General features: G+C 37.7%; 9 protein-coding genes and 2 long non-coding RNA genes across 18 annotated transcripts; 5 read left to right on the top strand and 6 right to left on the bottom strand.

Moving 5' to 3' along the window:
* Window positions 1-15,813: 15,813 nt before the first annotated feature.
* Window positions 15,814-28,773, top strand: ywhaqa (tyrosine 3-monooxygenase/tryptophan 5-monooxygenase activation protein, theta polypeptide a). The gene is made up of 6 exons (XM_077219848.1): window positions 15,814-15,923; window positions 16,605-17,040; window positions 24,479-24,602; window positions 26,470-26,633; window positions 27,444-27,539; window positions 27,704-28,773. Exons 2-6 carry the CDS (start codon window positions 16,747-16,749, stop codon window positions 27,758-27,760), a joined length of 735 nt encoding a protein of 244 aa, XP_077075963.1. The 5' UTR covers window positions 15,814-15,923; window positions 16,605-16,746; the 3' UTR covers window positions 27,761-28,773.
* A 633-nt stretch (window positions 28,774-29,406) lies between these two features.
* On the top strand, window positions 29,407-40,451 carry adam17b (ADAM metallopeptidase domain 17b). 3 transcript variants are annotated; one of them, XM_077219844.1, is made up of 20 exons: window positions 29,407-29,781; window positions 29,871-30,043; window positions 31,094-31,226; window positions 31,317-31,450; window positions 31,561-31,649; window positions 31,735-31,924; window positions 32,186-32,313; window positions 33,174-33,260; window positions 33,348-33,458; window positions 34,521-34,665; window positions 34,763-34,854; window positions 34,928-35,080; window positions 35,176-35,375; window positions 35,564-35,667; window positions 36,475-36,609; window positions 36,719-36,849; window positions 37,010-37,088; window positions 37,171-37,259; window positions 37,760-37,816; window positions 37,908-40,451. In XM_077219844.1, the coding sequence occupies exons 2-20, from the start codon at window positions 29,956-29,958 to the stop codon at window positions 38,295-38,297; spliced, it is 2,535 nt and encodes an 844-aa protein (XP_077075959.1). In that variant the 5' UTR covers window positions 29,407-29,781; window positions 29,871-29,955; the 3' UTR covers window positions 38,298-40,451. The 3 variants fall into 3 exon arrangements, with proteins under 3 accessions (XP_077075959.1, XP_077075960.1, XP_077075961.1); XM_077219845.1 differs by having other exon boundaries at window positions 29,457-29,692; window positions 29,833-30,043; XM_077219846.1 differs by lacking the exon at window positions 29,407-29,781 and having other exon boundaries at window positions 29,806-30,043; window positions 34,763-34,858; window positions 34,932-35,080.
* Window position 40,452: 1 nt separating this feature from the next.
* On the bottom strand, window positions 40,453-47,201 carry cpsf3 (cleavage and polyadenylation specific factor 3). Its single transcript, XM_077219847.1, has 18 exons — window positions 46,974-47,201; window positions 46,696-46,759; window positions 46,523-46,620; window positions 46,318-46,446; window positions 46,037-46,214; window positions 45,868-45,957; window positions 44,365-44,515; window positions 44,107-44,282; window positions 43,834-43,992; window positions 43,615-43,761; window positions 43,391-43,543; window positions 42,543-42,651; window positions 42,350-42,448; window positions 42,155-42,249; window positions 41,971-42,058; window positions 41,200-41,266; window positions 41,022-41,118; window positions 40,453-40,930 (listed from the first exon to the last, which is right to left on the bottom strand). Exons 1-18 carry the CDS (start codon window positions 47,042-47,044, stop codon window positions 40,829-40,831), a joined length of 2,073 nt encoding a protein of 690 aa, XP_077075962.1. The 5' UTR covers window positions 47,045-47,201; the 3' UTR covers window positions 40,453-40,828.
* A 422-nt stretch (window positions 47,202-47,623) lies between these two features.
* asap2b (ArfGAP with SH3 domain, ankyrin repeat and PH domain 2b) lies at window positions 47,624-69,131 on the top strand. 2 transcript variants are annotated; one of them, XM_077220894.1, is made up of 28 exons: window positions 47,624-48,073; window positions 53,599-53,671; window positions 55,597-55,742; window positions 55,905-55,979; window positions 56,839-56,888; window positions 57,261-57,390; window positions 57,736-57,821; window positions 58,094-58,169; window positions 58,268-58,354; window positions 59,578-59,681; window positions 59,790-59,859; window positions 60,431-60,518; window positions 60,635-60,683; window positions 60,830-60,996; window positions 61,937-62,070; window positions 62,151-62,245; window positions 62,460-62,649; window positions 62,874-62,959; window positions 63,067-63,182; window positions 63,377-63,444; window positions 63,599-63,706; window positions 65,790-66,027; window positions 66,142-66,234; window positions 66,990-67,290; window positions 67,397-67,476; window positions 67,577-67,647; window positions 68,491-68,610; window positions 68,702-69,131. In XM_077220894.1, the coding sequence occupies exons 1-28, from the start codon at window positions 47,948-47,950 to the stop codon at window positions 68,774-68,776; spliced, it is 3,102 nt and encodes a 1,033-aa protein (XP_077077009.1). In that variant the 5' UTR covers window positions 47,624-47,947; the 3' UTR covers window positions 68,777-69,131. The 2 variants fall into 2 exon arrangements, with proteins under 2 accessions (XP_077077009.1, XP_077077010.1); XM_077220895.1 differs by having other exon boundaries at window positions 47,639-48,073; window positions 68,494-68,610.
* A 1,218-nt stretch (window positions 69,132-70,349) lies between these two features.
* e2f6 (E2F transcription factor 6) lies at window positions 70,350-79,875 on the bottom strand. Of its 2 annotated transcripts, none has more exons than XM_077220896.1 (9): window positions 79,390-79,875; window positions 76,794-77,123; window positions 75,360-75,517; window positions 75,185-75,264; window positions 74,868-75,069; window positions 74,592-74,747; window positions 74,376-74,490; window positions 72,010-72,184; window positions 70,350-71,127 (listed from the first exon to the last, which is right to left on the bottom strand). In XM_077220896.1, the coding sequence occupies exons 1-9, from the start codon at window positions 79,816-79,818 to the stop codon at window positions 70,781-70,783; spliced, it is 1,992 nt and encodes a 663-aa protein (XP_077077011.1). In that variant the 5' UTR covers window positions 79,819-79,875; the 3' UTR covers window positions 70,350-70,780. The 2 variants fall into 2 exon arrangements, with proteins under 2 accessions (XP_077077011.1, XP_077077012.1); XM_077220897.1 differs by having other exon boundaries at window positions 70,350-70,651; window positions 76,794-77,139; window positions 79,390-79,745.
* Window positions 79,876-80,655: 780 nt separating this feature from the next.
* mboat2b (membrane bound O-acyltransferase domain containing 2b) lies at window positions 80,656-111,263 on the top strand. Its single transcript, XM_077220885.1, has 13 exons — window positions 80,656-80,928; window positions 96,109-96,254; window positions 97,689-97,766; window positions 101,925-102,020; window positions 102,108-102,163; window positions 104,093-104,147; window positions 104,385-104,568; window positions 105,223-105,415; window positions 107,726-107,829; window positions 107,920-107,984; window positions 108,747-108,879; window positions 109,762-109,913; window positions 110,013-111,263. The coding sequence occupies exons 1-13, from the start codon at window positions 80,845-80,847 to the stop codon at window positions 110,167-110,169; spliced, it is 1,503 nt and encodes a 500-aa protein (XP_077077000.1). The 5' UTR covers window positions 80,656-80,844; the 3' UTR covers window positions 110,170-111,263.
* A 1,077-nt stretch (window positions 111,264-112,340) lies between these two features.
* Window positions 112,341-136,505, top strand: kidins220b (kinase D-interacting substrate 220b). Of its 4 annotated transcripts, none has more exons than XM_077220874.1 (30): window positions 112,342-112,541; window positions 114,494-114,647; window positions 114,742-114,840; window positions 116,978-117,076; window positions 117,183-117,281; window positions 117,418-117,519; window positions 117,816-117,914; window positions 118,195-118,392; window positions 118,495-118,593; window positions 120,235-120,333; window positions 120,415-120,513; window positions 120,605-120,782; window positions 121,417-121,581; window positions 121,780-121,959; window positions 122,122-122,287; window positions 123,273-123,424; window positions 123,535-123,824; window positions 123,952-124,092; window positions 124,923-125,160; window positions 125,973-126,061; window positions 126,387-126,531; window positions 127,413-127,575; window positions 128,580-128,758; window positions 130,118-130,338; window positions 131,202-131,324; window positions 132,438-132,470; window positions 133,488-133,625; window positions 133,710-133,808; window positions 134,422-134,652; window positions 134,740-136,505. In XM_077220874.1, exons 2-30 carry the CDS (start codon window positions 114,516-114,518, stop codon window positions 135,871-135,873), a joined length of 5,190 nt encoding a protein of 1,729 aa, XP_077076989.1. In that variant the 5' UTR covers window positions 112,342-112,541; window positions 114,494-114,515; the 3' UTR covers window positions 135,874-136,505. The 4 variants fall into 4 exon arrangements, with proteins under 4 accessions (XP_077076992.1, XP_077076989.1, XP_077076991.1 ...); XM_077220875.1 differs by having other exon boundaries at window positions 112,354-112,541; window positions 132,441-132,470; XM_077220876.1 differs by lacking the exon at window positions 132,438-132,470 and having other exon boundaries at window positions 112,344-112,541.
* A 466-nt stretch (window positions 136,506-136,971) lies between these two features.
* Window positions 136,972-139,201, bottom strand: id2b (inhibitor of DNA binding 2b). The gene is made up of 3 exons (XM_077220893.1): window positions 138,772-139,201; window positions 138,462-138,510; window positions 136,972-137,492 (listed from the first exon to the last, which is right to left on the bottom strand). The coding sequence occupies exons 1-2, from the start codon at window positions 139,105-139,107 to the stop codon at window positions 138,466-138,468; spliced, it is 381 nt and encodes a 126-aa protein (XP_077077008.1). The 5' UTR covers window positions 139,108-139,201; the 3' UTR covers window positions 136,972-137,492; window positions 138,462-138,465.
* An 8,403-nt stretch (window positions 139,202-147,604) lies between these two features.
* Window positions 147,605-154,393, bottom strand: LOC143729698 (uncharacterized). Its single transcript, XR_013200049.1, has 3 exons — window positions 154,164-154,393; window positions 150,346-150,396; window positions 147,605-147,792 (listed from the first exon to the last, which is right to left on the bottom strand). It is a non-coding gene; the product is annotated as an uncharacterized LOC143729698 (long non-coding RNA).
* Window positions 154,394-163,859: 9,466 nt separating this feature from the next.
* Window positions 163,860-164,432, bottom strand: LOC143728717 (uncharacterized). The gene is made up of 2 exons (XR_013199877.1): window positions 164,310-164,432; window positions 163,860-164,036 (listed from the first exon to the last, which is right to left on the bottom strand). It is a non-coding gene; the product is annotated as an uncharacterized LOC143728717 (long non-coding RNA).
* Window positions 164,433-167,980: 3,548 nt separating this feature from the next.
* rnf144ab (ring finger protein 144ab) lies at window positions 167,981-190,863 on the bottom strand. The gene is made up of 8 exons (XM_077220890.1): window positions 190,550-190,863; window positions 173,665-173,818; window positions 173,076-173,180; window positions 172,881-172,941; window positions 172,192-172,402; window positions 171,199-171,346; window positions 170,813-170,902; window positions 167,981-169,399 (listed from the first exon to the last, which is right to left on the bottom strand). The coding sequence occupies exons 2-8, from the start codon at window positions 173,797-173,799 to the stop codon at window positions 169,268-169,270; spliced, it is 882 nt and encodes a 293-aa protein (XP_077077005.1). The 5' UTR covers window positions 173,800-173,818; window positions 190,550-190,863; the 3' UTR covers window positions 167,981-169,267.
* Window positions 190,864-256,887: the final 66,024 nt, after the last annotated feature.

Below are 256,887 nucleotides of genomic sequence, written 5' to 3'. Positions count from 1 at the left end.
TTTATAGCTGTTTACCCACTGGCCTGTAAATATTTCAGGCTGCATATTTCTTTGAACAATATCCACACTTTACAGCGCACTACGGTAGTTTAAACAAGTACGGTATAAACTTTCACTACATCTATGGGTGAGGCTACACATAGACATCATACACACCAGATTTTAGTTCCTCCCATCACTCTGGAACAAATTACCTCATTGCCATCATTAGTCAATGCGGTAGCCTGTCAACAGACCCGCTGTTTACTCAGCACCCTATCACCATGGTGATAAAAGCTGCCTTTATTTCCCTTCTTTCAAAAATACTTTGGACAGGCATATGTTTAGAAGACAGCAGAAGTCAGACTGTCCCATACGCTTGCTTACACAATCTGCTGTAAGACTAACACATCTCTAGAATGCTAAAGCTCAACATACTTCCTAGAATCTCTGGATCAATGAGCTGCTCAGATTCTTGTTTTCCATGTGTCTATTTATTCCTTCCAGAATTCCATTGCAAACAAAAGACTAAAGACTTTCCTACTTCCCCACAACAGCAATATGGTCCTCAGAGCACGACCAGTAATTGACTGACATTACTCTACCAGCCCCATTAGAATATACTGTGGTCAGCAGAAAGGAATGAGGCATTTCCCAGTATCCTGGGATGACCTTTGAAATACAGCTGGCTCCTTCGGCATCTGCTGCAACTTTCTACAATTGCGGGTGTTATTAATCAATAAGTTTGCTATTAATTTACGATAGCCTTAAGAGCCACATAATCCCAGTAGCCTAAGAAACAAATGTTTGAAAAATATATCAGGAATGGAATAACAAAGTGACTCTACAAAGATAGGCTATTATTTTTGAGGAATAATAAGTAATATACAAAACACATGACAAAATGCAACGAATTTGCATATGCACAGCTAGTAATTAACACGATCGCATGTATAGGCCTATTTAAACTGTTTTATATGTGCTGTAATTGGTTTTGAAAATTGGCTCTCAAACATGCTCTCAGAAGAGAGCAGGGAAAGAGAAGTGTACAGAAAGCACATGGATATGGTTTGCGTGTGTTTTATGAAAATAACAAGCTCTCTCTCTCTCTTTTTTAGAATAATAATGATTTATGTGCATTAAAACAGCAACAACGGTAGAGTGCAACATTTGGGTTCAAGAAGTAAAAACTCCAGTCATTTTCTTCAAAAGAAAATTGATTTTAAGCCTTTCAAGACAGACCTATTGTGAGGTTGTTACAGGGCTGTATTTGTTTCTGTTGAAGCTGTCAGCCCATATTTCATTTCATTGTTTTATAATAATCGTAGACTACATTACCCATGATGCTGTAAACATTTTTTACCAATCAGAGAGTGAAACCTGGTCGAAACAAGCAACATGCTCCAAAATAGCACTTTAGCCCACTCCCATGAAGCACTGCAAATGTCATAATAGAGTCGAACTCCCTACGCTCTTAAAATATTGAAATGCTTATATGTATATGCATATTTTGCTATAAACTTAAAAATATAGTTTTTAATAGCCTAGTTTTATATTTCTCCATTTTTCCGTAATTACATTAAATACCCAGGCTACCCCTGTGAGGTCTAATATTGTGATTGGTGCATACCCATCGGCAGATCTGGTCTCACGGCTCCTCCAACTGCTAAAGGGTCGTTCAGAATACAATACCAAGCATGGGATAACGTGGGGCTGTCTCCATAGCAACTACCGATGGACTCTACGACAATGAGAGATAGACTGTGTGAGAGAGAAAAAGAGGCAAAGAGAAGAATAATTCTATGGTAACTAACTCCTTGCAACCAACTAAAAATAGGTTCATCGTATGTCATGTCTTCTACATTCCAATACACCTTTTACAGTAATTGCATAGCCTTTTATAAAACACCTCACTTGTACATACCAAATTTCTTTTGAAGATAGTATGCTAAAGAACAAAAGCTTTGTGTGGGTGGGTAGTTCATAGTAAAAGCCTCTTCTGTTTTGGAGTGGCATACATGTAGATTTAAAACTAAGAACTAGCCTAATCAAGTACATGTTTTTTTCTGTTCAGGTCAACTACTTTCATGACAAAGAAAATCTAAAGAAAATCTCCATGAGCAAGTTTGCATTATTCAACATGTTTATCTAGTTAACTTCTTTTGAAGATTAAAAAAAAATCCCATTGTTTTTGCCTATCCATGTCACTTCATGTCTTTTTCCTGGTGTCCACTAGAGGACATAACATATTGATAAAATATCTTTTTTTATATAAAATATTTGTTTTTTTATGCTGTAAACAATGTACTTGTAATGTCCGATGGTGGATGAATGAAGATGACGGTACGCGCAGATACAAAATAACAAGAATTTATTCCAATAAGTAAATTTCCAGATAAGCAGAACAGAACAGTGTGCTAGTGCACAAACAATAACCAGCCATGAAAAGGAGTGAGAGGGGAACTTAAATACACAGATAATGACAAGGACAACAGGTGACTGTGATGATGAGGGTGATGAGGCGCAGGTGCAGGTGATGATGACAGGGGATTCTGGAAAGTGTAGTGAAGACACAGACGAAGGCGGCGGTGAATGTGACAGTACTGACATGGGGAAAAGAAATTAAAAAAGTTATTTTCTGGGTCTGGAGTTAAGTGAATGGGCCTCTGTATACTGTAGACAGTTTCAGTGATTATAATGGGTTCTATTTGCTGCTTTTGACACCACTAGGCTGGGCCTATGGTACGATTATGTAAAACTATTCATCGATGTTTTGCTCTCGAGGAATAATATGCATTTGCCTGTGTGACATCAGAAGTCCCCCAATATCCAAATGAGCTGTTTTTCGAAATTGATTAAAATGCTTTGTTTATATAATGAGGAGAACATCTTAAGCTCTGAAATTTGCAGGATGTTTTAATGGTATAAGACCTCTACATGCCAGTCACATTATAGGACTTAGCAGTCCGGTACATTTCCTCCTTTCTTCCAGCACTGCTGAATCCTAAAAAACAAATTCACAAGTATTACAACTCTGTAGTTTTCAACATTGATAATAATAAGAAATGTTTATTTAGCACCAAATCATCATATAGGATATTCAAATGATTTCTGAATGATCATGTTACACTGAAGACAATACATTATATAGGAATTAGTGCCGGGCAACGACTAAAATATTTGAATCGCGATTAATCGCACGATTTTCTTGCGATTAATCGCGCTTAATCGCATTGTTATGACCAAAATTGACTAATGATTTCTAAAGTAGTGTATTGCGCACTTTTGATTTAAATGTACTGCTATATACACAAAAGTGCAATAACTTTAAACAAATAAGGTGCTTTTATACCAGCAGTATTCCCTTTTTCACAGTAATCTCAAATCTCAACTTAAACATTAATGTAATCAAATCAAATATTTAAACAAAGCTATTTGCCACTAACAGGGCATTACCTTTTATCTAGTTTGCTAAAACGAGTCCAGTTTTCTTGTTTTTTTTCTGAACAGGTATCAACAAGTATCTTTTATCAGGGAGCAGCAGAAACAATCTATGTAGTAGTCAGAGGTCATGATCACTACTACAGATATAAGTCGACCAACGTTACTTATAGTAGCTTAGGTTTGGTCATGCCATGGTTTCCCACGTAAGATTACATTACACAGAGTAAAAAAACAATTTATACTTTATACTCACGCCGTAGCTGTGTAGTGCGCGTACACTTCGGCGTACCCTGACGTGCACCTCTCCAAAAATGTAACGTCAATTCTACGCGTACCGCAAGCGCAGTGATTGCTAGAACCGCTCCCCGGGTTTCACATGCTCCCTCTCTCTGCATGTGTAATTGCGCGTCAACGCGGACAACGACGCAGAGATATAAATGAAAACCAACGCGTAGTCTATAGTGTACTGTATAGTCTTCGCCGTAAGTCCGACGCAGAATTATAAATCAGCCAAGAGTGAGGTGAAGTGGTCGAGCACAAGGTGCAGCGACAAGCGGGTGCGCTGCGCTCCTGTGAAACTGTTGCGGTCATGCTCGTCTCACGCACGCGCCCGCGCCCGCTCGTTGCCGAAGTTGAATTGTCTATAACTTTTCATAAAAGGCGCGCAGCACAAATCATTAGAAGAGAGACTGATCGTCGGCTCACTGTTAGTGAGTTTCCAGAATCTAAACAGTTATTATCTATAGGTGTTATAGTAGGCCTACTAGAGCGCCTGTCGTTCACTCGCGGTGCGCAACCCTTTAATATGTAAGCATGAGAGAAGCATCTGGTGATTCTGCAGTGAGAAGGTGATTTAACTGTAGATTAAAGTGCCAAGCTTTTGGTTACCACAGTGCTTTACTCTTCTTTATTCACAAAGGGCTGTAATTATTGCCATGGCTTTTGACCCATTTACTTGAATAGCACTTTCACACATCAAAGAGATTATCAAGTCAGACATTAACCTGCACTTCAGTTTGATAACCTCTAGAAAATACAAAGAGTATATACTGCAAAGTAGCTTATCTGTTTTCATAGAGATATGTCAACATTATTTGTTTAATATTTCTGCTGCATATAGGTATTGACATCCATTAGCTAGAGTAAAGCACCATTATTTTATGATTACTCTGCTGGTAGTCATTTACTCACAGATTAATTGCATCAGTGGGTGAGGGTCAGAACAAAGGATCACTCAATCGTATTCGTCATCATTGTTAATGTAAAGCTTTGTGGCTTTTAGTCACTAGAATTCTCAGGCTTGTCAGAATGTTACGACACCTGCCCACACATATGAATAATGCAGCCTTTATTCCTTATTCACACCCATCTCACCCATCTCTTGTTATACAGGATGATTGTGTTTATATGTGTCAAAGTGTTTGTGATTAGAGGTGGTGGTGGGACAGAGAGCGGTTTTGAAATGGCATTCCAACATAAAGTGACATCATGCAATTTTCCTGTTGTTATTTACAGGTAATCAATTATACAAGGAACAGGTGTGTCTAATAGGAAACCATGGTAACAAACAAAGTATGAACTCAGGAAAAGACTATGGGCAAGTTTACAACGATGAACTAAAAACTGAAAATTTTTTTGCATGCAGATGACAACATTGTCAAACCGATCCCCGTTCACACGGATCCACGAAAACTATTAAAAACGCTGTCGGCTATTATGCTGCCAGGCCAGTAGCTGGCGAGGTCCCTTTGTAAAGAAAAACTATGCACCTATAGACTGAACACATAGTACACGTGTATAAATTCTCCATTTTAACACATTCAAGTTTTTGTAGTTTACAACGAGACAATAACGGTTTTCAAAAACTTAAACTGTGAAGCTCGTTTTCAAAAGTTTGCATTTTGAGGCCCCCAAAACATATTTAGTTGAAAACAGTGTCATGTAAACGGCCCCTAAGAACGTGAAAACTAGACATTGAAACTAAACAGAATATGATAATGAAACTTAACAAGACATGATCGTGACAGACAGTGCCAAAAATGTTCAAAAATATTCATCCGTTTGGCGTCTAAACAGAAGTCATTTTTGTAGTTTGGTATCAATAAATGGCCTTTTTAGAAGTTGTGAGATCTGAAACTGACAGTAAGTAGAAGAAAATGAAGAAAGCCAGAGTATTAAAGGGATATTCCACCCAAAAATGAAAATTATGTCATCCTTTACTCACCCTCATGCCATCCCAGATGTATATGACTTTCTTTCTTCGGATGAAGAAAAACAAAGAGTTTTTGAAAAATACATCATATAATGCGAGTGGATAGTAACCCAAAAGTTGATGCTTCGAAAACCATGCAAAACGAACACAATGATAACCCCAGTGGATTAATCAAAGTCTTAATGAAAGTCTTAATCAAAGCGAAATGATGTTTTATAGTTTGAAAAATTATGGTTTATAGTTTAAAAAGTGATGGTTTATAGTTTAAAGAGTTTGAAATATTAGTATAAAGCTTTAGTATTAAATATTAGTTTAAACAATAGTTTATAGTTTCAAAAATTTTAATATTATCAGGCAAATTTTCTTGAACACGCCTGTCATTTTGTTTCAGAAGACAATATTGATTTGACCGCTGGGCTCGTATGGATAACCATTGTGTTCGCTTTGTGTTGTTTTTGAAGTGTCAACTTACACACTTTTATTATATGAGTCACTTGCAGAGATGGATTATTTTTCTAAAAATCTTTCTGTGATTTACTTAATCATCTAAAGAAAGAAAGACATAATCATCTGGAATGGCATGAGGATGAGTAAATAATAAATAATAATTATCCTTTTTTGGCTTGAGTAGTATCCCTTTAACTCACCCTCATCGTTTTGACTCCGCCCCTTTATGGAAAGATGGAGTTATGCTGGGCTCTATTGAAGGGATACTTCAAAACAGTGGTGGAGAATTCTCTGAGGAGAATCTGTACACTGTGCATGCGCGGCCATCTCTCACACTTCATTATTCAACACATACAAACACACACACACACACACACACACACACACGCACGCACACACGCACGCACGCACACACGCACACACACACACATACTGAGAGGACAGAAAAGCTCTTTGGGCTTTTGAGAGGATGTATTTTTAGAGTGATGAAATCTCATGACCAGACTAAAGCTGCATGTCTCCCTAGATGCTTTGCTCTAGGCACTGTCCTTCCACCAACTCTAACTCACTCCCTGAAGGTTAAGCATTCTTTAAGTGTCCTGTTTTGTTTTATAACTCATCTTCTGTGTTCATATAATGGGAGTTTGTATTTACAGTAATTAATTTAAAGTGTCCAGGTGCCATTGTTTCATCTGTTATGCAGATGAGTGCTTTTTTATATATTGTACAAATCTGTGTGAACTACAATGCTGCAGCAGTATTTCAAAAAACATTCTTTAATATATGCTTTATTCGGACATTCACTATGAGGTAACGTGTGCAGAAGTGACAACGCAGTATGGGTGGGATCCTGAGCTTTCTCAAAAATTAGATAAAACGGGTAATTGATATTTTAATCTTCAGGCTCTTCTGAAGGACCCAACAGGGAGTCCTCAAAGCCATTACACATTTGAACAGAGGCATGATAAGGGAAAGCACAAGGGGATCCAGTCTATGATTCGATTTGTAAACAAATTACTCGAATCGGTTCTTATTACTTAAATTACTCTCAAATATTCATGTAAGATTGAGGTGTGTGTGTGTGTGTGTGTGTGTGTGTGTGTGTGTGTGTGTGTGTGTGTGTGTGTGTGTGTGTGTGTGTGTGTGTGTGTGTGTGTGTGTGTGTGTGTGTGTGTGTGTGTGTGTGTGTGTGCGCGTGTGTAAAATATGTATCATGTATGGCAAGAGATGGCCATAGAATCACCAAGAGTGGGATATGACTGAAATAGTAATAAAGAGATAGCTATGAGTTCCAGGTGTGTGTGGTTAGGTGCCAAGGAGGATGATGAAAATGCTGTCTGTGACAGTAATTGGGTTATTTTAGGCATCTTTTGTATTTAGCATGTAATCATGATGGCTGCATTGGAACTCCAGTACTTTTCTTTTTTACCAGCAAAAAACTGCATACAAACCACACCCGCGACTAAACTCAGTAAAAACAATGCATTTATTTGCACACTTATACTATGGGGGTGATTTGCAGTATTTAACTGGCTGAATTATGGGCCTATAATGAAATTTCTATGACACAAATAGAATAAAGAACGCAACAACAACAGAAGGTATGCGATACAAATGGATTAGTAGAGTTGGTGTTGACAGAACTAGTGACCCCTAAGTCAGTCAACTCAGTGAGAGTAAAACGATCTGATGGCTTTGGAAAGTTAAAGTACTTAAGTTTTTATTTCATATCTAAGAAGGTTATTCCCCAATCAAGCTGCTGTATGTGTGCATTTGATGACCACCAGATGAAAACCTGATTGAATTATGGCCAATATGATATAAAGTCCCACTTCTATGCCACTTAAAAAAATTGAGGAAACGTGCACTGTCTGTTTGAGCATTCTCAATAAATATTTCATCACCCTGAGAGCTGATGCTTGCATTGAATGTGATTGGTCTACGGACTCCATATGCGGGCTTTCCCTTTCACTCTCTCTTGGACTGAGAGGCCGATGGAACTCTGCCAAACTAGAGCACCATGTGCTATCAGGGTCTGGATAGAGAAGATTTATGCACTGAATGGAATTGCTGCAAATTCATGCTTGTATGCCCAAGAACAAACCAAAGGAATGTTTGACTGTGTGTGAGTCAGTGATGTAAAAAGAAGGAAAAAGAAAAAAAAATTCCTTTGCGTATTTGTGTGCATCTGACAGAAACCACAGTAAAGTATAAGCCTTGCCTTTGGCTCAAATGACCAGATGCAGGATGTGATAAAGCATTTGTCTGCAAATATTATATTTTATGCTTGTGATCACAGATTGTACTTATATAACACAGTGTAGGCAACAAAAGCATTAGAAGCACCATGGGCAGTCAGTTTCTCTTTAAACAAGAGAATGCCCATATACGCACCAGAAATGTGGTTTTAACACTGATCCATATTTTGTATTGTTGTAGAAGCTCCCTTATGATTTGAGATTTACAGCTAATTCAAAAGATTGTGCAGACATTTAAAAACCCCTCATTGCTTTTGTGCCGGCAAAAACATGGATTATATATATATATATATATATATATATATATATATATATATATATATAAACGACTTCATATTATGATTGGCTTCAACTTGCCAACATTCTGTAACATTGTTACTTTTCTGACATGTCACATTTTTCTGAAGATTTACAGAACCTCATCCATGCAGATGTAAGAAGAACATTCACAGCAGACATATTTAGCATCAGTGCTAAATACTTTAACAGCTTCTGTAAAGTGATAAATCAAATCTGACGGCCAGGCAGGAGCATACTGACAGAGCCAGAAATGAGGGCGTTTTCATCTGCCTCCTGCTTTTGGAAGGCCCCAGAAATATAACGGGGTTATGCTGTATTCTCCAATAACATCAGAAACTGTTAAATCAAGGTTAGAGTCATACCATTGCTCTTTAATTTTCAGCTTGCTCATATGAAGTCAAGCTGAAGCTATGAGTGTGAGAAGTAAGAGATTAAATTAATTGAGATGTGCCAGTGAAAATTAACCTAGATTGCCAAACTTTTCAACAATGTGCCCATACAAGCTTAGCCTGCTCCCAGAATGAGACATTGGCAACAGCCCTAAGACACAGCCCAGCAAGCAATAGCCGTCATTTCACCATCTAGGTTAAGTATAGACCCGATATAGTCTGGCTATGAGTAACCCATAGCCATAATAACCTTGAAATTGGTTACGTGTTGTTTTTGCCAAAATATCCGGCGCAATGTATTTTCCATCATGTAAGCAAAGTAAACAGTGATTACACGGTGTTTGGCTTCATTTCTTCACTCATTTCATTTCTTTGTTATCTAATTGGTGACTTTTCTTGGGCTATGGTTTAGATGTCTATTCAATTTTCACTTACAGCGCAAATTTTGCTTTGTTTTAGCTGGACGTCTGGGCTGTGTTTGGACGGCTATTAGACGTCTTTTAAACGCAAAATTGCTTGTTGGGATTCTTTTTACAGCATATATGATGGCGACGTCTGACCAAGGCAGAGCTGGAATGCCGTGGGAGCCCGGTGCAGCAGTAATCGCGATGGTCCCTTGTGGAGCCGAGAGAGGGAGGAGCAAAGGCTGAGTAGTCGAGGTAGAGTGATCGGATCAGCGGCTGGAGGCGGAGGCAGGGGACCCACTCGCCCAGGGGTAGCTGGCTTACAGATGCCCTGAGGTAGATCCACGTCACTGTGAGGCGGAGGAGGAACAGAGGCTCACAGCAGAGATGGTGTTGTAGCCGTTTAAGTCAATTTATTTGGTTTCATATCTTAGTTACAGTTTTATGTTATTAATTGTTTGTTTTAATTTAATCTGTTAATTAAGAAAGAAAATATCGAAAATGGGATACGTCTTAAAGGGCATGGAAATGGATTGAATACAATATGTCGACGAGATATGGAGTGGGTCGGAGATGATTTTTTGGAAGTTTTTTCGTTTCGTATAATTTGTACCTTCATTTCAGTCAATCTTTTGTATATCTATTATCTGGATTTAACCCATAAGAACCCGGACCAATTTCCCCTTACAGTAAAATTATGGGGCATATAAAACAGACTAAATGGACCACTTAAAACATGTTTCTGTTGTTGTTTTTTAAATACAACCACTACTTGTCAAAGATCTGTAATGTTACATATATGTCACATTGGGCGTTTATGATAATTTTTTTTATGTTACATATATGTCACATTGGGCTTTTATTTCTCATTTGAAATTTTTTTTTTTTCAGTTTTCTTGCTAAATAAATTTTTTTTTTATTTTCTTTTCCACAACATTTTCAAAACTATAACTTTTCTGGGAAGATAAATAAAAAATAAAAACTTTTTCAGAAGTAATAGTTTTTGCATTTTATTTGCTTTGCCACATATTTCAAAACCACATAACTGTGACCATAACTGTGACCTTTTCAGATATACGGTTTAATCAGAAATATTTTTTTAGATTATTGTTTCACAACTCGAAAATATGCAAACTGAATAAAAATGAATAACTACCTCACACTGGAGGTCAACATGTTGAACATGCATGTAGTGCAATAACATTGCAAAATTCAACCTTTTCAGGTATACGGTTTAACCAGAAATACATTTTTCTTATTATTTTTTCACAACTCGAAAATGTGCAAACTGAATAAAAAGAAATATGGTGTTTTATACCATATGATGCATACCTGTTTTAGTTACAGGTATGCAAAATATTTTCAAAATACATTTCATTAAAGGTCAAACCCTAAACCAACTTTTTTTAGTTAATGATCTGTAAAACTGGGGCTTTATTATTGCTGTTCATTGAATTTTTTGGACATTTGAGTATAAAGTGTTTTAATTCTACAATATATGGTGTAAAAACATCTGAGTGCTGCCCTCTTTAGGTTGAACGGTGGCTACTGCAGTTGAATTTTCCTATTGGAAGTTGTGGTGCCCTGTGAGGTAAGCAGGCACAAGCTAACCACACCCCTGCCTAAAGAGAGATGTGTTTCAGGTGCACACCCTTGTTTTATTTCAATTTGTACAAGACATATTTTAAAATCAGGTCAAGTGTAATCTCGGATATGATATTAAAACATTAGAATTGTTGTATGGGTTGAAACATACCTTTAATAACAAAAACAAGTGTTTTTAAAAATTGCTGACAGTGCAACATGTGCACACCAGACAGGCCATGTGTTACCATGGCAACAAAAATGCACACATTGTCACATGACTGAACCTGAGTGTTCCTTAAATGTCCCTTAGGGACTTCCTGGGTTGAAAGTGAGGTATAATGCTTTAAAAAAACCTTTTCAGATGATCACCAGTGTTTGTGACACCCATATCACATCTTATGGGTTAAATAAATAAGACGAAAACAAACAACGCTTGGTGGAATGAAGTGCGTAACAAAACACAAGCCGACTAGCATGCTTCCACAGACTGGGTAAGGACTGGCTGAGGTGTGGAGAGAAGACGGGAGAGGGATGTTGGGCAGGATCCATAGATCTGATTATGAAGAGTCTGATTCGGGTGGAATCAGGGGGGGCAGGGAATAATCCTCTCCAAAATCGTCTAACTCACTCACAGTGAGAGGAGTGTGGGCGGGGCTCAACTCCATTCCCTCAATCTCCACTAAAACTCCCACGGCGATGGACAATGTGGCTGGCTCACACACCTGGTCAGACATGTACTCAGTCACTCCTTTTGGCGCTAGCTCACCGTCTGCGGTAGGCTCGGGTGTCTTGTCCATCTCACATGGTGGTGTCTGGCTAGACTCTGGGTTGGGATTGGGGCTGGTGTCCTCAGGGCTGACGATAAGATCTAGTCCATTATGCACCAGTACCCACTCCACATAGCGAAGTCCTCACAGGGACCGTTCCCTGACGGGCGTGCCTTTGCTCACTCAGGCTGGCATCATAGAAGACGTTGAGCGAGCCGTCGTCATGTAAGGCACGCCAGATCTAGAAAGTCCTGGGTGTAATCCCCCAGTGAATGGTCCATCTGCTCCAGGCATAACAGTCTTACTGCGAGCAGATCCATGGTGAAGGGGGGAATGAAACACAATACTCAAAATCACACACAAAGGTCTGATATTCTGTAACGTCTAAGTCCAAGGAAGAAAGGTGAGGCAGATTCAGTACCAAATAACAACAGGGTTTATTAAATGAGCGCTGACAACATGAAACAGCATGATAACGTGACAATACCGGAAAATAAGGGAGAGGAGTTGATAAATACACAATGGTGATGAGCATAATGACAAACAGCTGTGATGATAGATTAGTGTCCATGGAAACTGAATACAACTTGACAGTAATAATTTGTTTCTTTGGTTATGAATCACATAGTATCTACATAACCATAAAACAAAGGTGGCTCTTGTAAATTTAAACATAAAATCAAATCACAACACAATTTGTGATGCAGCCACAGAGTGTTGTCCATGCGAACATCAATATAATCAAAGGCTGAAACCAGATAAACAATAGAGGAAAGCATAAAGTAAATTTCAACTGCTGCCTTGATAAAGAGGAAAAAAAGAGGAATGACAAGATAATAGTCCCCAGAGATGTGACTCTATCAAAGCCCATGCTTCAGCTTTGTTGGATCACAGGTTCACAGAGGACAGTCATGCACAGGCACATTCAAGACATCAGCAGTCTTGAAACATCCCACTAAATCTTATTCCACATGCTTCTTCAGGTTTCTGTTGAACGATTTTTTTTAACGAGTCTTGTTTTTCTGGAACATCTCTGTTTTTGGATGCTGTAACACTGCTGCAAGGAGGGGTTGAGGGAAATTTTAAATAGAAACTATTGTATGTGGCCATGATAACAGGTCTAAGTATCCTTTGTTTCCAGGCAGGTTTTCAGGAGACGAGACAACGCCCTGGGACATTTTTCCTTCTTATTCACTGAAAAAGAAACCATTACGTAATAATGCTTGCCTGTGCAGACAGTGTGAGCCGACAGCCTGACTGATCCACTTCGTGAACGCGCATGACAGCAGACGGGCTAGGAGGTGGTGGAGGAAAAATTGGAGAGGGTGTGAGCAATGCAATATGCATTTCACTAAAAGGCTTAATCTTGCTGTGTACACAATATATTTATCTCAAAATGATGTGTTCTTCATCATGCACTGCCCAATTTTCTTGATCCAAAAGATTGGTTCATTGACAAAAGGTGGATTTTTAAATAACTTGATCTAACATTTAATATATATTTTTAAATGCTGTAGGTTTATGTTGCTAATGAGAATACCTATACATTTTTAGATATATAATTAAGACCAAAAAAATAATATCATTCCATATCATGTATTCATTTAGCTGCAGATGCTTTTATCCAAAGTAACTTACAAATGAGGAATATAGGCGATTCATCTGAAGGACGCAAAAACACGAGAAGTGATGGTAATATAAAGTTTCAAACATTGTCCAGAATAGTACAAGCTAGAACAGGGAGGGATATAAGAAATAATAAAAACAAAGAAAAAGAAGAAGAATTCTTATTATAAAATCAGAAATACACATTTAAGTGTTCATGGAAGAGAGAATGTTTGATTTTGTTGAAGGTGATAAAAATGGTGCAACAAAGTTTTTCAGCTGCCAAATAAAAAAGTGAGGAAAAAACTGAATTAAAATCTATCTTGAAGCACTCAAATTTACCAAGTTAGTGATATTTAACCAATACAAGCAAATTGATGATTCATAAAGTACTTGAAAGTTATTCAAAAAACATCTTTCTATATCAAAAACATTTTTATATGGTGAAAAGATTATGCTATATCACTTTTGCTATATATATATATATATATATATATATATATATATATACACAGTATATGCTCTTCTGACTGCCTTTATATTCACATGATTTTGAATAAAAACAACATTGTTTTACCATCCTGTTACACAAACTATGTTGCTCAATCAGTATTATTAGTAGTATTATTATTAATATTATTAATAAAATGATTCATCATATATGATATGTTAGGATCAGAAAATAATAACCATAAAACCATAGCTTCTTGAAAGGGTGGCCTACTTCATTAGAGACATCTCACTTATCTTAGGCTTTTCTAATCAGGGAACACTTTCCCTCTCCCTCTTTCTCTTTCCGCTCTTTATGAATGTTTTACAGCCCTGAGGCCAGAGAGGGTGCAGCAGTTCAGAAACTTCACATTAATGTCCAACACTCATCATATGCCGACTCTCACACATTCTCCACAATTCTCAGGCTCCATGTAAGTGTTAGATAAGCCAAGTATACTGTATGAGTGCTTTAAAGGAGGCTCAGTGTATTACTGTACTCTATCACTGTAATATCCCCATCATTTTAAGCCTCATAGAAGAATATTAAGTGAAGTAAGTTGAAATATAAAGTGGAAGATTTAGAAAGATAGCACTATAAAGTGGTAGAAGATTTAAAACAGAAGGTAATGCAGGCCTATTAGCATCTCTGTCAACGTGTGTTCCTGCTATTCAGTACATTATGACCAGGCTGGAATATCCAGTGAAAGTTAAGTATTACACATTGCATCATGCAGTTGAGGAATGCCATGTCATGAATCAGAAAGGCCCCGTTCAGTTTTTAAAACACCATACACCCTTCCAGTCCATGGGGCATAACAATCGGATGGGATTACAGGGCAAGAGATCATTCCTGGAAACCGATCTGCAGGTTTTCCTGTTTTAGAGCAGCCACGTGACTTATCGTGTAGTCATACCGGAGCCAAGTGTGACCTGGAGCAAAAGGTCCTTTATATTCAATTCAGTCCCCATTTTATTCCCTTTGCTGGACCAGTTTTGGGTACTTCAATTTAAAATTCAAGTTTGAGTGCTTCTTTTCTTTAGAAGCATTTAATGTTTTAGACAGGGGAAAAAAAGTGATCAGAACTCAAAATCTTAAATCAGACATAATGAATATGGTTCATTGGCATGAACACAAAGTAGTAATTTACAACCACTTTGCAGCCATTTTCTGGTTGATTCAGCTATTGTAGGCTACATATTAAGTACAGCAAAATGTATGTCTGTTCTCTGTAAACTGGCACAACATTACTGAAAACATTTATATTGCCTGGATCTTCTATTAAAGTAATGGACAGTTGGGCTCTCTGCGTGGCATTTAAAAATTATGCACATCCTAAACTACCACCTCTTATTATATGGAAGATTATTAGATGCATATGGGTCCATGAATATTCAAATTTTACTTCAATCATATAATATATCCCAAATTTCTGATCATGATCCATAAACATGTACATTATATAGGCAGCCTAAATGTGGTGTAGCCTACATCTTTTTTGACATAGATCTTCCATGTAGCCTAGTGTTCATGACAGTTACCTGAGCAGATTATTCAAATAGTTAAATTGCGGCCAATTTAGAAGTGCCAATAAGAGTACTATGCAAACACTATTGCAAACAGCACTACATGCTGAATGTTAGACAAAAATACAACGTAAAAGTGTATATAACATATTGACAATGTTGTGTGCAACATTTGCACATTAGTAATTTTTCAAATGAAATGAATTATCCTACAACCACGCCCGCTGAGTGCACAAGAATCGGGGGGTCGAATGCATCGTGATGATGACGTCCTCTCACGTAAACTCCATGGTCTCAGGGTGAACCTCCTCTATTCCCGCCTTTATTTCAATACATTATCGGCCATTGGACAATTTAGCTTGACCTACGATAAAATGCATGATATATCTAAGATCTGATTGGACTTGCGTCCTAAAAGCCACGCCCCCTTTCAGTTTGGTTGAGGAGAAGCCGAATCTTTTCTCCCAAAGCGGATATAGCTTTCGCGGAGTAGCTGATTGGTACCGTTCTTCAAGGTGGGAAACATTTCTTATCTTTTTTTTGCCTGGTCGTACATTATTCCAGGTATATAATGAATTTGATCATGTTTGACCTTAGCGTGTGCTGCCAGGCGTTATTTTATAAAACTCAAAAGCCCTGTCAGCCAAGAGTGCAGTCGTTAGCTGTCACAAGCTAACCAAATCAATTACACGCGCTATCAGGTGAACTGGGCTTTATTAAAAGCCAATGCAAATATTTGATATGTATCGACATGACTTATCTTGAACGATGTTTAAAACATATTAACGAACAGCGGGCAGGTTTGCTGGAAGTGACATGAAATCGTGGCGCTCGTCGTGGTCCATTAGTAAGTTAGTAACGTTAGGTTAGTTAGCCATCGGCTGGTTAATGGACAGTGTTAGATTCGACAAGCGTGAGTAAGCCGAGCAGGCGAAATTGGTTTAATATTAAACCTCTATATGCTATTTATTTTGTGAATTAAATAAAGCGGTTAACAGGACAGTTTTCCTCTAATCCACTTCATGTGATTTAAATTGACATGTTAAACAAAATATGTATTGTGTATAGCATAACACTTCTTTTTTGTCAGGCTGAAAGCGGTGAAATATTTTAAAATACGTTATTTATAAATCTAAACAATTGCTATGTCCGTTCTGAACATGTGATTGATTAAAACTATCGTATTTTATCCTCAGGTGCTCCTGGATCACGTCACCCTTACTGCTTCGGCCAGCCAGCTTCTCCTTTCCCCCATTACACACTGTTTTTCTCTCCCTCCCCACTTTGCCGGACTCGTCATTTCCCGGAGTTTAAACGGCCGCATCGTGCAATTAAATCATGGATAAGACGGAGCTGATTCAGAAAGCCAAGTTGGCGGAGCAGGCGGAGCGCTATGATGACATGGCGGCGTGCATGAAGCAGGTGACGGAGCAGGGAGCCGAACTCACCAACGAGGAGAGGAACCTGCTCTCCGTCGCCTACAAGAACGTCGTCGGGGCCCGGAGGTCGGCCTGGAGGGTTATCTCCAGTATTGAACAGAAAACCGAGGGCAACGACAAGAAGCTTCAGATGGTGAAGGAGTACAGGGAGAAGGTGGAGGGCGAATTACGCGACATTTGCAACGAGGTGTTGGTAAGGCTTTACTTTTTAATGCTTATATACTATACTGAATGTACTCCATATTGGCCATGTCCTAACTAATGAATCTCTATGATAGATAAATATCGGCTATAATCTATACTCGCTATACTGTAGTGACAATACCTGAACTATACTAGCCTACTCAATACTGACTCTGTATTGACTAGATATCTATACTGGCTCAATACGTCTTTAATACTGCCTCTATATTTGCTAATTTGTCTATATATAAAATGCTGAATACACTCAATGCTGACTAAATACTAACTATACTAAATTTTGACACTATATTACACTTAAAGTCACTATGAAATAAAAATTGATGTTTCTTCTTTTTTTTTTATGGAGTATTGCTGTATTTATTATAAATTATTTATCTGCGCAAATCATTTTCTAATAAGTTAAATAAATATAACTTCCCCACCTTCCAATGACATCTCTTCTCTGATGATGTTTTTCGATGTGAGGGTGGGACAACCTGTCACTTGCATCATAAGAGCGCATCAATAGCAAATGACAATGATCCAATCAATTTATGATGAGCAAAATCAAGTCCTGCCCTACATTTTTTCATATTTGAGCTGTGTCATTAGGAAATCACAATAAGGATGACAAGACTATTGCATCCGTTTCATGCCGACTCTTAAAGTTGGTTTAAAGCAAGTTTAAAAGTTAGTTTTAAGCAGTTTGCTGGAAGAAAGAGGTTATCGTCCCAACCTCGTGCCAGCAAACACGTCATCAAAGAAGAGAAGAGATGTCATTGCAAGATCACATAAATTGCATGGATACATCATGTATAATAAATGCGGCAATATTCCATAAAATATAAGAACAGTAAATTAAGATTTCATTGTATTATTTTATATGCTATATGTTGTTTTTTTTTGTTTTGTTTTTATATTTAAAATAATTGTTGTTGTTTTTTTGGCTGACTTATATGCATCAGTATTACATATGGGCCATCATTATATATGGATATGCATATGGAGCCTTTAAGGTTGCATATAAGCCTTTAAGCGATGATATGGAGCTGGTTTTGAGCACCAGCAGGGATCTGTCACTGTTAGCAGTGTCATCGCTGGCAGTACATGACAGACAAACATTGAACCCAGTGGTTATGTACCCCCAAACCTCATTGAATTAAGAAGAATCGAATTCATCTTGAAAGGAATGCTTTGTTGAGCCATGGCACATTTAGAGGGGAAAACAGATGCATACAGTGTTCCAGTGTATAGCTTGGCATCTCATCACAGTGCTCTTGTTGTAAGAGGCTCACATGGAACTATTAGAGAATTGATTCCTCGGAACAGTGGTGCAGAGAGCAAGAACCAAGCTTTCAGCCTCTTAAAATCGATATGTATTGCAGGCAGAAGTACAGCATCTTTCTTCCTCTTCTCCCACAGGGTTTGACAGGGAGGTTCTGTGTCATCACTATTGGATTCCCACTGTCACTCCCCTGGTAGCCCAGTCATCTAATCAAACTTGTTGAAATTCTGCTGCAGCACAGACGAGGCTATTCATGTCATGTGATGACAGATCATTTAAAGCGAGAGTCAACTTAAAAAAATTTCATTTTCGTTTTCATTTGTGCACCCTCATGTTGTTCTGAACCTTTTCTGACTTTTTTCTTAGTTTTTATCCATGCACTGAAAGTCAATGGGATCCATTGTTGTTTCATACCAAAATGGCTACTTTTGTTTTCCACAGAATAAAGTCAGTCATGTATATGTAGAATGACATAAGTGAGAAAATAATGAAAAATAATCTATTTTATGGTGACCAAACTCTTTAAAATGCTTTGTCATTTTTGAGAGATGGAATATATCTGGTCTTTTGCATTTCCTTACTTTTGAGACATGAGTATGGATTTCTTGTGAAAAGCTAAAGATTCCAATGCAATAGTTAATGGGTTTTTGTGGTTAGAAACAAATGACCTCAGATGCTAAAAGTAGCCGTTAAGACCGTTTCCGTGGCGATGCGCTGCCTTGCAGTTGACTGTTGTAGTGTGCTCTGTTTTTTAATAGCACGGTTCATTTCAGGATTGTGTCTTGCTAATCCGTCTGCGTGAAGGGGCATCCATAACATGAGGGCGCCCATCCTGTAATGGGGAGCGATTGTGTGTATGCATAGTACTGTAGGCTACATGCCGCACAATCTGGCAGGAAATGGACGTGCACATCATGTCAGCCACTGTTTTCTCTGCACCTCTTTATGCTGAAGAGAACGGGAGGAAGGGCATTAAAAGAGTTGGTTTCCTGTCAAACAAAGAAAGGAGAGTGCGTGAAGACAGGAAGGTCAGGGGCCGCTGACACACAGGGAGGTAAAGGGCATGACTCATTGAAATCTCTCATTGTCTAAAGCAGGGATGTCCAAACTCGGTCCTGGAGGGCCACTGTCCTGCAGAGTTTAGTTCCAACTTGCTTCAACACACCTGCTTGTAAGTTTTTAGCATGCCTAATGACCTTCAGCAGCTAGTCAAGACCTTGATTAGCTGTTTCAGGTGTGTTTAATTGGGGTTGGAGCTAAACTCTGCAGGACAGTGGCCCTCCAGGACCGAATCTGGACACCCCTGGTCTAAAGGGTTGCTATTATGGGGTCAAGGTTTGGCTGTTTAGCATGGCCTAGTTTGCCCCTGCTGGTAGATTCTGTAACTACACCACGTGACTGCAAATGGGTCCATTGTCCATTTGTCCATTGTTTGCAATTCAAAAGTAGCTAGTATGTATAAAAAGTATATTCTCTCTCTCTCTCTCTCTCTCTCTCTCTCTCTCTCTCTCTCTCTCTCTCTATATATATATATATATATATAATAAATAATATAGAGGGTATGCATTGACATCAATTTCCCACCGGAACACGCCACCTCAACCGGATTAAAGGGCACAACATTCTGCAAAATGATTTGAGTTAATAGGAGAAACTGCAAAATCAAGAGTAAAACAAACAATTATCTTCTTAAATTAAAGGCAATTGGACTCAACAGTGTTCTTTACAACTTACCAAAGAACCAGTGGTCCATGGATTTCAATGACGGGGAAATACATAAAGCAAACCCTGTTAACGCTTTATCTGCTAGACAATACTATAAATACAATTTAGGTAGATCTAAATCTGGATGAACACTTGTATTGTTGATATATTGTCATATCGCCCAGCGCTAAATCTTGTTAAAGCACTGAGGCATTATAGACATAACATTATGACTTTCTGTAAAGCTGCTTGGAAACTGTATTGCAAAGCGATAATTAAATTTGACTTGACAGATGGACACGAGTGACGAGGACTCAAATAGATATTCTGGTTCAATATATTTTGTTGAAACTTTTAAAGGATATCTGGATAACTCAACTGTTACCATCAGGCAGATGATAGTGTTTTGCTTTGTAAGGAAAACTGGGTTTGTCTTAATTATCTAACCATCCACCTTTGTAGAGCACAAGGCTCATCGTAATGGATGTTTTTAATAAATCACGAAGCTCTTATTCACACTAAACACCAATGCTGCCACTCGGTATGTAAAACTTCAGGGTGTGAAAGCAGTGATTTCCACCTACTGTGACGTCATGTGCATACCAAAACTAAGTTACTAAAACGTAAACTAAAATTCAAATAAAAACTGAAAATATAAAAATTAACTACTATAATAGTATACAAATAATGATAAAATAATCTCTCTCAAACAACTTTTAAGTCAAAACAAAGGGACCAATTTCTATTTCAATATGTTTTAATGTGAATGGTGTGGCATAAAGGCTAAAACGCTGAACGCTGCTTGTTCAAGCAATACAAATAACAAGCCATGACCTTTCACCATTTTGCCCTTGAAGAAGGCACTTAACCTCAGGTTCCTCCAGGGGAAATGACTACCTGTTTGTTTCCTGTTTTGCTGTTATGCAACATAGTGTATCGTCTGTCTTACTGTCATGCTAGTTTCATCAGCAGATTTCCACAGATTGCTCATAAAGATGCATCAGATCTCTTCATTTAAAATGTCTCTGATTGTCGCTACACTTTGAAGGGGAATCTGTTCTTTTTCATTTTTCAGCTGGACTGAAGTGTACATGGCTGCTTAAATTCACTGCTCTAATTAAATCCTGTTCCAGTTCCTTTTCTTAAGGTGGTACCAGCTGGATTACTGGATGGTAAACAGGAAAGTGATCCCTGGCTTCATAGACATTAGATATGTGCTGATCGTCTGTTAGACTGATGAATGTGTACAGTGGGGTAAAATGTCACTCTTGCTTAACTGTGATTTTTATTTTGTTTGCAGTTAAGAGTTGCCAGTAAACACTGATGTTTAAACAACTTTAACTTGCATTAGTAGATTGAAAATTAAAGTGCATTCATTTCTTGTTTTATCCTTCCTAATGTTACATATTTTTGAGGGGTTCCTGTAGGACTCCCATTGATATCTGATTGCTGGAATGAACTGATGGCATATCTGAATGTGGTAGTTTGCATAAATAAGACTTTTTTCTTTTTTTTCTTTTTCTTTTGTCTTTTTTTTTTTAAAAGAAATGTATACTTTTATTCAACAAGGACACATTAAATTGATCAAAAGTGCCAGTAAAAACATTTATGATGTTCCAAAAGATTTATTTCAAATAAATGCTGTTCTTTTGAACTTTCCATTCTTCAAAGAATCCTGAAAAAAAATGTATCAGTTTATACAAATCTTTTAAGCATCACAACTGTTTTCAACATTGATTATTATAAGCAGTGTTGTGCTAGTTACTAAGATATAGTAACTAGTTACAGTTACTATTTACTTCCTTCAAAAAGTAACTCAATTACTTTGTTGATTACTTACACCAAAAAGTAATGCATTACTGTTAAAAGTAACTTTTTAGTTACTTTAAAAAAAACATTCTTTAATGTTCCCATTAATGTTCTTTTATGCGTTATGGTCTACACAAACACAAAACTGACTTAAACGTAAAGTAATTTTTAAACACTTTTATTTAAGTCAGATCAGCACAAACTGAATATATCTAGGATTTCTGAGGTGACTCGCTATGCTGACTCGCGATCTTCGCAGTAGACGCGCCAGAGAGAAATGCACATTTCATACGGATTACATTAGCAGAGAGCAGTCTGTAGTCTTGTTTTCTTTCGTTTTGAATTGTTCTGTTTAAAAGTAGACATGTCTGTGAGGCAAGTAGGTTACCTTATACGCCGAGTTTCGGTTAATTTATGAGACGAGCTCCAGTTCACGCGCTGGCGCCTCCGTTTCGTGATTATCTATCGTCTGCTATATTTATTTCTTATTTATTAAATCCAGGCAATTGGTTGATGAAACATTGATTAAAATCACAGTGTAATTCACAGAATTACTAAACAATATTTTAGGCTTATAAATTCAGCCCGTATAAATGTGCATTTTCTAAGCTTAGAAAATAGACAAAATTCATTTGATTCTAATCATAATGTAACATTATTGTGAAATGTATTTCTTTATAGGCTATTTGCTATTAGTATAGTAAATCCTTATGTTTTTATCCAACTAGGCTATGTGTGGGCCTTATGTAAAATACGGGACAAATCGCTTTCCTTATTGATTTGATACGGGACGCATCATTTTACTTGTAAATACGGGACAATTCCGTATTTTAAGGGACGGGTGGCAAGCAACCCTACCACCAATCCTACAATGCGTCGCTGCTGCAAACAGGTTAGGCTGTAGGCTACACTTCAGCCAAAATTAATTAATTTAAAAAAGTAACGGACAACACACCATATGGTAACGGTAACGGAGTTAATTTATTTGAAAAGTAATGCGTTACAGTATGAGTTACGGTCAAAAGTAACTGCGTTACAGTAATGCGTTACTAGTAATGCGTTACTGCCCAACACTGATTATAAGGAATGTGTTTTGAGCAGTAATCAGCATATTAGGATAATTTCTGAAGGATTCATGTCACACTGAAGACTAGAATTATGACTGCTGAAAATTCAGCTTTGCCATCGCAGGTATTAATTGTATATTAATCGAAAATCTTAAGCTTTTTATCTCATTCAGGTTTTAGTAGCTGTTTCTAAATGTGTTTATGGTTTACGCAAGATTGCATGTATGTGGTTTCACTTTGGGTAACACCCAAAGTTACCTTTATTCCATCGACATTGAGTTACTCTTCTGGGCTCATATTTAGACGCTTTATACTTGCTAGGGATGCTCTAATTATTTTTTCATTATAATTGGTCGATACGAACCCGATCATTCAAGCTTTATACAAGTCGGCTATTATTTAAGATATCTTCTCTTAACTTTTGGACCATTCTTTTGACCATTTCTTTTAACAGATTTCTAACATGCAGTCAAACTTGACACTCAACAAAGCCAGCCAGTTTGGATATTTCATGTGTTCTAGCTTAAGCACACCTGGTGCAACTAATGAAGCCCTTGATTAGTTGGATCAGGTGTGCTTAAGACCACCTGTTTTGCAGATTTGTGCTGTTTGAGGGATTCTATTCAGGGGTTGAATAATTGAGACTGCAGAAGTCATAAAAAGTGGCATTTTCAGTTGAATTTGGGGAAACCACTTGAAACATTTGAGTTGAGCGGGTTCAATTACTTTTGTTAGATTTGTTCATTGCAAACAGCTGAAAGTTTATGTTTTGCCAATAAACCTATTTGCAATGGGGGTATAATAATTTCGAAATAATAGTATCGGAAAAAGTCCAGAAAAAATGACAATTTCTTCACTATGAACATTGTAATGTTTATTCTTTTTTTACTGCCTCTGACAGTGGATTTTATGTTCTGACATATCCGTGTCTGTGTGGTCATGAGGGGGGTGTGTGTTGTGTGCTGTTAAATCAGGCATTAGGAAGCACGTGATGTGGCTGCTGCTCTGACTGTGCAATCATAGGGTCATGTGGGGCCAGAGTGCCATGACTGCCTCTTTAGACTAAATGCACTGTCAGTCTTTTACTTTTTTATTTCTCCATTTGTACTTTTTTTTTTCTTGGCTTTTTTCTCTTTTCAGTTTCTTTTTTTTCTTTTTAACATTGGGACATATATACAGTTGGCTCAACAGATCTAAAATGACAGGCTGAGCAGGGAGGGCTGGGCTGTCACACAGGAAGTCTGCACCATTCTGTGGTATTCAGTTTTGTATGCGTTTGCATGGTTTGTCTAAGAGCTCCACTAAATCACCAACGCCTAGAATGTGGTAAACTGGGGAAGATGCAGAATGTCCATGTACTTGCCTCTAATTGGAGTGAAATAAGAATATGGGTTATAAAAAACAACAGACTTTGTGCATACTTCTGCAATGGATATTTCACATTTACAATCCCATAAAACTGCAGCTATTTTCACCTTCATTAGTTAATTGCATCAATTGTAACCGTTTTGTTTAAAGTAGATAAAACAAGTTTTGTCTGTCTTTCCTTACACATGGTCTCTCTCCCCCCCCCCCACCCTCAGGGACTGCTGAGCAAATATTTGATCGAGAACTCAACAAATCCTGAGAGTAAAGTCTTCTATTTAAAGATGAAGGGTGACTACTTCAGATATCTTGCAGAGGTTGCCTCTGGAGATGACAGGAAGGGTAAGTGTCTTAATGCTTTTCTGTTATAAGGGAAGGGACTATATGCCTGTTGTTTTCAGGCAATAATGCATTTAGGACCTGGCAGAACTCTTTAAAATAAAGATCACAATTATCTCACGATTCTGAAAAGACAACTAAACAAAATAACATGTCATGTATTCGATTTTCAGAGAAAATGTTAATTGCTGCAGTCTATTTAAAAATATTTAATTAATTTGATTTTTTTTTTTAAATGCTTTGCATATGTTTCCAAGCATCTATTTCACCATCTTGATCTTTAATCAGTTTTTTTGTTGTTGCTAAATGTATGTTCTCTTGTTTAAAATGAATGCCTGGTTTTGTATGTTATGTTCAATGACTCGCTCATAAATACCTCACTTGTTTCATTGTTTCATTACTGAATGAATCAGCATTTTTTGAATGAATCTCTTGGATGAATGATTCAATGACAAATACATTTTTAACAGTCACTTGTCATCACCTACTGGTGTAATGATGCAATTGATACAATCTTTATTTGAATCGTTACTTTCAAAAGGTGATTTTTCTATATTTTGATTGTTACTGTAAACATTTTTTATGTCCAAACTGTAAAGTTGAGACTTTAAAAAGGTTTAAAGTCTTAAAATCGCCCTTACACAAATTAAGGCCTTAAAGGGGTCATCGGATGCCCATTTTCCACAAGTTGGTATGATTTTTTTTTTCATGAGTTGGTATGAACTTCATGTGAAGTTTGTAACATACTTTTGTGGTATAAAATTCATACTGGTTAAAATTCCTCAATGTGTGTTTGTCAAAACACCCTTTTTACCTCCTCAAACAGCCCTGTTCACAGCGACCCGTTTCAGTACACGTCTCTTTAAATGATAATGAGCAACTGCTAACCCCACCCCCTCTCTTCCGTGGGGGGTGTCGACTCACGTAAAGTGTTGCCTTGGTGGACCGCATTCAAATGGCTGAGGACGGAAATATGTCCGAATACGAAACAGTCCGTCAGTGGTCGTGCGCGGAGCATGAGCAAAATGACATCATATTGCTTAGAAAATCCAAACGGCTTGATTGAGAGTGTTTAGGCTTTTTGAGGACAAAGGAGTGAATGCATTTTTTCCATCATATGGTGGTTGTCAACACACTGCAAAGACACATTTATATGCAAACTCCATATAAAAGGGATTTTTGCATCCGATGACCCCTTTAAAAAGATCTTTAACTAGGGACGCATGATAGGATATTTTTGGACCGGTACTGATTTTAACAAACAATTATTGGCTGATACTGATATTGGTCCCTTGCTCTCTTATTTGAAGTTTTGCTATTTGAAGTTTCAATAATAGTGTTTTGATCAGTGTGTAGTGTTTTAAATTTCAAAGTTCAAAAACATGCATTTACACTGAACAGAAATTATAAACGACACTTTTGTTTTTGCCCCTATTTTTCATGAGCTGAACTCAAAGATGTTCTGTGTCTGAAAATATTCTCATTACGGGGTCTCTGCAAACTTCCAGGGGTGCCCAATAAGTACAAAATCTTACTAAAATGCTAAAAAATACTAAAAATAAAGATGTACGCCATTGAACTGACATCATATTTTTGAGTTTATACATCTCATAATGGGTAGTAGGACCTTTGAATATTGTCTTGGACAAAGGGAAAAAGGAGTCATAATGGTTAAGAACTACTAAACTAAAGTCAAACAATGAAAGGATTTAAAGGGCCACATTCCTAGAGCTTGGTTTTTGAGATCTATCCTGTCCAGAACCATGGACTCATTGCCACTAGTTAGTTTTTGTTTTTTTTGTTATAACTATTAACTAGTTATATTTGTTAACTATTTTTCACATATATATATATATTTTTGTCCCTACAGACACGATAACCAACTCTCAAGGCGCCTACCAGGATGCATTTGACATCAGTAAGAAGGAGATGCAGCCCACACACCCCATCCGTCTGGGACTGGCTCTCAACTTCTCTGTCTTCTTCTATGAGATCCTCAACTCTCCTGAGCAGGCCTGCGCTCTGGCAAAACAAGTAGGATGACAGCACCACTGTTGCTCTTTACTAAATTGATTTATAAGGAACAGTTTACCTAAAAATGTTTTTGATGAAATTTGAGAGGTTTCTTTCGCTCCATTAAATGTCCAGTTATTTGAAATTCGAAACGTTATAAAGCTCCATAAAATGAATCCAATTGAGTGGATTAATCCAAGTCTTGTGAAAAGATACAAACACTTAATTTGATGAGCAGATTTAATTTAGGCTTTTATTTACATCTAAACCATGATCGACATGCATCGATAGGGCTCATTGCATTTGGTAAATACAGAAGGTAAAATATGCGAGCATGATGTGTGAGAAACAATGGTGTGTTTTAGTGTGATAATATGTAAATAATAGCCTAAATTAAATCTGTTCATCATATTAAGCGATCATATCTCTTCAAGCAACAGAAAAATCTCAGGCTTCATTAAAAATATTTTTGTGTTTCAAAGAGTTTTTGTTTGTGGATGAACTTTCCCTTTAATGGTCATCCCCCCCCCACCCCCAACATATCAGCTTCTAGCTTGACCAATAATGAGTTTGGTGTTGGACTACCTGTAATATGGATGCAAAATTATTTTTTTACGTTCTTTTTTTTTGGGTGGTGGTAGTTATTTACCTACAATTAAACCTTTAACTCAGTGAAGGGGAAATTCCTATTCCTATCTGAATTTACCCACTTGTCCTCCTAGGTTTTTACACTTTCCTCAAGCTTTGAATTTCGTCAGGCACGTGGTTCACATACCAGGGGCTTGACTGTTCGTTCACATAGCTCAACTTATTGTGTCCTTGTGCTTGCAGGCATTTGATGAAGCCATTGCAGAGCTGGATACACTGAACGAAGACTCGTACAAAGACAGCACACTTATCATGCAGCTGCTTCGAGACAACCTCACAGTGAGTTACAAAGTCATATTGACCTACAAAATAGTCTTCTCTGAGACTATGGAATGTAAATTTTCTAAGTTATATTACAATCATTTATATTTATTGTGCAAAATACAGATATTCAGTATTCAATCACACATTTATCTTCTTTCTTTTTTTTCTTCTTAAATCAGTTATGGACCTCTGATAACGCTGCAGATGAGGGTGAAGGAGGAGACGGAGAGAACTAAACGCCCACATCTTCTCTCCACAGATTAAAGTGAAAGAATCCTGGATAAAGACAACTTTTTACACTTCTTCATTCCTTATTGTTTCACTTATGATTATTCTAGCCACGTTAAAGCCCATGATCGTTACCAATGAGCCGTGAGTGTGGGAATTCCAATCAGTCTGTTTTTTTTTTCTCTCTCCATTTTCCACCACCTGGCTTGTGGTTGTACTGAAAGTAAATATTAAGTTAAAGTAACATCTCCATTCCTCAGTTTTGTGTTTTTGTCCTTTGGCCTTCTTTATGTGCAGTGTCTGCTGTAGAAAAGTATTAGCCTCACATAAAACAATTGTCTTTAATTGTGACAGCGACTAGTGTGTATATTCTGGTAAACTGAAATATTGGAAGTGTCGGTCACAAAATGCAGAGCGTTTTGCCTCAAGCATGGCTAGTTCCTGTCCTGCTATATCACCTTCCATTTGTACGTCTCTCTAGGGAAATCAACATACACTCGAATGAGATAAATGTGTTGTTGACTGTCATAGTGTTGGCTTAAAATGGGCCTGTGCTTTAGTATTGATAGCAAGAAGGCTGTTTTCTGATGTACCAAGTCGGCTACCATTGCTCAGCCAAGTATGCACTTTTCATTGGCCATTTGAATCATGTCTTCATCTTGAAGGTCATGAAACACTCCTGCCTGGTTTTGGTTTTCACTTTTAATGTGTGACCTTGCGATGGCTTGTGATGATAAAAAAAAAAAAAAAAAAAATATCATGCATGCCCATTTTTCAATATACACTGGAATGGGAACCAATACTGCATACATGTTCCACAGTTTGGTTAAGTACTTTTCATTGCAGGTTTATGCACATGTTGAGAGGATGTTCGATTTGTCAAGTGATGTCAATAGTTATTTGGACCACCGTTGTGTTTTTGCTAATCATTGACTGTAGTCCCCCAAAGCCTTGTGAAAATGTACAAGCCCTACATAACAGCTATGTAACCTTAATTAAAATTACCATTTTATAAACCATACAGTTTTGTCTTGAAATTTGTTTTATCTCCGTATTTCCTGGTGACTGATGTATTGCATTTTGACTGGTTTTCAGTAATATTTTGTAGACTTCTTTAATAGTGACAAAATAAATACAATTTCTTTGACTCATTGCTTTAGATGCATACCCTGTTGAAAGAGGAAGTTTGTGTCCCTTATTTTTTAGCCAGTAGTATATTACATTACTTAACTTAGACTACATGTCTAACTGATAATCAAAATAATTTCATTCTAAAATGCAAATGATTGGTTAAAATGTCCAGGATGTCATCAGTGTTTTTTGTTCATTTTTCCAGAAGAGGAAACGAAACATGATGGTTAACTATAAATATTATTGCACAATTCTGCTGTTTTCTACTTCACACGTTCAATTATGGTTTAACAGTTCTTTGAAAATAATTACTTGTACAAATTAATTGGATGCTTTGAGTTTTTGATAATGGCTCCCTAAATAATATATTTTCAGCTGCTTGTAGCCTATACTGTCCTCCAAATGAGCCTAGACGCTCGGCGAATTTCATTGGGTTTGAGGTAAGAATTTAAAAATAGAGTCTGGACGAGACTGAGGCTGTTCTCAAAACCTATGAGCTTTCTATCTAGACCTACGTTCACCCGCATTCGACGCCCATGAAAGGCGGTCTAGATAGGCAGCTCGCTAGTTTTTGAGCACAGCCCGAGAGTTTATCCACTTACGTAACTCATACCGCGGATACATTCTCTAAAACCCGTTTAAAATACTCTGCGTAGCCTACTGTCACGCGTGAATTTAAAATCAAGCGCCCTTCAAATCAGTGTTTTGATAACACCTTCAACACGCGCTGTAGCTAGTGTAGATACAGTTAATAGTGATTTCCTGGAGCGGTGAATCTGATCCATCCATCCCACATTATATACTTCCGGGTATTTCACTACTATCAGATTTTGGCATGATTTGGTTTTGAGTGAATTTTCTTAATAACATCAAGCGACATGGACGAGAGCGTCTTGAAGTGAGCGTGTTTTTGTTCTTCTTTGATACTTTGTGGCTTTGTTTTATCCAGCCAGATGTGAGCGTGTACATTTGTTTGGCCATGTCCAGATGTTGATCTCAGGGAGATTGGTAATCCATGGGATTAAATGCTGCTGCTGTGTGAAGTACTGTATACTGCATTAACGTGCTCGCCATGAAACGCATCGTTTTCTTTCTGGCGTCTTTATTTCTGACGGAGTGTTCAAGGAGACCCATTAGGGATGTCCTAAACGACGAGTACGGTGAGTTAATGAGAATACGATTAGGAATACTTTGAAAACATCGTGAATACTTTTAAATCGAAAGAGTGTGCCATTTCCATTACGTCATCATAACCTAGTGTGCTTTTTTAAATACCTTAATGTATTTTCAGATTTCAGATCTACTTTTTGTCATTGAATTGAATGACTTTCACCAAAATTTATGTGAAGAAGCTTAATTGCAAAGAAGATTTACTATGGCACCAGACTTTCACCAAAATTCCATCCTTTTTTTAGTTATGTAGTAGTGGTTGTAAAAACTAAGTAATAAACAAAAATATAAACAAAAAGTCAATATCGAATGTATCTTATTCTGCAGATAAAATGTGACCATTTAATTAGTCTTTTTTTCTTTCTTTGTTTACGAAAATCGATGCAAAAGAAGCCAAAGCATCATTGTTTCCCTGTTACGAAACAAGACATGGACTGGAGCTCTGAAGTAGTGGAAGGGATTGACAGTTTCTTAAGATTTCTTAGAGAATTGCGAGATGTACTCAGAGGCATAAAGTTTACATTTTTAGATAATATTGAGAAATAAAGTCTGAATTATGTCATAAGATCACAATTCACACTTTCTCAGAATTGTGATCTTATGATACAATTCAGAATTTCTCACAATTCTCTCAGAAATGCAAGTTTACTGACTCAATTCTGACTTTTTTTCCTCTGAATTCTGAATTTACATCTCTAAACTTGTAATTCTGAGATAAAAACTCAAAATTGTGGTATATAAACCCGAAATTGCGAGAAATAAAGATGTAATTCTAAAATGCAAAAAATAAATGTAATTCTGAGAAAATCACAGATTGTCAGATAAAAGTTGCAATTACTTTTTGAATTTTTTCCATAGTTAAGAGAAACCCATTTTTAGCGATTACGGAGTAAGAGAAAACACAGATACCCCAAGTCCTTCAAACTGCTCCTTTAAACCTGTAATTTCACTTTAAAATGAATTGGTCCTATTATTCACTAAAATGAATTGGCCCTATTATTCACTAATATGTATAAAGTTGTTCACCGTGACTCTTTCAGACCAGCTCAGCTCCTTGCTGTCAGACTTTGATGTTCTTCAGTTGTCCAGTCTTCAACAGCATTCGGTTCGCAAAAGAGATGTCCAGTCACAAACACACGCAGAGAGACTTCTTAGTTTCACTGCGTTAGAGAGGTGAATACTCATCACCCATGTACCATGACACACTGTCACCGCCAAGATTAGACCTCAGTCATTAAATAAGCTCTCCTAAATATTTCCCAGGCATTTCAAATTGTACCTGGCAACCAACACAGAGCTCTTCACTCATGACTTTAAGGCTGTGGTAGTAGGAGAAGATGGCCCTGAAAAGACATACGAGGTCCAGAGAGAAAACTTCTTCATCGGTCATGTCATTGGTAACTGCAACTCTATGTATTTTAACGTCTAAAATACTTTGAACGTCTTAAAAATTAGGTTCTAGCAAATTTAATTTGCGGTTCACATTGTTTTTTCCTTTAATTTCTAGGAGAGGAGAATTCCCGTGTACAAGCGCATATCGGTGTCAATGACTTCACTGCTCATATTCTTACTGATGAAGCCGAATACAATATTGAGGTATTGTAACACCACAAATCTAATGATTATGCCACTCAGCAAAGAGAATACATTAATTGTTAACCCATTCATCTGGTTTCTGCAGCCCCTGTGGAGGTTTATCGAAGATTCACATGATGATCGGCTGCTTGTATATCGCTCTGAAGACATCAGGAACGTGAGCCGGTTGGCGGCTTCAAAAGTGTGCGGCTACATCAGCACAGATGTCATCGAGATGCTGCCAGAGAGTGTCCAGGCTGCCAGAGCACTAGAAGAAGAGGAAGAGGAGGAGTATGGTAAGTCTTTGAGTTAATGTGTATATGTTTAACATGTCAAAACAGGTCATTAAATCCTGAAAAAACTCATTCTATGGCTCTCTGTCACAACACATATGGTTTAAATTAGACTTTTCCTGCTCATCTGAGACAGATCTAGACAGTGTAATGTGAGTTGCCACTTTATGTAGTTACTTTGTCACCCATGTGTTATGTTTCTCGCCTTCTCATCCCTTTGTCTATTTTTGCCATCTATTTCACTCCATTGCATCTGTTCCACAGGGCACCTGAGAGAAAGAAGACAGACCCCGGACCACAGTAAAAACACCTGCCCTCTGCTGCTTGTGGCCGACTATCGTTTTTTCAGACACATGGGCCGTGAGGAGGAGAGCACCACCCTCAACTACCTGGTAAATAAAAAGTCGCCCTTTTCATGAAACACACAAACACATTTCTGCATACATTGAGCATAAAATCATTCTGATGCAAATCGTCACATTAGTTTCAATTGGACAGTGCTTATTAGACCATTTTGACTCCAATTTCTAATTTCTAATATAATATTTTTGTGCTTGACATATACTTCCAGTCGAAAGTTTGGGGTTTATAAGATTTTTTTTTATTAATACTTTTATTTAGCAAGGATGCATTAAATTGATCAAAAGTGACAGTAAAGACATTTATAATGCTACAAAAGATTTTATTTCAAATAAATGCTTTTCTTTTTAAACTTTCTAGAATCCTAAAAAAAAAAAACAGTTTCCACAAAAAATATTAAGCAGCACAACTGTTTTCAACATTGATAATAATAAGAAATGTTTTCTGATCACCAAATCAACATAATAGAATGATTACTGAAGGATCATGTGACACTGAATACTGTAGTAATGGCTGCTGAAGATTTAGCTTTGCTATCACAGGAATAAATTACATTTGAATATATATTCAAATAGAAAACAGTTATTTTAAATTGTAATCATTTTTCACGATATTTCTGTTTTTACTATAGTTTTTAGATTATATTTACTATAATAATACTATGATTTTTGATCAAATAAAATGCAGACTTGCTGAGACTTCTTTTAAAAGCATTAAAAAAAATTTACTGACCCCAAACTTTTGAACATTATCATAATGAAATTTTTTAAATAAGTTGCCCTCTTGGATGTTTGCTGAGGCCCTTTTTTTAGGCAACAATTTAATCTGAGTAGAAGGTTGTATAAAGTTGTTGGCAGCAGATGTGTTACAAATTTGCCTCGGATGTGTTTAGATTGAGCTGATTGATCGTGTGGATGACATTTACCGTAATACGTCTTGGGATGAGGAGTATAAAGGTTATGGAGTTCAGATTCAGCAGGTAAGCATGGCTCTTTGAGCAGAACAAGGTGAAGAACTCCAATGAAATGCTATTTTGGAGCCGGCAACATGTATTTGTTTCTTTCAGATCATAATTAACAAGACACCCACAAAAGTATCGCTGGGAGGTGCCCACTTCAACATGGAAGGGACTCCTGTGAAGAACAAAGAAGTCTGGGACGTCAAGAAGCTCCTGGAGGTGAGCGGGCTGGAACTGTGGGTGTCTCGCAAATGACTGAATTAATGAGAGCGTCCTTTCTGTATTCTGAGCTGTGCTGATTTGAAGCGATGAGAGACGCTTCTATTTGAGAGTGAAGAATATTGAGGACTTGTGTATTGTTTCATTATCCATCTCTGTTTGGTAGAGAACCAGCAAAGAGAAAGCAGATGCTATCGAAACATTATTAGTGCAGTTCAATTTGTAGTTCTAAAACTACGGAGCATCTTCCAGCCATTTTGGGTGATTTTTGATTTGAGTAAAATAAAGTCTGTGGGTGTGGGTACAATTATTGAAAGAGACTTTTAGGTTTTGTTCTACAACACAAATTACCCATATTATTTGAAAAGGTACTCTACCGTTCAAAAATTTGGGGTTGGTAAAATCTCTTAATGGTAAAATGGTTGGTAAAAAAGTATTTTATGCTCAGCAAGGCTGCTTTTATGTGATCAAAAATACGTTATAAAACTGTAACACTGTGAAATATTATTACAATTTAAACTAACGGTTTTAATATATAATTTATTTTAACATTTAATTAATTCCTTTGATGGCTCAGCTGAATTGTCAGCCTCATTACTGCAGTATTCAGTGTCACATGATCCTTCTGAAATCATTCTAATATGCTAATATGATGCTTAAGAAACATTTCTTATATTATCAAAGTTGAAAACACTTGTGCTGCTTAATATTTTTGTGGAAACTGTGATACATTTTAGGATGAACAGAACAGAATTTATTTGAAACAGAAAAACATTATTAATGTCTTTACTGTCATGTTTGATCATTTTAATGCATCATTGCTGAATAAAAGTAAGTTGTTGCTACATAATTTACAGTGATATTCTGTTTTCGTCAAGCATGTAAACTTACATCCTTGTAGTTTTAGTCCTTATGTCAATATGTCAATATGTTGCTTGTAAATAGAAAAGCAAGCCAAAAACAAACAAAATGCTTTCGAAATCCACAAGTGAACTTGGGGTCACGAATAAACAGCTGGGCTATAATTGTAGTAAAAATTGTCATTTTGTCTTTCTCCTGCAGCAATTTAGCCTTGACATTGCAGATAATGCATCCCAAGTGTGCTTGGCTCATCTGTTCACATATCAGGATTTTGATGAAGGCACGCTCGGCTTGGCTTACGTGGCTCCCTCCAAACCAGGCTTTCCTGGAGGTCTTTGCTCTGAGAGTGAGTGTAAATTCCACATTTTGGATAAATCAATTTGGTCTTACATATTCCCTGTGCTTAGACATTTTGTTTATTGTTGTTATCTGTCTATCTTAAGAGTGCCCTCCTTCAGGAAATGACAATCGTGCTATATACCTCAACACTGGACTAACCAGCACCCAAAATTATGGAAAAACCATTCTTACTAAGGCAAGTTAAGTCCAAACAAATGTTCTTCTCGCTTTTATTTTAGTAAGCTAATTTTCTGACTATATACCAACAGGAAGCGGATTTGGTTACCACTCATGAGCTTGGCCACAACTTTGGTGCTGTTCATGATACAGATTCTGTGTTGGGCTGCACGCCCAGAGAGGACGAGGGGGGCAAATACGTAATGTACCCCATTGCGGTGAGCGGGGACCACTCTAACAATAAAGTACGTCCTTCGTCGATGTGAATTCAGCTTGGTGTCATTGTTCACAACGTCACGTGATCAGTTTGTAAGTGTTTTGTTTTGCTGCTCCCCTATAGTTGTTTTCAAACTGCAGCAAGAGCTCCATAGTAAAGAGTCTGAAGGCCAAGGCCTCCATCTGCTTCAGAGAGAGGAACAGCAATGTGTGTGGAAACTCACGGGTAGAGGAAGGCGAGGAGTGTGATCCTGGACTGCTCCACCTCAACAGCGACCGCTGTTGCACGTCAGACTGCAAACTTCGGCCCAATGTGAAGTGCAGGTACAGCTCCTCCATGTGGCCTGATGCAGAGATGGTAAATTAAAGGGATCGTTCACCCAAAAATGTGATCATTCACTCACCTTCTTATTTTTTAAATCTTCCTCAAAAGGTGAATTATTAGTTCAATCTCCTGGGTACATGTCAGTTTCTGTCTTTAACTTTTCTGTCTTTTTTTTTCTTGACTCTAGTGACAGGAACAGTGCGTGCTGCAAAGACTGCATGTTTGAGAGGAAGGGCAAGGTGTGTCAGGAGCCAATGAATGCCACTTGCAAGGGAAAGTCTTTCTGTACAGGTGAGGCATCAACTAACAAGCTTTAAGTTAACACAACTGAATGTACTACTTTGATTCTATATACCTGATCAACATGTTAATGAATTCAGGTTGAGAACAGTTTTAGTATTTTTTATAGTATTTATTCATATTTTGAATAAGCTTGTATTTTTATATTTTCAGTCTTCATTTTCATTTAAGTTTTAGTACTTTTGTTATGTGCATTTGTCATTTTTATTAGTTGTTTAATATTTCTATATAGCTTTTATTTATTTTAGTTTAAGCAAAATAAGTTTTATTTTATTTTATTATTATTATGTTTATTTCAATTACTAACATTTGATCAATATTAGTTTTTGTTTTTAATTTGGCATTAGTTTACAATAACAACGCTGCTTGTGCAATTATGTGTTTTATTATTTAAAAAAAAGTACTTTAATTTTTTTTATAGATTTTTATGGTAAAATATTTTGCATTGTGACATCAATGCCCTAATGCAAAAAAACTCCAACTTTACTTAAATTCAAAGAACTTATGCTGTATTATATAAATTATGAAATATTTTTATATTATGGTTGTCATTTGAGATTGCATGATGATATAATGAGAATCACTACTGAGGTAAATAGAAATTACTATAGATTTTGGAAGTAAAATATCCATATGGATTATAGTAATAAGAAATTGGGAGGAAATTTTACTTAAATGTCATGGGTAACAATGCTGAACTGCTAAAAATCTGTTTTTATGCAAAATTCCTTGCGGATGAGATTCAACTGCATAGCCCTTTGTCCTCACTGAAACTCTATTCTTCTGTGCTTCTTACAGGACTCAGCAGTGCATGCCCTCCTCCAGAGAACATCCCTAATAAGACCATCTGTGTGGACAATGGGCGGTGTCTGAACGGAGACTGCATCCCATTCTGTGAAGCTGTGAAGAGCCTGCAGTCGTGTGCTTGCAATGGTAAACTGAGCTTCTGATAAAGCTATTACTGTTGGTATATTGCAGCAGTTTTTAAAGTCTGTTTTGAGGAGACGTGCCCTTTTTTAATCTTCCTGTATGTCATTTTCAGAGACGAACAACTCTTGTAAGGTGTGCTGCAAGGATAAGAGCGCTGTGTGCACTCCTTATATTGATGACAAGGGTAACCCCATCTTTCTGCGGAAAGGCAAACCCTGCACTGTGGGCTTTTGTGATGGAGAGGTGAGTGGCAGTGTTCACAACATACACTTTTTTACATTTCTACTCATGTAAGACATTTATAGAAGGTGTTGATTAATCGCAGCTCAATTGCAGTAGTTCACAAGACAATTGTAAATGGTTTAGGTTCAGTTATTCAAAAATATGTTCTTATTCCTTCCAGGGTAAATGCATGAAACAGGTCCAGGATGTTATTGAGAGATTGTGGGATTTCATTGAGAAGTTGGATATTAATACTTTTGGTAAGTTATCTGTGAACACAGTGATGTCATCTTACTTGAAATACAATGGAGGATAGGATAGGATCTGCGTATGTGTTCTCAGGGAAGTTCCTGGCAGACAACATTGTTGGTTCAGTGGTGGTCTTCTCACTTCTTTTCTGGATCCCGCTCAGCATTCTGGTCCATTGTGTGGTGAGTCATCTCCACTTACAGTTAGTTGTAGCTCTGAGGAAATGTCTGCTACTATAATGGACTGACCTCGAGTTGTATTATGGTCTAAAGGACTGTTTACAGTGAGAGCAAAACAAAAAGTGAAATGAATATGAAGTTGTTCATATATATATATATATATATATATATATATTAAACAATTATTCACACCAAGAGCACAGCAAAATGTTAAATTTATCATGGACTAAATGTCTTTTTACACCAAGAGCAAAATAAAAAGTTAAATTAATCACAGACAAAATGTCTATTTACACCAAGAGCAAAACGAAAAAATTCAATCACAGGCCAAAGGTTTATTCACACTAAGATCGAAACTAAACAACATTCTTAGAAGAGTCATTCAGGTTCTTAGAAGACAATCCATTTGATGATGCAAAATACAAGTATCAATAATGACAAAGGCTCCATCCAAGAAAAGAAAAAAGTGATTTTCACAAGATTTCTGTCTTTTTTGTCTTTAGGATAAAAAACTTGACCAGCAATATGAATTTAACACAAAGTCACTCTTCTACCCCAGTGTAAGTACAAATCAGAACACAGAAAAAGTTATTTTTCCTTTGATAACAGGAAGCATAACAAATCCCTGACTGTGTTTATGTGCTGTCCCAGAATGCAGAGCTGCTGAGCAGTCTAGAATCAGCCTCAGTGCGGATCTTCAAACCGTCATCATCCTCAGGCTCCTCTGCGGTGCCACGCTTTCAGGCATCTGAACCCTTGCAGACCAGCACACCACCTGTCTACATCTCCCAGGTGGCTCCAGCCTTAACCCCAACCCCAACACCGTGTCCTCACCCCACCATGGAGCACCAACGCATGGCCACCATCCAAGAAGATCCCAGCTATGATTCCCACCTGGATGAACAAGCCCTGGGAGAGGACTTCCTTACCTCTGGCACAGTGTCACGCTCCTTTGATGATCTGACGGAGAACCGAGAGAATGCCATGTCCTTCAGGGTAAAGAGACATGCACAAAATAACAGCAAGGAGACTGAATGTTAAGAGTGTGATTGTATAGAAATTGTAAGGGAATATGATCGGAAATGCTCAAAGCTGAGCAGAACAAACATTACATATGCGCTGAAATGCAATGTGCTTGCCGTTCAAGTATTGAAAAAAACAAAACCAGAATGCAGTATGTTTTAGAGGCATAGTTCACAGAAAATTCACCCTCATGTCGTTCCAAACCTGTATGACTGGCTGACTTCTGTGGAGCTCAGAAGGAGAAAATCTTGATGATGTGTTTGTCTCTTTACCGAGTAATTACAAGAGCACACAAAAGCACAAATAAAGTACCTTAAAAGGGATTCATATGCCTTGTGCCCAATATTCCAGGTCTTTTGAAACCTTACGATAATATTGTGAGGAACAGACAAATATTTTCTTCTCCTTAAACCAAGTCCCTGCACTAAATTTTTACTCTGATGTATGGTACAATACGGAATAAAATATCTGTTGCTACTTCTATTACATCTCAACTTTAGTTGCTGCAACCGGATAGGTTTCATTGTCGAGTTGAACTTCAGACCGATTCCTGAACGACTGATTTTGTGCACCAGAAGAACCAATTCATTCAAAATCCGATTCAGAAGAATAATTTGTTCACTAACTGGACATTGCTACTTCTTTCATGAAAACAATTCTTATCAAATGTGCCAGAGTAAAGAAAAAGATTATCAGTGGAAAATGACTTAAATTTGACTTAATGACAAATCTGTTCCTCCACAAAGCTACTGTATAGCTTTAAAACACTTGCAATTAAGCACACATGTTGTGTCCACCACTTTCATGCTTTTAAGGTGCAGATTCAGAAGAGAGAAAGTCATACATGTTCGGAAAGACATGAGTGTGAGTAAACGAGGACAGAATGTTCATTTTTGGGTGAACTATCCCTTTAAGAGCACTGGTCTTTTATAAAGCAAAAATTGGCACAAATCATTCTGTGTCTAGGCATTACATGGGAATTCAATGTTGTTAATCTGGTTAGGATTGTGCAATATGCATTCATATTTACATACTCACACTGGATCTCAACAGAGTAATCTACAGTTGACCCAATACCAAGATGTTTACAGGTCTGTTTTTGTCTAAGGGATTGAGATGATGCTAACAGATCTTGATAACCATTAACTGTTATATTTTAGTTGATATTTTATTTGAATGTGTTCTGACACACCAGAAAATTGTTTTGTAAACCATAGAACACAATCTTGTGTTCTTGCTTTTTATTGTTTGCAAAACAAAAGCATTTTTTTTTTTTTTTGCGCTTTCATTTGAACTGTTCTTAAATGTAACAACATGTTACAGTAATTTAAACAGTTGTACCAGCAGACTTTATTCCCTGGTTTCCCAGATATGGCTTAAGCCTAGTCCCAGACTAAAAGGCATGTTTAAGCTGGTTTAACTTAAAGCAACTTGCACTGACATATCTTTAAATATATGTGTTGTTTAGTATATGAGAACACTTTTGGCTCTTTATGAAATACCAAAGTCACAAGTTAAATGAAAAGACAGGCAATCAGTTTTATCTCCACGTTATTATACTTTTCTGCGACACAATGTTCATGACTGTAACTATGCAAGAATATGTATCTTGCAGCTGCTTCCATAAGAGTGTACTGATGTTGAACACTGCTCTGAGATCAGTATCCAAAGTGCCTTGTATTTGTTTTTTTATTCGTCTTGTGAAAAAGTATTTTACTCCCATGTGTTTTGCAATGTAATCTACAGGAAAACTCAAAAAGGGAGTGTGACGATGTCATTTATTGGTGGCTAAACAGTCATCTTTTTCTGTATTTTACTCATAACTGTAATCGTCTTTTGGGAATGTATTTTTGTGTTGATCTTATAGAATATCAAGCATACTAGTGTCATTTATAAATAGGAGATCTTTTTCAAAGATCTGTGAAATCTCTTTTTTTCATGTTAAGAAATTTGCCCACAATAATCTGCATGGCTCCCCACAACGTTGTGATGGGTCAAGAGAGAAAGTATTGAATGTTAAGACAGTGTTTTGTATCCGTGTTAGATTTGTATAACTTCTTGGTGTTTTCAAATCAAATGCCATATTTGATTTGACTTGGTGTTTTGCAAGCTTTCAATTCTTAAATAAAACATCTCCCTTACTGTGAGGTGTGCATTGAAATTCAAGCTCAACTTCACTCAAAGACTTCTTTTATTAAATCAATACACTGATCACAAACAAATAATAGCTTTAATTGAACATAAGATGTCAAAAAACAAAACAAAAAAAAGACGACAAAAACAATTTTAACAATTTCGATCACTATAATGTATATTTAACTAGCGGAACTAAAGACCATTGACTCTTGAATGCACATATGTATCAACATCTATCTTTAACTGGTATCCATTCGATTTTAATGGCAATTCAATCCTTTGAAGTGCTGTGGCCAGTCCAACATCTGGTGTCTTCAGTCTGGTTTAAGTAGTTCAAGTTAGATGGACTGTAATAAAAAAAGTTCTTGAGGGAAATTAAGAGCCTGATAGTAGGCAGATGGGAATTAGCGATCTCACATGACAGGGTTCATGGCTTCATACAGCCTCTGCACAGCAAGCTCCACCATTTCTCTGAGAGAATCATCTTCAGGATCAGCTTCCTCGTACTCCACGGTCTGAACACAGATATAACAAAAACATAAGAATCCCAATACTTCAGTTTCCAGAAAACTTAGGTGTGTACACTTCACAGAGTCTGATACTTACTCGGGTTTCCAGGTTGATGTAGGCAGTCTTCTCATCTACACTTACAGCGAGACAGTTCTTGTCTTTAAAGTCGACACACTCCTCTCCAAACATGTCTCTGCAGATCGTGGCAGAAAAAGAATTTAGTTCATCATAAATATCACTGATGGTTAGCTGAGTGCTGTGAAGATGAACTTACTGGAACATTTTCAGTAATCTGTTCTGGTAAACATCCACATCCATCTTCTTTTCTTGGGGCTGAACAACTAAGATGAAGAAAAAAAGAGGAAAACAAAGATATTAGAGTAAATAAGACCAGTTTATTAAAATTTGCAAGCAAAAAGTTAAAAAGAGATGGAAGCAAAGGAAGAAAAAACAGAAAAACAGAAAGGAAGGAAGAAAGAAGAAGCAAGCAATAACCTGCAATAAATAGGAAGCAAGGAAAGAAAGAAAGAAGTAAAAAAGAAAGGAATAAAGATAATGTGGGAAATTAAGGAAGGAAAAAGGAAGCAATAAAAAATGAGAAAGGTAACAATCAAAGAAACAAACGAAGAGAAAGTAAGCAAGCAAAAAAGAAAGTAAGGTAAAAACAATAATAATGAAAAAGGAATAATAGACAGAAGGAAGGAATAAAGATAAAAAGGTGGGAATTAAAGGAATAACAGTATAGAAAAAGAAAAGGAAGGAATCAAGCAGAGGAAAGAAAGAAAAAGGAATTTCAAAGAAACAAGAATTAAGGAAAGAGTGAAGGAAGGAAAAGAAAGGAAGCAGGCAAGAGGAAGGAAGAAAGTGAAAGGAAAGAAAAAGAACAGAAGAAAGGTAAAGATAGTAATAAGAGAAAGGGCGTATAGGCAGAAGGAAGGAATAAAGATAAAAGTGGGAAATACAGGAAGATAAAAATAATAAGGAAGAGAAGAATGCAAGAAAGAAAGAACTATTTCTCTCTAGAATTTCTCTTTGAGATGTTCACCTTTCTGAGCTTTAGGGTTTGACTGCACCTCCAGCACCACTGTGGTGACGGCATCAGCGTACATGTCATTCAGAGGGTTGGCAAACCACTGGCGGAAGAACACCACAGACACACAATTAACGATACCAGTCACTTCTGTTGCCATAGTTACACTGATGCATCAATGACTGCTGTGCTGCCCTACCTCCAACACGACCAAGTTTTGATCATGAACAACTGTGATACTGTTAAACACTCTTAGTGTGCTCTTCTCAGACGTTTCAATCTCCTCCACATCACCTGTAACACACACGTACACAATGAGCACCACATTTAAACACAAGACACACACACACACACACACACACACACACACACACACACACAGAGGTATACTCACCTGTCAGGTGGCGTAGCTGATTCAAAAGCAGGGGAAAGGGGCCAGTGAAGGGAATGGCTTGAGTCTGTTTCACAGTGCTCATGGCCAGCTCAGTGTAATCTGCATCATTAAGAACAAAGAAAAAGCGTGAGAAGCGGACACACACAAACACACACACATGAAACGCCAGGACCGATCACAAACACCAACTCACTGGAGAGGTCAGAGGGGGAGAGGATGTGATAACTGAAGTTCTTTTTCACCAGGATGCCAGAGACCCTCTGACCTTGTGCACACTTCTTATCCGCAAGAGAGCCCATCACCTTCAAATACCACAGACAAAAACATTCAGGAACAAAATTACAAGAGGACAGTTCAAACCGTTGATGAGCCGTCTTAGAGATGAAAGATTCATAATAAGACTTAACAGTGCAGTGTATTTGTAATATGATTATTTTTTTTAACTTTTTTGAATGTTGTTTATTACAACAGCATACCATTTTTAACAAGTACTATTGTACAAAAAAGAATGAAAGACAGAAAAAGAACAAAAGAAAAAACTAAAGACAGACAGAAAGAAAAAGACAAAGAACAAAAGAAAGAGAAAGACAAAGAAAAAGAACAACAGACAAACAGAAAGAAGGAAAGAAACAGAACAAAGACAGAAAGTCAAAGAACAAAAGACAGAAAGAAAGAAAAAGAACAAAGACAGAAAGAATGAGAACAAAGACAGAAAGAAAGTCAAAGAACAAAAGACAGAAAAAAAGAAAGACAAATAACAATAACAAAAAGAAAGAAAGAAAGAAAGAAAGAAAAGAAAGAAAGAAAAGTTCAGTTATTTGTTCTGGGTTCAACTTTTTTTTTAAAGTTGCTCACAAAGACATGTTTGTGAATATTATCATTATTAATCATTTGAATGATTTATTGACCATTGGTGAGAAAGACAGCCATTAACCCATGTAAAGCAGTGTCTCTCTGACACACCAGCAGTAACGGTCTCTAACTGTGGCTTTGAGAGCGCAGAAGAGGAAGAACACGGACCAATGAGAGCTGCAGTCTCACCTTAGCCAGTTTCTCTCCTCTGAAGTTCAGCGTGACGGCCTCAGTGTTACGAGGGTTGTGCACCTCGATGTGGACCTCATCGTTGTCCTCGTACTCTCGAATCAGAGCGGCTTTCAATCGAGCCATCTCATTCTGTTCTCCATGAACCAGGATCTGAAAATCCACAGTGATAACATGACACCTGATCTACAACCTGACGACCATCTCAGGACACAACCACTCACCACATGAGGAGGTTTCAGAGCTCGGATGAACTCGCTGGTCTGCTGGTAATCCGTATGAGCGGAGAAGGAGATGTAGTCCACGGACATCTTCAGAGGAAGCTTCTGTCCTGACATGGTGGCGATCTCCTCCGGCTCAGACATGATATGCTGCACAGAAAACAGTGTGAGGAGAGTTCGATCATGCCCAGTGAAACCTGACGCCGAAGATCGGAGATTCACCTTGGCGAGAGTTCCTTCCACACAATAACCAGCGATGATGACACCGTTTCTCTTGTCGGTGCACCAACTCTCAAAAAGCTCTCTGGAGAGACCGCTCTGCATCATACCTGGAGATGCCATCACCACACTAGGTCCGATGTCATCGAAGTGGTCCATGCTCTGGAGGAAAGCAAATTATGAAACTTGTATATAATAAAAATGATCAAAAGCAACTAACAATATGACTAATACCACTGTTCTACTTCAATTCTGGACGGTTTTGAAAATGCTTACCTTGAGATTGCTGATGTGCTTGAAGACAAAAGGGTTGTTAACGTTGATGGCCTTGCGGATCTTGTCGTTCATGGCGTTCACGTAGGTTTGGTACACAGCCATGCACTTCTTAGCCAGGGAGGAGGCATAGTAGATAGGAATGTCATGGAGTTCAGGGTGATTCTGCCAGTATTCATCTGAAATAGAGGACACGCAGAACGTCAGTGAGGCATTGTTGATGATGCGGCTGAGTGTCTACTCTGAACTGCTGAGGTTTACCTAGAATGAGCAGCAGCTCCTGGGCCCGACCCAAAGCAAACACAGGGATGAGACAGCGGCCCTCGCGGTTCACTATGTCATGGACCGTGTTACAGAAACGAGCCTCTCTCTCCTCTCTCTTCTCATGGATGTGTGTGCCATATGTAGACTCCTACAAGCACAAGAAAGATGGGAAGGGGAAATTGATGTGTTAGATTATACACATCAATTGTTTGAAGATTATATACACGTGCTTTTTATGGGTTGCAAACTTAAGTGTTTAGTTTTCTGTGCATTAAATGCATTGAATATTGTTGTGCAATTTTTTGCTGATTTTAATATGTCCAAAAAGTCAGTAATATTTTACACTGTACGCCTTTTTTTCTTCAAAAAATGTAATTATGAATTTATATTACATTAGTGTTAATAGCGTAAATCTTGTATAATTTTCAACTATTATTGCACAAATAATAAAAAACATTAAATTATTGATTATTTTATAATGTAAAATATATATTATTATTTTTTGTAAAGTGTGTATATATATATATATATATATATATATATATATATATATATACAGTGTATATTTTTTTTTTGTGCAGTCAAATCGATTTACCGCATTTAACATAAAAGTTTGTGTTTACATAATATGCGTGTATATATATAATTTAATTTATTTTTATAATAATAAAAAGAAAAAATATAATAAATAAAAAGAAAATGGATTTTTTTTAAAGGAATAAAAAAATCATATTTTGGAAATTGAAACACCAATTTTCTTTGTGAATGAATAATGTATCGTAAATAAATAAATGTTTTTCCATAAAATACAGGGGGCATAAGTCCGTGCACCCTATGTTAAATCCCCAAAGAAGAGGCAGGCAGATTTTTATTTTTAAAGGCCAATTCACAAAGAAAATTGGTGTCTTGAAAGGTTGGATTTTTCCTCATTTTTTTTAATGAAGGTATTAAGATCAATTTCCAAAAGATGATTTTTTATTCCTCTTTTTAGTCAACTTTAGCGTGGTTGTATTCACTTATGCTAACTGTATATACACACACATATGTGTGTATAAATATGTGTATGTGTATATATATATATATATATATATATATATATATATATGATACATTTAGTAATATATACACACACATATCATGTAAACAAACTTTTACGTTAGATGCAATTAATCGCATAGCACTAATATATATATATATATATATATATATATATATATATATATATATAACTTTCAATTTATATATATTTACTTTTGGTACATATAAAAAAGTGTTACATAAAATGTATAATATATATATATATATATATATATATATATATATATATATATATATATATATATAATAATTATAAAAAAAATTGGGTTTTAATATATGTTTGACATTTTATAAAAATATGTTACATAAAACTTTTATCTTAATGGTGGGAACAGACAAAAATCCACATTGTTGAGCCCTGGAGAAAGAAATCATATTTCAAGCATAAACTATAGTACGTACTGTGATGAGAATGTCTGGTTTTACGCTGGGAATCTCAGCCGCCATGAGATGTCTGTCTTCTTGACGTGAGAAATCTCCTGTGTACAGTAGCTGAAGAGAATGACCGTGATCATTATCAGAAACTGTCTGAAGGTAAGAGAGCGGGTTTGAATGAATAAACTACACCTACCTTCACTCCTGCAATCTCAATCATGAACATGGCTGCTCCCAAAACATGACCAGCATGGTAGCACCAAAACTTGATTCCCGCCACCTCTTTCACTTCATGGAAGTTGATGGTCTCAATCTTGTCCATGCTTTCTTCTAAATCGGTCTCGGTGTAAAGCATGTCATCCGCTGAGATGTTGCTACAGACACAAGGAAACAAGAGGATATGTTAGAGACCTGGATCTTTATAAAACTTTCAAAGAGCAAAGTTTTTATAAAACCTTTTCAAGAGATTTAGTGTACCTGACTTTCACATAGTCTGAAAGCAACCAGCGGTAAATGGCTTTGGTGGCATGAGTCATGAAAGTCCTCCCTTTGAAACTTGTCTTTTGTAGAAACCATGGCAAGGCTCCACAATGATCCAAGTGAAAACTGGCAGAGAAAAAGAGGTCAGCAGAATTTTGAATGTCACTGACCCGATGTCTTTCGTTCAAACAATGGGACTCACTGGCTGATGAGGAGCAGGTCAATCTCAGCTGGGTCTATCAAATCAATGTAAGGCAATGCATCCATGCCCTCCAATCCGGGGTGGATGCCACAGTCCAGCTGCAAAGACATGGCATGTCAGAAAACATCCGTCAAATCCATCAAAAGTAGGATAAACAGCAAAACTGAGCTTACCATGATTTTACGGCCCTTGAACTCTAGGATGATACAAGACCTGCCCACCTCTTGACCAGCTCCTCTGTTTAAACATCACAGTAAAAAAAGATTAATAGTTACAGTAGACCTAGTCAGGAAAAGGATTAACACAGATGAAAATCAATCTCACTTTGGTCCTGTTAGGTATGATGTTTATAATTTTTTTTTTTTTTATCAAACTGTAAGCCAAACAATCAACAAAACATTTGGCGCTGAATAGAACTTCAATTAGAACAGTCTGAATGAAGTGAACTCACAGTGGTCTTATAAGAAGCTGGTCGCTCTCTTCTGCTGGCACTGGTACATCCGCTTTACGTTTTGTAGCCATGCTTGTGACGTTTTTTTATACTTAACTAAAATTACTTATTCCATAATCATCGATACTTCTATGATTAATAAAAGACAACGATCATACGCAGCAGCACTGAGAACCTGTGGACATGAGACAAGTATTTCCGGTGTAGTCACGAGTCAAAATAAAAGTCTTAAGGGACAATGAAGAAATATAATAAAGGTTATGTAAATCAGATATTTAAATAATTTATCAAATTATACTGAAAAGCATTTTCAATTTTGGATAGCAAAAAAATAATAATAAAGGATAACGAATTCAACAAAAGTATTATTTTCGAAGTAACACACACACACACACACACACACACACACACACACACACACACACACACACACACACACACACACACACACACACACACACACACACACACAAACAAACAAACACACACTGGAAAAAATGTGTAAGTCAAAAACGTATCTTTTTTCTAACATTATTTCAACTTTTCGGCTTGGCTGCTTCAGATCTTCATCGTTAGGTTACGTCCCTCAACTGCAATTGGACAGCAACTTCGGGAGGTTCTTTCTCATTGGCGGATTGGAAATGATTGACGGGCGATGTGGTTCCGCCTACAAATAATGTAACTAAACTTCTACTGTACAGGTAGGATGGGTGAAATCCAGAAGTGTTGATCTGGTCAGCTGCGCGTGTGATGGAGCTGTTCAACTCTCCTGTTCATAGACGAATTTACTTCTCATTGCCTCTTTTTTCATCATTTTGGACTTAAAGCGGAACTTTTTAAATTGAATACTTTAAGAAATGACTGATACGGACTGAGTTTGATTCGGTTTTTGTGCGTTATTTTCGTAAAGTGCAACTTTAAACAAATTTTATGTTTCTTGTTTTGGATGTAGTGTTGATTTAAAGGGAATAATCATGCCTGATCAACTGACAGTTCCTGATTTTATGGACATTACTAATGAGGACTATAAAGCGCCAACAACATCAGTGTTCTTCTCACGCATGGGCCACTGTAGGAATACAGTTGCCACTTTGGAAGAGGTAAGACACCTTTACAGTTGTCAATTATACGGATGTAACTGTTACCGTATAACAATTTGACACACTAACGCGAAGTTCACAATACACAATTCTAAACTGCATATAGAAAGTCTGTTGTCTAACCCCAGATTATTGGTTTCCTTTAGTAGCTATGTACTATAAAATAGCCTATTTTACGAAAGGAGCCTGGAAAATGACTTCCTTCTTGTAGCACTAAAGCTCAACGTATCCCCTGTTGGAAGTGAACCTCGCCCATGTTCAACTTTCTCATGTAGCTTCTTATCGCAGTGTTATGAAATAAACGTACTACTAGTCTGTTATGTTGACAAAACTCTTAACTTATTTAAGTTTTAGTCTTAAAGTCAGTAATACAGTGTTCACATAATTGTCCAGATATCACATACATTTACCACAACAGTGGTTTGTTAGTAATGAATGCATATATGGCAGATTGTATGCACCCATTTAAAAAAGCCTGTGCCTGTGTGAGGTAACAGAGCTGTCATTAACAAATAGGCTAGGCCTACAGATATTACAGAAATCAGACAAATATAAAAAAATTGTATAAGACTAAAATGATAAACATTTAACACTATTTACAAGATCCCACTAATAAAAATAAAGAAAGTGTCATTAGCATTGGTATGGACACATATCCAAAACAGTTCCTTGGAGTTCCATATACTAAAAAGTAGCATGATTGTGCCATACTGGTTCTGCCATAAACTGTAAAAAAATAAAATAAATGAAGTTGAGAAAACTCATCAACTTAAGAATTTTGAGTATACTCAACTTATCGGGAAAATTAGCCAACTGCATCAACTAAACATTTAAAGGTGGTCTGGGCTTTCATTAACCATAATACGTTTTATAAACACACAGTTTTTTGCTAGTTGATCCAATTTCACTACGCTTACATATTACAGTGATGTATAACCTTTTATTCTTTGTCTAACTTGTGTATTGGTTTTTTGAGCTAACTGAAGAAGTTATGGGGAGTTACTTATTCACCAAAACAAGTTGTTCATACTCCATGAAATGGAAGGAATTTCACTGAAGTGAACATAAATCACTCAAACAGTGATTAACACAATATAATCAAAAACACTAAATAGAGCAAAAACATATATTAATTCTGAATAACAAATATTTATGTTATCATAAGTCCCTATCCATTATTCAAGTGATCAGTGATCAAACAGCAGCTTTTTAATTGGACCCTCACCACCAAACTTGACATTGTATGTTATTGCTGTGTAATATTTTAAGTTGCTTGAGCTAAATTGGCTAATATGGACTTAAATTTTGATGTAATGCTAACATTTTATAGTTCAATCTTTTAAATTGATTTGGAAGTCGATTTTTTGTTGTTGTAGTGTGCAAGGGTTGACCTCCATGATACCATTTATTAGTATTAGGCCTAGTGCGCTTGATGTGTACTGTAAATCATATTTACATTATGTCAGACTCAGATAACCTATGTGTTTTTATGTGGCAACACCAGTAACTGGTTTACATACATTTTAATAGTTAGATCAGGTAGAATTAGAATTAAAAAAAACTTTGTGTATTAACTTTGTACTTATTTCTAGGAATGGAAACAAATATGTATGTTTTCTGTACTTACTAAAACAGTTCTTGTAAAGTTTTGCATTATAGTTTGAAAATTCTTCAATGGAAATATAAAAGAGCTTAGTTTGTGAGAATCGTTCTGAACTCTGTCAGCTTGTTTTAATGGTTGAAAAGATCAGGCTGAACTTTGCTGATGTCTAAGATTAATCAAAAGAAGCTCCACAGCTCTTCTTCTTTTATTGAGATACTGCATTCTGACTCCAAACTTGAACTTAGGATATTGACCTCTGATGAAGGGGGGAAGCGTCAGTCATTACTGATGACAAAGAATCAGCATGTTGATTTTGTCTCATCTCAAATAAATCTCTTTTAAAGGAGATTCTTCATTTCAATGTGATTTTTTAAAAGCAGGCATGAGTAAAATTTACCCCGAGCTCTTAGAGGAACTGGCGTCTTCATGTGACTGGGATACATAGAGGGAGACTCTCTTTATGAGTTGCCCTTCGACACTACCCCATTTTTATTTAGCCTCAATGGAGGAAGTAACTGAAGTAAACACATGTTCATGGTTTATGTATAAACTCTGGACCTGGATCTTGTGCAAATTTCTTTATGCATAAGTTTGCTTATCTATACAAAGCAGCCACCACATATATGTTTCGACATACATGTCACATGCTAGGGTTATTTATTCAAACCCTTCAAATATTTGGATATGCTTTTTCTGTAGTATGAGGTGTAGTACACCCACAGATGCCATAAAAATGGCGGTTAGTCTACTTTTTCTGGTTGTTTCCGGTTTTTCCATCTCTGTGCGTGGTGTCCTGCTGAGACTTGCCTTTGATGAAAACCCCAGTGCAGCTTATATCTCCCATCTCTTTCTCGCCTTTTCTGTTCTCTCTTTCTTTCCCTTCATCTTTACTCATTCCTTAAGGCTAAGGCGGGATGGCTGCCCCACTTCTTGTTCCAGCTTGTCCCATCTAGTCTCTTTCTCGCACATACATGTCTACTCACCGTTTTTGTGTATGCAGTCCTGCTGGTCACTCTCTGTCTTTTGTAAACCAGTGAGCTCAGATTGTACTGTTCTGGAACTCAAGGCCAATTTCTGGAAAGCGTCGCACCTGAACAGACATCAGAGCCTAGGGGTGTATAGTAGTTGGCTACTGTTGTTCTTATTGTATTCTATTGTAATTTGTATACTTCATTGTTATACTTGAATATTCGTAGGAGTATTTTGTACTTTATTTAGTATTATTGAAACTCAGTTGTTTAGTTACATTCCCAAGGAATTTTTTTATTGTTATTTCACGTATCTTTTAAAGTACCAAATGCATTTTTTGCAGGTCATCTTGACAGTCTTTCCTATTTCTGTCCATTTTACTGAGCTTACCCAAGCGGATCAAAATAAAGGGTCCCACTTTATATTAAGTGGCTTTAAGTACTATGTACTTACATCGGAAAATAAGTACAATGTACTTATTGTGTTCATGTTGTATTGTAAAACACTTTTGCTGCTATTGAGGTGTGATACGGGTAAGTTTAGGGGCTGGTGTGGTGGTATGGGTAAGTTTAAGGGTGGGTTAAGGTGTAAGGGAAGGGTCAACTGTGTAATTACAAATGTAATAGCTTGTTTTCACATGACGTCAAGTCACTGCGTTGCCATGGCGATACATACAGATGGAGGGCAGGAAGTGATTTTCTATATTTAGGAATCACTATAACAAACTCAAAATGCCTATGTTTTGCGTCGTTTATGGTTGCTCAAATCGATCAAACCACCAGGAGTTTTTATTGTGTGCCAAAATTTGTTGTTCATAAGGGGGGAAAATACAAGAAATTGACAGAAAAACATCGGAAAAATTGCCTTGCAAACCTACGTCTGCGGTCGGGAGGAGCCGAATGGGAAAATGCCCGTGTGTGTCAGTGATCACTTCGTCAAAGCTGAGTTAATACAGCTTATGTGTCTGTTTGTGCAACGTACCAGTTTTTGAACTTTGTAAAGTCAAAGTATGTCTGTGAGACGAGGTAGTTGCTGATATCTACTGCCTCAATGGCAGGCAAATCTTTCAATTCAGTTGAAAATCGGTCCTCTTCATAACGTATGGATCACGTCCAACATATGATTAGATTTTTTGTTTATATATTTCTCTTGTAATAGCGTCTAAAGGAGTACAGTACGGACTTTCCTCCATCTCGTCCATTGCGTTCTTCACTTCCTGCCCTCCATCTTAATTTTGCGCGTCAACTCAGTCATGTGACTGCAAAAAACCTATTACATAAACTAATTACAGCTGTAATGCTGTTTTTTTAAAATATAAGTACAATGTAAAAACATGTATGTACACAATAAGTCCATTGTATCAAATTATTAATTTCAATGTAAGTACATAGTACTTAAAGCCACTTAATATAAAGAGGGACCAAATAAGGTCCATGTTGAACTTGTATAGCCAATGATAATTTCTTATAAAAAGAATAACTACAATCATTCTTCCTTCTTGTGAAAAGACATCTCCACATTAATGAAACTTTGGTTAAACTGTTTACTTTACAGTTTGTGTATGAATGTTGATTTCTTCAGTCCATTTCTAAAACTAAGAAATTTTACTTTAAAATACTTAAGTCAAGTTAAATATGGAAACACTTTTTATTTTGATTGGAGTATGTTATAAGATCGATACGTTTTAATTGAGTAAAATATTTATAGACAGTATCCATATTTTCTGTGTATTTTAGATAAAATGTACCCATTTAGAAAAATTACTAACTTATTAAATAAATACATTTACACTACTGCTAAAAAGTTTGGGGATGGGTTGATGTTTTATGTTTTATGTTCACCAAGACTGTACTTATTTGATAAAAAATACAGTAATATTGTGAAATATTATTACTATTTAAAATCACTGTTTTCTATTTTAATATATTTTAAAATTAGATTTATTCCTGTGATGGCATAGCTAAATTTTCATCAGAATACCGTCGTCAGTGTCACATTATCCTCCAGAAAATAAATCATTCTAAAATGCTGATTTGCTGTTCAAGAAAGATTTCTTATTATTATCAATGTTGAAAACAGTTGTGCTTCTTAATATATTTTTGTGGAAACCATGATACATATTTTTTTTCAGGATTCTTTGATGAATAAATAGTTCAAAAGAACAAAATTTATTTAGAGATAGACATCTTTTGACACATTAAAATTTTATGCAGTGTCACTTTTGATCAATTTAATGTGTTAAAGAAAGTATTCATTTCTATAAAAAAATCTATAAAAAATATCTTCTTACTGATCCCAAATTTTTTAATGTCATTATATGTCATTGTTGATTAAATGCTCTTTATGCTCAATGTCAGACTGTGAAAGTGTGTAATGAGTGTTGTGAGCTTTGGCAGGCACAAGGCTTATCCCTCGTCAGAAGGTTTTGTCTTGGTGTCGTACCAGACATGATTCCTACATAAACACAGATTTTAGGCCACAAAATAGTATAAAATGTATAAATGTACTTCACTCGGCTCTTTTTGTGCAAAATTCCCAGCATGTGATTCGGCATGAGTGATGGATGTCTAAATTACAGGCTATCTGAGTACGTCTGGATGTAAAAGCATTGTGTCATGTGTGTGTGAGAGGGAAGTATAAACCACACTGTACAAAACTGGTTTACAAGTTATTTGTTATTATAGTTTGACCTATTTAATGCAGAACAAGGTATTGGTTGTGCTTATTAGGCAATAAAATATGCACCATTTTAAAGCGTTGTAAAACATTTTAGGGCCTTTAAGTAAAGATGCATGCAGCTCCTTATTGATGCAGCTTATTCCTTATTGTGGAAATAAACCAATTTGTCTCATACATTTTTTTTTATTCACATAATTATCATTCTGTGTGTATTCAAAACCTGTCCATTCATCATAAGCAAATCCCTTTTAGCATGTTTCATGTTGTTTTGCAGGCGTTGGATCTGGACCGCAGTGTACTCCACAAAATCAAGAAGTCAGTCAAGGCCATAAACAACTCTGGTCTGAGTGAGTATTACAAACAAAGCCACTTCAAGGCAATCCTGCAAGGTTAGCAAAAAAAAAAAAAAGCGTAATGCCTGCTAAACGCTGTGGTATGCAGGGAAGGAGACCAGAGGTCGTGTTTTTAATTTATGAGAGGCTTCACTATGCTTATCATTGAACGAGTCGACAGCCCATTGGCTAATCTTGTGTTTGCTCTTAAACATTTGTTTTGGATTGATCTAGTTTTAGAGTTTACACCGAAAAAAAGCTGTTTTATAAGAGAAGCCATGGACAATTGCGCGACAGGTGATTCAGTTTGCGGCACTTCTGATTCATTTCTATGGTGAAAAGACGATCTCTGAGTACAAAAATGACCATTTGCCGCTGAGCTTTAAACAATAACCAATAACGTTGCACTAATAAGCTAACCAGTTTAGTTTTTGAACGTATAGACAAGTGTGCAATTGTAATTTATCTAAACAATATCATATGATAACAATAGCCAGGACAATGCTTTTTGTTTCATTTACAGTGTGATTCAGGTCATTGTTACTCTAGTAGTGAGCAGGTTTTGTGCTCTAGCTCACACATTCCTCTCATTCTTACCAGGGACACCGATACCTGTTTCTAGCAGGAACCTGCTTATTTCCCCTCTCTACAAGCGCACGTTACTTCTCTTGTGGTGAACAATTAATCCGCACAAGTTAATCCACAGAAAAAAATTGTTTGTCATTATAATCAAAATTTGAAAATTTGCTTGCCCTCTTAAATCTTCACTGATTCTTCTCTGATGATGTCAGTTTGACAGTTTGGGCAGAACATTGTCACCCATTTCCGTCCAACCATCAGAAAACTAAACTAAAATGATTAAAAATGGCTTTTTGTTCATTTAAATAAAGCTGAAATAAAATAAAATATTAGATCACTTCACCTGGCTCTTTTTGTGCAAAATCCTCGAAATGTGATTAAGCATGAGTGATCGGTGGCTAAAGTTCTATGTATACTATATATATATATATATATATATATATATATAAACTAATAAAAATGACAAAAGATAAAACAATTACTAAAACCTGAACTAAAATTAAGATGAAAAGTAAAAAAAGCCAATTCAAATGTAATACACATATATAAATAATACACGGATATCAAAATTAGGGCCCTGTGATGTGGTGTAAAATGGGTCAAATTCTGAAAAGAGTTGAAACGCATGTATTTCAGCACCTGCTTATTCTCTATCCACCTGCAGTACAGTTAAAAACAATGTCATACTTTTTAATACAAACTCTCCTTTTTTCTTATAGCACATAGATTGTGCAATTCATGTTCAGTTCAGACTTTTTGGAAACATTTCAGCTTTACCAAATTTGTATAATGTTATATTATTAATCAGATGCTAAACAAGGCAAGGAAGTGCAAGTTTATTTATACAGCCCATTTTATACACAGTGACATTTCAAAGGGCTTTACATAGACATGATAAAGAGAAAGAAATAAAAGACACACTCATTTATAAAATCATTTAAGAATGAATATTAAATCAGCAATAATTCCTTCTTAGTGAAATGCCTCTAGTGAAGGAGGAGACTTTGTTAGCACACTGTTTCTTCTTTAGATTAAACCAGATCTTAAACAGCCTGTTGGCCTTTTGCTGTACAGCACCTGGGAGTGGTTACTACGCTATTTTTTTTACAGCACTTTGGTCATAAACTAGGAAGTATGTTCTTTTGCAAGCGGTAGGAATTGAAAATGCCCACGTGACAAGAGTTTGCTCATGCCTGCATGAAACACTGTGATAAGGTCAAGCAAAGTGTGTTAAAAACAAATGAGCTTCATAAGGTAACATTTGGAAAATGTATGAAGTATCCTTGATCATCAAACAAACATTTGTATATGATAAATAAATGTGGAAGTTAAATGAACAGACTGTCTATGTGTGTCTTCAGCTCACGTAGAGAATGAGGAGCAGTACATCCAGGCACTGGAGAGGTTTACAGATACCTCTGTGTACAAAGACGATCCTAAGATGTCCGAATACTTCCTCCAATTTGCTAGTTTCACCAAAGAGCTCACTGGTCTCTTGAAGAACTTGGTGAGCTAGTCTCCGACATCCATCTGTAGATCATTTCATGAGACACTATGGGTTTACATGCAGAGTGTTTTCACACACTTGGTGTTTTAACACTTGTTATTGTATACAGACTATACACTTCATTTTGAATTTCCTCATATCATCTCATTTTGTTGCCCACAGCTGCAGAACATGAATAACATCATCACTTTCCCACTAGACAGCCTGCTGAAGGGAGACCTCAAAGGAGTAAAAGGGGTATGTAATGATGTGGAAATATATATATATATATATTTAAATGTCTTGACTGTCTCTTTTGATCAATGTTGGTTTGATCACATCATTAGACATAAGTGTGAACAATTTTGAGTCGTTGTGTGTAAACAATGGAAACTGTTTTAGTTGTGTTTAACTTTTGCCTGCCTGTTTAGTGTTTTGCAACACAAGTGCACCACTGTGTGAAATGTGTTTTAGTGAGTGAGAATGCATTTAGAGTTTTGCAAAAAGATTGCATGAGATTTGCAAACAGTGTTAGTCTATTGAGAATTTGGTTCAAAGAATGGGGTTTAGTGTTTAGCAATTAAGAAAACCAATATTGTTGAGGACTTTGTCCACATCACAGGCAATGTTGTCTCTTGCCAGGCAAAAGGAAAAAACCCTAGTGTGCCAGATCCAGTTTTAACAACACTCGTCCTCATCCTCCTCTTCCTCCTCTTCCTCATCCTCATCCTCCTCTCCCTCTCAGATTGGTTCCATATTGTCTACCTGTGTTTAGCGCTTCGCAACACAAGTGGATAAAGAGTGCATGAGACTTGCAAACAGTGTCTAACTGCCTGAACTTGTTTAAAGTTTTGCAGAAATTGTTCAAATTCAACAAATTGGTTTAGGCTATTGAGAATTGAATTCAGGGAATGGGGTTTAGTCTTAGCAATTGTGAAAAAGTGTAATGAACCAAACTTTCATGTATGTATATATATATATATATATATATATATATATACATAAACATCTTTCATATAAATACATTGATCATGGTGGTTTGTTTAAGTGTGTATTGAATTATTTGACCTTTAAGACTTGATCATCATGTTAACTGTGTTCTCGTTTGTTTTTGCAGGATTTGAAAAAGCCTTTTGATAAAGCATGGAAGGATTACGAAACTAAACTGTAAGCACTTATTAACCTCTTATTATCTCAGAAAAAATATAAACAAGTAATAATTACAAATCAGTGAAATTTAAACTTGAGCCTTAGACACTGTGGGGCGTTATGTTCTTTTATATATTCCAGTACCTTACAGCATGATGCATGAATAGAATCACATTCCTGCAGAGTTTTAATGATTGTAGATCAGATTTATTTATTTCAGATGTTTGAGGGTAATTCATGAGCTTGTAGAATAGCTGAAGAGCTTATTGCAATTTGGGGCCATACCTTAAGTAAACATCAGCACCAGCATTTGTGGTTCGTTTGTGCATTATGAGGCATTGATGAAAGACTAATGTTTTTTTCATGCCAATGCACTAAACTTGTTCACAGGAGCAAGATTGAGAAAGAAAAACGGGAACATGCCAAACAGCACGGTCTGATCAGAACAGAGATCAGCGGAGGGGAGATTGCGGAAGAGATGGAGAAAGAGAGACGCCTCTTTCAGCTTCAGATGTGTGAAGTAAGGAATGTGGTTCATATACAGCCAACATCAGCAGGGACTTTCCTTTATTTTTTTGAATTGGGCAGCAGTGGTGGTCCTGGGGTTGGACAATGACAATGAAACTGAAACACTAGCCAATAAAGTGGCCAATCTTAAGTGATTTTACCTTCCATCAGTAAGAGCAGAGTGTGAAGATTAGCACAGCAATAGTACAGCTGTACAAAAAATATTGCAATCCATACAAGTTGTAACTAAACTTGAAAGCCAATTTCATCATATATTTTCATTATAGCGTATGGTCTGATAGAAAGCAATTGAAAAGATTGTTTTGTGCTGAAATGTTTGATGTGCTTTGTTTTGCAGTATCTCATTAAAGTGAATGAAATTAAAGTCAAGAAGGGGGTTGACCTGCTCCAAAACCTCATCAAATACTTTCATGCTCAGTGCAAGTATGTTTTTTAATAATTATTATTTAATATTATTGCCTGGATTCACAGACAAGGCTTAAGCCTAGTCCAGGACTAAAACTGAAAGCAACTGTTTTGTCTCAAGATGCACACCAGTAATGTTTTTTTCAGGCTTGTTTATAAAAGCTACTTAAATGGCTACTTATATTGAATTTAAGGCCTAATCTGTCTGTGAAACGAGGCCTATATCCCAGTAGCAATATGTTTTATTTCTAAATGAGTATATTGACATAATATATCATTTTTCTCCACAGTTTCTTTCAGGATGGGATAAAAGTTGTGGACAATCTAAAACCTTTCATGGAAAAACTTGCCACGGACTTGACCGCAGTGCGTTTTTTTGATCTGCTCTTTTGAAGGTGTATTTTTTTGTTCAAGACAAAAAAGTTGATTTAATGTTTTTGTTATTATTTGTGTGTGAATCGCAGAACAAGCAGACACAAGATGCAGAAAGGAAACAGCTGATGCAACTGAAAGATATTCTCAAATCTGCCCTGCAGTCAGAGTGTAAAGAGGTGAGCCATTTCCAAGAGCAGTGCTCAGACTATCGATACGACGATACATCGTCATGAACTCCTGACGATGCGCGTATCTGTATCGATACTGTCGTGCTTTTGAATGTAGCTAATTCAGGGCTCGAATTTCAGCACGGGATTGCGAGTATTACGCATTATTCTAATCATGCCCGCAGGTCTCCCACTTATAATACGGGAAATTCCCTCAAACATTGATTGAGTGTCCAGCTGTGCCGCGTCTTCTGTCTCTCAAAATGGGCTGCTAAAGGCAAGCGTCAAACGCGCTGAAGGCGGTGATACTACACTCGCTTTTAGGAGTTGGGACATGACGGAATATTCACTTGCATATTCGGGCGAGCATTGCATTGTTACTTAAGTTTACCATTCGCTCGTCTTTTTAATTCTTACCACGCTAAACATTCAAGCGATTTTAAACTATTCAGTACTCGCACGCTCTCTGGGAGATGGTTTTCTCTGCATGCTTACATAGAGTAAAGCCGCCTCACAAACAGCCCGTGAGTAACAAAAGTTCTTTTTCACGGATTATATCGCTTTTACAGCCAAAAACAAGCAAAATGATGTCAAAAATGTCGGTCTTGGTGAGTATCCAACACAGTCGGTTGTCTTAAATAAGCATAAAATGCATGTAAAAACAGGATCCGTGCACTAGCTCTTAAAGTGACAGCAGCCATATGTGTCTACAACAAAAGATAGCTTTAATTATAAGGAATCTGGATTTATAGTCGATGTATTTAATTTAGTCAGGAGGACTAAAATACTACCCAATGTTATTTTGCATTTAATTACTTCATTAAGTTCTTAATACTAGTGCTAGACCTATTCAAAAACTTTTCTCTAGGCTATCTTTATTCTATTGTATTTATTTGTTTAAAATGATTTCAACATAATGTAAAGAAATTACTGTGTTTGGTGTACATTCCAACACTTATTCAAAACTAAATAGTTTTTCAGTTATCACAACTGTTATTCAACACTGTTTATTCAATAAAGATATTACTGTTACTAAACTCTGCTCAAAAGAAATTTTAATTCCAAATTGATCCATATCTTGATGCGTATCTTATCGTGGCTTTAGTATAATGATGCGTATCGTATTGTGACATTGTTGTGATACACAGCCCTCATGATTGTAAACTATGATTGATAGGAAGATTGCTTAATTTTTGTGGTAACTCTTGTTTTGTTTGTTTGTATGGTGAAAGGACATTCAGGCAAAGCAGAATGCTGGCTATAGTCTTCACCAACTGCAGGGCAATAAAGCTCACGGCACAGAGCGCTCCGGGATGCTTCTCAAACGCAGCGAGGGGTGAGTTCGTCTGGTGCTTTAAAGATATTACCAAGCATTGAGAACTTTTTTTAGGCCATTGAATGTTCTGTAAAGTTTGTGTGATGAAGGCTTTTCTCGATATTACAGACTGAGGAAGGTTTGGCAGAAAAGGAAGTGCTCTGTGAAAAATGGACTATTGACTATTTCTCATGGAACGGTAGGGGAACGAAACAGGCACTCTGTTTCTCCTTTCAGAATTATGTTTTAGTTTTACAAGCTTCCCGTCACCATTTAACAGCAGTTTGAATGAAGGAAAAACATACGAGTTGAAAGAACTTAATCTCAAATACCATTTAATGGCATAATTTGAGAAAATAATGCAGATCAGAATATCCAAGTTGGATATATCATGTTTACTCATTTATTGCTATAGAATACATCTTTTTACATCCTAGAGGAATGATTCCTTTATCTTCATGGGTGATTTTAAGATATTTAAGTAGCAATTAATATTTTTCTGCCCTAAGGATCTGCCAATGACTATATAATGTAATATAGATTGTTCATGTATTAAAAGCTATTTTTATACGGATAATAAATTTAAATATTTTAATAAATATAATTAGATATATCTATAATACGAATATATTATAATTTTTAATAGAATTAGTCAAGAATACAAAAATATTTGTATCAAATAGATTTATTAAATATATTATATAATATCAGTTAATTCATATTTGTCATTTTAGAGGGTAATAAATGTTCTATCTCTCGTTTTCTTGCAGGCCAACACACCGCCAGCAAACCTGAACCTCTTAACCTGCCAAGTGAAGCGTAACCCAGATGAGAAAAAAAGCTTTGATCTTATATCCCGTAATATACTAGCACAGTCACAGCACAATACAGTCATAAATACAGAGCCAGTCTGTCATAGCTCATATGGTTGGTTGATCATCTTTATTTGCTTACTATTCTCTTCTATCTTCTAGATGACAGAACGTATCACTTCCAGACAGAGGACGAGGCAGAGTGTCAAATGTGAGTGTGTGTGCTCCTATGATGATTTAACATGATAGACATTTTACACAATATATATATCACATGATCTATATTGTGAATATCATGTGGAATGTAATTATTATGTCCATCACCTTTATCTTTTCATCTGTATCTCTCTATTTCAGATGGGTGTCTGTGCTCCAGAATAGTAAAGAGGAGGCCCTGAACAACGCCTTTAAGGATGATCAGAACGAGTGTGAGAACAACATTGTACAGGAGCTGACTAAAGCTATTGTGGGAGAGGTGAAGAAGATGAGTGGCAATGATGTGTGCTGTGACTGTGGAGCTTCCGGTAAGCAATATAGAAGTGATGTAACTTAGTGGCTAAAGTAATAGTTCACCCAAAATTGAAAATGATCCCATAATTTACTCACCCTCAAGGCAAAAGTTATTTTAAAAAAGATCAGCTCTTCCAAGCTTTATAATGGGAATGAATAGAGCCTACATTTTTAAAGCTTCAAAAAGCACATCCAACCATCATAGAAGTAATCCATACGGCTCCAGCTGGTTAATAAAGGCCCTCTGAAGCGCAGCAATGTGTTTTTGTAAGAAAGAAAAAAGTTTATATAGTTTATAAACTATAATCCCTGGCTTCCGGTAACGGCCGTATGTGAGTCTAGTACCTACGGAAGAGTGACCTCTGACCTCTCTCACTTTTTTAAAGAATTTTTAGAATTGAAATGTATACGTTACCGTTCCAAAGTTTGGGGTCTGAAAAAAAAATGTTTCACTGTTTCCACAAAATTATTAAGCAGCACAATTATCTTCAACATTGCAGGCTTAGTAAGCATAAGCAACTTTTTTCAGAAACTTTTGAACGGTAGTGTATATAACTATTAGATATCACTTATTTTTTCAGTAGTATTTATCATGCACAAAACAAAACAATGAGACCTTTTATTAGGGTGGCAGAATTAACAGAAAGATTTAAAAAACATAAGATTTGAATGATGGCTGAATCAAATGAGTTACTGAATTGTTTTTGTTGTTTTCCGCTTGATTTGCACAGACTCAAATAGATATTTTAGCAGGCCGTGATTATTGCCTCAGCTCGTACTGCTATTTAAAAGAAATGTAAATCTACACCCTGTGCTTCCTGTTTTGCATCTGGCCTTTCAACTTCTCTTTGTACATTGCATGAAACTTAGTCATCCCAGTAGAACTTGTTTTATTGTTATCTAGATCAGAATTTTGATGATACGTCTGTGGCTTTTCACTTGTTGTCGCTGCAGATCCAACATGGCTCTCCACGAACCTGGGTGTGTTGATTTGCATAGAATGCTCTGGAATCCATAGGGAAATGGGAGTCCACTACTCCAGAATACAGTCTCTGACACTGGATGTCTTGGGCACGTCTGAACTCCTGGTAAATTCTTGCTACAACTTGGTACTTGTTTGGCAGTAATTGCAAACATATAGGTTGTGACGGTATTAAATGTGTTGCAGCTTGCTAACAGCATAGGCAATGCTGGATTTAACGAAATCATGGAGGCAAACCTGTCGGCCGAGGAGATTCCCAAACCCAACCCTTCTAGTGACATGTGAGCAACAGATCAGTTTCATTGACAGTTATTTTTTTGTGATTTTTTTTTATTTTTTTTCATTCATTATGCATGTTTAAAATATATATATTTTTTTTTACATATTCAAAAAATTCTGTTTATTTTAAGCTGTAAATTAAAAAATCACTAGATTTTAGTTTAGTCTACACATCATAAATTACTTTACTTTTTCTCTCTCTCAATCGTCCTTCAGGCATGTGCGAAAAGACTTCATTACAGCCAAATACACAGAGAAGCGTTTTGCTCAGCGGAAGTATGCAGATAACACAGCCCGACTGCACGCACTGTGTGACGCGGTAAAGTCCCGGGACATCTTCTCTTTGATCCAGGTATACGCTGAAGGATTGGACCTGATGGAGACCATTCATCAGACTAACCAACATGTGAGTCGTATAGTCATTGTGCTTTGTCTTTTTATTGAGTTCTCCTGACGAGCTGCACACAAAAACAGCATCTAACACCACATGTGGAGTCCAATTCACGAACAAATGATTATAAACCGGTTCTTTTTAGCTAAATAAATACAGACAGTGTTTTGTGTCAGTATAATTTTTCAATAAATGTATGCATGCATGTATGTATATAAAATTCTGCCTTTCACTTACAGGAACCAGGTGAGACAGCGCTACATCTAGCAGTACGAATGGTGGACCGGAACTCACTCCATATTGTGGACTTCCTTGTACAAAACAGGTGCTCTGCTGATGCTCTGTACTGCAGCTAAAAGTATTCATGGTTTTTACATATTATGAAGACATTTTACATGTCCAATATGTGTGTGCATGTGTTTGTGAATGCAGTGGGAATTTAGATAAGCAGACTGCCAAAGGAAGCACTGCACTGCACTACTGCTGCTTGACTGACAATAGTGAATGTATGAAGCTGCTACTGCGGGGAAAAGCATCTGGCACCATTAGTAAGAGTTCATGTAATATGCTGCTTTAACCTCTGGAATTCAAACTACACAAAATGCATTTCAAAAAATCTAAATCATTTATAATGAAAAAATAATAAAAAAGTGGTTAAAATATTTTTCTTGTCTGAAAATGGAAAAAAAATATGTCAGAAAAGAAAAACTTGGGGGAAAAAATAAATGTGTTTTTCTTGTAGCTAATGATGCAGGAGAGACTCCTCTGGATCTGGCACAGCGTCTCAGACACTCAAAATGCGAGGAGCTGGTGTGTATATTTGTTATCTTGCGTGCAGTTTGCAATGCCAACAGAAATTCATTTTGCTCTGTTCTTTTCTTGAGAGCAAGTTCCTGGCCTTGCCTGAGATTGTGTTCAAGCAAATTCCTCTCCAACGTGTTCTTCTGCGTTGTGTGATTTACAGCTGACTCAGGCGCAGACAGGGAAGTTCAATGTCCATGTGCATGTGGAGTATGACTGGCGTCTGCATAATGATGACCTAGACGAGAGCGAGGATGAGATGGAAGACAAGGTTAACATGCTTTTCAATTGTGTACTCAAAAGATCACATTCAATTCAGTTATACTATCCTTAAAGGGATAATTCACCCAAAAAGTTCCGGCATCATTTACTCACCCTCAAGTTGTTTCAAACCTGAATGAATTTCTTTCTTCTGCTGAACACAAAGAAAGATATTTTGAAGAATATGGGTAACCAAACAGTTAATGGACCCCATTGACTTCCACAGTATGGAAAAAATACTATGGAAGTCAATGGGGTCCATCAACTGTTTGGTTGACGACATTCTTCAAAATATCATCTTTTGTGTTTAGCAGAAGAAAGAAGTTCATACAGGTTTGGAACAACTTGATGAGTAAATGATGACAGAACTTTCATTTTTGGGTGAACTATCCCTTTAAAAATAGTATATTCAGCAAGGATGGATTAAAGGTGCAGTGTGTGACTTTTAGCGACATCTAGCGGTTCGGTTGCGAGTTTACACTAAGGGCTCAGCCCACCGCTCACCCCTCCCTTTCGAAGAAGCTACCGTGGCGAAAACGGGACAAACATCATCATCTGAGACGGCAGAGAATAGCCAGAGTAAACCAAGCTTCTGTACCACAGTCCATTATAAACCACATCATGGATAAAGTTTACAAAGCCATAGTCAGGTGAGGATCAAAGGTCTTAATAAGTAATATAATAATAGCAATTAGTTGATTTTCTCACGAACGTAACCAGCACATTTCTCCCCTCATAGAAAACCCATAATACAGCGAGGGAGAAGAACCACATGAAACTATATTTTTTTCTTACAGGGTAGTAAAAGTTTAGCTGGCTAATATGAGCTGTTACTGTGGCTGAGCTGGTTAAAGCGTTAAGCCTTGTTTATACTTGACGCGTCCCATGAGCCTAAAGCTGCCTGCGGCAAAAATAACGTGATTGTAACAGCGCGCGCGCCTCCGCATCCCCTAGACACCATTTACTACACACAATAGGCTTTTTTTTTTCTCTGATTTTGGAAACTCGATCGACTTAAAATGCTTCAAAGATCGACGGGTTGGTGATTCCTGTAACTGTTTTACGGTCAATGACAAGAGTACTAATCAGCTGTCTCACGAACGTAACCAGCACATTTATCCCCACATAGCAAGGCCATAACACAGCGAGGGAGAAGAATTAAGTTACATGAAACAATCCAACTACATATTTTACACCACTGACAAGGGAAAAGTCACTACTCACGGTGTTTATCGCTAGCTTCTAGCTTTCTGCGGCTTCTCTTTCAAGGTAGAGACGAAACGCGCTCTGTAACGCTGTTTGTTCGCTGTCGGCTACGGTAGAAACATGACGTCACAATATGTCGACCTTCATAGAAGGGGATTCCCGCGCCTATGTAGATAAATGCCTCATTCTAAGGTAATAAAAACATTACGGTTTATTAAGTAAGTTCTTTATACACCACTGAACACATAGTTATGGATGTCATATTGCATTTCTTTTAATAGATACTCACATTTTTTACACATTGCACCTTTAAATTGATCAGAAGTGACAGTAAAGACATTTATAATGTTACCAAAAATTAATATTTCAAATAAATGCTGTTCTTTTGAACTTTATATTGATCAAAGTATCATGGAAAATTTTTAAAAAGTGGGGGGATCAAGGTTTCCACAAAAATATTAAGCAGCACAATGTTTTTTAACGTTGATATTTATAAGAAATGTTTCTTGAGAACCAAATCAGCATATTAAAATGATTTCTGAAGGATCATGTGACAGAACATATGCGATAGAAGTATTTTACACATTCATATATATACAGAGTCCAAAATAACTGACTCATTCATGGTTCACTTCATAGTGAATGTCTTAAAGATCTCTATATAAAGATCAAAATGTATTTGGACAAAGGGAATATTGAGCACTTTGTGTGACATTTGACACGTTGATTCCGAATTGCAAAATTAAAAAATCTTAAAATTGATCTGAACATACAAAGTGAGACATAGACAATTCATAGTTGAATCATAATTCAATCCACAGATGTTCTTTAGATGTGAATATTGGTACAGTCTGGCTCATCCTTATGTCATTGATTTTGGGTTTCAGCCCATTCCCAACAGGCGTGAGGAGCGTCCAGTAAGCTGTATTTTTCCAGGCAGTGGCCCCATGATGCCCAACATGAGCGCTCTGGCACGGGACGTGGCTAACGTGGTTAATAGCAAGCAGAGGGCTTTTATTCCTAGTATGATCTGCAACGAGACTTACGGCACCATGCTTGATATTAGCCCACCGCCATTGGGTTTACCTGGTATTCCTCTTCTACCCCCTCGTACCTTAGGAAGAGGTGAGTAGAATTCAGGCAAAGTGAGTTGAGGATTTTTTGCTAGTAAATTCGGGTTTAATTCTTGTAGATTAAGTAAACATAAATTGCATATATTATGTGTGTTTGTGATGTCAGGGTGGAGTCCTCCCATGGAGACGGTCGGGAGGCAGAGATCATGTTCAGACCCTTCAAACCCTCAGAATCCAGAAAGGAACAACTCCGTATATGGTGAGCCTGATACAGTGTATATATATATATATATATATTACAAAACTTTTATCCTATCATATACATTTATCTGATCAAAAATACAATAAAATAGTAACATTTTGAGATGTTAATATTTTTCACATGATCCTTCAGAAATCATTCCAATAGGCTTTTATTTGAAGTATAAATGTTTTGTAAATGTCTTTACTGTCAGTCTGATCAATTTAATTTGTTCTTGCTGAATAAAAGTATTATTTTCTTTAAGAAAATCTTAATGGCTCCAAATGTTGTTGTTTTTTGGTAACACTTTCAAAAATGTTTAACATTATTTAACTACTTTAAGATAAACTAAAAATTAACAATAATTCTACTGCATTTATTAACAATAGTTAATGTTAATCTCAACATTACTACATTTTTAAAAACAAAAGTTGTATCTGTGAACATTAGTTAATGCACTGTGAACTAACATTAATATTTGTATTAACTAACATTAACAAAGGGTAATAAATTGCTGTAAAAATATGTTAATTGTTAATATGCATAAACTAACGTTAACTAATAAGACCTTACTGTAAAGTGTTCGTTTTTTTTTATTTTTTTTTTATACATGGTAGCTAGTTTTTTGCTCCATAATGCTCTACCAGATCTACCAGCTGGTCAACCAATTAAAACACTAGAAACCAGCTACAATGATCCAAAACCAAACAGTTTTTTATTCTTGCAGGCAGAAGCATAAGTCATTATCATAACAGGTCTTGTCTCTCCTGTAGTTCTCCCCCCGGCTCCGCCACCTCCTCCTGCTGCCAAGAGACCACCGCCTCCAGATCCAAAGGCAACTCTTCTCCAAGGGTCTCTGGTTCCACCTTCACCCTCCGCACCCCCAGTTATACCCCCCGTCCCCCCAGTTATACCCTCCGCACCCCCAGTTATACCCCCCGTCCCAGTTAGACCAGCTTCCATAGTGCCACCTGCTCCAGTGTTGCCCACTTCATTTTCAAATAAACCCCCGCCTCCACCTATACCCACACAGCCAAAAGCCCCTGTCCCCAAACCAGTGAAATCCCCTGTTCGGTAAGTAACATTGATCCGATGCTGTGTTTCTTTAAAGAGATTTCAGCTGTTGGTTTTGTAGCATTGTCTACATTATGTCAGCTGCCCTGTTCTGTGTATTTCTCAGGGATCCTGTTGGTCCATTTAGTAAAGATGTAAATGTAAATAAAGCTCCACCCAGTGTCCCCCGACCAAGTAACAAAACAGGTTAATATAATAATATTTATATATATATATGATAAATATACCACTAGAGCCAAAAAAATTATGTTAGATGGAAATAAGTCTAAATTGTGATTTCCAACAGAACGGTCTCCTCCAAACTCCGGGCCGTCATCTGCCTCCGCACCAGCTCCCAAACCCAGAACGGCCCCACCTGTAAGTGACCGTTTAAGACAGACATTGAAATTTAATCCCCCCCCCCCCCCCCCCCACCCACCACAAAAGTGCACTACCTTTCACAAGTCATGCACTCACCAAGGCTGCATTAATGTGATTAAAAAACAAACCAAAAAACAACAACAGTGAATGAAAACAGTAAAGACTAAACTAATACAAATAATATTGTTAAAAATATTACCATTTATTTATATTTTTCTATTTTGGCATATTTAAGAATGTAATGTATTCCTGTGATGGCAAAAAGGTTTTCAGAATCATTACTCCTGTCTTCAGTGTATGCTGATTTGGTGCTCAAGAAACATTTCTCATTATTAAATTGAAAACAGTTGAAAAAGGATTCTTTGATGAATAGGAAGTTTAAAAGAACAGCATTGATTAGAAATAGAAAGCTTTGGTAACATTATAAATCTTTACTGTCACCTCTGATCAATTTACACATTCAATTGATCAGAAGTGACAGTGAAGAGATGTATAATTTCTTGCTGAACAAAAGTATTAATTTCTTTGAAAAAATATTACACAAATTCCTGAACTACAGTTTATATTTATTTTAAGTTTTAAATTATTATTTTTAATTATTATAAAAAAAATTCATTTAAAAGTCTTTAAAGAGTTTCCCCAAAAATATCTTTACATTTAAGACACAATTAAATGTGGAATTTCATTGGATTACAAAATATCAAACCAAGTGGCATCTGCAAACATGAAAAGTGTTTGTGCTATCTTTCTTTAATATAAATGTTACTTGATATTTTGTTATATAAATTTTAACTGTGATGTAAGTGTCAAACTAAAACATTTGCTTTCTATTTGTTTCAGAAGCCGAGACCTAAGAGGGTAAAGGCCATATATAACTGCCGGGCTGATAACGTAGATGAACTGACCTTCTCAGAAGGAGAGGTGATAATAGTAGATGGAGAGGAGGACAAGGAGTGGTGGGTGAGTATAAAGTCATACTTACACAGTACATGCACAGATCAGCTGACTGAATCATGTGTGATCTTGATTGGCTCTTCCTGGTTTCCTGCAGGTGGGCCACATTGATGGGGAGCCGACCAGGAAGGGCGTTTTCCCTGTCTCGTTTGTTCACTTCATCACTGAATGATGTCATACACTGCTCTCTTACTAAGATCACATGCTCAGACTTTTTATAACAGAAACCTAAGACCACTGATTATTTAACAATGGATTTGCCAATTGGCCATCTTTCTGGCTGAATGTAGCCAGAATGCATTCTGGCTATGCATATTACAGGAACCGTTTCTTTTTATAAAGTATATGTTTGGATCCTTAATCTCATCTTTATTGTGCTTTTTGTCTATATCAAATATCAGTTGCAGAGCAACTCTTATTTTGCATAATTAAGTGACATGTTAAACCATGTTGCTTGTATACAAGTTATGTTCCCCAAGTTCTGTTACCAAACAAGCCATTAAACCTTTTCCTCTGTACATTTAAAAGACTGTTTTTATTTTCAGCACTTGAGATATATTTTTTACAAAAATAACTGACAAAAATGGCAAGTAGTGGCTTTGAAACAGCTCACTGTTATGTTATACAATTTAATAGTTACACTGCTGTGGAAACGGTTTTCTATTTTCATCCATTTTACAACACTGGATTTTCGGTATCAGTACTGCAGTTTTCGGTGTCACACGATCCTTCAGAAATTATTTTTATATGCTAATTAAATGTACTCCCTAAGAAATTCTTATATCAATTTTGTAAACAATTTATTTACTTTAACCATTTTGTGGAAATTGATACTTTTTTTCAGGATTCTTTAATGAACAAAGTTCAAAAGAACAGCGTAAAAAAAAAATTGAGAATCTTTTGCAGCATTATAAATGTCTTTAGGTCACTTTTGATCAATTAAAAGGTGCAATTGGTGATTCTCTACAGAACATTTTTTGTTATGGTGGCTGAAATCTCTTCATATCCAGATAGCTATTACTATGTTAAGCGGTCTAAATGTATTTTAATAAATATATATCATATGTGGAAAGCATAGGACCATAAGATGTTCATTTAATCTGCCAGTCAGTGTGTGTTTGCACACCACTAAGCAGCTTGTTCATGCAGACATCATACGTCATCAGCGTATTTCACAAACGCTGTGCAGACAGAGCGAGAACGGCAGGCAAACAACCTTTCTTTCCTTCTGAACCGACAAGTGGCAATATCTACATGTCAGGTTTGACAGTACAGTTCGGTGACTTTGCCCTATGCAGATAATTCAGTGAGATTCGATTATGTTGCGCTATGTCCTGAAATTGCCTATGAATAAAGCTGAAAGAATGCACTGTATTTCCTTTGTCAACAGGTCAACTTCTGAACTGGAGTCATTTCACACTCACATACTTATGTATGCAAGCAAGCATGTTTTCTCATTGGTGAATGACACATGATGTAATCCAATAACGTTGTCACTGGTATGGTCTGTGCGTGTTCATGTGTTTTGGAGGAGGCGTGGCTTTGGCCATCGATTTGCAGGGAAGGTGGAATTCTATGCTTTCAATGCTAGCAGGCTAAAGTTAGCATTTCCCAGATCACCTATTGCACATTTAATGTGTCCTTTAAAAAAAGTGTTTCTTTACAAAAAGATTCTTGCCCTCAAACTTATGAACCATAGTGTACATTTACAAACCACTCTTTCTCTATAAACAAGGGATCCAAGGTCCATTAAAGAATTTTTTATTTACAGCATTATCAAATGGTCCAAGAAACAATTTACCATTTTCAAAAAACAACCTTCAAGTTTCCTCATAATTATAGAAAAAAATACTTTGAAAATGTTCAAAATACATTTATTTACAAACCAAAAGTCTTCACAACAGATGTCTCAAACCCCAGGAGATTGAATATATGCACAGTGGTCTCTCCAAAAAGGCCAACAAAGTCTATTATAATGGGGTAGAAGCAAAGGCTCTTCTTTGTGGTCCTTATGAACTCTGTACAGCTGCTATAGTACTTGAAACATCTGTAAAAAAATAAATAAAAAATGTTTTCAGGCAAATAGTCTACAGCCTGATTCAATGCAATAGCAGCTGCTGCAGGTTCAGGAACTGAACAATAATCATGTTCCAAGAGGTCCACAGGTGCAGGATCTTCAAACCATTCTCTTTTGCAGTGGTTCTGAAACGGAGAAGTCGTTCCACTGGAATAAGGTGGGTACAGCATCTTTCTTCAGCCTACGGCGCCCTTTAGGAGTCGATGGCTCTTTCACATCATCGCTCCTGAAATGGCGACTGCAGACTCTTGTATGAGAAGTGAGGCAAAGACCCTCACGCCGAATGTTGTGTATCCACTTTTTCCGTCTTTCTTCATCCGCAGGGAAAGTGTGAAAGCTCAGCACAGAGTTGAACTTTGAGGAAGCCGAACACAATGGGACACAACAATGTTCGGCCACCCAACTGTCTTCCCGCCGTTGATATTTAAACTTTCTGGATGCCTTTACTACAATGAGATATTTTATATATATATATATATATATATATATATATATATATATATATATATATATATATATACACATACACACTGAATCTAATTATATATATATATATATATATTTATATATATATATATATATATATATATAATTAGATTCAGTGTGTATATATATATATATATATATATTACTTAGTTTTATACATTGTCTACTGCATAATCATCTACACACATTGAGCTTAAATTATTTACTGCTGCAAATATCGTTTAATAAATTGATGTTTCTGGACTGAACTTACACAATCTAAAAAAGTTTGATACAGACAATTTTATTCTTTAACATCTACACTAGCGCTCAAAAGTTAAGGGTCGTACATTTTTATTTTATGTTTTACAAAGATGCCTCTTATGCTCACCAATTCTGCATTTATTTGATAAAGAATACAGTAAAACCAGTAGTATTGTGAAATGTCACAATTTGGAAAACTTTTCTATTATATATATATATATATATATATTTCATTCCTTTATTTGCTAAGCTTAATTTTTAGTCTTCAGTGTTACAGGATCCTTCAGAAATCATTCTAATATGGTGATTTGGTGCTCGAGAAACATTTCTTATTAATCTCATGTCTTATTTATGTAAAATGTTATACTTTTGAAAACCATGACATTTTTTCCCAGCATTAATTTGACACAGAAATCTTTTGTAACATTATAAATGTTTTTACTGTCACATTTTATCAAATTACTGTATCCTAAAAAAAGTATTATTTCTTTAAAAAAAAAATTTACTGACCCAAATCTTTTGAACCGTAGTGTAAGTGATCGGAGTAATCAAAAGGCATCTGAGATTCTGGGTGTAGAAAACAAGGCCATACAGCTAACCTGATATAAGTGGTTGTGTGTGTATCCGGCTCTCCTCTAGCGTTAGAAAGTAGGCTGGTTTGACAAGCTGCGATTCTGTGTCAGCTGGATCCACAGCATCACTCGGGCCTTCAGTCTCACAGGTCAGTATATGGATGGGGCCCCGGGAGGCCTTCAAGTGGATCTGGATAGATTCCTAGAGCAAGACATAAACAGAAGTTAATATAATACATATTCCCTCCAGTCATCATTATTCAAATAAGGGGTGGGCAATATGACCAAAATCTTATTTCACGATACAAGTGATTTTATTTGACAATAATATACTGATCAAAATTATAAAACGCAAAACTTGTTTTTGCCCCCAATTTTCATGAGCTGAACTCAAAGATCTAAGGCTTTTTCTATGTACACAAAAGGCCTATTTATCTCAAACAGTGTTCACAAATTTGTCTAAATCTGTGTTAGTGAGCACTTTTCCATATCAAGATGCAGATTAGACAGCATGATTATTGCACAGGTGTGCCTTAAGGCTGGCCGCAATAAAAGGCCACTCTAAAATGTGCAGTTTACGGTGGGGGGTGCCTGAAAACCAGTCAGTATCTGGAGTGACCACCATTTGCCTCATGCAGTGCAACACATCTCCATCGCATAGAGTTGATCAGGTTGTTGATTGTGGCCAGTGGAATGTTGGTCCACTCCTCTTCAATGGCTGTGCTGTTACTGGATATTGGGCAGGACCTGGAACACGCTGTCGTATACACCGATCCAGAGCATCCCAAACATGCTCAATGGGTGACATGTCCGGTGAGTATGCTGGCCATGCAAGAACTGGGATGCTTTCAGCTTCCAGGAATTGGGTACAGATCCTTGCAACATGGGGTTGTGGATTATCATGCTGCAACATGAGGTGATGGTCGTGGATGAATGGCACAACACTGGGCCTCAGGATCTCGTCACAGTATCTCTGTGCATTCAAAATGGCATCAATAAAATGCACTTGTGTTCGTGGTCCATAACATACGTCTGCCCATACCATAACCCCACCGCCAACATGGACCACTTGATCCACAACGTTGACATCAGCAAACCGCTCACCATGACGCCATACACGCTGTCTGCCATCTGCCCTGTACAGTGAAAACCGGGATTCATCCATGAAGAGAACACCTCTCCAAAGTGCCAGACACCATCGAATGTTAGCATTTGGCCCACTCAAGTTTGTTACGACGACGAACTGCAGTCAGGTCGAAACCCCGATGTGGACGACGAGTATGCAGATGATTTTCCCTGACACGATTTCTGACAGTTTGTGCAGAAATTCTTTTGTTATGCAAACCGATTGTTGCAGCAGCTGTCCGGGTGGCTGGTCTCAAGACGAACTTGGAGGTGAAGATGCTGGATGTGGAGGTCCTGGGCTGGTGTGGTTACACGTGGACTGCGGTTGTGAGGCCGGTTGGATGTACTGCCAAATTCTCTGAAACGCCTTTGGAGAAGGCTTATGGTAGAGAAATGAACATTCAATACACGGGCAACAGCTCCAGGGACATTCCTTCAGTCAGCATGCCAATTGCACGCTCCCTCAAAACTTGCAACATCTGTGGCATTGTGCTGTGTGATAAAACTGCACATTTTAGAGTGGCATTTTATTGTGGACAGCCTAAGGCACACCAGTGCAATAATCATGCTGTCTAATCAGCATCTTGATATGCCACACCAGTGAGGTGGATGGATTATCTCGGCAAAGGAGAAGTGCTCACTAACATAGATTTAGATAGATTTGTGAACAATATTTGAGAGAAATGGGCCTTTTGTGTACATAGAAAAAGTCTTCGATCTTTGAGTTCAGCTCATGAAAAATGGGGGCAAAAACAAAAGTGTTGCGTTTATAATTTTGTTCAGTATATATGTATATATATATATATATATATATATACACATACACCACAATATAGTTATTTTTTGTGTTATTAAATAAAAGAACAAAGATTCAAATAACAATCAACAGAACAAATACAACAAAAAAACGTGTTTTAAGCTTTTCATGTACAATAGGACTATTTAACTGTAGCATTAAAGTAAGAAATACTACAGAATTTGAATAATCAAATGTGGAAATAAAACGGTCTTTACTGTATGAATTAATTAGACATTGACTTATTTATGATACTTAAGTTATTAAGTCAGTGAGTGAGTGATTGGTTGTTTTCTCTTTCTTGTATTGTCTGATTAAAATGAATGCTGCTGTAACTTGCTTGGATGATAATTTTTTTTATATATATATATATATATATATATATATATATATATATATATATATATATATATATATATACACACTTTTTTTTAATTAAGATTCCTAAAAGGCTCGGGGCCTTCCAGCTTACTTCAGTGGGAGTGGGCACCTCTAGCTTGGTCTCTTCAGGGGCCCTGATGGCTATTATAGTCTGGTCCTTGAAAACGCCAATCTTACAGATGTCCTCGTATGTCACATAAGCTGAGGTACAACTGCAGTTAAGACCAAAACAACTGAAAGAAGTACTATAAGGATTGTTAGACATACAGTATAATATCACAGACTGTTAGAAAATATGAGAGGATATTCAGTATTGTCTTTGAGGTCGGTCAGAGCAAAGAGCTGTTGGGCACAGTCTTTGATGAGCCAGTCAAGGGCCTCCTCAGTTGACTTCAGATTAAGTAGGTCAGCTTTTGTCTTGGGGCTCCACTGGTTCCCAATGCTGCTGACTGCTCCTGGACCCCTTGGACATAGAGACAGATGCGTGAATCGTTTACTGATGTAGTAAGACAATCTTGTTTATCTAATCCCACAATGTGGAAATAAATGTGGAATTGTGAAAAAATGTCCGGTCTAAACTTACATCCACTGGATCTTGTTTTTGGATGTCTTTTTGATTAAATGGATACCAGTTAGCACATTGGTGATGTCATACACCCGCCTCTTTCGTGTTCCCAGTTTTCGCGTAACCTCATTGAGATCAAGGACTCCATTCGGAGCTGTGTGAAGTAGCTGCATGAAACGTTTGGTCAGTTGTCCAAGAGCGACGTCAGAGCGATTCTGGACTGGAATGAAAAAAATGGGACTATTCAGGGAAGCTTTTTTTTACTTTAGTCCAAGTATATTTAAAATCTGTGCAGCATCAGAAAGTGAATGAATTAAAAACATATCAGAACATACCTTGTCCAGTGGATACACTGTTTGCTTGATTGATGTTAAATGTTGGGATTGCGAAATAAATGTTGGGATTGCTATTTAAACTAAAAAAAAAAAAAGAACACAAGATATAATGAATGGGCAAAATAACAAATACTGATCCAGTTCTTTTTGTAGTAGTTATTTAATTTAGTCTTACCTTTCAGTGAGACACTGTCCTTGGGTTTTATCCTTATCCTTTTGTCCTTGGGCATCATGTGCACCACTGTGGTCTTCATCATCATCATCATCTTCCTCATCATCATCCTCAAACTCTTCATCATAAGAATCATCATCATCATCAGCAGTAACTCCGCTCTTTTAAGACAAAATTAAGATTTAATAACATTGGATTCTAAACAGTGTTACTCAATTTAAGTAATCCCAAAATTGTAAAACCATCAAGCCAAGGCACTCGAGAATTTAAGGAAAGGTATAAAAAGCTTTTATTCAATCATGGAGTAGGCATTTAAAAACAGGCAACTAGTCAAAATATAAAAAGCCTTTATTCCTTAATTTTAAGCGTTTATTTTCCCTTGAATTCTTGAGTGCCTTGGCTTAATATGTTTTTATGAGTTGAACTATCCATACACCTTAAGAACACTGGGATATGGATTCAACATCCTGTGCAGCACTTTTTTTTGCATTCCTTGTTTTAAAATGGTTCCAGCTAAGTGAGCACATGCATTTTACTCAATAACTCTGTTAAACAAGCTGCATGAAATCTTATTTCTTTTTCTTTACTTATGTTTAATGATTTTTTTATTTCATAAATTTTATTATTGGTTACAGATGTATGTGGAAAAAGTGAAACGCTATGAATACATTCTGGATGCACTGAATGTATATATATATATATATATATATATATATATATATATATATATATAACACACACACACACACACACACACACACACACACACACACCAGGGAGCTTATTATGGAGTTCAGATTAATAAGATTAATATGTATAATAAAGATTAATAACACCCAACTAAAAGATTTAAACGAAGTAATATATCTTAAAAATAAAATAATTCAGTTTGGGATAAAAAAGGAAAAATCCAAGAGTAAATGCAGATTTAAAAAAAAATTTGTTTTTACTTGGTTTCACTTAAATGTAACAACACTTTGTAATGTGAATAAATTTGTTATTTGTTCAGAATGGGGCTAGTGGTTCATAAATATGATGATCACTTACATATTTACGTGAATTGTGATCATGATTTATATGAGACAGAGAATCTTGCTAATACATTTAATATTCTACCCTTTTATTATATTGCCAAGTGGAAGTTCTATCTGTATTATGACATCCTTTATGGAGCTTTTGACCAATACATCATCTTTCAATTAAAGAAGCTGTATGTATTTTTGGCTAGTGTAAATAGTCAACTCTTGACCCATCAATCTCAAAAGTAATACATGATCATAAATGTTACCATTAAAATTAAATTAGTTAAATACTCAAAAGACTTAAACTAAATAATTTCCATCCTGAGGTCAAGCTACATGTAAGAAAGAAAAAAATACTGAATGACTTTTATAAATAAATAGCTGGTTGTCAGAAGATGCACAGCACCCTTCTCACCTCCCCAACCGGGTCCAGGTGCTCGTCCTGCTCATCACACGAGCTCCACCCGCAGACCGGTCCATCTAATAGCGGCATAATAGGGATCGCGTCCGGGCTGATGCCGTTCGACGTGATGTGATGGCTCAGGAAATGATCCTCGCATATCTGATGCTGATCGGTGATTTCGCGCTCAGTCTCCCGTAAAGCGGCCAGCCACACTTTCACTCGGGCCTTGTCTTTGGGGAACCTGAAAAATCTCTTGCGCGGCCGGCTCGATTGCACTCCCGGTCTGAGATCACTGTGGTTTATGCATCCTTGGACTGCACACTTCACCATCGTCGTAACACGCTGTCAGATTATATCGCTACATTAAATCAGAAAAACGTGCAATGTGCACTGTTTACACACATCACAACAGGAAAAGCACACGCTGTTCCATGTGATCACGTCTGACCAATCAAATTATTTGATTTCTACTTCAGGTTCTCCCTCTATTGGCTAATCGCACCTAGTGACCTCTGGTGGAATTGAGAAGTAATATAGCACATTTTTAATGTCTGCTTTGTTCAAGTTTACAGAGATTTACGGGTGTTTGATATAGGTGTGTGCTAGTTTTTCATATGCCATGAGAATTCAGCATTCAATAATAAACATGTATGCGTGTGCTGATTGATTCGTGGAAGAACTGAATCGGTTCTGTAGGTTCTCATGTCACAGACTCATTTTCATTTGAACCGTTTACATTCTTACCATATAGCACAGATGTTGTGAATAACACACAATGGATATCGTATTTTTATATGACACTTTTATCAACGCATGTACGAAGCAGAGCGTTTTATAAAATGCCTTTTTATAATTTAAAAACATTAAAAATCCTGTTTAGCCTGGGTTAGGGTTAGTGCGGCATGTTGGCCTTATAAGATTAACATGGGCATCAGCTATAAAAAGGTGATACAAAAACACTCAAAATGTTTTTGTTTTTATTAAAAAAAGCCCAAAATCCGTTCACTCGTGGGCCGCCATAGTTATTTACGTGTCAATGCATTCTGGGTAGTGTATAAAGGTTGTAACCGGTTGTAGCAGTTTCGTTTATTGTTTTTTCAAGCACAGGTGTGGTGAAGTGTTGGGTCCCACCAAAGCCGTCTAATATCTCATATTAGACATTCTCTTGTCCCACCTTAGGACCCAAGCAATCCGATTGGTTCAAAGCACGTTTTGTGTAATCCCTTTAGTGCCTGGTTACAAATCAGACAAAATCACTTTATTATAGAAGTCGTTTGAACTACAAGTTAAAATGTATTTCAACTTATATGTTTCATATACAAGTATATAACCGAAGCTATAGATTGTGAATTTAAACATTTTTCCGATCTAACTGTTTTTTTAGTTAGCTTAGTAGCATAGCATGCAGCTATTCGATGAGCGTGCTAATGTTAGCTGAGCTTATAACGTTATGCCTTACCATATTCACAGCAATTCTTAATGCAATAATAATTGTCATTATTTTTATCGCAATAATCAGCGCAATATGTTGTACAAATTTTGTTATTAAAAGAATCATGGAATAATGTTAATTTGAGTTTATTACTATTTTTCTTATTAACAGTTTATCCATTTAAATAAATGACAGATGAGAACAGATTTAGATCAGGAATACTACTGGCATACTAATGGGGTCCTACGTTGGGACTCATCTGTGGGACTCATCTCTTCACCTGAGCTAGCGAAGTTTTAAGACAGGTAGCGAGATGAACACGTCTGCCGTTCAGCCTTTTCAGTTGGAACCCAAGCTTAAATCAGGAGAATAACGCGGAAGACGATAGGCCCACTCAAGAGTTACATGAAAATTATCAGAGAGTTGAGGAAGCGAGAGTAGGGCAAAACAGATGGTGTCTGTGCGGCAACTGCTTGCCAATGCTAAGCGAGAACGTTTGCTGTAAAGAGCTCCACTTTTTGTCAGCAGCTGTCCAGGGTAGGCCAAGTATAGAGCAGACGATCGTACTATCGGTATAAATAATTTAATAAATATTTACTAAGTTATCTACCGCCCTCGTTTGCTTTATTTTCTTCAAGCAGTCACTATGTTGAACGCACAGAAATACCCTCTCACCTCCGTACACTGAACAAAGTCAACACTGTTCTGCTCATCTAACGTTACCTCATGTACATTTTCAATCTTACAATTACAATACTGTTATTAATAATTACCACTGCATTGAATTGCCTTGAATCACATTTTAAAAATCTTAAAGCTCAGACTATACTGATTTGCGCTATTTCTGCTTTTTCTTTCATCTCCAATTGTTATTGTATATTTTTTGTACATTTCTAAATTCTATAGTATTGTTATACTCCATACTTAAGTTTTTTTTATTATATTTCTTACTATCCTTTATGTTTTTATTCTTTATATGTTAAATGAGTGCTGTACTTTGAGAACAAAGATTATCATAGTCAAATGGCCAATAAAGCTAAGAATAATATATAGTAAAACGCAATAACAAGATGCTTTGGTTATATTTATGTCTGCGTTGCTGCATCAGAACATTGGAGAACACCGTAGGCCTACAGTTATGGATTCATTAACAGCATCTGGTGGATTGTCGGTTACCTCCAAGATCGGCGTAGTGTCCGATGATTCGTCCTCCGCGACTGCAACTGCAAGAGCGGGTTGTTTACATCCTAGCAGGAGAGTGTCCAGAGTCTCTTGCCTTAGACGTTTGTTAGCTTGGCTTTCACTCGCTATGCGCGGACGTTTATGCTCCTTGTGGGGGAAAATTGATGGCACGGCATTTGGTTTTAGTCTTCGCTTGTAACCAGCTGCACCTGTGAGCTCTTTTAGCCGACTAAATGCCTCAAATGCATCACGGCTGAAGTGACGGGAACACAGCCGTGGGTCTTTAGGGAGTTGTACTCGTCCACAAGCAACTTCCCACTCTTTTCTTATTTTCTTCTCCTTTGGAAAGCAGTGGAGGCTTACATCACTCCCCCTGTTGCCTTTGGACTGGAAATTACAACCAAACGCTGCACAATGTGGCATTATATTCACTTTTAGGATGTAGCTACAGTTAAACTTAGCGCCATTAGCTCACCTCTTTCTGTTCTGTACACAACCAATACACGTCAATGACCCAGAATTCATTGCGCGCAAAAAATGGCTGCGATAGTTCAAATTCTATGAACACTGTGAGGATTTTTTAAATAACGAAAATATTATGTATTTCTAACTACGTATTTTGTAAGAAAGAGCAATTGTAGCATATTTAGACCAATGTGTCTTAATAGGCGGGGTTCCTTTAAGAGGTAGCCTACATATTGGTTGCATTAAATAAAAATTATTAAAGAAAACAAACAGAAAAGTTAATCAGAAGGAACTGATCGAAAGTACAAAAAAGCGAGAAGGTTTTGAAAACATCCAGTATAGAATTTTTTTATGTAAATTATAATTTTTCTTATCTATCCCCACATGTTCATGTTCCTTGTTCTTATTATGCTTTTTTTTGTACTGAATTATAATTATGCATTCCTTTTTTGTACTGAATTATAATTAAATTTAAAAAAAGAAAAAAACGTTTCGCGGAAATGAGTCGATCGGACTTCACGGAGCCCCTAAAGTGACATGGTGAAGGAAAAAAATATGAGATGGAAGAAAAATTATTTGTCAATGCTGTTGGGTTCTCTCGCAAATGTTTTGCGTTCAAGTGCAAAAACTTTTGAGATCTGCCGAGAAACTTTTCGAGCTCAAAACCTCCAACCACTAAAGTGAAAACGACAAACGTCTGCTAAAAAAGAAATAAAAAAGAAAACGTCTGCTTTTCAGCCAATCAGTTCGGCCGAACGTCACGTTACGTAAATAATATTCATGAGCTAAGCCTTCGCAGTAGTAGGATTTGTAAATCCGTTTGGTGGACTGTGGGGTGTTGTACTGCCGTTTTTTACCAGCAGTGGACAGCAGCAAGCAGCAACAGTCTCTCCAGAGGTGGATGTGGATGTGTTGGATTGAAACAGGGCGAGCTGGGCAGCCACTGTCATAGAGAACCGCACAGAACTAATACAATAGCGAAACATGGCTACTGAGACGATATCAGCCTGCACAGGATCCAGCTTACTACAGCCAATAAGCGAGATAACCAACCTTCCGTTAGATCAGGTACATTTCTGTTATTTCTATTTTATGAAATGAATACTGGAGGCACAAAACCCTCAATACAGCAGCTTTCATTGGCATCCAGGTCCTTCTACAAATCCTTTACAGGCTGTGCACGAAAACATTTGGTAAGGACAATGAAAACGTTGCATTTTTAATATTTCCAATCGAAATTCATGACGTCTGACTGAGCAATCGCATATTTCCGTCGGATTGAGTTGATGGTGTGCTCATGAAATGTGTCATTTGCGGTGATGAAATGGATGATGAACTACTAGAGGATTTGAAAATGTGGAATTTAATTCATATACAACCTAGATGAATGTAGGCATACATAAGATACAGGGGAGAAAACCCTCTAGTCTGTGTCGGCACTTTTAAGGAAACGTTATGATGTTGCTACCTAAGGCAGTCTTTTTAAAGATGTTTCTTTGTGGTTATCATCTCTGTTTGCACAGGGCCACATATTCACAATTTTGGGCTTGGCCCTTTTTTATATATCCACGCAAACATATACACTCAAAAATGGCTAAACACTAAGCTTTTAATTGTTTTAACAACACATTATTGGTCAGGAAATTAGCAAACTTTAAGCGAATGCACTACTTAAAAAGCCATTGCGGTTTCAGAAAAGCAGTTTTTGGGATAATATGGGAAGTCGTGTGTGTGGGGTGATGCTCTAGAGCGATGTCTTTAAAAATCTGGTAAGAAATATAATAATAATTGCATCTCTACCACAGTGAAGCATGGAGGAAGAGGTGTTATTGTGTGGGGAGGCTTTTTAGCTGCTGGTATTGCTAAGCTACTTCACTGTGAAAAGTCATTTAATGCATTAAAGTACTGGATAAAATTGCAGTATGGCTTGCTTCCCACAAGAAACATTTTTATCTAAAGAGGAATGATCAAGACGTTATTTTTCAACAAGACAGTGCTCCTGCTCGAATTGCAAAGACAAACAAATAGTGGCTTGAGAACAAGTCCATGAGGATCATGTTTTGGGCTGGTCAAAGTCCAGATTTGAACCCTATAGTGAATATCTGGTCTCACATTAAACTCAATTTTTCAACTACTCAGGAACATTTTGAAACCATTGGCATTGAGTGGAACAACAACACTGACCCTTCTTCCTGTAAAAAGCTGTCTGCAAGTTGAGGAAGGCTATTTCATGCTAAGTTTCTTTGTGCAGTTCTTGCTAATTTCTTGACCAGTAATATGTGATTAAAATGGTTAAGACTCTTAAAAGACCACTAAGTAGTTTGCCCTTTTTTTGGCTTGGCCCTTCTTCTTTTTTTGCCCAGGTGTGTTTGTGTGTGTGTGTGTGTGTGTGTGTGTGTTCATATATATATGAAATGCTGCTCATAGTGCTACCTATCTAGATGACCAAAAATCCTGTCTAATTATGCAGTTCACTAGCTTTTGAAACCGCTATGGTTTCATGCGCATGTGCCACAGAGAATTGCAGCTTGGGTAAAAGTTGTTTTGAATCTGTGTTTTCTATAAGACATGACAAACAAACTAGAAAAACTAGGCCTAGTGAGTTCACAAGGCATGGTTATTCTCCCAGGAGCATTTTAAGTGTTAGACATTCTATGCATTGATAAATATATCAAATAATTTCAGGTGAATTAAAGTTATCTTGTAACTTTGAATTTGTTATCATGAAAGACAGGAAAATCTATTAGGCCTATGTAACGAGCATTTACACCTTAAATGGTCTACCTTTATTCCTTTGAAAATTAGCCTGTGCCAGTAGATGCCAAAAAAAAGTACAATAAAAAAATACACGACCTAAGGTCAAGGACAAATGCTTGTTATGGAGGGTATGTCATATTATGAAGATAGATGTTGATGGTGCTAATTATCTTTTTCACTAAAATGTATGACAACGGTAACAGACAGATGTTGAATGGGGCTTTTTGTTTAAAAGCATTTCAAGCTGTGAGTAAATCATTTTTACTACCCATTTTTTTTTATTGAAAGAGAGACACAGGCCATAGTTTTATGTAATATATAACTTTGTAAAAAACTGTCCTTTACATTTTGAAAGTTGTGATTGTGTGGATTGTTCAGACACAGATATTGTGAAACCATGAAACCAAACCCCAGAATGGGCAAAAGTAGTGATTTATCACATTATACAGTTTGATTTCTGTATGTAGGCTGCTATATTGATTTAGTACAGACAATTGGACCTTAGTAAAGACATTTGAAGAGATGGCATTGTCTGTGCTCTTATTTTTATAGAAAACAAAAGGCATAGCTACACTACCGTTCAAAAGTTTGTAGTTGGGTGAAATTTTTAAAATGTATTTAAATGTTTCTTATGCTCCAAAGCTGCATTTATTTGATCAATGCTGGAAAACAGCCATATTGTGATGTATTATTACAATTTAAAGTAACTTAATTTATATATTTAATATATTTAAATTTATTCCTGTGATGGCAAAGCTGAATTTTCAGCAGCCATTAATCCAGTCTTCAGTGTCACATAATCCTTCAGAAATCATTCTATGCTGATTTGGTGATCAATAAACATTTCTTATTATTATCAGTATTGAAAAAAGTTGTCACCCTGACCCCAATCTTTTTGAACGGTAGTGTAGACGCTTTAGAAGTAGGTTTGGTTGAATTGTTAACTCCTCTAAGGTGTCTTGTTGATGGAGAATAACTCCAAAGTGAGAACAGACTGTAATGTGAGCAGAAATCGGCTAGCGTTGCACTACCACTGCCAGACACTGGACTCCTGTTACACTTGGGCCTAAAAGAGAGAAAGTCTCTAATGCCTTTTGTCTCTTGTGTAGTGTGTGGTTGGTTTGAATCAGACAGTTTCCCTCTAACGTTCGGATGAAGAACATGCCGTTTCACAGCCGTGGATCGTTGGGTCAAAAGGTCAAAGCCTAAATAAATAAATAAAAATTCTTTGACTTTAGAATTCACCATGCCTTTATTATTATTATTATTATTATTATTATTATTATTATTGACTCGTCCAGGAGTATGTTTTACCAATTCCAGATGGGAAACCTGTTTTTTTATGTAATAATAGTAAGTGTATTCTGGGGTTGCACAATATATCAGTGGTCATATCTGTATATACAGTAGGTCGATAAATGTGACTTGTTTATATTGTTAGTGGTATCAGTCTGAAAGTTATTTTAACAGAATGATCATAGGATAGGACCCACATTATTTAATTCATCCCACTTTTTGTTAAACATAAAAATGAAATTTGAAGCATGTAGACTTTTTTTGGTCCGTTTCTTTATTTTTTGTTACATTTGTGAAAGTTAAATGCTATATTTATCAAATAAACTGTTATTAAAGACAGTTGGCCTACATTTGTTAAAATCTGTTTTAAACTTTTGCAGTTTTCCACTAAATAAACACAAAAATCTGGACCTTTAAGATGATCATTTGCTTTTTTGTTTTGTAATAAGTCTCACAAAATGTAGATTGATTTCTAATATCAGCTTATATATTGGATATCAGATTCAAAATATTATATCAGCCAAAATATGTTTTTTTTTTACCAAAATAGTTTATAATTTTATATATTTGCCAATATTGATTATCAAAATGTTTGGTATCGTCCAAATTTTCCATCTTGGTGCATTCCTGATGTATTCAATAATCAATTAAATTGTATCATTTAAAAATATTGATTTAATTTTAATGTGATTTATTTTAACCACAATTGTATGCCATTTAATTATTATTTGACATGGCATTAAAAAAATGATTGGTATCAGAGAAAATTTGCATATTGGTGCACCCCTGGTGTATTCAATGATCAAGGATCACAATGCATGTTAACATTTTATGCTCTGCGTAACCATTTGACTGTGAGAGGTTTCGGTTTCTTGAGCTGAATGAATGGGTGAAGTCGAAGGCGGTGTTCTTATCAAACAATGCCACAATACCTGAGTTTTGCTTAACAAAGACCCCTATGCCTCATTAATGCAAATGACACCTGTGTGTGTGTGTGTGTGTGTGTGTGTGTGTCTGTGTGTGTTATTGTGTGTGTTATTGTGTGGGGCTCTAAATTCATTAGTCAGCTGTTGTGCACTACCTGATCTGTGGTGCCTTTGCTTGTTTGATTGAGTTCAGGGCTTACGGTAATAAATCATATGAAGGGCTGATCTCAGAGCATTTGCTCAACATGTGGATCTATATAGCAACTAACAACTTAAAGGGATAGTTTACCAAAAAAAAAAAATTGCTGATAATTTACTCACCTTCAGGTTAATTTTTTTTTCATTAGTTTTTTGGGTTAACTATCCCTTTAAATAAAACTGGTAGTCTTGAGTTGGATCTGATTTTTAACTTCTGAAGGTCTGATTGAACTCTGACTAAGACTCTTTCTGACCAATATCCCAATGGGACAAAAAAGACAATCTTTTGGTCTCCCACAGGAGGAGGAAGCCTCTGTGCTCTTTGCTAATTACTCAAGGAGAGAACATTATTCCCATGGGTGTCCTGATGGAAACAATGCAGAGTCCAATAATTGATTTAAATCAGTGAGCTGATTTGAGGCAGATTTGATTGGTTATTTACATGTTTTTGAGGAAACAATAATTTAGGCCTACACTCTCAAATAATTAAACTCATCCTGGATATTTAGGCTGTTCAGTGAGTCATGTGTTTCTTTGGATCCTAAATTGGCATGGTGCTCATTTGATTTGGAAAACGCTTGATCATTTGTCTTCATTGTCTAATGTGGAGCAGTGGGCTCTCTGTAGGCTGAGTCTCTCACAAGAAGATGCAGATTAATTTAGCAGGTCTCCCGGGCATAAGAATCCTAGTCTGAAAGTGCTTTTTAGAGACTGCGGTTTACCCTGGTACTCAGCATTTTCACTCATGTGCTGGAGGAAAACAAATCCTTCCTCACGTTGCCACATTGCTATTTTCTGGATTATATAACAAATGAGGGCCATCCAAGAATTATGTGTGCAACCAAAGGTTGGCCTGAGAAATGCAAGAGACACTAAAAAACACTTCAAATACCCTTTAAAAAGTCATAAACATTTAATCCAAATAATAACATAGAGACTGATTATACCAAAGGTCGTTTTTGTGCAAAGCTACATATTTATATCATTATTTAATAACGCTCGCTCATTTAAAGTTAATTTTAATAATATTTATTATTGATTTGCTGGATGACTAGTCAACCATTGTGACCCATCCATAATTGCTTCATATTTTAGTCCTTTAATGGTTAAGCATTTTGCTATAAATTGCATTTTTATCTCAAAGCGAGAAGTATTGTAACATGTTGTTTCATGAATTTTATTTCTCTGAAAGTTTTTACGGCCAATCCTCTCATGGAGAGCTCTGTAAATTGCTTCTAAATGTAATAATAAGATCATCTGATACATAACTGATGTTGAGTGCAAGCAAGCATAAGTGATATCCATTTCACGCCAATTCCAGTCCATTTCTAAGATGAATTAACCAACTTTTGCCTTTGTATACTAACCTCATTCGACCCTCATATCCCTGATGCGCTGTTTTGGAAGCTCTTGGAATGGTCCATCTCCCCCAGATTTCACCGTAGCTTCAAGGACTTTTTATTATGTAATGGTAATCCTTACCTGCTCAGTTGACAGGAGCATGAGTGCACCATGTGCATTAGTAGCGCTAATAAATAATTAAGTATCTAATGCACTGTTTGGAGAGAGCACTTATTGCTCAAGAGCGATTTAATCATCGGATAACTTCTCGCCATGTAATTCCAATGCCATAGCCAAGGTCAGGTGTTTGATTAGGGAGATTAATGGGTTAAGTTTTGTAGAGCTCACCATGCCACAGATGGTTCTTGCTTAGATGTTGTTATGATGGACTTTCGTGAATATGGAGCTGGTTTGAGAGGAGATTTCAAAAGTGAATAGGTTCTTTCTCTATATCCATTATTCTGCCCAAAGTGTCCATGTAGAATAAAACAAATACAATTAGGGTTCAGTTGCATCTTACTGCAGAGATATGAAAAATAGTACTTTGCTTGGATCTCCATAGAAGAGCTTGTAGTGGAAAGCAAATCAACCATCCAAATCATGTGGCTTTTGACAGCTGAAAAGACTGATGACTGAAGCGGGCAGCTTTCATTCTGTACCTCAGTGTCCCTTTTTATTTTTAGGAGGACTGTGTCCTAGCAACAGGCTTCTCAAGAATTGCCACAAAAACTTGACGCACTTAAAGCTGAAGTGTGTCATTTCTGCACCTCTAGTGACACTAAATGGAACTGCAAAATAGTGATTGTTTTTAAACCGATTTCAGGCATCTGTGGATGAGAGTCCAATGCAAGGATTGCTGGAACAAAATTGTCCTCCTGCAGCACTTCACACACAATAATTGGGATCAGAATTTTAGAATGACACTATAGCTGCGTCCCAATTCAGAGGCTGCATCCTTCAAAGGCTTATTGCGTCACAGCGGCCAGACAAAGGCTGTCTCAATTCGAAGGCTCCTTCAAATGCGTCCTTATGCGTGTGCAATGAAGGATACGACAGATGGATCCTTCACGGCCTTGCATACCCCAGTGTTCATTGCGCTCCAGTGACGCCAGGATTTTTTTTGAGAGAAATTGAACGCATTGTTGGGTTTCAGCTTACTGAAATATCTAATGATACAAGTTAAAAGTTTAATATATCTTTTAAAAACAAACGTACAAACGTTACTGTCACTAAACGGCAGTTGTCATAATTGCTAGGTGACAAGAACAATCCTCTGTAGGCTAGACCGTCCCATTTAACAATTATCGGTCCGGCCTTCGAATGATGCAGCCTCTGAATTGGGACACACCTTATATTCAACAACTACATCTTATTCCGTGCATAATTACGTAATTACGCCATTTCTACGTCATTGCACATGCAATGTCTTATAGAACTGATTAGAAAAGGTTTAAACCTTCCCTTACAATCCAAATTAAATTACAATTGAATTTGGCCACTTCGTTTCCGTTTGACGTGGTTAGCTACATGTGACTTTTTATTCCGGCTGTGCTACTAGAATGATTATAAACGGATTATTAGGGTCCACGTAAATGTAGCTATAGTGTTACAAGCCCACAGTCAGACACCCACTATCCTGTTTTTCTAAACTCTAATTTTACAAGTCAGAGTAGGGAGGGAGGAATATTTACTTAGGCCTGGCCTTGCAATCCTGCACTTCTTTTTTTACAAAACTATTGTATAACTTTCAACGTATAACTTGTATGCACAGTAATTTTATACAACATTTGCTGTTTTGTTTTTGCTGACAGATATTGTTTCTTTATTTTTGTAGTGTAGTTTGTGTTGTGAGTCACCATGAAATTAATATTGAGCCTATTTACTTAATCACTACATCTCTCTGGACATATTTCATTCTTCGTTGCATTTTTTTTTCCAAAGTTGACTGTCACAAATAACAAAAAAACTGAACTTGGAAAAGACTTAATGGCTGATGTCAACAAGTGCTTTTGACATCCCTTATTCTTTTATTCTTTCTCTGTATTCAGTCCATTTGATTTGTTCTGACAATGGACTCTTTTCACACAGTGTGATAATGCATTTACACAGTTATCAACATTGTAAATCTAAAGTTGTTTTATATTTTCATTTTTTAAAAATTAATAACACTATACTACTTTGTTATATTACCTTGTACATTACAGAAAACTAGTTAACTCTGCTGTGTTTTTTTTTTTTTAAAAACAGCGGCTGATGGATTGACATGTTTCTGTCTTCTGACCAATGTAATCAATCACGATATATCCCCCCCCCCCCCCTTTCATAGAAACGCTATTTTGGATTTTTTTTCTCTTGCGATTTAAACAAATGGCATTGCAAACATTTTGTTGTAGTTTCAGTTCACCACTATAGAAGTTTACCCAACAGTTAAACAGCTTCCACTTCCGAGAACAATGGAATTGTGAAAAGGCTCCATTGGTGCATTTAGCATCTCAGCAGACATTCACCTGATGAAGTGAGAAGGCCTTTTTTTCACTTTCTCCGCATCAGCTGAACTTGATGAATCTTCAGGATATTTCCAGCCAAGCCCAAGAACAGTTGCCTTACCTCTGAGTCTCGCATGCAGAAAGAAATCTGATTTATCTGCTGCTTATCAGAATCTGTTGGTTTGGCAAATTCTCTGATGTAGCCAGCTTCAGCATCAGCTCTGGGGTGATGGGTTCGTCTGCACTGACACAGGAGACAAGGCACCAGGTAACCTGGACATGAAGGAGACTAGGAATGTAATGAGACCCATCAAGGATCATTAATTAAAGAAGATAGTGAAAGACAGAAAGAAAGAGATGTCCAGCTTGCCTCATAATAGCAACACGTCAACATGGAGCACATCTGTACAGACTCAGAGCTGCTGAGTTATTGATGGAGGTGAGCAGGTTTAAGGCTGTTATTTGAGTTCCTCATGTCACTTGTATATTGGATATATCCTCTTCTGCCGTATCTCATCATAATTTCAAGCCAACTATTATAAAGAGGTCAGATGAGAATGAGTATTGACTAGTGATGCACAATATGTAGGTTATGGAGCAATGAATTTTTTTAAATCTATATTTGCATCTCGTTTTTTTCCCCTTTGGATTAGTTATCCAAACGTCATACCTTATATTATAGTGCTACACTGTAAAATCGAATTAGTTGGACTTAAAAAACGCATGCAAACCGATTGCCTTAAAAAACAGGTAAAGTGAAATAAGAATAGTATGTGGTACTGACAAATGCTTAGTTAGTATAGGTCACTTACACAAGAGTTCTAGTAACTAAAAAAGAAATGTAGAGAGTACTTGATAATTTATTTTAAATAAAATATAATTGTTACAATTGTTGTATTTTGCAGGCTGAATGTTGAAGTCTGTGTCACTCAAGCATGATCAATTGCAAGATTGTCACAAATATCAAGGGATTATATAAACCCAATTAAAAGTTTCACAAGGTGTTTAGGACATAAGTGTTAGCAACAAGATTATAAAATATCATTAATTGACATGAAATATAGTTATATATCATTCATTCATACATGCATAAAAATACATATATAATTGTATTTAACTTTTATATGTATTGTATTTAACATGTATAAGTCTTCCTTTGAAACTGAATTACTGATTTCTTGTTGCATCGCAGCATCATGGGAAGAGAATTACATTAGTAAAAATTAAGTTCCAAGAGCCCAACCAAAGGGAACAATAATCGCCACAATGGTGACTAAAACATTTTAGGAAAATCAACATCAATTTATGAAGTCAGCTTATGTGATGTTCTCTCAAAATTTTCAGTTGTATTGACAATTCAACATTCAAGTTGACTTTGGGAAATGAGTGAATGCAAACACTGCAGAAGTGGAGGAAATGAGTGAAAAGTCAATTAAGATTTTCCCCTCAAACTAATAAATTAATCTTAACTTGGGTTCTCCTTATGAGAAATCACAATGGAGTTTCCAGTAATTCCCTTATGTTCTAGCACAGACAATTACTCCTTAGTGTTTATGATTGAATTAAATCTCCCCAATTTAAGAGTTTAAAGTCCCCTTGTGGTGAAAATCAAGTTTTTTGTTGTTTATATGTCTATTTGGTGTTTGTAATATGATTTAAGACAAACCATGTGCAAATTCATACGTCAACACCAGGGGCGTAGCACAAGATCCTGGGCCCTATGCATAGGCAGTCCTGATGGGCCCCCATGTTCCTCAAACTGAGGGCCATGTGTTTCACAATGTTACGATCTGCTTCTACTAAATCTGACATAAATATAATGTTGACATGATGATATGTAGCTACCGATGAGCTACCAAGCTACCTATGACACAATTAGCCTATTATTGCTAATTTCAGATATAGCCTATACATTTAAAATTAGACATGTTTCAAATTAAGCTATTATAATGCTGTGTTGTACACAAACAGCATTGTTAGTGTACAGTTTATTTATTTAGCCTTTACCTCAGATTACATGTATAACCAAATTATCATCTGAAAGTGTATGTTCTGCTCTTTCAATGGGTTGTCTCACTTTCTTTTTAGCACTAACGATCAGAGATATTCAAGCAGTTTAGCACTATAGATTTCGTGTTCTAGTTTGTGCTCACCTTTCTTTGAAAAGTCAGTTACCAATTGTTTCCCCTCATTTTGTTTTCTTTCCTTCTCCTGTGTTTCCTTTCTTTTTTAGTGGCCTGATTTGGCTTTCTTTGAGAGACATTTCTACAGCAGAAGTTTGCGCTACACCAGATGCTCGACTATAACTAACATAAACAAAATGCGTGCAGAATGGACTAAACCATTTGGCGCATTAGCAAAGGGTGGGACCATGACGCTTAGATAGTCTTTACTTTTTTGTATACAAAATGTATACACTAACTTTACATTTCATCTGACATTCATTATGAAATTTAATTAGGAAATGAAAATATCCAGGTAAAATAAATTATATTCCAGACTTTAAGGGCCCTCTCTCCCCTTGGGGCCCTGGTAATCAGTACTGGTTTTACCCCGAGTCCGATGCCCCTGGTCAACACCATTGTTGAGTATTTTCTCCTTAAACTGCAGTGAACCAAAGACAGTCTTAAAATCGCGGGTTGAAATCGCTTTCTGACGTCACATACTACCTTGTAACCAATCATGTCAGCGTGTGATCAATAACGAGTGGATCTCTGAGCTGGTGTGAGTGAGTAGAGGCGGGGCTAATTTGCATATTCATAGAACAGTGTATACTAAATGAGGCAAGGGTGTAGAGTTACATTCAAGCTATTTTATGGCACGAGTAATTTTTTTTCCAAGGAAAAAACATTTAAATATGTATTGTAATTTTGATGATCAAAGATAAGTTTTAAAGGGCACCTATTATGCCCCTTTTTACAAGATGTAATATTGGTCTCGGGTGTCCCCAGAATGTATTTGTGAAGTTTCAGCACAAAATACCCCACAGTTAATTTATTATAACCATTTGAAAATGTCATTTTTGGGGCCTGTTTTAAAAAGAGCTTTTTTGGTGTGTACCACCTTAAATGTAAATGAGCTGCATATCCCCGCCCTGCCTTTGGATGAGGGCGTAACTGGCATATCTATGGCAATAAACAGTCGGTAGAAGCAGAATGGCTGAAAGTGAGAGACCCGCTGTTTTGTATGGCATTCAGCCACCCATGTTTTAACCGTAATCAGACCCAGATGATGAAGAGACTCCGGCAGAAAAAACACAAATGAGAATGGACCAGGACGTCTCGGAATGGTTATTTGATACATTTATGTACTTATAGAGTTGTAATCGCGTCCCCTTTGCAATTATGGATGTGCAACACACACAGACACACACAAACTGTGATAACGTTGGTGCAATTTTTTGAAACTACAAACACAAATAAAGTGATAACGTTTGCTACGTACAAAGGAAATTACATTTATGTGATGTTTCTGTCTGCACGCCAATATCCCTCGTTCTACAGCTTCGTGTCAATGTGCTGGCCTTTGTATAAACAGCAATTTTGATGTCTTGTCTTTACAGAAAACATGCTCAGTTTTTAATACAATATCTTTAAAAAATATATTTATAAATGTGTGGTTACACACTATACAAACAAGGTTTAAATTATATACACAGACATCCTAAGACGACAAAAACTTTTGACGCATTTGTTGTTGAATTGGCTGACATCGACTGAAATGACTATTTGCTCAAAAATCATAAAATACACTTACTTCCACTGGAGGTGACGTTGGATCGCGAACAGTTGGCAACAATCCACACTTGAGGATTAACTTTGAAGCAAGACCTTCTTTGAATTGACCCTCGTTCACAAAACAGTCAGTCAGAAAATGATTTGCGCAAACATTAACGTATTTTGGAAGTTTAAGTGGCGCCTTTCCTTCGTAAATAAAATCCATCCACTGCGTTTTCAGTGGCTCTGATGTCGGAAGTAAGTGAAAACTACTATGTACATTATTACATCCCACAACAGAACACTTATGTTTCTTAGGAGACATTTTCGACAAGGCAACACAAATCGTCAGAACACCGGCTGTCGTTGAAACAATGGAGGATGGTGTACAGATCACCGAGGGCGGGGTCTATGCCAAAACCACAGTGTCAATCAAACCACGTCGTTGGGGCTTGCGCAATTCTACGTCACATTGCACCGAATCTTAGAACAGTTCGTTCTGAGACAGTGCTTATGATTTATTGAGATTGTAAAAAAAACACTGGGTGCATTTTTATCATTCTAGGGTGGTTTTGCTCACATACTGCCAACACACATTTATGTTCAAACACCATGTAAAAGTGAATTTTGCATAATAGGTGCCCTTTAAGGGATGAAATTAAGGGATTACAGGGGGACTTTAAAAGTTTGACTAAATGTGCTTTTATCTGGCAAAGTGATAAAGCAATAATTACACAGAAATGTGCTTATTAGAAGGTTTTGTCATGCTAAACCATGTCAAAAATTCAATATTCATCTGCTTTAGATGGGTGCTTAAAAGGCCTGTCGAGTTCAGTAACTTGGTTTGTTTTTCCATATTTTTTCCGCTGCTTTCATTTACAACTGGCTGTTAAAGGAGAGCTTGCGAATGAGCCTTTTTTATGCTCTTCTGTAAAAATGTTTGCTCGAGCCCTTCTCGTCTCTCCTTGGCTGCCCTTAACATCAAGAGAGAGCATGCGTTATAATCTGTATTGATATATTGAGTTAGTGTCATTTTTCATGGCACCTTTTCTCTAAGTCTGAATCTAAGCAGGATGTGCCCTCAGTTGACTTGGTGCTGAGAACCTAAACACTGGTAAAATAGTAAATCCCTAATGGGAGCATATCACAATCTGCTGCTGTAAAGTGAAATGTTAAGCTTTCTTTTGGAATTACATTAACTATTTTAGGAATTATTAGTATGATTTGTGTTGTCACAGTGTAGCTAAAATGCTTTTGTGTGACTCATGGTGTCGAAGGTGCTGATGTCAAATATTTAGCCTACAGTTTATTCATCTATTTTTATATTTTTTTCAAATGTGCACTACAATTCAGAAGCTTGGAATTGGTAAGATGTTTAATGTTTTTGAAAGTCACTTATATGCTCCCAAGGCTGAATTTCTTTGATAAAAATACAGGTAAAATAATATTGTGAAATATTATTACAATTTAAAATTATTATTTTCTATTTTAATAAATGTGAAAATGTAATATATTCTTGTAATGTCAAAGCTGAATTTTCAGCATCAATAGTCCGGTCTTCAGTGTCACATTATTATTCAGAATTCATTCTAAAATGCTGATTTGCTGCTCAAGAAACATTTTATTATTATCAATGTAGGTTGTGCTGCTTGATATTTTGGTGGGATTTTCAGTAATATTTAGTGTAACATTACGGAGATGATATTGTAAGGCCATTTCAGTTTTTATGGCACATTTGTTAAAATTTTTAACCATTTAGCTGTGTGATTTACTGCAGGTTTTGTGTGTGCTTCATGTTTGTTGCAAGTGTGACAGATGGACAGATGGAACTGAGTGAGAGAGCAACAGGAAGTCTGCAAAGAAAGCAACAGAAGCTGGCAAACGAGTCTCTGTCAAAACTGATTGATGATCCCTCATCTGTCATGGATTATGTATGTTGTGTCTAAAACATTATGTGATCTATCCATAATTATGTGTAACCGCATGCAAGGATTGTGTGGTTCATAATGGACTGTTTTTTGCTGTCAGTGTAAATGCCCCTAAAAAAATGTCATGACTTGAAAGTAGTAAAACTAATTCAAAGGCATATTCTTTGAAATCGAAATTATCTGAGCTTGGATATTACAACATTTAAAGATTACTTGGAGCTTGAGAATTTTTTGTTTTGTTTACATTTTTACAATTACAGCTCTGCTAGTGCTGTGTACAAGTTACAGAATGCTGCCAATAATCTCCCATAATCCCCTTGGTTTGGTCTGCAGACCACATGTTTCAAAAACAAGTTTTGTCCTTCCTTGTTCTGGTGGATTTATTAAGTGCTGCTCTACAGGTGTTGAATACAGATGTCGATGATTAGGACAGAGACATAGTTTGTTTTGTAGCATCCTTACATGGTGTGTGAATTCTTGAACTAGACAGGCTATCAAGACTAATATATGTTCAGCTATTCTGCAGACTCGTGATGAATTTTATTTGCATAAATCGTAGGAATAAATGTTATTTGCAGACGTTTGGTTGAAGATAGTGTATATGTCTGTCTTCAAATGACTTACAGCTGAAATTTCACAGCTGTGTCCAGTCAAGAAACAACTCCCAGACTCATGTTGTTGATGTCTTTGTCTTTTACATGAAGCATGTCAGTGTGAAGCCCAAGGCATTATCTTTTAAGTTGGTCATAAGGCTTGCAGGGTCCTGAAATACTGCATGAACCTCACTGAGAGTCCTGCCAATCTTCTGATGTTCTTCTGGAACACTGTGAAGTCATTGTTCTCTGACCCTGTTTGTCGTTTTTTGTTGTGATTTAGCAATGATATTTTGTCATGTTTATTATTTCTTCTAAATTCCATTGTCTGTCTACACATTACACAATACTCTTCACACCTGTTTCCAGCATCACATGTTGTAGTCTTTCTATACACACTGTATTCACAGCCTATCAGAAAATATTTGATGTTGAATGTACAGCAATGTGGAGCGGTATTTGGACCAATGGGGGTTCACTGTGGGCGGGGCTACCCAGCATGACAAAATGGATATGGAAACCAAATGACAAAAATATGTCTTGACTCTTGTCACTTTGATGTGCTAGGAATGGGAATGTAGTGTACTATAAGACTAGTTGTACTATTAATATGTTCTGTTATGTCCTAAAAAAAATTAACAATCCATCACTTAAAATGTAAAACCAGTATGGTATTTATGTGAATTGTGAAATTGTTGTATTTTGTTTTATTCAAAAAGTTGTATTACAAATAATGGGTTTAAATTAGCTAATTTCAACATGTTTTTTTGTCAAGAAGTTGAATTAACCATATGCATTAATAAAATAAATTAGTAATATATATTTTTTTATATTTGAATAAAAAATAGCCTATCCATTAAATAAATAAAAAGAATTATATATTTTTTAATAAATAGCTGACGTACAATCCAATCTGAAAATTTCTAAATTAAATACATTTGATTTAAAATATCAGCCTTTTAACCATGAGTTCAGTTGATAAGTTACTTTTCTCTTTTTTTTTCCAGGTGAACTTCGTAGTATGTCAGCTCTGTGCCCTGCTCACGGCCGTGTGGTTCAGGCTCTATCTGCACCCCAGCAAGACAAGTCCTTTTGTGCGGCATGTGGTGGCCACACTGCTGGGCATCTACTTTGCCCTCTTCTGCTTTGGCTGGTGAGTATTTCCATACTGACACATCCCTCTGTATGTCCACAAGGAAATTGAAACCAGCTTTTGCTTGTACTCCCTGCTGCTGGACTGCAGGATATGTGCTGGTGTGACGTTCCAGAAAGATACAACAAACGCCAATCAATAGGAAATGTAGCGGTCTGTGAAACTACAGACATTTGATACAGAATAAACAAACAGCTTGAAGGCAATAAAGGGAGATGAAGCTGACGTCTAGTACAATCAAGTATCAAATTATGTGGAATTTTTAAGTTGTAATTACACCTGTGTGACTCAAGAACAACAGTGCAGACCGGACATTTTTAAAAGCTGCAAAATGAATCACATTACACCATTTGATTAATTTTAAAGATGAATTTGAAGAGTGGAAAACAGAAATACAAGTGAAAGATTGTTTCAATTGTTTCATTATTCAAAAACTTGTTTTTTTATTTTTTATTGGTATGTCCCATTTTTGTATTGTAGTAGTATAATCATTTAAATTTGCAATTAGGACTAAAAAGGTTTAATTTATTCATTTGTTTTTTAGAAACATTATCTTTTAGAAAAAACAATATGCCTGTAGTATTTCAGGACCCTTGAAGAATTGTGACATACTTACATTTTTGTGTCCGATCATACAATTTCCTACAGTTAAATTTAATGACATTTGTTATTAATAATAATAATAATAATATATCCAGCTCAAATTTTTAAAGAACATTTTTAATTTCCAGTATATTTTGCTAAAAACCTTTAGAGAAACAGCTAGTGTTTTAAGAAATTCCTGCCGATACTAACATAATTTTAGATGCATTAGTGTCTGTGTTGTGAGATCACTATCAGCCATGCTCGAGCTTGTATTGATGAGTCGTTGGCGACTCAGATCTGGAACTCATTAACATCTCATTTAATAAGACAAACAGATCAATAGTCCACACTGAAAGACAGAGAGACATCTGCTTGCTAATTAGTGGCGTCTTTTCAAACCCTTATTAAAGTGTCTCTGTTTGTGTTTGTGTGCGTTTAAGTGGGGTTGACTTGCAGATAAGCTTCCTGTAAAAGTTCTCTTTGGTGAATCTGGGTAATGGGCATACAAATTTGGCTCAGTTCTTCTTCAGTGAAGACAAAATCTTCAAAACTTTGCCAAGATTGTTTCAATACCATGTCAATTCAGCAAAAGAAAAATAATAAAATATATATTAATACACACAGTGTATACACACACATTTCACTAAAAAAACAAGATATTTCATACTTATCCAGGTAATTTGCATTTACATAAAGAGTAAAAAACACAGGCCTTACCTGTATCAAAAATTTCATTGGCTCTTTTAACGGCAACATATAACTCTATTCCTACTGCTGCCATATTTAGCATTACATAATGAAGCAAAAATGTACTGCATTTAGAAACAGCATTTTCTCTCTTTTCTACAGGTATGCGCTTCATTTCCTTCTCCAGAGCGGCATTACTTACGGCATAATGATTCTGACCGGAGTTGAGCACATGCACAAGTGAGTCCATATTTTTACATCTTTAGAATCATTGACTTGATCTGAATCAACATCAAAGGGAACATTAAATTAATGTTATTTACTTTATTAAAGACCCAATGAAATGGCTGTGCAAGTGCAGCATTTCCTGTATTTACATATTGCAAATACTGCCTCAAAGCTAATAAACTGACTAAAAGTTCACCAAGGCTGCATTTATATTAAATGTATCTATTTTAATATATTATAAAATGTAATGTGAAATCATAGCAGCCATTACTTAAGTCTCCATTTTCACATCTTCAGAAATCATTCTAACATGTGACCCATGCTGGATAAGAGCTTCAGGCAAAATAAGTGAAAAATGTCAATTTTGGTCAAATTTGAGTTTTCCTCAAAAAATTGTTCATTAAGCCCTCGTCAAGCGATCCCAAAGCTCCAAATGGCAATTGAACATCTATAAGTATCTTTATTTGTATGTTTTCTGAGAAGAGTACCTTGAAAAATGGCATTTTTCTCTGCTTGCTTCTCGACGACTGTGCTTCACCTCAGCACAAGTTTGGTATTATTTTAAAGCGCAGCATTCTGACTTTGTGACTATTCATAGCGATTTCTCGATGGCATGAACCAATGAAATGTGATTTTCAAACAAAATCTTTCTCACGCTGACCGACGCATCTGAAGCGTGCGCACAAAGATGCCACGACAGCGCATGATCCCGATATACACACATACACAGAATTACAGTATTTCAAAATATCTGTCTTGGTGAGTATTCACGCAAACATTATCTTTTAATTCACACCGCACAGACAAACACCGACAAACACGTTTGTTGGTTTGGGGTCTGTTGGCGTTGGTCAGGGTTTGTTTTCACCTGAATGACCATACAATTCTAAATCCAACTGCCAACTCGTTTCTTGGTGTTTGTTGGCATTTGTCTGTGGTTACTTATTGGGGAAAAACATCTGATGTGTAACATTTATATTGGATTTGTGCGCTACAATAGGTCTTAATATATAGCCTGTCTATATATTACTGTTCAGTAATATTAATCAAACATTTGTGGTATTATGGGGGAAAAAGTTGAAATTATATATATTCAAATTCCCTATAGATATTTGGTTTTTACTTGGTGTGTGCCAAATTTGGTGGTATTACCAGGGATTTTAAGGTATGGTTGCTTGATGATTTTGTTTTGGAACCTTCAGAAAACTTTACAAACAAAAGAAACAAAATTGACTGTGTCCCCTATCGACTTCAAACAGGTGTTGCTCAGTCATTTTTTGTCTGATTCTAACAAATCACAATTTTGAAGAATTTGTAATAGAGAATGTGACAATTACTCTCATTTCTAATAAACTCCTTTTTGAAAATTTGCTCATTGCGATTCGTTTTGCCAGCATGGGTAACATGCTGATTTGGTGGTCAAAAAACAAAACAAAAAAACATTTCTTATCATTAATGTCGTGCTGCTTAATATTTTTGTGAAACATTCTTTTCAGGATCTTGGGTTAATAGTAAGTTCAAAAGAAAGCATTTATTTGAAAGATACATCTTTTGTAACATTATAAATAACCTTTGCTGAATAAAATTATTAATTTCTTTAAAATATGTATATTATTGACCCCAAAATTTTGAACGGTAGTGTAAACTTTTTGCGGCTCTGCCTCTGAAATTATTTTTCTTTTTTGTTGACATCAGCAAGAGTTCATTATTCAACCCAATCGATTCAATCAAATTCCTGTTGATTAAAATGAAGTACAGTCCATTTTTATTTTGTTATTGCATGTCCTTTTTCATTAGGAAATATGTCACAATACAGAAGTACAACTGGTTGTGAACACTATTACATTAAAAAACTTCAATTTCAATAGAACCTATTGAGCAGACGTGCGTGAATCCTTCATGGCCCCCTTTTCATTCAAAAGGTGAACTAAGGTCCATGCAGATGGAAATCGTGCCCTTTCTTCTGATGAAAGAGTTGAAAACTGACCCAAAGATAATTATAATGAGAAAGACATCATTCCCTTCACTGGCTGACCATCAGTCACTGTCCTCCTCATGGGTGTAATAAAATCTTCCATTATTTCTCTGCTGCTGTCTCCTGCCAGCTGCCAGAACCTTCTTACTAGGTGGTAAATATAAAACTGCCTCAATGTCAGACTTTTGCTAAATGGCCCTTTAGGGACATTTTGTTTCAAATGAGGTGATATTACTGTCTTCGGAACATTCAGGGGCAGTTGTTAAGGTAGACAATTCTTCCTCCTTTTTCTGTCTTCTATTGGTGAGTTGTGTAGGAAGGCGATTGACGTGAATGGTTGTGTCGTTTTGGGAAACATACAGCGGTTGAGACCATTCTATTTTTGTCCGCCTTTAGCTGGGCAAACAGTTTTGCAGACCTGCAAAACACACTTGCATTGTTGAATGGAAAGCACACGGACAAAACGCACACCGAGTCTATCTTTGTACTCGCACCTGCAGTGTCTGGGGACCTGAGCTGAATGTGTCATCACTAAAGCTCGAGTGTGTGTGTGTGTGTATAAGAAATAATGAGAATGACTGTGAGCTTCTGTTGTGCTAGTCCCTTGAAGCTATAGCTGATTTTTTTACTTTGTCTGTGAGATAAAACATCTTACATTTTAAAACCGTGAGATTATTGGACTAATAACCCCCTGTTGTCATCTAACTGTGAACACATCAGAAGCAAAATAGTTTGGGACTTTCATTTTTTTTGTGATTTACTTAAAAAAAAAAAAAGAAGAAGCTGTGACTGATGTCTTACACAGCTCTCAATCAGTATGTTTACATGTACATTAGAAAACCACTTATTGTGAGATATCAACATTCACGTTTGCATTTTGTCCACACTACTTTTTCCCTGACTTAGTAATGACTCAGGAAACAAAGCAGAATATCCTACTTCCTACTAAATGCATCAAACAAAACTAACCTGGCAAACCGAATGATCAGAAAAAATAGAGATTTGTTAAGGTTTGTTTTGTCGTACTGTCCATTTATCAAGCTTACGCAGTTACTTACATAAGTATCATACATACGGTGCAAAAATTATTATTTTATAATAGGAGAAGAAACGATATTCAAAGGTCCTATGACTCCTATAACTTTTCCAGTTGTTTGTGATTTGCTGGATTTCTCGCAAAACAAACAAAAAAGTTGAATATACTAGAGAAATTTATATTCATTATAAAAATGCTCATGCAGTTTTATTTTAATTTTAATAATTTACGTGACTATTACAGGTCTAGAAATCACACTTCTAAAATTAGGATTCCTATATCCAGATTTTTCAATACAATTCTGGCTCTTCAAAGAATTAAAAAAAAAAAAGTATCATATTGAGGCCTTTTGGAAGTTTGCTGAGACCTCAGTGTAGGCCCTGGCCCCCATTCTGCCATAACATGATACAAGAGATGTAAAACTAGCACAGCTTTGTAGAAAATGTATTGCGTGAGTCAGTGATAGGTAATGCAGTTTGCAAAATTGTGTGAACAATTGGCCAATCAGAATCCAGTTTGCCAGAGAGCCATGTAAAAATACCAAACAAACTGAGCAAACGCATGCAGTATATCTGACAGTGATAATGAAACGCCTCTATGGCACTAACAGTTTCACCTGCGCGCGCGTGTGTGTGTGTGTGTGTGTGTGTGTGTGTGTGTGTGTGTGTGTGTGTGTGTGTGTGTGTGAGACTATGTATGTGCTTTTCTCATCTTCTACCTCCATTTTAATTTCCACATCCTTTTTCACCATTTGTACAATAATAGGGAGCAATAATGTCATTAATTTGGGTAGAGAATAATGGTCTATCTACACACACACACACACACACACACACACACACACACACACACACACACCCTTCGTCTTCTGTTTAGACTGCAGATCAAAAGCCCTCAACCCAGGTTGAGAGTTCATTTCTGGAAACATCACTGAGCTCTTTGCTAGTTTTTCTTCTTTTTTCAAAATAATGTTTGTACTTGTTTCTGGCTTTTAATGGATCGCAAAAAATCTCAGTATGACATCCTTCAGGCCTTCATGATATCAAAGCTCTTATAAAACTACAATTTATTTGTATTTCCTAAAGAAAAATGGTTATAAGTACATTAATGCATCTGAAGTGGCTTGGATGTGAAACATGCTCTTTGGTTCACATTGCAGATACTGTTTGGTGGTCGCCCTGGGTTATCTTAGCTTCTGCCAAATCACCCGGGTTTACGTCTTTGATTACGGCATGTACTCTGCCGATTTCACAGGGTAAGAATATGCCTTTCTATGTGAGGTTTCTAAGCTTCATTGTCATTGTTGTGTACCCATTTTTTATTCTTTCTCTCTCCCTGACAGGCCTATGATGGTCATCACACAGAAGATAACCAGTGTGGCTTTTGAGATCCATGATGGTGAGTGTGTGTTTGGTTAAATCCAAATCCAAATGCTTCTGGATGCTATTCCAGGCGGCTGCTTTGTGATTGTCAAATGTGCTGCCAAAGGGCCAGAGAAACTAATTAAAGAAATGGAAGGCAGTGGGATGAAATGAAAGCAAATGAAAACAAGCCTCCCTCCTTCTCTTCATCCCTCTATTGTTCCACAGGGTGACATATTACCCTTATGATGAGTGCTCACCATCTTCCACTGGCTCTTGACACTATTACCGTTACCACTAATTCATTTCTCAGTCCTCTGCTGAGTTCATCTGCTGGCCTGCAAACCTTTGTCATGGAGTAGCTTTTGAACAGAGCAGATTCCCTTTAGATTTGCTTTTGTCCTCTCTGCTGTAACCTCACTGGATTTCTAGTGCAAGTGTAGGACTGGCTGATACTATGGCTAATATCGTGTCACATTTTGTCTTTACTATTTATGCTGCACAGTTAAAATTCTGAACTCTAAGTTTATTTTATTTTTATATAGTTACTGTTTTAGTTTTTAGTTTTACTTTTTTATGATGTACCATCTAAAACTGAATTGAAATTAATTTGTGAAGTCATTCAAATATAATATGTAATTTAAGTATAATATAATTAAAGTCAAATATAGTTTAGTTTAAATCTTTCCCCGTTATGTTTGTTTTTTTTGTCAATTAACAGAAAGGTTTTTTCTTTTGAGTTTTTTTTAACAATAATAACTCCACTGTAGTTGAATTAGGTTGATGTGGTGTCACAGATGTGCCAGCTATGCGTTTTTAAAGTCATGCTTTTAGAGTCTGCTTTTAGCTTGTTACATAATATGAAGGTTAATATTTTAGTTAATGTCTGTTAATGTGATGAAGTACCTTTCATTTGGAAAGTGTTTAATTCACTGGGTAATCCAGAAATTGGTATTACCACGTTGGTTATTTTTTTTTTTATTGATTTCCAGAACAAATACCTATATCGTGATATATTCTGTTATTCTTAGCGTGATATAAAATTACTCACTGGGTGATATAAATTGTATGTAAGCTGTCCATCAGGACTCTTATAAAGTGGTTTCACTCACCTGTTGCCCTGAATAACCTGTCATTGATATTCCCTATGGTCCGTAGGACACTAATAGGACAAAGTCCCCAATAGAATGCCTTGCTAAACTCCATCACTACCTCTGGTACATGTTAGGGCCTATTGTAAGTGAAGCTCTTTCTCTGACCTGGTGCTGCTCGCTGGGTCGCACATAAACCTTAATGAAAACTTTTTAAGTGGCTCGTCTTGTAATGTGCATAAGCCTTGCAATACAACAAGAAGAAATAATTCAAGCCACTTACGATGGGCCGCCTTGCCTTGTCTTATCGTGTCGGGTGTGCAGTAAGACAAACAACTGAGGCAGAGGAGACTCATGAGTCGACCACATGAACTCTGAGCCAAGTCAATTTACAGCACATTTCTTCCCTCTCTAATTCCCTCTGTAAATCAGAGAGAGGCCAGGGATTGTTAGATGAAACCACTTCTCACAAGCTCAAAAGCTAAGCAGGTACAATACTTCCTCTGTGCTCAGATTCAAACGTCAAGATTTCAAGCTATATTTAGTTTAAAGATATATTTCTGCAACAAATTTAAATTCTGTCATCATTTACTCACCCTTGTGACATTTCAAACCCACATGACTTTGTTTCTTCTGTGGAAACCGGAAAAAGGAGGCATTTTCAAATAATGTTCTGGTTCATCTTTTCCATGCAGTTACAATGAATGAAAGTTTTCTGAATCACAGATCACAGTTCCTCAAGCAGAAATAAAGTAATCTACCATCTGGAACTTTTATTATGGATTGACGGTGTTGGTGTGAATATATATATATATATACACGCACACATATATATTTATATATGTAATTTTTTGATATTTTTTTTATGTTAACAGGAATGGCGAGGAAGGAAGATCAGCTCAACCAGGGTCAAAAACGATTGGCTATAAGGTATGTCGTTTTTTTTATTTTTTTTATTTTTTTTTTTATAAAAGAAGCTTTAAATGTAACTGTTTACTGTACAATACAAAGACAAAATTAAACAAAGGACTGAGTGTATATGGTTGTGGTCTAGAAAAATAGTTGCTTTGCCCTTTATATTTATACCTGTAAGCTCAGGTCTACTAGATATAATGTAATGCAGTTCTAAAATCATCCTCTTTTCTTCCGTGTTTGTGTTTCATCCAGACGGATGCCCAGTTTATTGGAGTACTTCAGTTATAACTGTAATTTCATGGGCATATTGGCTGGTCCCACCTGCTCCTATAACGATTACATTGCCTTCATTGAGGGCACCCCGTATCGGCACAGAGAGCTTGAGACCAAGGGAAAAGTCAATGGGAAGAGCAGACTGAACGACCCATCACCAAATGTTCGTTTTACTTAGTCGTTTGTATTTTTCTTTTCAATAACTTCAGTTTGTACACAAATAGCATAAAGGCTGAAAAAATCTTCAAAAGTGTGGGGTTGTTAAGATTTTTTTTCTCTTAGTCTCTTATGCTCACCAAGGATGCATTTATTTGATTGAAAATACAGTACAAACTGTTTAAAATTACTATTTAAATCACTGTTTCCTATTTGAATATATTTTAAAATGTAATTTATTCCTGTGATGGCAAGATGGATTTTCAGTATCATTACTCCGGTCTTCAGTGTCACATGATCCTTCAGAAATTATTTGAATATGCTGACTTTCTGCTCAAGGAACATTTATTATTGTCAGTGTTATAAACAGTTGTGCTGCTTAATATTTTTGTGGATTTTTTTTTTCCAGGAGTCTTTGAACAGAAAGTTCAAAAGAACAGTATTTATTTGAAATAGAAAACGTGTGTAATAATGTAAAAGTCCTAAATCGGATTTTTGATCAATTGCATCCTTGTTGAATAAAAGTATTCATTTCTTAAAAAAACATACTCACCCCAAACTTTTGAATGGTATTTTTTGTTATATAAAACTATTCTTAAAATGTGTATGATTGGCTTATTTCAAATTCATATCAGTTTGTGCCATTTCTGTTGCTTAACAGTCAGAGGTCATCCGGAAACTGGCCACCTGCTTCATCTCGCTGCTGGTTTTCCTCTCCGTCTGCAAAGTCTGTCCTGTGGAGCGTAACGTTGATGATGATTTTATTGCCACAACACCCTTCTATGCTCAGGTGGTCTACCTGTATTTGTCCATGCTGACCACCCGGCCTAAATACTACTTTGTTTGGACTCTGGGTGCGTGGATTTCCTGCCTCTCCTTCTCTTCCCATCTGTCTAGCTTTCCCTCTCCTTTTCTTGTTTTGATCCATTTTAAAAGATAATAATTTGTCGAAGCCAATCTTCTATATATACACACACACACACACACACACACACACACACACACACACACACACACACACACACACACACACACACACACACACACACACACACACACACACACACACACACACATATATATATAACTGCCTTTTTGCAGACTGATCATATCTTATTCCCCCTACATGCAGTGCTTAGCTTAAGTGAACACACCCATACTAAAGTTAACTAAAAAGAGGCATTAAAAATCATCTTTTGGAATTTATTTCAGTTAGCCTAATAGCTGGTTTGATTTGCATTGAGATGATCTTATGGAAAGTGCCCCACGTCAATCTCTAGGTATGGTGAAGGGAATGTGATGATGTGGGGCTTTTTTAATTCCAAAGGCCAAGGGAGCTTTATCATGATGCATAGTATCTTGGATCAATGAAACAACTGGCCTTTAAAAATAAAAATCTTCCTGCCTCTATGGAAATTTAAAATAGGGGTTTCCTGACGTATGCCCCCTTTTGCCTTCAGATCTGCCTGAGTTCTTTGTGGCATAGATTCAACAAGGTGGCAGAAACATTCCTCAGAGATTTGGGTCCATATTGACATGATAGCATCATGCAGTTGCTGCAGATTTCTTGGCAGCACATCCATGATGCAAATCTCCCGTTCCACCACGTCCCAAAATTGCCCTATATGATTGAGATCTGGTGACTCTGGAGGCCATTTGAGTATAGTTGACTCATCGTCATGTTCAAGAAACCAGTTTGAGATTATTTGAGCTTTGTTACATGGCGTTATTCTCGCTGGAAGTACCTATCAGAAGATTGGTTCACTGTTGTTATAAAAGGGATGGGCATGGTAAGCAACAATACTCAGGTAGGCTGTGGCGTTTAAACAATGCTCAATTGGTACTAAGGGACCAAAAGTGTGATAGTGTGAGTGTGAAAAGAAATTCCCCCCACACCATTACACCACCAGCAGCCTGAATTGTTCATGGCAGAATGGAGCCATGCTTCTATGTTTTTTACACTAAATTCTGACCCTACCATCTGAATGTTGCAGCATAAATCAAGACTCATTGTTCTTCCAATCTTCTATTGTCCAAATTTGGTGAGCCTGTGCGAATTGTAGCCTCATTTTACTGTTCGTAGTTGATCGGAGTGACACCTGGTGTCTTCTGCTGCTGTAGCCCATCTGCTTCAAGGTTCACATGCATTCAGAGATGCTCTTCTGCATACCTTATTTGTAATGAGTGGTTATTTGAGTTACTGTATAATAGATAATGCTCCTTGTCACACTCCAAATTTTTTTTGAGGAACATGACAAAGACTTCAAGGTATAGCCTTGACCTCCAAATTCCCAGATCTCAGTGCAATTGAGCATCTATGGGATGTGCTGGACCACCTCGCAACTTGCAGGACTTAAAGGGTCTGCTGCTAATGTCTTGGTGCCAGTAACCACAGGACACATTCAGAGGTTGAGTCAATGCCTCAACGCAACAGAGCAGTTTTGACAGCACATGGGGGTCCTACACTATATTAGGCAGGGGGTTTTAATGTGGCTGATCAGTGCATGTATGTATTGGAATCCATTTGGCATATTAATGTCAAGCACATGACCCCTCATTTTGAATGGGCATGAAGCTTCTGTCTATTAGTCTGTTTTCCTGTTTCCAAGTTGTCCTTTCTATCTTCCTAATGTGTTATAAATATATCTGTTTAACCATACTTGAAAGAATAATTTAATCAAGCACGAGCAATATGTCTTTCACGTTCCATCATTATCATTTATGCTGTACCTCGGGCATGATTAATTACACATTAGGATGCTTCATCCATCATCTGTGGTGAGGACTGGTTGTGTGACCCATTTGAATTGGGATCAACATCTTACACAACACAGACTTGGTCCTAATGGCTTGTGTTTTAATGCCCCCTTCAGACAAAAGATGGAACTGAAATACATATTCCTGTGCAACAATTCATCTCATGTAGTAAATTCTGAAATAGTAACAACAAGATTTTACCATTATTTATAGTACTTGCATTACACACTTCTTCGAAATATGAAACCCTACATCAAACATATCCAGAATTCATAAATGCCTAATTTGACAATTACATTCTTGCTCAAATATAACACTATATAAATGGATACACTATTTTTGGTGTCATAACTTTTATTATGGTTGATATGAGAGTATCTTGACACTCATGGTGTATTTCCAAATAGCTGATGCCATCAACAACGCAGCAGGATTTGGCTTTAATGGCTACGACAGTGATGGTTTGCCTCGGTGGGATCTCATTTCCAACCTCAGGATTATGAATATAGAGGTCGGTTGAGCTGATGTTGTGTTTTTTTTCCCCTGACCCTGAATGAATCAGAAGTGTCATAATCAATCAAGTCAACTCTATATTTTTCAGCTTGCCACAAGCTTTAAGGTATTCCTGGATAACTGGAACATCCAAACAGCACATTGGCTTAAGAGGTAAGAACAGGAAGAGCACATTGTGCTATTGTACAGTAATGTTAAAATGTTTTGGGGCTGATAAAGATTTTTTATGTTTTTAAAAGAAATCTTTTATGCTCACCAAGGCTGTATTTATTTGGTCAAACCCACTTTTAACCCGTAATATTGTGAAATGTTATTACAATTTAATACAACTGTATTCTGATTTTATATATTTTAAAATGTAATATGTTCCTGTGATGGCAAAGCTGAGTTTTCAGCATCATTACTCCAGTCTTCAATGTCACATGATCCTTCAGAAATCATTCTAACATGCTGATTTGCTGCTGAAGAAATAATATGCTGCTTAGTATTTTTGTGGAAACCGTGACATTTTTTTCAGTATTCTTTTGTAACATTAATTTTTTTTAACATAAAAGCATAACATCTGAATAAAAGTATTCATTTTTTTTTGTATCTTACCGGCCTCAGACCCTTGAACGATATTGTTTTTACCTGTCACACATCTACCTTCATAACTACACAAATGCTGTGCTTGTTTAAAATAATGTGTGACCAAGATTGTATGAGGAATATCACCACAGATCCATCTACTAATATTCATAATTACCCAGTTATGATCAATAATTAAACAGGGAAACAGGCTATCAACAGAAACTATACTAAGATTCACAGCATTAGATGAAAAGAGGAAGAATCATTTCCTTGCTTCTTGCATTTGCATGCTAAAATTCTTATTGCATAGTGTTTTATTTTGTGTGACACTATGTTGTCTTGTAGGGTGTGTTATGAACGTTGTCCTTACAATCCCACTGCTGCCACCTTCCTGCTGTCAGCCATGTGGCATGGAGCTTACCCGGGCTACTACCTCACCTTCCTCACTGGCATCGTCATCACTCTTGCAGCCAGAGCTGTGAGTGACATCACACTCTACCAAACATGAAATACTCTTCAGATAGGGAACATTCCTCTCACTTAAATTAGATGTTGCCATTTGTTTCGCCATGAAGAGCACTGGGACTTTTCCCAGTGGGCAGATTAACTATTGGTATGGCTGATGAAACCAAATGACATTAAAAGAAAAAAAGAGAGAAGTGCAGACGATACATGCAGTACACGACTACTTATGATAAAGCTATTACATAACACTACAATACTACACAGTAGCTGAGACTGAAATTTATCACAAATCTTTTGTGCATTTTTATTGAATTCATAACAATTTTGGAATAAATGAAGCATGTGCCATTTAGTTGTATCTTATTTTTACACGACTAGTAATGAAAAAGCCTTATATGCCCTGAAACTTTGAACGTATATCAATTTGAGATGATTTTTCAAGCATAGTAAAAATGCAACTCCTGGCATTAGGGGTCAAACTTTTGTAGATTTGTTCTCACACACTAAAGCCTATTCAATGAATGTTATTCAATAGAACGACTATTTGAACATTATTTATTTAATAAAATATTTTTTTAATTACAGAAAGTGGTGTTACAATTAATACATTATATTTAGAACATGCTTTTGCTTTGATATACATATTTATTACAATGTTTAAATTGTCAAATTGTGAAATTTACTAACTTTTCATGATTTTATACTTACTGGTTTTTTCCCCCCCAAATTGTACAGTGATGAATAATTTGCCTAAACAAAATGATTTTAACATCAATTTCTTCCTAAAGAAAATTTTAAGGGTGAAAAAAATAACACATCATGAATATCAGGGTCTCTGTGGGTTAAAGTTGTTATTCCTCCCTTTCTTAATGTAGTGTTCCCTTTTCTCCTTCAGGTGAGGCACAATGTAAGACCGTACTTCTTGGGTTCACCAACTCACAAGTTTGTGTATGATGTCATCACATGGGCGGCTACTCAGATTGCCATTTGTTACACAGTGGTTCCCTTTGTGCTGCTTTCTGTGGGCCCCTCGCTCAAGTTCTACAGGTTGGCAGCACAAACAAGAACAGATACTAAAAATGCAGAACTTTCTTTTTGTTTTTTTTGTCTTCATTCATGACATTCTGCTGTCTCATCACTCTGTAGGTCACGGTACTTCTGCATCCACATAGGCTGTATACTGCTGGCCATTGCTCTGCCTGTGAAACCACGCCACCTGCGGCTGAAAGAGCAACAGTCTGCTGTACAACCGAGCCTGGAGAGCACAGACAGCAACAGCAACCAGAAACCGAAAGCCACATGAGTCCTGGAACACCTTACCAAACTTCTCACCACACACAGACTGGGCAAATGTACCTATTCTCCAGCCACACATGAAGAGAGTCAGATATACTAAAGCTCACAAATAAACCAACAAACCAGCCTTTATCTGGACTGATAGAGTAAGTCATCTCTTGACTCAGTATAGTGGTACTGGGATTCGACAGTGATTTGAGATGATGGAATCAAACCTGAGTCTGACTGCTATAAGAAGAGTTTTATTGCCAAGAAAACACTTGTATAGAATCATGTGACCTTGCCTTTATAATCCCAGTTGTCACAGCAAGTATTAGTGTCCTAACCTGGTGGTACTGTATCAGGTTGTAAATTGGATTTTCTTGCAAGGGACAAGGCCTTTATCAGTTGCAGAAAGCAGGCAATTCATGTCACAGAGTTTTCATGTCGCAGGGGTAAAAATAAATATGACTAACTAAACTAACAGGAAAAATAATAATGGATTTATTGGAAAAATGAAGTTTAAAAAATGCAGGATGTCTGTGCAACAAAAAGTTTAAATAATGTCCACAAATTTTAAGACAAATTGGTTCTTTTTCCAAGTCAGAAAGTCTGAATTGAGATTTAATTCCATGGCTGAACCATTTAAACTGGGCTCTTCGCTCTTTGTCAATGTTATGTTTGTTATGGTCTGTTGTAACGTCTTGTCCATTTAGTCTTCACATAAACTCTGAAAGTTACACATAATACATTCCACTCTAAAGACCAGAGATTATTTTCTCATCATTGAAAGTATTTCTCAGTCTAAACTGGGAATTTTGGAATGTTAGAGTTATAAAAAAAAATAAAAAAAATAAAAGATAGTACTGTTAATTGCATGACTTTTTCGAGTCAGGCAGGCAGTGATTCTGTATGCACAGTAATGCACATTTTGTATGGCATCAGTCAGCTTCAGAGTTTGGCCTGCTTAAGGTTGGAAATGAAGCTGATGTTTGTGTTGAAGTTTAATGAAATGATAGAGGATGTCCACTGGATTTGTTTGAACCGTATTATGTTCGCTGTGTGGATCTGGTACAAATTTTTTTTTTTTTAATTATGTGATTAAAAGAGGTCTTTTTACTATTTTGTGGTGTATTTTTTTTCTGAGTAACTATTTTGCAAAGATAATGTGCATGCTATTGTTAAACATTAATTAATCTGTAGTGAAATGTTTGAAACATTAATAATTCTAGAATGCATCAACCTGAGCAGTCCTCAACATCTGCTCTTTGCTCTGCAGACATAAACCATGCACTTTGTGCCACTACAGATAACAAGAAGTTACTTGATCTTGCTGACATGATATAGGGATGTCTGCTACTTTTCAATTAGAATAGATTTGTTTTACCCTTCATAATGTATGAAAAAGTATAAGTATTTATAACTATTAACAAAATAATAAAGTTTAGTCAGAAGTTTATATATATATATATATATATATATATATATATATATTTATTTTTATTGTTTTTTACTTTGGAGACAAGCATATCAGGGAAGAGCTGTAATGTGATGTGTGAAGGAAAAATCAAATTAAATAATAATAATACATTTATTTTATATAGCACCTTTTAAAGTTGCTTTCTCAAAGCGCTTTACAGGCAAACATAACCACATATACAAAAATATCACACTATGAATAGAATATTTACAATCAATATCTATTTTTGTCAAATTATGCAGTTTTGCATATTTAGGGTATAAAAGTCAGTTATAAAATCAGCCTTAGCTATAGCAAAACAAAGAAGTTGACCATTGCCATCAAATGACATCAAACGCAACAACATAATTTAGGTGGAAATTACACGTTTTTGTTTTGCAAATGACTGTTTGACCTTGAACTAGTGAAAGTGTGAAAAGTAACCTATGTTTGTAATTTTATTTTCTGAAAGGTCAAGGTTTCAATATAGGCTAGCTGAAGAAACATTCATAGTCTGATGCACTAAAAAAGAATAAAAGCAAATGGAGGATGAAATACAAGATTATATAATCTATAACAATGACTAGGCTACAAAGTGCTGTGTAATGAAACATAACCCCCCATTATCAATAATATATAACTGACATTAAATTTAACATTATATATAACAGTATGTGTATATATGTCTACTCACTAAACTATCACACACACATTTAATCACATGCGTTCATGTGCTGAGCGGTGACGTCACGCAGTGTGTTGTCAGGGACTCGCCCGGGAAGAAGCTTAAACAGCACAGCGCTTCGCTTCTTCAAAATGGCTGGTGTTAAAGATGGTGAATAGGAAGAAAGAAGCTCCGTAGACCGAAAAACTAGAGAGAAATACGCATCTCTAAACGGACCCTCTGACAGCAGGGCATTTCAACGTTTCTGTTCGGTGAGGTACGTCTCGTAGCTGAAGGCAGACGTCAGGTTTAAATCGCTTTTGTCCGTTGATGCCGCGTATGATTGACAGTTCATAAGCTGGATGTTAACGAGCATCAAGCTGTAGAATTGAGCGTATTTGAACATTCACATCGAATAATATGTAGTTTGTAATGCTAATGTAATACTGATAAGGTTGATCTGTTTAGGGTTGTTTTGATTGCGATGAATTGGCTAGTCTCTCATAGGGAGTCAGACATGCAGACATGTCGACAAGACACTGCCCGTCCTATTTAACGTTATTTCTAGAAATAGTGTTAACGTTACATTCTTCAATATCAAAGTACAATAATATTAAGACTGTAAAATATACCAGAATAAATATGCATTACCTTGCAGATATCATGTAACGTTACTGTTTTTGGACTCTTATTCACCCAGGTCCCATTTATCTCACAATAGGCTAACATTATATATTTATTTATTTTTAGCCCTATCTGTCTGTCTGTCTAGTTTAATGTGTAGGCTAATAGTGTTCAGTATGTACAGTACATTATAATTTATAACTGCAGGGCTGTCAATCATCTCAGCATCTTGCTGTGTAGACTAGGTGTGAACCACTCTTGCTCGCCATAAATAATGCATGATGCCATTCCAAAGCAGACAGACATAAGTCACAGCCAGCAATCTGCAGGCATTCAGACAAAAGCAGAGGACAGTGTGAGTGACGCTGTGCTGGGTGTATTGTAACACATAGTGGTTTATAAGAATAACTTTGGTGTCATGTTTCATAGATAGAGATTTGAAAGCTGCTTGGATTCCTGTCTCAGCTGCCATATTCTCTATGTTGTTGTCCATTTGTTTGTTGCTTCCCGTCTGTTTCCCCCACCCCTCTTTTATACAGCCTGTGTTGAAGGTTAAATTGAGGGTCACATACTGGTGCACATCAAATAAAGGTCAAATGCTGTAAAATATCTATATTAATACAATAATATTTGCATTGGTTTGTGGTCTATTGAGCAGTCGATAAGAGTAGGCTGTCTGTTTGCTAGATAATTATTTGCACTAGCCCTCCTATGGTGTTGCAGGTCAGTTTGATCTACACTCGATTGTTAAACTGCTTGAAACACTGGTCAAACAATTATTTTTTAACATTTTGCGACTTTTTGTCATTTAGGGTCATAAATGTGCATGCAAAGCATGTAGATGTGTTTTTGAAAGGCTGCAAATTTTGGTTACATCGATTACACCGCCTTCCATTTTCCATCCAATTCACCAAGTTCTCATGCAATTTAGCACTTTGAAAAACAGCAAAGAGTCAGGTAACCAAACAACAGCAAAGAGTCAGGTAACCAAACAAACAACAAAAACAGAAAACCTTTATTGAAGCGTGTTAAAGACTAATATATTTACCCTCACAAAGTCAAAGATTTGAGAACCAGACACAAAAAGGTAGAGGCTAGTTACCTACCACACCAAGTACAAATAGCAATAAATACTAGGCTATTCATACAAAGTAGCCTACATATAATGATATTTATTCTTAGTTGTAGTTATTTGCACCTCAGCATGGAAACCAATTAGGGTAAATTTGACCCGCAACACAAAAGGTGTACTCAGATTTTCAACATAACTCTGGGAAATGGGAAAGCCTATTAGTAAGTGTGTCTGTGGAGATGTTTGGACAAAATGAATGTTATTCTGTGTTATGCTTATCTGTGCCAGCCTCCTTTTTCATGACATTTAAAGTCCATTGCCTGCGTCTGTTCTTGGCCTACACTGAGAACAAATGCTCTGGTATCACCTGTCACTTGAATTCAAACTCAATTTAACATCTCTAGCACTTAATCTCAAAGAGTTTCATATCATTTACTTTTTTTTTCATCCTCCCAACAACCTATCTTGATATGCAGTATAGGTCTCTGTTCACAATTTATGTACTGAAAGTGACTAAATGAGTTTCTACTCAGGGTGTCCTAGGTACTGGCAATCATGGACACCACAACGTCCATCAAGATGACCACTCTGGCCATCCAGAACCTCTTCAGCTACGTGGAGGAAGAAAATCTGGCTGCTGTAAAAGCCCATCTAGATAAGTTCAAAGAGGTGGATGGTCGAAGCGATGTAAGTTGCATCAAAAAAGTCAAACATTATTTAAGATGTTCAGCTAGATTGTTAAGATATCAAATATCTGTCTTTCTCATTGTGTCTTTGACAGAATGGACAGACTCCTCTGATGTTGGCCTCGGAGCAGGGCAGTCTTGAGATTGTTCAAGAGCTCATCCGAAGGGGAGCAGACGTCAACTTGGATGATGTGGTGAGAAAATGCCCACATAACTGCTTTACAATAAGAGTTGGTAGGAAGTTACAGTAACAATTCAGTTTAGGGTCCAGTTCTCACTATTAACTCACTGCTATGAAACGGGGTGGTGATGGCGCAGTGGATAAGACACATGCCTTTGGTGTGAGAGACCCGGGTTCGAATCCACTGTGACACACCTATGTGTCCCTGAGCAAGACACTTAACCCCTAGTTGCTCCAGAGGCGTGCGACCTCTGACATATATAGCAATTGTAAGTCGCAATGGATGAAAGCGTCAGCTAAATGAATAAATGTAATGTAATGTAAATGTAGTTACTTATTAGCATGCATATTACTAGGATATTGGCTGTTTATTAGTACTTATAAAGCACATATTAATGCCTTATTCTGCATGACCTTATTCTACATCCCTTAATCCTTAATCCTACCCAATACCTAAACTTACCAACTATAAATGAGCAGTGATTAGGAGTTTATTGAGGTAAACTCTAGGGATGGGACGGTATGAAAATGTCATATCACGATTATAGCGAAATTATCGTGATTATCAATATTATCACGGTTTTGTTAAAACAAAATGAAAGTGTTAAAAAAGAACTGATGCTCACACTGAAAACATCTCAACAAGTTTTATATTTGAGAATCAACAAACAACAAATAAAACGAGCAGCTCTATGCACTTTTTAAAGCAAGATTCTATTCTGTGGCATTTCCTTCCTTATAATGACCGTCGTCAATAGCAACGCATTATAACTCAGCATTATAACCTAGCGCACATCCATGTATCACAACGGACGCGCGCTCTCATTTCATACACGGTATTAATGATAATTGAATTTTAAACGATATTACTAACCGTCAGTACATTTTACCGTGGTTTATAGTGTAACCGGTAATCGTCCCGTCCCTAGTAAACTCCATAGTTTATAGTTAGTAAATAGCGAAAAACTAAAGTGCGACTGAAGTTACAGTACATATTGGGGCTGGGTATTGACACAAATTTCACAAATTTCATTTCGATTCGAATTCGATTCAATATTGATTATTTTGGATATCAGGTAGAATACATGGCAAATTTTCTCAAGGAAAACAAATCTCTTAACTTAATGCTGTAAACTATGGGAGTCAGTTGTAGCCTATAGGCCTTCTATAATATTGAAGGTAAAAATTAACTTATTTGTAACAATACAAAAACTTAAATTACACTTTTATTTATTTTTATAATAAGAAAGTTATATGAAATATAAACATTTAAATGGTGGCTGTCATAAGAACTTGCCAGATTTATCCAAACATGCATTAAATATTGAAGAACATTAAAAAATTATAATGAATATGGTGCATATATTCAGCAAAATGCTCCTCTCTAGGGTAAATTTTTCTTGCTGACTAACGAGTTTATGGTCACATATGGAAAATGGACGTAATTTGAAATCTGAGACTTTATTTCATATCAATAGTAACAAAGCACAAAGATTATTGCGATTTATTGGATGGGATGCGCGCTACAATGTTCCATTCATTCGTCAAATTAAAACAGGATGACTAATCGATTCTTGGGTCGAAAATCGATATCGGTTCGTAAAAATGAGAATCGATTAATATCGAGGAATCGATATTTTTTACCCAGCCCTAGTACATATTATGGTATTATGGTATATCGATGTTCATATTATGGATAGCCATATATCAGCAGCTTATTATAATGTTATAAGAAAATAGTTTGTGACATCTACTATGATCAAATTATTAATAAAATAAATAATGAATAAATAATTAAATATATTAGTATTGTTTCTGTATTTATTATAGGGATCTAGTCTTGTGAATTGTAAAATTCACATGAATTTCTGATTTTTTACTTTTTACCCTTTTGCTTTATTGACACCAGCAGTCTTCTTCATAGCATTTCCCTTTATTAGTTATTCAATATCTTGAAGCCTGTTTATATCCTTGGTTTATTTTCAGACTTATTTTGTTATATATTTATAATCTGTAGAAGGTGAAGTGCCCATTATAACCATGCTGTAGGGCTGTTATTTGTAGTATAGCTCCATCACTGTTCCCATGGTGACATTGCCAGTGGTTCAATAGTTTCCATAGCGACCCGTCTTTGTGCCTCTCCTTAATAGGACTGCTGGTCCGCTCTGACCTCTGCAGCTAAAGAGGGGCATGTGGAGGTGGTGAAAGAGCTGCTGGAAAACAGTGCCTATATTGAGCACAGAGACTCGGTGAGAAAATCAAAAAGCAATGCATCTGCTTTATTTTTTAGTTCCATAATCACATTTAAAAAAAGAACACATTATCAACTTAATGAGGTGGCTTTGTGTCTTGCAGGGGGGTTGGACCGCCCTTACTTGGGCGTCATATAAAAATAGAGTTGAGGTGGCCAAGGTCCTGCTGGACACTGGGGCAAACCCAATCACCACTGGACTGGTAAAGATACAAAAACTTATCAATTGCCTTTCCACATATGAGATAAGCACAGACATACAAATCATATAATGGATCCAAATGTAATATATGCAATCATTGATTAAAACTGATCATACTTTTGATGTGGTTACCTTAGCAATACAGCGTATACCCCATTATCTGGGCAGCCGGTAGAGGCCATTCAGAGATTGTGAAACTCTTGCTGGAGCATGGAGCTAAAGTCAACTGCTCTGATAAGGTGAGCTAAACCAATCCTGCCTGACTGCGATTAAATGAATTTTCCGGGTTGAAAACAAGCTTCCATTGTAAATTCATTGTTCTGTTTTTACAAACCGAAGTAAACATTACTTTCTCTGGTAATCTACAGCATACCACAGTTGCTGTTAGATTTAATTTGTTAGATTTAATTGTTAAATTTAATTAGATTTAATTTGTGCTAAACTGGAAATATTCATTTAATAATTTTACTGGTAAAATTATTAAAGGTAAAGACCAGCATATTTAACTTTAAACCAGCATTTTTTATAATTATAGTATGGCACCACCCCACTGATCTGGGCTGCTAGAAAGGGCCACTACGACTGCGTGATGCACCTGTTGGAGAACGGAGCTGATGTTGACCAGGAGGGGGCGGTATGTATTCATCATTTAGCACAGTGATTCTCACTTAGCCTTTTTGTCTCTCAGGCTCCCGATTTGTCCACAACAATTTTCAAAGGCCATATGACTTTTCCAATTTGTGATTTTACTGGATAAGGATAAATAAATATTTTTTTACCCTTAATTTCTACCGTATAAAATATTTTAGAGCTTTTGTTTTAACTAGAAAAACTGATGTACTGCTGATTTAGAAGCATTACATCTGTAGCCAGAGGGCCTTTTTGTCTTATTTTGTTAATCTTTCCCACTTAAGAACTCAATGACGGCACTGATCGTAGCTGTGAAGGGAGGATACACAGAGGTGGTTAAGGAGCTTCTGAAGAGGAATCCCAATGTAAACATGACTGATAAGGATGGAAACACAGCTCTCATGATCGCAGCTAAAGAGGGCTACACTGAGATTGTGCAGGACCTGCTCGATGCCGGCACATACGTCAACATCCCAGACAGGGTGGGTTGAACATCACAATAAACCTTACAAACGGATCTTTGTAAAAACTGATATAGTGGATGAGAAAGTATTTTCATTGTGTGTTGTGTTTTAAACCTCTAGAGTGGAGACACTGTGCTGATTGGAGCTGTGAGAGGTGGACATGTTGAGATTGTGAGGGCACTACTGCATAAGTATGCAGACATCGACATTAGAGGCCAGGTAACATGCCTGTTACATCATATACGTTAAAATACTTTAAACTAGGGCTGCATAGTTAAACAGATAATCACGATTATTTGATCAATTATTGACAATTTTCTTTTTACATTTCATCATAAAACAAGAGAAAATCAGCTAGGGCTGGGCGATATGGCAAAAATATCATATCACAATTTATTTCAGGAAAATCACAATTTATGATTTTATCACAATTCTTTTTCTTGTTGGTTTTACTAGTTTGCAAGTGACTAAGCAGTACAGCCAAGCAGTACCCTATTTAAACATAGTGCCTATTTAGACATTTAGGCCAAAGTGGCGAACCTAAAAATCTTTGTCATTATTTTCTTTGTTATTAAAAGATAAGAACAAAGATACACATTACATATACACAACATATAATATACAAATTAAAAGTCCAGTTGTGCTTTATTTTTTCAGCCACAGTAGGTGTATTTAACAGAAGCATTCAGGAAAGAAATTAAATGGACAAATATAAAAATAAAACACTACATAGATCCTCCTTTTATGCTTCCGCTCCTCCATGAGAGATACGAGACCGGTGCGTCGCGCAGGTGTCACTCATCGCCGTCCTCCCACGGCACATTAGACTTCACTGTATAATGCGAAGGGCATGCCAAAACGGGCATTGGCACCGGCATGGACACCAGCACGGACACCGGCACGTAGAGAAATGTATTCTGATTCCAATGTTTTTACAAGCAAGAGATACATCCATATAAACCCCCACCCTCAATTCAATATTTTTTTTTCTTCTTACATTTCGGCATTGCGGATAGTGAGCTTGCTGTGCCTGGTACAGTATTTGCCCTGCTGGCGCGTCTGTGTTCTCTTTGCATCCGTCTTCAGCTTGTCCAGTCTCTGGCCTGTGTTTACGTTCTGTTTACAAAATTAGTAATATTGCCACACAAATTACATTTTGGGAAATGATTGCAATGCAGTTTGTGTACAAGTCCGGAGCAGAGATCGGTCACAAGAAAAAAAGTCCAGTTGCCGATCATGTGTTTGGAGCAAAAACTGGCCAATTCCAATCAATATATTTATAATATACATTAACACAATCTTTACATTTTTTTCCATTCATTCCAATAATTGCAAACTATGTTAATGTTTTTATTATTAAAACAACAAAAATTATTTTCTAGCATAGAGGATGAATAAGAGCATTTATTCAGCAAACACATTCGCAAACAATGTAGTCTAGACCTTGTGAAGGAATACTGACTATATTAAACTTTTATTTGAGCAGAATATCACTGTGGAGATCAGTAAACTCCAACCTAAATGTTTGTTGATGTTTCAGATTATCAAAGACTGTTTGGAAAATATATAATCCATTTAAGTGAAAAGCTCTGATTGGGGGATTCAGACATTTGACTTTTGGCAACCTCAAGTTTAAAAGCTTGTGTAGGCTTGGTTCCAGTGCAAGATAATTGAAATGCTCCTTACCAGCGGTCAATATCGCAAATGATTATGCTTAATTAATCGAGAAAAGCAGAAACTGTGATCAGGATTAAAATGATTAATCGTGCAGCCCTACTAGAAACAACAAATGAGAGATGTATAAAGGTTATGGGAAATTGAAATGACTGTACTGTTGTTGTTGTTGTTGTTTTTTTACAGGAAAATAAGACCGCTCTCTATTGGGCAGTAGAGAAAGGCAATGCAACCATGGTTAGAGACATACTGCAGTGCAATCCAGACACAGAGACCACCACTAAAGTAAAGAACACAAAGAGTCATGTTCAAGAGATTGTTTTACTGTTATGAGCTAGTTTTTAATCTTTATTTTTGTGTATTTAGGATTCTGAGACACCACTAATCAAAGCCACCAAGATGAGAAACATAGAAATAGTGGAGCTGTTGCTGGACAAAGGGGCCAAAGTCTCGGCAGTGGACAAGGTAAAACATCAGTCACAATTTCATGTACATAATTTACATTCACATGATGAGACTATATTGCACTTTAAGTCTCTGCTCTCTTTGGCTACAGAAAGGGGACACCCCTCTTCATATCGCCATACGTGGACGGAGCCGCAGGCTGGCTGAGCTCCTCCTCCGTAACCCTAAAGATGGCCGCCTCCTCTACCGGCCCAACAAGGCTGGAGAGACACCCTATAACATCGACTGCAGTCACCAGAAGAGCATCCTCACCCAGATTTTTGGAGCCCGTAAGTCTGGGATTAGATCTCCATCATGAGCTCAACTATTGATAAATACTCATCATTGGGAATGGGTATCAGTACATATTTCCTGATTCAATTACATTCTGTTTCACAAGATTCTATTTGATTCCATTTTGATTCATTTGAGTTTTTTCTGATTTTATTTATTTCTCATACATTTGGGTTTATTTCAGTTATAATGTTTATTTTGCTTACATAGAAATTCTCTCTCTCTGCAAATACAGGGCAGTTTTTCAGACTGTTTCAAATCATTAACTCATCTTTTTAAACTGTTCATTTAAAGAACCGCCTGAGAGTCATTAATTTTGTCAATAAAGTTGCACTGTAGTTGCCCTTTGTTTTTAGTTCACTTCAATAAAAAGAACTGACACGTAAGAGTAATTTGTTCATGAATCTGGCCAAACAGGTTGCATTGTATGTTTGTTTCTTTATTGTCCACTTTGTTCTCCACAGTCTTAATGATCTACAATAACCAGAGACTTGCTCTCTTTAGTTCTGAACCTTCATATGTTTTTAACTACTTTAGTTGCATGTCAGGCATTAAATTATACTACATTCACTGTGTATGTTATGAATGACCTGTGTGTGTTTTTGCCCCTCTCTATGTTGTCCCCTTTAGGACATCTGTCCCCCACAGAGTCAGATGGGGACATGCTGGGCTATGACCTGTACAGCAGTGCTTTGGCAGACATCCTGAGTGAGCCCACCATGCAGCCGCCCATCTGTGTGGGTCTGTACGCCCAGTGGGGAAGTGGCAAGTCCTTCCTGCTCAAGAAACTAGAGGGTGAGCGTTATTTAAAATCACTCGAATTAAACAAGGAAAGTGACCTGAAAAGGATATTTTAAAGCAAAGTTTAGTCATGTACAGCACGTACCCACTTAGCTTTTTAGCTATTTCTGAGCTTGGAATGTTTAATAGAGTTCAGTTTGCTGCATCTGGTGTATATTTATTGGTGGATAAATCTTCATATTTCTTTCTCAGATGAGATGAAGACATTTGCAGGTCAGCAGGTGGAGCCGTTGTTCCAGTTTTCCTGGCTGGTTGTGTTATTATCTGTCCTGCTGTGCGGCTCTGTAGCGCTTGTGCTCGGCTTCACTGTGGATCCCAAGCTGGCTATCTCCATCTCTCTCAGCATCCTTGCACTACTTTATGTGTTCTTTGGTAAGAAAAACTGGTCTATTATTCAGTGTTTCAGCATAAGTTCTTAAAAAATCTGTACTTTTGGTCATAATTGAGTTATGAATAATATCAAATTAAACAAAATTCAATTAATAACCCTTGAAAGGTATAGTGAATGTGTGTATATTCTGTATCTCTACACAGTGGTTGTGTACTTTGGGAGCAGGCGTGAGGGCGAGAGTTGGAACTGGACATGGGTCCTTAGCACCCGTCTGGCCCGACACATTGGATACCTGGAGCTTCTACTCAAACTCATGTTCGTCAACCCACCAGAGCTGCCGGAACAGACCACCCGTGCACTGCCTGTCAGGTAATTACCCACATTCTGCATAAAACCGTAAAACCATTAAAATTACGTTCCTGTGACCTGTCCTAAAGGGTGGATGTGCTGTGTCCTTGATTTCCACTAGAGGGCAGGGGTACAGAACTCAGTTCCTGGAGGGCCACAGTCCTGCAGATTTTAGCTTCAACCCTAGTTAAACACACCTCATCAAGCTAATCAAGTCTTTTAAGATTCTTTGAAAACTACAGGTTGGAGGAGGGTTGGGACTAAACTGTGCAGGACTGTGGACCTCCAGGAACTGAGTTTGGGACCCCTGCCTTAAGCCGGGTGCACACTGTGTGATTTATAATAGTCCTTTACGATTGTTGCTTGTCAGACTGTACGAACATGATGATCACTATAAGCCATGTCACACTGTAAGATCTCAGTTGTCATTAATGTCAGACTGTACGACAGTCAAGACGTGTTAAAAATGGGCGTACAAGAAAACTTGTGCGGGGTTTTACGTCATCAATCCATGACACGTTCGGTGATAGTGAGCTGCATTACACTCTGGATTTAAATGGTGGCTACAAAGAAATCTCTAACGTTCATTTTGGTCATAGCTTGTTTTGAAAAACAAAGACCGTTTGACAGTCGGCGTAGGAGAAGTCACACTGCAGGACTGTGAGTCAAATCTTCTGACAGTAAAATTTGATCGCAACGGACATTAATCGGCTGTCGGTGAACACGTCAAACTAACGATCAAAGACTTCAAATTTTAGCCTAGAATCAGAGGACAAATCGTAGTCAAAATCACACAGTGGTGTCCTATTTTCCATTTTCTGCTCAAGAACTATATATATATATATATATATATATATATATTGTGGTGGGAGGAGCAAACGACAGACACTCTGGCGATTCAAGTGACAGGGTGGTGTGATAATAAGGGGCTGGCAGTCGACCTGTCAGAATATATAAATATACATATATACATAAGTGTTTTTAATTAACACTTTTTTTCTGTCAGGTTTCTGTTCACAGACTATAACCGGTTATCCAGTGTGGGTGGGGAGACGTCCATGGCTGAAATGATCGCTACTCTCTCGGATGCTTGTGAGAGAGAGTTCGGCTTCTTGGCCACCAGACTTTTTAGAGTCTTCAAAACTGAGGACACTAAAGGTAAAGGCCACTTAACCATTCACGACTATTCACGACTATTCAGGATCTATAGGGCAACTGATATATCTATATTTACCTTAATTTATTGTTGTGACCGTGTCTACCCTCAGGCAAAAAGAAGTGGAAGAAGACATGTTGCATCCCATCCTTTGTCATCTTCCTCTTCATCTTGGGCTGCTTGATCGTGGGAATGGCCCTGCTGGCTGTCTTCAAAGTGGATGGGCAAAACCAGACAGTGAACGCAGTGCTGGTTTCCATGGCGAGTGTTGTTGGATTGGCTCTGTTGCTTAACTGTCGCACCTGGTGGCAGGTGACAGACTCAGTGCTGAACTCCCAGAGGAAGAGGCTGCACAGTGCCGCCAACAAGATGCACAAGCTGAAAAGTGAGGGCTTTATGAAGGTTAGTTGACAGGTTTCTGGGTAACCTATACTCAGAGCTACATAGTCGTGTTTATACACAGTGTCACAGAGGGTGAATTTGTTAATCTCTTTCTGACATTTTAGTCTTTCTAATACTTTTTTCTTAGGTCTTGAAGAATGAAGTGGAGCTCATGGCTAAGATGGCCAAGACTATAGACGGCTTTACCCAGAACCAGACACGTCTAGTGGTCATCATTGATGGTCTAGACTCTTGTGAACAGGACAAAGTGCTACAGATGCTAGACACGGTGAGCACCAACAGTTTTGCGCAAAACATGTTGTTAATGTTAAGTAAAACTATTAGATATTATTTTCATTCATTTAAATAAAGCTGAAGTAAATTAAAATATCAATTTTTAGATCCAATATAAAACAAAAATTAGAAATGTTACCTTTGCAACTTACTGAAATAAAATAAGTTCAAACAGTAGTACTTAATTAATATAAGAATTACTAGAACGGAAATAAAAATGCATGAAAGATAGATATAGCTAAAAAAAAGTTATAAAAATGACAAAAGCACATAACAAAATAGCAAAAATTTAAATGACAACAGAAAATTAAAAAATGTAAGTTAATTGAAAATATTAATAAATACTAAAATAGTTAGTTTGTGAAATGTAAAGGTAAATGTTTGTGAAACACATCCATCTATTTCTGGAACATTCTTACTTTTGAATTGTCTTAAGCCATGAAATATCTCACAAAACTTGAAATCAGATTTGTCGTGCAGCGATGCCTTCAGGGTGTTTAAGTTCTTTGAAAAGAAAATAGTCTCCTAGCACTGGCTTTTTTGCTATTCTAACAAAGACTGAACAGAACCATTGTTTTAGTGGTAACCAGCATCATCCCATATCCAGTTAGTCAATTACATCAAGACTCAGCAGACCTATTCTAAATAGGATGCGATCATACATTTAAAGAAATATTTGGATACTGATTGAGAATCCATTGCATGTGAAGTTAATTAGATTGAGTTAATTGTTTAAGATGGCACCTGTCATTTCTATAAAATGTGTTTTTAGTGTTGAGCAAATCACCTATATCAAAAACCTATCAAAATTGTCCTTCTGATCAGGTGAGAGTGCTGTTCTCCAAGGGTCCTTTCATCTCTGTCTTCGCCAGTGATCCTCACATCATCATTAAAGCCATTAACCAGAATCTAAATAGCGTGCTGCGTGACTCCAACATCAACGGCCATGACTACATGCGCAACATTGTCCACCTGCCCGTCTTCCTCAACAGCCGCGGCCTTAGCAGTGCAAAGAAGATGTGTGCGCCAACTCCTGCTAATGGAGATACTGGGACCTCTGACGGTTTGTGTTACCATCGGATAAGGGGCGAAAATAAAACGTCTATTGTTTCCAATAGTGACTAACTATTAGTAGTCTTCCCAGTGTTTTGATATACACTACTGTGAAAAAGTTGGGGGTCAGTAAGGTTTTTTTTATTTTCTTTTTTTAAGATGACTCATCAACACTGCATACATTTGATGAAAAATACAGTACAAGCAGTAATATTGAGAATTTTTTTTTTTTACCATTTAATATAACTGTTTTCTATTTTAATATAATTTAAAATGTAATTTATCTCTGTGATGGCAAAGCTGAATTTTCAGCAGCCAGTCTTCAGTGTCACATGATCCTTCAAAAATCATTCTAATGTGATGATTTGGTGCTTAAGAAACATTTCTTATTATCGATGTTGAAAAGAGTTGTGATGCTTAATATTTTTGTGGAAACCACAGTTTTTTTTTCATGAATAGAAAGTTAAAAAGAACAGTATTTATTTTAAAGAAATAATTTGTGACATTATAAATGTCTTTACTTTCACTTTTTATCAATTTAATGCTGAATAATAATAATATTTATTATAGTTTTTTAATTTAAATGACTGCTCCCAAACTTTTGAATTGTAGTGTACAAAATGTTGCCAAATATATTGTTTTATGCTAATATATTGCCTAACCAATAATGGTTTCTCTAAGCCTGTTCTGACTAACATGTACTTTCAAAGTAGTTTTTCTATCCTCGTTGAAAGTAAAATGCTGCATGACAAAAATCACAACCAAGCAGCAAATTTGGTGGTGCTTGCAAAGCCATTTTCTTAACATTTTCTAATGATATAGGTTGGCATGAGGAGTTGGACAGAAAGTTGTCCCAGAACAGCCTGGGCGACCAGACCAAGTTTGGCAGTAAAACGACACTTAACCGCAGGGTAAGCTGATATATATGCTGGTGTTTTTCTCTCATATATGATAATAATTAGGGATTATGAATATGATTAAAAGTTATATGATAATGATTTTATCTGATGTTTGCAATAGTATGATGATTTGAACTCCAAAGACAAATTAAATTGTTCATCCTATCTGGCAATCCCATGGTCTGCGCTTGTGCAGTTTGTCTGACTAATCCAATGAGAGTTATGTTCCACCATATGATGTGGTCATATCACAAAATGTTTCCAAATGTTTCCCTTGACATTTCCTTTCCTGTATTCTTTGATGCTATTGATTTAAATCTAGTTGATCTCTCCTCAGGATACTTATCGCCGTCGGCAGATGCAGAGGTCAGTTACGCGTCAGATGTCCTTTGACCTCACAAAACTGCTCGTCACTGAGGACTGGTTCAGTGACATCAGCCCTCAGACTATGAGGAGACTGCTCAACATAGTTTCAGTCACAGGTCAGCATTTACACTTTAAGGTCAACATCAAATCAGATTTGATCATGTTTATAAACTTATTTATCATTGCATGTTATTACAAAGAAAATAAATTCTCTGTGTAATCTTTAATAAAAATGTAGTAACTTGCTCTTGCTCTGAAATAAATTTCCATTTCTGCAGACGTCACTTGAGCTATTAGATAATGTTAACCGATTGCCAAACGGCTATTTAGGTCTTGTTTTTGTCTGTTTGGTCTGGTTAGTAATGGCCACCTTTCACAAGCCAAATGATGTATTTTTTCTTATTGACCCTATTTTTTCCATTTTGAATATCTCTTTTACTCTGGAATATGTCACTTTACAGAGGCAAAACTAGTCATAAATGTTTCAGCATTACATTAACGTTCATAAGTTTAAGGTCAGTACGATTTTTAGAAAATAAATTTATTCAGCAATGATGCATTAAATTGATCGAAAGTGACAGTAAAGACATTTATGTTACAAAATATTTATTTTTCAAATAAATGCTGTTCTTTTGACCTTTCCATTTATCATAAAATCATGTTAAAAAAATTCTGATCTATTCCCACAATAATATTAAAAAATGATTTTACAAAAATTATAAAACTGTTTTCAACTTTGATAATAATAAGAACCACCAAAACATCATATTAGAATGAAGCACAGGAACACAGATATAAATTAAATGTTTACATGTATTCATATATAAGATAGTTATTTTAAATTGTAATAATATTTCATAATCTTACTGTATTTTAAGATTAAATAAATGCAGTCTTGGTTAGAATAAGAGACTTGTTTCAACAACATTTTTAAAATCTATATGATATTATCAAATCTGAACATTAAGTACTCATGAAATGCTCTCCTCTTGTTTAGGCCGCTTGCTGAGAGCCAATCAGATAAGTTTTAGCTGGGACCGGCTTGCGTCCTGGATCAACCTGACTGAGCAGTGGCCATATCGTACATCCTGGCTCATATTGTACCTAGAAGAGACAGACGGCATCCCAGATCAGAACACTCTGAAAACCATCAATGAAAGGTAGGGGTTTTTAAAGAAATATTTTAATTATCATATGATGCTATACTAATTCTATCCACAGACTTTATCACAGTAGTTTTGTAGCCCTTTCAGAATGTCAACAGATTCTCAGAAACATCATACATGCCTCTTTTTTACTTGAGATCAACAACTTGAGATTGTTGTTAATCTGTACAAAAAATGATTTTATCAGAGTACTCTCATGTAATGATTTTTTTTTTTGCATGTAGTTTGTTAGTTAGTCCATTAGGGTCCTAGAGAAAAATGTCTCCTTTGGGAAGCTTCCTGGAAACAAATAATGGGACGCCACAGAATGTCAGTTGAAGCCAAGGAAAGCAGGCCCGATCATTAGATAGGCTTCCCTATGGTGATTAGTCAGATGATGCTATTCATGAAAGACTTGTATCGTTGTCAGATATGAAATGATTATGGAATGTAAAGACTGCACTCTTGTTTACTTTACACATAGCGTAACATCACTGTGCAATTCTTGTTGTGCCCAATATGAAGGGAGAAGTAAATGCATTTGGGGCATGGGTGTATTCTGACATTTTGAGGGGTTTATAGAGCATTTTTGAAAACCCTTAGGTCTGTTTAAGTGAAAACATATGAAGTTTGTGGTTTTATGAAGAGGTTTGGCATCCAAACCATCAGTAATATTGCTGTATTGTGTTGATACTGGCTGTCTGCACACTCCTTCCACTCTTAAAGCAGTTTGTGCCCCAGAAATACAAAATGAAATGAAGATATTGTGCTGCTAATGCTGAGTTATATCAGCATCATTTTCATTTTCAGTAAAACCACCATGTCTTTGGTTTTAACATACCCTGGCATAAATTACATTGAGCCTTGCCAGATGAAACAGTCATTCTCACAAGGCCTGCATTGTTTTAGTGAAAAACGTGATGGATGCTCCACACATGCTAAAGTAACTTTTACAAACCTTAAAATATTAGTATTGTCTCATGTTTCTCAAGTTGTATCTTTCATGTACTGCCTGACAGGATCTCCAAGAATATTCCAACAACTAAAGACGTGGAGCCATTGTTGGAGATAGATGGGGATGTCCGTAGCTTTGAGGTGTTCCTTTCTTCCCGTACTCCAGTGCTTGCTGTTCGAGACATCCGCACCTTTCTCCCCTGCACCGTTAATTTAGATCCCAAACTCAGAGAGATTATTGCAGGTAAACATCTTTCTTTAAAACTAACTACATTAGCTGGCCCCTATTGATACTATTACTACCTTAATGTAGGTTAAACCATGTACTCATGCAGTATTTCATTTTATTTTGTTAAAATAATTAATATATGTTTTAGGCTAAATTTGTTAACTTGGTTTGTTAATCATTCTGGCTTCATTTTAATTTATTTAATTTTAATAAAATGTGTATTAAAAGAAGAATGTTAGTTTATTTAAGGCGAGACAGGGCAGGCAAAAACATTTTTTACTGGTCAATTTTGAGATTTTGGGATATTTGTTTTCAATAACATGTCTTCTTTCAGACTTGTGGTGAAAAAAAGTCCGAAATACACATTTAGGTCTTTATTTTACTTCACTTTGTCTGTTTGCGTCTGTAGATTTCTCATAAATTCATCAAAAGTTTTAAATCATCCCGCTGCTCCATGAGCGCTGCCGGCACCCTGTGATCACGTACACCGTTAGAAAGCTCTCTCTCTCCTGTACAATGCTTTCAGATCCAAATATGGTCATTTCCTTTTTATCAGCAACCAATCGTGAAAGTGAAATGGGCTGATTTAAGTCCAAATGCGCAATCACATTTTACAATATTAAATCTTTAAAGCCTGTTTTCTCAAAATGACTTTTCTCTCATACTCCAAGTCCGAAGTCTTCAGTAGCACCTATATACACCAAACTTTCCAGTCTTGTACCTAGTTATATTATGAAGACATTTACAGAGGGATTTGTAAATATATTATTCCTAGCCTGATTTATATAACATTTTATTCCAAAAAACATGGCGAAAAACTTTTTTTTAAGGCTATTGACAGTATATTCTGATTTACAGGATAACAAAAGTAGATATCCATAAATCCCTCTGTAACTCTTTTCCCATCTAATATGTGAACACAATGAAAAAATTATTTAGAAGCTGGCATTATCCAATATTCAGATTTCATTTTTTTTTAATATATACAAATTAGTGCATATTTAATTAGATAATGCATAATTTGCATATTTAAACATTAAATTACAGAGAACTTATAATACATTTTTTTCTCATCTTAATGTAGGTAATCAACTGGGAAAGTTTCATGGTGATATCTGCTAGTTAAAAATTTTACCCTATTCACCTGTAGTGTCTCGCCTTAAGAAAATTATTTTAAAAAATCATGTAAATTTTTTTTTAAACTTTATTTAAACGATCACATCCCAAATTTTGGTAACAGGTTTTTGAAAATGGCAATCCTCTTAGAAAATGAATAAAAGATATATTTAAAGATATAATATTTATATTTTCCACCGTCGTTCTATGTTGTAAAGCATGGTTTTCACAGTTTCTATCTCCGTATTCTCTTGTCAGATGTGCGTGCTGCACGGGAGCAGGTGAACATGGGTGGTGTCACCTATCCCACGCTACCTTTGCAGGAGGTCCGTCCTATATCAGTCTACAGCCAGCAGTCTTCGGCCTGTTCCCCTACTGCCTCCTACAACGGCCCGTATAACCCGCCGGGGGTGTCTCCTCAGCCCCACAGCGCCTATTTCAGCGGCATGGCTGGGCCACAACACCCGTTCTACAACAGGGTGAGTGTAATTGCACAAATAACGGCAAAAGAAAATTCTGATAGGTTACACCGAACCAGAAACTGTTTTTGTTTTAATACATCATTAGATTATTGTCATCTCTTTGGAGGACATTTGTGGTGAATTGGGTTCAGTTAAAACGGATAAATATTGTCAAGTGTAGATTGATGACTCAGCTGTGTTTTAGACGTAACTTTCCTCAGGGAGCTGAGCTCTACCAGGCACATCGGCTCATTTAATAGATGAGGGAAGTCCCTTGGATGAGCACACACCTCTCAAAGTATTCCAGCCTCAGTGCCAAATATTTCCACATGCCCACCCAGACAATTTTTCAATCATCTCCCTGTCCTCGTGTTTCAGTTATTGTTTTACTTCATTTTAGCTTCATTATATTTTTTTGTTTTGCGTTCAGCCTTGTTTTCTTAAGTTCAGCCCCCGATGTATAAAAAAAAAACTGTTTATGAGGCTACACGTTTGTGCACATTTCAACCTAATGAACTTTATTTTTTTCAAGCATGTTAGAGAGAATGTGTGTGTCTTTGTGTGAGAGAGAGTTTGAGTGTTAGACACCTCATTATTTCTCATGTTTGCATGTAAATGAATCTTTCAGATTCAATACAAGCTAAGCTCAATTGACAGCATTTGTGGCATAATGTTAAATACCATAGAAAACATTTTCTTAAAGAAAAGGAAAAAAGTGTGATACAATATTGTCCTTAAAATGAGAAGTTGAAATTATCAATAAATGTTGTTTAATGATTTACCTTGTATTGAGCTTGGAACATTCTTGCAAGTATTTATTTATGATTTTCTGTTATATTTTCATTCCCTAACTTTTGTTTCCTCCACATTTGGTCACCCAGCCATATTTCCCCCAACATCTTTACCAGCTGCCACGGCAATACGCTGGCAGCTCCTTCCCTCCTCATGTTCTTCCACGTCCATTCATTAAAACTGGCTATCCCAAGGACCCTAGCATTGGACCTGTAAGTACTAGTCATGAACAAAAGCTGCTAGACTTGGTGTTTTAGGTAACAGAGCATAGCACTATTGTTAGATATTTCATCTAATGTTTAATGGTGGCACTTTGCTCTTCAAGTGTTTCCTTTTATAAACATGAATTTAAAGTTTCTTCTTCCCTCTTGTCTTATGTGTCATTATCGTTTTATTTTTTTTACTGTTTTCATGTTCCAGATATACTTGATGCTTTTTCTTACAGTTTTGTGTGTTAGAGGCACAAATGTCGCAAACCCCAGGTTTTTTTTTGTGAGAACGGTTAGCTTAAAATTAGCATTAAAAGATTTTTTTCAAATGTTTTAAATGGATCAAATGTTTGTCTGCCCCCTTTAAATAGAGATTTTGGCCTGTCCCAAACAATGTCATATTTTTGACAATCTAATTAATTATTCAATTCATTGAAATAAAAAATATTTTTAATTAAATAATTTTATTTAAAAAATCTAATTATATCTATAGCGCATTTACCTTTTTGCGTGCAGCTCTGTTCCCATATTTCATTTGGTCAGTTTTCTCACAAATTGTTGACTGCAAAACTGTTCCAACACTGTTACCAAGTAATTGTAAGATTTCATTTTATTTTCAATATTTAAACATTTTTTATCCTACTAGCTAGACCTCACAGAATGGCAGCTTATTTAGACTAAATTTGGCTTTTTAAAAATGTTATTTAATATATTTTCTCTATTAAATTCTGATGTTTTATAACCCTAACCCTCAACAAAACGGATAAACCTAAAGACTTTAAAATCCAGTTTTTGGCCCTATTTTGTACCCTTTTTGTAGAAAGTGCTTCATACCTAGTGTTTGGCATTAAGTCCATTTTACGCTTTATTTGTGTGAGAACAAAAGCAATGTGCCAGTGTTTAAATATACACTTCACTACTGACGTCAAGCACCAGCTGCCTTAATGTTCACCGGAGGCTTTCGCAGTCCACCAGTTCCCACATGCTGTAGAAAAAAAAGACTAATTTGCTCCCAGTTTAAACGCTCTCTCCATCTTTCTTTCATCAACATGAATGTGGTTCCCTCACGATTTCCACCTCCTTTGTCTCTTCCCTCCTCTCCTTTCTCTCCTCAAGCAGGGTAAGGTACCGTCTTTGAAAAAGAAGCAGGTACTGAATCCTTTTAGACTCGGCTTAAGTTCTGCTGCTCTGCTAATGCTGCCCCTCCTCACACGTTTTCGCAAACACACGCTAACGCTCTCCAGAGCTCTAAACATTCACTCCCCGGCATGCACTATGGGACAAATTTCTTTAAACACTCACAGTGGAGAAGGAGGAATTAAGTTGAGATTAGATGCCTAATATAAAGTCAAAGTAAAAGTACAATATGGCAATTAACTATATAAAAAATACTGTCATTACATAGTGCTCATTTACTCATGTGACATGCTAACATGTACAGTTTAGTTGGTCACATTAAACTTGAGATCTTCTCCTTCCCCAGAATTCTCACTTTTCCCCCTGGATTTTCCAAGCTTCTGTCCTCATAAAAAATGAAAGTAAACCAATCTGTGTCTCTTTACCCTTTCCGTTGTGATGATGCTGTTTCAATGATGCCTATTTACACAAAAGCCATTGAAATAAACATTTCACACAGCGTGGCCTGAATGCTAAACTTTTTAAGTATTCTGTCAGAAAACTTTTAAAGTATAGAACCCAGGTACCACTCTGACTTTCAGAGATCTGTATTTAAAGTCCATGTAGTGTAGGTCACAATGTTTGGTTTCGTTATAATTAGACGTAGCTATTTGAAAGCTACATAACACTTAATGCTAAGTATGGTGGTAGATATGACACTCCAGCACTAACAAACTCTGAGTACAACTATTTGTATCCCTAACTTTTTCTTACCATCTTATCACTCTAGATTTGCACTAGCCTCTTTGAAATCCTGCTGGCAGCAATACATACTAAATGCATTGCATACTTTCCTCTGCAGTACCTTTTTTGATGCCTCCCTTCTTCGAATTTTAATTCAAGACCTTTTGCAACCCCTTTTAACTGTTTTCTAAAAATCTGCATGGTTTATCTCTTGTGGTAGCAGTCTGAAGGCTTCAGAGATCTTTCATATGCTCACTGTTGTGATGTAGTTGAGTGGTACTAATAGTTGTGTGTTGTGTGTACCAGGGCTCTGCCTCGGTGGTCTCAGGCACCCCATCAATGCTGCTCAGCTCAATGAGCACAGATGTTGTCTGTGAGCGTGTCAGACTTATCGATGGCATCGACCAGAACCTGCTTTCTCAGTATACTGCCACTATTAAGAAGGTGTGTATTTGTGAGGAAGAAAAAGTGTACATTGAGAAGAACATATCTTGTTTTGCACTACATTCTGATTTTGTGATTTTTCAGGCTAACATAAATGGAAGAGTTCTGTCTCAATGTAACATTGACGAGCTGAAGAAAGAGATGAACATGAATTTTGGAGATTGGCAGCTTTTCAGGACAACGGTAAGTAGTTTTCTCTGATTTATATAAACAGTACTTGAGATTTCTATATGCCTTGGCAACATTTTCATTGGCCCTGGTAGAAAAAGTAGAAATTTAATTTTTAAATAAATATTTATGCTAATTATAAATACAAAATTTCTCCTTTAAAATATATAATATTTAGAGTTATTTTTATATTTATTTATTATTATACATTTGTAACACACATACATTTAATTTTTTTAACCAAATGTTTTCTTCTACAAATAAGTTAATTTATAAATAAGTTAATTTGTAAGTTCATAAACCATTTTGTTGGAAAAAGATGGCACTCATGGCTGACCATTACAGATTGGCTTGCCATTTTGAAACCATTCTTACTGATGCTCCTAAGACAATCACACATCATTCTTGCAAATTTAACTAAACCTCCTCCATGTTATCCAGTTCAGTTATTTTACCTAGCAGAGTTCACACCTAAATCTCAGACAAAACCAAACTTTTAAGCTTGTGAGGCATACATAATACATGCACATGATCAAGAAATTTAAGATATAGTACAGTACAGTTAATTGGCCTCATACACTCTCACACTGGCCATAGATACCGGTGTAATGAAGTTGATGTTTTGCAGGTGTTGGAGCTCCGTCTTGTGGAGAGCCAGATCCTGCATGAGGAGGCTCCGAGTGAGCAAGGCAGCAGCACTGTTGGCCATGTAGAACCTTGCAGGCGCACAGGAGCATCCGCTCTCGGAGGAACTGGTAACACGGACACCTCACCCATGTACAACTTTAACCTCAGCTTTGAGGAGCTCAGTAATGTGGGTTTGGAGGAGCCTCCTAGACAAGCCAACCCTACATGGATGGTAAGTGTTTCTTCTCAGGTTCTTGCAATCCGTTTTTCAAGCCATTACATTTTAGACATTTGTTTCAGTATCTCTTGTCTTCTGTAGGCCACAACTCATCGTACACCTAGCATGTCCAGCCTCAACTCTCAGGAATCCTCCAATGAAATTTGCAAGCTAACAGACAAGCAGCAGGCAGAGTATCGCAATGCCTACGAGGAATACATTGCTTCCATGGCCCAGATTGAGGTAGGAATGGAGAAGCCTGTGCCACCTTTTGTTACCCAGCTAATGCATTCCATCAATGAGGACAAGAAGAAGGATGCAGGTGACCAGGATTCGCGCAAATCCATTTCAAAACGAGGGAGCAGCAAGTCCACTACCGATAATACCGACTACGCCTCGCCAGACACGGCCACTTTAGATCCCATAACAGAAGAGGATGAGAAGATTGACCATGGGTCATCAAAGTCCCTACTGGGACGCAAGATGTCTGGAGAGAAGGTGAGCCTTTTCCAGGGTGCCGATCTGAAGCTGAAGGCTGGGGGTGGTTTACGCTACCAGAAACTTACTAGTGATGACGAAGAGTCTGAAGAGTCAGACAATGCCCCTCTGCTCAAGGATGGAAAGAAACCTGAGCCCAATGCTGAAGATCGATCTCTATCCAAAGGTAAGGATTACCTTTCAGATAAGAAGGATTCTTCTGACTCGGGTGTCCGCTCCAATGAAAGCTCGCCCAACCATTCCCTGCAAGACGAAGAGGCCGACCTGTCACAGTCTGAGAGGGCTAATCTGATTGAGCTAGACGAGGAGAACTCAGCCCCAAAGCGAGGGCTGCCGAGTAGTCTGAGTGGCCTCCAAGACCCAGCAATCGCCCGCATGTCCATCTGCTCAGAGGACCAGTGCAGTCTTCTGGCGAGCAGCCCTGAAGAGAGCTGGCCTTCCTCCAAAAGTTATAACCTCAACCGTACACCCAGCAACACCACCCTCAACAACAACACAAACGCCCAACAAGGAAACAACGTTCACCAACCCAGAGATAGCTCCAACACCAGCTCCATGACCACTGGAAGTGATGTCATCATAACTCCTGGATCCAGCACCACCTCCACCACTACCCAAAATGAGAACATCCGTGTGGTGCATCTGAAGAGGGGACTTAACCCTGGAGATCCTCCTGAGATCCTTAAAGTGTCCTCTGAAACAGTCACCTTCGGAGAAGAGCGAGAAAGTATCCTGTAGGTGACATCTGGATCTATTGCAGTCTGGTCTTATCCGGTTAATGTTTTGTGGTGTCAATGCATGTTTGGTGTAATCATTAAATATGTGTAAAAGTGGTTATTGTGACTTTTTTTAATGTGAAGTGTAGTTGAAGTGGTTTTTAATTCACATCAAATCATCACCCACTCATCATCTCCCTTGATATGGTTCTGTATTGTTTATATATTCTGTATTGTTCTGTATAGTTTCCAAACAGTATTATTAGCTTAATCACATATTGATGTCTCCAGTTGAATGGCTAAAGCATTTTGGAATCACAGCTGTAGGAAAATAATCAGTAATGGAAAATACTGTAGTACCTTGTCATGATAAAGCTACCTTAACTCAGTTTAAAAGTATGAATATGAGCATCCAGTCTGGCTTGAAAATGTGTTGTATTGAGTTGTCCTGCATGCTGTGATTGTGCTGTAGTTACAGTAAGCAGTGACGAGCATGTGTCAGACTGCAATAATAAATTAGGCAGTAGAAACTGCATGACATGTGATGTTAGTCTTAGCGGTTAAATGTACAATTGGCAGCCGTCTTGAAAACTAAAACGTGTTTTGTGATGATTGTCTTCAACATGGAATAAAATAAACCTGCATTGACAGTAACCATGTTTCTTGAGTTTTTGTTTGAAAGTACTGAATAAACATTTTGATGTTCTGTACACACTGCAGAATTGTGTTCCCACGAGATGATTTGCTAAGAGCAAACTTATTTTGGTACTCTGAATTACAGATGGGTGGCACCAGTAGTTCATGCATTACAATTATATCCCACACCCTGAACACTTGTGAGTGGCCTTTCAGTGTGTGAATTATATAATGACTCAGAGGTTGACTTTTTAAGGAATTTGCATCAATTTTCGGGGTAAGATTCGTCTTACACAATCTAATTGTTTTCTGTGCCCCTAGAGCAGTTAGACAAACATTTTGAATAGAATAAAATGTGTTGTACATTAATGGCAGTATATATTTCTTAATGTAGCCTACCACCCATCCTCCCAAAACCCTTATAATTTGAACCGTGTAGTCTTTATATTACAAACTTAATGACAAGAGAGCGTCACACAGCCAGTGAACGGTAATAAGTTAATACGCTTTATGCATTTGCAAAAATGAAAAACAAAAACAATGCATCTATAGTTGAGACAAGGACACTGAATTCATACTTCTCATTTAACTATATACAGTATAAAAGTGCCATTTACGTTGTAATTATAAACATTTCTGTAATATTATAAACATCACATTTTCAGCAGAAAGAGAAAACAACAAAAAAGTACATTTTTACAGAGTGCGCAGCCTTTGACGAACTGAGTTAGAGCTGTTAAACTGGGCGCTCGTCTTGATAACATAAAAGCAAAAACAACAAAAACCTGCTTTTTCAGATTGTTTGCTTAATTACGGGTTTCCTTTAAAATATCTCCAGTCTTTTTTAATCTTCCTTTGGAAGAAAGAATATGAAAGTCCGTATATAACTAACCCAGAAACTTTTCCGTTTGAGGGAAGTCCTTTGTCATTCAAGACGAAATCCAGGCGAATGACACGGGACAAAAAACACAAAAAGCCCCTGTTTTTGCTCCATGCCCGAAACACCTGCAAAAGATTGAGAGAGAGAGAGAGAGAGAGAGAGAGAGAGAGAGAGAGAGAGAGAGAGAGAGAGAGAGAGAGAGAGAGAGAGAGAGAGAGAGAGAGAGAGAGAGAGAGAGAGAGAGAGAGAGAGAGAGAGAGAGAGAGAGAGAGTTTAGAGAAGGCAAAAGGACAGAGATCCGGACAGACTGGCGCCAGGGAGGAAGCCACAGGAAGGTTCACTTTTTTTCCCTCGGACTTTAACCAAACACGGGCTGTATGGGATTGCCCGGTATTTCGCTAGAGTCTACATGAGCATTTGACTTACACATTAAAATAACGTAGCTAGCAAACATCGTATTATTAAAGAAAAAAAAAAAATACTCAAAAATTAAGAGTCCCAAATCATGCTGTTAAAACCCCATGGTTTCTGTGGACCACAAAAGGAGTTCTGCCTAACTTTTTGTGCTTTAAAGAATAAGGTCAAACAGGTTTAGAAAAGTATAAGAGAATAAAGATGACAATGAATTTTTTTGAGCGAACCAAACATAACTTTAACAGATTAGCTAACCATGTACATTCTGATAGCTATCAAAGTTTAATGATATTTCTAAATATTGTAATGAAAGAGGTTCTAATCATTATAGGCTAGCATGCTTAATGACTTAATAAACATATAAAATAGATAGTGCATAAAATGCATAATGGTAACAATTTATTTTACAGTGTCTTGGTTGCATAGGCACCATAGTAATAACAGTAGATTATGCATAATTACATGCAACAAACCCAAATCATACCCTAACCCTATAGTAAGTTAATATTACTCAGTAGGCTACTTAAATATAGAATTACACAAACAATGACACCTTGAAGTAAAGTGTAACTGGCATAATAAATATGTGCAGGTGCGCGCAGCACCACGTGCAAAAGTTTAACTGTTACAGATCCTCATGTGGAAGCATCAAGCACAGTGTAGTAGAGCATCCAACTTACCATTTCAGCGAGACAGGGTTAAGAGGTCATCTGTTGGAGGGTTACTGGGCTGTTAATTAACAGAAGTAAACAATGATTTTCAGTGGAGCTGCCAGCACGTTACATTTCAGGTTATGGCATGCTTTTTAATTAGCAACATTAATGCGGAAATTACATTGCAGCATGCATATTACAATTGTCATTCAGATGTTCTTTTTATGTATTTCTTTTTCTTACATCGGTTATTTAATTGCGATAACATTTTTCATTACGCCAAAATGAATCACTATGATATTTACCTCCAGGAAATGTTTAATAAAACTTGCTTTACCTGGAAGGAGATGATGCTGATATCAGCTCCGAGTGATCTGACGCTCATTTTTGGAGGGCTCTGTCCGTGGACCTGCTGTTGCGGGTTCTGGTCCAGTGCGATCTGAAGATCCAGAATGTAGTCTATGACATGCTGCAAGATCTCCATCTTACTCACGCTCTTGTTCTGCGGTAAACTCGGCACGAGCTCCTTCAACCTGCTGTAGCAGTCATTCATGTTGTACAGTAGACTGAGCGGGTCGTCCGAAGAGCTCTTGCTCCGTGAGATCCCGAGATTATGCTCCGAAAAATACAAGGCGGGTTTCCTTATGGACCTCACCGGACTGATTGCCTTCATTGTGGATACCGATGTTAAGATTAATATCAGGGCATTCGATTCTCCCACAGATCTGTGCTAGAAGCTTGTTGTCAATGTGTTTATATAGCAACCGAACTGGGTTTGTTATAAGGCACAAAGCATTAAGCGGATTGGTCGATGAGACGACGTCACTCTGTGAACCAGGGCATCAACATTGGCCAAATTTGCAGCACGTGAGCACCTCCTCCATCCTCTGCATTCTTTACTCGTGCTTAACGTGCTGAAGAGTATCTGTGCAACTGCGTGCGCAGAGCAGATAAATAACATAACATCACATGTTTATATTGGAACGTACTGATTTTGCCAGGGATACACACGTAACCAGACGTCAGTTTTGTTGACACTCTAATTTTGCATGGACTTTTAAAGAATTTGCAAACGAGTTAATGCAGGATGTTTAACTGATTCAAGGACAATCAGCGCTGTTTCTGAGCACAAAGAGTAGATTTAGGACCTGGACAACTAATCGCAAAACCGATAGGATATGCTAGCAATTCGCTGCTTGATAGTTTTATCATCGCAAATCTCATATCGCCCCGGTCTAATCTGCTAAAGCAAGGCTATAAGGCATTTGTAAACTTGTGAACATTAACAGCGATTTTCTGTATTGTAACGTACAGTGCTTAGCATGTGAACACACTTATGCTAAAGTTGACTAAAAAGAGGAATAAAAAAATAATTAATTCCTCAATTACAATTTACAAAGAAAGTTGGTGTCCTTAAAAGTTGGATTTTTCCCCATTTTTGAAATTAAGACTAAGATCAATTTCCAAAAGATGATTTTTTTATTCCTCATTTTAGTCAACTTCAGCATGGGTGTGTTCACATGCTAAGCACTGTGTATTGTGAAAATCCATGGTTTTCAGGCTTATTAGTTCAGGTCAAGTCAATTTAATTGATGGTAGGCTATACCCCAATTAAATTGACTTGAACTAATAAGCCTGGAAACCAACCAGTGAGGTCATATGGGGTTAACAAGGAGTGATGAGGCGAACTGTTTAGAAATAAAAAGTGGCTGATTGACAGTTTTATCAACAAACATCATAAATCAATAGTTGTTTTGAATTTATTTGCCTACGTTTTCGAGAGATGATCCAACAAACTGAAAGATAGCCTTCACAATAAATTACAATACCCAACCTTATTAATAAAATAAAATGTATTAATTAACCGGACTGGATGTCAGGGGACACTTGATGACGCAATTACATGTGACGTAGACTAATTGGAACCTCTGAATTGTTTTACTGAGAGCCGATTTTTTAAGAAACGACCTGTTGGAAACACTGTCTATGGTTGGAAAGAACCGACTCAAACAAGTCGCGTAAATGAACCGAAGTGCCCTTGCCCATCGCTCGTGAACGCGCTCCCCTGAGCTCGCGACTCTCTGGCGCCAAGCTTGTAGGCTACTCTTTGACTTTCAAACAAGCGTCAGAGCTGTGTGAACGCGCGTACTCTTGTCCCTCTCGAGCTCCTGCCTGTGCGCACCTGCAGGACAACAACCCCTCTCTTTTTCCTCATCTTCGCCTCGGTCTCTTTTTTTAAGCCTTTGATAAATGCCATCTCATGCACAATCAAATAACAATTAATGTTTTCTTGGCTTGGCATTACGCAGATACATTTTCATACACAGTAATTGACAGCACTATTTGCAGGTCCAGCAGGTCAAGTGCAACGCGTAGGGACACAATCCTTATAAAGCAGGATCAGCAGTTGTTTAGTCTCTGGGTCACCTCTGAGACTGAACCTGAACACTGTCTAAAGGGTTAGTTCACCCAAAAATGAAAATTATGTCATTAAGTACTCACATTCATGTCGTTCCAAGCCCGTAAGACCTCCGTTCATTTTCGGAACACAGTTTAAGATATTTTAGATTCAGTCCGAGAACTTTTTGTTCCTCCATTGAAAATCTATGTGCGGTATACTGTCCTTGTCCAGAAAGGCAATAAAGACATCATCAAAGTAGTCCATGTGACCTCAGTGGGTTAGTTAGAATTTTTTGAAGCATCGAAAATACATTTTGTTTCAAAAAATAACAAAAACGACGACTTTATTCAGCATTGTATTCTCTTCCGGTTCTGTTGTCAATCCGCGTTCATGAGTCCGCTGACGTAAGACGTGCTGACGTGTTATCTGGTGCGCCCGAGCTTAGTTTACAGTCTGAGGGAGACGCACGCTGCAAACAAAACAATCTTTGCAAACATCTCTAAGGATTTCGACACAGGGGAAGACTTGTATTTTTTTTAACCAGACATATTTATTTGAACCCGAATACACGGACGCACCAGATAACACGTCAGCAGCTTCTTACGTCAGCAGCGTCACTGGCCTCGTGAACGCGGATTGACAACAGAACCGGAAGAGAATACAATGCTGAATAAAGTCATCGTTTTTGTTATTTTTGGAACAAATTGTATTTTCGATGCTTCAAAAAATTCTAACTAACCCACTGAGGTCACGTGGACTACTTTGATGATGTCTTTATTGCCTTTCTGGACAAGGACAGTATACCGTACATATATTTTCAATGGAGGGACAGAAAACTCTCGGACTAAATCTAAAATATCTTAAATTGTGTTCCGAAGATGAACGGAGGTCTTAACGGCTTGGAACGACATTAGGGTGTGTCATTAATGACATCTTTTTCGTTTTTGGGTGAACTAACCCTTTAAGCATTACACATTTCAGTAAGCTTACATAATTCATAACCATTCTGAGCATGGTTCATTTAAAACCAATCTAACTTGCTAGATTTTTCATGTTATTCATATAATAGAATATTTCCCATTTATGTCACACTCACAGTAACCTAACTGGCAAACGTTTAAAAATGTAAAATATTCCTGTAGTAGTAGAATGGTGAATGTTTTCTGATTTTATTATACAAAGGAAGAGTCTGTGAGCCATCATGATGTACTAGTATCTTACAATTACACAGCGTGAGTGTTTTTTGACCTTTTCCTCCAGAGACTATCAGTGGTGCAAACACAAAGGAATGTGTCTAACTTTGCATGAATGAATGGCATCCCTTGGAGCATCACACACAACTAAGAGCTAGCCTTTCTGGCTCTCCCTGTGCCCATTACTGAAGTACACAAGCCAAAAAGAATAGAGTTTCAGGATAATGTTCTTTTGTCAGCTGTTTCAGGGAAATGTGAGCAGAAGAACATGTTTTCTCAATCCAGAGTGCTCCTGAAGTCATGCCAACTTTCAGAGTGTGTATTCTGAGAAACAGTCATTTCCAGTATCAACTTATGGCCCCACATTTTGGCTCTGTATGTGTTTGTATGAGGTTGAGTGTCAATAATAAGTGATCACTGTACAAAATACTGCAGCACTGAACATTACTTTTCATGCAGTGTGAAATAGTCTATTGTTAAGATAGTTTTGCAAGGGCTGTTTACTAGTATTTGAAGTAGATAGGTCTCATTATGTAAATAGAAATAATTAAATTAAAGTGGTCATTCCTGCTTAGATTCATGTACTCAGTAGGTGATTGTACATTGTAAAAAAAACAAGTGCTGTCAAATTGATTCATCACATCTAACATACAAGGTTGTGTTTATATATGTATAGGCTATATATTATATTTATATGTATATTATATATATATGTGTGTATACCCATTTATGTATGGATATATATATATATATATATATATATATATATATACACTGTATATATATATATATATATATATATATACACACACACACACGTATATATGTATGTACGTAGGTATGTTTATAGGCTTCACACACACACACACACACACACACACACACACACACACACACACACACACACACACACACACACACACACACACACACACGATTTATAAATATAATAATATATATGCACATATATTATATAAACAACGATTTTTATGTTAGATGTAATTCATTAATTTGACAGCACTAAAAAAATCTATCATTTTAACCAAGAATATAAAAGTGTCAGTAAAAAGCTGTTTAACTGTTAATATAAGTTAACTATATTAACAGTTAACTGTAATATAAGTTACCTTATCTTGCCTGTAAAATAATATAATATTATATTAACCTTGATTTTCTGGCAACCACAGCTTAAAGATAGTTCCCCCCAAAATGAAAATGTTGTAATTTACTGAACCTCATGTTGTTCCAAACCATAGATATAAACACTAGATGTCGCCTTGGGGTTCTAAGCATGCGTCAAAACCGCCGCCATCTTGGAACAGGGGTGTTGGCATAGGAAGTAGCTAGGTAACGCTGAATTCATGGATGATCCTGGACTTTTGTGCTGCGTATGGATGTTCACACAAACACACAAAAAATCTAAAAACCGAACAGCAAGGGATTACATTTCACAAGATTATGATTTTTTTTTACATTTTTTTAAATTTCTCTGGACTCTATAATAAATACATAACTGACCGTTGGAACGAACCAAAACTATAAAATCACATTCATGACGATTTATGGTTATTTTATTTCGTTAGACCTTTTCCTACATTGACGCTGATGAGGGGTTCCCCTGTTTCAAGATGGCGGCTTTATTGACGAATTTGTTCCAATGAACTGCCGTAGCCAAGGCGACATCTAGTGTTTATATCTATGGTTCCAAACCATGTGTGCCACACACGTCTTGAAAAGTGAAGCCAAAACCAGGTGGCTGGTCCCAATGTAGGTCATAAACCCCGCCCTCTCCATGTAATCGAATGGGATGTGAGACAAACTAAATAATCAAATTATACATCAAATACATTTTTTTCCAAAGATGGTTTCTGTCATTATAGGTAGTTTTTTTATCACGCTGATGTAAGTCAAAGTGTTCGTTTTTAAAATAAGTTTTTAGTAAGTTATTTGATGCGTGTGACGTCATGATTGACAGCTGTGATTGACAGCTTGAAGTAGACACTGAGGCACCAACAGAGTTTTTTCAGGAGGAGATTGGAGCTCTAACTTAAAATTTTTCATTCCCATGTTTAACTTTATGTCAGCGCCATATTGGGACATTGGTGGCTTCACTTTTCTACAATGGAAGAGAGTGAAGGTACGTCCATCTTTTTTTACAGTCTATGTTCTAAACCTGAATGAGTTTCTTTCTTCTGTTGAACACAAAAGAAGATATTTTTAAATATATTGGTAACCAGACAGTTGACGCACCCATTGACTTCCATAGTAAGGTTTGGAACAACATGAGGTTGAGTAAATGACAAAATGTTAATTATCCCTTTAACATAAATTTAACAGGATGTGCTACGGAGTATTGTGCCTGTATTTAACATGCATTTGCTGATAAAGTGCCTCAGCAGAGACTTCTAAAAGCAACAGTTGCATGTTTCTACATCTATCACATCAGATTCAGCCAATGGTGATGCCCTCAGGTGCAGTCGTTTACATGCTCTTTTAGTTTGAGCCTGAGAGATGCCTTAGGCATGACTTCACAGGACAGGTGCTGTTTGCCCTGCTGCCCCAGAACTGTGGCGAAACATCAAAGGTGGGAATCAGAAGGATCGTTGAAGAAGAGGTTTAGATACTACATCTGAATTGACCTCAGACCTGTTTCAGGTAGCCATGTGCTTAAAACACATAGATGCCATGTGAAGAAAGACAGGGAAGGGTTTGCTCAAAAAGACTCATGTGGAAATATACTTTCACACTTCAGGGGAGAGGTCACACCTGACTGTTAGTAAAGAATGCAAGAGGAAGCTAATGTAGTTGTGGCTTTCATCACAGATGATAGATCGAGCTGTGGCTACAGTCTCTTTCTATACCAGGAATTAGTGCTGACCTCCAAATGACAGCAAATAAATGCATGCACACACACCAATGTTCAACTACATTGAACTTAGTTAAAGGGGCAATGTGTTTTTATAATTAAAATATAATTTACATAAAATATAATGAGAACATTATAATTGTGTGCTTGGAAGATGACTTTTAATGGTGAGCCTTTTGTTTTTGTAATCACGCTCTCAAAAATTCAATAAAAATTTGGATTTAGATTTGGACATTGTGATTGGACAATATATTGGTTATCGGCTTTCAAATATATAAAGAATTATCGGTATTGGACAAAATATTCATATCGTTGCATCCCTTTACCTACCTGCAGAGTTCAGATCCAACACTTCTGTCTGTAATTATCAAGTGCTCCTGAAGATCTTAATTCGCTGGTTCTGTTGTGTTTGATTAAGACAGGTCTCCAGAAACAGCATTGGGCACCCCTGGTTTAGGATGGACCGATTCACTGGAATGAACTGGACTGTACAATGCTACATGTGTAAGAGGAGATCCTTTTAATACAAACCGACTCACTAGAATGAATGAGACTTTCCAATGTAACATATGAGAGAGAGAATCAGTTTAGGTGAGCGCTTTAAAAAATCCATGTAGCGACTCCTCTGAAAATTAGGTCGTTGCTGGAAAAACGACATTATTATGAAAAAAGCTACTGTCGTGCTACAGAAAAATAGTTAAGGTAGTAGAGTCAGTCACTACCTTTAGTTAGCTACTTCCAGTACACAAAAAAACTCTGCAGGTGTTTAAAACGCGTGCCAGTTACACCTAAGGCTATTTGGGCTTCCCCACTTATGTCATCAACAACAACATCCCTAAACCAACTGAAGCAACTTTTAACTACACAAATACTCCACGATTATAACAAAACTTTAGGAAAATGCCTCATAATTGTCATCCTTCCAGTTGTCTCAATGGTTTCACACGTTTTGACTGATCGTCTTTGAACACAACCCCTCAAACAGTACTTGTCTTTTTCTAGGTTGTGAAGTTCAGCTGAGTGTGGTAGGTTGAGTGTCCAGGTGGGGAGCCCATATGTGGGTGTCATGGGGAGTGTGCCTAGCTGGGGGGCTGCTGGTGGTTGTTGAGGATGGGGAGGGTGTTGCCCACAGGGAGAACACCTGCTTACCCTTCCCCGCTCTCGCCGCCCTCCCCCCACCTGCCCCAGCTGCATGCTGCGGGCATCTGCCCACCTCTGGGTAATGGAGCTGTCACTCTTGCTGGCTGCTCACCACAAAGGCTTGACCTAATTTATCTGTCCTGTCTTCAGCTCACCAGTATGTCCACTGTGACTCTTTGTCTTTCATCAGTCTTAAGTTCTGCATGCTGTAGGATCACCTGCTTTGTCCTTTGTTGAGGTGAAGTTTAAGAACCTTGCTTAACATTTTAATGGAAGAACTGACATTAAATCCACACATACTGTAGCAGGGTTAGGCAACATTTTAAAAATCTGTTCCCTTTAAATGTATATGTTAGCATTTGAATTGATGTAGCCACACCCCACAGGAAGTTGAATTAGAATTTGAATTGAAATTACCGGAAAAGGAATTTACTGAATTCCAGTAGAGTGCAACAGTGCCTGTCCACTGTTTCAGTGGCCTTGGTTCCGGAAGTATTTTTCCTATTAGTTTTCCCATGATGATTTTTAAACCAAACCAACCAGATACGGGGTGAATCGTAACATTACAATCTTTGATTCAAAGCAAAAAAGTATATGAAAATCAGGACAAAAAAGACAAAAGGTACAAGACTATGTACTTTGTACAGCTCTAATGAGGGAAAATAACTTCAATCCCATGAAGCAAGTACTTCTGGAAACGGACTTTGCTATGTATTCAAAAATACAGGTAATGCATTCTAGGAAATGAAGTGTCCTTCCACATTGGTTTACAAAAGTTAATTTCAAACATTCAACAGGAACTAAGAAAATATTTTGTAAATGTATGTGTCACTGAGCATTACTTATTACCTGGCTTTGAAAGTCAGACAGTGCTGGTTTTGATGTGGGTGGCTTCTGTGGAATTGAGCTGGCAGATAAAGGTCACCTTTATTGCGGTCCTCACACCTGATAACAGTACAGGGTCAACTGCAGGCTAAACATATGACATTAGAGATTGCAACGATATATTGTTCTTTACACCATAACAACTCTTTCCTCTCCTCTCTCACACTCACACACACACACACACACACACACACACACACACACACACACACACACACACACACACACACACACACACACACACACACACACACACACACACACACACACACACACACACACACACACACACACACACACACACACACACACACACACACACACACACACAACTTTGTTCTCCTCCAGCATTTACAGTAGAGGTCATCTAACAGATGGGCACCTACCTTGAATTGTAACTCTTGCGGTTTTGAAATATGTGCTCTGCAGTGTGCATGATTCTTAAGCGTTCTCATTGATGTCCCCGTCACACTATTCCAGGACAAGCTCTATTCACACACCAGCACTCAATACTCATAGTATTAGTGCAACATTCCAGATTTCACATCTAACAATGTTGTGTATGAACAAGGAGGAACGAAATACAGCAGCGTTACTCATTCTACAGCAACAGTACCAGGGCTCTTCAGCTGGGAGAGAATGAATAAAAATGGCAGGAGTTGCTGTATGGGCCGCTGGAAGTTTATAAGCAGAGATGATTGCTGGGAGATGACGTTCATGTTAAACTCTCCCAGATATGTGGTGTCTCTCTGTCAAGCAGTCATCATTTATGCAGCTGGAAACAAAAACTAATAATCGCACAGTCCAGCCACCATCTTGGCTCACTGAATGCATCTCTTTGAAAAAGTTGTAAGTTTGTAGCTCACTGTTCACCTGATGGAAAATAAAACAAAGGTGATTTCTGTGGATGTCATAATCCATTGAAACAAACTTAAAATGGTATACTTATAAATTATATATATTTTTTTCCATTTCTATCCCCATACATCTAACAAAATGTCAAATATAATATCAAGTTCATTCATTAATTCATTCATCTTCTTCCGCTTATCCGGGGCCGGGTCGCGGGGGCAGCAGTCTGAGCAGAGAAGCCCAGACTTCCCTCTCCCTGGACACTTCCTCCAGCTCTTCCGGGGGGACACCGAGGCGTTCCCAGGCCAGCCGGGAGACGTAGTCTCTCCAGCGTGTCCTAGGTCTTCCCCGGGGTCTCCTCCCAGTGGGACGTGCCCGGAACACCATATTATTATAGATAATATCAAGTTATCTAGTAAAAATATCTTGTTTTTGCAATTTGCAGTATCACATCAGTCTTTAAACACATAGGATTATAATGTTGCAGTCAACAGCCTCATCCCTAAAAAGTAAGCTTTGTTTTGAGCATTACTACAAAGCTTCATACAGCCATTATATTTTTCTATTATTTTTCACCATTTTTGGTTGGTGTAGTGCCATTTTAGAGATTTACACTGACAAGAGGTCATATTCTGCACCTGTGATTTACCATTGTCATAATTTGTTAATGGTTTTGCGATGATGGTGAAAGCAGAACCTTCTCGCTTCCTGAGTAAGTGCCATTAGAAGCCATCTGTGAGGTTCCTCTGTCCTTATGCCATTGAGCGTCTGTCATTGCTCTCCAAAAACCATAGCACTGTCTGAAATCCACTTCTACTGCATCATCACTGCCAGATGATATCAAAGGCAATGTGCTCTGCTTACACAGAATAAAAATTTAAGTGTCACATATAAACTACAAAAAGCCTTTGTATTGCTTATGGCTGAAAAGGGGTAGTTATAAACGTCTATAAATTTAAAGTTGCAAAAGGAATTCATTCACCTTTAACTCAAATTATTGGTGTGTGTTTTTTTTTTATCTAACCCTAACCCTTACAATCACATTAAGTATCTGGAATAAAAATAAAAATATGGATCTAAAGTGAAGTTTAAAAACATATAAGGCCCAGTTTCAGAGAGAGGGCTTGGATTAAGCGAGGATTAGCCCTTAGTTCAGTTAGGGCATTTTAGTAGCTTTTATAAATGTGCATTGGAAAAAAAAAAACATTACTGGTGTGAATCTTGAGACAAAACAATGGCACTTACATATTTTAAGTTAGGTTCATGACAGAGCCGTAATCATCTCTATGCGCTGTAGATGGTCATTTTGAGGCATCATGGATCTCTATAAAGATATCTTAGGCCCTGATGAAAATCACTTCTAATTAACCGTCTTAAGGGTGAAGTAATTTTAAAATGCAGCTCAGCATCTACATACAGTAATAGAGTCCAGCAGACTCAAAAGATGGACAGAGTGCTTATCTCAAATCTGTTTTTATTTCCAGGATGATTGGTCTCCACCCTGGAATGGTGCGTTCATTTCCCTGGGCAAGGACATCCGCAAATGTGTGCAGAAGGCATTGAGACAGATAATCTAATCTGCCACCGAGTGCAAGGAGGGAGGTCCCCATCATAGGGTGTTGTTAAAGTTCTGCCATACTCTTGCTTTACAGTGTTTAAGCATGTATAGATGTTTTAAGCGACTGATATTATAATTTATTAAAGGGATAGTTCACCCAAAAATGAAATTTCTGTCATCATTTACTCACCCTTAAGTTGCTCCAAACCTGCATGAATTTCTTTCTTCCGCTTAACACAAAAGAAGATATTTTGAAGAATATGGGTAACCAAACAGTTGGTGGAGCCCAAGTAAATGGTGCCTGTCAACAGTTTGGTTACCGACATTCTTTAAAATATCTTCTTAAATGATGTAAGTGATGTGAGTAAATGAGAGAATTTTCATTTTGGGGTGAACTATCTTTACAGAAAACAATCACACCTTCTCACTTCTCTGTTTGCTCAGGGGTCGTGAAAACAGACTCCCTTCCACTCTTTTCCTCCCTCAGACCTCATAATCTTCTGTCTGCTTATCATCCACAGACTGTCTCTCACATTCCTGAGATTTAGCACAACTATGGTGGATGTCGATGAACTGCACGTTTCAGTGTACATGTGGCTCTTATCTGCGGATGAAGGGAAGTGAACAAAGTAAGGAAAGGGCTGGTTAGGATTAGTCTTCCTGCAATGCTAAGGATTTACGGTGCTTCAAATTGTTCTACTTCAAATTGTTGAGGTTAGTTTTGGTACTGTTTTTGAACAGATGTGGCCCTGCATACACCTTGTCTGAACAGGTAACGTGATAATGTTAAGTGTTAATGGTGTAAGAATGGCTTCCTCCAGATCCAATTCACAGCATCTCAGTTTGAGCAAATTTAAGTTTCCCCTTAAACAAAGCCCTATTTAAGAAAAACCTGTTTTAATGGCTTTTAATGGGCTGCAATGATTTGCAGATCCGATAAACTCAGTAAGTGATGAACATTTTTCACTGGCTCCATAAGACATTCCAAAAGACATTTTTCATGTTAAGTGTTTTACGTTTTATTTCTTCTGTCAGTTCCAAGAGAGCTTCCTTCTTTTCTGTGTACCCTGAAAGAGTCAACAGTTTCAGAGTTATTGTATATGTCTGGTTACATGTTTAGGTATTTAAAGATAGAAAATATTCATAGTTTAAATTATGCACAACTAGTGTCACCAAATGGAATTGCACAAATAATGACAGTATTCAATCAGGTTTCCCTGCCATCAGTGCTTTTAATGTTAGCTAAAACTAAAACTTTGCTAATTGAAATAAATCTGAAATAAATTAAAATAATAAATATTAGATGAAAAATTTAAACTTAAACCTAAAATGTGAAATGTAGCCTTGGGAACTAACTGAAATAAATTAAGTTGAAGTATACTAAAACAAAATGAATTTATATATATATATATATATAAAATGAGCACATAAAAAAACAAAAGTAAATCAAAATTTTAATAAATATTATAATAGTTTACATACTTTTAAAATAACACTACCAGCCATTAGTTGGGTAAACAAATAGTTCTACCCCAAACTCACACCACTGATTAGCCAGTGTTTCAGTCTCAGGCTGGTTGGGATGCAATGCAACAAACAGAACAATCAATCAAACAGAATAATGTTTTGAGAGCACAGAGCCACAGTGTTTACACATTTGGTGGGAATCAATCTATGAATATCTTAGTTGTTTATACTTATGAAATTCAATTGTATGGTGGTATCCCATTCGGTTTTAAAGTGCCCCTATTACGCTATTTTAAACTTTAAAATAGCATAAAAGGGGCAATTTAAAACCAAATGTTCCTAATGTTGTTTTGGAGTCACCTACAACAGGTTTACATGGATCAAAGGTCAAAAAACGAGGTTTCATTTCCTCATAATATATATTTGCACATCACCACATTTTCAATGATTCTCAAACGACCCGTCAGATGAATCAGCCTCTCTAAATCCCTCCTTTCCAAGAGCCTGCTCTGCTCTGATTGGCCAGACAGCTCAGTCTGTTGTGATTGGTTTACCGCATACAATGCGCGCGCCGAAAACAAAATGCCCATTGCCAAAACAACGTCAGCTCTGCTTCCTACACCGTAAACTAAACACAGTAATGAACAATGACGTCGATTTTACCATATCAATCCGAGCGCAAGTCCGATGATGAAACATTGGAAGAACATTCCTCACCATCAGCATTAACAAGTGCATGTCTATCAACAAACTGATAATTTTACTGGTACTAATTTATTTACAGAGTATTTTTCTAATATATTGCGGCGAACACGAGGAAACTGTCTCAATAACAGTGCATGTATGCAATGTAGACGAGCTCAAACATGAATGACTGATGTAACATAAACGTTGGTAAAACAAATCTTGCTCAATGCTTACTCTTTCCTCAAAGTAGTGAGAACAACGGACAGTCTGCATTTATAGACAGTTTTAGGTAATAGTGGCCCACAGCTGATTAGCAGAAGTATTTCAGTAAGACAGTAATAATGTCAGTTAACCAGTTAGCAGGACTCAAAGATTTGCACTAAGATTTAAAACTTTGCAGGATGTTTTCATTCACTTAGAGCTATGTTACACACTACATGAAAGGTCATTTTCAAAAATCCATAATAGGGGCCCTTTAAATCATTTGTAAAACATACACGTATTTGAATTGCATTATGCTGCTAAGCATTTTGTGGCTTCAGTTTTCTAATCTGATAGCTGGCACATCAAGTGCTGCTATCAGCAGTTTTATCCCGAGCAGAAGAGGTGCTCCAGCTCTGTATTTCAGCGAAGAGTAATGGACCTCCTCCAGCACCAGTGAAGTCAGGTCACCTAATGGTCCCTGATCAATTACAGTGAAAATTGCCTTTTCACTTCACCTTCTACATGTTCCAATTAACAAAAGCAAGACATACATAGGTTTCCATTGGCATCCATATCAACTACAAAATGAACAATGTTCTGAGAAAAATATAGATAAGATTCCATTTATCACTGCGTTTTTGGATTTTACTGCCAGAAATATTAATCTGGTTGAAATCTGTAGTTTAAAGGGATAGTTCACCTAAAAATAAATATTCTGTCATTTACTCAACCTTATGTCACTCCAAACTCATAAGAGTTTTGTTCATCTTCGGAAAGGAAAGAAATATACTTTTAATGAAATCTGTGAGATTTCTGTCCCTCCGTTGACAGTCTACGCAACTACCACTTTGATGCTTTTGAATTGATGCAGTTTAGTCCAAATTTTCTGAAGAGACACAATCGCTTTATATGAAGACCAGATTTAATGTAGGTAGCTTTTATTCACATATAAACATTTATCAACAAACACATTGGTTATGGTAAACGGAAGCTCAGGCCCCATCCACACTACTGCGTTTTAGTTTAGAAACGGAGAATTAAAACGAAAATGATCTCCGTCCACACCAGCGTTTTAGCTGCGTATTAGAACTGATCTCCGTCCACATTAAAACGACTGAAACGCGGATCACGTCACCATTCACCTACACTGGGCATGCGCGTGCCGGTGTAAACAGGAAACGGATTGACTATTCCTCAGATTTCGCTGAGGTTGATAAGTGCCGATCTGGACATTCAAGTTTTCGCACCATTCTTCAAGAACTACAACTTCATTGATAAAATTATCCCACCATGCGCTGGTTCTCCCCGGCTTAACTCAAAACCGACGCTCCATGTATGGTCGTTAACGCCGCTGCACACGGGAACTGTCACAGATTGCTCGAATAATAGCTTGCCTCCGGCGCATGTAGCCAGTTATAGCATTGTGAAATGCAGAATTGTAGTCCAGGCTGTTGTTGTGCGTTTTCTTCCATTGTATGACATCCAATCAGAGAGCCGAGCGTGAGTCTCTGCGTCATCATTTCTAAAGTCCTCCGTTTTGACCCGTCTACACTAAAACGCCCTCCGGAGATTCAAAACGCAAAACGGAGTCGGCAGCATTTCTTAACTCCTCCGTTTAGGTCTTCGTTTTTGCCGTTTTAGTGTGGACGGGAGGTGCAAACGTAGCAAAAGGTCTGCGTTTCTAAACTAAAATGTAGTAGTGTGGATGGGGCCTCAGGCATGCTTGCTTGACGTGCAAGAACCAATGAGATTCATTGTCACGTTACGCAGTGCATTTGAGCTTCCACAAGAACCAGTGAGGTTTGTTCTCGTGTGTTACGCAGCACGTTTGAGCTTCCACAAGAACCAGTGAGGTTTGTTCTCGTGTGTTACGCAGCACGTTTGAGCTTCCACAAGAACCAGTGAGGTTTGTTCTCGTGTGTTACGCAGCACGTTTGAGCTTCCACAAGAACCAATGAGGTTTGTTCTCTCACACGTCAAGCAGGTTCAGTCGAGCTTCTCTTTATGTTTTATCTTTATGAACTTTGTGGTAGTAGTTGCATAGAGAGTCACTGGAGGTACAGAAATCTCAAAGATTTCATTAAAAGTATCTTTATTTGTGTTCCGAGGATAAATAAAAGTTTCAGGTTTGGAATGACACTCAGGTGAGTAAATCATAACAATTTTCATTTTTGGGTGAACTGTAACCCTTTTACATTTCTCCTACAAGATGCCCATAATTGAATAACAACATTTTTGTTAGCCAGTGTGTTTACTTGAACTGCTTTCACAGCTATTTCTACATATAGTGGACAGTTCTCAGGGCATACAATACAAATGATCATTAGTAGTATCAATTTACCAATGTATTATGGGTCACGTTTTGGAAAAATACTTCCCCCAATTATCTTAAATTATGGAATGCAAGCCTGCAGAAAATGTGCCAAAACAACTGACAACAACATGCCCAGAGAACACTGAAAGGATTCAGACTCACTGTCTGCTGAATGCCAGTGTATTGTGCTTCGGAAGCTCTCAGTAGACAGCGTCTTGCTGTCCCTCTAGGATTCTGGTCATCATCCATCTCTGAAAGTTTATAGCTCATTGTGGTGTACCACAGGAATCAGCCTCTCATTTCCATCAGTTCCGGGTGTAGCTTTGTCCTCAGTCACTGGCTGCAGCTGGATTTGTAAATCGGGTTGGTCCAGTCTGAGATCCTTTGGTTTAACTGCTTTAACTTTGGTTTTATTATCTCTACGAAAGTGATCAGCCTAGCAAGGTTTTGGCGGAGTCGCCTGCTAGTAGTGGCCAAGAGCGTAAAGTTGAATGACAGGTGACGAGAAACAATCAGATTGGATAAAATAACATGTATCCAATTCTGATTCGCCAGGGATGCAACGACCTGCGTCCGCGGAGGAGAATCTTTAAGAAACCAATTAGAGACCAGCTTCAGGTTACATGCTGCCTGAAAATTTAAGGACTCAGATAGACATCCATTTGTCTGGCGTCCCTCGCATGAAACATATAGAAAAACATAGAAAATAGTTAACCGATTAAAGCCAGTGTTTTTATTAAATGCTGAGGCTCTTACTACCAGCCTGCACATCGTATGAGTAAACTATTTTTTATTTATTTTTATTTCATTTTTGAATACATTTAAATTTCTGGAATTTTGATGGGGCGGCGCCCCAGCACCCTCTATTGACAAGCCGCCACTGTTGACAAGCCTGAACAGACCCTGGCGGCTTCACTTCTCACCAATGGAAGAGACCGAAGGGGCGTCGTCAATCTTTTATTTAACAGACAAATCTTTAAAGCTCTCCGAGTTTTCTCTGTGCATGCGTGTATTGAGTCTGATACTCTCTGGTTAAAGGGATACTTCACCCAAAAAATAAAATATTTGTCATCATTTACTCACCTTCATGTTGTTCCAAACTTATATGACTGATTTTCTTCTGTAAAACACAAAAGCAGAATTATACTGGTTTCTCTTTTCCATACAGTTAAAATGAAGGGAGAACGAGGCTTTCATGCTTCATAAAGGATACAAAAGCACTATAAAAGGTAGTGCACGCTCCACACAATTATATTATGTTATCGCAATTTAAGCCATTATTCACACCCACCTAGCTGTCTTTGCTGTGCATGAGAGTAGTCAATTTGTCAATGAATTGTACTTTTAAGTCAGCTCTTTTAAATGAATGGGTGATCAAATTCACAAAATGAATGAATCAGAATCATTTGTTCAATCAATTAAAAACAAAACATTAAACTTCACTGACTTTAATTGTAGAATTGGAATAGCGAGCTCAAATGTTGTATGCACTACTTTCTGATACTTGTATGGTACTTTTTAGTAATTTTTGAAGCTTGAAAGTTTCAGGGTACGTTTACACAAAAACAGCAACAGCAGTAAAATTCTTACAAGTTTCATTATAAGTTTATGCAACAACCATTATTTTCTTTTCGGGGGGAACCATCACTTTAAGTAGCCAATCTTCTAGCCAATTCTTTCATATTATGTATAATGAAGTTGATGCACATAGAGCTTGTCATGTCATTTGCAAGACAAACAGTTATGCACTAGCCTGTTATTGAGCGGGGTGAGGGTGTCTGTTGAGTCTGCAACATAATAACTCTTTGTAGCACTTAACAGTAATTCACTGTGCGACAGACAACGCGCCCATCCGAGCATTTGAATATTTCACAGCATGCGTGTTTCTTCATATGCATATGCGAACGCGAATGCCCAGAGCAGTACAGCTGCACGATGACCCCCCTATAGTATTTTGCATGTGTGCGTGCAATCTGCCGATAGAGTGAGCCTGGCAGGCTGGCTGAAAGGACAGATAGAGGATAACATGCAAACCGCCCAGGATTATTAGTGAGCTTCTATTGTTGAGCAACACGTTTACTAGGTAAATATTTGAGCTTCTTTGCCTATAGCTGCATGGTGTGGTACAATTCTCATATTTAGGTGGTGAGAAAAACAGAAACATTTTGCGAAAGTACTCATACTACTCATCAGTTAGTAGCTAAAACATTTAATCATATCTTTCTGGGATTTTGCAGGGCCTCAGATGAGGTGATAGTGTCTACATTAAATTAACAGACTAATAGTTAGATCAAATTAATCATTCACTCAACCTCATGTTGTTCCAAACATCTAAGACTTTAACGCAAAAGGAGATAATTTAATATCCATTTGGCTAGATCATGACTAATTTTAACGCTTAATAAAGCACCCAAGAGTTTAAACATGGATAGCTGATTATTTTGGCTGGCTAAGTGTTATTGCATGGCTAAGTGTTTCAGTTTTGGTGAAAAACAAACTTCTATTTAGCCATTAAAAACAGTAAAATGGAGGTATGCGCTATCCTGTGTGCAATCACACTCAGCACTTCACACTCCAGTCCAGTAAGTGGTGGAAAACTGCATCACTATTGAATTTACCCAACTGAATATTGGGACAATTATTTGCTTTTGCTTTCTACAGAAGAGAATCGGTTACGTTTAGTTCTGAACACACTATGGATATTCTGAAATTTTATACATTTAATGGAAATCCATTGTTGCTACCTGAATTTAATTTGTTTATGCCAAGTTGTGCAAGGGGATTATTTGCAACAATTTGTGCAGCTTTTCTTTGACAACATGGTGTTATAGGCCTGTTGCCTTTCAAGAGGAATTGTCATTTTTAAATAAGAGTTTGGACCATTTAAACTTAGTTTCGCTTCTTTTTTTCAACTTTTCTTAGAGGCAACTTTAAGGAGAAAACAAAATGCATAAATGTCCCTCCCTGCCTCTACCTCTTAAATGTGCTTCCATTAGTGTAAGTACTGCATAAATATGTCCTCCACTCTCATAAAAGTGCTTGGCTAGGTGCCTGCTCTTCACAGGCTGTGGATTTGCCTTACGTTGTGACAGTGTTATATTTTGTTATTCTGAGCCAAGCACACTTTTTCCTTGAGAGATGACATGAGGAAATCCTTTGCTTGCCAAACTGCCCCATCGCTTTCACAGAGAAGTGATTGTCTCTTAGTGAAGGGCGGGACCAAATTCTCTTAAGAAAATGAATAAATGGCCTGGTAAAAAAAGGAAATCATTAACCCAAGGAAAAGACATCCGAACAGCTCCATTAAGAAATTTGCTGATAACTTACACAGTCAACAAAGTAGAAGAGAGGAAGATTTTGGCTGTTGCTGAAGAACTCAAAGCAGATGCGCTTGAATATTTCTCTGAAAATGGTGACAAAATAAGATTGGCTAATGAGTAGAAATGCAAATGCCTAGAAATAAATCTGTTATCCTTGATTCAAAGTTCATTCTTTGATAGTTTGAAATCATTTTGGGAATCATTTAAAAGTCATAAGGGAGTGTTGGAGTTAGAATTTTAAAATGCTGACTATGTTAAATATGCTCACAGTATCATAACCATTATGGTTGCAAATTGCCAGCTATGATTTATTCAACAATTACTAACATTCTTTTAACTTGTATACATTTACATTCTCTGTATATGCTGCTTAAAAAATGACGTACAATACAATAACGTAATCAAACTGCCATCCTTCTTTCAATACATTTGCCACTTTTTCCATGAAGAAACTTTGCAGCATTGTTCACTGTGGCAAACCAGTCTTCGCCTCAACATGTGGCTTTGATAAGTCTTTGGCTCCTGGAGTTTTGCAATCTAAACTGGAGTTTTGGGATGAAGAGTGAGGAAAATCTGCATGGCCAATATTTTCCGTGAGAAACTAAGAATCAATGAACTGAGGTGAAAAATCTTTTCCAATTTATAACTGGGCTTCACCATTCTCTTTAAAGTAATTTAATCTCCTCATGAAACCAAGACCAGCTGAGTTTGAAAGTACACAGTTACAGGAACAAGATTTGCTGCACTTTCCTGTAACCAGCAACTTCGGCATTGACTTAAAGGGATGGATCACCCAAAAATGAAAATTCTGATAAAAATGAAAAATGAAATTCTATTCACCTTCATGTTGATCCTAACCGGTGTAAGTTTCTTTTTTTCTGAGGTACACAAACGTTATTTTGAAGATTTTTTTAACGGTTATTGGTCACAGAGTTAATGTCAGTGGGGTCCAAAACAACATTGGACAAAAACATTTTTCAAAATGTCTACTTTTGTGTTCCACAAGAGGTGGTCACACAGTTCTGGAAAAATATGAGATAGGCTATATTTCATATGCCTCAACCAGTTTTGAGTTAGGAAACTGTGGGTTGCTAAGCTATACAGTTAAAAGCTTGTTAGCTAAACTATAAGATAACAATTCAAAGAATCCTGAAAAAGTATGGTTCCCACAAAAAAATATTAAACATAACAACTGTATCCCTTTATCTTTGATAATAATAAGAAATGTTTCTTGAGCATAAAATCAGCATATTATAACGCTGAATTCTGGATCATGTGACACTGAAGTCTGGAGTAATGACTGCTGAAAATGCAGCTTTGCAACCACAGCAATGAATTACATATTAAAATCTCATAAAATAAAGAAAAGTTATTTTAAATTGTAATAATATTTCACAATATTACTGTTTGTTTTAGTGTATTATTGATCAAAATAGTTGCAGCTTTGGAGATTATAAGAGACTTATGAACTTGGACTCTGAACTTTTGAATGGTAGTGTCATTTATACACTCACCTAAAGGATTATTAGGAACACCTGTTCAATTTCTCATTAATGCAATTATCTAATCAACCAATCACATGGCAGTTGCTTCAATGCATTTAGGGGTGTGGTCCTGGTCAAGACAATCTCCTGAACTCTAAACTGAAAGTCAGAATGGGAAAGAAAGGTTATTTGAGCAATTTTGAGCGTGGCATGGTTGGTGCCAGACAGGCCGGTCTGAGTATTTCACAATCTGCTCAGTTACTGGGATTTTCACGCACAACCACGAAAATGCCTTGTTGATGCTAGAGGTCAGAGGAGAATGGGCCGACTGATTCAAGCTGATAGAAGAGCAACTTTGACTGAAATAACCACTCGTTACAACCGAGGTATGCAGCAAAGCATTTGTGAAGCCACAACACGCACAACCTTGAGGCGGATGGGCTACAACAGCAGAAGACCCCACCGGGTACAACTCATCTCCACTACAAATAGGAAAAAGAGGCTACAATTTGCAAGAGCTCACCAAAATTGGACAGTTGAAGACTGGAAAAATGTTGCCTGTTCTGATGAGTCTCGATTTCTGTTGAGACATTCAGATGGTAGAGTCAGAATTTGGCGTAAACAGAATGAGAACATGGATCCATCATGCCTTGTTACCACTGTGCAGGCTGGTGGTGGTGGTGTAATGGTGTGGGGGATGTTTTCTTGGCACACTTTAGGCCCCTTAGTGCCAATTGGGCATCGTATAAATGCCACGGCCTACCTGAGCATTGTTTCTGACCATGTCCATCCCTTTATGGCCACCATGTACCCATCCTCTGATGGCTACTTCCAGCAGGATAATGCACCATGTCACAAAGCTTGAATCATTTCAAATTGGTTTCTTGAACATGAAAATGAGTTCACTGTAGTAAAATGGCCCCCACAGTCACCAGATCTTAGCCCAATAGAGCAAGGATATCCAAACTCAGTCCTGGAGGGCAACTGTCCTGCAGAGTTTAGCTCCAACCCCACTTAAACACACCTGGACCACCAGCTAATCAAGGTCTTATAGGCTAGAAACTTCCAGGCAGGTGTGTTGAGTCTGGCTAGAGATAAACTCTGCAGGACAGTGGCCCTCCAGGACTGAGTTTGGACACCCCTGCAATAGAGCATCTTTGGGATGTGGTGGAACTAGGGGTGTCGCAATATACCGGTATTAACGATAATCGTGATATTCAAAGCTTGAAATATCGACATCGTGTTAATTTAGAGTGTGACAATATACCGGTATTGGCGATAACCGCAATGTTTAAAATGAAAAGGACTTTTATGATAACATGACACGTATACTCCAGCGCCAGTTGAGATGGCAGTATTGCACTCGCATCTATCAAATAAGAAGAAGAAGCAGCGCGCGCCCGCACAGCCACTCTGAGAAGAATGTTGTCTGAGCGAGAGAAAGTAAGTTCGCCAGTATGGGAGTTCTTCGACTTCAAAGAAAACAGCACATTAAAGGGGGTCGCACACCAGACGAGAAGCGCAGAGAATTCTTTAAAATTCGAACACATTATTTTCTAGGAGTTTACACACACCATAGACACACACACACACCGACGGCACCATTCAGCGTCTGTCCGTGGCGCCCAGCAATGCTCGGATTTTCAGGTGAGATTCTCAATTCATTCAGTTAACAGATGCGCTCTGACTGAGGTAAAGTGTTCAGACTGCAGACTTAGCAATTATTGTATTTAATTGTACAGCACAATCATATCATAGTAGCCTACAGACATTATCTTAATTTCATAATGTCCTTAAGCAGAACAATATTGCTGGCCATGAACTGAGAAAGTGCGCGTCCAGTGTGCTTCACGCGGCGCGGCGCAGATCTACGCTTCTCGTCCGGTGTGCAACCCCCTTAAACCCAATCTGCAGAATGTGTAGCCATCAACCTTTTTACCCATCTCCGTGTCCATCACCCTGCGGATTACGCTATTTTACAGAGAGTAAATTGCTAACCTGTTAACAGCGGGTTTCTGTTTTCATATGTTTAAATAAAGGGTGATTATGAAATACTCTGTTTTCTTTGCTCGTCTTATTTTCGTATTTTTGTATTTGCACTTGTTTTGTTTTGTTCAAATCTGCATGACTTGCACCGGCGCAACAATAGGTTTACGAGCTTTTCAGTTATTCAGGAAACATTCAGACAGTGTTTCGCTCCAGTTTGAAACCAGAAAAAAAGAAAAAAGAAAAATTAAATAAACAAAGAAAAAAATAATTTGACTGATTTGACATTTTCCCCCCCATGGTTTCTATAGATATCGCATTATATCGATATCGTGAATTACTTTGGCCACAATAAGGTGTGAAAAATCTAACATCGTGACAGCTCTAGGTGGAACGGGAGCTTCGTACCCTGGATGTGCATCCCACAAATCTCCATCAACTTCAAGATGCTATCCTATCAATATGGGCCAACATTTCTAAAGAATGCTTTCAGCACCTTGTTGAATCAATGCCACGTAGAATTAAGGAAGTTCTGAAGGCGAAAGGGGGTCAAACACAGTATTAGTATGGTGTTCCTAATAATGCTTTAGGTGAGTGTGTAATTATAATGATGCAGCTAAACATTGTAGGTCTCCTGACAGTCAAGAACGGTCAAGAAATTTATTATACGCAGTACTCTGAAAGCAGCTGAACTCGTTTTGATATGTTTTGGTATGTTTATATGAACAGTCTCTCTAGAAAGCAGCTTGTTGGAAAATGTAGGAACCGATCATTTTGAGCAACTGTCATCCATGCTACTGAAAATATAGTGCCATTATAGTTAGTTAGCAATGAAGAAACCATGCTCTGTACAAATATAGATCCCTTGAGACCAAAAACCTCCAACTCCAGCAAGAACAGCTCAGAGGTGTGAAGCCAGCATGATCTTTCCTCCGAGGGCTGAAGGTGACTGGTGTGTGTACAGAGGGACTGTGGGCGGAGGATCAAACAGGGCCAAGGGAAGGGTAGACACTGCAGCTGGGTGCCTGGGCTTCAGGCTTCAGGCCCCAGGCAACAGGAGCCCAGCTGGGAGAGGCTTTGGCTGGCTGGAGTAGAGTGCTGGCTGTCTCTGGGGCCTGTGCCCTGTTGCAGGTAGTTCAGCCATCTTGCCTGAGGAGCAGAGGGGGATGAAAGGCAGGCACACAGATGTCGCCCCTGCTGGGGACCGAAGGCCCAGCCAGGAAATGTCATGTTTAGCAGCTGGTATGAAGCCTCCCCTCGCTTTTGGCTCTTTCTCTCAACCCCCTTCACCCACACATTCATTCACTCATCATCGCCACACACAGATGTCAATACACAGACGGTCAATACATATATAAACATGCTTATTTGGACTTCTGGTTACATTCCTAAAGATGTTCCCGGCTGAGCTGGTGTGGTCCCTGCAAAGTGAAGTTTAGTGTGTAGGTCATGGAGGAGAAGCATGCAGAAGAGGCTCCTGATGGTGCGGGTGGCAGCTGCACGGGCCAGACTGCACTCTGTCTCACCCACAGGGTGGAAAAGAGAGGGAGTGAGAGAAACAGCATCTGTCTGACTTTCCCCACGGACACATCCCTTCTACCGCACTGGCCTGGACAGGCTAAAATGGTACAGTAAGAAGGTCACCTCTACCTCTCTCCTCCCCCCGTTCTCTTCTCCAAACTGACCTGACCTGCTGCAGCCTCCATTAGCCATGGCCGTCTCAGCGCTGTTGCCTCACCGAGCAGCAAGTGTGACAGACAGGATGGATGGGAAAACTCCCTCAGGGTCATTGTTGAAATAGCTTTTCACCGCTTTTATTTTTATGAAATAAATCTTTTTATGAAAATATCCTGTCAATATTATTCATATTTTACTGTGATTAACTTTTATGTAAAAATGCTAAATGAAACCAACCATTCCATATTTGATCTATTAAACCAGATGCTGTCAGCCCTTAAATTCGATATTACGTTAATATTTTCACGCTTTATTTAACTGCTACGATCCTATATATCTCTATGCGGCCCCAGTCAGGTTAATCACTGTTCTATATTAATGCGCTGTTTTCTTTTAAGCGCACAAACACACATACAGTACGTCACTCTCACACAGAGTGGGAGATCATGCTGCGCGCACACACAGAAACATTCAGGAGCACAGAAACTTCTCAACGCCGGCCCTTAACTTTTAGTAATAAAATAGCTTCGCTACTAAATCGCTACATGACGTGCCTTTGAGCTATGTTGTGATTATTTATGTCTGAAGTCTGTATAGGATGTGCTTGGGTGAGTTAAATAACCTGCTAGCGAAGTTCTTAATTTTACTGGACTTCGTTCACTTGTGCAGCTCAATTCCAGAGTATGATTAGTTTAAAATAAATGTTTTGTTTAAAAACAAAAAAACAACATTAGTGCATTACTACATCTTACTGTTATTTTTCCTCAGCACTTTCGTCAACAAAATGTTTGAATTAAAATCTTCTTTTTTTGTTGCTTTTTCTGTCATTATGGTTAATGAAATACAAAAAAAACTTAATTAACAAACAATACCATTAGTAATTCTGTTGGCGAGATTAACACTGCTTCAGGGATTGTGTTTGTGGATGCACAACCGCATTCAGCAACCCAACAGAACAGTCACTCTCCCTGCAATCTCCCCAAAGCGCTGATGCAACTCTCCAGTTAGTAATGTCATACTTAATATATTAGTTAATGGAGTAATGGTGAATAGCGGTTTCCCACAAGGACTGAGGGGCAATCTTGAGAGTAGTGTGGATCTAGAGCAGAGAGTGTCTGATATGTGAGGCTTGTTTCTCTGTAAGTCTCCCCAGAGTACCCATCTGTTACTGCAGAGCCATGTCTGATTCAGAGAAGGACCAGCTGGGCATGAGAACTAACCCAACTCCCGCTAGTCTAGGCACACTTAAAAACACTTTCACATACACGCAGATGCATCTCGGACAGCTTTTACTAACATAACCTTAAAGAAAGATTCTGATCATTTTGCAGCAGATTATATAAAATAAAGTCCTTAGCTACAGCTGGAAATAATAAGAAAGGACCTCCAGATTTGGTTAACAAGCGTGATTACTAATAGTCTTTAATGTGGAGGAAAGAAAACGCCAGAATTAGATGATCGCTGTTGCAGCTGGGGTATATGGTTGGTACATGGCTTGTAGATAACCATAGATGGCATTTCATTGGCTCCATTTTTGATCAGAAACAAGATCTTGAATCTGATTCTGGCTGCAACAGAACTCTGCAACTCTGTAGGGTGAGACCCCAAGAAAAAGCATGTGCACAACTGTATCCTAAATTGAATTTAAGATTAGAATTAGTATTAACCAAAATGTAGAAAACAGTTCGCCAAATTGGTCTGTTCACACCAAGAACAATAATTATAACTATAACTTTAAAGTTTTAATAATCCTTCTGACTCTAAGAAGAGTCGTCCACAACTATAGTAACAACACAGAGGAACGATATCACTGAAATCACTTTCCGAAAAACTGTAAATACCTTGTGCTGGATGAAGTAGCAGGACTGGGCAGTTCATGCAGTTTGGTCATTGAAGGTCAGTTGGTCATTAAAGACTGATCTCATGCTTTCTATGCAGGAGCTGATGACTGCATGACCTTCAACAGAAACTGGAAGTAGATGGAGTGGGGTGTGCTTAGCTTGGAGGAAAATAAGCATAGACATTTTAGGATGCCTTAAAATGGCAACATTTCTCTGGTGGAGACAAAAGGTCTCAAGAGAAGAGAAGAAACAACCCCAAATTACTGATGACAGTGTTACATTAGTGTTATTTTGTATAGTAGCCCATGTATTCATATTTTGATTTACCTTTTAGTTTCATATTTTCAGTTTTCATTTTAGTTTGCCATTTCTTTTTTAAGTTTATTTCTATTTACCTTTATTTTTTTATTTCAGCATTAGTTTGAGTAAATTTAGTAGTTACAACTTACTTAAAAAACATGAAAATTAGAAATGTTGCCTAACTGAACTACAGTAATCAACATTTAAAGTGGATCAAAACCTTTCATCAAAGTTATACATGAATTTTGAACAATACCCGTTCTTATCTTAGGGTAACTTAGATCAACTTTTTTGATCCACTTCAAATGTTAACTTTACCTGAAACAAGTTTCATCTAATATCAACATTTTATTTTATTACAGCTTTATTTAAATCAACAAATACAATGTTTAATATTTTTTTGTTTTACTGAATGAAGAGGATGTAACTTGCTGTAGATTAATACAAAAGCAAAACAAAATTTAGTCTACCACAAAGTCATCCTATTTCAAATAGATCAGTTCAGCGTGTACCTAAGAAAATATCAACACTATAGATTGCCATTTAATACTTCAAGATAAACTTTTTAACTTGAGTTTTGTATTTTAGACATGTGACAAATCTAGTAAAAAAAAGTGCACAAATGATTGAAAAACTTGATTTCATTACAGTATATCTATCTATCAGCAAATAGTGCATATCTGATATTACACTACCGATGGAACATCTACACAGTATTTAATCTGCAGGAAGCTCACAGACACTTTAGCAGTTGGTGAAGTGTGTGGTGGTTTGTCCAAGCAGCAGGCCTGTTTAGGCTTTTCAGGGCAGACTGCGGAGGTTGGTGAAGGCCACAGAGGATACAGGGACCATCGCGCCTGCTTGTCTCCATCTGTAGCTGAAGCTGGTAATTATAGTTGGGAGAGGCGCCCGCAGCTTGATGCCATCTGCCAGCGGGACAGCAGAGCCAGGCTGAAGCGGGCACAAAGGCCCAGTGAAGTTCCCTTAGCTGCGGCCGACAGGAGGACCAACACCTGCCAGCGGGCCGCTGGGCCTCATCTGCTCGGATGGGGCACGCGACGGAGAAAAGCAAGCTCTGGTCAGAGATTGTAAAAGCAGTGGGTCACATGCAGAAAACCAAGACCAGCACGCTGTTTTGCATTATTATAAGTGTGTGTCGTGGCTCTTGACAACTTCACAGGAAGAACATGGTAAAAAAAAAAAATAAGTGAGTCAATCACACCATCTTGTGGCTAAATACATGTAGTGCAACTGAAAAAAGCACAAGAAGCGTGATTAACTTGAAACTTATAAACAATAGCGTACCGAACACATGCTCACAACTCTAATGTAACATCATAGTGAATGTAGAGACAGGAAGACAGCTGTGCTCATGCCTCTCTCTTTCATTCGTGTTGGCACAGCGTTGCGCACCGAAGTCTGCTCTAGCGTGGCCATGCCCTTCCCCTGCTCTGCCCGTCCTGCGTGTCACCAGAGCTCGCGAGCGTGGACACAGATGGTGCGGGGGGAGCAGCGCATGAATATATGATGCTGGAGGGTGAAGTGTAGGGGGTCGAAGCAGATGCCCACTGGCCCCGCGAGAGCCCCTCTGCCCGGTCAGCCACGACCCTTCGGCTTCCCACCAGATGCTGCAAAAGAACCCCAACTAAACCTCTCACGCTTTTCAAAAGATGGACGTCCACGTTTAATAGATTATTTAAGATATTTGGAAAACTATAGATTCATGTTCAAATTTGCTATCATTTGAGAAGTGGCAACAGAAGGGCTTTTCACACTGCGCTCTTAACCCCGGATAAAGGAATTTTAGGAATAAAGGAAAGGAATATAAAAAGAAATAAAGGAATAAAGGAAAGTGAAACGATGAATGTTAAGGCTAGAAGCTTAGCAAAGTGCCTCATATTGACAGCCTTGAAACGCGCACATTACTCCTGTGTTGACAGCTGAGGACAGGTAATTTAGACTGAAACGGGAATACAGGGCGGGACATATCGAACAGCTCCTCCCCTTTTTAAAAATAGCCAATATAGTTTAGTTAAATCACAGCTGCCAGAGCCGTTGAGCTTGGTAAAGCCGCAGTTTCCTCTAAATGTACACATCGCTTTATAATATAGCATTTTATGTAGAATTCAAATGGGTCAGATACGTTTCTGGTCTACGCCGACTTGCGCATATTATCCGCTCTATCTGTGCGGATCAGATTGTGTGTGCACTGCTGCTGCAGTTTGTGTGACACAAACGTGAAACCAGACTTTATTCACAACAATGGAAAGCATATTTACACTGTCTGAATCGTTCCCCATCCCCTAAAAAGTGCACTATGTGCCACTCACCATGTAGAAAATAAATGTGTGAACAAGTGACCAATTGTAGCTGCAGCTTCAGTGTCCATTTATAGTTTAGGGGACGGGAAGCTTTAGTTCTAGAGAGCATTTGATTGGACATAAGGTGAGGTGCAGCAAGACATCAAACTCATTGATCCATATTGGCAGAAGTGAGAGACTGAATAGGAATTTTGTCATTGGTTTGTAGCACACTAACTTATAGATCACAGTAAGGCTAACATTCATATTTAAAGCCAAAAAAACTCAATTTTGATTTCATACGTAGTTTTTAAGGGGAAATTTTGCGAAAAACTCACTTATGAGTGAACTTTTTTTCTTACCTTTCTAGTCTTAAAAAGGGGCAATATAATATAAATAGAGGATGAGCAATGCTAGAGACTCTAGTCCGCTTTTTGCATTTGTCCAATCAATGACAATGCAAATATGCAAATTAATTGTTAACCCCATGTAAAGTATGAGCAGTGATAATTGGGAAACAACATAACACAGGATTCCATTTTAGCCATGGTTTAGAATAACCCAGTGTTAACTAGGCTATTACAATTTTGAAAAGCTCACATAACATGAAAATTAACATTTTTGAGAAGCCAGTTCTATGACATGCTCATTCCTTAAACTCCAAAAAAAAACGTGCGCTAAATATGGATTCCACCACTACAAATGTGCTTGATGAATCAGTTAACTATTGTTGTTCTCACTTCACTAACATTGCAGTATGTAGATGGGCCAAAATATTACAAAAATAAATGGAAGAAATTGGACTGTCTAACATGGCTTTAGTAAGTTTAGATAATGTACAATTATGACAGAAGATTTAACTATTCAGTTTAGAGCATCTTCATGTATTGAACTAAAAAAGCAGGAGGACTTCAACATAATTCGTAACAAATTAGTTATAAGTTAGTTGGGTATTAAATGAGATTCAACTTTCAATTTTTTTTTAAATACAGCATTGAAAAGGTACAACTTTATGTTGTTCTTTCTAAAGGTAAGTTTAACTGTTCTATTGTGAAAGAAAAGCCAACCAAGTGCACTGCAGCATAATATATTTAAACATGAAAAACACGTGAATACACAATATATACAGTTAGCTACAAAACGTGTTTTAAAACTTAAAAAAAGTTTACAAAACATAGAAAAAAATTAAAGGCATATTTAACTGAACAAGAACAAAAACTACAGTAGGTGTTCAAAAGTAATCAACCAATTATTAATGTGCTAGACAGTGAACACATGGGCTTACACATCACATTTGGCAAATTGTTCCCAATAGTATTACTCCAAAAAATTAATTAAATAAGCAACTCCTAGAGTGACCTGAAAAGTAAGAAGTTAAGCCTCACTGGCCCGATTACTTTGACCTAAATTGGCAGGCACATGGTAATGCAGGTTGTATTTGGATCTTTAACAGGTTGTGGATAAGACCCTTATGGGTTAAGCCAACATATGTGTTATACTCAACAAAATGCATGTAGATGACATAATTCATGATGTGTATAAAATGTTAGCTTGCTTTAATTATACGCTTATTTACGGTTATAAACAGTGATTGATATTTGACCAACTCTCCGATACCAGAAGGATAAGAAATATTTCAGCGACACCCAAGCCTACAAGCTTTGAGAAGGCATCAGGTGGCACGTCTGCTACGTCTGGGGGGTGTGCGCAGTATTTGAGTAAACTCAAATGGAAGAACGAGGTTTTGCTGTCCTAAGAAAGAGTGTACAGGAAGCATACAGAAGCAAGTGTCAGGCTGAGGCTCATTAGAGCTTCTGCAGGAACTAAAATCCTCTGCCTCCAGCATGCATTTGCAAATAGACTAGAAAAACTGGCAGAAATATTGAGGTTATGTGACTATGCTATAAGAATGAAAGCAGTGCTAAGAACTGTATTCCTGTCAAGTCTGTAATCAACAGAATTTGTCTTTTGTTATATCCCAGGTTAAACATCATAAAAAAGCTTAGTTAACCATCATACCACATAAAGTGAAGAAACAGTGAAGATGAGAAAAGATAGAGTACAAGACAGTGTGTAACAAAAAAACAGCTGTATGTCATACAGGAAACAAAAGTGCTTGCTTCCAAGCATTACACAGATCTGTTTAACTCCGATGGCTTATTCAATCACCTTGCTCCTCCATAACACCTTTCAATGAAAGTCAACATCTGAATGCAACTGAGATGTGCAGTCTCACGGACAGACCAGCTGAGTCTTTCACCAATGCCCCTGCAAAGTGTGCTCAGGAGAATCAGGTGAGATGGGATCACAGCTGATCCAAACGAGATGCAAGTCGCCTCCTGAAGCTGAAACTGAGCTCTAGGTAGGAAGAGGGTCGTCGTCGCCACGTTTACACTTGCATTTGCAGCAGAGGACGAAGGGAGTAGCCAGCAAGAGGAAAGGGGAGGCCACTAGCAAGAGCAGACCGAAGCCAGCAAAGATCCCAACAACCTGATCACAGAAGTGAAAAGATCACAATGAAATAATAAAAGAAAAGAAAGGAGGAAAAATAAATAAATAATGTGTACTATTCCTGTTGATTATAAACTGAAACAGATATTGGTCTGTGATGCTCTAACATGTCAAACCAGAAGGCATTCTGCCACGGGAGGGGAGTAATGGCTCTTGGTAATCATATCTTGGTGTTTATTCTATGCTACTGGTAATGATCTAGTTTTTTTCCTGAAAAAAGCTTCTATATAATTTTGGGAGCATCAAGAGAGTAAAAACTTTACAGTTCTGAAAATGTTAAAGAACTGTCTAAATAAAATGGAATATCAACAAGCAAACAACTCGGCTTTTTAAAAGCCGTATTGATAGTGTCCTCAAAAAAAAAAAAAAAATTTATATATATATATATATATAATTTATTGATATATTAATACTTTAAGCAAGGATGCTTTAAAATTGATTGAAAGTAGGGCATTAATAATGTTACAGAGGAAATTCTATTAATCAAAGAATCCTGAAAATTGAAGAAAAAATTAAATCACAGTTTCTACAAAAATATTGAGCAGCACAACTGTTTTTAATATTGATAATAATAATAATAAATGTTTCTTGAGCACCAAATCAACATACTAGAACGATTTCTGAAGGATTATGTGGCAGTAAAGACTGAAGTACTGAGGCTGAAAATTCAGCTTTACCATCACAGGAATAAATTACATTTAAAATATATACAGAATAAAATTGAAAAATTATTTTAAATAATAATAATAATAAACAATATTATTTTGTACAGTATTTTAATCAAATAATTAAGACTTAGTGAGCATAAGACTTCTTTCAGAAAAAGTTCTAACTGGCCCCAAACATTTGATCAGTATACATTGTATATATAAAACAATGACCTAATTCTAAAATTTACCTATTTTTAATTGATGAAATATCCTATTAGTTTTGAGTTAACAAACTGATGATTTGTTGAGTTGACAAAATATTAAGACAATGTGGTTCCCTCTACATCAAATGTCTGAAATATTAACATACAGCCTTAGGTGAGGGGGAGTCCCTTTTACACATCTACCACTAGATAAAGAGACGCATTATATGCATACACACATTTAGGAAGGTTAAAAAAAATAAAAAAAAGCATCGCTGCCTCCTGTTGTGCTTTTGAGGATCAGCCACCTCTCACTCTCTCCATTTCATATATAATAAAGTATCTCTAATCTCTCCTTGCACAGTAAAGACATAAGCCACTCTTAAAAAAATGAACACATAACATCTTACTACAGACTGATAGATCATGCTCTATTACTTATACAAAATTGGAGGGTTATTTAAGGTGAACTGTGAAGCCAGCTTGTCTTTAGCACTTCAGATCTGCAGTCTGGAGGGATGCGCTCATGTGGTACATACCTGCGTCCGATGCCAGATGACGGAGGCTCTGGAATGTCCCAGTTTGTTCCGGCACGGACCTTTATCATAGTGGATCAGTAAGAAGTCATCCTGAGGAAGTGAAGGAAAGATGTTAGTGTCAATAAAGACACATATGAGTTAGCAGCACTTTAAAACTCCCACAATATATTGGTCTAACCAAGCATGACTGTAGTGGAGCAGGAACACATTTAAAAAGACATTCCCATGAGAGTTCTACCTTTATGGTACATAATTAGTATAGAAATTTTTGGGCCTCTTTTAAATAATTATAATGTCTAATAATAAAATAATAAATGTCTAATAAAATAATAATAATGTCTACTACTACTAATAATAATGTTAAACATGTCATATGCACAACTTACATCCAATGACTCCAGGCAGTACCAGCAGAAGGCATGCTTGCAGTTCTTACACATCATCTGGGCACAGCCTTCATCCCTCTCAATGTACACTTTACATTTAGGACAGCGTTTGATCGGAGCCTCGTCCTCCAGGCTCTTGATGTTGAAACTGAAGAGGGGAGATGAACATAGAACAGAACAGATGTTGAGCGTCATGTTCTGTTTAAGGTCTGAGAGACACATATTGCTAATGTTATGAAGTCTGATCAAAATAAAACCCAAACTTGCTAACATGCTTCAAGGTTATATATAAACACTACAGTTTTTGGAGTTGGATTTTTTTTTTTTTTAAAGAAGTCTCTTATGCTAACCAAGGCTGTATTTATTTGATCAAAATAAAGTAAAAACTGTAATAGTGAAATATTATTACAATTAAAAGGGACTGTTTTTAAAAAAAATTATTTTAATACATTTTAAAATTCAACTTATTCCTGTGATGGGAAAGCTGAATTTTCAGCATCATTACTCCAGTCTTCAGTGTCACATGATCCTTCAGAAATCATTTTAATATGCTGATTTGCTATTTAAATAACATTTCTTCTTATTAATTGTGAAAACAGTTGTGCTGCTTTATATTTTTTAGAATACATTTTTTGGGGGATTCTTTGAGTAGAAAGTTCAAAAGAACAGCATTATTTGATTTTTTTTTTATAACAATATTAATGTATTTACTGTCAATTTTGATGCATTTAATCGGTTATCATCTTTTGATTTTATAAAAATTAATATTGTTTCTAAGTGTTTTTGGTTGAAATCATACAGACTCTAAACAGAATTGTTACTAAAATTAATACCAGATGCAGTGTTGTAAAACAAAAGGAGACTTTAAATTGGACAAGAAACTTAAATGAAGGGGAATATAAGATAATTATTATTATCTGTACATAATGGGGTACACCCACAGAAGCAATATCTCTGCTGTGAATGCTACATGATTTAATGCTGAGGTTTTACCCGTTTTCCCCAGGCAGGAAGGTGGTAACTGGCAGGCTCTCCTCACACGCCTGGCCGGTGTGGCAGTCCGCCCTGCAGGCCGAGCAGAAACGCAGACTGCACTGAGGGCATTGCACCGGCTGCGGCAACTGCACCTCTGCTTCATTCAGCTGGCACACCGTTTGGCATGAGGACGACGGGCACCAGGTCCGACAAGGATCCAGAAGCACCTCTGTAAGGAAAAACAAACAGCATGCTTGAAATGATGACCCATCTGCAACTACTACAGACATCTACATCCCCAGTTTGACCTGAGGAATCAAATTTTATTTTGATATAAATGATGTTGATGAACACATATTATAGTTTGTATGATGTAAGAACTTCCTTCCAGTGAAAAAAAAGAATGTCCTGATCACTTTATGTTGCACAATTCGGTGTAAAAGTTTTATGAATGTGTCAAAAATTTGATGCAGGCTTTGCAGAAAATGCTGATGTTAAAGATTGAGCATTTAAAAATTCTATATTAGACATGACAGAAAACTCTTAGAGGAACAAAGAGGTATTCATTAAAAATGCAATATATTTTTCTTATAGACAGTAGCAAAAAAAAAAGACATTTTAAGTAGATTAAAGAGATGATTAAAAATGGGTGTAAAAAGTGAAATTAATTAGGACCATGTACTTATGCATCTCTCAGGGAAACTCACCTCGCTCAAACTGGAGTCTCTTATAACGTTGCATGACCTCTGCAGCCACCATACATTCAATCTACAGCAGAGAAACAGAGTATATGAGCAAGACAGGAGCAAATGACAGAGGAAGAGAGACCGTCTTAATACTTTAAAACTTCAATAGTTTTTCTAGTTTCTGCAAAAAAATGACACATTTTAAAGTGAGCTTACCTCATTTTCTAGCAAACGTCCCCGTTTTGGGCAGGCAGAGTCTGGACAGCTAATAGCCGGTTCGAGGCCCTCTTTAATGAGGAGTTCAACATATTGCTTCAAACACTGTAAGAGACAGATTTCTAATTTTTCATCTTTGAAAAAATGATGAGACAACTGCTGCCTGTGGTTATGTTTCCACCCACAAACACTCTGTTCATTGTAGTCAAGCCAACATCAGACCATCACAGCATTCTGCTGAGACAACATTCAAGAGCTGCTTGTAGAGAACATATCAAGATTCAAAAATCTTTATTAGCATGGCAAAAACACCCTTCCTTCCTTCCTTCCTTCCTTCCTTCCTTCCTTCCTTCCTTCCTTCCTTCCTTCCTTCCTTCCTTCCTTCCTTCCTTCCTTCCTTCCTTCCTTCCTTCCTTCCTTCCTTCCTTCCTTCCTTCCTTCCTTCCTTCCTTCCTTCCTTCCTTCCTTCCTTCCTTCCTTCCTTCCTTCCTTCCCATGTAAAGAGACTGGATTACAATTTGTTTTGTAACACTAGTTGGCACATTGCTGAAAAACACACAGGAGTGGCCATTGAAGACACAGTCCTTACCAGACTGCAAAATATGCACTGGCACTGGGAGATGGTGGTCATCTGTTCCAGGGGAAACTCTCCCAGGCACAGTTTACAGGACAGAAGCGGCGCCAGGTCCACGTCCCAGCTGGGTTCGTAGCGAGAGCTGCTCATGGTAGACCGACCTGGGACACTAAAAGACAGAGAGAAAACATGTCTTAAAAACAGCTAAAGCAGTAAATAAATGCCATATTTTATCTATATAAAGATTAAAAACAAAACACTACAAACTATAATTACTTTTAAATGTAAGAAGTGAATTTAGGCATCAAAACCATTGTTTTTTTAGTACAACTAGCACAATATGATTTTAGTATAATTTATATACTATTACAGTATTTATTCATATTTTGAATTAGCTTATATTTTTATATTTTCAGTTTTACTAATGTTATGTGCTTTTTTTATTTTTGTTTTTCATAGATCAAGATCATTTTCAGTTAATTTTCAGTTTTTCCATCAAACAATTCAATTTTATTTTAGCTTTATTTCACTCACCAAAAGCAATTAAAATTTAACAATAACAATGATCAAAACATTATAATGTACAATAAGAAAAAAATTTATATTGCTTTTGAGATAAGCTAAAGATTACTTTTAGCAGTGATTTTAAAGATTAACTTTAAGTGAGCATTAGATGACAACAATGGTAATCTAAATTAGCAGGCACAATTAAATACACAATATTGATTAATTACAAATTCTAATATAGGTCTCTAATATAGGCCAAAAGCCCATATGGTACTGATACTGTGTTTCCATATAAAAGACAATATTTTAAACTTAATGGGTAAAAAGGTACCTTGGACCATAGATACAAAGATTTAGGGGATCTCATTACTTATCCATTAAAATACTTGGTCTGTCTGCCACAGGATTTTCCCCCGAGAGCTTCTGCTGTTTGCTGAGAGCTTGTCCAATCAGTCAATGGCAAGTATGTCAATACCCCTCAGTACTGCTGCCAGGCAACCCAAAGAAAACTAATGACTGTCTCCACTGGAGAACCCTACATAACAGACTCCCTCAGAGAGTACGAGCAACACGACGCAGCCTGTTAAAAACAAACAGACCTCCGCATAACACGCACATATCATTTATAAGGCTACTGTACGTGTAAACTTTCAAACGCTCCTTCCCAATATGGCACAGCAAAACTTTTTGCATCTGAAGTTACTAAAAAGTAATGTGGTTCACTGTACCTCACTGAGCGCTACACGCCATCATGAGCTGTAATAATAAACTGAGGAGCATTCAGATGGACTAGTTAGTGCGCTTCCCCACGGCAGATATCTGAGTAGGTGGAGACAGATGGAGACTCGTGTGCTTGCGCCTGCAGGATCTCATTGTGTTAGTGTTAGGAATAGTCGACAGCCCAAACAACAAACGGCTCTCAGCAGGCTGTGCGTCTCTCCGTTTGGGCATCTCAACTCTGTCAGCACACCCACACAGCAACTCTCGGTCATATCATATGTAAAGCCACGTGTACACGATGAGATTATTCCATCCTTTATGATTGTTGGTTTTCAGGTCGCCTGCCCTGAGATCTTGGGTAGAAGTCAAGGCAGTGACTGTATGATGTACATCTTATGACAACAATGACACCATAAATCACTGCACTTTATGAAATCCTCAAATTGAAATGGTTTTGTACAAATGAAAAAAAAAAAATGTTGTGCAGTGTCTGAAATCTATCATGGACTGCTTTTTCTTTAGTGCGACTGCGAAGGAGGCAATGTTGATAATGTGAAGAGAATGCAAGATTTCTCTTACTCTGACAAACAAACTGCATCAAACATCACCAGTTAAGTTGTTCTTCATCACACTGTAGGACTGCAAACCAACATTACTGATTCATCATAGTCGCAATAAAACCCGGTCGGTGTGAATGAAAGTGATAAAAGGTTACAGAGTTTGCCCTACTACTACAAAAAAAAATCTTTCATTATTACCAAAATTGGTCTCAAACATTAAAATCATGGCCACAATCAAACAGTATAGGCATAATACATCCAATGTCATCAGGAACACTATTATATAATAAGTGTCCAATGGCCAGACAAGTTTCAATCCCTCTTCTCCAGCAATCTGTCACTCACATAAAACAGTTTTAGTTTGCATTTGCAATGCCCACTTTATACAACCCAAACAATTCTGCCGTGCAAAGGCAAAAGACCTTAACTTAAATTTTGGTCAAAATGAGTTATTGCCATATTTGGAACAATAGACATCAGTTTTATCATGTGGACAAATATCTTGCGTCAATTTTGTTCTTTCTGCTAAAAATAAGATGCTGTTTTTGCCATAACTTCCAAAAGCAGAGGGAAAGCAAAGGCAGAAGACCTTAACATCAGTTACAGTCTTTTAGCTTTGTACCGCTGCACTTTAGAACGCTGTTATTATAAGTTACAGTGGAGTTAAGGCACTCTGCCTTAGTTGTACCCACCAGCAACGCGTTTGCCGCGCTGAAGTTACAGTGTTATGCCTATATGTAATTGAAGCACTTTTGCCACACGTATTAAATAAAGTGGAAATAAAATTTTTGCAAAAATATGATGGTGTGCCAGCTGTAAGACACCATAAATCAAAGCTTGGATACTATTAACTAGTACTAGTACTAGTAGTAGGCCTAACGTTACAAGTTTTCTCGTGCCATACAGGGTGGCTAGCTGCCTGCCAATCTGACACTCACTAACAGAAAACAAAGCGAGTGGGTTGGGGATGCCTCACGATACGCCTCACGACACACCTCTATGGCAAGCCGTTTTAACTTTTATTCATTTTCAGGATATGAATTCTTGATATCAACAATTCAATTGTTGATATCAACAATTACATTTTTGATATCAGCACTAGTTAACTAGTGAGAGCCAAAACGCTCACTAGTTAACTAGTAAAGCCCAAAATGTCCTCTAGATAACTAGTTGACATGTGTTGGAACTTACTAGTTAACTAGTAAGGCAAAAATGGCCATACCTTGTTAACTAGTACGAGCTAAAATGTCTACTAGTTAACTAGTTGGGCTTTTTTAGACCTTACTAGTTAACTAGTAAAAACATTTTAAACCTTACTAATTAACTAGTGAAAGCCAAAATGCCCACTAATTAACTAGTTGAACTGTTTTTTACTTTACTAGTTAACTAGTGACGCTCAAAATGTCTACTAGTAGTACTAGTGAAAGCAAAAATGCTGACTAGTTAACTAGTTGCAAAAAATGCTAATAAGGGGGTGGTAGCGGGCATATTTTAAACCTTCCTATTGGCTGTCCAGCAAGAATTCCCTCCTACCAAAATTTAACCCTTTAAAGCCTGATTAACTTTTAATTTTGTTAACTGCCAGCTCATTGATTAATATCTATGCAGATAAAAGTGTGAAACCTGTGTACTGTCAGATGAATCTTTAATCTTGCTTGATTTATTTTGACTTTTTTGCACCAAGGTTTTTCTATGTTTTATTTTTTCCTTTTGTATTGTTGGTGAGTAAATAAGAAACGCAGGTTCTCTGCTCCATGGAGTAGGCTATACTGTATATATAGGCTACTGTAAATATTCTCTCTCTCTCTACATACATATATATATATATATATATTTTTATGGAGCAGAGAACCTGCATTTCTGTTTTACTCACCAACAATACAAAAGGAAAAAAAAAACATTGAAAAACCTTGGTATATATTTATTTTTTGTGAAAATACAATTACAGATATCAAGAATTATAGTTTTTACTAGTTGAAATTCAGTTGCTGATATCAAGAATTGTAATTTTAACTAGTGAAAATTTAATTGTGGATATCAAGAATTAGCATTGTAACTAGTGGAAATGTAATTTCTGATATCAAAAATTGCCATTGTTACTAGTAGAAATCTAATTCCTGATATCAATAACTATTATTTTAACTAGTGAAAATTGAATTGTTGATATCAAGAATTCATATCCTGAAAATGAATAAAAGTTAAAACGGCTTGCCATACACCTCCCCTGGCGAGGAGAAAACATTACCACGCACACAAACCAACCCAGCAAATATAACTTAGATCGCAGCTTACCTTTTTATTTTAAACATGGTCAAAATCCATGGAAAACAACATCCATTGAGAAGACAAATCCATTGTTTTAATTCATCATGTGCCGGCTGGCTAGCCTAAAGTGCAAAGTTGTCCGGAGGTTGACATTCAATATTAAGTGTCGCACCACGTCTGGTTTACACCAACCAATATGAAATTGTCCCGGTTAAACAGGTTACTTTCCTACCTCTTAAAATGTTAATTTACTTAAATTAAGTACAACGATAACGTTTTAAAATGATCCAGTACAGATAATAGTCTTCATTTTATTTTTTAACATTCTATTGGTGTAATATTAAGCCTTACTAGACAGAACTCACTAAATGTTACTTTAAGGCTATCATTGTTATCATAGAAATGTTTGTATAGAGTGATAAAGTCAAAATGGTCAAAAAATTAGAAGTTAAGGTATTGTGCCTTTGTATGACCCATGATTGTTTTGCAGATAATGCAAAGGCAGAATACAGCAACTTCCGAATAAAGGTCAAAGGTCAAGTTTGAGCTCATTCTTTTTTATGTAGATAAATATATACATTATGACAACTACTTGGCAAATTATCAGTGTCCTACTTATCATACAGTTGGCTGGACAACAAAAAAACTTCAAACTCATTTTTCTCAGTTTCACACTCTGGTGAGTTAAGGTCTTTTGCCTTTGTAGGGCAGAATTCCATTTGACTCTATTCTTCAAATTTGATGAATCGAGGATATACACATCACAATAACGAAGAGTCAGTCAAAATGTCCTGTTCCCACGAATCCCACACACATAATATCAAGTGCCAAAATGAGTCAGTATTGTATACCAATTTTTTCCATTTCATTTTACGACCAATAGAAAAGTTGTTCATGCAACCCGTTTAAAAAGGTAATTTTTTGCAAATAATGCAGAAATATATAAAATACTATAATATAATACTATATAAACAATAGACCTCTGAGAAAGCACTCTACTGTAGTTCAAAAATAGACTCAAATACAAACAACTAGTACAAGGTAACTTTGAAAAGGAATAAATTACTAAAAAACAAAGATGTCCACTAAAGAGTTTTTCCTAAATCGAAGGGGAAATCCCAGGCATGAAAAAGGCCTATAAACCTCCATTGTTCATTTATCTCTAACCACATCTTTTGCTCTTACTCCATGGAAATGGGCCAGAAAGGGAAATACCCTATAAAGTTGGGTCACGCACATCAGTTTGGCACAATGAATCCCTCAAAGGGTCCAAGATGAAGACAGAGAGTGTCCAAAAGCCTGACACTGTAATTGAACTTCTCTATCTGCTGATGGAGGTAAATAACACTAATACCTAGCTCTAAAGCACATTTTCTTGTTGTGTATGCACATTTAAAAGTGCTCACAGATCACTTTAATAAAGGAACTGGCTTTCCTCAGTTTCGCAAAAAGCGTTGGGGCCAAGATAACTTTCATCCGAGCTTGTAGTGCAAGTATGAGTAAAATTATATAACTGATAAAGGGCTTACATAAGATCTATTTTTAATCTATCTAGGTTGAAGCCAAATTAAGCTGTTCTCTCCATTGTCGCTACAACTGTCTCTTATGAGCGGTCTAGAAACAGTTTGGCTATATAGTCTAGACCTTTGGTGGATACATAAAAATAGACAATGTAAAGACAAATTCAAAGTATCAGTATTCAAAAGCACATATTTACAGTAACTCTTTGTACCACTTCATATATGCTTCTGCATCAAACTTTTAAAAAGTTAAAACCATTTACAGCAGCACTTTAAATTAGTCTAAATGTGCTCAGAACAAACATATAGAGATGCCTTTGGTAGGTCTTCGGATTTGTGACATCAACAATACTGAAATCCCTGAACAACCTAATTGCTTAATTGGATTACATTACAAATGAGGAGTATGTGAATACATAAGCAACTGTGCTAGTCAGACTTAATGTTGCTAAGAGGGAGGGAGGGAGAGAGAGGGGGGGAGAGAGAGAGAGAGAGAGAGAGATTTTATATTCAAAGAAACTTTCATGAACTATGGACATGGAACCTGGTTCCTGACAAAAAAATAAAAATATATAGGCTATAGCTGGGTTTCAGTCACGTGATTATGATGATGATTAGGATGATGCGGGAAGGCTCGGCGATTTCAGATGGAGGGTAGGAAGTAAATATGGAGAATACGTCTATGGAGGAAAGCGTTGTGGAGAGTCAGTATTGAGTCTAATTTACCTTGATCATCATAATGTCCCATTCCCACTGATCCCCTGAACGACAACCTAATGCTATATAAACACAGACAGTAAAAAAACACGTTGGCTAGCTAACATACCGTTGCTGCAGACACAGACTCTGCTCCTTCCAAACCGCAAACGTAACGTTACGTTAAAAATCCACTTTTTACGGCATTGTTCTGTGAGCTTTTTACATTTCTCACCTTAATGAATGACAATCTTTGGTACTCGTTAAAAACCCTTTCCCTTTTCTATATTAGAACGATTGGGGCAGCCGTAAACTACACAAAACATTGATGGCAGATCCACAGCTATTTCACTTCCTGCCCTACATCTGAATTTTCGCGCTCTCGCGATGCAGCAGCGTGACGTCACGTGAAACCAACCTATTGCTAATGTTCTCAGTCACTCAACTTGCAGCAGTCTCCTGAAGTCGACCTTAAAGGAACAGTTCCAGAGTCAGTCAGTTGAATTTCAGAACTGAATCAGTCGAAATCATAAAACCAGTCTGAATGATTTGTTAGTTAACTGGACCAACCAATTAATTTATTTAAATCATAAAACAATTAATTGCCAAATCAGACATTTTTAGTGAATAATATCTCAATTTTGTTATTTTCCTCAGACCATACTATGATATGACTCATACTAATTTTTTTTTTGCGCACAAAAGTATTTATCATTATTTTCTCCAGCTAAGCAATTTGTTGACGATTACCACAGGGGAGACCAAGTATAGTACACTTTTGTTTTTCCTTGCAGCAAAAAAATAAATAAATATTTTTTTAAATATGCGAAATATTTTGTACTTCAAATGTACTACGAAACAACCCAGACTATGATAACCGCTGATAGTGAAATCTGACGTTAATGACATTTGGCGAGCTGAAGTAGACTATTGTACAGCTCCGGTTCGACAGCATCAGTAAATAGCTGTATAATATAGTTGCACATTTAATTATGTAGAGACAATCACTGATCTTGTAAAAATTTGTAACGTTAACTTTACGGACTGACTTACGGCAGCAACACTGTTTTGCATGCTATGGCGCTAAAGTTAGCATGCAATTCCCGCTTATTTTTAGTAAATATATAACGTTAATGCACATCAGAAACTCACCAGGAGGAACACCAACAATTTTTAGACACCTTGGCCCACGCATCAGTTTGTTTTTATTTATGTCCCTGTATGGAAACAGGGACAAGTCATAAATTAATGGGAAACCCGCCACAGCAATGATCAACCTCTCCTCCATTTTTCCTCCGAACCGCATCATAGCTCATTACCATAAAGTTGACCTGACTTCAACTCTCCTCGACGCCCTGACCGTCCAAGACGCTCAGCTTCTCGCTGGAGCTCGTCGCCGGCTCACATTGAAAATTAATGAATTCCGGCCACTTTGACGCTCTCGCCGACGGCGGTGTGAACGCACAGTAAAAGACTATTTTTTGGTGTCATTTTGACAGCACCGGTCCTTTTTGTTTTTAGACTAACATTACTAAAGGGTCCCATTATGCTTTTCCACGTTTTCAACTTTAGCTATTGTGTAATGTTGCTGTTAGAGCATAAAAAAGATCTGCAAGGTTACAAAGCTTAAAGTCCACTCCAAAGGGAGATATTTTATTTAACAGAATCCCCTTTTCAAGAACTACAACAAACGGCTTGTTTGGACTACAACGCGTTTTTTTCCAGATCTTATGAAATTAGACTGTTACTCATTTTAATAATCCCCATCAACGGAACTCACAAAAAAGGGTGCAGAGGCCTGGTTGAGTTGTGCTTGAGTAGACGAAGTGTGTTGCTGCTATGTCAAAAAGAAACTTTTTTCCGCCCACCCCAGTTTCAAAACCCTTATTTTTGGCCTTCTTAAGTCGGACAAATTTAGAGTGGTTATTTATTTTAAACACTGTTGCTGAAAATTATAACCCCAACGTTTATCTGTGTGCTGCACATTTTATGGAGAACAGCTTTTGCTTTTGTGAAGCCCCGTTCACACCGCCAGCGACACGCAGCGACACGATCCCATTCATTTCAATGGCGACAGTGACCGTCGTTGGTGACAGAATGTGGGCGTGTCAAGCGACGCGAGACACGTGACAAAAGTTCAGAAATTTTTATGCAAATGAGAAGCGATTTTTGCGAGCGACAACCAATAGAGAAGAAGACTTTCAGTGGAGCTCATGTCACCGTCTCAAGTGCAGGCAAGACAGAAGAGTTTGAGGACGATTTCACTGTTTTATATGATTTTACTGTTACCACATACATGGATATAATAAAATGATGCATGGAAATGAAACCGTCTCAGTGAGTTTAATTCATATGGTTCGAGTGTTGTAATTTTATGATGCAAGTTTAGCACTGCTGCTGTTCATTTTACAGTTTCCCCTGCATTGGGTTGACTATTAGGGACAAGACAATTGATTATTTGTCAAATTTGAAATAGTTTTAGTAATTTATGACAGTATGAGTGAGTTTAAATTGTTGATTGATCGATCGATCGTTAATCTAGTAAATGACAAAACTAGCATTCATCCACAATTAGAACAGTGTGGTTTTAAATAATCTCTGCAAGGCAGTGCGCAGGTCTGAGGGAGCTGAGAGTGTTCCAGCCAAGCACAGGATGTGAGCTCTGCCCAAGGAAACAGCAACACTTCCTGTTTTTGCCATACGCATGCCAGCATATGCATGACTATGGAGCACAGACCAATGCTCTGCAAGACCTACTGGTGTAACATTTATAATACACATAAAAAAGTTATTTCATACACCATAAATAAGCAAAATTACCGATTTTTAATTATTATTTAATTATATATTTTTGTTCATCTGCATCATGTACAGAAGTTCAGAATGAAACTATGTTGATGTGTTCACATGATATGATTCCTTACTATAGGTAAGGAAATGTAACCATTGTTTTAATACACACAATATGTCAGACACCAACAGCTATGCCTTAATTCATAATAATATTTTGGCTTATACCACAATAGAATTTAATAAGAAGATTTAAGTAACAAATAATAAGATCATGTGAGATATCGTCTCACAATCAAGGATTTGAGATCTTTACTAAGTGTTTAATTGAGTGCACATCGCAGTGTGCACCAGAAAGCATTGGGAAAGCTCAGGAGGTGAATGTCTAGAGAGCTTGTTCCATCACAGTGTAGACAGAATGATCTAAAGAGGATTTAACAGATTACTTGAATAGCTGGGATCAAAGGATTTGTAGCAGTTCAAAATGCACACCCATCATCTCTCATTCAACAAATACTGAGGAATACAGAGAAATATGTAGGAGAGTTGTCTTTGTGTACCCTCTGTTCTCATAAGCATTTATGAGGTTTGAGAAATCAATACTTGATATGTATCCAAAGATTCAGAAAGTAGGCCGCTTTTTCAGATCCCATGCCATTCATTGTTCTTTTGATGAAGGGGGTTGTTATTAAAGTTTGCAGATGGAAAAAAGCCATAATTCTGACAATGCAACATGACCTCAGAGTGAACTCATGATAGCAAATACCTAGGAACAGTATATCAGAGAACCACAAACAAGTGAATGTTGTTAAATTACTGAAATATTCTCTTAATCTCAGGGGGTACATCAGTTAAATCTTTTATGCTTTGGCTGACAAAAAGGTTTGGGAAACCCTGATTTAGGCTATGAGTATCAAATATATAGGCTCCATCAAGAAGTCCAATCTGGATGATTTGCAGAAAAATATTGAAATTAAATGACGCTAAATAAAACACTAGTACATTTTGCATTTCTGTATGATATATTCATAATATTCTACTTTTAGCTACAGCTCATATCTTAAAGCGGCAGAACCTCCTTAAATAATACACACACTATGTGAAAAATGCAAGGTTTTCATCTAAATCGGAGTGAAAAGTGTCCCAGTTCATATTTACCTACAGTTTGTGTGAGTCACTCATTAAACATGGAGAGGTACAAAAAAAAAAAATATATATATGTATATATTACCCTTATAAGTGAATTTCTCAACCACTGAATAAGGCTGAATAAGATACATTCATGGTAATTTGATCATGTCAGAGTTTATCTAAGGAAGTATGTGATCGAAATAAGTCATGCATTTTTAAAAAAAAATTCCTAAGGTACAAGACAACATATTATATGACGCTTAGTCAAGTCAATAAGATGCCGTAAAATAAATCTGACACCCGTGTAGGCTGATGTTATGCTTCACCACACAAATACAGCTCACATTCTGTAAAGCTGGAGATCAGCATATAGTAAGTCACCGCAGCCTCTTGTCCTCACTAGACTGAAAAGATGATAAACATTTCCCTGATCATAAAAAAAAAAAAATCATCAAGGACACATTAATAGGCTAATTTATTTATTGCGGCCTCAAAAACAATTCGTCTACCTGTGCTGAGACATTAACAAAACCTTGACGTAATATTTAAATTCCTGTGTGCGTATAGAGCAGGAACACTAAAAGCTGGCAGGCACAGTTTGTTCCGGACATGGGAAGTCCCTGTGCATTTCATGAAAGGGACATTCAGAGCTGACCAGCTGTACTACAGCAGTCACTAATGCCCCTCTTTCATGCTCAGCCCACTTCTGTAACTTCACACTTGGCTCAATTAACTTCCCCTCTCGTTATCTTTATGTCTGAACATCCCAATATAGGTTAAAGGCTTCAACCTTCACAAAAACCAAACAAATGCGTACGTTTTCTTTGAGGTGGAGTTCAAAGCACGTCTTAAAAATTCATTTTAGTGATAGTTTTCTACACACTATAGGCGAGTTCTATAAATCTTGTAAAAAAAAATAACTCCCACATTTTCCCACGGTTTGGGAGTAACTCCTAACTGGCTGCCAATCAATAGGTCAGGCACTACTCTACATCTAGAGTTATAATTAATACTTAACTTATAAGTTATAACACGCAGTCTGGGTCACCCCCAGACTGTCCACAGCAACAAATACCAAGGCTGTGGCTGCTAGTTGAGTCTAACTAAGCTGAGAGCAGGGATGACCAGCATTTCAGATATATGAAATAGTATTTAATACTATTAGCCTAAATACTGAATAGTATTTTGAAGCCTTTCAACTAGTTCAGACACGCCCCTCCCCACAACCCCAACATTCATGCATGTGAGCTGCAGTACAACTCGTCATTGGATCAGCAATTTTTCTGGAAAAAGGAGAGGATGTCATGATCAATTCTACAGGTCCTTCTCAAAAAATTAGCATATTGTGATAAAGTTCATTATTTTCCATAATGTAATGATAAAAATTAAACTTTCATATATTTTAGATTCATTGCACACCAACTGAAATATTTCAGGTCTTTTATTGTTTTAATACTGATGATTTTGGCATACAGCTCATGAAAACCCAAAATTCCTATCTCAAAAAATTAGCATATCATGAAAAGGGTCTCTAAACGAGCTATTAACCTAATCATCTGAATCAACTAATTAACTCTAAACACCTGCAAAAGATTCCTGAGGCTTTTAAAAACTCCCAGCCTGTTTCATTATGCCGAGTTCAGACTGCACGATTTTCAAAATAATCGTGTGACTGTTGTTTTCACACTGTGTGACTATCTGGGGTAACATTCAGTTGCTGGTGTGTTCACACTGCACGATGGATCGGCGGCAGGAGGTTTCACACTGCATGACTTTACAAAAGAAAGAATCGCCGACAACTTCTCCCTGGTCCGAAAACTACGTTTCACAACCAAACAAACGCGAGAAGTGATAAGGAAATAACGGAAGATCACGTGTGCGTGAGACCGGAGTTCTCGCGCGACACTGAATTTGTTATTAAAAATGATAGCCCACAAGAAGATTGCGATCCAAATTGTCTGTGCGCTGATTTGCAGCAAAAATGAGAAAAATAAACAGTTTATGCAGGAGGAAATGGTAGGGAAGACGAGGGGAGCAAGGACTGTGTTTTGCAAAGAGAGTTGGGGGTAAATAAATAATTTTGCAAATGTCCTGCTGTTGCTGCTGGTCATGCAAATGTTTGTGCTTTGTTTCTGTTTGATATAATTGTAAATATAGGCGTATGTATTAAAAATACTGATATTCTGGTCTATAACTCCTCCCTGAACACCCTGCTGTCCTGTATCTTGCTCTCTCATTGGCTGTCGGTCATCTCCGATGTAGTTTTCAGTCAGAACACTTTTCACACAGCAGGATTGTGAATCGCCGACAGGTCCAGATATTTAGCATGCCAAATATATCACGGGCGTCGGCGACTCATCGGCGATTCTCTCAGATCGCGTTTTCGCTCATTCACACTCCGTGATTGTCACTCGAGTGAACGAGCACCGATTTGCCTGTGATTTCGGGCATTTGTCTGCGATTTCTCAAAACCTGTCGGCGAGCCAAAATCGGGGCTAAAATCGCGCAGTCTGAACCCGGCATTACTCAAAACCGCAATCATGGGTAAGACTGCTGACCTGACTGCTGTCCAGAAGGCCATCATTGACACCCTCAAGCAAGAGGGTAAGACACAGAAAGAAATTTATGAACAAATAGGCTGTTCCCAGAGTGCAGTATCAAGGCACCTCAGTGGGAAGTCTGTAGGAAGGAAAAAGTGTGGCAAAAAACGCTGCACAACGAGAAGAGGTGACCGGACCCTGAGGAAGATTGTGGAGAAGGACCGATTCCAGACCTTGGGGGACCTGCGGAAGCAGTGGACTGAGTCTGGAGTAGAACCATCCAGAGCCACCGTGCACAGGCGTGTGCAGGAAATGGGCTACAGGTGCCGCATTCCCCAGGTCAAGCCACTTTTGAACCAGAAACAGCGGCAGAAGCGCCTGACCTGGGCTACAGAGAAGCAGCACTGGACTGTTGCTCAGTGGTCCAAAGTACTTTTTTCGGATGAAAGCAAATTTTGCATGTCATTCTGAAATCAAGGTGCCAGAGTTTGGAGGAAGACTGGGGAGAAGGAAATGCCAAAATGCCTGAAGTCCAGTGTCAAGTACCCACAGTCAGTGATGGTCTGGGGTGCCATGTCAGCTGTTGGTGTTGGTCCACTGTGTTTTATCAAGGGCAGGGTCAATGCAGCTAGCTATCAGGAGAGTTTGGAGCACTTCATGCTTCCATCTGCTGAAAAGCTTTATGGAGATGAAGATTTCATTTTTCAGCACGACCTGGCACCTGCTTACAGTGCCAAAACCACTGTTAAAATGGTTTACTGACCATGGTATTACTGTGCTCAATTGGCCTGCCAACTCTCCGGACCTGAACCCCATAGAGAATCTGTGGGATATTGTGAAGAGAAAGTTGAGAGACGCAAGACCCAACACTCTGGATGAGCTTAAGGCCGCTATCGAAGCATCCTGGGCCTCCATAACACCTCAGCAGTGCCACAGGCTGATTGCCTCCATGACACACCGCATTGAAGCAGTCATTTCTGCAAAAGGATTCCCGACCAAGTATTGAGTGCATAACTTAACAATTATTTGAAGGTTGACTTTTTTTGTATTAAAAACACTTCTTTTATTGGTCGGATGAAATTTGCTAATTGTCTGAGATAGGAATTTTGGGTTTTCATGAGCTGTATGCCAAAATCATCAGTATTAAAACAATAAAAGACCTGAAATATTTCAGTTGGTGTGCAATGAATCTAAAATATATGAAAGTTTTAATTTTTATCATTACATTATGGAAAATAATTAACTTTATCACAATACGCTAATTTTTTGAGATGGACCTGTACTTGTTGATTAAAGTTAAAATAGTGCATTTTTCAGATTTGCCTTCAGTTGACATGAAAGAGTAAAAGAGCACAGGCAAGTGGGAAAATAGCATTAGTCAATCAGCCTTGATCGGTTGTTGATTATTATCAACTAGCTTGTCAAATGTGTTTAAAGCATAACTGCATGTTAGGGCTGGGTGATATGACACTATGTATAGCGATGATATAAAGTGTGAATCGATGGAACATTTTCTAAATCGTTTACATAGATAGGCCTATTTGTGGTGTAAGCAAATTTATCCGTGCAACTTTTAGTAGGCAATTTAGGAATTATTGGGACATTGGAGTGGAAAAAGAAGCACTGATGAATGATACACAACAAAAATCTTCAGCTTTTAGTTTTATTGTTCATACATTTAAAAAAAAAAAAAAAAACTTTGGGTAAATAGTGTCAAATGAATCTAAATGAATTCTAATTTTACATTTTAGATAAACTTTCTAATTTTAATAAACTTATAGAAACAAACAAACTTTACATAAAAAAATATACAATTACTATACTTAAAAATAGGGGTGTAACAATATCGTGTCACAATATATCGCAATACAAAAATGCAACAATATGTATCATGGATAGTGACAATATGTAGCCTGTTGTATTGTGGATAACAAATATTCAGGTTTTCAGAGTTTTAGTGTCAGTACTACATTAAACTACTATTTATAATGTTGAAAATAATATAATCGGGGAATATCTGTGGGTCCTGATAATGCCAAATGTCTGATAGTAAAAAGTGGCCTACATTATTTTAAATATATCTAGTCATTAAAAGAGTGGAAGCATAATCGTCTAAAAATAATTCTGTATTTTCAGCTTCAGAATCATGAATATTTTTATTCTGGTTTCACTGTCCTGCATTGGTTTTCCAGCACCAAGTCCAAACCTATTAATTTACACCCACAATGTAATATCAATTTAGCATTTTAATCAACAGTAAATTTTTTGTTCACCTTTATCATACGTAATGGAGTATCGCAATAATATTGTATAGTGAGTTCAGTATTGTGATATGTATCGAATCGTGACATGAGGGTATCGTTACACCCCTATTTATTTAAAAACCATTGGACTACCTGAAAAAAAAAAGCCTTAAAAGAGTTTGAAATTCAGTTTTTGCTGTGGTATCAAAACTGATATTGAGAATTGTGAAACCATGATATTGTAACTGTGTAAAGATTTTGGGTCATATCACCAATCCATATTCTTTGCTAGATATCAGAAAAGGTTCCCACAGTTTTACATACAGTATGAGATTTTTAAGAGTGTTCACCACAAGTAATAGACTACATTGTAACCTGGTCAGAAATAAGTATATACATGGCTGCTATTTTGCATACGTTTATTTGAGATTGCCAGCAAGAAAGAGAGAGAAAGAAAGGAGCAGAGATGAGGTTAGGAATTAAAAGTCAAGGCCTATGTAGTTTCTTCATTCACTGTGACCTAAACCTGCACTGGATGGCCAATTTCACATGTATTTTCAAAAGACAAAATACTGTATTTGTATTTAAATACATTTTTTTTCACACAGTATTTTGTATTTGAATTTAAATACATTTTTCCACTTAAATACATTTTTCCACTCAGTATGTTGTATTTTTATTTTAAATACATTTCCATGTATTCATGCCCATCTCTGGCTGAGAGAGGCTTTCAAAGAGTCTATGCATGAATAGGGCACACGTACAGCTCGGCCACTCTTCTATGACCAGAAGAAAATATAGCACATTGTCAGACTTAAACAAAATTAAAAAAAGAATATTACAGGTTATAAAGATTATTAACGTTAACTAAAACTAACAAAACATCTTAGATGAAAAACTTAAGTTACTAACAGGAAATAAACCACAACTAAAACAGTAATAAATTTAAATTAAACAGTAATATTAAAAAAAAATCTAAAAACGAACAAATAAACAAATTTACTTAAATTAAAATGAAAACTGAAAATATAAAAATAAAATCGATTTTAAAATTGCACTTTTATATAAAAGTATGTAAATAATACTAAAATAACACTGTTCACAGCTACACAGATTACTATTTTGACTTTTTACTTCATTTTTTTCAATTATTAACAGAAAACTAAGAAATAACAATATAATTAGTAAATTAATTACGGTCTCTCTCTCTCTCTCTCTCTCTAAACACACACACACACACATATTACAGACAGTTGGTTTGTAAAAAAAAAAAAAAGAGAGAAGACGTTATTTCACAATGAACAAACCGATTTCCCTAATGCATTAAACACCCTGCATAAACAACAAAATTATGGGAAGCATATGCACCCAATTAATCAACAGTAGACTGTCAGCCATTATATAACAAACTATTAAGAACAACTCCCACAAACATTGCACAAGGTCATGTTTTGACTGAGTTATGTCCTGGGAAAGGGAACGCATGATCTCATCTGTTTTCTGAGTAGTCTAGCCGTTAGTAAACAACACTTGGTTTTCTAAAAGTAACGTTACATTTCTGAAGTGATTTAAACCCATCATTTAGATGTCACTATTATCATTAATAGCTACTACTACTGGTCATAGTTAAAGGGAAAGCCCTATAGGGAAGCCTGTTGTTGTAAACATGACCAGCTCGTATAAGACATAATGGAGTTTCCCTTGATTATGTGAATCGGATGAGCCTGACAGCATGCTGAGATTTCCCAAACGCCTGTGTAACTTACTCATAAAATATCTGCAGCATGTTACGTGTTGCAAACGTCAGCTACAACGACTATATTTTTAAATAAAACATACAATGTTTGCATGCAACCAAAACAATTCACTGCTGTAAAAACAGAATGATTTAAAAGCTGCCACTACATGTCTATACATGCATTGCTTACCTTAGGATGAATTTATCAGTTGTCAGTCCGTTATAGGCATAACATCAGCTCCATGCACAACTAAGCGTAATGTCCTCCTTTAACCTTACGTCCGCATTTGTCGCAAATAAAATAAGTAATAATAGCTTACAGATTCATACGACATAAAGATAATAATATGTCGGGAAAAGCGGTTTCTTCCCTAATTACCATCAGCTGGCCTGACTGGTTGCCGTGGCTGTCTGGAGAAGCGCCATTTGACTGCGCCTAAAGGCGCGCGCGGCTGAGACGCTACCGATGTGTTGTTGTAAGATACGCGCTCACGGGCGCCCTCTGCTGACGCGACGCGAATAATGATGTAGGTGTACGTCAGACAATCGTAAAGTGCCACCTGCTGCTTTTAAAGAGCATCATCGTGCATAGAGCTATCCTAATTTGACCTGTGCTGTGCATGACACATTATAAACAGCACCAAAATTTCAAAATTCACGCAGTTAATTTAAAATAAAGTTGTGGTTTGATCCGGATCACATTGAAATTACTTTGATAGAATATATCAAAGGTATGGGACAAAATCATTTTGTGTTAAAACAACAACAACATAGGCCTATATATATATAAAAAAATCGTTCTTTTGTTCACACATATGATACCGACCCCCAAATTTGATGTGAACTGAAAGAAATAATGTTTCAAATGTAAATACACCGCTACAGCATATAGTTTTATCTGCATATTTTTGTCTTCAACAACTCTTCTAAGTTCTAGAATGTCATTTTTTTATATGAAGGTAAAAAATAAACTTGTATTTAAGAAATGCCTTCATCATTTAATTCATACATGATTAAAACTATAATGATGATCAAAGTAAAACAAATTTCAATTTCAATATTTACAGTGTGAATATGTAGCCTATAATAGGATGCAATCTGATATATATATATTGTAGTGTCATTACCATTGATTCCCATTAGATGTCAGTGTGAGACTTCCAAGCTTCCACAGTGGCAACGTCACAAAAGATTTCATTCATCTGCCATGAAAACAGTGCACTTGTCTACACCGCATAACATGCCAGGACATGTTACAACGTATTATATTTCAGCATGTTAGTTGTTTTGAAAGTCTGCATAATAACTTACATGCTAATCTGATGTTTGGAAATGATGTCCTGCAAAGCATTCATAACCTGCAGCATTGTGCTGGAGACCGAGCAATTTATAATTCCTTACATTTTGATGCAAACTAATTGATAATATCATGTTAGAATGTTCAGCTGGATATATCTAAAAATATTTACAGCATAATGGCTCTGTTTCTACAAGATCTACAGATTCCTTTCACGTAAAATATTTTAAAGCAGTAGAAAACATCTTTGTTACACATGTAAATAATCCAACATATCATTCATTCAGTATTTAGTAGAAAAACAGCTACCATGTCTAAGGCAATTTGACCTTTACAGTGCAGTATAAATCCGTTTATATTGAGCAGTGGAAGAAATGAGCTGTTAAGTGAGACTGAAAATATCAAGCATGCAGCTTTCTTGGTGAAAAATGTTGAGGATCACATCAGGTCAGATATTGCCTTCTGGTTTGGTGTTTACCTTTGCACTCCATGTAGCCCAGGGCAAGTCACTATGGCAACTTCCTTGCACCAGGAAGGGGATAATTGCAGTTCGGAATTCCAAATGGATGGTGTGCCTTGTTGAAGGTGATAGTTTTGTGCTGCTCATTCATATACTGCAATCTGTCTGACTAAAGAAAACAGTCACATATCGACCTGGTTCCTGCAGTGGGTTTCTCTGTTCATATGTTGCAAATCAGTGGATTTACTTTAGTATTGGCTTTAAGATATTTGGGTGGTATCTTTTGAGAGAAATGTTATATTGTTTGTGATAAAGCAATGAAAATCACAGGCTCTTTACTACAGAAATCACCTTACAAAAACAGCAAGTGAGAAAGATTACGGTGATCTAAAGTGGTTCTAGAATGTCAGTCATTGCAATAGGAATATAGTACATGTGATCAGGAATTCTGAGTAAAGGTACAGTCACATTAGAGAAATTTCATGTGCAAGAAAGGTCCATTGTCTGTTGTCAATAGTGTAGCAATGTATGGAACAGAAGCAGAAGCATTTTCTGTTGGCCAGTCAACTAAATCTGTGTGAACAACTTTGCATTAGGTTCAAGTGGGTCACACAGACTGCACATTGCACACACAGTCGCTGACCAACAGAAAGCTAGTTTGATAGTGATTCTGAATGAGCTGTACTTCATAGATTGCTACACTATTGACAATTGACCTTTTTTGCCCCTGAATGTATTTTACAGGACAGCAGTATACATTTATGTGGGACATAATTTTGCCATTATGTGGATTTGAACAGAACCTGGCCAAATATTTCCATACTTCCTCATTTTCACATAATTTCAATCTTTTATTAATATTATCATTATTATTATTACATTTTCACAACAACCAATGGTAGTGCCAATTGTGTTTGTATAATACAAGAGAGAGTGACCAAGTCTGCGGTCAAATTATTATAACTGGATTCTGCAGTGAATCACAGCAATTGTCCATGTAGAAACACAGAATGCAGAGAGTTTCATCCAAGTAGCTGAAACTGGCGCTACTTTTGTCACATCACCTCTCTCATTTCATACAAACCCAACTGGCGCCATCTTGCGTTTCAGTTATCAATTCTGTTAAAAATACAGAGGACCTCAGAGGACTTATATTACAGTAATATTGTTGCAATGGTAAACTATATTTTTCCCCTAAAAGTTTCCGCTAAGAAAAAATAGAAAATCAGAATGAAATAATCAGTCTATCAACGAGACGAGCATTGCAACAATATACATACAAGTAAAATTATAGTTCAATCAGTATTGGATATAACAATGTTGATATTGGTGGAATAGATCTGCTACTCTGCTGCTGCTGCAGAGCAAGTACTGCACTTGCAACAGCCAATACATACATGACTGCAGTGAGCAAGTAAGACATGCTGCTGCTCTACAATATAGCATACAAGAATAATCCGTAGAAGATCTGTACAGGTGGAACTGGGGATGTGGAGGGTCTCTGAAACTGCTATACAGCAAATGTTTACCAAGTATTTGAAGGCTGATCAGCGAGCTCATTGGCTAGTGATACAGCAGGAACCAATCAGCTGTGCCCAACACAGAATGATGTAATTGCAAGCAGATTGAGTTAAGAACCTGTCAGCCTGCGCCATCTAGTTCATGACATAACTTTGTATTTCATGCCATATTTGATATTTTCTTGTTTGGTGAGTAGCCGTGTAATAAGGTGGGCCCTGATCCCCCTGTCTGGGTTTATTTTGCAATAATTACTGGCAGACTAAACATATCCCTCATATATATCTGCTTTCTAAATATGATTTAAAACATCTCACGCATTCATACCCCTATTCATCGCTCGCTGGATTCCTCAGTCCTCCTGGCTCTGCAATCATTCTCTCAAAGAAGATGGAAGAGGGTAAGATAAGGGCTAAAGATGCAGAACATCCCTGTCATTTACCTGTTGACCCCTTTGTTTTGTTAGGCCCACCATTCCCATTACAATTTCATTACATGCAGCCAATACATCTTTTTAAAATCTTGATTAAATCTTCATGCTTGAGCTAACCGGAGGCACTGATCCATCTAGCTGTCTTCTCTGCTCCTACTTTAACCTCTGGGGTTGTGTGCGCAGGGCCATTCTCGGCGCAGTCCAATGAACCTTTTTGACACTAATTGAATTACTGGAAAGAGCGCAAAGCCTTGTGACCTCTTTATGTTACGGTCATTAGAGAAGAAAAGAACTGATTTTTGATCACACATACAGTATTTGTGAAACCTTTCAACTGATCCAAATAGGCAGAGGACCTAAGGGGGAACCGCTCTGCCAAATTCAACACGAGAAGTCTCTTTTCATCTGAAAAAAATCATGAATACAGCACTGCAGCAGAGCAGAGACCAGCAGCTTGGATCTGTTATCCATCACCCAGCCTGACATTGGACCACTGCAGGCCATTCAATCCCAGTGTCCCTTTCCTCTTTCCTGCACCATAACCATACATCTCCCCCTCCCTTCTTTCTCCACCTAGTCTGAACTAATGAACCCCTGAGGTCAAGGGTGACAGTAGGGGCACTGTTGTCAGTCCGACAACGTCCAGATGATTCTTCTATAGTTCCCCTCCTATCATCCTTCTTATTTCTGTCCTAGTGGACCTTGATTAAACTAGGTGACATTACCTCACCATTGTTGTTGTTTCATTCGAACTCAAGCAGTTGTATGACTTCACTCAGCTGGCTGTGGTTTTCATTGCCATTGTATACCCAGAACCCCAGACCTCTATTTCCTGGAATAATTAATGACATAACCAGGAGCAACCTTGTTATTTACTAGATGAACAGGGCCGGTGACAGACATCAGGAGAGAGAATTAGAAGGCCTGTGCGTGTGGATTTGTTACAAGCCGTAACACTTCTTTCCACGGCCCAGCTGCAGTTCTTCTCCCAACGGAAACCAACCGGACTGTGTCCATCACTTCAGGTGGAAGTGATTCCATTAGCAGCTGCAAGGCTAATGGCTTGTTCCCCCTGCAGACTGGAGGGGTTGTGTAAGAGGCCTACATTAGCCCCTGAGGGCCCAGGAGGTCCTTTTAAACATTAGAATCTGGACCTATCAGAAAACGTCCAAGACTTGAAGACGAGTGGTTTATACAATACACACAAAGACTATTAAATGAATTGAAGAAATAAAGGGCAAATGTATTTTATTTGGTAACACTTTACAATAAGGTTTCATTTGTTACAGTAGTGAACTACATAAGTTAACATTAAATAAAACATTGTTTCTACAGCATTTTTCAATCTAATGTTCATCTCAACATTTACTAATACATTTTTAAGATCAAACGTTTTATCTGTTGTTAATGCACTGTGAAGGATGAACATTTTTAACATTAAGAAAGTTAAATGCTGTAAAAATGCATTGCTCGTTGTTAGTTTGTGTTAGTTAACTTAAATGTTAATGAATTATATCTTATTGTAAGGTGTTACAGAATATTTGAAAGTTTCAGTTTATTTATTTGAATTTAAATGTATACTGGCCCGATTTATCAGGGTTGTTTCAGGTATTAAATGATGTAAAGTATTTGACTTAATGTACTGTACTAAGTATCTTTTTGGGTGTAGTTTTACTGAGCTTCATAGAAATTAGCTAACTTTGACTCTCTACTTGACTACATTTTTAAATAAGTATATGTACTACTTACTCCAGTAGGCCTACATTTGTGATGAGTAATGAATTTACTAGTTACATTTTACATGGAGCCTAACTTTTTCTGCAGCAGTTTATTTCTGCTACAAAACAAGCAATATCGCCATCTACAGGAGATTGAAAGTATATCTTGTGCATTTTGCCTTTACTCACCCAAACTTGTCAAGGCTATTTACACAAATGTGAGGGCATTGGCAGGTAGTTGCTGAATTGCAGGTGTTTCATATCAGATGAGGACATGAGTATTAGTGGTATTAGAATTGGTGACCTGTAAATTGTAATGGATTAATTTTCGCTGTATCATTCAATTATGGTTTTCAGGTACTCTTTGCAGCTTAAGTATTTAATCCTATCAGACTGGGAAAAGGAATTCATTGTCCTCAGAGGAAGAAGAAATATTGTTTATGTGAAATAAATAAATAAATAAATAATGCTCAGACTTCAGTTTTAGCGACTCGTGGAGCTGAATCCAAATAGAGAACCTGGCCAAATCCCTGCAAAGATCATTTCCACATCTCTTTTACTGTATGTGTAATTTTCAGAGTAGGTGTCATTCTCTTGTTTTGTCATTACTGTGGATATTTTTTTATATTCACATTTCCAGATATTCTAATAGGCGTATTAAAATTTTCAAACATAGTTTCCTTTTCTCTGTGCTCCGTTTGTGAGAAACATTGCTTTCTTTGACATTGAGGATGAAGTGAAAAGGGTCAAGATGTTTATTCCATTCGGTCAATCTGTTAATCAAAAACGAATGTTTTATTTTTTCATTGTTAAATGAATAAGTTCATTAGTTTTCCTTTCCATTAGGTTATATTATGTTGACAAAAATAAGCAAGCAAGATAGGGGACACATTTGTCAGCAGCAGAGATGTATTGTGGGTGATAGTGGGCGTATAGAAATTAGGAAACTTCCAGGAATATTTATTTTTTATCATTCCCATATACTCAAACGCACCTCTGGCAGAATAAAAATGAATGCTCATCTTTGTATCTCATCTAGGAATATGAAACATACAATTAATCATAGCACAACAAATATGCAATGTGTCTACTAATAGTTAAAATTGTGATTAAAGGATGATTATATCTAATCCAGTCTTGCTGTATTATTTTGAAGCACTTGAAGTGAACTGAAGCATAAGCACAATATGTCGATTAGGTGCCCTAAATTCTTCATGGCACATTTATAATTTCATTTTTTATCTTGATTGGTGTATAAAAGTCCCACAATTTATATATGACAATATCAAATAATCAATATATTACTCAAATGCAACTATTTTTACCTCAACATGTGTGACAATTTACCTTAAACTGAATGGACAATCTGTGTGTTTGCCATGCATTGTCTGTAATGTTGTCATAGAGTGTATTTCACAGTGTGTATGTGTGTGGAAGCAGGGTTTATAAAGTGACAGGCTGGTTTGTTAATAAGCAAAAGACAGAGTCAGTGGAGTGACGCTGAGCACTGCAGACAGATCCTTCTGAAGCCAGATATTTTCTGAGCAGAAATATCTCTCTGGGCAAGCTTGTGTCTTGCATTGTGTGCTCATAATGCAAATGCGGACTGATCCCATTGTCGCTTTGCTTCGCATCGCAGACTCTCGGACCACTTTGTGAATAGATGGGGATGTGGATGCTAACAGGTCATGTTAGGCCTCTCTATCCTTTCTCTATGCTTTGAGTGGGAGAATGGATAGCCAGATTAATTAAATATGTAGCAGGAACATGAATGCCTTTAATTCTTTATGAAAGATATCAAAACAATACTAATCAATGTAGAAAAATATATTGGTCTCTTTAAGCACTTTCCTTTAACTTATGTAATTGCTGATTACCAATATCTGGGACTGCAGCTCCACCTCCCCACAACAACTTTTGCTCAGTCCTTCATCTCTATCATTTTCTTATGTTGGCTATTTAATTTTTATTATTGAGATCGGCAGCCAAAAATAATACACAAAATAAAACACAATATACAACAATAAAAACATTTACAATTCATTGACTTATCCTCCAGTTCTTGCAATACCAGTGCATTGCTCTTCGAGTAGTCAATGCCAACTCTGATAAAATTCTGATCAAGACTCAATGATGTGCAGAGGATATACAGTCTGGAATAAATCTTACATAACATCCCGGTAATTAAGAACTGGACAACTGGACTTTCTTACAGTACATTGAATGAGAAAAATGCCTTGTTTCTGAAATAAAACCCTTTTCTATAATTGTTTTCTTCAACTTAGTTATATGAACTAAAAGATATGTTTGATTGATATTGTGACATTAAATATATTCTTGTAGCTTAACCAGTAGAGCATTGTGCAAACAACGCCAAGGCCATCAGTTCGATTCCCAGGGAATGCACGTACTGATAGAATGCATATCTTAAATGCAATTATGTTATTTTGGAATTTAAATGTAAATGTAACACAATTTAATTTCCATGCAGAGTCAAAAGAGAAATAAGGCTACTGATTTCTCATACCTTGAAAATAACATATAGCCTATTTAGTTTTTTATAACCTAAATTGAATGGCAAGCTGATTGTTATTAGGATATTTTGCAGCTTTATGTCTGTTTTAGACAGACTTATTTGACAGCCTGATTCAGGATTTTTGCTGTCGTCTTACCCCATCAACTCTCTGCATATAGATCTTAATCCTTCTCTAGTGTCTGAGTTGATACAGCTGAGCTTTTGTCTCTGTTCTCCCACATTACATAAAGACCACAGGACCACTGAACTGTTTCTCTGTTACAAGGACTTTGAAAGATCTGCCAGTCAAAATGTTATAAGCTTCCTGCGTATGACAAGTTCATTGCACTTTCGTGGAGATTTCTCACAAACACAGCTAAAACTCAAAAGACTGTTTCTACATGAAACTATAATACATGTCATATCATTTCTTGCTTGCTCACCAAGGTTGAATTTATTTAATAAAAACTACATTTAAACACTGCAATATTGTAAAATATTATAACAATTTAAAATTAGTAAAACAATTCTATTTTAATATAGTTTAAAACAGTTGTGCTACTGATTAATTTTGCAATTTTTTTTTCAGGATTCTTTGATAGGAAGTTCACAAGAAGTATTTAAAATAGATTTATTTGAAATATAAATCGTCTGTTTATAAATGTGATTATAAATGTCTTTACGGACACTTTTGATCACTGCATCCTGAAAAAAAAACTTGCCCCAAACTTTTGAACGGTAGTGTATATTAAAATTATAAATACTTTTATATTATTTTAACCAGCATAATTAACAAAACATTTTTTAGCATTTGGTTTGTCCCACTTTTGCTGACATTATCCCACAAGTTTGTACAAAACCTAATGATCCATGTTGTGGTTGAAAGTAAAAAAAAAAGTGAATCATCATCATCATCAAAAGAGAGAGAAAAAAAATCATTTAGGCTATAACGTCACCATTGTAAGAAATAAATTGGCAATGTAAGTGAGAGTCATTATTATGAGAAACTATTTCACAATTACCTTTTTTATTTTATATACTGGAGGGAGAAACTGGCTTCCTGTTCATTTCAAGGTATAAATAAGATTTCCAATGTCAGATTTTTATTGTGGTCTCAGGAGGTCCTATAATGAAAGAAAACCCTTCCTATGGGTCATTATATCTTTACTCCTTATGCCTACTAGTGTCACAAATCTTGAAGGTCATCAAGACTAGCGACAGGCTGTGCGTGTGTGTGTGTGTGTGTGTGCACTCTGCGGTCTGGCTCATGGTCACAGGCATCAGGAAGCGGATGAGTCAGGTAATGAGAAGGAGAGTGAGGAATGCTGAAACACCTCTCTGAGATCGATGTCATCAGTCTCACACAAAGGCTTGTGCACAGTCTAGCCCGAGGCTTAGGCTAAAAGCCTGGAAAAAACACACATAATGGTTGGCCAAACTTTATCTCGAGGCTGCCTCCCTGTCTTTGTCACCTCACCCGTAGCCCCCTCAGCATTGCAAAAAACCCAAAGCATCGACTCAAAGGAGCTCCATTTTCTCTGCGCATAACCGGTAACTGAGACAGCCCCAATGAGCTCTTAAGAAACGGAAATGTGGCATTGTGGAGTTTCTTCTATTCAATTATTCACGCAGAGCCCCTGGCCACTGCTGCCATTTACAACGGCAGTCATCTCTTCAAAGCCACGATAGGGCTGGGCGAGATCCTGTTTCTGAGATTGAGGAGTGTGTGAAGGGAATGGAGCTCACCTTCAACTCCCTCCTCTGTCTTGCTCGATCTCTCTCTATACAAAGTAGTCACTCCAGGGCTTGGCCCATTCAACTCAGCAACATGATACAAATGTGGAATAGACAAAAAGGGGTGAAAAAGAAATGGCATACTGTACTCTATCAACAGCATTTGAGTCAGTATATAGGGCTTTGGGCTCTGAATCAGGTTAAACCGAAGGCTGATTTGATGGGGGCTACAAGACCATTTATAAAGCAAAAAGTCAAATCCTGCATAACCTAAATCATGTACAATTAAAAAGTATAATTAACTTTCGAAAGAAGTCTTTCCCAAGACTGCATTTATTAGATACAAATTTGAATATATTCAATTATGTAATTTATTCCTGTGATTACAAAGCTACATTTTTCAGCATCATTACTCCAGTCTTCAGTGTCACATGATACTTCAGAAATCATTCTAATTGGCTGATTTGGTGTCCAAGAAACATTCTTATTATTATCAATGTTGAAAATGGTTGTGCTGCTTAATATATTTGTGGAAACTGTTTTTTTTAGCATTCTTTGATGAATAGAAAGTTCAAAGAAACAGCCTTTATTTGAAGGATTTTTTTTGTTGTTGTAATATTGTAATGTAAAAATCTTTTTTGTCTCTTTTGATCAATGTAATACATCCTCACTAAATAAAAGTATTAATTTCTTTAAAAAAAATTACTGACGGCAAATGCTGAATGATAGTCTACATGACATAGAATAGGCAATCTGTAATATTCTATTTACTCACTCACTCAGAAAGAAAGAAAGAAAGAAAGAAAGAAAGAAAGAAAAAGAAAGAAAGAAAGAAAGAAAGAAAGAAAGAAAGAAAGAAAGAAAGAAAGAAAGAAAGAAAGAAAGAAAGAAAGAAAGAAAGAAAGAAAGAAAGAAAGAAAGAAAGACACCTGGGCTGGACTGAATCAAGCAAACCTCCTGCTCTTTAACAGATTCCAGCCACGTGTAAAAGATCAGCACCACCCACATTATGGCAGCATCACCCCTGACCTTCTATTGCCAAAGTAGAGCAGTTACATAAGTTTCATAACGTTATAGCAATTTCTATAATGCACCACCAAAACAATTCTCTGATGATATTCTCACTTCAGTTCGAGGGTTCCTTTATATATATGAATGTAACGAAACACAAAAATGTGTTTAAACACAATGTTGTATCTTTATATTTTAAATACATCAATACATTATTCTATTACATAGAATTTTATTACATGGATAAATGTAATCAGAATAATATATTCAAAAATGGCACAAAAAAATAAAAAACCTCACCTGCCACATTCCAAATGTGCTCTGAAAGCACATGGTAGTGTGAAAAAAGAACAAAAGTTGTTATTCTCTGAAAATATCCCCCTCTTTCATGGCAATCTCATTCAGAAAGATTCATCCAAACTTTGACCCGTCTAATCAAAACCAATATAATTTTACAATAACAATATCAAACTTGCCGTGATTTTTCTTAAGGAAGAAACCTTTGAATATGTAAGTGAATTTGAGTTTTGAGTGTTCATTATATTTGCATTTACATTAGGTATTTTAGCAGAGCCTTTTGTCAAAATCAACTTACAAATGAAAAACATCACAAGAAATTTATCAAACAAAAGCCAGCAATACATACAGTACCACAACGCTAAATAGAGGAAAGTACATTAGTACACAAGCTTATGAAAGCTAATTTCTGCCACATAGGAATAATGCTTTAAAAATTATAATTAAAAAAACATCTAAATGAGATAGCAAGTCATAATTATGGCATAATTATTACATAGAATGTCATTTATGAAATAAACTGGCCATAATTACGGGATAAAAAGTCAAAATTATGACATACTAAGTCATATTATGAGATAAAGCAGAAACTGTCATAAATCATATTTATGACATTAAAAGGTTGAAATTATGTCACGACTTTTTGTGTCATATAATTATAACTTAGTATGTCAATTTAGACTTTATCTCATAATAATGACTTAGTATGTCATAATTTAGACTGTCATGATTAGACTTGGCATATTATGACTTGGCAACTCATAAATAAGGCCTTTTCATGATTACGATTTTCCAAACCATGATTTTATTTTTATTATGTGACATAAATGAGCTTCCTATGATGACAACATCTTCAATCATTTTAACATTTTAAAGTTTAGCCTCAGGAAAAGTAATATAGTACAAAATTATTTAAAAAAAAATACCAGACTAGAGTGCTGTTTTGGTGGTTTGGCCAGGGGCCAAGAAAGGAAACTGCAGGTTCTTCAGCAAGACTTCTTCCACTGATTGGAATGTTTCATAGTGATTTAGCCCCAAACCGAGCCCATTCTAACATTAACCGCAACTGACCTCGCTGACATACATTCATACAAATCCCTGCACCTATAATGTCAGAAAGGAGAGAATCAAGCTTTATGTTACCATATGTGACAGTTACCCTACATTATCCACTGGAGGCTTGCGTGTAAGAGATGTGACCTGGGGCACGGTTGTTGCGTGACCCTGTCAGTGTGGTTCCCCGTGTCCATGCCCACGGTGGAGGTAAGCGCCATTAAGCACTGAACCACACAATCCTCCTGTATGCCCTCAGGTAAACTAGTGCACACACGGGAACCATCCATACTCTCTCGCTTCATGACAACAGTCATTCAGGCCAGTGGTTTCACAACGTCGCACAAGATTACTACGGCAAGTGAGACAGATGCTGCGTTCCTGAAGAAGAGCTGTGGTCCCCGTTACCACACGTGGCTCCTCCACACTTTAGAGTTCAGTAAAAAACGAGCCCTATGGCCTGTAAATGAAATTCTATGGAGTTCGGCTCAGTGCTAAATCATTAATGCAGAACCCATCAGTTAGATACAGATGACATTATGTGTGCATTAGCTTAAAGGTATAGCGGAGGATTTTCTTTTTCAGGGTGGGTAGCCTATACTATTGGTCCACCTAAGTGTCAATCATTCTGGTGATATGTTTACGTAAGGCCGTCGTACGTGCTCGTCCCTATGTAGTTTTCGCGTTCTGCGCATGCGCACTTTCAGGTGTATTATGTCTGATGAGTTACGGTTTCAGCCATTCCTTTGAAAATGGCTGAGGGTCGAAAGAGAAAAAATGTATACGAAGTGTATGATAAGAAGAGAAAGGCCGCAGAATATAGAAACAAGACCAAAGTGATTTTGGGTGAATATTTAACACGCTGGCGTGCGCTAAAAGCACAGGTTGGGCTTCCCGCGGATGCCGCAGTCGTGAAGATTCTACTAGACAGGTAAAGTTTGTCATGCTATTTGGAGAAATCCATTTAAAATCACTGCTAGTAAAAGTTAATGTAAGCTATTATTAGCGATGCTAGCCCTGGCACAAGTCATGCACCGCGTAGACACGGTAAACTTCTCAATTTGTCTAAAGTAGCCTTATGACCAAATGGTAAATGGTATCACGCTGAAATATTCTAAAACCTTGAGTGTTTATTTTCAAAAAAATTCCAATGTGTTCACCATAGTATTTATTACACAAATGCAGCAAGCTACTTCTCCATTGCATATCATGTCTTGAGTCCTCGGTCACTCAAAACGTTTAATAGGCGTTCCATCTCGGGAGCAAACCGAGTGTTGTGCATGTGCATTTTTAAAAAAAATTGGAGAGGGCGGGTCTTCTCTAAAATTCGAAAAAGATCCTCCGCTATACCATTAATTGCTAGAACTCTATACAGAGAATGTCAAATAATATCTGTTATAAAAACAGTGAGTGCAGTAATGCAAACTTATATGTCATTAGACACATATCATGATTAAATATTCATGTTCTACTAAGGACCTGAGAATTCATTCGCATATATGTTTAAAAATGTTTTTGGATGTGTCTGTCTCAATGTCTCATGTTCGTAACTGGCACACATCAACATCATATGGAGCTTCAAAAATCTCTTATATTTTTCATGCTTTTAAATATTTATAGAAATTAATTTATAGAAATTAATTTATCAAGGATGCATGAAATTGATCAGAATCCCCCAAAAAAGAGAGAAAAATATTAGCACCAAATCAACATATTAGAATGATTTCTGAAGGATCATGTATCACTGCAAAGTAATGGTTGCTGAAAATTCAGTTTTGCCATCACAGGAAAGAAAATTACATATTCAATATATATTAAAAATAAAACTTATTTTAAAATTGTAGTAGTATTTCACAATGTTACTACACATAGATAATTGCTGAAATGAGAAACTAAGAAACTAAAACAACTACAATCTTCCGCCCACAATCAAAATCATAAAGCTGTTATTGTGTCATTTTGTATGTTGAGAGGAAAGTAGAGGCCTGGTTTCGGGGAATTGTGCGCTTATCTATTGATCAGGGAAACCGGAGAACACAGTTCACAATCTCACAGACAGAAAAACCAGCCATGGCTTTAAAGAAACACAGTCTGAGCTCAGTTACAATTCAAAAGCCATGTTAAGCACTTACACAACTATTTAATCAATGATAATAAGATAATGACATAGCCTATTTGTCACTGGTATGGCCATTAATACATGGCGGTTGATTAATACAACGATACAGTGCTGTTTTCTATTAAAACAGCAAGATGTGCAAAACTGAATTTTGAATAAATTGTCATTGTTATTCTCTCACTGATTCTATAACTGATGTGCTCTAGAGATTCACGGGACAGGCATCACAGTGACTGTGCTTGCTGACTGTAAAATGCATCGTGAGGAACTCATACATATACTGCCATAATGAACACATCTGATAACCACAAATAATACTGAGGAGAAATTCACATGAGCTGATACCTCATTCTACCTCCTCCTCTGCCTCTGACAGCATGAATTTAAATAGATGAACACATCGCATACATTCAACAAATTACTTCATGAGAAATATCAGGATTGTTATTTTGTATAATCTCACTGAAGACTGACCCAGTGCAAAGTCATTAGGGGCAATACGTGTGCCCTGTTGTCTGCTAGCATATTACAATAAGTCATCAGGCGACGATACACTCATTTGATGCCTGCAGGTCTCTATTGGGGGTGATGAATAGCTACAGACTGACTTTAATAATCTCACAGTGGGAGGCCTGCAGCTCATGCGCATCTCACTACCAGACACTCCAAGTGCTTTTTTGAGCCACTCATTTAATACAGCACAGAGACAATTTGAAGCAATTTATCACTGAAATCTAAGATATGCAAGGGGAGGGAGCCATGTGCTTAAAGGCAGTAATGAGAGTGGTTACATTCATCTTTAGGTTGCTTATTTCTGCACAGTTGTGTTAATGAGGAAAAGGCATCCAGCATGCTGACATATGTGATACAATGGAGTGGGAATATTTAATGTTGAGTAATTGGTTTAGCAGATGTCCTCAATGCAGACACAAGAACAAATTCTGTGTGTTGGTGTTAGGGTTGGGTATCGGTTGGGTTTTATCCGATACCAGTACCTACTCTGTATTTTTTAAACGGTTCCGGTGCTTAAATGGTTCTTCAAATGGTACTTAAGAAAACGAAACCACACACTTTGTCAAAAATAATACCCTTTTATTTACAGGGCCAAACTGGACACAATATTAACTTAAATCTTTAAACAATATAAATACAAGTAACATATGGTAATAATAAATAAACCAATATAAAATAAAAATTCACATTTACATAATATCAAATAAAACAATATTGTATCAAACAATGTAATAATACTGGAGATTAATAGAGATTACTACCAGAGTAATCTAATTTCGACATGGCTCCAGGTTCCCATGTTTTGTCAGCTTGAACCAGTCATGTAAGTTATCTGATCGTTGTACTAGTTACGGCAGCGCTTAGCTTGGCGAGTTTGGTATTTCGTTCCCACTGCGTCTTAGCTACGCAGCGTTGAGTGACCCTATGAAAGAGAATGGCTCTGGTTACTGATCTAACCTTTGTTCTCTGTATAGGGAAGGAGACGCTGCGTTCGCTTCCAAGATCCTCGCGCTGCCGACAAGCTTCCTTTTTCGGCAGAGAAACCTGAGGAGCAGATGATGCGCGCTAATATAATATGACGACGTAAGAGCGTCGAGGCGGCGCCCGCGCCATCAGCCAATGGGTTGGCGTGATTCTATGAGCTTCAGACAATCGGCACAGAGAGGGCGTTCTCACGCGTAATTTTACACTTGAAATGCAGCCAAACCTTGGAGTGTTTTTATTTCGGCATCTTCATCAATCCCCTTGCTATCAGCAGACGTTCCGGGAGTCTCCCGCATATTGATAACGGCTCCCTGATGCCCGCCAATTAGTTAAAATCTCATGGAATCTTGCAACGCGTTCTCATCCCAATGCGTCATATACGACGCTTTTGCCAAAGCGTACATATCCTACGCACATGGCACCCTTTAGCGTAAATATAACACGCACAGAGTATGGGTAGGTTTAGGTCTGGGGTAGGGTTAGGGTTAGACCACTAGGAGGCGCCTTCTGCCCCATATATATCTGCGTCTAATATTTACGCTAAAGGGTGCCATGTGCGTAGGATATGTACGCTTTGGCAAAAGCGTCCTATATGACGCATTGGGATGAGGACGGGCTGAATCTAGAGGGAGCGAGCAAGAGCGCGCATGCGAGACAGAACAGACTGTGCTCCAAACCGTATAGTGCGCGGACGGCGGAGAAGGAGAGAGAGCGAGAGACCTTGCGTGTGTGCGCCTCATGACACAGAGAGTCAGGCACCGAAATCAGGCACCGAAATTTTCGTTCTTATTCGGTCTGGTTACTACCGTTTACGTCTCTCGCTCTCTCTCCTTCTCCGCCGTCCGTGCACTATACGGTTTGGAGCACAGTCTGTTCTGTCTCGCATGCGCGCTCTTGCTCGCTCCCTCTAGATTCAGCCCGTCCTCATCCCAATGCGTCATATAGGACGCTTTTGCCAAAGCGTACATATCCTACGCACATGGCACCCTTTAGCGTAAATATTAGACGCAGATATATATGGGGCAGAAGGCGCCTCCTAGTGGTCTAACCCTAACCCTATTGGCACCGCGTTTAACCCTATTGCCTAACCCTAACCCTATTGGCATCCCTATTGGCACCGCGTTTCGGTACCCAACCCTAGTTGGTGCTCATACACAGGCATACTAATAATGATTTTAAGAGATTATGGATTAATATATGGATTAATATATATATTAAAACCAACATTCACAGTAATCTAAACCTTTCTGATGAAATTATGACTATTTTTTATATTATCTTCAGGAATGATCTCCAACCAGATTTAATCTTTAATTCTACATAAGTTACACTGGGTATTAAAATTTGCCTCGGCAAACCAATAAAATAAACTATCAAAAGGTTAACACAATGAATCACACTTAAACTCATAAATGAATCCTGGGCATTCAAGGTTTTCAAGGTTTCACATTCATAAACCGTTATTTGCATCTTTGCGATGTCAATATAATTTAATGAATGAACACAGTAGGCTATGTGATCTGTTTAAATTATGGCTTGACTCACTGTTGCGCATCAGTTTGACTCATATATAACATAATTGACTTTCCAATTATTTTGATTCTCCCGCTGAAACAAAATACAATTCATGAAAGTTTCTGTGACTGTCCAATGTGCAGGGCAGTGGAATGAATACCTACAATATTTAAAAACAGTCATTTTAAAAGTTCAACTTATTTTAAACAACCAATTGTGCAAAAGACCCTCCAAAACATGCACTATAGCGAATTCAGCGGTCAAACACATCTGTCTGGAGCATGTTTAGATAAAAACAATACAAAAGCAGCACACTGGAATGCAAAACTGGGTTCTGTGTGAATGGCTAAGGGCCAGTTCACATATAATGCATTTAGGCATTTAAAAACGTGACAAGTGTCCGGCTAGCGCGTGTTTACATAGATAAACATTGGAAGAAAAGCTGGAAAAGCTCAGCTGTTAACTCAGTGCATATACTGTATGTTTTTGAGAGATACATAAAAAGGATTTACAATGAGAAAAAGAGACTCATTTTTCATGTATTTATTTATTTATTGCAAAGAAGTATACATACTGGCACACTGAGCATTAGTCATGAAGCAGCATGGTGATGATAGATTACCTTAGGCCACATGGTGATGAGAGCTGTTTTCGTTATTGCCCAATTTATTTTAAGATTCATAATGCAATAAACTTTTATAGCAGAATAATGAACATGACTTACATAGTGATGATAGACAATGAGGGACCATTTTCACACAGGCGACAGTATAGGGCCTCACACACAGCCAAATATTCTGATTTTCACGCCATGCCTCTTGTTTTCATTAAATAAACCCTAACTAGCCGAGAACTTGGATGACAACTCCCATGAGTATATTTATTGCGTGCACACGCACACACACACACACGCACGCACGCACGCACGCACGCACGCACGCACGCACGCACGCACGCACGCACGCACGCACACACACACACACACACACACACACACACACACACACACACACACACACACACACACACACACACACACACACACACACACACACACACACATTTTGTCCTCATAATCTAGGGAGTATATACCCGAACCACACACAGACACAAATTCATACAAACCAAAGAGTCAAAACAGAGGGGATGGAAGCACTGAGCAGACAGCTTATTTATTAATCCTATAAAGGCCATAAACTAAAGGACAATGTCTGTTAATGTGGACCTTGTATTCATAGATTGCACACATGAAATCATTGGAAATAAGGGGCCAAGTCCCCCGAAAGGGAATTGCATTAGGTGAATTTTTCAGTCCAGCTCTCAGGCAGCATCTCCTTAATCACAGCACAGATTACACAGTGGCATAGTGTGTTAAAAGGTTATGTCTCAGTCTTATGGAACAGCTGTCTAGTCATTTGTGGAACGCATAGGGCCCCTGGTCTCATTCAATCTGCATTAATGTATGTGTCTTAATGAGCGCTGGACATGCTAATGATAGCTTGGTTACAGACCCAGATCCATTATCTAAGTGCATTTTACAGGCATCTGCAGCTGGGACCAAACCATTAACACACTGCTAATTTGAAATTGTGTAATGCTGATGCACAGGTTGTGTCTATTACTAAGACATTGGTACTGTGCTTTTAATTATTTGTTGTGGAAAGAATCTCTGACAGTTTCAGAATGAGTTTTTTTAATGGTTAAATAATTATGAAATGATACATTTAATAGTAGCTTTATTTAACCTCAGTAAGTGCGATACACTAAAGTGATGGGAAGACAATTTACATTAAATTGAAAAATGTCCTCTAAAAAATTTGGTATTGTAACACCAAATTATAGAAAATTACATACATATTGCGATTTTGTGATTTTCTGACCGTTAGGTGATGTTGCAGATTACATTATATTTAATTGCAATCATGGCGAGAAAAACACCTTTGATTTCTATATATAGGACAGAGCGTTGCAGAGATACAGCCTGACTTAGTTTTTCTTCCTGACTTTGACTATTGTTTCAGTAATGTGGCGAAACTAAAAAATCTATTCAATAAATTTTTTGAGGCATGGTCTGAACATCATATAAGTCAAATTTGGACAAGGAGTAGGAGGAGTGCAATTTCAAATGAAAACACCAACTCAGGATGATTTGCGAAAGCAGACGAGGAAGGAACAGTTTTCTACGCCAAAGAGTTTGAAGGTTATAATCAGTAGAATGCATCCTATTTTGAGATGATGGCTAGAAGGTTTGACTGGGAAAGACCCCTCACATTCAGAGTGCCAAATTTCACCACTTCGTTGGCATAGACTCCTACAGCAGAGGTAGCATTTTGTTTACAAAAACAATAGGGGCTATGCACCTTCGGTGATCCTTCAGCGCTTGGCCCTTCAAAACCATGCACAGATACGTTGAATATCCAGTTTAAAGAGGAGCTGCCTGCGGGCAGAGAGCAGAAATGAGCCACTGATTAGGCCGGGAGAGCCTCCACACATGCTGTATGAGGTCATTTCCTCATCTCTCTAAGGATGTTCCGACCTCTCACTCATTCTCTCATCGGAGACGATGAGAAGGCACTACATTCTACTAAAAGTGTTCAGTTCACATACTTACTTTTTTTTTAGTAATCCCGTTGCCTTAAAATTATTAAGTAAATAAACGTAATGCTTAATTGAAAAAATTTTTTATGTGAATTTGACAATTCCACATTACTTAATTTTTTTGATTAAGCATGAAGTTTATTCACTTAATAGTTTTAAGGCAACAGCTTTCCTCTTTTTTTAAGTTAAGTCAACTGATCACTTATATCTTATTCATGTGATTTGTGCTTTGTTTTAATATACTATGGAATAAACAGACTCTGAGACTGTATCTTAAATAATTGTATATATCAGTTCTGGGAATGTTCTTTGCATGCTTCATTTCCAGTGTGACAATGCTGAAGCAGCAGGAGTGGTGGATGTAGATTAGGCAAGGGCCTTTCGGGACCAAAAGGCCAGCCAAAGGAGCCTATACACTAGGGATCTGCTCTGTTCAGAGAGGGTGGAGGGGCCTCCAAGGTCCTGCAGTACCAGGCAACACGGGCCCCAGATAACAGGGTCTACTGTTTGGACTATAGTGCGACTACCAGGGGAGGCTGCAGAGAGCAGCATTGTTTTTCAGACAATGTATCTTTAATTAATATGACAATATTTTGTTTTACTGCACTGGCAGGTTTTCTCACTTGTTTTAAATATAAACATATTTAAGACAAAATAGACATAAGATAGAATCAGTAAAAAACAGTCTTAATATCTTATGGAGTACTGTAGCTATTGCTTCTCTAATTAATTTGTTTTGTTTTAATAATTTCCAAAGATATTTTACTGAGAAACAATAAGAACTTAAGAAGTACATCCTCTAAAACTATTTTTAATATTTTATAATTGTATGGACTTTTTTAGGCTAGTTTGATTTCTTTGAAAAGAACACTGACAAAAAAATAAAACACATGGCTGGCTTTAATGGTGTGAGTTTGGGGCAGGGCTATCAGTTTTCAACAATTAGGCCTAGCTAATGGCCGACAGAGTAAGTGTGAAACGTTTAAAAACAATCTAAAATTAAATTTTTGTGACATTTTTATTTTATTTTTTAGCCAGGACAGTTTTGAAGAGAGCATAGGTTCCCTGAAGTAGCCTACTACGCGATATGTCAGAGCACTGCACGTGGCCCAGAAAATACACATTTCACCTTTAACTGAAGGAAAAATATGAATAAGAGAGATGGGTATTGGTAGGTGGGTAGTCTGTGTGCAGTAACACCAGGGTGCTGTCTTTTGTTTTCTGTCAGCTCATGATAAAACAGGCCGTCAAAGCAGAAGGAATTTCCTCTGGTAAAACACAATCAATACCACCTTCAGCCCACGGAACTTATCATGCACATCAATGAGAGAACAGAATACAACAGTAAGTGTCCCTGAATGCGATTGCGACTGCATGAATGAGCATAATCAACGAGGATGAGCTTCATAACAATTAAATGCAACGTTATCTCTGAACCACCACAACCAGCAGGTGGCAGTAAAGTAATCCAGTACATGTGCATTGGGATTGCAGCTCCACAGGCAGTGGGCCAAGTGTTTCAAGTTCAAATGTCTGGAGAGTAACCTACTTCTCCTATTTCCCCAGCCACAGGCGCCACAAGGACCTGATTCAGCGCTCACTTCCACCTCCCATAAGCACAGGCTCCAAACACACCCACAGTTATCTAAACTGTATTGATCAAGCTGACACTGCTATTGTGACTAAATCACATTGGTTAAAACAAACAAATAACCCTTACAAAAACACTGCTGTGGTATCATATCAGATCTTTGATTTATATGTTGGTGCTAAATGATTATTCATATGTAGCCTACTACATTAGGGGTCTTCAACAGGGGGTCTGCTGTGCTACTGCAGGGGGTCTGCCAATTATTTTTGTTCTAAAAAACTTAAATAGGTCTATGCATTAAACGAAAATAAACTATGTGAACTTTGAACAAATATAAAGTTAAAGTTCCCATGTTAAAATCATATACAGTACTGTTCAACGGTTTTGGATTTTTAAATGTTTTTAAATGAAATCTCATGCACACCAAAGCTACATTTATTCGATCAAAAATACAGTAAAACAGTAATATTGCAAAATTATTATTATGTGATGGCAAAGCTGTATTTCCAGCAGTCATTTTCTAGTCTTCAGTGTCGCATGATCCTTCAGAAATCATTCTAATATTTTAATTTGCTTCTCAAGAAACTTATTATTGATGAACTTATTATCAATGTAAAACAGTTGTTCTACTTAATATTTGTGTGTCATTTTTTAAATCAGGATTTTTTAATCAACAGAAAGTTTAAAAGAACAGCGTTTATTTTAAATAGAAATCTTTTGTAACATTATAAATATCTTTACTGTCACTTTTTAATGCATCATTGCTTAATAAAGGTATTATTTTAAAAAGTAAAAATCTTACTGACCCCATACTTTTGAACAGTATGTATAGGCTACCTATATTATATTAAGTAAATTAAATCACAAACATATGACTCTGTACATCAATGATAATTATTTTAATGGCTTTGCATTTTAAGCATCACCTCCAAGCACATACTGTATAGTAAATACTTCTTAAATGCCGGTAATAAGATACTGTAATATTACAAAGAGTATCATGATATTACCACGATGCATGCCCAAACAACCATGGTACTAATTTGGTACATTATAAGTGGTCACTGGAAACTGAAACAATGGCACATTTCAAATAAATGAATAATTATACAAGTACAGTTATTACACGGCTTGACTGATTTCCCACACATTTCCATGCATAATCAACAGCTCTCTCGTGGGGACTTTTTTTAGCCCCTGCCCTCCCACACCAACACACACTTCCAACATTGTTTGTTTAATGTTATTCCTGTTATCATGTTGCTACGGGAACATGCCTGATGGTGTGAAAGTGCTATGTGCTCGCCGGTCACTTTGCATCAGCGCGCCGATATTATCACTGCTGTCTGAGAGTAGGCAGAACATGATTCATGCTCTATCTCTGTCAGCTCCAAAGAAAAATAAATAAATAAATAAATAAACATAATACAGACACTGTTCTGAACATGTAAAACACCAGCCCCCAAATAATGTTCTGTGAGGACAGCAAAAACTCAAGGATGAATCACAGAGCTCATAAGTGGTATGCGTGTTATATAAATCAAGAAAATCGTGCCAACAGAGTGATATGAAATATATAACAGTGATAACACAGCTTGATCTGTTGTATTATTAAAAGTATGTGTCTGCAGCTTTTACAACTTGATCGGTGGAAGATTACTCCGAAACAACAGTCACCTTTTGTGTCACAGTCTTATTTTTCTTGAAAGAACTGTGCTGTTATGATTTAACAATCATTTCTTTAAAAATAAGGTCTCGATTCAGCCCTGGCTTTTTCAGTTTAATGTTTCTCTATTCAACCTGGTTTCTTTGAGCTTCTGAATAGTCATCATCATTATTGTATCATTATGTAACCCAGTACCATCATTGAAGTGCAGAGTGTATCATTACCTTCACAACTTTATGTGAGAATAGGGCTCCTTCGTGCTCAGTCAGAAGAAAAAGTCTTATTCTCTGAGTGATTGACCCATTACTGTTTCTTCGGACACCCACACACCATTTCACCACTGACTGTTGTACTGAGGAGAGGAGATGATGTACTGATGAACAGAACAGCATGAACAGAACAGATTGTACACACACAAACTCTCACAGCATGCTAGAGCAGACAGACAGAGCTGTACCCAAAGGTGGGCACTTTTACTCTGACAGAGATGTGATCAATGTACTGACTGAATTCTTGTTCAGGATCCCAGTACTAGCACTCATTTCATCTGTTTCATCTGAGCAAGTGCAGTGTGTGAGAATGGATTAATAAATAAGGATGTCACACAGTATAATAAAAAAAAAGGTTGTTAAACAAGTTCAGGCAATCTCATTTAAACACGAGTCAATCATCTTACATGGATGCAAGCACAGTCAGTGGCCTGATTCAATACTGTATGTGTCAGCTTCTGATAAAGTATGTGTCATTGTCATATGGTACAGTACAGTGCATCACAATGCTATTCAACATGTCCTCATTCACTTGGTTATAAAGCTTCCAGACACTTTAAGACAGAACAGCCATTGTAATATATTTATTTTACTGCTCAAAAATTTGGGGTCAAAAATGTATATTTCTGTTTATTAAGGATGGGTTAAATTTATCAAAAGTGACAGTAAACACTTTTACATTGTTAAACTTAAAATTTATATTGTCAAATTAGTATTCTATATTTTCAGATTTGGCACATCATAACTGGTTACTAGACACAATAGAACCAATTTTAGATTACATGATTGACATCAAACATAGTCTTTTCATGCACCATGATGACCATCTTGATAATGGAGTAGGTTTTCAGGGATCAATGACTTGTATGACTCACACAACTCTTGTATGTTTGCGTGAACATTTTTTTTTCATCTCCTTTTGTGTTCAATGAAAAAATTACGTTTTTTTAAGTTTCAGAATTTCTGTCATGACAACTCTCGAAGTGTTTGGCATGTTGATATGTTTGGTCTTGGCGGAATAGATCTGCTACGCTGCTACTGCAAGTACAGGACTTGCTATTGCCAATACACACATGACACACAAGCAAGTAAGACATGCTGCTGCTTTACAAAATAGCATTCATGAATTACCAGTTGCAGATGTGTACAGGTGGAACTGGGGAAGGTGGAGGGTTTCTGAAAATGAGCTATATTTGCTATTTATTACTGTGCATTATGACCTTTATGAGTTTGATTTCTTTGAACAATGTGAACACTGAGCCCCCCCCCAAACAATAGTGTGAGTTTGGGGCGTGGCTACTTGTTTTCAACAAGTAATGGCAGACAGAGAGAGTAATTAGAAAAAATGTTTGAAAACAATCATTACCTTATTTAAAAGCACACTATGCAGGAATTCCGTTTTTGTCAAACAGCGACCCCTAGAGTCGCTGTAGAGTACTTGTATTTAACGTTACTGTCGTAAATACCACTCACGCAGAGCGTCTCTACACTTTATAATCATAAAGTAGCCTACCGCGTTTGATGGCTTATAACGTTTTTGCATGATTGCAGCTAAATTACAAGTAAATAGCCAATAGCCTAGGCCTACTGTATAATTTCATTTGTGTTTTTTGAGTGTAATGTAAACATTACAAAATGCCAGATGACATCAATAAAGTTACATGTACGTCACATTATTCCGTAACAATGTCCGTTATGATGGCGTTAGACATGATTATTGTAATTTATCATAATAGTTTGCAAATTGCGCTCATTTACACTATTTACAACGTGTAGGCTTATTCATGTCCTGATAATTATGTGAGATATTGACAACTGTTCTCATGATAATCGCAGGAATCAACTTTAACAGTGAAAGCCTGACCGAGTGGGACTCTTGTCCGGTTCCTCATGCTGTCAGATTCTCGTTTCCTTTTTCTAGACTCTTCCGACCGCGCTTTCTTAGTTTTTTTCTGCCATTCTGAAAACACAGGTCCGATGTTTACTCGTGTCTGACTCATCGCTCGGTCAGTCTGCCGTTTCCTCTTACTCTGTTTCTCCGACAATGCTTTCCTAGCTTTCTACTTCTTATATGTGTGCAGTGTCGTAAAGCAATTTGTTACATCGCGAGAGCTGTTATTACGCAATACTTCCTGACGCTGAGGCCCGATGTGCCCAAAGTTGCAAGTGCGGTTTTTCCACTCACAGGCACCAGGGGGGACGAGACGGCCACCATTCAACCCGAAAAAAGTCATATAACCATTCCAATAATGCCGAAGCTTTTCAGTTAAGCTAAAAAAAACTGCATAGTTCCCCTTTAAGAGGAGAGACCGGGTTGCCTGAAGTACTGCTATGCAAAAACGAGCTGTACTACTATAGCAAATGCTGACCAAGTATTTGAAGGTTGAGCAGCGAGCTCATTGGCTACTGATACAGCAGGAACCAATTGGAGGTATGTCCAATGCAAATAGCCAAATATCTTTGTCCTCCACTATAGGTTTGTCTGAGCAAGAACAATCATATCTGAGAGATCAGAGGAAATCTCTGGAACTATCACAGTGTTCCTTCCCATATGGGTTTCATACTCCTTAAATAAGGAATATCTAAATCAGATACACAAATCTTTCATCAAAGTGCACATTTAATATTCAAGTAATTATTCCCAGCCTTTCTCAAAAAAATGTTTTACCCTGATGATAATGCTGGTTGATTTTGATCTGAATAAATTATTTGAGTCACAGCCCATTGGTCGGACACAGTCAGCCAATGATCCAATGGCCCAAGGCTTTTCAATGGTAACTTATGAAAAATAATAAGTGTAACTGTGGTTAATGATAACTGTGTCAACAGTTCATGTGCAAGATACTCAATGTATCACATTACAGTTCAGGGAAGGTTTCGCTTATTTAGTGAAACATTAACTCACCTTCATCGCTTGTTTGAATAGGAATATAATGAGTTAATGGATGTTTATAATGTACTTATCTGATGACAAGTTACCGGGTTTTATTCAACTTTGCAAGAGGCCTGAAATAGGTAAATATTATGACTCGAGATGTATTCTGCACTTATGAAATCATGGATCACCATACAAAAGCCCACTGTAGCAAATTATGATGTGACTAGCTTTCACATAAACATCCACACATGCACAAACACTCACACACAAACACCAGCCCATCTATTTTGCAAACAGAGAATTGCTTTTACATCACAAGCAGGCCGAGATAAGGAAAAGCTCCTGCCGGACTCTTTCAGGTACACTGCAAATATGCAAACTGGCTGTGATAGCAGATAAGGGCCGAAAGCAAAGCTTGCACTCACAGAGCACTATAATTAAAGTTCTGTCATTAAGGGTGGCTGATTAGTCATTTCTAATCACTCAAAGTGCTGAAACTCTTTCATTTTCCAAGACTTTAGGTCAGCATAAATGACCACAGTGTTTTTTTTAAACTAACCTGGGGTCAGGCAAGTCCTTGGATCTTTAATGTCAGTATATTTATGATTAGCATTTGTGTGCTGCGCTGAGGTCTGGAGGTTGAGTTGCAAAGATGATCATGTCTTTGATCCGTTAGACAAACAGGACTAATTTATGCCGTGTCCTCTGTAAGGATGTAAAACAAAAGAGGGAGAAAAATGCTGTAAACCCATTGACCTTTTCACTGCAGGGTTTCCTGAAGTGGAACATGGAATTGCCAGTGGGAGCAGACTGATGCCTGATGCTCTAAACAGAACGTACTGCACCTAAGTCGACTCGGGGCGAGAGAATGTGCCTTCTTGGCTGAGATGGCCTGTGAAGAATCATTGAGATGGATGAACGCAAATGGGCTCACAGTGTCAGAGACGGAGGTTGAGAGGAACTGTGTCAGACTAAACCCTGTTTCTTAGTCGCTATTTCTCTGACCTACTTATGGCTCTGGATCGATACTCATAGTCCCTGTGGTGCTCCTGCAAAGGCTGCATAAGAAGCCCAAACTGCTTTAAATGGCTGCTCTCATCGAATTACTGAGATGGACTGAGGGCTAAAGCAACCGACCCATAAGAGAGAGAGAGAGAGAAAGAGAGAGAGATAGAGAGAGAGAGAGAGAGAGAGAGAGAGAGAGAGAGAGAGAGAGAGAGAGAGAGAGAGAGATGTCAATTTTATAACCACATTGTTTATGGAGAGAAAAAGAAGACATCATGTCCATTTGTTTGATTTAAACTACATTATGATGATTTAGCGCACAATACTTATGAACTATGAAGTATTAGCACAGATACATCATGTATGCGCCACCTCATTTTCATATTGAAAAGAAATGAAAGCTTGAGCGTAAGTTCTGCCAGGAAAGACTCAATCGTTATGTCACTTATTGCCTTCACATCTAACCAATCATACTTGCAGTATAAAAGATCAGTAGTTATACATGTCTAAGTTTGCAGATGCTGTATGCATATTTAAATGAAAGCTGTAGCGTAAGCTCTGCCTGGCAGACTCAATCGTTACGTCACTTTTTGCCTTCACATCTAACCAATCATACTTGCAGTATAAAAGATCGGTACTTATACATGTCTGAGTTCGTAGATGCTGACGCAAACAATTACCTCCATCCTCCCCACCACCACCAGGATGGTCCCTTCCCCTCCATACGTCCCGGGGGGTCGGCTGCGCCCCTGCCTTCGTCTTCAGGCAGGAAATGCAGATTCCGCTACCCTCGAATTGCGCACTAACTGATGGGGCCTACGCCAAAGAACTTTACAAATATTCGCTTGCTGGGCTGTTAAATAAATATATGCTTTTATTACATCATTTTATTTCCCAAGTCTTTCGGGTAGAACTTCCAAAAATGAAGTCGCACAATTAGTATGTAAGCTTGTTTGTCTACAATGCTTTATAATCCATATAGAATATAAACTCAGACACAATCTATATGAATGTTATACTTAACATTAAAACATATGTTTATATATCTGTAAATATATTGGGCAAAAATATATTTGACATAAATAGACATTAATACATCTATAAGATCAAACCCTCAACAAACATATATAAAAAATATACATTTTTAAACATGCCCAGTTTCTGGCAATTAATCCCACTTAAAAAATAAAGGACATAAAAAGATAAAAAAGAATGCTGTCAAATCGATTAATCGTGATTAATCGCATCTTACAAAAAATGTTGGTTATATATAATATATATATATATATATCATATATTATATAATTGTGTACACACACACACATACACACACACACACACACATTATATAAACAAACTTTTATGTTAGATGCGATTAGTCACATATCTTTTCACAAAGTCCTGTCAGTCCTGCTGGCAATTCAGATACATCTATTAAAATGATTTGTTTCCATTTCTAAGAATAAAATTTAAAAGTAATTCTAGCTATTTAACATTACATTCATATAATTATAATAGTCATTGTATTATGTGAGTTTAAACAGAATTATAAATCTATTAATTTTTAATATAATTAACTACAATTAGAGAACATGATCATTTTATCATGGTTAGATAAAAAGTTAAGTCTTTCCAGCATTTATAAGGGACACCTCTGTCAATTGGCAGAACAGCACAGATATATCTGTGAGAATGATAACCCAGTCCAAAACCATTTGGCAAATGGCAAGCAAGCTTAATGCAATAAACAAGGGCACTGTAATGCACCAGAGAACTTCTATGGACCCTGTGCCACCAGGTTTGCACGTATATGCTGTTAAGCTTGTTCATTATTTATCTCTGTCTAAGGGAGGGTGGGTAGGCACGATGTCATATCTGGCGCTCTGGAGAGATTTCGCTCCTTCTGATTTTATAGCTGGCTGGGCATGGTGGGCGGCTGTCACTGAGTGATGATGCGTAGGAGGCCCAGGGTCATGCTGCCACCAGAGGTTTAGTGACAACAAGTTAAATGAGCTACTTTTGACCTATTTCTCCTCCCCGTTAGCTTAACAAGCTATAAATACCTGTGGCCCTCTCAATGTCTCGCCACAGGAAAGATGGAGGATGTAATGCGTCTGGTACAGGCGCTGTAGGACAAACTGCTGAGTGAATCAGCATGAAGGCATTATTGTGTGGAATACTGTCAAATGTGATCAGCTCGTACAATACACAGCTTTGTTCAACACTTTCACATTTTTAATTTTTACAGTTTTACAGTTCTCTTTTATAATACTGCCATGTAATGTCTCAGGATGTTTAAAACAAGATCTGTGGTTCTCATTTCTGACAAGGCACAAAACTGCATTTGAAAAGCAAGAAAAACTGTTTTCTTCTTATAGTTCAGAGCTCTGGAGAGTCTATCAAAGCCTTTAGGCTCTCACTGATGAGGCTTAAATATTTAAACACGTTCTGCTCTCCAGCTTTCTTGCTTGTATCACATTTGTCTGCAATTATGTAATTCTGCCACAGCTTTCAAGTTCAGCTCAGTTTGATAACTTTCTCCATGATGGTTTGATTCCACAAGCGCATGCACAGACAGAAAAAGTTCCAATTTACTTAAACATTATTGCACAGAAAAGTAGCATAGATAAATAACGCCTCTCCGAAACATTTATAAGACTTTTGAGGGATAGTTCACTTCAATTAAAAAAAAACATAATTTAGTCACCCTCGTTCCATTTCCATATAAAAAAAAATTAGACGTTAAGAATAATGTTCATGCTGCTCTTTTCAATAAAAAAAACCTGTTACAAGTAATCATATAAGTTCAGAATACTTGAAATATAAAATTGTTTGTATTACTTCTATGGTGCTTTTTTTTGTGTCATTTTTGGAGATTGACCTTCTCTTTCTTTGAATGGAAAAGAGCTGTGTGAACATCTATTCATACAGCACGCTCAAGCAGCTTTTGTGGACGGTTCATGTTCCCATTGCGGGAATATGACTGTTGCGTTGTTGAGATCGAGACTCACCTTCGTCTGTGAAGCTGGAGTTCCCATTCCCACCCCCGGGTGCCATGTCGGATTGGGTGATTGGAGGAATGTGATGGATGTCTCGCCCGGTAACCATTCCCTGTGGGCTCCGCACTCCTCCATTACACCGCAGCCGGTGGAATTTCCTGTTGAACGTGCTGGTTCCTCTATAATGGACCGATCAGCCGTTTCAATCAGAGTTCCCCCAGAGGGGGAACCCGGGTCTCTCACACCAAAGGCATGTATCTTATCCACTGCGCCATCACCACCCCCTGGGATCCTCGTCTCCCCCCTAAGGCCTGTGAGTTCTCGTCTGTTCCGACGAGCAGAGATTACAAAGCCTGTGGGCAAGCAGCCTCCTCTTTGAATGCCATGGCATTGCTACAGGTCTATCAGGCCAAGGCACTCATGTATATGCATGAGGGTAGCCTAGACCTTGTGCTCTTGAGTGAGCTCTGCACCACAACCGACTTGGCCCTCCGGGATTACGAGCATTGCGGCTTGAGCGATCGATCTAGCAATGTACACCCTGGTGGTCCAGGAGTGCCAGCCTGGTTGATATGGCTTCAGTTCGGACAAGGTTCGGTTCCTGGTCTCCCGAATTTCCCAGATTGGGCTGGTCGACGACGCGGCGGAGAACTGTGCCTAACAGTTCTCTGCCGCCAAAGCACAGACGGAGGCCATCCGGCGCATCCTACCCCGGTGGCCTGCTGCTGCCTCCACCCCGCTGCCAGTGGCAGTTCCTCCCCTGAACTCCACCCAGGCCTCAGCATGGAGCCGGCCGCAGTAGAGACGCCCAGCCCGATCCAGCACCAGGGAGAGTGGTGTCTCCGTCCCCATGCGTCCAGCTGTTTGGGACCACTTCGGGCCCACACAGTTACATCTGTTGCCCCTGCAGACTCGTCCCTCTGCCAGTTGTTTTTTCTTCTGTCTGAGTGGACATCCCTCGACACAGAAAAAACTCTGGCCACAGCTTGCCCCGGTGCCCCGGCAGAAATGAGTTCCCTAGTGAGCCTTCTTGCACACAACTGTGCTAAAGTCAGGGAGCAGATGGAGCAGGTCTTGCTAGCTGCACCTTATTGGCCCAACCGGACCTCTCCTCTCGGCAGCCCTGCCTGACTCCTTCCTCTGAGTACATTCTCAGGGATGGGGCATGATGGCAACCATGTTTAGACCTTGGAGAGTTCCAGGTCTGGTTCTAAAAAGAACAGGACACGGAGGTTCTGGCTACTACCGCAAGAATTTTTATGCCATAAAGACCATCACTTCTGTGAGAGCAACCTCTCAAAATGAGGCACGCTCCCTCTTAGAAGTGGAACCTATTGGTTGAATGAGTCTTCTCTCCGTGAGGAGATCCCGAAGGTGTTCGGTCACTTCAGTGCTTCTTTCCTTCTAATGGGTTGGAGTGAGGGGTGTCTCCTCCACCTCATAATGTTGTTGCCTCTGTATTGTCGCACATCATGATTGCAGTGGATACAAATCCGTGGGAAGCACGACTTGATCGTCAGGTTCCTGAGGGGAGCAAGGAGACTGAATCTGCCTTGCGCCCCCTCCTTACTCTCTTGGGACTTATCTCTGGTGCTACTGTACTGCAGAGGCCTCCCTTGAGCCCTGCAGACAGTGAGTTAAAAATCCTGTTTTTATAGAAACAGTTCTCCTGCTTGCTTGGTATCTATCTAGAGGGTTAGGACTTGATTTCGGTCAATGAATCGTGCCTGGAATTCGGGCCGGCTAACTCTCATGAAATCTGAGACCCCGGCCTGGATATGTGGCCAAGGTTCCTACCTCTCCTACGGGACCAGTAGGTGAGCCTGCAAGTGCTGCCCTGGAGGAGGCAGACCCAGCCCTGGCTTTTCTCTGTCCGTCCCCTCCATTGCGGTTATAAGTGCTCAGAATGCAAAGCCTGGACCTCAGACCAGCTCTTGTCTGTTAAGGAGACCAGCAGAAGGGAAGGCTGTTTTCAAGCAGAGGTTAGCCCACTACATGTGGTTGCCTTCATCTTGGTGAGAAATTTTTCCCAAGATGCACGTACCATCCTCCTAGGTGAGAGTATTGCTCCCTCGTAGGCATTGACACAGAGTGCCTCGCTGAACAGATGTTAAATAGAGTTGGGGGCTGGGCAACACCTATCCCGTTCGCTAGAGGACTAGCCTATGCGCTTTTGAATATATATGTGCGCAGGCATGTAGTCCTTCTTCACAAATCAACCCTCAACAAACTACTTATCTGGCTTAAAAATGTTTAATACAGAATTTTTTTGCCACATGAACCAGAATTATTCCGACATATAGGGATCCTCCATAGGGAGAGGCTAGTTGGCACTTCAGCACTGCATTGTCATCAGGTCCAGGCGAAAGTCCTTCGTCAGATCTGGAAACGGCCTGGATCCAGCAGGCTGCGGGAAAATCTCGGGATAAACAAAGACACTAAAATTAGCGTAGATGCCATTCTTCTTATGATGTAACGAGTACATCAGGATTTAAGGGAAGTGTTCCCAGTTCCGGCTGACCTAATCAAAGTAGCCTAAGATTGAATTATAGAAGTCTATAGAGTGTTATGTGAATGCTAGGTCAAAGAGATGTGTTTTTAGTCTAGCTTTGAACTGACAGACTGTGTCTGCTTCCCGGACAATGTTAGGAAGATTGTTCCAAAGTTTTGGTGCTATATAGGAAAAGGATCTACCGCCGGCAGTCGATTTATATATTCTAGGTATTATCAACTGGATGGAGTTTTGAGATCGCAATAGACGTGAATGACTATAATGCGTTAAGAGCTCGCTCAAGTACTGGGGAGCTAAACCATTTAGTGCTTTGTAAGTAATCAGCAATATTTTAAAATTTATACGATGTTTAATAGGGAGCCAATGCAGTGTTGACAGAACCGGGCTAATATGGTCGTACTTCCTGGTTCTGGTAAGAACTCTAGCGGCTGCGTTTTGAACTAGCTGTAGTTTGTTTATTAAGCGTGCAGGGCAACCACCCAGTAGAGCATTACAATAATCTAGCCTTGATGTCATGAACGCATGAACTAGTTGTTCCGCATTTGTCAGTGAGAGCATATGACGTAATTTAGATATATTTTTAAGATGGAAATATGCGGTTTTACAGACACTAGACACGTGACTTTCAAATGAAAGATTGGTATCAAAGAGCACACCCAGGTTCCTAACTGACGACGAAGACTTAACAGAGCAGCCATCAAGTGTTAGACGGTATTCTAGGTTATTACGTGTGGAAGTTTTTTGTCCAATAATTAGAATCTCTGTTTTTTCAGAATTTAGTAGTAGGAAATTACTAGTCATCCAATTTTTAATATCAACTATGCATTCCGATAATTTTGTGAATTGGTGAGTTTCGTTAGGTTTGGAAGAAATATAGAGCTGAGTATCATCAGCATAACAGTGAAAGCTAATTCCATGTTTCCTAATGATATCTCCTAAAGGTAGAATGTACAGAGTCGACAGCAACGGTCCTAGTACTGAGCCTTGTGGTACGCCATACTGAACTTTTGACCGATAAGACATCTCTTCATTTACTGCTACAAACTGATAGCGGTAGGGGTGTGCCATATCATACCGTCCACGATAATACCGGTATACATTTTTACATGATAAAAAAGTGTCATATCGCGATATCAATGATATAGCTACTCGATGACGTATGGCGCATTTACGTTCCCTAGCACGCACAACAACAGCACCTGTCTGAGCGCGAGAGCAGCCTGTCAGCCTCCGATGAAGATTTAGCAATTTCACAAACAGCTTGAGTGTTCAGCGGGGCTGCAGATGCGCGTCTTCTCTAGCGCGCGTTTAGGAGTCGGGACATGACTGAATGGTCTCTTGCACAATCGGGCCATCAGTGCATCGTAACTAAAGTTTGTAATTTTCAAGTCTTCTTAATTCTTATCAGTTTAAACATTCAAGCGGTTTTAAACTATCCAGTAAGCTACTCGCGCACTCTCTGAGAGAGTTGCACTGCGTGCATACATAGAGTACAGCTCGCGAGAAACTAAAGTTATTTTTCGCGGATTATATCGCTTTAATGGGGGGAAAACGCAAAATTGTGTAAAACTTCCGGTCTTGGTAAGTATACTCTTAAACACAGTCGGTTATGTATAAAACGCATGTGACAGTGTGACAGACAGTATAATGAAAACAGCAATGGATCCGTGCACTAGCTGTAAAAGTGACAGCAGCCATAGGCTATGCGTCTGTCATTAATGTTGTCGTCAAAACAACAAAAGATAGCTTTAATTGTAATGAATGAGAATTATTAGCCTATTTATTTAATTTAATCAGGAAACAGAACTAAAAGACTATGTGTTATTTTACATTTGATTACTTTATTATGTTTCTGTAGTATTTCTGAATACTGGTGTTAGACCTACACACATTTAACATTTAATTCAAAGATTGAAATCAAGCTTCCTTGTGTTGTGTAAACTCTTAACAACAAAATTACCACATTGTAAAAACGCAATGAGTGAGCAAACATTTAGGCGAAATAAACACAATAAGAAAATTTTCAACAACAACAAAAAAATTTCTATATCGTCATAAATATCATTATCGCAAATATTCTTGAAATATCGTGATAGAATTTTGAGGCTATATCGCCCACCCCTAGATAGCGGTCAGATAAATATGATTTAAACCGACTATGCAGCCTAACGTTGAATTATATAAGACTACTATATGTTATCTGTATATGCTAGGCCAAAGAGATGTGTTATTAGTCTAGATTTGAACTGACAGAGTGTGTCTGCTTCCCGGACAATGTTAGGAAGATTGTTCCAAAGTTTTGGTGCTAAATAGGAAAAGGATCTACCGCCAACAGTCGATTTTGATATTCTAGGTATTATCAACCTCCCGGAATTTTGAGATCGCAATAGACGTGAAGGACTATAATGCGTTAAGAGCTCGCTCAAGTACTGGTGAGCTAAACCATTTCGTGCTTTGTAAGAAATCAGCAATATTTTAAAGTTTATATGATTTTTAATAGGGAGCCAATGCAGTGTTGACAGAACAGGGCTTATATGGTCATACTTCCTGGTTCTGGTAAGAACTCTAGCTGCTGCGTTTTGGACCAGTTGTAGTTTGTTTATTAAGCGTGCAGGGTAACTACCCATAATAGCATTACAACAATCTAGCATTGATGTCATGAACGCATGAACAAATTGTTCTACATTTTTCATTGAGAGGATATGAAGTAACTTAGATATATTTTTAAGATGGAAAAAATACAGATTTACTAGACACGTGACTTTCAAATGAAAGACTGGTATCAAAGAGCACACCCAGGTTCATAACCGACGACTTGACAGAGCAGCCATCAAGTGTTAAACAATATTATAGGTTATTATGTGAGGACATTTTTTGTCCAATAATTAGAATCTCTTTTTTTTCAGAATTAAGTAGTAGGAAATTGCTAGTCATCCAGTTTTTTTTATATCTGTTATGCATTCCGTTCATTTTGTGAATTGGTAAGTTTCGTCAGGGCGTGAAGAAATATAGAACTGAGTATCATCAGCATAACAGTGAAAACTAATGCCATGGTTCCTAATGATATCTCCTAAGGGTAGCATGTACTGTACAGAGTGAACAGCAACGGTCTTAGTACTGAGCCTTGTGCTACACCATACTGAACTTTTGATCGATAAGACATCTCTTCATTTACTGATACAAACTAATAACGGTCAGATAAGTATAATTTAAACCATGCTAGTGCAATGCCACTAATGCCAACATAATTTTCGAGTCTATTTAAAAGAATGTTGTGGTGAATAGTGTGAAATGCAGCACTAGATGGAGTAACACTAATAGAGAGATACAACCACGATCGGATGATAAGAGCAAATCATTTGTGATTCTAATAAAAGCAGTCTCAGTACTATGGTACGGTCTAAATCCTGATTGAAAATCCTCGCAGATATCATTTCTTTCTAAAAAGGAACATAGTTGTGAAGATACAGCCTTTTCTAGTATCTTTGAAAGAGAAGGTAGATTCGAGATCCGCCTGTAATTGACTAATTCTGTAGGATCAAGTTGCGTTTTTTAACAAGTGGTTTAATAATAGCCAGCTTAAAAGTTTTTGGTACATATCCTAATGACAAAGATGAATTAGTGATATTAAGAAGAGGATCTATGACATTGTGGAAGCATCTCTTTCAGTAGCTTAGTCAGTATAGGGTATAACATACATGTTGTCGATTTAGATGATTTAACGAGTTTAGAAAATTCTTCCTCTCCTATAGCAATGAATTAATCTAATTTTTTGTCAGGGAGACTACAATGCACTGCCTGATGCAATACTGTAGTAGACGGTTGTATAGTTATCATTTTCTCCTTGATATTATATATCTTTTAAGTAAAGTGGTTCATAAAGTCATTACTGCTGTGCTGCTTGGAAACGTCTGGGCTAGAAGCTTTATTTTTCGTTGGTTTAGCCACTGTTTCAAATAAATATCTATGGTTTTGTTTATTTTCTTCTAATAGGGTTCTAATAAGCCTCTTTGTATGCAATCAGGCTTTCTTTCCATGAAATGCAAAATACCTCTAGTTTTGTTTTCTTCCAGTTGCGCTCCATTTTTCTGGCCGCTCTCTTAAGGGCCAGAGTGTGCTCGTTGTACAATGGCGTTGGACTATTTTCTTTAATCTTCTTTAAGCGCAAAGGAGCAACTGTGTCTAAAGTGCTGGAAAAGAGAGAGTTACAAGTTTCTGTCGCAATATTGAGTTCTTCTAAGCTATCTGGGATGCTGAGATGATGAAACTGATCAGGAAGATTATGTCATGATTCTGTCCTGTATCCTTGTTTTATTCTAGTTCTGAGGCAGGATCATGACAGACTCAGGTTGTGTGTGCAAACACATGGCCTAATGTTTGGGCTATGTGTTTGCGTTGTCTTGTGTCGTTTACCACGCCCCCTTGTTCTCCTCGTTCAGTCATTATTGTTTCATCAGTGTCACCTGTGCCCTTGTGATTATCTCCCTTATATAATCTCCTTGTGGTTGTTAATTGTTGCTTGTTCGTTTTGTATCCTGTCTGTGAGTAATCCAGTCTAGTGTATTGTCAAGTCAAGCTTATTGTCAGAATTGCTCTATATTCATTGTCAAGTTCGGCGTCTAGTTATAATCAAGTCTTGTCAGTGTTTGTTTTGCCTTGTCAATGTTCGTTTGCCCCCTTGTGGGTTTTTGTTTTCTGTTTATAAAATAAAACTGTTTAGAGAATACTGTCTGCGCTTGGGTTCGTATTTGAAACCGTGACAGATTATCAATAAAGCAATCTTTATTGGCAGAAGTGATAGGTCTAACATATTTGTAACACGGAGCTGGCTTTGCAGCCTTGGCTAAATTATGTTTACACAAGACTACATAGTGATCTGAGATGTCATTGCTCTGCTGAGGAATTTCAATGGCATCAACATTGATTTCATGTGATAATATTAGATCTAGAGTATGATTACGACACTGAGTTAAGAATGTCTTTAAATGCCAATACCAATGCATCTTTTTCGTTGTCTACATGTATATTAAAATCACCAACAATTAGGACTTTATCTGCAGCCAGCACTAACTCTGATAGAAAGTCAGCAAGTTCTTTGATAAAGTCTGTATGGTGGCCTGTATACAGTAGCCAGCACAAATCTCAAATGTAATTTATCATTTACACTAGATATTGTTACATTAAGCACCAACACTTCAAAATAATTATATTTGAAACTATACTTCTTAGACTTCTTCCCCCTTTGCCTTTCTGATGAGGTTCATGTTTATAACTGTAATCTTGGGGACTCATTTAAAGTAATGTAATTGTTTGGTTTTAGCCAGGTTTCTGTCAAACACAGCACATCTAGGTTATATTCTGTAATCATATTTACAATACGTGCTTTTGAAGTAAGGGATTGAATGTTCAGCAACCCAAGCTTTATCATTTGTTCATTTATATTATATCTGTTTTTTGTTGTTGTTGAACATCAATACAATTTTTACCCTTAGATGGGTTTGGAAGTTTTTTGTATTTCCGAATTCGGGGAACAGACACAGTCTCTATAAGATGATATCTAGGTGAAAGAGTCTTTATGTAATGGGATTTATCTGATCTCAGTGACGTGAGACAGCTGGCTCCTGCTTCCTGACCTGAGCCCCAATTCATGTTTGTTTTGTGACACACAAACCATACACATTATTACATCTATATATAGATATATAGAAAAGATCAAGGGCCACGAGAACCGCTTTCTCAACAGTGTGTCTGTGGTGCATTTGTATGCAAAATTGTGTGTGGGTGTCTGCCTTAAGGACCTTGACAGGCTGTGGAATCCAGAAACAGCTTTTAGAGAAATCTAACAAAGCATATTCTCATGGCCACACAGTTCAACATCTAGATTTCTCACTATTCCACCAAAAATGTATCTGATCTGTCTATACAGCACATTCCCTTTTAAAAATAAAGTTTATTTATTGGCATCTGTGGAGGAGCTTTAACATCCATGGAACTTTTCTATCGCGAAAGATTCTTTATTGCAGGAAAAGGTTCTTTAGATTTAAATATTCTTCACAATTTGGTTCTTTTTAACTGTTCACTGAAATGTTCTTTGGGTTACAACTTTGGAATGGAAACGGATATGAGTATGGAGAGTACTTCACAAAAGACTAGTTCAGGTTCTGCAGTTAGCAAAGCCATTGAACTCCAAGCTTGTGTCTGTGGCTGGAGCAAGGCGACAAAGGCTGACCTTCAAATTGGGGATATCGTGGGACAGGTACAGCATGGAAGAGGGGGGTTTGGGCTGAGTTTAGCTCCTCCTAAATGGCACAAGGCAGGCCCAGCTCAAAGGAGGAAGCTGGTAGTCAACGAGGTGCGAAAGCAGGAGGAGAGGATGAGATGTGTAAAGGCCATTTCCCAGGCCAAGCGGGGAGAGTGGATGAGATGGGAGAGTGTGGAACAATGCAAAATGGGCTGGCAAGACCTTTGGTCAATGGAAGAGAGTAGGATCAGTTTCCTTATTAGGTCAACATATGATGTTCTCCCATCACCGCAGAACCTAAACCTCTGGGTAGGAGGGGATCCCTCTTGTCCTTTGTGTTCATCACCTGCCACATTAAGGCACATTTTGACAGGATGTAAGGTGGCTCTTAGCCAGGGTCGGTTTACTTGGCGCCATGACCAAGTATTCGGGTGTTTGGCTTTAGCATTGGAAGGCAAGCGTAGTATGACCAATAAGTTGCCGCCTGTTCTAGCAAAACATTACACGCAGAAGACAATATTCGTCCGCCAAGGCGAGCAACCACCAAGAAAAGGTGCTAACACCAATTCTCGCCCAGGACAACTGGAAGCTGCTAGGGACTGGAAGATGCTGGCTGATCTTGATCAACGGCTTATTTTTCCACCTGAGATTGCCACCACTAACCTACGACCAGATATTGTTTTGTGGTCTGGATCAGCACGCATTGTTCAACTGATAGAGTATGCCATACGGAACCGTTGCCACTGAAACTGCATATTAAGGCACCAGTGGGGCTCGACAGCCTTAGTCAAACGGGTTGGCGCGTATGGTTGGGTTGCGGAGAGATTGTGAGATTGTGGTTAGGTCTCAGCAGCAACTGTTGGTTTATTTGTATAGGTTGAATAGTATTTACAGTCATTACGTTCCTGTGTATATTGCGTGAATGACGGGTGGTTGGGCAGATATTATGTTTTGTGGTAGGTGGTATGCCATACGGAACCGTAGCCACTGAAACTGCATATTAACGCACCAGTGGAGCTTGACAGCCTTAGTCAAACGGGTTGGCGCGTATGGTTGGGTTGCGGAGAGATTGTGAGATTGTGGTTAGGTCTCAGCAGCAAGAGGGAAGTAGAGGTCAGTAAGCTGGGCTGAGATGAGTGGGGGACGGAGGGGGGTGACTCTGGGATGCCAGAGTCACTGTCGAGCCCTCTTGAGGTGTTGTGGGCTAGTCGACGAAACACTGAGGACGGAAGGTGCCCACTTGAAGACCCTAGAGATGTTCCCTACTCCGCTCAATCCAGAGGGTTGTTATGGGGGGACCGCACTGTGGTTGCAGCCGTTGTGTGTCTTGACGCGCAATACACTGCAGCTATTAACACCAGACAGAAGGAGATTCACGTCACCAGATGGAAAGAAGCGTAAATGGATGGAGAAGCATAGGTTACTGTAAAGCTACGTCTTAGTTGGTGATTATCTTGGCGAAAGCCGAGTACAAATCAGCCTGAAGTTTTAACACCTACTCTCTTGTAATGGAAATCATGGGGAGCTCAAAATGGTTCTTCTATATAATTGCTGCAAAAACCCGCTATTACAACCTTTATTTTTTAAGAGTGTGTGCTTAATATTAGCTCACTATCTGTTCTGATTTTTATTGCTGCAGGCTGGAGAGGAGTTGAACACCCTGGTAGTTGAACACCCTACCATTAAAGCAGGGCCGGCCCTGGCCAATTTGCTGCCCTAGGCAAGATTTTACCTGGTGCCCCATGCATTACAGCCCATTTCGCCCTGTCATTGTGTTCATGATTATTTATCCCATTTATGTATATATATATATTTACAGCCTAAACACAAATAGCAAGAGGATTACACCTAGCATTCAAGTCAAGTCCCATTTATTTTTATAGCGCTTTTTACAATATAGATTATTTCAAGGCAGATTTACAGCTTTACTGTTTTGTTGCGTTTATAATTTTGTTCAGTATATATAGCCGCTCTGGATAAAACAGTGATGTCATCGTCCAAATGTCATTCATGCACAAACTATTCATTGAGCCCTAGCAAAAGTGTTTGTTTTGCAGTTGATGGCAGCAATCTTCCACTAAACTATGGCACGTTTCATGTTTTCACCATGAATGAAACGGCGAAATGTCTTCTTTAATGTTAATTTCACATAAAACGTTGCTACTTTTAATAAACCTGTAGCCTATACTGTATAAATATCATTAATAATTTTGGCAAATAAATTTAAAAAATGCCATATATCCCCCTCAAAGCTGCACAACTGTAGAGTAAAACATTTATTAATAAAAGTGATAGTGAATGCATCTAAAAAAACTGACGTGATTGTTACAAATCACACTGTCTGGGGCCTCTGGAGAACTCAGAACAATTATTGTTAGCTTAAAGTTTAAGGTAAAAATAACTGCCATTAAATTATATATCTTACTACTATGCAATTAGATAAACTGTTCATTCATTACATTACCTCTGTCTTTATCCCCTTTTATCCTCTTCTCTTCCGTTTGGCACTGTATCTATTGCAGACTATAATGCTAATCTAAAATATGGCATGTAAATTTGGCCATCCGTCACAATCAGGTAACTTTCACCATGTCTAGACCTGGCGCGAGCTGCCAGGCCCGTTTCTACGGGGTGCTTGAGTGTGTTAAGTGCCCTCAAATGAAAGAAATGCTGTCTACATTGGATGCAGCGAGGGGCGACGCTACACAACAAATTACCAACAGTAAACTGATCGCGCGCGCTCTGTTTCTGACGCACTTCAAGCACTCGCTGGGCGGGGGAAGATTGATGCGCCGGACCGGAGTCGGGGGACTTAGTTAAGTTTTTGTGGAGTTTTTTTTTTGCTTTATTTTGTAGTATTTTGAATTAATGTTTTTAAAATAGTATTACTAAAAAAAAATCTAAAAAAAAATTCACTCATTCACTCATTTTGGCGCCCCTATTGAGTGGCGCCCCTAGCATTTGCCTATGCCACGGGCCGGCCCTGCATTAAAGCTCTGCTTGACTAAAATGACCTATAACTTATAAACGGGGCTCTATTTGCAAGCCTCATTTCCATTTGATTTCAGTCTTGGTGCACTTTTTTCAGAGCAGACTGTCACCACTGAGTCCTGTGATCTCTGTCCAAACGGCACCGGCTGGTAGCGCAGCGGATCAGAGCCGTTTGCATGCCAGAGTGGGATATATGATGGGGACAGCAGGGATGATCAGACGTCATTTTCTGCTAACTAATCAAATGATTCAGAGCAGTGCGCTGCATCACTCTTGTATCTGCTTCCTTCTAAAGGCAACAGTGCCAGCACAAATACTACATGCATGTGTTCTTCTCTTTTCAAGGTACTGTCAACAGGGGTAGCAAGCTTTTCTGTGAGAGCATGTTGACAATAAGGACAGGCCGATGGCCGGGGGCCAGTGTGAAAGATGCTTAGGATAGTTAATGGAATTGTCAATGGCCCAATCTAGTCAGTGCTGCACACTATAAAAAAAAACAGAAAAATGACTCAATGACCCGCCGACTTAATCGCAAGCACAGCTGTCAATCATGAAGTTTCACCCCATTTTTATGAATAAATATTAAACATACATATTTTAAATATAATCATATATTAAAAAATATGTTTGCAATATTTTTATACATTTATACTGATTACTAACTGAAACCAAACTTATTGGAAAAACGAACACTTGAGCATGTGTTCAACATGAACAACTACCTAAAATGACAGAAACCCTCTCTGGAAAAAATTATTTGGAGTGCATTTGGATTTTTTAGTTTGGCTCACGTCCCATTCGATTACATGGAAAGGTTGGGATTTACATTTACATTTATTCATTTAGCAGACGCTTTTATCCAAAGCGACTTACAACCGAGGACTAAAGTCAAGTCAATTCATCGTGAAGAGGCAAAAACAACGCAAGAAGTGCTCAAAATACAAAGTTCAGGCATTCCTCAGAGTAGCATAAGCCAGACAAGGGAGGATGTAAATCCTTTTTTTCTTCTTCTTCTATGTTAAGTGCTCACGGAAGAGATGAGTTGTCAGTTGTCTTTTGAATGTTGTCAGGGATTCTGCATTCCGGACGAGATCATTCCACCAGAATGGAACAGTGAATGAGAATGTTCTGGAGAGTGATTTTGTGGCTCTCTGTGATGGTACCACGAGCCGTCGCTAATTGACCAATTGTAGGCTTCTGGTAGGGATGTAGACTCGAAGGAGCGAGTGAAAGTAGGAGGGAGGTGAGCCTTGAACTTGATGCGAACAGCGAGTGGTATCCAGTGCAGAGAGATGAACAGAGGAGTGATGTGGGCCCTTTTGGGTTCGTTGAAGACAAGACGGGCTGCAGCATTCTGGATCATTTGTAGAGGTTTAGTTGCACATGATGGAAGTCCAGCCAGAAGAGAATTGCAGTAATCAAGCCTAGAAATAACCAGGGCCTGGACGAGAAGTTGTGTTGTATGCTCAGTTAGGAAAGGCCTGATCTTCCTGATGTTGTGCATTGCAAACCTGCATGATTGAGCTGTCTTTGTAATGTGGTCTGTGAAGATCAGCTGGTCATCAAATATTAGTCTAAGATTTCTGACCAACCTTGATGGGGTGATTGAGGATGAATCTAGCTAGATAGGGAAGTCGTGATGTAGAGACGGATTGGCAGGGAGGACGAGTAGCTCAGTCTTTGCCAGGTTGAGCTGCAGGTGATATTCTTTCATCCATGCCGAGATGTCCGCCAGACAGCTTGAGATACGTGCAGCTACTGTGGGATCATCTGGTTGAAATGAGAGGTAGAGCTGGGTGTCATCAGCATAGCAATGGTAAGAGAAACCATGTGCCTGTATGATGGGTCCCAGTGATGTGGTGTAAATGGAGAAGAGGAGGGGTCCAAGAACTGAACCCTGAGGAACCCCTGTGGTCAGTTGATGTGCTTTCGATACCTTTGGATTCATGACCTATAGGCCTATTGCCACCAGCCAGCCACCACCAGCCAGGGGTGCGTTTCTCTAAAGCATCATTAGTCAACTATGGTCGCAAGTCCCGTCATTATCAGCATGGTTCAACGAGTCTGTGTTTCCCGAAAACATACTGTAGTTCCAACGAACATTCACAAACAGCATCGCAAAGTCGTGTGGTTAGAATGACAGCTCTCGACCTGTGGTTAGAAGCATAGTTTCTTGTTTGCAAGACATGTGGACTTAACACATCCTTATTTTGAGCCAAATTAGCAAGCTGACATTCAGTTCAATCTATATCTTTTAATTATAATACATACAAATGTCATTTACATTTTTTAGTTTGTCAAGAGATTTAAAGCACCGTTTTTGAAGAGTGCGCATGTGCGAAAGTGCGCTAGTACGTAAGAACGCCCCTATGATTGAATCTGGAAATAAAGCTAAATAACTGAGAACAATAAGAGATAGTCCTCAGATGCAATCTCCGTGATTTATTGCAAAACATCTAGCATTACTTTGATCTAAAAAAGATTCATTAAAAGGAGTTATTACTCCACCACCTGAGTGACATCATTAACCAACGTGGTTGAACTACCAATTTGCGACAGTAATGTGACTAGCTAGTTGGTTTCTTCAACGATGCATTGTACTATGTTAGTTAAGCAGCGAGTTACGTTGTTGTTCTGGAAACACACCCAAATATGATAACTCTCTAGTAATGACTGAAGACATTGTAAACTGTAAGGATTTTGTAAGGTTTTAGATTACCATGGATTACCATGATTCACTTTAGAATACTGATCCAAATAATTAGTAATTCCTTTAGAAGGAAGTAGTAACACTTGAGTCATTACTAGTAGGTTACCATGATCTTCACTTTAGAATACAGGCCAAACGGGACTCAGCTTGACTCAACTTTTGGAGACTCAACTTTTGGAGGTTAGTAATTTGTAATTCCTTTAAAAATAAGTATTATTACGCTTTTCACTTTAGAGTAGTGTTCCAAATAATGAATCATTCCTCCTGAAGGATTTGGTAATACTTGAGTCAATACTAGTGGGTTACCATGATCTTTAGTTTAGAATTAATTATACATTGTGCATACTCTCATTAATTATGAACCTGCTAGTAGCCCTGCGGGAGGAATAAGAATATCTCATTTAACTAAGCGCTATTTCTTACTAATTAATTTATCAGTTTCTTGTTAGTTAATAGTGGTTACTAGAATGTTATTGTGTTACTCATTTGTTTATGCATAGTTATTCATTAATGATGGAACAACATTCTAATGAGTTACCGATAACTTTATTCAATTACTGTTGAATTTCTTACTACTGTTAGACCTATTTTAAAAAACGTATAGCACTGTTTATTTCAATTAGGTCTTTGTTGTGTTGCATTTATTTGTACTATTGATTATAATTTGTTTATTTGTTTATTTTTTCTTATTTTATTACTGTTTACTTGTCTTTAATAAAATAAAAACTTTATATTTGTTATACAAGTAGTTTTTGCTTGTGGTATTTCAATTTTATTCAAGAATTGTGAAATTTCAACCTTCACAACAACCTTTTTTATTTTATTTTATTTTATTTTATTGATTTTGGCAGGGCAAGTAAAAATCTGAACCCTTGGCCAACTGGGCCAGTAGAAGAAAAAACCCTTAGCATTGAAACCTGATAAGAAGGTCCCTGGTGAATTTTGATAGGTTTGCAATTTTATTAAAGGCATTCTCCAGAATATACTGGATTTAATCAAATAAAAAAGCACCACAAAAGAGGAGAGACTGTGACTAGTTGTCACACATCTTACTCCAGCTAATATTTCTCAGTGTATTTATATGTATATAAGCACAGTTTATATAGAAATATGTCTCAGTGTATATTATGTGTATATAAACAGATACCTAAGAGTTTTGGCTGCAGTAAAGCCTATTTAAGATTTGTGCCATTAAATAGCCTTTTCAGCTACAGTAAAACAAAACACACACACAAAATCATAAAACAGCAAACATTTTAAATATACAAAAATATTTGTTTATAATATAGATTGTTTTGGCTAACAGAATTTAAAATGATTAAATTGTATAAAATAACAAAGTGACAATAGTGACATCATGCCAGTGTGAGAAGAACTATAGCCCCTCTATCTCCTACATACACATATCAAATTACCATTTGTACTGTACAAGTCAAATGTTGATTACGTTTCATAAATTCAGTGGACACTTCGAGTATGAAACAATATAGCACAAACGTGATATATGGTCTGACTAAAAGGAGCCTACCAAGTTAACTGAAAATCACACCTCTCCATGGCAATGATCCAGAGTGCCTGCTATGGTGTGAACAACTTTTCTCTCTCTCACCGGAGAAATCTCAAGGAGCAGATGAACTCTTATGTAAACATCTGTGTTTTTAACCATTCTGATGTACCATATACACATAAATGCCATGTTTTTCCTCTGAACATACCTATGTTTAGTTCTCCCTGACAGTCTGCTGTGTAATCCTGGCAGGCTGTTGATTGGTTCTTCTGTCCCTCAGAATGATGTAATGCTCAGGGGAAGGATGGTGCTCAGTGGAAGTTGATTAGAGAAACCGAATACCTCCTACGGCAAGGCACAAATAAAAAGAATTATGAATTGTACCTGATAACACCAAAAACATTCTTTATAATGAATCCAACAAACACAAGAAAAAAGTGGCAGTTTAACATATTTACATAAAACATTTAAAATTACAACGCAGTGGTGAGTCTGTGCAGCCAAGATGATCAAATGAATAAATTTGAAGTTCTTCATTTCAATCCATACCGCATTTCATGTTATCTCTTTTAATCTGTGAGCGCATCTCAGAAATCCAAATGTATTAAGAATAATCCAAAGTAAAATAGGCCACTATATCATACTTTTTTTTTTCAATTTAAAGAGAGGTATATGATAACATGTTTGCATACCAAGCAGTCTGCTAATTAGAACAAATCTTTTAAGTGAATGAATTGTGAAGAAAAATTGCTAGATCTGTTTTATCAACTGCAGTATAGTCTCTTATTAGCTTTGTACACATGCATATTTTAATAAATATATTAAGACTATTTGGTTGTGAATTTTTTTTAAGTAATGCTTGAGTGAGTGATTCAAAAGACTTATTCACGTTTTTAGTCACTTGTCGCCACCTGCTGGCGTAATGATGTAACCTGCAGGAAGGTTCAGTGAAAAAATAGGAAGAGTACATGTAGGAGGTGGTGAACAAGGAGGAAGAGGGTGAGGACGAGAAAGAGCAAGGTGTGGAGAATGTTGCCAAGGCTAGATCCGGCACACCAGAGGGGTTTTCCCTTTGCCTGGCAAGAGACGACACTGTCTGTGATGTGAACAAAGTCCTCAGCCAGGACCCAGTATGAAGATGTGCTGGGGCAGAATGAATTTCTCATTGACCTTGATTTTGCAGTTGCACAACTCTTCTGAGTGTGCTGTAACAGGCTTTTCATTTAGAGCTTTTTGACTTTTGCAGTTTGGTCACTATTTTTACAGTATGCAAGTGCTGAATATACAGACATTCAACAGGCAAATACAATATTCAGTACAATACTATACTTGCCGTGCATACAGTATACAATTTATTCACCTTACTACTGTAAGTTGTGATTACTATACTTTTTTATGTAATTGCAAAATTTGTTTACTTCGTAACAATATACTTTTCTTTCTGTAACTGGATGGCTTGGATTCTTTGTTCTCCATTTTTTATGTATTGTCCAATGAATGATCTGTATTGTTTTTATTTTTGACTCATGTGTGTATGATCTGAAAGAATTGTTCGATTTTGAGCACAGATAACATGGTTTTGAGGAAATTGTTTGATTTTGCCAGAAGAGTCAGAGGTTCTCTGAATGTATAGTTTGAAGATTTGGTTATGTGTTTAAGGTTTTGACAAAATGGATCATGGTTTCGAGAAATGTGTTCGAGAAAACTGTAAACAAATCCCTATTTTACATAAAAGATGTAATTAAAAAGTTAGGTTACTTAAGTTAACTTTAAAGAGTTACATCCAAAAAAAAAAAAAAAAGATACACACTTCCCGTTTAATTCCCTGCTCCCACTTCTATCCCAGTACAGAATCAGATCAGTACAGGTCATTTTGTCATTGCAACACGTACAGATAGTACATACAAGGCTTTGCTCCATGCCCTTGGTGTTGATGCCCTCGTAAGCTAAAAAACTCCACAACCCCAAAGCTTACACCAGACAGAGAAGACATTATGATCTCCCCATCAGAGGCAATTTATAATGAAGTATGGTAAGAGTTTAAAATTAATTTAGAAATAAAATGATTCACCACCAAGAGAAGTTTTCAAACAAACAACTGCCCAGTGGTATTTTGCCCTGAGCTGTTTTATCTGTGACAGAGAAATCAATAAAGCCTCTTAAGTTAATGTGTAATATTTCATTTCAGGAGCTGTCCATAGTTAAGTTCAGGTCCATTAAGTTATAAAAGAATAACGGATTTATGCTGAAGTGTTGCTGTTGGGTCGAGGTTGTATCCCAAACAGTGGAGGGAATATCAAATAGTGCTCACAAATGGCTTATTCCTGGAAACATGCCCAGGCACTGCTCAGTGTGCTAGATATACCTGAGTGACAACCTGCTGAAATAAAACTCTGACCCATCCAATCTGCAGGGTCATAACTTTAGTGGGGCAAGCGGTAGGAATGATTCCTACATTTTTACATAAAATGTAATTTTATTTTAAAATATATTAAATTATTTAGAATTTTTAAAATATTTTCAAAATGTTTCACTAATATTTTTTATTTTTATACAGTCTCTCATGCTTAGCAACCTTGACACTTTCAAAAACATTTAAAAAATCTCAATATAAATGTGTGGCGAGAAGGACTGTCAGGATTCCACCAACTCCATCCACTCCTCCCACTCATTCACTCACTCCTCCCACTCGTTCATTATCACCAGAGTTTTGATCACCATCACCTGCACCTCATCATTCCATCTCCCTTTATATTCAGCTCCCCTTCAGACACTCATTGTCTGGTCTTGTCTCTACATGACACACAGATTCACCCATGCTACTCACCCATGCTACTCACCCATGCTACTCACCCATGCTACTCACCTATGCTACTCACCCATGCTTCTCACCCACTACTTACCTGTCTCCCATTGGACTCTCTTCAACCCCTTGCCTTCGGATATCATACTCACCATATCTCCGTCTGCTTCTGCAAAACCTGTAAATAAACTATATTCACTCACTCCTTATACTACTGACTTATATTAGTCTGACTCCTTTTCCATCCGTCACAGAAGGCCAGACCAAAACATGCAGAATTCAGCGGAGCCTGTGGGGAATCCATCACGCGATTCATTCTCGGAACTCGTTCAGGCTGTTCGCCAATCGCTACTTCCTTCTCCACCTTCTAATCCACCCACCATTCCCGAAGATATCCTTCACTCTGCACGCCAGCGCTCACTTCCGCAAACATCTGCTGCTTCTTCAGCTGCCTCTGCGAGTCCCATGGCCCGTCCAGCGACATTCACAGGAGAGGCGGAGGACTGCAGCGTTTTTCTGTTTCAGGTTTCACTCTACTTTCAGATGCAAGCACATCAGTTTTCCAATGATTCAGCCCGAGTAGCCTTTGTTATATCCCTGTTATCCGGCCGAGCGCTCCAATGGGCACAGTCACTTTGGAATTCTAACTCTCCTGTGGTAAAATCACTCTCAAGCTTTATACAACATAATACAACATACATGCACTTCAATTCTGCACGCTGGCGGCTTCGAGGGCCTGGAATGAAACCGCTCTGATAACTGCTTTTCGACATGGTCTCAACACCAACATCCGCCAGCTGGTAGTGGTGTATGAAGATTCACTGGGAATTGAAAGGCTCTGATAACTGCTTTTCGACATGGTCTCAACACCAACATCCACCAGCTGGTAGTGGTGTATGAAGATTCACTGGGAATGGAAAGCCTCATTCAGAAAACCATTCGTGTAGCCCAAAGTTTGTCTGCCTGCAATAACCCCGCTACCACTGTATGTCCTCCGCCCTCGGCTCCATCTGTTACTCCTCAAGCACCCGAGCCTATGCAGGTTGAGTCCACTCATTTCTCTTCCACAGAGCGGCAGCATGGCATTCAACACCACCTCTGTCTGTACTATGGGGGTGATAAACATCTCATCAACACCTTCCCTGTTCGACCTCAACGCCCAGCAGTAAGCACAATTCAAATTCCTCCCAAGATTGCATCCTTGAACCGTACTACTGTCCATTTGTTAACCTCTCGTGTATGTGTCTCAGCACAAGCCCTCCTCGACTCTGGTTCTGCGGGGAACTTCATTTCCACGCAACTCCTACAAAAACCGATCGTCCGTAAGCACCAAAGTCATCAAGATCTCAGTGTTCAAACCATCCAGGGCAAGCCGCTGGGTCGAGGTCGATTTCACCATTTCACCCCCACACTGAAGCTCTGCATTGTCTGCTTACACACGGAGGAGATTTCCTTTATGGTGCTGGAGGAGTCCACTGCTGAGCTCATCCTGGGACGCCCTTGGATGGTCAAACACCAACCCACCATCGACTGGAAGTCCGGGGAGGTTCTTCATTGGGGCGAAGATTGTTTCCATTCCTGTATAGCTTCGGTTAAAAAGATCCAGAAAGTCCCCTCTTTTACCTCTTCATGTTCAGAGGGAAAATCCGAGTTTCCCGTTGGTTCCACTTCCATTGAGAGTCCTGAGATCCAACACCAGGTGGAGATTCCAGCTGAGTACAGGGCGTTCCAGGATGTATTCAGCAAGCAGTTGGCGACCAAACTACCACCTCATCGGCCATGGGACTGCGCCATCGACCTGCTACCTGGAGCCACTCTATCTAAAGGCCGTGTGTACCCTCTGTCCATCCCGGAGCAGAAGGCCATGGAGGAATATGTGGAGGAAGCCCTGAAACAGGAATACATTCGTCCATCTACATCCCCTGCCGCTTCCAGCTTCTTTTTCATGGCTAAGAAAGACGGAGGCTTGAGGCCGTGCATTGATTATCGTCATCTCAACTCAAAAACTGTGAAGTTTAGTTATCCCCTTCCTCTGGTGCCAGCAGCACTGGAGCAGCTGAGTGGAGCCCGCATCTACTCTAAGCTAGATCTACGCAGTGCGTATAACCTGATCCGAATTCGTCGAGGCGATGAATGGAAGATGGCATTCATCACGCCCTCCGGCCATTATGAGTACCGAGACATGCCCTTTGGACTGTCTAACGCTCCAGCAGTCTTCCAAGGGTACATGAATGAGGTCTTCCGAGAGTATCTCAAAAGATTTGCGGATGTCTACATTGACAATATTCTCATCTACTCCTCATCTTTCTCTGAGTATCAACGCCACGTCTCTCTTGTCCTAGAGAAGCTGAGAGCTCATAAACTGTACCTAAAACTGGAGAAATGTGAGTTTCACACCACCACTGTTCAAATTCTGGGCTACATCATTGACCAACAAGAGTTCAGATGGACCAGAGGAAGGAGTATTCGGCATCCCCGAATACATTGTGTCGGACAGAGATCCACAATTCATCTCTAGAGTGTGGCAAGCGTGCTTCAGACTCCTCGGGGTTATGGTCAGCTTGTATTCTGGATACCACCCTCAGACTAACGGCCAGACTGAGCGGAAGATCCAGGAGATTGGACGGTACATGAGGACCTATTGCCACCAGTACCAGGACAGCTGGAGCCAGTTCCTCCCTTGGACTGAATACGCTCAGAATTCCCTTCAGCAGTCCACCACTGGGCTCACCCACTTTCAGTGTGTCCTGGGTTTTCGGCCTCCTCTCTTCCCTTGGTCTGGTGAGCCCTCAGAGGTTCCAGCTGTTGATTACTTGTTCCATCAGAGCGAGAGGGTATGGGACACGGCTCACGTGCATCTCCAGCAGGCAGTGCGGAGGCATAAGGACCAAGCAGATCGTCGTCGTTTGGAACCTCCTCAGTACCAGCCTGGACAGAAGGTGTGGCTTTCGACCCGGGACATCCGCCTCTTCCTGCCTTGCAGTAAGCTGAGTCCTCGATATATTGGCCCATTCACCGTGCTGAGGCAGATGAACGAAGTCACCTACAGGCTAAACCTTCCTCCACAATCCTCCACCATCTTTCCATGTGTCTCTGTTGAAACCCTTCACTGAACCTGTCACTTCTCCTCCCACAGAACCTGTCCCGGCTGACGCACCTCCTTGTCCGGTGCCCATTTAAGAGGAATCCATCTACCAGGTCTGCACCATCTTGGACTCATGGCGACGAGGTCCGCGGCTGGAGTACCTGGTCGACTGGGAGGACTATGGCCCAGAGGAGCGGTCGTGGGTTCCTCACGAGGACATCTTGGATCCAGACTTACTCACTCAGTTCCACGCCGACCATCCTGATCACCCTGCTCCCAGGCCTCGTGGTAGACCTTTTTGCCGTCTTCATCCCTCTTCTCAGTCGTCAAGAGCCGCCTCGGAGGAGGGGGGTATGGTCAGGATTCCACCAACTCCATCCATTCCTCCCACTTATTCACTCACTCGTTCATTATCACCAGAGTTCTGATCACCATCACCTGCACCTCATCATTCCACCTCCCTTTATATTCAGCACCCCTTTACACACTCGTTGTCTGGTCTCGTCTCTACATGACACAAAGACTCACCCATGCTACTCACCTGCTACTTACCCGCTACACACCTGTCTCCCATTGGCCTCTCTTCAACCCCTTGCCTTTTCGGATATCATCTTCAGTTATCAGCCATCAGTCTACATTCGTCTATGTGACCTCCATACTGCATCTGCAACAGAGACTCTTATTATCCTTCAGCTAAGTTACCATCTGACTATGATCTGTTTGCATACTCACAGTATCTACTTCTGCTTCTGCAAAACCTGTAAATAAACGATAGTCACTTACCACCTGTCTGACTTCTGTTCCATCCGTGACAAGGACGAGGCTGAGGGTCGTGATTACTAATGAGCGACACCTGCGCAACGCACCGGTCTCGTATCTCTCACGGAGGAGCGGAAGCATAAAAGGAGGAGCGACGACAGTGGAGATCGAGAGAGGCCAGGCCTGGATTTGTGTTGTGTTGTTTATGTTTTATTATGTGACAGCAGTCGTCTATGAGGGTCTTCTGTCTTTTACTTTCGTTTTGTTTTATTTTGTTATTAAATTGTTTAAATGTTCGCCGGTTCCCGCCTCCTTCTTCCCATAACATCTGAACTGCGTTACAAAATGATAATATATTATAGGTCTATACATCTATTAAATTACATTTAAATGTTGAAATAGACTGTCAAAAGCAGATATGACAGAAAATAGTTGTTTTTATAAAAAAAATATTGAACAGCAACAAGGAATCAAAATGATTCCTTTTAAAAATGACAAAATGATAAGTTAATAAATATAACTTACGTCAAAAAGTGTTCTTTTTTCCTCTCATCACAATGCCGACTTACAGGTCATTTAAATTGCCAGGATTTTCCCTTCAGACTTAGTTATATGACAACTCAGACCTTTACAATGAAGTTTAAGATCCTAAATCTTAAATATAAATAGAACCAGTAGGCATAACAGAAAATGAAAGAGCAGAAAGTCTGTCTGAGAGGCCCAGCCAATCAGAGCGAAGCTAGTGGGTGTTTGCACCTGCCTAATTAATTTCCACACCAAAGGTTCCCATTGTGTGTCTGCACAAAGCTGGACTGACCTGATACAGCTGTCCTTGTCCATTAGAAATTGTGTTTCGCGGGACATATGGTAGGAGGGTGGGACGGGTGTATGTGAAGTGTGTGAAGATGGAGGTGCTGTTGACAGTCACCACGGTGCGCTACCTGGCCCACTTCCACTCCATAAATTTAAATGAATGAATCATGCTGGTGACATATGCTCCAGTGATTCTTCATGTGCCAGAAGCCTGCAGGTCCAGTTCTCCTGTAGCCCAGTAGTAATTCCACAATCTGTTCCTCTGCAGTCTCAGGAGGAAACCCCTCTATCCTCCCTCTGAAATAAAGCTGGTGCTAAGAGAAAGTGAAGACTTTATTTACTAATATATCTTAAATCATCCCATCACTTTGGAACGGTCTGCCTCTTTACTTAAAGAATTTGTATTCAATACTTTTTTATACAAAAATTTGATTTTTTTATTGCAATCAATTCATTTCTATGTTTGTGTTTTGTTTTTCTATTTAATACAAGTATACAAATGTGAATACATTTTATTTTCTTTAGATTTAAAATTTCATTGTCTCTTTTTGTTTGTGGTAAAGTACTTTGTAGAGACCCTTAAAAAACAAATTATAACAATTTAAAAAATACTAGCATTAGTATTGTTTACTTTCTCTAATGCAATTTACTTTTTGTGTGCAAATAAAAAAAAAGCTATGGACATTGAAACCACATCTTTTCCCTTTCCAATAACGAGAATTTTCCTCATTATTTGTTGCAAGCCTGCATGCCCTAAAGCCATTACCTTCTGTGATATTAACATCCTGAGCAAATGTAACTGAGTGGAGAAGAGACAAATTGGCCTTTGGCTTAAGTGAGGCTTTTCCCCAGAATGGTTGAATAACAGGGACATGCAGTACAGAACTGCCCGGTGCAAAACCCGATGCTGCTCGAACAGCCCATCTGAACAGGAGAGAGAAGTTTCTGCCAAAAATCAGTGATGAGCTGCTGCCCATCTCTGCCAGAGAACACACTTGCAGTACGGCAGGTCCGTGCCCAAAGCTGATGTAATGGTGCCACTTCCACAGATGGCCCTGTAACTCTATATGCCACGTTAGCAACTCTCCTCGCTCCCTGTGCTCGGTCTCTCTGAGCACCTGCAGCTTGTTAATGATGAGACTAGATCTGTAACGGTACAAAAGTCTTCAGCACTGGAAGACAGGTGCAGTCTTTTATATATACTTTATACTACAGGGATGAAATGTTATGATGCACTAAACGGTCCCAAGTGAGATAGGAGACGGCAGGAAACAGCAAAGCCTCTACTCCAGACGACAGGTGCACGTCTGTGTAGAGAGACAACTATATCCTTCTGGATTGTGTGAACAGACAGAGATAAGTAGAACAGCAGAGACAGATCGTAAAATTCTGACCAGGAATGCATAAGTTTACTTTATACAAACGTAAGAGTTGAGTGGAGTCATGCGTTTTGGAATGCTGTGTGGGTCCTTCAGTGTATAGGTTCCAAAAAATACAGATAATAAAGTCATTACTGCCACACATTACAAAATGGAGTAGATCTAGATATGGACATTTAAATCTAAACATGTTAATCATGAAATCTAATTTACATGAAGACAGAGACCATCAAAAAGTGAGTTGACTTAACTGAAAAAAAGTAAGGAAACCCGTTTCTTATGTTTACAAAAGAGCCGAGACACACAGAAATCGTATTACATGTTTTTTACTGAACTCCCCTCTTTTCCCACACGCATGCGCACCATAAACATCGCGCAGCTGAATCTATCACAACCAACACAGCTAGTTTACTTCATAATAGTAGCCCCCTTGTTATTTTCCTAGCAGTGTGTAAATAAATGATTTTAGTTAATTATGTAAACACACTACCATTGCCTTAAAATTATTATGTAAATAAACCTAAACTTAAGTTATGTGGAATTGTTGTCAAGTTGTCAAGTATAAGGGAATGTGATGTGGGAATTTTTAATTCCAAAGTCCAAGGGAACTTTATCAGGATGCATACTGTAGTATCCTGGATCCATGAAACAACTGGCCTTTAAAAATAAAAATCTGCCTGCCTCTATGGGAATTTAACATAGGAGTGTCCTGACTTATGCAACCTGTATTTTAAGTAAGAACATTTATTTATTTACGATACATTATTCATTCACAAAGAAAATTTGTGTCCTTAAAGGTTGGATTTTTCCTCATTTTTTAAATTAAGCTACTAAGATCAATTTCCAAAAGATTGATTATTCCTCTTTTTAGTCAACTTTAGCATGGGTGTGTTCACTTATGCTATCCACTGTGTGTATGTGTGTATATATATATATATATATATGTCACGTTTTGGTTTCTTCATGACATGTTGCATGTCTGTCATGTGATTCCCTGTTTGTCATGTGATCCTGCCATGTGTCTTGTCATTGGTTAATCTCTGTTCATTGTTCTTCTTCTTCTTTGTTTTTAACGGCAGTTGGCTACCAGCTTTTGGTGCATTACCGCTAAACTTCTGCTCCGGAGTGTGAATCAGACAATAGGCTTACAATCTAGTTTCCACATAAAAAGAAACAAAAGAAATAAAATAAAATAATAATCTTAAAACACACACTCACATTCATTCATTCAACACACTTTTCCATATGACTGTTCATTGTTCACAGGTGTCCCTTGTTTTGTCATTAGTCTGAGTATTTAAGTCCTCATGTTTGCCATGTGTCTTGGTCAAGTTTTGTTCCACTGTTTGGTAAGCTCTGTTCATGTCCTTGTTTTTAAGTTCATGCCACATTATGCTTTTGTTTTATGTTTGCTTTTGTTTGTAATAAACTGCACTTGGGTTCTGTCTACAACTTGCCTCCAGTGGATCCCTTACTATATATATATATATATATATATATATATATATATATATTTATATATTTATATATCTATCTCTTAATCTATAAAATCTATTTCTGGAAAAGTACCTTGTATAAGACCTTATTTATTTATAATAGCTTTAATATTATTTTTCTTTCCAATTTTGCTTTATTGTTATTTATGAATGCAAAGATAACATAATAATTAAAAAAAAAACAAGTGAGACTGAAATAAAATTTGACACTGTTCCTGTTAAATAACTTTTTCAGTTCTTTTTGCCTACCGCATGCTTTGGAAAAACTTAAACAAATGGTCATACCAATAAAGCAACTGAAATTGAGTAAGAGTATAAGAGAGGGGTAAGAAGTAGGGTGACCAGATTTCTCGGAGTGGAATACGGGACAGATACAGAACGCATGCGTATAGAGGGAATGCACGTGATGTCACCGTTGGCCGGAGTGACTGCAGTTACGCCCACAAGTGGCAAAAAGACTGAGCGGCCGCATTGGTTTTCAGTGTGAATGCTGCGGAAAAACACACAAAACGCGTCTAAAACGGGAAAGAGCTTTGAGACTGACTGTACAACTAGATTTGACAAGAAATATGAGGACTATTTTTACAGACTACCTTAAGCTACAGAACAGAGAAGCAAATAGATCGCTACAATTCATGACATTGTAAAACACTGACCAAAAACTATACAAGTTTTAAGTCTCTAGACGATATGATGATATATATAACCTTGATAAGTGATCACCTGGATTTAGACCTGCCTATTTTGTATTTATATAAAGCATTCACAGGCAAATTTGCTGTATGTATTTCCCTGGTGTCGAAATCAGGCACATATAAATGTCAGGAAACACGATTCCTGGCTGCATGTTAATATCCATGGATCACTGGATCTTTAGTAAGTTGTAAGGAACACTATATTGAGTCCAATCTTTAGTTTAAACTGATAATCGTTTGTTTTACTTGCGTTTTCGCAGTTTCCCCTATTAAATCCAGTCACGCAGCTGCTCTTCTGCCACTCAGTCCGGCTGAGGGGGCGTGTTCCGGCGGGAAAGTGACGTTAATGCATTCCCTCTATTAATGCGTCTTACATGCGCTTCATTAGGCACACTAGCACACACACACAAGGTCTCTCCCTCTCTGTCATGCGCGCGCTACACGGTTTGAACGTAAAATATATATTCACTTAGCCTTTCGGAAACGAAACCTATTATATATAAATATATATATATATATATTAACGATGAAATAAGGGACAAAACATGATTTTTTCAGAATAAGTCGGGACACTAAAATTAGAGTGGAAATACGGGGCTGTCCCGGGAAAAACGGGACGTCTGGTCACCCTAGTAAGAAGGAGACTGAAAAAGAGTAGGAGAGAGGTGTGTAGGTATATCAGATTATTGCTGTGCCCTTGTCCCCTCCCACACACACAATCAAACACTCTCTCTTTTCAGTCAAGCACCTTTTCAGTGAAAAGGTCCGTAAAAAAAGAAAAAGAAATAAAAAGAGAAAAAAGAAATGAAAGTTAGCTGATGCATTGGCCCTTTCCATCAGCATTTGCCACTTGAGATCAAAGCCCCTATGGCCATGCTATCCTTCTCCTTTTCCCTCTCGCAATCTCTCCTGTGTGGGTGTGTGTGTGATGTTCATTACCACCCCAGGCCTTGCCCATGCTCTTGAGCCAGACAGATCTGCTTTCTAGTATGAGCTGAAAGCTTCAAATTCACTTCTCAAGATCAAAGCAATGGGAAAACCAGTGCTTGCTTGTCAGAAAGCTGAACTAACAAACTGCTGGTGCATTTAGATCAGCGTGGACAGACCTACCTGGATTCCTGGATTCCTTCCAATAGATCCTGAATGCAGTTTTACAGATCTTTGTGCTGGCTACTCAAATATGGATGTAAAGTAAGATGAACAGTGATGTCACTCCAGAAATGTGTTCTGGTAAACATCAAACATAATATGATGGATGTTTATCAGGTGTAAAGCAACATTTTCCTCATTTTAACATTATTGGAAAATGCTATCAGTTCTGACAAGCTTTTAGCATATGGTAATGCTGAACTTTTCAAGATCAGACATCTTTTGTCCAACTTATGTTTGTTTCTGCTGCAATAAAACATACCTCCTCTGCTCTCTTTAGACATGATTTAATGTTTAACCTACAGCCATTGTTAAAGTCAGAGTATCATATCACAACTGAACCCTTCTGCAACTTCTCAGTACAAACAGACAGTGCAACAGGCCAGTGAGAAGCCTCTCCAGGGCATTGAGAGAGCGGTGTGGGCTGGGAGAATGCAGAAAAGTTCACACAGAGGCAGATACAGATAGCCCTATATGGCACGATAATTAATCAGCCAGCAAGCTAACGCTAACAAGTAATGCATCAGTGTGGTGGAGACCTGGGTTATAGATGATGGGGAGAGAGAGTTTCTCTGGATGAGACAGATCTGGTGCACCTGGGCAGAAAATCACATGTGCTGCTCCCAGACGCCAGGCCCATGAATCACCTCCACACTGAATGAGGACTGCACTGCTTCCATGTCATTTCATCTTAGCCAAGGGACACACACAGTCCACAGACTTGCTAATGTGGGGGCAAACATAATTGTGGAGGAAAGGAAAGACACTTCTTACTTTCTTGTTTTTAGCTGTTTGGTAATAGGTTATAATTTTCTCACTTTTATAAAAAAAGGGAAAGTGCGACCAATTGGATTTCATGTCCTTCAATTCATTTTAATATGATTGATAATTACTCAGTACAGACTACAACAGTTCCTTTTGTTGCTCTAAATTGATTGACAGAATTTCCAAAAGTGTTGATAGCGTTAAAAAGTGATGATATATATACTGTATATTAATACTATATATTCAACAGTTATTAAAACATTATTGTTATTATTTGTTTTAGTTTACATATGCATGATATACAGAGGCTGAAATTATTTATTAATTATTATTAGAAGCTTTAAAAAATAACAGACAAATATTATATTGGCCAAGCTTTCCAATGGTGTGTGTCAGAGTTGCCAGGAATGTGCTACAAAAAGTGTCACGGTGTGGTGCAGGCAGAAGAAGATGAAGAAGAATCAAAAGTTCTAATGCAAACTTTTACTCACAATGTAAATCATGCAGGTACATAGAAGACGGCAGAAGGTTCACACACACTTACTACAACGTAGAACGAACAATGAACTAGGTAACACAGGGCTTAAATATATAGGGACAAAAGATCAGGGAAACGAGGCACAGCTAACAAGACTAATGAGGAAACAGGTGTGACAGAAGAACTAATGAAGGTTACCGGGCAAAGTAGTGGCGTGAAAACAGAACAAAGGAAGACATGTGACTAATGAAAACAAGACTCAGACAAAAACACAACTGTGACAAAAAGTAGCCCATGATGACCAGTCAAAAGTAGCCCCAAAACTGAATTTGAACGTCTGGGGTGTGTTGGAGTGCCAAAAATGCGGAAATCAATATATATATATATATAATTTATTTATTCTTAAATAATTAATTTAATTTGTTACAAGATAGTAATCATACAATATTTAGTTGTATGTAGTACAAAATAGTAATACTTTACAAATTTAGTATACATAAATATGTAATAAAATGTTCATATTTTATTGTTATTATTATAATAATATAATCTTGCAATAATACTAATACTCTAAATATATAGTATCTGTATTATTATTATTATTATTGTTAGATTACATTATTCTAATGATAACATATGGGCATATATATATAATACACAATATAATATATTGTATTTACATTTTTGCTACATTATGACAATTTAAATTTAGCTTAAAACAAAAGATGAAAAAATAATCCTTTACATTAGCTGAAATGCTACTCTGTTTTGTGGTCTATCTTTCTGTCTTATGCGTGATCATCAATCACACAGACAAGCATTTTCTTTCTTTTTTTTGCCAGCAAGAAAACGGATTGTGTTTTAAGCAGGAGTGTGGTTATCTTCCATTGAAGATCTCACAAAAGGGCATGTTAAGCAAAAGAACAATGATATACACAGATTTTCTACTTGCTGAGTAAGTGGATACAGAAGCTTTTAAATAGGTTATTGAGGGTGGTCAGAGCCTAATTGCTTTTAATTTCACACAGGGTGTCCACTAGCCCAATTAATTACAGTGCAAATGAGTCCTTTATAAAGTCCTTTATACCCGTTGTCCTTGATTTTGAATCATGTAACTGATAAAGTATTCAATGGGAGCAAGTGGCCACTTCTCCAATTCTAATTAGAGCTTGAAAAAGAGAGGTGAGGGTTGGAGGCAGTCATCTGTATATGGTTTTCCTCCAATCACATCCTCCGCATTTAACAAGAACCAATCTTCACTGACAGGAAATGAAGCATTACCATTTAAAATGACATAGGCTATTGCGATGGGGAGAGCAGCAGGATGTATTTGTATGCAGGACAAGTGCCAGGTGCATGACAATGTCAAACTCGGTGACAACACATTGGAAATGACTAACTGAGAGAGAGAGAACGCTTGGGCTTAGGGCAGCTCAGAGGGTGAAAATAATCCTTTTAGCAAACATTCGGCAGTAATGTGGAGATAATTACTTGGAAATGTCATGGTTTTATCACAGCCATACACAGAAATGTAATTTCATTCAGACTAAAAATGTGACAACAGTTTTAAATGGGGTCGCTTACACTCAAATGCATTTTTGCTAAGGTCTATGCATGCATCTTCTTGTGAGCCCTCAGAGTCTATTCAAAATATAATCTACAACATATTTTCTGTGCAATGCTTTGTTTATTTTTGGAAAAAGCAATTTAATCACACTTCCCATAATCACAGTTAACAAGCACAGAATATGCATAAAACACAGGCTATACTTACTTTGAGGATGAAATTGATTTGATGTGACTTCACACAATCCCACTGAGGAAGCAAAGCATAGACCAACATATCAAACACAGATGGACAGGTTATTTAATATAGACCACCAAAAGCGTGCTGTATGCGTCTGATAGTATTGGAACAAATTGCTTTCTTATGTGGGTCAAATGAGAAATTGCTCCTCAAAAGCAGCAGAAATAGGGACCATTTGCCCTGCTGCCCTGTTTGAAATCACTAGGCCCATATCTTATCTCACTCCTGTAGTCCCACTGGGCTGCCCTCTATCAATGCTCTTCACTGAGTGAAACCCCTGTATCTACCCATAATGATTTGCAGTTGATAGGCCATACAACAGAAATGGGTTTTTATTTTTAACCATTTCCATAAAAAAAAACACAAAAAAAAACCCCTGAAACTAAATGACGTTCAGTTCTGTTAATGTTCTTTCTTCCATTAATGCATAAAAAACTAAAATACTGATGGAGCTTCCTTTACTTCCTTCCTGCTTATTCAGCATTGCCACAACGCCGGTACTGAAGCACAGCACATTCAGTGTCCTGTCAAATTCTGCGTCCTGACAGAGGAGGCCAGGGAAGGACGAGCGTTCCGCGGCGGCCTGCTCTGACAGGGGTCTGGTGACAGAGGGGGGCGAGAGTGGCGAGGCATAACGTCGCACACTGCCATCCGCGGCCTCTTGGGGCTTAGAGGAAAGGGGAGTCAGTTCTTTCTTTAACAATTTTAGGGTGCCGCCGACCGAGAGGCCGGCGGCGGGGAAAGGAGTGGTCCTGCTACCAGCTCCTGGGAAGAAATCCGAGCTGCCCGTCTCGGGAGTGCCACTTAGCCTAGGCAGGCTTAGGGGCAGAGACGGACTGTGCCGCCTTCCTACGACCACCTCTTTGCTCCTAGTCACCGGAGGGCGGCCTCGGAGGGAAGAAGACTGAAGGGGCTGCACCAACAGGTGGGTGGAGGCAGCAGCTGGCCGTCGGGGCAGGATATGCTTTATCGCTCGTTTGCTTGTAGAAGGCGAAGGAGAGCACATACACATTTCGGCTCCGAAGCAGAAACATAACGCGAGATTACACTCGCGGCACGTTTTATACCCACATGGTGGGGCGGAGTTTGAGATGCAAGTTCCGCAGACCCATGGTATTTTCATACCATTGGCTCGTTTCCTAAAATTCAAAGGTGATAGGGCTCTCCAGTGAAACCCCGATTTTGTCAGTCACTGATGTAACTCGTAGTGACTGACTGAAAGGGAACCTGGGTGTGCTTTTTGATTCCAATCTTTCGTTTGAAAGCCACATTTCTAGCATCTCTAAAACCGCATTCTTCCATCTTAAAAATATGTCTAAATTATGACATATGCTTTCAATGAAAAATGCGGAACAGTTAGTTCATGTGTTCATGACCTCAAGGCTAGATTATTGTAATGCTCTTATGGGTTGTTGCCCTGTACGCATAATAAACAAACTACAGCTGGTCCAAAACGCAGCAGCTACAGTTCTTACAGTTCATAATAAGTATGACCATATTAGCCCGGTTCTGTCAACACTGCATTGGCTCTCTATTAAACATTGTATAAATTTTAAAATATTGCTGATTACTTACAAAGCACTAAATGGTTTAGCTCCCCAATACTTGAGTGAGCTCTTAACGCATTATAGTCCTTGACGTCTATTGCGATCTCAAAATTCTGGCCAGTTAATACCTAGAATATCAAAATCGACTGCTGGTGGTATCCTTTTCCCTTTTTAGCACCTAATCTCTTGAACAGTCTCCTTAACATTGTCCAGAAAGCAGACACACTGTCAGTTTAAATCTAGACCAAAAACACATCTCTTTAACCTGGCATACACATAGAAAATTATACATTCCTATTATTCAAATCAGTTAAATGATTATTATGCTGCATAAATTAGATCAGCCGGAACTGGGGACACTTCCTATAACATTATTATAATATAATATATTCCTATAAACATTATTTTCCTGTTGTCTCTGTAAAGCTGCTTTGAAACAATCTGCATTGTAAGCTATATAAATAAATGTGACTTGACTTGACTAATCAAAAACACACAGCACAACCAGTGCAGTTCGATTCCTGAGAGAATGATTCTTATGAGCCTGTTCTTTTTAGTGAATCAAAAACATAGCACAACCAGTGTAGTACAATTCCTGAACTAATAAATCTGTTCTATTTAGTTAATCAAACACAGATTACAGATTACAACAAGCTATGGGTCTTTAATCAGAGCTGTTACTGACATCTTCATTTAACAATGTGTAAAAAAGGCAAAAAAGTAATTACAATTATGTGTAAACACGTTAGCAAGAATTGTTTTAAATATTAATTGCTGAAATTTTCATCATTTGACATAGAAAGTATGTGTGTTTTTGATTAGTCAAGTCAAGTCACATTTATTTATTGTTTCAAAGCAGCTTTACAGAGACAACAGGAAAGTAATGTTTCCAGAAGAAAATAGCGTCACAGTCCAGCTTAAGTAAGTTCAATGATGTTTCATTTTTGTTGTAAAAAAGTTATTAATTTAGTTCATTTATATATATATATAGCCGCTCTGGAGAAAACTGTGATGTCATCATCCAGCTCAGTTCAGTTCTCATATAATGGTGTCAATGCAGACAGATCCAATGGCAACAAAGGTGAAAAAAGGTGACAAAGGCGACAGTGGCAAGGAACCAAAACTCCATCAGTGGCAGAATGGAGAAAAAAACCTTTGGAGTAACCAACCTCAGTCGGGAGGCCAGTCCTCTGTCCAATGAACGAACATCATTTGACATAGAAAGTGTATTTCTTTATTCTCTAAATATACTAAAATAAACATTAATAGAATTTTTAAAGGGTTAGTTTACCCAAAATTTTTAATTCTGTCCTTAATTTTCCTCCATTGACAGTCAACACAACTACCACTTTCAAGCCCCAGGAAGGTAGTAAAGACATCATTAGAGTAATCCATGTGACTCCAGTGGTTCTCCAATCTGCAACGTGTGTTCGGGAGAGCACTACAATGCATGCGTGTTGTGTTGACACAAGAGCAGACGTTGTTGCGTGAACACGCATTGGAGATTAGTATTTTGTAAATAAAGTGGTAAATTTTGTTTTTTGTACAAACAAACCACCTCATAAATTTGAGGTTAAACCACTGGAGTCACATGGATTACTTTAATGATGTCTTTACTACCTTTCTGGGGCTTGAAAGTTGTAGTTGTGTTGCTGGTAATGGAGGGACAGCAAGCTCTTATATTTCATTAAAAAGATCTTAATTTGTGCTCCGAAGATGAAAGAAAGTCTTATGGGTTTGGAATGATATGAGGGTGACTAAATAATGACAGAATTTTCATTTTTGGGTGAACCCTTTAAGCAACCAGAATCATTAAGTTCTTTATGATTCCGATTGCTAGTTGCATCTTCCAATGATATTCAAATGCATTCAAACACTCTTATTAGCTGGTGAAAGATGTTAGGATGGCAATGTGGGTAATGGGTCCGAATGGGGTTACAGTGATGGTGGTGGTCCACAGGGGGAGACCGGTAAGATATATATTGAAAACCATATATTTCTGTCACAAATAAGTTTATAGCCAGCTTAGCAGAGCACACACAAACGTCCTCTTATTCTTTCTTAACCTGGCAGCTACTTTTACCAGGAAATGGGTCATGTGCTGAGACCCAGAGGGCAGGAAACTGTCAAGTAATGGAAGGTCCTGTCACCAAAGTCTTGTCGGAGCTCTACTAATCAAAGATCTAGCTGTTCCTTAGCAACAAGTCCAGGGTCTTCTCCATCAAGATATTTTCATTTCACATAACATCACAAAAACTTTAAGAGGTCATAACAGACCCCATGCTAAATGAGGGGTGACTTGACTGAACAGGGGTGTTAAATGTTAAGATTGAAAAGTGAATATTATTGAGAGGAAAACTGTGACTGCTGTGGCGGTAATGACAAGAAAAATCAAGGGCATTTTTCACGTCCTGCCACATTGTTTGAATAGCAAATGCATTTGCACCCATTTTTGCACCCATGGGCATGCTGGTCTGAAAACGAGGTGTGTTCAGGTGCATTGCTGGTGCGTTGCTATTTTAAGGCAACTGAAATAGACTGCGCCATTGACCAACTGATACCTGGTCTAAAGTCAATGGAGCAATATTGTTTTAAGAGCGCGTTAGTAATGTGCGCCTATAGGCGGGTCCACAAGTACACTTTGTCCAGTAGATGGTCTGCTTGCGCGCTTTAACTTTGCGCACGAGCAGAACCGTTTCCTTGCTAGAGAAGCATTCAGTTTTTCCTCTTGCAAGTTCCTCCATGTAAATAGCGAATCCACCATGGTGTGAGCGCAACTGGCTTTGAAAGGTAATGGGAGATGAGACTCTGATTGGTTTATTGCATGTTACGCCCTATTTAAAAGAATAGGGGCAACCCTTTTAGACCATGCGCCGGATGCGCAGACTATTTTTCCCGTTGTTAAACTAGCAAAAGTGGATTCGGACATGGCCTATGTGGTCGTGCGCAGTGCGCTTTAGATCATGCGCTTAGATCGTTAAAATACGGCCCCAAGTGTTGCTAAATTAGGTTTAGGGATAGGGTAAGGTTAGGGATAGGGTGTGGCTGGACCTTCAAGCTCCACCCATTACTTCCAGAGAGGAAGAGCTGGATGTGAAGCACCACAGATGAGTGTTTACACTCATCATACTAATGCCGTAGTTGTCTCTAGAGAAACAGAAAAATTGCTTTAAAGTCGGCATTAAACAGAAGTTACAATAATCTTTTCTTCCCTATTGTAAAGTACTATATCCGAGTGAAATGGCTTCTCGAACAAAACAAAACTAAAGAAATTGCGTAATTGCTGTCATTTATTATTGCTGTGATCTCATGTGAGTGACAGGTTGTCGTGCCTTCACGCCGGTAACCACGTCATCAGAGAAGAGAAGAGATTGCAAGGGAGAGGGGAAGTTATTTCGATTAGTGATTATGAGGGCACATGAATAATAATAAAAAAAACACTGTGCATGGATATGTATAATAATTTATAATTAACACTGCAATATTTCATGAAAAAATGAGAAAGGTCAAATTTTTGTAGTCTATAAGCAGAACAGAAAAGACAATGTTGCCTACATTCAGCGTTCTCTTGACTGTCCAAGTATTGTAATCAGTCAAGTTGTCATTCTGGCTGCCAAG

The sequence above is a fragment of the Siphateles boraxobius genome, unplaced genomic scaffold, assembly GCF_051911475.1.
Source record: "Siphateles boraxobius isolate OS27281-9 unplaced genomic scaffold, OSU_SipBor_1 8, whole genome shotgun sequence".
In the NCBI taxonomy this organism is placed as follows: Eukaryota; Metazoa; Chordata; class Actinopteri; order Cypriniformes; family Leuciscidae; genus Siphateles; species Siphateles boraxobius.
The sequence above is the reverse complement of the archived record's forward strand: the minus strand, read 5'-3'. Positions and strand labels throughout refer to the sequence as shown.

Coding starts and splice junctions, on each gene's coding strand:
- mboat2b (XM_077220885.1), top strand. CDS start 80,845: ATGGCTACTGAGACGATATCAGCCTGCACAGGATCCAGCTTACTACAG. Junction 104,569..105,222: donor TGAACGACCCATCACCAAAT/GTTCGTTTTACT, acceptor GTTGCTTAACAG/TCAGAGGTCATCCGGAAACT. Junction 109,914..110,012: donor CCCTCGCTCAAGTTCTACAG/GTTGGCAGCACA, acceptor ATCACTCTGTAG/GTCACGGTACTTCTGCATCC.
- id2b (XM_077220893.1), bottom strand. CDS start 139,107: ATGAAGGCAATCAGTCCGGTGAGGTCCATAAGGAAACCCGCCTTGTAT. Junction 138,511..138,771: donor TCAGCATCATCTCCTTCCAG/GTAAAGCAAGTT, acceptor GTTAATTAACAG/CCCAGTAACCCTCCAACAGA.
- kidins220b (XM_077220874.1), top strand. CDS start 114,516: ATGGACACCACAACGTCCATCAAGATGACCACTCTGGCCATCCAGAAC. Junction 128,759..130,117: donor ACTCAGAGAGATTATTGCAG/GTAAACATCTTT, acceptor TTCTCTTGTCAG/ATGTGCGTGCTGCACGGGAG. Junction 133,809..134,421: donor GGCAGCTTTTCAGGACAACG/GTAAGTAGTTTT, acceptor GATGTTTTGCAG/GTGTTGGAGCTCCGTCTTGT.
- rnf144ab (XM_077220890.1), bottom strand. CDS start 173,799: ATGAGCAGCTCTCGCTACGAACCCAGCTGGGACGTGGACCTGGCGCCG. Junction 173,181..173,664: donor AGTGCATATTTTGCAGTCTG/GTAAGGACTGTG, acceptor TGTCTCTTACAG/TGTTTGAAGCAATATGTTGA. Junction 172,403..172,880: donor GAGACTCCAGTTTGAGCGAG/GTGAGTTTCCCT, acceptor TTTTCCTTACAG/AGGTGCTTCTGGATCCTTGT.
- cpsf3 (XM_077219847.1), bottom strand. CDS start 47,044: ATGGCTACAAAACGTAAAGCGGATGTACCAGTGCCAGCAGAAGAGAGC. Junction 44,516..45,867: donor AACCAGACATTCTCATCACA/GTACGTACTATA, acceptor TTGTGCTTGTAG/GAGTCTACATATGGCACACA. Junction 43,993..44,106: donor AGCACATCAGCAATCTCAAG/GTAAGCATTTTC, acceptor GCTTTCCTCCAG/AGCATGGACCACTTCGATGA.
- ywhaqa (XM_077219848.1), top strand. CDS start 16,747: ATGGATAAGACGGAGCTGATTCAGAAAGCCAAGTTGGCGGAGCAGGCG. Junction 17,041..24,478: donor ACATTTGCAACGAGGTGTTG/GTAAGGCTTTAC, acceptor CCCCACCCTCAG/GGACTGCTGAGCAAATATTT. Junction 26,634..27,443: donor CCTGCGCTCTGGCAAAACAA/GTAGGATGACAG, acceptor TTGTGCTTGCAG/GCATTTGATGAAGCCATTGC.
- e2f6 (XM_077220896.1), bottom strand. CDS start 79,818: ATGCCACATTGTGCAGCGTTTGGTTGTAATTTCCAGTCCAAAGGCAAC. Junction 75,265..75,359: donor GGACAGTGTCTCACTGAAAG/GTAAGACTAAAT, acceptor TTTTTTTTTTAG/TTTAAATAGCAATCCCAACA. Junction 74,491..74,591: donor GACCTCAAAGACAATACTGA/ATATCCTCTCAT, acceptor CTGCAGTTGTAC/CTCAGCTTATGTGACATACG.
- adam17b (XM_077219844.1), top strand. CDS start 29,956: ATGAAACGCATCGTTTTCTTTCTGGCGTCTTTATTTCTGACGGAGTGT. Junction 35,668..36,474: donor GGGAAAGTCTTTCTGTACAG/GTGAGGCATCAA, acceptor TGCTTCTTACAG/GACTCAGCAGTGCATGCCCT. Junction 36,610..36,718: donor GCAGTCGTGTGCTTGCAATG/GTAAACTGAGCT, acceptor TGTCATTTTCAG/AGACGAACAACTCTTGTAAG.
- asap2b (XM_077220894.1), top strand. CDS start 47,948: ATGCCTGATCAACTGACAGTTCCTGATTTTATGGACATTACTAATGAG. Junction 58,170..58,267: donor TTGCCACGGACTTGACCGCA/GTGCGTTTTTTT, acceptor TGTGAATCGCAG/AACAAGCAGACACAAGATGC. Junction 63,707..65,789: donor AGGATGAGATGGAAGACAAG/GTTAACATGCTT, acceptor TTTGGGTTTCAG/CCCATTCCCAACAGGCGTGA.